The sequence below is a fragment of the Heteronotia binoei genome, unplaced genomic scaffold, assembly GCF_032191835.1.
Source record: "Heteronotia binoei isolate CCM8104 ecotype False Entrance Well unplaced genomic scaffold, APGP_CSIRO_Hbin_v1 ptg000055l___fragment_3, whole genome shotgun sequence".
In the NCBI taxonomy this organism is placed as follows: Eukaryota; Metazoa; Chordata; class Lepidosauria; order Squamata; family Gekkonidae; genus Heteronotia; species Heteronotia binoei.
In genome coordinates, this window is record NW_026799985.1 from 473896 (window position 1) to 762253 (window position 288358).

A 288358-nucleotide genomic window follows, 5' to 3' on the forward strand; every position below is an offset into this window, starting at 1 on the left:
ACAGGCAGGACAGTTCTTTTGGCAAATCTTCAAAATGACAAGTGAGAATGAACACAAAGATCAATGAAACGAGCGAAAGTTTCATACCAGTATGTCTAGAATGCTTTGAGAACGTCTGTCAATAGCATGAATTAAAATTATGCAGGAACTACATGTTTCTTTATAGGCAGTACATTTTCAATTAGCAGGGGCCAGGAACTAACAATCACCCACTTCCATTTTGGCTTGCTTATGATTTTTAGCAAGGGTCATCTGGACAGCCACTGTCAGGCGAGATTACTGGGCAGGGAGCATCAAGGATCCTATCAGAATGTTGCTCAGGTTCTACTGTTTGTATCAGTGACTTTACTTAGGATCATCCCCTAGCCTTTTAACAGGTATATGAGACTTCAGTTTCAGCTTCTCCTAGTCATAAAACATAGAAGTTTAAGTTAAAGGCTATATCAATATGGAGAAATGCAGGCATTCTTTTTAGCATGGGGAAACTCAATAGGACTAGGCATGCTATGTGGGAAAAGGACATTCCCTTAAAAGCACTTTTAACACTCTGCTTTTGAAAACATCAAATTTCCATTCTATACATCTCAGTATTTCTTGAACATTTAAAAGGGATACCAGTATTAAGAGTGTTCAGTACAAGAAGTAAGCCAACATAATCAACAAAGGTAGGCTGGTTTAGGCAACTTCTTTAATTCACTCCCTTTTATTGCAGTGATCCTTCCTCAATACAGAGTAGTTACTGCAATATTCAATGTTGTTAAAACATTAGAAAAGCCATTGTGTGTGACAGTTACAGTACAGTATTATCAAAATATGACATTTTCAAACTGTGGATAGTACCAATCAAAACTCAATCTTTAAATTAAGACCATAGATCATGTTTAAATAACAGAAAAGCATATAAAAAGATTTATGTAAAAAGTAAAGCCTAATACAAACATAAAACAAATAAATAATTGATTTATTTAGCTACTTTCCAAACAGTTTCTAATTCCATAACATAAAATTTCACCTATAGAAATGGTATTGCTGAGTGTCAATGGAAAACAATTATTTCAAGTCATTACTGATTGAAACTTAAGAAAACATGGTACCAAAAAAAGAAAACTTCAGTTTATACTAAATAGAAATTGAAATGGCTATGTCCCAAACTTGCCTCTTGCTAACAAGTTGCAGGAGGGTTAGAGTAAATTTTACAATTGCTGAGTTGTTAGTGAGATGCTGTGTGTGTACAAATTCTCATATGAGGAGCAACCTTTATATGTATTTGATATCACTTTAGACACAGGGCACACACATAAACACTTTTCATTTGGTTCCTTTTACAGATCACAAGCAATGGTTTTTCTGTATGGGTAAAACTTTGAATAAGTGCACATCATTCAATAGCAGCATGAAGTTCATGCTCTGTTGTCCACTTGTACATAAAAAAACTGAAACAGAAATTCAGATTTGCTGAATATTGTATCCCTTACTATCACACCAATAAGTACTGCAAACCAGCATCAATGTTGTTAATTACACAAAGGGAATGTTTTTCAGGTAGCAAACTGCTCTTATTACAACTTCCAATTCCTTTAAGACCTAGATACTAGCATTGATTTACTCTACCCTAGCAGCCAATTTGTATTGCACTTCTGAAACAAATGAGAACACAATCAACATTAGGAAAGACAATGAGAACTGTAACTTTCTAGAATGCACATCACTTACTGAAATAATCACCTTAGTAACTGTTAGCTTTGCCCTTCCAAAAAAATGACCATTTAATTTGATCTTGTCCTGCATAAAATATATATTGTATCTCTGCTTTCAGTGACAAACAATGAGTGGAATGATAGATGTTGTACAGTACCCCATATTAATGCAAGAAGGCTGCAAGGTTTTTAAGTTGTTTTTGCAAAGTATATTCATAAGCACTCAGTGCTAACCATCGAATAAAAGCCTCAATTCATTTTTCAGTAAGTCATTTCAAGATTTAAAAATCAGAAAGCAGTCCACACATGCATACACATGCGCACTAGGAGGGCACACAAATTGGCAGTTCTTGGAATTCACAAGATATCATGTACAACTTAAATTGTAAGGTTAAGAGGATCAAACCTGAGTATTTAACAAGATTGAACATATATTATGACAATGGAATGAATTGACCTTGGAACAACTTGAATAAAATGTGGTTCATTTAACTAGATGAATTAACTGATAGCTTTATTTAGATGGCCTTAGAAAGATTCTACATACTATCTACGGAAGTATCCCATATCACACCTCATGTTGACATCATTCTGTAAAGAACTACAATTTCACAGCTGAACCGCAGAATGAAGACTGGCCTGCTAATCTGCACCAAATCAATCAATAAGAAATAGTATGAAATTTGAGAACTGGGTCCTCTCTCATTTAGTGTGTTTTAGCTTTATTCAGTGGTACAAACTGAGCAGTACAAAGTTCTGGACATTAACAGTATGAATCCGGTTTTTATTACAGTCAACCTGCCACACTCTTCACTTTGTTTCAGATACCTGTGGGGGGGTGGGACAACAGTCACCATTCTAAACAACAGGGAACTTACAGAAGTAAAAACTAACATGGAAGACTAAAACAGCATTTCTTATTGTAACATGGAAGAACCTAGAAACTAAAGATAGATCTAATGGCAGACTTTGACATTATTTATAAATTTACAAAATAGGGTATATGGATGAAATTTGGTTAATTTCAGAAGGCACCTCAAGGCTAAAAGGCTTTTATAAATCTATAATCCTTTCACTGATCAAAAATAAACACTTTTATTGCTGCCATTCAAGTAGCAAAGAAAAACCTGTTTATTCATTCTTCAGTCTGACAAAGAATCTTCCCCCTTAAGCAAGGTTAAATTACAGAAGAATTAGACAACTGAAGCTTTCACAACTTTAGGAGTACAGTGACTTTCCTTGTGTGCTTTGTTCAAGTCAGTGGAACAGTGAAAGAGTAGTCACTTTTTGCCTGCTTGTGATGTTAATATTTTAATCAAACATCCCAGTCTCTCTCTCCTTTAGGCACTGAAGTACCACTTCTTTGCAGCTGTACTTTGTGCAGAGGTGCTTAGGAATAGAAAGTAAGTACACTCTGATGATTTCCACGAACAAGGAGAATTGGTGGCAGATCCTTTGAAAGAGCTTCTATCCAAGCCATGTACAGTGCACTTGATACTGCACTTTTTCGTGCCACTGGCAAACTCCTACAAGTGCAAGAAGGAAGGGAAAAGAAGAAATGCCAAATTAACAGAACTGGTTAATGTAAATGTTTTATTAATAAGATATAGCAGTTACTTACATTTCCTTAAATAATTTACAATGGTTTGAAACCCAAAATGTTAAATAATGCTTTGTAGTAATAACAGACCATAACCATCATTTAGGGCAATGCCTTAAGAACTGTACCTGATATACAACATTGGCAGTTAGCAGTAATCAGGGTGCATAGCATTACATACCTTCCAAAATTACAGCAGTCCATTAGAAAAGTACCTTGCCTTCTGTAAGAAAATACATATCCATTCCGCCCACCAAATCAGAGACTGAAGGGAAAGTCAGACCCCTAAATTTCATTGCCTGCTGAAGTTTTGGATGCTATTATGAAGCAAACTTCTGTGGAGGACCTGAGCATCTGGAGACATTCAAAATGCTTTCTGGCTTAATTAATGCACTCTCAACCTGGCTGTCCCTGACCCAAGTAAAGGCCCAGATCCTTCTACCAACTGGATCTTATGTGCATTACTTATAAGTTTCCTATATGAGAAAAAAATCCAATATAGAGAAAACAATGTGAACAAAATGTGGTAAGTAGGTAGACTGTGGAAACAATCCCAAAGATATAACATCACAATAAAAATCAAAACCAGACTTTAAGAAACTGGAACATTATCAAGACACTTTTAAAAGTGTTAAAAACTAAAAGAAAAAAACTACATTCCTATTCTGACCAGAGTCAGACCTTAAAGAATACAGGACCCTGAACTTACGTATAGTTTTGTGTTTTATTTTTTCCAAAATTTCTAAGTCACTTTGTGGAACCCAGGAAAAAGTTCAGCCACTCGGTGAAGTTACCTATGCTAACTAATAAACACTGAACAACAGAAACACTGGACTGAGACACTTTTTAAACTTGGGAACAGGGAAAACATATTATGAGGGAATGAGACAAATAGCCAATCATAAAGTGTAATGCAAAAACATTGACACTTAAAATGAATGTCTGGTATGGATGACATCATTTGTAAAGGCCTCTTTAGAACCCTTTAGGTCTAGCTAGAAGATGCTAGACGTAGAAATTTTATGATTAGACATCAGGAAACAGATTTCAGGCAGGTCAGTGAAGCTTTGTTGTCCATATAGAAGCTTTGTTGTCCTTGCATTTTATCCATGATGGTATTGCAATCCTCAGCACTGATTTTTCAGGAGTATGCTAGGGGAAAGACCTACTAGCACAAAAAGTAGTGTGGCTGGTTCACAGGATCCAACTTTAAAAAAAAATTGTAGTGCCAGTGGTATTACTATTTTCTCAGTAGTTATGAGATTATTAGTATCTACTGCAAATGTGAAAAAACACAGAAAGCAGTACTTACATAACAATTAGATTAGCTGTGCTTGAATGCTCCTTCAGTAATTCATTTAGTCGAATCTGGCGGTGACTCTGCAATTTAAATGAGAAATTGGTGATGTAAGACAAAGCAGAAGAGACATATTAAAAAGAGTCTGATTTATAGTTGCAGGAGATGAAAGCCAACTGAAGCATTACACACAGAAGAGTTAAAATAGTCAGCACTGTGTATGAAAGGGAATTACAAATATACCTTGGTCTTGTACAGCTCAATTTCATTATCTGTGATTCTCCAAGGTTCTTCATCTTTCATTTTATCCGCAACATCTTGCTCTTTATCTTCTTCATGAAGTCTGAATGGCTCAATCATTTCATCAAAAGCTGCAATGCTAGAAAGCATTTCATTACACAGTTGGTGCTCAAACTGCAAGTCTAAATTGTTATACTAAACACATGCTATATTATCCATTCACAAAAATGGGAGATAAGTGCTACTTTGCCCATGCTGTACTATGGTATTAAAAGACTGCATAACAATTGGGTAGGATTTACCATTTCTGGGCATGCAGGACTTTATCATTGCTAGTGCATTTTACGAAACAACTTCCTACCTTTTTGAAACTGGTTTTGAAGCTCCCTGCAATTTTAAAAAGACATTTCCCATCTAGCACAGGGGGATGAGAAACAACAGTGCAAAGCTATCTTTGATATACAATAGCATAAATAATAAAGAACAAATTTAAGTTTTAAGGCTATTTATATTTGGAGTTCATGTACTGGTTTAAGATTTCAGATTTATTATGCCAGCACAATGCATAAGGCTCTATTAAGATATTGTCTTATTAACTCTTTAAAGTAATAATTTTATACCAATGAATGGAAAAGCTACACATTTTTAACCAGAAACTAACATTTTACTTCTGCTCAAGCTGTGGGGATAGTGTCCCATGGCAACAATTTGGTTTCTTAAGGAAATCAGAAATCAGAGCAAAAATTAAGCAAGAGTTCCATCTAAATTTTTCTACTATTTGAGATTAGCACAACTGTTTGATATTTTTATTTCATCCTTCTAAATGGTGTACAATTCATTAATATTTCTTCAAATATTGTTCAGTAACTAACATGTCGTTACCTATAATTCTTGATTTTCATAGTAACAGAAACAGCTTATGATAACAGCAGTTTTTAGTTGTCAACTATATTGTTATAAAAATATGTGAACTTAAGCAGATCATGAGAGGGAGGGCAGGAAGGGTTGCATAAGTGCTTAGTTCTCATAGCCCTTTCTTACACATCCAGGGAAATACCAATTGCCAGTTTGATGTCAGGAAGCAATTTTCTCCAGTTTGGCCAGGGATCCTAAAGGCTTTGGAGTTGGTAGGGGTTTTTTTGCCATCCTCTGGGCATGGAGCAGGGGTAGCTGGGGGTGTATGTGGGGGCGATATTTGTGAATTTCCAACATTGTGCAGGGGGCTGGACTAAATGACACTGGAGATACCTTGCAATCTATTATTCTAATACAGAAAACTGAAATATTCCACACACATTCAAACTTACTTTTCCTTCTTTGGCTTTGTATTAATATCCCCAAGGACCATGATATCTGAGAAGTCTATTCGAAATTTACTAAGCAATGTCGCCATCCTAAAAGAGTTCAAGAAGAACGTAACAGTTAAATGAATATGTAGCATAAATTGGGCCCTGCGTTATCCTGTAGTATCAGAGTAGCTATAGAGTATTATGGTAACATAGTATACAGTAGCATAGTATAAAATATTAAAGGTAAAGGTAGTCCCCTGTGCAAGCACCAGTTGTTTCTGACTCTGGAGTGACATTGCTTTCACAACGTTTTCACAGCAGACTTTTTACAGGGTGGTTTGCCATTGCCTTCCCCAGTCGTCTACACTTCCCCCCCCCAGCAAGCTGGGTACTCATTTTACCAACCTCGAAAGGATGGAAGGCTGAGTCAACCTTGAGCCAGCTACCTGAACCCAGCTTCTGCCGGGATTGAACTCAGGTTGTGAGTTGCAGTACTCAGGACTGCAGTACTGCAGGTTTACCGCTCTGTACCACAGGGCTCTTCTCATAAAGTATTAGAGTAGCAATATAAACAAATTTTAATGCTAAAAGTAATGTGCCTATTTAAGCATACCAAAATAAGTTTTAAATAAACAATGTGCTGAAACAAATGTCACATCTCTTATACAACATTTATTTCAAGAGACTGAACAACTTACTAACTTTACTTTAGTTTACTTTAGTAATTTACTAAATTTACTTACTTAACAACAACAAAATAGAAGATAAATATTATCTCTTTGTTAAATGTTAAATACAACCCAGTGTCTTAAAGATTAACACAAATTTATATTATTTCTGATAATTTGGAAAACTGCAAAATTCTGATTTCAGATGAGATATCACGCTTGACAAACATTTGCATTTTTTACTCCATTCACTTACGCTCTTCTGTCATGATCTATTCTGTTTATTTTCCCACCGATGAACACCCTGATCTTACAGTCTTTCCACTTTTTCTTGGTTGTCAGAAGATATGGAATCAACAATGTCAATCCTATGTTTTTTTTAAAAAAATACAGAGTATACATGACAATCTGAAGCAACTCCAAGGCAATAAATATTTTTAGATAAATGGTTCCCATTCATAGACTATGTGACACTGCAAGAAATTCAGCCTCAAAACCCAGACTATCTTAAATTGCTCTCTCTCTCTAATAGTTTTCTCCTTCATTTTCAATCTTTTTCTTTTTCACATGTGCTAGTCATGGTCTGAACTCTAACTTATTCTCTAAACTCTAACTTGCCTGTGTAAGCACCAATTGTTTCCAACTCTGGGGTGGTATCGCATCATGACATTTTCATGGCAGACTTTTTAATGGGTTTGCCACTGCCTTCCCCAGTCATCTAAGCTTTATCCCCATCAAGCTGGGTACTCATTTTACCGACCTTAGAAGGACGGAGGCAGAGTCAACCTTGAGCCGGCTACCTGAACCCAGCTTTCACCGGGATTGAACTCAGGTTGTGAGCAGAGCTCAGACTGCAGTACTGCAGCTTACCACTCTGTGCAATGAGGCTCTATAACTAACTGTTCGAACTACTAGATATTGGGCCTACAGCTATGGCATTTATGATATCTATATCTTAAACTATAAAATGCGCTGTGCCATCCATGCTGCATATTTTGATTGTTCATTCATACCTTTATGGTTTTAATGTTGGATTTTTACTGTTTTACTGTTTTATCGAGCTTGTGATCCGCCCTGAGCCCATTATGGGGAAGGGCGGACTAGAAATCCATGAAATAAATAAATAATATTTTGAGTTGCTCAGTGAAGCTGCATGCATTTTTACTGCTCTTGATTTAAAATTCAATGTTAATCATTTAAAAAACCACACATCACCATTGACTACACAATAACATTTTGTAATGTTAATATTTTTAATAGTGCTCCAATTTTTAAAACATCTAATTTACCTCCATCATCAAAAAGCCACCAGACATCAATATTATTTTTGCCTTGTTTCTTCTGAAACTGAGAACTTGCATCAAGCAGTCTTTGATCAGCCAAGTTCAGAGGAGCAGATGGGCCTTTAGGATCTGTGAAATTGAGAAGACATGCTTGAAAGAAATGAAGGAAGCAGAAGCACTTAAGGTTATTCACCAATACATGATCTAATTGCACATAGCTTACTTGTAGCATCACAATCCCCACCCACACATGCCAGTTTCACTTTTGGAAAAGGATTGGGATATCTTTGTATCAATGGACATCAAGGTATAAAATCTCCAGGAATGTGAAAAGTATTCTCCTTCCCTATTACTAAGGTGCATGACAGCTATACAATCGCATTAGGGAGCAAAAACTTTTTTCTCCAACAAACAGTACAGCAGTACAGTATGGCACAGTTTCAAACCCCAAGGCACAGCTACAGAAGCTCTATAATGACCAAGACTTACTCTACTAAGCAGCGCAGAAATTTAATGACAGCACTATGTTTGCAAAACTTACTAATACTTCATCTACTTTTATACTTCATACTACTAAAAACTAAATAAGAAAATTGCTTTGAGATCTTAAATCAAAATTATTTTCACTTTAAGAACATAAGAGAAGCCACGATGGATCAAGCCAATGGCCCATCCAGTCCAACACTCTGTGTCACACAGTGGCCCAAAAAATAATACACACACACACACACATACACTGTGGCTAATAGCCACTGTCGGACCTCTGCTCCATATTTTTATCTAACCCCGTCTTGAAGCTGTCTATGCTTGTAGCTGCCACCACCTCCTGTGGCAGTGAATTCCACATGTTAATCACCCTTTGGGTGAAGAAGTACTTCCTTCTATCCGTTTTAACCTGACTGCTCAGCAATTTCATCGAATGCCCACGAGTTCTTGTACTGTGAGAAAGGGAGAAAAGTACTTCTTTCTCTACTTTCTCCATCCCATGCATTATCTTGTAAACCTCTATCATGTCACCCCGCAGTCGATGTTTCTCCAAGCTAAAGAGCCCCAAGCGTTTTAACCTTTCTTCGTAGGGAAAGTGTTCCAACCCTTTAATCATTCTAGTTGCCCTTTTCTGGACTTTTTCCAATGCTATAATATCCTTTTTGAGGTGCGGTGACCAGAATTGCACACAGTATTCCAAATGAGACCGCACCATCGATTTATACAGGTGCATTATGATACTGGCTGATTTGTTTTCAATTCCCTTCCTAATAATTCCCAGCATGGCGTTGGCCTTTTTTATTGCAATTGCACACTGTCTTGACATTTTCAGTGAGTTATCTACCACGACCCCAAGATCTCTGTCTTGGTCAGTCTCTACCAGTTCACACCCCATCAACTTGTATTTTTAGCTGGCATTCTTGGCCCCAATATACATTACTTTGCACTTGGCCACACTGAACCTCATCTGCCACGTTGATGCCCACTCACCCAGCCTCAACAGATCCCTTTGGAGTTCCTCACAATCCTCTCTGGTTCTCACCACCCTGAACAATTTAGTGTCATCTGCAAACTTGGCCACTTCACTGCTCACTCCCAAATCCAAATCATTTATGAAAAAGTTAAAGAGCATGGGACCCAGCACTGAGCCCTGTGGCACCCCACTGCTTACCGTCCTCCACTGTAAAGACTGCCCATTTATACTCACTCTCTGCTTCCTATTAATTAGCCAGTTTTTGATCCACAAGAGGAAAAACAGGTTGCTTACCTGTAACTGATGATCTTCGAGTGGTCATCTGTGCAGTCACACACATGGGTCTTGCCACAGGCAACGGATCCATACCTCGGAGCTCCAATAGCTCGCCTATAGCGCTTTTTGGCGCGCTTCCCTCCTGCTCTGGGGAGCAGGCACCGACCGCGCATGCCTGGAGCGGGGGGGGGGGAGCGGCCATCCCACTCAGTTTCTTCCAGCCACCACTGACACTGACAGTATATAAGGTAAACAACGATCACAGGAGGCCAGCAGCGCGGAAGGCTGGGTGGGCGTGTGTGACTGCACAGATGACCACTCGAAGATCATCAGTTACAGGTAAGCAACCTGTTTATCTTCTTCGTGGTCTCTGTGCAGTCCCACACATGGGTGACTAGCCAGCTGAATGTCCTGGAGGAGGGTGCTGGTGAGAGGAAAGAGAGTTAGTCACACAATAAATCACACAATAAATTACATCACCCCAAACAGGTTATAGATGTAAGCGGATGCACTCACCCATGGCTTCAATGGAAGATGGATCTGAGGACCGCTTGGCCGAAGGAGGCGTCTCGTCTCGCACGAACGTCCAAGGCGTAATGGGAGACGAACATGGAAGGAGAGGACCACGATGCAGCAGCACAGATGTCCTCTAGGGAGATGACCTGTAGAAAGGCCGAAGACGTCGAGACCGCTCTGGTAGAGTGGGCCTTAAGGCCTTCGTGTATAGGCTGCTTAGCCAGTTCGTAGCACAACCTGATAGCACTAACTACCCATTTAGATAGTCTCTGGGTAGAAATTTTGTGTCCCTTGTGAGGTTTATCGTAGGCCACAAACAGATTAGGGTCCTTACGGAAAGGTTGTGTACGAGCAAAATAGAAAGATAAAGCCCTTCTGACATCCAAGGAATGCAGGGCTCTTTGTCCTGCGTCAGTAGGGTTGGAGAAGAACGTCGGTAGGGAAGTCGATGTCGATAAATGGAACTGGGAGACAACCTTAGGAAGGAAGGCAGGGTCCGGTCGTAGGACAACTTTATCTTTATGGAATATCGTGTACGGAGCATCACAACGAAAGGCACACAAATCACTTGCACGTTTCCCTGAAGTAAGGGCAACTAACAATGCAGTCTTCCATGACAAAATGTTGAGCTCTATGGTAGCCATGGGTTCAAATGGGGTTTTCATTAGGCAAGAGAGAACTAAGGATAAACTCCAAGTTGGGGCAAAAGATTTAATTGGCGGATGCAGGTGCAAGATGCCCTTGAGGAAGGATTTAGACAACTTAAGTGAGAAAACCGTTTTGCCCTCAGCAGGGTCATGGAACGCAGAATATGCCGAAAGATGAACTTTTAAGGAGGAATAGCAGAGTCCTGATCTCTGCAGGGAAAGCAGATCCAGAATCAGATTGAGAGGCACAGATTCGGCTTGGAGATGATTGGAAGCTGCGAACGAACAGAAACGCTTCCATTTTCGTTGATAAGAGAGTCTGGTGGAAGACTTTCTCGCATTAAGAATGACGTTCGCTACTTCTGTAGACAGGAAGAAGGACGGATTCTCCACGCTGTCAGGGCCAGAGTCCGTGGGTTGTGATGTAGCACCCTGCCGTCGGCTTGAGTCAAAAGATCGCCTACTAGGGGGAGGCGGCGGTAGGTGTGACAGGACATCTGAAGTAGACTCGTGAACCATGGCTGCCGTGGCCACCATGGAGCAATGAGAATACAGTCCGTGCCGTCTCGAGCAATCTTGATTAACACCCGCGTAATGAGGGGGGTCGGGGGAAAGAGGTAATGTAGGGGACCTCTCCAGGTGTGCAGGAACGCATCGTTGCCCCTCCTGGTGTAAAAACGGGGACATTTCGCATTGTCCCTCGAGGCGAAAACGTCTATCCTGGGCACCCTGAAGCAGCGAAAGATGCGTTGGAGATAAACTTGATTGAGGGACCACTCATGGTCGTCTATCCGAATCCTGCTGAGGGAGTCGGCCAGAACGTTCTCCACACCCGGGAGGTGAATGGCAGTCAAGTAGATGTTGTGTTTGACACACCATTCCCAGAGCAGTATGGCAATGCGGCACAGCCGAAGGGATCTGGTGTCCCCCTGTTTGTTTACGTAAAACACAGTCGCCATGTTGTCGGTGGAAACCTGAACGTGACGACCTGTGACCAATGGCAGGAACGAATGGAGCGCCCTGTGAACTGCGATCAGTTCCAGGCAGTTGATGTGAATGGCCCTCTCGGCCTGTGTCCAAAGGCCTCTGACAGTCTTGTCCTCTAAGTGGGCTCCCCATCCCCACATGGAGGCGTCTGTGGTTAGAACGACTGATGGCGGAGGAAGGAGGAAGGGCATCCCGGAAAGCAGATTCTCTGGTATAGTCCACCAGCGAAGGGAGTGCAGAGCTCTTTGAGGAACGGTGAGGAGAGTGCTCTGTGGCTGTACCTGTGGGTGGTAAGCACGGACGAACCAGAGCTGAAGATGTCGCATTCTCAGCCGAGCGAATCGAAGCACAGAAGTGGTTGCAGCCATAAGGCCCAAGAGCCTCTGAATGTTGTAGGCAGACTGGCGTGGGTTGAGACGGACTAGATTGGCCAGGGAGATGGACTGTGCACGGTCCTGCGGAAGGAATGCAAGATGAGGGGATGTACATAGATGAGCACCTATAAACTGCAGGTCCTGGGTCGGCATGAGGTGTGATTTGGTGACATTCACACAGAGGCCCAGGGAGGCCAGCAGAGAAAGGGTTGTGTCGAGGTTCCTCTGCAGTTGGTGCAATCAGAAGCCAGTCGCCTATGTACGGGAAAACTGAAATGTTCCGAAGCCGCAGGGCAGCTGCCACTACTGCCATGCACTTGGTAAACACTCTGGGTGCAGTGGAAAGTCCGAAGGGTAGGGATCGGTATTGGAAGTGTTGATGACCTATTGCAAAACGAAGATACTTCCGGTGGTGGGGGCGGATCGTTATATGGAAGTAAGCGTCCTGAAGATCTAGGGAAGCCATCCAGGAACCTTGAGGAATCAGAGGAAGTATGGATTGTAGAGAAATCATTCTGAATTTCCTGTAAATTATGTGTTCGTTCAGCTTCCGAAGATCCAGGATAGGGCGCTTGCCCCCATCCCTCTTGGGGACCAGGAAGTACCTTGAATAGAACCCCATCCCGCGGAGTTGAGGAGGAACAGGTTCCATGGCTTTTTTCTGGAGCAAGTCCAGAATTTCTTGTTGGAGGTGAGGGGAGGATGGGGTAACGGTAAAGTAACGGAGGTGAGGAGGTGAAACGAACTCGATTGCGTAACCTAGACGCACAATGGTGAGAACCCAAGAATCGGTGGTGATGGAAAGCCACGTTGGGTAAAATGGAAGTAGCCTGGTGTGATAAAGAGGTCTCAATGGTATGGCTGCACTTGTATGAGAGTCAAAGAGACTGCTTGGTTGGTTGAGACGGCTTCTTGGAAGGCTGCGCACGTGGCCGTTGCTGGAAGGGCTGTTTCTGGTGCTGAGGTTTCTTCCTCCAGAGATCCTGCTGTCTGGGAGAGCGCTGACGACGCTGGAAGGAAGGTTTCCATGGTCTCTGCTTGCCGAAGGACTGGGTAGCCGGCTGTGAGATGCCCAAGCGTTTGGCCCTTTTACGCCCATCGTCCACAGAAGTGAGGACCTCGTCTGTCGACGCATGGAACAGGCCGAGACCATCAAACGGGAGATCCTCTATCTTCTGCTTAATGTCTGGCTGCAGGTTAGTCGAACATAGCCAGGCGTGGCGACGTAGGGCCACTGAGGTTGCGAACACTCTAGAGGAGCAAGAGACCGCGTGTCTGAGAGAGTTTATCTGCTGTTTAGAGACGCGCGACAACTCCGAAACGAGCCCGGAAACGGCCTTCTGTGAGGAGTCAGGCATCGATGCAAGGTGAGGTGTTATTTGGTTTGCGAGATTGAATGAGTATGCCGCAAAATATGCTAGGTAGTTGTTCAGCTTAGAGTTAGTAGAGGCAAAGCTGTAGATCTTTCTAGCCAAAGTATCCAATTTTCTGCCCTCGCGGTCGGGAGGAGCAGGGTGACGAGATTGCTTAGCCTTAGTGGCCGAATGGACTATAATAGAGTTGGGTGCCGGATGGGAGGCTAGAAATTTGCAATCCGTAGCATGCACCCGGTAGAGAGAGTCGAGACGTTTGGAAATAGCCGGGATGGAGGGCCTGCAGAAGGACAGGAAGCATAGGTAGCTTTGAGCTGTCGGGGAAGTCGGTTTGAACAAGGTCATGCACTACATCAGAGACCCTAGGAGAGTCAGATGGCATAGGTATGTTGAGGGCTGAGGCCATCGTAGTAATGAGGTTGAGATATGCCTTAGAACTGTCCGATGGGGAGAGCCGAGTGGGCACGTCAGATGCAGGCGAGGCGGGAGGTCCCTCGGAGTCGGAATGGTCTGATGTATCCAGCTCTGAATGTGAGTCCGGTCGTTGAGGTGACATGGACTTGGGCGGTGATCGGTCCCGAGACAGCTTCACGTGAGGGGACCCTGTTGGAGGTGGTTTAGACACCGTCGCGGAAGGTGGCCTGGGAAGATCTTGGGTCCGAGGATGGGTAGGAGACTCGATGACCTCACGTGACCGATGGGCACGGTAATGCTGCTCTCTGGTGGAGTCGACAGCCTCTCGGGTCCGATGAGCATCTCGGGTCCGATGAGCCAAGTACGGTTGGTCTCTAGTGTAGTAGGGAGACGGGTGTCGATAGTGGTGAGATTCCCGATCCCCAGAACGGTACCGAGGAGAATAGGCATCCCGAATTCGAGGAGTTGAAACGTCACGGACATATGGTTCAGGTTCGAAGTCCGAGTATTGCCTGTAATAGCTTTGTTCAGATGGAGATCGAAAGTCTCTTCGTTACGCTGTACGGGGTCTAGGAGATGGAGACCTAGACGGGGAGCGGTCGTAGCGGTGACCCCGATAGTAATCCCAATACGGAGATGGCGAGCGAACTCGCTGGTCACAAACCGGAGACCGTGAGCGGAAGCGCTGAGTAGAGACCTGAGTAGAAGTGTCCTTGAGTTGCGAGGAAACTGGAATGTCCCGGAAGTATTCGGGACGGACACTAGGCGGGTCCGGTTCAAGAATGTCCGATGGTACCTTGCTGTGGATCGAAGGTGACCTGGAGCCAATCGGTATAACCTCAATCCTAGGGGAGTGAGGAGTTAGCTGTGGCATGTCTGAAATAACATCAGACGGTGCCGAGAGCTCCGGTGGTAAAATCGGATTCGAGTGCCCCGTCCCTGCCGAAGCGGACTGCGCAGCTGCCATAGCGGGAGCGGAAGTCGAAGCGGGCGGGTCGCGAGGTCTTTTCGGAGCCAAGGTCCTCGGGCTGGAGGCCGTCGGGCTGGAGTGGTGAGACTTCGACACCGAGGACGATCCCGAATGACGCAGTTTCTCCGGGGTCTTGCCTTCGGACACGGAGGTCGATTCCGAATGACGCAGTTTTTTCGAGGCCTTGCCCTCGGAGTGCTTAACTGTTTTCTTGTCGGACTTATGCTTCTTAGGGATATTCAGAAGGGCCGACATAGCCGAATCTCCCGCTCCTTGTGGGGGAGGCGGCGAATCCGAAGTGGGCATCGCCCGAAGGGACTTCTCAATAAGGAAACTGTGAAGGCGGGCTGCTCTGTTCTTTCGCGCCTGTTTGCCAAAACTGGCACAGTGAGGGCAGGAGTCGACTCTGTGGGATTCCCCCAAGCAGAATAGGCAGTGGGAATGGCCGTCAGAAGTAGGGAACTTGGCCCCGCACTTCCGACACCTTTTAAACGTAATTTTCCCTTCCATACGCTCCGGACGGGGAGGGGAAGATGGAAGGGAAGGGATGGGGGGGGGGGAGAAGAAACAGCGCAGAAGAGGTTCCTTTTTTTTTAAAATATATAGATATTTTGTAGGACGAAGAAAGTAGAAAAGGAATGGAAATAAGAAAGAGTAGTACGATACCAAAGTAGAGGCGAAGCAGAAGGAGGAACGCAGCAAGGTAGGTATTGTCCGGGTGGCGGAAGGGAAGAAACTGAGTGGGATGGCCGCTCCCCCCCCCCCCCGCTCCAGGCATGCGCGGTCGGTGCCTGCTCCCCAGAGCGGGAGGGAAGCGCGCCAAAAAGCGCTATAGGCGAGCTATTGGAGCTCCGAGGTATGGATCCGTTGCCTGCGGCAAGACCCATGTGTGGGACTGCACAGAGACCACGAAGAAGATCTGTCCTTTTACTCCATGACTCTCGAGCTTTCTAAGGAGCCTTTGATGAGGAACTTTATCAAAAGCTTTCTGGAAGTTAAGGTAAACAACATCTATTGGGTCTCCTTTGTCCACATGTTTGTTCACCCCCTCAAAGAAATGTAACAGGTTAGTGAGGCAAGATCTTCCCTTAAAGAACCCATGCTGAGTCTTCCTCAATAATCCGTGTTCATCAATGTGACTACTCATTCTGCCCTTGATAATGGTTTCTACCAACTTTCCTGGTATTGAAGTCAGACTGACTGGCCTGTAATTTCCCGGATCTCCTCTGGAACCTTTTTAAAGATGTGGGTGACATTTGCTACCTTTTAGTCCTCAGGAACGGAGGCAGATAGGAATAAAAGATTACATATTTTTGTCAGAAGATCCACACGTTCCCCCTTTGAGTTCTTTCAGAACTATTGGATGTATGCCATGCGGACCTGGTGACTTATTAGTTTTTAATTCGTCAATCAGTTGTAGGACCTCCTCTCTTGTCACCTCAATCTGACTCAGGTCTTTCAATATCCCTTCCAAAAGTAGTGGTACTGGAGCAGGCAAACACTTCTCGTCTTCCACAGTGAAGACAGAGGCAAAAAATGCATTCAGCTTCTCAGCCATTTCCCTATCCTCCTTCAGTAATCCTTTTACCCCTTGGTCATCCAAGGGCCTCACTGCCTCCCTGGCTGGTTTCCTGCTTCTAATATATTTGAAGAAATTTATTGTTGGTCTTTATGTTTTTTGCAATATGCTCCTCATAGTCCCTTTTTGCTTGCCTGATCACAGTCTTGCATTTGATTTGCCACAGCCTGTGTTCCCTTTTATTAATCTCACTTGGACTAGCTTTCCACCGCTTAAAGGAGTCCTTCTTACCTTTTACAGCTTCCATTACTTTGTTTGTTAACCATGCAGGCCTTTTCTTATACCCGTTGGTGCCTTTCCTAACTTGTGGTATGTATTTTATCTGAGCTTCTAGTTTTGTAGTTTTAAATAGCCTCAAAGCTTCCCCAAGGGTTTTGACTGTATTTACCTTTCTTTTCAGTTTCCTCTTCACATGCCTCCTCATCTCAGAGAATTTTCCCCTTTTAAAGTTAAATGTGGTTGTGCTGGTCTTTTGGGGCAACTCTCTATTTATACAAATGGTGAAATCAATAACGTTATGGTCACTGCTCCCACTTTTGCAATCACTTTTACATCTCTCACCAAGTCTTGGGCATTACTTAGGACCAAATCCAGGATCGCCCCACCCCTGGCAGGTTCTGAGACCATCTGCTCCATAGCACAGTCATTGAGAGCATCAAGAAACTCAATCTCTTTCTCTTGACCAGAACACATATTGACCCAATCAATCTGCAGGTAGTTAAAATCACCTATTATGACACAGTTATTAGTTTAGCCACTCTCTTCAATCCTTCCATCATATTATAATTGTCCTCTATCTTTTGATTTGGTGGGCGATAACAAGCTCCCATTGTTAAATTTCCTTTTGGGCCCTCTATTTCAACCCAAAGCATTTCTAGAAGCGAATAAAATTCTCTGACCTCAGTCTTAATGGACTGTATACCCTCTCTGACATACAGACTATCCTTCCAATATAACATATCCAGGAATTACCGTGTCCCACTGATTCTCCTCATTCCATTAAGTTTCTGAAATTCCCACAATGTCTATGTTTTCTCCCAACACTAAACATTCCAACTCACCAATTTTAATTCGAACACTTCTAGCATTTGCATACAAACATCTATAATTTCCCAGGCAAGCTAGGCCCGCAACCTTCCTCCTGCCACCTTGAGACTTTGGCAGACAGTCCATTCTGTTTGTCACCATCTCAGTGGACAACTCTGATTCATTACCCAGTAGAAAAGTAACAGCTAACCCTTCATCTGTTTGAGAAGAGTCCTCCCGAACCAGAGACATTTAATCTCCTGTCGGCTTTCCCCCAAGATTTAGTTTAAAAACTTCTCTGCCACCTTTTTGATTTTAAGTGCCAGCAGCCTGGTTCCATCTGGGGACAAGTGGAGACCGTCTCTTTTGTACAGCTCCCGCTTGTTCCAGAAAGCATCCCAGTGCCTAACAAACTTAAACCCTTCCTCCCTACACCATCATCTCATTCACACATTGAGACTTCTAATTTGTGCCTGTCTCTCCTGCCCTGCACGTGGAACAGGTAGCACTTCTGAGAAGGCTACCTTGGAGATCCTGGCCTTAAGCCTAGCAGCCTATATTTTTCCTCCAGGACCTCACGACTGCATTTCCCCACATCGCTGGTGCCAACATGCATCAGGACCACTGGCTTCTCCCCAGCACTGTCTATCAGCCTATCTACTACATGCATAATGTCTTCTACCTTCACACCAGGCAGGCAAGTCACCATACGGTCAGTACGTGGTTTTGCCACCCAGCTGTCTACTTGCCTAAGCATGGAATCACCAACTACTAGCCGCCCTGAGCCCACCTTGGTGGGGAGGGTGGGATATAATCCTTGGCGCAAAAGGATTCCCAATGGGGCTGCCACGTTCAGAGTGGGGCTCATCTAACACGCCCCCGAGAGTCTTCAGTGAGTTCCTAACTGACTGTCTCTGCTTCTCCAGGTCAGTCACCTCAGCCACAAGGGTATGAACTTGTTCCCTGAGGACCAGGAGCTCCTTGCATCGAGCACACACCCAAGACTTCTGTCCTATGGGCAGATAGTCATACATGCGACACTCAGTGCAAAACACTGGAAAGCCCCCACCCCCCTGCTGGCATTCTACCAGCTTTTTTGTTAAAATGTTGGCTTAGGACACCTCTTACAATCTTTTGTTGCTTGAGTACTCAAAAGAATTTCTCAAGTTCATGACTACCAAGAATCTTAAATACTTTTATATTTAAAGATGCTATTTTGATCAATCACAGGATTTAACTATTTGTTTTGGGGGGGGTTTTAAATCCAAGTCCTGTTCAGAATCTATAAAGACAAGTTTGATGAGATAGGCACAAGCAAGTATGATCTATTAAGAAGAGATGGAAAGTCATGGAAAAGAGTGAGAGTGAAGGTTCATGTGAACTTTAGAGTTTACAAAGATGACAGCTAAAAAAAGACTGCAGGCATAATGACAGGCTATTAGGATGGCAAAGATAACATACTGACTGGCAAGTGCTTAAAACCTAACAGCTACCATACACCAGTGATGAAACTCTCCAAAGAGGAAATGCCATAGGGTCCATAGAGAATGAATGGCAAAGACAAAATGCCTTTGTCTAGGTACTCAGAAACCCTGTGGTATCTTTTCTGGGAGAAGTCTGAGGGTGGAGCACTGCTGCTCTATAGAACCTATCACACAGATGAAGGGTGCTGTCCAAAGCCCACACTAAGGCAAGAGATATTTCATTCAAGGTAACTGATCTGGCACAAATGGAAATGCTAATAAGGGCTGCCTTTCTTTATGATGGACAATGCCTATATTGTCTGAGGAGAACAAGTGGTTGCTCCCTGAGAACTAGGCAAAAGAAGCAGTGGCCAGTACCAGACAGACAGGAGAGAAGAATGCACTCAGTAATGGCCATAACCCAGAGAACTACTTCAAGATGTACCCCCAAACGAGTGAATATGTGTGGTATCACATTTTAGTTTTCTTTTTGGAATAGCAGTCCTACATACCATATTGTCAAATGCCAGAAACACACTTGCTATAGCAGAGGGTAGACTAGCATTTATAAAAGAAGGCAAATTTAAATGTCTCTCTGAGCAGAGATTATTGTGAAGTCCTCTGGATATTGTATGTGTGTGGTGTGACACTGTACAGTTTTGTTCATTAAAAGCTTGGCACAGTGGGCATACATTTCACTATAATCCTGTTTCCATTTTGAACAGATATTAAGACACATTTAAAATAAATTAAATTTTTCCTATAAAACACCAAGCTATTACACCCCAAAACCCCATCCTAGCAGTGATGTTTCTCATAGGCTTCCATGAGCTTGGCAAGTATAAATTTAATCATCTGAGAGATGTTGCCTCACACAAAAAGTATGATAAAATACAGACTGATATTTACAGTATGGAAAAATGGATTAAAACCAAAAGATGGAAAAATGGCCTGCCTTTTTTCAAAAGTGGTTGTGTTGGATTCTTGACATCATCTTCATCTTCTAGACAAGACAAGGTTTAAAAGTTAAAAAAGAGATGTTATTAGTTGTAGTAATGAAAATGTGAATACTGTTTACAACACAACATGAAATGGCACAACATAAAATGGCACTATGAAAAAAAACCCCATGAATTAATTCAATCAAATCCTGCTAATTAGTAAGTTATTAACATGTTGATACTTTATAAGTTATTATTACAAGTTATTAACATGTTGATACCTTCACACACTTTTTTTGTAAAGTCCCAAGGATGAATTAGTTCTGGGGGAGGGAAGAAGGTGAATCAGTTGTCCACTACTAGTATAAACAAGCAATGCTCAGGAAAATTATTTTTCCCTGAAGAGTGTTTGATGAAGAAAGAAAGGAAACAGTTCATATCCTAAAGTATTTTACAAGTCTAGGCACTGTCCTAATGAAAGGAAAGGGGAGAGATTTCCAGAGACTTTCCTGCATCAGTAGATACGTGCTAAATATGGGGTAAACATAAATGCATTGGAACAAAAGAAGATCCCTGCTGGATCAACCAGTAGTTCATTTCTAGATCTTCAATGCATTTCATAACTTAGCTAACTAAGTTGCCCCAGAGAGCTGTCAGGCCAAAGGCAAAGGCCTTCCCTGGTAATTTGTAGGGATGGACACAGTAAGCGAAAAGGGTGGTTCAGTTTGTGGTTTGTTGGTAGCCCAAATTGGTGGTTCATTTCATGTTTTTTCAATTGCCTGATCTGTGGTTTGTTGGTTCAGGAAGGCGTAGAACAGATCCTGAGTGGGTTAGAGATGCCAAACTTGCAGCAAACTCTTCAGCAGACTCTACCATCTCTCCAAATTTGCTTTGAATTGGAAATGAAATACAGCCCCCCAAAGTAGGTGCCTCCAGTAAATTGCTCTTCAAGGAGCTGGGGAAAGAAAGGGAAACTGCCCTACAGCTTCTGGTTGGTTTCATCCCCAGAAAGCTTGGAAATTGACTAGATGCTGCAGATCCACTCTCCTAGCCCGTGCACTTCTGTTCAGTTTCTAGTAAAACTAACTAGAAGCCACAGGTAGCCAGGAAGAGCAGCACTATGGTGTCTAGTCAGTTTCAGTGAATACTGACCAGAAGTGCGGGCTGCTGAGGAGAGCAGAGCTGTTGCTTCTAGTCAGTTTCAGTGGAAGCTGACCAGAAGTGCAAGGGCTGGAATCATGCCAGCACCAGGTTGTCTGGAAAAACAAAGCAAACATAAACCAAACAGCATGCCAAGAAAAAAGATCAGTTTTTGTTCATGTTCAGTGTGGTGGGATGAGACAAAACAGCTTGGAACAAACTATGAATCAGCCACTTTTAGAATGAATCATGATCCATGGTTTGGTTCCTTCCCATCCCTAATTCAAAGGTTTGCTGCCTCTGAATGTGAAGGTTCCGTTTAATCACTCTGGACAGGAGCCATTGATAGACCTATCCTCCACAATGTACCTAATTCACTTTTTAAAACCATCTATATGCATAACTACTGCATTGCATCCACTGGCAGTGAATTCCAGCAAATTACTTGTTGAATGAAAAAGCATTTCCTTTTGTCTGTCCTAAATCTACTGCTCATCAGCTTCATTAGGTGCCCCCAAGAGCTAGCATTATGAAAGAGGGAGAACTCCCTATCAGCTTTTCCCATCAAATAAATTTTCCTCTAAATCTCTGTTGTCAGTTGTCTTTTTTCTTAACTGAATAGTCAAATGTTTCTCACAATATGTTATCTACTTGAATGCAAGTCTGCAAGTGGAAACCTCTAAACATGTTTAGTCGCTCCTAAAAACTGACAAATGAATAAACTGAGAAATACAAAAAGCAAAAAGAAAATATCTTCCACTGGCCCAACATCTTGTCATCTGGTAACAAGTTTCCACAAGTTTAAACACCTGAAATGTAGCACTGAAGGAAAGAAAGTCACATAAGAAGTTTTTTAAAAAGACTGAATAATTATTCTTGCACGACCACAAACAAAATTCTATTCAGTAGATGGTTACCTTTCTGAATAGGAGCTTTTTCACTCACAGGCTTAGAAGTGACTGTCTCTGTCTTCTTGCTGTAGTCCACATTTACTATAATATCTTTGGTTACAGGAGATTTCTCTTGTGATGACTGTAATTCTTCTGTGAATTACACAAATTTATGTAAACTAATTATTTAAAGGCTACTTGACCATAATCAAGTCATTTTATGACAAGAATACATACATGGCCAATGCTAAGATCAAGCAACCGGGGGTGGGGTGGGGTTGGATTAACAGAACAAACCATGTTCAGTCTCAGCCTCTGTCTCTCTCTCTCACTCACACACACACACACATTTGTGCTGACTACCTAAAGATAGAAATAAGAGCCTCATAAGTAGCTACAGCTTCTCAATAGTATGGTTTGGATCCAGTTCAGTATTTCTGCAAGTGCAAGGACTGCTGTCCACAGAATGTATCTGTGGAAAGTTGCAAAACTTGCATTCTGCTAGTGGAAAACCTTGCTCCTGAAGAAATACTGCACTGCACTAAATCTCAGCCCAGAGGCAATCTGTTGTTCAATTATTGTGTGAAGAGGCAGGAGGTTGGTGAGAGAAAGTGTTCTGTACAAACTTAGAAATATTTGTTCTTTCACACTGGAGTTGAAAACAAGCTCCTGTGTAAGTCATAATGAGATCTTGGTACTCATTATATAATTCTAGAAAAAAATTCCCAAGGGATAGTTATATTAGTCTATTGTAGTAAATCCAAACAGAAGTGTTGTATCAAAGACCAACAGATTTCCTCTAGCATAAACTACAGCAAATTTCAGCAGAGAATCCTAAATCAGCAGATGTAACCACACAAACGGATATAGAGAGCAGAAACTGCAGAGTTAAAAGGGCAGGGTTTGTGACACTGAAAAAACCCTCAAAATACAAGATAAGCAGTGATCTGTCAAAGCAGCTACATCCAAGTGGGCAGCCGTGTTGGTCTGAAGCAATAGAACAAAGCAGTAGAAAAGTTGCACCTTTAGGACCAACTAAGTTTTATTCAGAATGTAAGCTTTCATATGCTTATGATGAAGTCTGCTTAGAGCATACGAAAGCTTACAACTTGTCTACTGCTTTGTTCTATTTCAAAGCAGCTGTAATTGTGTCAGTTTAAAACCACAGTCAATACAATTACATCTGTTAGATTCTAATTTCACAATTATTTATGCTACGATGATAAATCTGTTAAATCGAGGTGCCATAAAACTTTTCATAAGGAAGCAGAGCAACTCATTAAAATGCATTTTGCCATGGAGTTATGATCATTTCTGATGACTTTGTAAGTATTACATATTTAAGAATAAAGAAAATTATATTCCAGGAAAATTTCCAGGAACTAATCTTGGCTGTTTAAAAGGAAGCAAAACTGTACCTTGCTTGTTGTGACAAAATATCTTGAAATGATTCTAGATATTATGATAAGGGTTACCTTGCCCCTGAAGATGAGAAATATCCAGACCTTCTCTCAGCCGGATAACAACCACTCCATACTGAACGTCAAAGGCATCACTGTCATAGATCAGGTAGAAAAATATTTTAAAAAGTAATTCTAGCTAAAAAAAAAAGTGACTGGATATACTGTAAATGAAATCTATAGAGAATATATGATGTCACATACTTCCTGCCTCAAGAAGAGGAGGAGATTGGATTTATATCTCGCCCTTCACATGGAGTCTCAGAGAGGCTTACAATCTCCTTTCCCTTCCTCTCCCCACAACAGATACCCTGTGAGGGCTGAGAGAGCTCTTTAAAGAACTGCTCTTGAGAGAACAGGTTTGAAAGAACTGTGACTGACCTAATGTCACCCAGCAACTGCATACGGAGGAGTGGGGAATCAAACCCGGTTCTCCCAGATTAGAGTCCAAGCTCTTAACCACTACACTAAATTGGCTCTCAAGCAAAAGCTTTAGCCCCCTATTTACAGCATTTTAGATGAGCTGATGCTGAGTTTTTGATATTATTTGGTTGTTTTTTAAAAAGCAAGCTGCAAATTAATTATATTACTTTTTCTATATAAAACTGCACTGTTAATAAATTAAACCCAGGGCTTGCCACTGTTCAATAGCAGTTACCCCACAAAAGCAAGTGTGATGTAGTGGTTAGAGTTTCAGACTAGAATCTGGGAAGCCAAGGTGGGAATGACCATTCTGCCATGGAAACACACTGAGTAACCTTGGGTCAGTTACATGTTCTCAGTAGAGGTGTGCAAAAAAAAAAAATCTGGTAAAATCTGGATTTGGAGTTATTCGGGGGCAAGCTATTCAGGAGGGCGAAATATCCCCAAATACCAGATTTGGCTATTTCCAAATATACAGGAGATATTTGGCTATTCCTGAATATATGGGCCTTTGAAGCCAATGACAAAATAGGTATAATGAATTGCAGCTGTCGGGTGGGGGGAAAAGGGTTTTGAGGTAAAGGTTCCAAATTTGCAGGGCAGCTGCAGGGGCCTCTCCTGCACAGAACCCCCAAGTTTCAAAAAAGGGGCCTAAAATTGGCCCTTTTCCCTTATGGTGGGAAAAAAGCAATCAGTCAGTGTTCCCACTCTAATTAGAATGTGACTCAGTGACATGGGGGCTGAGGGAGAGGCACCAAATTTCCAGGGCTGCTGGACCAGGGGTTCCTATTCTAAGGGCACCCAAAGAGGGTCCCTATCTCCCTAAAGTAGGAAAAACTACCCCAGGCAGCAGTTATATTCTCCTAGAGAATCTCTGTAGTGGAAAGTCAACTGTGGTGAGGGTGCTTTGTTTGCAAGGAACGTAACAATGCTATTTGCCCAGTAGAACAAGTACAAGACGCAACACACAGGACCTTATTTCAAATTAGAGAATCTGATTCTCAAATTGGAGTGGGGGCTTTCTGCAGGGACTGACCTTTAATATATCTTATTTTTTATAAAATTTTAATGATATTATTTATGTATATATACTTGAGATTCCCCTGACAAAGCCTGTTGGCGAAACACATAAAGGAATGTTTTGGGAATTACAACTGAGTAATAAAATATAGTTTTACCTGATTTTCCCCATCAGACTTTGCCTTTTTAAATTTTCTATCAAGAAAACGCACGGGGAGGAGCCAGGGCCCTTCAAAGGCTCTTTTTGGCCTTTGAGAAAGGAATAATCAAGTCAGGATGCAGCCACTTACTACCATATAACTTGCATGATTCAGTCAGGCTCAGTTTCTTGCTACCATTCAGCAGCAGCCACCCCATGAAATCCAGTGTCATGTAGGGGTTAGAGTTTCATACTAGAATCTAGGGCCCCCAGATTTTACTCTCCATGCTATTATGGAATCTCACTGGATGACACTGGGCCAGTCACACTCTCTAAGGGCCAAGCTAGATGTTATGGCTTCCATTGTGGGGTGGACCAAGATCACCTAGTACCACGGTGCTGTGGGCCTGATCAGGATCAGGCTCTTGCAGCAGTTTTAAATGGCTGAGTTCAGCTCTACAAGGTTTTCAGAACCATGGATGCCATAATGTGTGGTCTGATCCTAAGCCTAACTTATCTCACAGAGTTATTGTGAAAAAAGTGGAGAGGAGAATGATGTAAGCTGCTGGGACTCAAAGCAGCTTACATCATTCTCTTCTCCACTTTATTCACAATAACTCTGTGAGATAAGTTAGGCTTAGGATCAAAGAAAAACAAGATACAAAGTAAATAAATAATGAATATAGTTGAAGATGAGGGCAGATAAAAGGTTAGCTGGTGAGTGAGAAGGAGAACAAAGCAGGGAAAGGTGAGAGGTTATGGGGACTTTCAGGAAAGGGAAAATAGCTGGGGAGGAGAAATGAGATGTCCTACACAAGTCCTTATGAGTCCTCCCCTTTGTGATATACTAATATATGTATTCCAAAATTACATATTTACATTAATGTATGTTCAACCTTGTACTCACTGTAGTAAGTTGATGTAGGTATCAACATCCCTCATGTCAGCTGACTGCCAATCTTTCTTAAATCCAATAACAAGAGTGTTTGGTCTCATTCGCCCCAAACCTGCAGCCTAATAACAAAATTACATTAAAACCTTTGACAAGCTTAAAGTAGTTTCCTTCAAGGAATATTGTATTGGCAGAAGATCTGAATTACCTAGAAAAAAACCAAGTTGTTTATCTGTAACATTATTTTTGAGTGGTCATCTGAGCAGCCACACTGGGTACTACACCTGTGCTGTGCCTCCATTCGGGAAAATTCTAGAGCTTAGATTTTCGGTGGGCTTTTCCTCAGGTCTGGGGAGCAGACACCTCTGGGCACACCTCAGTTTCTCACACCACTAGACAGTCCCCAGAATGAAAGGGAAGAAATAAGGAAAGCCAGCAGTGGGGAAGGATGGGTGGGTGTGGCTGCACAGATGACCACTTGAAGATCATAAATTATAGGTAAGCAACCTAGGTATTTATTTTCTTCATGGTCTCTCTGCAGTCCACACACTGGGTGACTAGTGCGCTGATGTAAATCGGATGGTGGGTGCTGGCCAAAGAACAGTCCAGGAAAAAACAACAGATACAAAGTAGGTGAACCAAAGAGATTATATTAAAGATGAAGCATATGACAAATATTTCTCTTTAGTTTCAGACTCAGTACATCAGAAATGTTACAGATGTGGTCATATGGAGAATAAGACAATCCAAACATTCAACAATGAAAAATAGATCTTGAAAATGCCTGGCCAAAGGCCACATCCTTACAAGCCCAAATGTTAAGGACACAGTGGGTAACAAAGGTGGATGGTGTGGACCATTTGGCAGCTGCACAAACATCTTCAAGGTCATCTGAAAGAGACATTGTGATAGGAGAGACACTTCAACAGGACACAAAGGCCATTAAATGCCTCCACTGGAGGGCATTAGGACCTACGAATTTCCATGCATTCAAGAGCATGCTCTTAACTTCAGGCATGAAAACGAGACGATGATTCTTCATGCCGTGATTTTGAAAAGACTTTGGTCATGATGAAGGATCCATCCATGCTGCTGGGACAGCAGATTGGGGACTCTGGGCAGTGCCATGTAAGTCCTTCAGCTGAGATGCAGCAAGGTCAGAAACCATGGCTGGCACCACCACCATGGGTCGACAAGGATGCAAGAAGTATTTTCTGATTGAAGTTTCTGAAGCACTTGGGTGATCAGAGGAAGGGGAGGGAACATGTAAAAAAGCTGACCAGTCCACTGGTGGAGAAAGGCATTGCCGAGAGAACCCAGAAGAGTGTTCAGTCTGCTGAAGTATCAGTCGCACTTCATGTTCTGGTGGGTTGCAAACACATAGATCGATGGTGTGCTGAAAGCCCAAAACACTGGAATCAAGTACATTATGTTTGCTGCCCATTCATGCTGTACTGAAGTCTCCCAACTGAGGAGATCTGCCTGATTGTTCTATACTCCTGGGACATGGATTGCACATAGTTGGATGTTGCGTGGGATGCACCAGTTCCAGATCTTGAGTGCTAGGTGGCAAAGAGAGGAAAAAGCAGTACCTCCCTGTCTGTTAAGATAAAAGACAGTTGCCAAGGCAACTTGGACCAGATTTCCTTGTATGTTTGGAACAAAGGAGAGAAGTGTATTGTAGACTGCCAAAATTTCAAATTTGTTTTTTTTTAAAAAAAAAACATATTTTTATTTTATTTTACAAACAATTCTAACACATATTCAAAGGATATTTCTGCAATATTTTCATATACATTGTTGTGATCAATATATATTGTCAAATAAAGGATAAGGAAAAAAGAATGTTACTAAAATTATTACTATACACTGCTTATATTTTACATTACAAAAAATAATACTTGTGCGATCTTCAATAATTTTTTTAGACTCAACATAGTTAACCAAATTAATTCTACCATAACTGTAATAAAGTTACAATTTCAGGGATTTCTTTTTGGAGAATAAGATAATCCAAAATCGGGTACCAGATAAGTCTGAGTTCTCTAATTCTATGTCTGTTTAAGTCATATCAGTTAGTTTGTCCATAATGTAAAGCTGCCAATGTTTTGCATGCCAATGATTAAGATTCAGAACAAATGTTTGTTTCCAGTTTGCTGTTATGGTTATTTTAGCTGCAAATGTTAACAGAGCTATTCTTTTTGCCATTACTGGTGTTAGTTTTAAATGATCTCTATAATTCAGCAGGATAACTTCTGGTTTCAGGGGTAGATTTATGCTAGTGATGATTTTAATCTTATCCAATCTTAACCAATATGAATGGACTTTAGGGCATTGTAACCAACAGTGTATGTATGTTCCAGTTTGTTGTATTTTCAAATGCTTTCCAGATTCTGTCCCAATTTTCTGAGGTAAGTTTAATGGAGCATTCTTTTTGCCATCGTTTTTGACATAGTATACTGGCTTTTTGAGCCCAATAGTTTGTATATTTTGGAAATATACCTCTAGATTGTGTTTCACTAAGTTTTAGTATCATTGCAAGTTCAGTTAAGGGTTGTTTCATAATGTCTGTCATTGGGGAGCAAAGATGTATTACTTGAAGGTATTGAAACCATGGTATTTTGCAATTAATTTTAATTTCTAAATCTTTTTTCTCTATTATTGTATATTTGTTTACCATTAGGTCCACTAGTCTAGTTATGCCTGCCTTGTGCCAAGTTTTATATTCTGATGCTGTCTGTCCAGGAGGGTACCAGCTTTGCCCTGTAAAATAGGAGAGTCTAGAGATATTGGGTAAGTGATATTTATGTATACTGTTCCATTCTTTTAATATAGGTTGAAGGTATGGAAAAACAGGTTTCCTACCTGTAACTGATGATCTTCGAGTGGTCATCTGTGCAGTCACACCAATGGGAGAGGCGCCGGCGCCGACCCTGATCGGTAAACTTCAAAAGCTGCGGATTTCCGCCTCTCCGCCCCCGCGCGCATGCGCAAACTCCTCCCCCCTTTGCGCATGCTCGCCGGGACGGGAGCGGACATCCCGCCAGTTCCTTCTGACCGCTGCATTAGCCCATATAGGATGGACCGGCAGCGGAGGGGAAGGAGGGCGGGTAGTGTGACTGCACAGATGACCACTCGAAGATCATCAGTTACAGGTAGGAAACCTGTTTATCTTCTTCGTGGTCTCTGTGCATCACACCAATGGGAGACTAGCAAGCAAGGACATACCTGGAGGAGGGCGCAACGGTCCATCAGCAAGAGACAGACTGTAGCACAGCACGGCCCACCGCCGAGTCCTGACGCTGCCTCATATCCAGCGCATAGTGCGACACAAAGGTATGCACCGACGCCCATGTGGCAGCCTTGCAAATGTCCTGCAGCGGCACTCCCTTCAGGAACGCTGCCGAAGAAGCCACCGCTCGCGTCGAATGGGCCCTCACCGGCCCCGGAAGCGGCGTCTTCTGGAGAAGATAGCACAGCCTAATGGTGCCGGTAATCCATTTAGACAATCTCTGAGACGAGATCCTCCGACCCCGGGATGGAGCCACGTACGAAACGAAGAGCCGGGAGTCCCGCCTGAACGACTTCGTACGGTGTAAGTAGAAAGCAAGCGCTCGTTTTACATCGAGGGCATGAAACCGCCGTTCGGCCTCCGTTGAAGGGTTCGGGAAGAACACAGGGAGGTCAATCACGGCATTCAAATGAAACGCAGAGACCACCTTGGGCAGGAACGTGACGTCAGGGCGGAGCACCACCCCCTCAGGGGAGAAGCAAAGGTAGGGCTTGTCGCACCTCAGTGCCATCAGTTCACCCACTCGCCTCGCCGACGTGATTGCAACCAGAAACGCTGTCTTCCATGCTAACAGCTGGTGCGAACAAGTAGCTAGAGGTTCAAACGGCTTCCCCATAAGGGCCCTAAGAACCAAAATCAAGTCCCAGGACGGGGCGGGCACCCGCACCGCGGGATACAGCCGAGCGACCCCCTTGAGGAACTGCTTCGTCTCCGGGTGGGTAAAGACTGAATATCCGTCAATCGGCCTGTGCTCACTCGAGATGGCCGCCAGGTACACCCTCACTGAGGAGGTCGCCAGATCACGGTCCAGCAAGGACAGTAGGAAGTCAAAGACTGCAGAGAGGCCGGCCGTCCGCGACTCCAGCCCCTTATCCACAGAGAACTGAACGAACTTCGACCACTTATAGGCGTACGAGCGCCGAGTTGAGGGCTTCCTGCTGTTCATAAGCACGAACCTAGCTCTTTCCGATAGCTGCGAGCGTCCAGACGCCAAGCCGTCAACTTCAGATGGGGCACATCGTGGTGCAGCACTTGCCCCTGGTGCGACAGCAGCAGATCCGGGACCTGTGGGAAGTGGTGAAACTCCCCGCGGGCAAGCCGCAAGACTATTGGGAACCACTGCTGCCTCGGCCACCATGGCGTTATCAGGATGCCCACTGGCCGCTCCCGCAGGATCTTCTGGACAACTCTGGTAATCAGCGGCAACGGGGGAAAGAGGTACACCTCGTGGTGCGTCCACGGGATCAGGAGCCCGTCCCCGAGGGACAAAGGATCCACTCCTCCCCTGGTGCAGAAAGACTCGCACTTGCTGTTCTCCCGAGTCAGTCAGTTTATTGCGGCTCCTTTATGTTTAGATAATTACGAATTGTTTGAGAATTTATCTGGCCTTGAGAATTTATCCGGTAATGTCCTTGCTGGGTTCCAGAAACAAACATCTCCTCGCAAGCATGAGTAAACGGACTAAACGCCAGCGAACGAGCCCAACAGCTGCTGGGGAGTCGGTGCCAAAGAAAACACGCAGCCACAAAGCTTCAAAACAGCTACTGTTCTCCCGAGTCGCAAAAACGTCCAGCGTAGGCGCTCCCCAGAGGCGAAAAACTGGTGCCAGAAACCTCCAGTTTAGCTCCCATTCGTGGAGCGACGCACCTCCCCTGCTGAGGAAGTCTGCCCTGGTGTTCAGAACACCTGGGAGGTGGGTCGCAAGCAGTGAGATCCCTCGGGCTATACACGCTTCCCAAATCGCCATCGCCAGCCGGCAGAGGCTGCGAGACACTGTGCCCCCTTGGCGATTTATGTAGGCCATGGGCGTCGTATTGTCCGTGAGGATTGCCACTGCTCGGCCAGTGATGAGTGTCTGGAACGACCGGACAGCATGGAAGACAGCCAGCAGTTCCAGGTAGTTGATATGCCGGAGAGCCTGATGAGCCGGCCACCTGTCCCCGACACATAAACCCATCGCATGTGCGCCCCAACCCCAAAGGGACGCATCTGTCGTGATCGTCACAGAGGGCTGAGGTCTGTGAAAGGGCGCCCCTCCTATCAGGTTGCAGTCCTGCCCCCACCATGCTATGTCCGCCAACACCTCTGGAGGAACCGTTAGGCAACGACTTGGGGGGTCGAGGTTGGAGCGGAACTCCCATAGGAACCACAACTGGAGCGGTCGCATGCGAAGCCTCGCATTCGGAATGACCGAGGTGGTGGCCGCCATAAGTCCCAGTAGACGCTGAACCCGGCGCGCAGGGACTGTTGGGTTGCGTTCCAGGGAGCAAACTGCCTGAACAATGGCCCCTGCCCGATCTGCTGGTAGAAACGCCCTGCATGCTATCATGTCCAGTACTGCGCCGATGAACTGCACTCTCTGCGACGGTTGGAGGTGCGACTTCTTCCAGTTGACCTGGAGCCCCAGGTCCGACAACAGGGCGAGAGTGGTGTCGATGTGCTGAAGCAGAGTCTCCCTCGACCCCGCCACTATCAGCCAATCGTCTATGTACGGGAACAGGGAGATCCCTTGAAGCCTCAGGTGGGCGGCAATAACGACCATCGTTTTGGTAAACACTCTCGGGGCCGTCGACAGACCAAAGGGCAGTGCCCTGTACTGAAAGTGATCGTTGCCGACCGTAAATCGCAGGAACTTGCGGTGCCGGGGGTGGATGGAAACATGAAAGTACGCATCTTTCAGGTCTAAAGTTGCCAACCATTCCCCGTGGTCCAGCAGCGGGAGAATGCATGGCAGAGAAGTCATTCGAAACTTGTTGTAACTTATGAACTCGTTGAGAGCCCGAAGGTCCATGATCGGACGTAGGCCTCCGTCCTTCTTGGGGACCGCAAAGTAGCGGGAGTAGAACCCACGGCCGCGTTGATCCTTCGGGACCTCCTCGATAGCCTGCTTGAGGAGGAGGGATTGAACCTCTTCCTGGAGAGGAAGGGAAGGGGCAGTGTAAGCAAACCTCGGAGTAGGGGGTAGTCGGAAAAATTCTATCTCGTACCCCCACCGGATCACAGATAAGACCCACTGGTCCGAGGTGATACGGGACCAGGCAGGTAGGAAGCGGGATAGGCGAATAGAGTCCGTGTCCCCATGGGGACGGGTGGGCGGGGGGGAGTCAAAGGCCCTGCTTCTTATGTTTCGCACCCTTCTGCCTAGAAGCCTGGGCAGAGGACGGGGAGTATTTCTGCTTGGGCTGGTACTGAGTCCTCGGGAGGGTGGACGTTGACTTCAGGCGCCACTGTTGCTCAGGGGACTTAGCATAAGGCTTCTTCTGCCATTGCCGCGTCCACTGCCGTTTAGTCTGCGGGCGAGAGGTGGAGACCCCCAGATTCCGGGATGCTTTTATACTTTTGTCCATCTCTTGAAGGTCCGAGTCAGTGGTCACACTGAATAGACCTGTGCCATCGAATGGCAGGTCTTCAATGTACGCCTGTGTATCAGGCTGTAAAGCAGTGGAGCGCAGCCAGGAGTGTCTACGGAGAGATATGGCCGTAGTAATAGTCTTACCACAAGCATCTCCTGAATGCTTTGCGGAATTCAGCTGCTGCTTAGCGAGGGCCATCCCCTCCTTCTGTAGCTTCTTAAGAGCCAACCTGCTTTGTTCTGGCATCGTGTGCAAAACGGAAGAGACCTGGTCCCACAGGGTATATTGATACCTGCTCATACAAGCAGAGTAGTTCGCGATCTTCATCCCCAGCGACCCAGAGGAGTATAATCGTCGTCCTACGGTGTCCAGCTTGCGGCCCTCCTTGTCGGGAGGGGTTGAGTGCGTTTTCTTTGCCCTGGATGAGGACGAAACCACAATCGAATTAGGCTTGGGGTGTGTATACAGGAACTCCGCTGTATCCTCCTGCAGCCGGTACATATGGTCCAGCCGGCGAGATGACACCGGCGTGGACGCGGGTTTGTCCCAGGACGCTTTTGCAGTATGCAGCATCACATTGGTGATGGGCAGGGCGACCGCTGTCGAGGTATCCCTTTGAACAATGTCAAACACATTGTCCGTGACCACAGGCTGTTGCTGGACTGTTGGCAACGACAGTGCCAGCGCCATCCGCTTGATTAAGTCTCCATATGATTTTAGGTCTTCGGAAGGAGAGATGGGATGATCCTCCGTGGTCTTTTCCGGTGGGGATGGTTCGCCAGTAGAAGATGCACCTTGTTCTTCAGGTGATGATTCCCTCATGGACCTAGGGGATGCCTCAGGTGAATCTGATTGCTCGGACGTCTGGCGTCGAGGTGGAGAAGTCGGGACCACTGGAGTTGTCTTCCGTTCCTCGGAGGGGGAATGCTGCTCTGGTTCTCGGCGTCGAATCGGCTGTGTGACCTCGGGCGGTTTCGATATTGTAGCAGAAGCCGTACTTCTAGGGGTTCTGCAGGACATCCGTGATCTATACGAGGTCTCCGATGCCTGATCCCAGTCCATCTGTCGCGGTGGCAACCAGGGAAAAGGGTGTTGCATGGGGCAGGCGCCGTAGAGGTACTGCCATTGTCGCTGATCCCAGGGAATGTGAGACACTGGTCGATGAGGAGAAGGATCCCTCTTCAGGTATCGAGGAGAGTGGCTGCTCGATGACCGATCCCGGTGCGAGTCACTGCGTCGATCCCGAACAGGGCTCCGAGAGCGAGGAGTCCGCTGTCCCGGTGTGAGCCTCCCCGCTGGGCTTTTATCGATACCGACGCGTTGTGCCGAATCGATCTCGGAATCGGAGTCGGAAATGACGAGTTGAGTCGACATCGAAGTAAGCGGCGGCGTGCTCTGCCGACGAACAGGTGAGGCGAAGAGCTTGAGAGGCGGGATGACCAGCGTCGAAGGCTCCGATGTCGAGACAGGCGCCGATCCCGAAGCGGACTTATGCTCCGACTTGTCGGCCTTCCGCTTCTTCGCCTTCTCTGCGTGCTTGTCCTCCTTACGCCTTTTTTCCGGCAGCGAGGACTCGGATGCGGCTGCCGAGCCCGAGCGTTTGCGGGGGCGATCGGCATCGGAGGGCCCTTTTTCGGCGTCGACCGATTTCGGCGTCGACAGCTCAGCCGAAGGCTGCCCTTGATCGGAGGCGAGCGCACGTGGTGATAGTGCCTTCTCCATAAGCGCTGCCGCCAGTCGCGCCGCCCTGTTCTTCTTTGTCTGTTTCGAGAACTTGGCGCAGTGGGCACACGAGTCCGGCTTGTGCTGTTCCCCCAGGCACAACAGACACAGGGAATGGCCGTCCGGTGGCGCGATTTTGCTTCCGCACTTCGAACAGCGACGGAAGAAACCCCACCGCTTTTCCATGCGAGGGCCAGGAAAAGAAAGGGCGGGGAAGGCCCGATTGAGCGGGGGAAGGCGCCCCGAAGGGCGGGAAAACTCACCCCACGCTCCGAACGGGCTGTAACAACACTATCTAACTAACTAAACTAACAACTAACTACAGCTAACACTAAGAAAAAACGATTTAGACAAAGTCCAACGAAGTTCACCGACCGTAGCGAAAAGATCAACCGATCAGCGCGGCGGTCAGAAGAGAACTGGCGGGATGTCCGCTCCCGTCCCGGCGAGCATGCGCAAAGGGGGGGGGAGTTTGCGCATGCGCGCGGGGGCGGAGAGGCGGAAATCCGCAGCTTTTGAAGTTTACCGATCAGGGTCGGCGCCGGCGCCTCTCCCATTGGTGTGATGCACAGAGACCACGAAGAAGATTTTGCTTTACTATACCTAGTCTTTCCTTTTGTGTTTGCTGGATTATTTCTTTTATTGAATAAGGAGAGAAGTATTCACTAAGCATATTGAACCAATCTGGTTCTTCCTGTTCCTTTAGCATTATTATAATCTTTGACAGGTGGATTGCTTTATAATATTGTATAATATTTGGGAAGCTTATACAGTACGTCACAGAAGTGAGTACACGCTCTCACATTTTGTAAATATTTAAGTATATCTTTTCATGTGACAATAGTGAAAAAAATGACACTTGGCTGCAATATAAAGTAGTCTACAGCTTGTATAACAGTGTAAATGTGCTGTCCCCTCAAAATTACGCAACACACAGCCATTAATGTCTAAACTGCTGGCAACAAAAGTGAGTACACCCCTAAGTGATAAAGTCAAAATGCGGTCCATGTAGCCACTTTCCCTCCCTGGTGTCATGTGACTCGTTAGTGGTACAAGGTATCAGGTGTGAAGGGGGAGCAGGTTATCGCTCTCACTCCCTCATACTGGTCACTGGAAGTTCCACATGGCACCTCATGGCAATGAACTCTCTGAAGATCTGAAAAAACAAATTTTTGCTCTACATAAAGATGGCCTAGGCTATAAGAAGATTGACAAGACCCTGAAACTGAACTGCAGCACGGTGGCCAAGACCATACAGTGGTTTAACAGGACAGGTTCCATTCAGAACAGGCCTCGCCATGGTCGACCAAAAAAGTTGAGTGCCTGTGCTCAGCGTCATATCCAGAGGTAGGCTTTAGGAAATCATAAGAGCATAAGAGAAGCCATGTTGGATCAGGCCAATGGCCCATCCAGTCCAACACTGTGTCACACAGTGGCCAAAAAAATTATACATATATATATATATATATATATATATATACATATATATATACACACACACACACAGTGACTAATAGCCACTGATGGACCTCTGCTCCATATTTTTATCTAACCCCTTCTTGAAGCTGTCTATGCTTGTAGCTGCCACCACCTCCTGTGGCAGTGAATTCCACATGTTACCCTTTGGGTGAAGAAGTACTTCCTTTTATCCGTTTTAACCGGACTGCTCAGCGATTTCATTGAATGCCAATGAATTCTTGTATTGTGAGAAAGAAAATAGGCCTATATGACTGTGGCAAAGTAGAGTTTCTTTGTTCTTTGAGGATTACTATTATAGAAGCCTGATTTCATGAGGGTGGGAGATGACCAGTGGATAAAATATGGTTACATGCTGCCAAAAGGGAGTCTGCTAAATTTGGTGTAAACACTTTGTAAAATTCAGCTGTGTATCCATCTGGTCCCAGTGCTTTGTTACGTTTTAAGGATTTTGTAGTATTAAGAAATTCAGTTTTATTAAATGGTTTATCCATCAGATTTTTATGTAGATTTATTTTGGTGGAAGGATATTGTCTGAAGAATTGATTGATCTTAGAGGTGGGGATTTTATTTGAAGAGTATAATTTGGAATAATATTCTAAAAATCAATCTAGAATCTTTCTGGAACATGAATGTAATTTTCCTGATTTGCCTCTTATGAATGTGACTGTTCATGCCAATTTCTTAGTCTTTGCTCTGTGTGCCAAAAGTTTTAAGGATTTCACAAAGTCATTCCAATAAGCATGTCTCAAACAGAGAGCCTCTTTTCGTAATTCCGTGATGTCTAATAGTTCCGACTTTCTGCGTTAAGTAATTTCTTGTATATTTTTTACTGCATGTTGCTTTGTGTTGGTTTTCTAAATTTGTATAGTTTGAATGAGCTCATTTCTTTTTATCATTTTTGTTTCTTTAAATAGGAGGCTTTATCTATTAAAAAACCTCTCTGAGATGGTTTTAATGCATTCCAAAGGATCCCAGGATCTTCGGGCATTGAATTGTCTTGGAAATAATTTTTAATGTGCTGATCTATTTCCTGTTTGATTAATTCATCTGCTAATAAATTTCTATTTAGTGATTTAGTAATAAATTTCTATTTAGTTTTGTTCTTCCTTCTGCATGATACAGCTCACCCAAGCATGATCTGTCCATTGTTTTACTCCTATTTCTGAAGATGTTATATGGTCTAATATTTCTCTGCTAGCAAGAATGTAGTCTATTCTGGTATGTACTAAATGCTTAGGTGAGAAGTAGGTGTAGTCTGTCATGCAGGTGAAATTGTCTCCAGACATCAAATAGGTTAAAATTAGTTATAAATTGGGCCAATTTGGTGGGATTGTTTTTAGATTTTTGTTTTTACCCATAATATTTTTTATCTAGATTTAAGTCTGTTAAAAAATTGAAATCACGGCCCACTAATAGTGGGCCTTCTTTGAATTCATTCAGTTTATCAAATGTGCTTTTAGTCTTGACATCAGATTATAAAGATGAAGGTCACAGCTAGGCATGACGCCTACAAGCCACCAAGGAGGCCAGAATACAAGAGAAATAGGTTTCACCATGGAAGTCTATACTCATGCCCTTTAAACAAGGTTGAATCTGTAGAAAAACAGGCTGCTTACCTGTAACTGATGATCTTCAAGTGGCCATCTGTGCATTCACACTGATGGGATATAGTGCGCCTGTGCCGATCCCGATCAGTACTTCAAAGTCTAAGAAAAAAGGATTTTTGCGCCCGTCCCACCGGGCATCCGCAGCTCTCCACCGCACATGCCCATTGGGACAGACAAGAGGATCCTGCCAGTTCCTTCTGTCCACTGTAAGCTCAAGAGAACTGACACCAGAGGGGAAGGAGGGCGGGTAGTGTGAATGCACAGATGACCACTTGAAGATCATCAGTTGCAGGTAAGCAACCTGTTTATCTTCTTCATGGTCTCTGTGCTTCACACTGATGGGAGACAAGCAAGCCATAAGACTACTTGGAGGTGGGTGCTGGATGGTGCTAATGAAATCGCTGCTTGTGGCACGCTGGCGCCTCCTAACGTCCAGAGCATAGTGTTGCACAAAGGTGTGAGACATAGCCCACATGGCTGCTTGGCAGACTTCCTGTAGGGGTAACTCCCTTGAAGAACGCTGTAGATGACGCCACCGCCCTGGTGGAGTGCACTTGCACAGGTCCTGGTACAGGTCTTTTAGCTAGCAAGTAGCAAGTCTGCATGGCCTCAACAATCCACTTCGATAAGTGCTGGGAGGGAATGCCCTGCCTGAGCGAGCTGAGAGCATAGGAGACAAAAAGCGAGGTGGATCTCCTTGACCCCTTGGTACAATGGAGGTAAAAGGAGAGTGCCCGCCAGATGTCTAGTGTATGTAGGCATCGCTGCTCCGCAGTCCTTAGGAAAAAATGTGGGCAGATTGATGTCTGCAGACAGGTGGAATTCTGACACTGCCTTAGGAAGAAAGTTCAGGTCGGGAATCAGGCGGACCCCGCAGTCGAAGAACAAGATATGAGGTGAGTCACAGCGAAGAGCCTTAAGCTCCCCCACCCTCCTGGAGGAGGTGATCACAACAAGGAAGGCAGTCTTCCATGCCAGGAGATGAGGAGAGGAATTCGCCATAGGTTCGAAGGGAGGCAGAGTAAGGCGATAGAGCACCAGCGTGGGGTCCCAGGGGGTAGCCGGGCATCTATGCACTGGTACAATGTGGGCAAGGCCCCTCAGAAACTTCTTGACCAAAGGATGAGCAAAAACTGACACGCCATCGACGAAGTCATGAGTCATGAGGTCGCTGCCAGGTAAACACGAAGTGAAGAGAGGGCGAGACCTCTGTCCAATAGAGCAAGGAAGAAGCTAAATACCGTATGGAGGCCAGTAGCATGGCCTTATGGTTCAGGAATGCTCTCCACTAGCCCTCATATGAGCATCTAGTTGTAGGATGTCTACTATTTAGGAGATTGTGGTCAATACATTCTCAGATGGACATCAATGCAGCCGCAGTGCCGTGAGTTTCAGGTGTGGAACGTTGTGATGCGGGAGGCGCCCTGGGTGAGCCACCAAGAGATCCGGTTCTGGTGGGAACTGATGGAAGTTCTTGGCAGACAACTGGAGGACCAGGAACCAGGGTTGCTGTGGCCACCAGGGGGTGATTAGGATCCCTGTGGGTCTCTGTGCTCGGGTCTTGGCAACCACCCTGGTCAGCAAAAGGAGAGAGGGGGAAAGGAAGAGGTGCTTCCCTTCCCACGGATAAAGAAAGTCATCCCCTAGGGATAGGGGATTGTGACCTCCCCTGGAGCAGAAGCTTGGACATTTCACGTTGCACCTAATTGCAAAGGTGTCTATGTCCAGATGGCCCCACTCGTCGAAAAAGGGACTGAGGTACTTCCAGTTGAGCTCCCACTTGTGGAAGGCGGAGCTCCCCCTGCTCAAGGCATCTGCAGTGGTGTTCTGAATGCCTGGAAGATGTGTCATCACCAGATGTATATCCCAGCAAAGGCAGTCCTCCCAAATGTCGCTGGCCAGCTGGCAGAGAGTTCGGGAGACCGTTCCCCCCCCCCATTTGTTCATGTAGTAGAGGGCGGTGGTGTTGTCTGTCAGAAAGGAGACCACATGGTCGCGTAGGAGACAGTGGAAGGAGTGCAGGGCGTTACCGTATCACTAGGAGTTCCAGGTAGTTGGTATGACGACTCCGGAGGTGACACAGAGGCCCTTCATATGTGCTCCCCAGCCCCATAATGAAGTCTGTCATCACCACTGCAGATGGAGCTGCCACTAGGCACGGAGCACCCCTGAGTAAGTTGAGGTTCTGCTCCCACTACGTCAGGGAGAGTAGGATGTGAGCCGGTAACATCAGACGACGAATCGTAGTATAGAATTACTACGATTCTAGCTAATAGATTAAAGAAAATTCTAAGAACCTTAATTCATCCGGATCAAGCAGGTTTTTTCCCGAAGAGATACATGAGGACTAATATCAGGATTTTATCCAATATACTGGAATACTATGAATTACACAGGGAGAAACAAATGACTTTATTTTTTATCAATGCTGAAAAAGCATTCGATAATCTAAACTGGGGATTTATGTTTCGTTTATTTAAAGTTATGGATTTCGGTGATACTTTTGTTAAAAATATACAGGCCCTTTACAGAGAACAGGCAGCTAAAATTATTGTTAATGGTGTATTAACAGAGAAGATAAAAATTTCCAAAGGTACGAGACAAGGATGCCCACTCTCGCCGTTACTTTTTATTTTATCATTAGAAATTCTAAATAATGTTATAAGAAGCAATAGTAAAATTAAGGGGTTGAAAATTAAAAAAGAATCTTATAAGGTCCTATCTTATGCTGATGACATGGTTCTGATATCTCAAAACGACGTAGAATCCGTTGAGGAGATCTTAAAAGAATTAGCTGATTATGGACAAGTTGCTGGATTAAGAATAAATAAGCAGAAGTCCAAAATGCTCACTAAAAACATCCCTTTATGAGAGGTTAAAGATCTTGAAAGAAGAACAGGGTTTAGTAATGAAACGAAAGTAAAGTATTTGGGGATTACTATGTCAAATAAATGTAGCAATTTATATGACTATAACTATGTTCCTCTCTTTAGTGAGATTGATTCTTCTTTAAAAAAATGGGCTAATATGAAACTCTCTTTTATGGGTAGAATAGCATTGATCAAGATGACTATCCTACCCAAAGTTATGTTCTCATTTCAAATGATTAATTTTGTGGCTAAGAAATCTTTTTTTACTAAATTAGACCAATTAGTTAAAGTTTTTGTTTGGCAAGGCAAGAGACCTAGGGTAAAATGGAAAATTTTAAAAGATAAAAAGGATATGGGTGGACTGGGCCTTCCGGATTGGGAAACTTATTACTCTGCCTGTGTCATACTTTGGTTGAAAGAATGGATCTCTTTGAAGGACACTCGCATATTAGCTTTGGAAGGTTCTGACTTGCAGGCCGGGTGGCACGCGAACCTATGGTATATTCACAAGGGACAGAATTATTTTAGGAATCATTTAATTCGCAAAACTTTATATGAGGTCTGGTTGAAAATCAGAAGAATAATTTATAATAAGACACCGAGATGGCTATCCCCGGAAGAAGCCTCAACCCTGCCACAGTTATGGAACTCTTCAAGAACGGCTAGGTATCAGGATCTCCTAGACGAGAAGGACAATCTAAGAAAGAAAGATGATCTTGAATCTAGGGGGATAAAATTTGATTGGTGGACGATGAACCAGATAATAGCCAAATACAACATGGATAAGTTGAAAGGATTTACCAAATATAATTTCGATTTTGATAAGCTTTTACTTATAGATGAGGATAAGGTAATTAAGAAAGTATATAATTATATTTTACAAATTAAATTAGAGGATGAAATGGTCAAAGAGTCAACGATAAAATGGTCCCAAAATCTGCAAAAAAATATCGATTTGGAACAATGGTCCAATTTCTGGAAAGTGAATTATAAAATCATTAAACCGATTAACTACAGAGAAAATTTTTTTAAGCTTTATCACAGATGGTATATTACTCCCCTGCAATTGTCTAAAACTAATCAATCTATCTCACCTTTGTGTTGGAAATGTGGCTTAGTAATAGGTTCCTTTTATCATATTTGGTGGAACTGTAAAGTTTCTAAAAAATTTTGGAAAAGAGTACACGATACACTAAAGGTAATATTACAATTAGATCTGCAGTTTAAACCGGAGGTGATGTTGTTGTCATTTGTTAAGAAAGTCGTACCTTCTGAGGATGAACATATGACGATATATATTCTTACGGCATCAAGGATAGTCTTTGCTAAATATTGGCGACAAAAGAATATGTCCCGAAATAAACGAAGTGGTTGACAAAATTTTTAATGCTGCCGAAATGGATATACTTTCGAATATGTTAAAAGGAGAGTCCAAAACTGAAGCTAGTAGAAAATGGGTTAAATTTTATAAATGGTATGAAGCAAAGTAAGGTGTTAATATTGCATCATAAGAAGGAAAATTTGAATGCAGTTTATACTTCGTGTAAAGAAATTGGAGGGAAAAAAAATGCTAGACTAATGGCAGACTAATGATTAATTGTTTTTTTCAGATGCTTATACTTGTTATTTTCTGGTTACGATAAAAACCACAGACAACCCTCCTTAAGGATGAATGAAATGCCAATTATATGACTACTCTATTATGTTGTTTGTCACTATTATTGATAATCTGTTGGCTGGTACATATTGTTGTTTTCCTTTTTAAACTAATAAAAGAATTTAAACGGGAAAAAAAAACATCAGACGACGAGACTGCAGATGACGAGTCGGCTGAAACACTCGCACAAACCACAGCTGCAGTGGTCGCATACGGAGACAGGCGTGGAGAATCACGGTCATAGTGGCTGCCATCAGTCCCAGAAGCCGTTGTATCTGGAGTGCTGAAGCCTCGCCCTTTCCCCTGATCTCGGGGATGAGGTTGATCAGTGCATCTGCCCGCTCTTGAGGAAGGAAGGCTCGGCCGAAGTGAGTGTCCAGAATGGCTCCTATGAACTGCACCCTCGTGGATGGGAGGGGAGATTTCAGCGTATTGACCTGGAGCCCCAGGTCTCTGAGAAGGTGTAGAATGGTGCTGAGATGTGACTGGAGGGTGTCTGCTGCTGGGGCCACTATCAGCCAATCGTCTACATAGGGGAATATTATTATTCTCCTGAAGGCGGAGGTAGGTGGCAACGACTAACATTGTCTTTGTAAAGATCCCGAAAGGTTGAGATCCCGAAAGGGAGTGAGGTGCATTGGAAGCATTGGTTCCCAATAGCAAATCACAGATACTGCCGGAAATGGGGGTGTATAGTAATATGGAAGTATGCGTCCTTCAATTCCAGGGCAGCCATTCAGGCATCTCTGTCCAGCAGTGGAAGGATGTACTGAAGGGATGTCATATGGAACTTTTTGGAGATAATGTATTTGAGCTCGCTTTGGTGGGGTAGGGCAGGATATAAATCGAATAAAATGGAAATGGCTCAGGGCCCAGGGGTCCAGGATGGATCGGAGGCCCCCATCCTCCTTGGGAACAGTAAAATACCGGGAGTAGAACCCTGCAGGGGAAGTAGGGGGGACCGGTTCTATAGCCTGTTTTGATATGAGGTTTGCGACTTCCTGCAGGAGGACCTCTGAGGGAGGTGTCGTTATCAGACCCGATGGTGGGGGTCACTGGGTAATTCGATTCGATAGCCGTGCTCTATGAAGGACAGAACCCAGCTGTCGGTGGTGATGTTTCTCCATGCAGGTAAGTACTGGAACAGGGTGGGAGAGGGTGGTGGCACTGGGAGAGTCAAAGGCCCTGTTTGGGCGTTTTGTCCCCCTTAGGTCTATGCTGTTGTTGTTGTGGGGAAAACTTCTGTTTGTTCCCATAAGACGGCCTGGAATGGCTTGACTGGGAGTGCTGGGTCCACGTTTGTTTGGGAGGTGACTTAGTGGTTTCTTGGACCATGATTTCAACCAAGCGCTAGACTTTGGGCCAGAGGAGGGGGAGACCCCAAAGTCTTGATGCTCTTGTACAAATCCTGGAGGACCGTGTTTGTAGTCGAGCTGAACAGCCCATCCCCCTCAAAGGGAAGGTCCTCGATCCACGCCCTGGTGTCCTAGGGTACGGCCGTGATACGGAGCCATGCATGGCGACAGATGGTAACTGCCATGGTCGGCATCTTGGCAAAGACATCTATGGAGTGTTTGGCTGCATTAACCTGGTGCTTCACAATGAGAATGCCCTCCTTCTGGAGTCGTTTGAGCTCTAAAGCCTTGTCCTCAGGGAGGGAAGGTAAGATGTCTGCTAATTTTTCCCAGAGGGCTTATTGATACCTGGCCATGCAGGCCTCGTAGTTGGCTGTCTTAATCCCCCAGGGCTCCTGCTGAGTATACCTTTTGGCTTAAAGAGTCGAGTTTCTTCCCCACCTTAGGAGGAGTGGAATGTGTGCATTTACTCTTGGATGAGGATGAGACCATGACAGAGTTAGGTCTGGGGTGGCTGAAGAGGAACATAGCCTCCGCTTCCTGAATCTTGTACATATAATCTGCGCGTCTGGTGGAAACCGGGGTGGACACCGGTTTTGGCCATGAGAAGTACCGAGGTCATGGGCAAGGCTACCAGTGTGGATGCATTGCACTGGAAGATGTTGAAGACTGTGTCGGTAATGAGGAGCTTCGGCAGCGAGATCGGTAGAGATAAGGAATGGGCCATACACTTAATGAAATCACCATAGGCCTGGAGGTCTTCAGATGGGGAGACCAGCTACTCCTCTATGGATTGCTGTGACGCGGACGGTTTGGTGTTGGAGCCCTGGCGGCTAGGGTGATCCAAGTCTGAATTGGGGTCAGAGTGAGAAGAAGCTGAGTCGTGTTCCGAGGGCTGCCTGGGTAGTTCTGGAGTCCTCGGTGTTGAGGGTCGGAGTGGAGTCATCGGCGTCAGGCTGTGGAGTGGGTAGCTGCTCCGCTGGACGCTTTGCGCGGGGGGTTTCGAGACCAATGCGGGTCTCTATGGCAAGAATGGTAAAATGCGACCCAGCGCGAGTCCCAGTCCGATGGCAGGCGAGGCATCCACGGAAACCCCGATGACATAGGGTACGCTCCGTAGAGGTACTGCCTCTGGTCCCAGTGAATCGGTGGCAGTTGCAGTAGAGGGGCTCGATCTTCCGGAGCCTTCAGAAGGAGGGCGTCTACCAATGTGTGCGGTTGCCAAGGAAGCAACGGAGAAGTAGGCGCCTGCTCCTGCTGATCAGGCTTGGTGAGGGGCTCGGTTCGGTACCGGAGGATGTGGAGTGAGACGTCTGCTGAGTGAGATTGATCTCAAAGTCCGACAGTTCCTCCTGAGGAAGATGCTGGGGGTGGGCCTGCCGAATAGGGGAAGCAAGAAGTTGCAGCGGGAGGACCTTGCCCGGTGCCATCAGCCTGGCCGGGGTGGTGGATTGGCTCGGTCCTTCTTGAGGGCTCTTGGGAGTCTTGTACTTCTTGTCCTTGTCCCGCTTATACTCCTTTCCCTCCCTGCATTTTTTGCAGGAGTGGAGGGTTCTGAAGTTGGTGCCGGGGTTGAGTGTTTCCGCACTGACCTGTTGGCGTCGGAGAGTGCTGGGAGGGGTCAGCGTGGAAGAGGTCGACGTTGACACACATCCTGAGTCGACTTGGGACTGCATACCGGGGGTGAGTGCTGCTTCCATAAGCACTGTTCGAAGTCACACAGCGCGATTTTTCCACGTTTGTTGAGAGAACTTAGCACAATGTGTGCAAGTCTCCGGGCAGTGTCCCTCTCCAAAGCAAAGGAGGCAAAGATTGTGGCCATCAGGGGAAGGGAGTTTGCTGCCGCACTTTTTGCAGCATTTGAAGCACCCCCACAGCTTTACATGCGCTCAGACTTAGAGGGAAAGGTGTCCCTCCCCATCCTGGGAGGAGACGAGCCAGAAAAACTCATGAACTCAAGTGCCCTTGTTTTTCCTGCAGGTTTGATGGAAGGAAGAGCGAAGTAACCGAAGAAAAGGCAATGACGGTGAGTACTGACGAGAGATGGAAGAAAGATCCTATCCGCGCAGCGGTCAGAAAGGAACTGGTGGGATCCTTTTGCCTGTCCCAATGGGCATGCGCGGTGGAGAGCTGCAGATGCTCGGTGGGACAAGTGCGAAAATCCTTTTTTCTTAGGCGTTGAAGTACCGATCAGGATCTGCGCAGGCACACTATATCCCATCAGTGTGAAGCACAGAGACCATGAAGAAGATCGTATGTTTTTCAGTTGGCCATACTATAGGGGGCTCGTTTTAGAATTATTACTCCATTCGTTGATAGGTTACCTGGCTATATTAATACAAACAAAGCTAGACTTCATTGGCTCTAATCAGATAAGAATTCAGAGATTACACATTTAGTTGCTGAGTTTTGTGCATTAGTTCTTAGACTACGGGATTTGTATTTTAAAAGTTCATAAATTTAGATAATTATTTTTGTATACTATGTCTGTTTTTACTTTTTTATATTATGCTTACACTGTATTCTGGTCTTGAGACAAATAAACTATGATGATGATGATGGATATGCAAATAAGTTCATGAGTAAGTGTTAGAGCTTCAATTTGAGACTCATTTGGGAGCTGATGTAGCAACGGTAAAAGCTTCTTCAACGTCGAGTGGTTGTATGCCGCAAAATATGTAAGGTAGGTTTGCATCTTAGCAGTTGAGGGAATAGATCTTTTTTCCCAATGAATCCACCCTCCGGCTCTTGTGATCAGGTGAGGTGAGAAGTCTAGCCTACTTGGTTTTTGAGGATGAATGAACTATAATCAAGTTGGGTTCAGGCTGAGAATGCAAGAAGTTTGTATCTGCTAGTTGGACTTTGTACATGGCTTCATACCTTTTAGGAAAAGGGGCATTGACCCTACTTTAGCCCAAGCCTCCTTAAGAGTGGTGAAATGGACAGCTATAATAAAAGTTGCAGGAAGATCGGTTTGCAAAATGTCATGGACAAGGTCAAACACCATTGGTGTAGAAGGGGCTAGTTGGATCCCTAAGGCAGAAGCCATTCATTGCAGTAAGTCCAGGAATCCTTTGGCTCCTTCAGATGGGGAGACACTCTGCTCTATGTCAGAGTCCCCAGGAGTATCAGGGTTGGGAGCCTCGAAGTCATTACTGTCATCACCACTGGGGTCGTCCTGGTCAGAATCAGGAATCCCTATGTCCTCCTCAGAAGGATCTGGAGTGTTAAATTCCTCAGCAGGAGCATTGGGAGCCTCTGTAAGATCAAGGGGCAGCATCGGGTCCGAAGATGCTTCAGCGAATCCATCAGCCTTTTGGAACTGGTTGGGTAATGGTGGCTAACAGAGGGATGTGAAGGTGCAAAGGTGTGCATTGAACTGGAGATGACCAGTCTCTAAGAGGAGAACAGGAGCAACAGCAATTGGGGAAAGGACGCCAGTGTGGAGACTGATGACATATCAATCAAGGTGGTGTAGACTGGGTTCTTACCCATAATATGGATCATAATCTGGTATGGATCATAATCAAGGCTGGTGGAATGCCATCCCATAGTGAGGGTCATTGCAGCAATGTGTGTATATAAAATTTTGTGTGTATATAAAATTTTGTGTGTATATAAAATTTTTTGCCACTGTGTGACACAGAGTGTTGGACTTGATAGGCCGTTGGCCTGATCCAACATGGCTTCTCTTATGTTCTTAATGTGGCAAGCAGTAGGAAGATCAATACTGGTATGTGAAATGTCACTAAATAGGACAAGGTGGGCAGCAGTTGGTGGGAGAGCAGGGCAATTGTACAGGCTCTTCCTCCCTCAATGACAATTTACCCTGTGAGGATCAGGGTGCAATTAGAAAGTCATCCCTTGGAGCCGAGGGATGCGATTGAACCAGAGAGGTAACAGTGCAGTCTGGTTGTGTCTGTTCATCCGACTCAAGGTGGAGCAGAGGTGGTGCATCTGGGACCTCTGAAGCTGTAAAGGTTGTTCGTACTAATGCTTCATGAGGTTCTGCACCCAGGTTAGGTGTACCTTCTTTGGTATCTGGGTAGTGACAACGGAAGCTGAATTATCAGATCTTCAGTTCTTCTTAGGTTTAGACAGAGTTGACTTGAACGAGGAATGCTGCTTTTTCCCCAGATGGTCTCTATGTTGGGCATTGGACCCATGTTTTGAGGTTGACGGAGCTGATGTATCTTTTAGCTTCGACGTCGACATGGTCGAGTCTCCCCGAGGTCTAGGCAGGGGAAGGAGCATAGAGGCGGCACTGGAAGCCTGTGCCATAGTTGGGTTCAGTGCTGACTCAAGTAAATGAGTTTTCAAATGGGCTGCTCGGTTCTGGTGGGCTTGATGTCCAAACTGAGCACAATGAATGCAGGAATCGACACGATGTTGTTCCCCTAAGCAAAACAGGCACTTATCGTGCCCATCTGATGGCGGAATTTTTGCGTTGCAAAAAGTGCAGCACTTTAAAAAAGGAGCTTCTTCCATATGACAACCTCAAAAAAAAAAATGAAATGAGAGGAAAGGGAAGGAGAAGGGGACAAGGGGAGAGGGACTGTGGAGAAAGTAAGAAAAGTGATTGAGGTTTTTTTTTTTAAAGAGAAGAAAATAAAAGCGGAAGTAAGTGGATTAAAAAACCCCACAGTTCTTATCTGCCTGAGACACTGAATGAAGACTGGAGGAGAGAAAAATCCGTCCAGCTGGCAGGTGCTAAGGAAGGAACTGAGGTGGTGGTGGGGTTTCCTTCAGCTCCAGGCATGCCCAGTGAGTGCCTTCTCTCTAGAGCTAAGGAAAAGCCCACTGAAAAACTAAGCTCTAGAATTTTCCTGCACAGCACTGGCACAGTACCCAGTGTGTGACCTGCACAGAGACCACAAAGAGATTAAATCTGTGTCTAATTCTCCATCAGTGGCAAAAGGCTTGCAGTGCACTTCCCTAGTATCCCTCAAAACTCTAGATCCATTTGAAAAAATCCAGGGAGGAGGATATCAGCACAAAATGATGAAAAGATGTTAAGGGAATTTACCATTCTATTGTCCCCTGGTCTCCAGACTTTTAACTCCTGCTGTGAGAAAAGATATAGATCTGGTCACCTTGTCCGATTAGCTGGCTGAGTGGCGTGTGTCCTCCTGAGCTTTGGTCCTGTCAGCCAGGCCAGCTCAATAGACATTTCAATACAGAAGCTTTCCAATATGGGTCACGTTCTAGAGGAGCCCTGCATATGGAGGGGATGTCTTGAGAGGATGTGTTAAGGAGAAAAAAACCCTCCCGAGTCCCTTTTTGCTATACGATAATGCAGTGGTGGTGAGTGGGAGAAAAAGGTGGATGTTTCCCTCAAACTATGAGGATATGAAAGTTTTAGAATGGTCTCTGGCAAGAGAAAGAAGAATTTAAATTGTGGGCCTAAGACACATAAAGCCTGACATCCTGCAGCAGAGTAATTTTAAACCCTACCCTCTAATATAGGAGAACAATGACAGCCTTGCTTTACAAAGCAAGGAGATTACTGCAAATGTTAGCAATAATCTTAAAATAATTAAATATTTTGGAAGTGGAGTGTGTGAAATTCAATTCAGAATTAATTACTCAGAGCATAATACTACATATCTTGAGAAAAAAAGTTCTCTTTTTAATAGGTATTGCATACCTGCATTAAGTATTGTGCACCATCCCTCAAATCTTCTGCATGTACTGGGGCATAGAAGGCTTTCATTTTGTTTTTAATAAGCCACCGCTGGAATCTGGATAAGTCATTAGACAATTCTTTCATAGCTTGCCTGCGAGGACCCTTTAAAAAAAGTTATATAGTTACACACACTTCTAAAAAAATTCAGAGAAAATAGTTTAAAACCCTTCATTGAAGATCACTAACTGGTGCCTTTATGTCTCCTCCCACTATGTCAGAGCAATTTAAATGTAAATAAGATCACCTAGATTAGAATATACTTAGGACTCTTCTACATGAGAAGGTGATAGTTGTGAATGGAGCTCCCAGAGTTTTCTGAAATTAATTTAATTTTCAAGTGTGAAAGGACCCAATTCTGATTAAGTTCACTCAATGAAGGAGGATGCAAGCCTCCTCCTCACACTGATTTCGTGATCCTAAATTGTGCTGCAGAACAGCCATTTGCTTTGTTGAGGAGCCAAATAGTAACTCTTCATAAGAAGAGCACTGCTGGATCAGACCAATGGTTCATCTAGTCCAGCATCCTGTCTCACACAGTGGCCAACCAATTTCTCTGGATGGCCAACAACAGGGCATAGAGGCTGAGATCTTCCCCTGATGTTGGCTCTTGGCTCTGGGATTCAGAGGCTTAGTGCCTCTGAATGTAGACGCTCCCCGCAGTCACCATGGCTAGAAGCCATTGATAGACTTATCCTCCATAAATCTATCTAATCCCCTTTAAAGCTGTTTATTCCTGTGGCCATCACTACATCTTCTGGAAGTGAATTCCACATTTTAATCACTCTCTACGTAAAGTAGTATTTCCTTTTGTCTGTCCTGAACCTACTGCCCCTCGGTTTCACTGGATCCCTATGAGTTCCAGTATTTGAGAAGGAGAATAATCTCTCTTTGCCAACTTTCTCTACCCCATGCATAATTTCATAAACCTCCATCATGTCCCCCCCCCCTTAGTCATCTCTTTTCAGAGTGGGAAACTGGTGTAGTGAAAGGATGCTTAAACCCTCTCTCCAGTCATGCTGGGATCATGCTCAGAAACTGGCCCCAAAAGATAGTTGGGTCCTTCTAAGTACACTGTACAGCATGTCACCCAAACTGTAACTTTTTTTCTGAAACCAGAAAATCAGAAACCAACACTTATGACTATAACTACTGTTGAATATTTTAAAAACTGTCCCATTTTTTTAAAAAATATATATTTAAAGTTTTGGCTGATATGACCTCCAGTTACCACACCTTACTGTGGGCAATATTCCTCTGATCTATGAGTTCTTGCCTTTAGTGTTCGTATGGTGTTTATGGATGAGTACAAACCAAACCATGAAGCAAAAAAAAATCATGAATTTTACGCTGTTCATAGTTTGCAAACAGACGTCAATGAGGTGTATACCATCATGAACTTTTAAAGCATTCTGTAGCATTTCATGGACTGAGCATTGTTGTTTTCTGCAGAGGCCACAAATGTTTCAGGTTGTCTTGTGTAGTCTCTCTGGAGTTTAAAGGGACTGCACAAGACACCTGAAACAGCTGAGTGGCTCCCAGCTATTTTTTGGGCTTTCTGCAAGCCCTAAAGGGACTGTGGTCTCTCTCTTTCAATGGGTTTGCAGGGCCACAAATTAGTTTTGGTTCATGAACAAATCTCCTGTTTGGTTCAGGGTTCAACCATGAATCACATTGTTCCAGTTTGTGCCCATCCCTAATGGTGTCATCAATTTAACTACTCTTTGAGAATCCCCCTTTCTTAATCTATACAAAAAGCCAATAATATCCAAACATTAAGGTTAAGGTTCTTCTTTTAACATTACAGCATTTTAATGAAATTTAGACAACTCAAGAATCAGGCAAGTTATAAGCGAAGTTCATTTAAATTGCTGCAGTTTTCACATTTAAATGAACAAGCCCAATCATTCTGTATAATAAATAATTTTCCTTAATCATACATAAACAGTCTACAGAAGTCAATTTTATAACACATTCCCTCCACATCAGTATAATCAGAGATGTTCTGATATACAACCAGAGTGCAATGAAGGTTAATTTGATTCATGATTGCTATGAAGCTACACTATATTCTACACAACATCCCCTATTATAATCTTCTCCAGAAGCACATAATACAGTGTTAAGCAAAATCCTTCTTCCTGCTGCAGGAACTGAACATTTAGTTAACTTTGGAAGAAGCAAATCTCATCTTATATTCTAATAGCAAATTTACCAAACCTTTGGCTATTTAAATCTGGTGATTGGAACTATGAACAGCCAAGGCAGTTCTACAAACCTGAAAGGGGCTCCAGGTTTGTAGAAAAACACAAAATCTTAAAAAACCCACCCAACACTGGGTGGTTTAACAGTGAGAAAAAGATAGTGCCTTTTAAAAGCATGTAGCTTTAAAAAACAGATTCCCTCAAAGGCTGTTGTTGGGCAACCACAGTATTCTAAGCTTGGTACTGTCAGTAAAAGGCAGGGTGAGAGGGCAGGGCTCTTTCCAGGTTTATTTTGGCCTTCGCAGGAGGAATCCTTGCAGTCAGGCCTGACAAGGGTTGGTCAGCTCCAGGTAGGAAAATTCCAAGAGATTTTGTGGAGGAGGTTGTGGAGGGCAGGGTTTGGTGAGAGAGACTTTGTGGGGAAGACTAAGGGCAGGTTTTGGGGAAACAAGAGGCCTCAGCTGGATATGATGCCATAGAGTCCAAAGTAGCCATTTTCTCCAGAGTAGGCAGATCTCTACTGTCTGGAATTCAGTTGCAATTTTCTGGGAGGATTTCCAGGTTCCACCTGAAGGCTGCCAACCCTAAGCCTGCCAGCACCATGTGGGCAACTTGATACCACCTGACTTGCATGACTCAACTAGGCCTGGCTGCTTGCTACTGTTCAACAGCAGCCACTCTATGAAAAGCTAGTGTGGTGAGGTCTGAAGAATCAAGGTTCAGAATATCCATCTTGCTGTGGAAGCTGACTGGGTGATTTTGGACCAGTCACATACTTTCTCCTTAACCTACCACACAGGGTTGTTGTGCAAATTTTAAAAGGAGGAGAAAATAATGTAAGTTGCTTTGATCCCCTTTGTGGAGAATGTTATAGTCTCTACCTCCAAAGCAGCCATTTCCTCCATGGTAACTAAAGTTGCTAATCTCTGGGTGAGAGCTAGAGATCCCCTGGAATTACAACTGCTCTCCAGATGTCAGAGATCAGTTCACCAAAAGAACATGACTGCTTTGGAGCATGGAGTCTATAGCATTATATCCTACTGAGGTTGTTTCCTTCCCCAATCCTCACCATCCCAAGGCTCCACCCCCAAATCTCCAGGTATTTCCCAACCTGGACCTGAAAACCCTAAGTGGAATTGATCTTTGTAGTTTCGAGACTGGTTGCGATTCCTGGAGAAGTGCTGCCACCACTGCTGCTGGAGGGGGGGCGTGCAGGTGGGTGGCTGGGAGAACCGCTGCCACTGCTACTGCTGTGCACAGGGTGCAGGATGCAAATGGAATACCAGGAGACTGATGGGAGGCAGAAAGAGTCATGAGGTGAAGAGGCAGAAAGAGAGAGGAAGAAACAGACATGAAGAAAAGAGATAGAAAAGGGGTGGAGGGAGAAAAGGTGTGAGACAGGTAGAGGGAGAGGGGAGGAAGCAAAGATGAAGGGAATGGGATTACTTCCTAGCACATTTCCTGTGGGTCCCCACTTGTATATTCTATTAGCAGTCAGTTGAACTGAAGATGCTAAAATCTGGTGACTGGAGCTGTGAATGGACAAACCAGATATTTCAACAAATCTGAAAAATGCCCCGTATTTGCAGAAAAATCTGAAACCTTAAAAAGGAGGGGTTAAAATCTGCATAATGATAAAAAGGACTACTGTAGCTTTAAAAAACAGAAGCTCTCATGGCAGCTGCTGGACAACCACAGCATTCTAAGGTTGATTTCTGTAAGTAAAAGGCAGGGGAAGGGCAGGATCCTCTCCTGGACTGTTTTGGCCCGTGAGGAATGGCCAAACTTTGCAGCAACCACTGAGTGACTTGACACCACCCAATTGCATGACTCACCTAAGCTTGGCTGCTTGTTGCTGTTCAAAAGAAGCTACCCTATGAAACCCAGTGTGGTGTAGTAGTGGTTAGAGTTTCAGAGTAGAGTTTGGGAGATTCAGGTTTAAACCATTAGTCTGCCATAGCAACCCACTAGGTGATGAAGGCCAGTTACATACTTTCAGCCTAACCAACCTCAGTGTTGTCTGTGAGGATAAAAACGATGAGAGGAGAATGATGTAAGCTGCTCTGATCCCCATTGCGAGAAGGGTGGAGTATCAATGAATTAAATAAATAATAAATATAGCTGAAGAGCGGAGGCAGATAAAAGACAGCTTGGTAAGTGGCTGAGAGAATGAGGCAGGAAAAGGGAAGAGGATACGGAGACTGCCAAACATCCTGAAAATACACTTCTCACTTTTTTAAAGACAGATTTTGAAATAAAATACTGATGTACTCCCCTAGGTAATGTCCAGTCATAAATATGTTGAAATGCATCAAGTTTATTTATTTGGCTTATATGTTAAGCTGGATACTCCTCAGGTCCTACTAGCTTTTCCCAGAGTCAGTTTAAAGCTGAAGTACAAGCTTTTTGATGTTATAACAGCAGCTGTTTGATTATATTGCAATTCTAGTGCAGCCTAATTTTTGTACATGCAGCCGCATTTTTGTCTCAGCTTGTTCCAAAATGTTCCCCAATATTTAACAAATCTAAACCCTTCTCATCAACACACTAGCACATTCAGTCTATATGTATTCTTCTCTCGTACTGCGCTATCTTATGTAGTTTCCCAGAAAAGAGGGGCACTCGGAACAGGTTTCTAAGTTGTTTTATAAAAAGGTATAAGAAATTATTCTGACTTACCATATGTATGTGACCACAGATCATTAACCCTACATTTTTGGTGAAGGCGTGTACCAGGTGAAGCAATGCAGGACGCGAGTTTGGAGGACCACTCATGATGAGACACTGTGGCCTAGTTTTAGATTTAAAAGATAAATAGTATGCACATGTCATAAATTATCTACCTGAGCTGCTCTTAATAAGCTGTAGATTCCATCCATACTGCAACTCAAATTGCATAACATCTCCATACATTTCAGTGGCAAGTGTCTCCACGCTTCAATGATTAGCCAAACTCCAGCAAAGGTAACAAGATACCACCAATATTTGCCTAAAATAGCATTACCAGAGGGAGGAGGAATACTACTGAATGGACCTGCTGGACTCTTGAACAGACACTACTCTGAAATCCATTTCCAAAAGAAAAATATTCCCTAATGGATCTAGAAGAAGTGTTCTTTCTATGGAATCTTCAAGTTGAATGAACTTTTTCTTCAGTCAGCCTACCAAAGCCCAAATACAGTTAAACCTTTAAAAAACTTATCAAAAGCTTTTCAATGCATGAGCACTTTTAAACATTTCTGATTTTTAGAGAGTAGACTAAATGTTGGCTTTTAATTGCTAGGATTTTAGTTTGCATTTGCAGTAAAGGGTAATATACATCTTGATTGTAACATATTGGTTAAAGCGGATTTAAAATTCAAGCTGCTACTCTGAGAAAGCTAGCAAAATAGTCTACTCATCATAAAATGTCATTATTGGCAAGGGCTGGGACACCTGATAGAGCAGGGCAAAGATATGTGAAGTGTGGTTAATGAGTTTTTCACCATGGAGCAGCAACTCATTTCCTCCCAGTCAATGCCACACAGTGGCTACATGTCAGAAAGTTTGGCTGATGGGGACAAATAACATAACAATCAAATTTGTTTGTAGGCTGTGTTCTACATCTCTTCCTTTTATGTAACATTATTCAGATCCTTTTGGTTTGGTTCTAACTCGCCTGGGCCCAGATTGTGTACGAGTACTTAAAAAACAAGCCCACCTGCATTTACTTTGCTACAAGGTCACTCAACCAAATTCAGCAAGCAAACTGGCCCAGAATGCAAGCTGAATAGATCCACACATAAGCCTAATGACATTTACTATGTGTCACTGCTCAGTCCACCTTTGCTTGGTGATAACAGCCAATTAATGTTGAGAGTTTGAAATGTAATCAAGCAACCACTTTCAGGACATGCTGAACTCTGTGTGAAACCATTCTAGTCACATTTTCAATACACCACGTCAGAGCTGGGAACAGAACCTCTATTTCAGATTGTGTGATCATGTCAATTTCTACCGTTATGCTAGATGTTCCCTATGATATTTCAAGTTCACTCATATTGTCTAACATGTATTTATCTATCTCAAGTTACCTGAAGTTTTTCACATGGTCTTCTACACCTGAAAGGCGAACAGCATGCTGTAGTGCATTTAGATAAGTCAAGGCTTGAGTAGAAGATCCCCAATTTACATCTGTAAAAGGATTGGTTTTTGTTATAGAAGAAGGAGCCCACTGAGGTAAAGCCTTAGATCTGGCTGGTTTAAGGATGAGCAGAAAAAGAGAGTATTATAGTGAACCCATTCTCATTCTAAAACTCAAACAGAACACAAATAGTGGCCAAGACAGTATCAGAGGTATCTGAAGATGTGGTTTCAGTATAAGTACTGATAAGAAGAAAATCTCCTTTCTAAAATGCTCAAAGCAAGGGTAGTTAATGCCCCTAAGAAATTTCACCAGTAATTTACTGAAGCAAGCTTTCAGGGAACAGTTTAAGAACACACATGAAGATGCCAGGGTCATTCATAATGCAGGTGCCACATGCTATCATGGGTTTGGGAGAGGGATTGGGATTGGAAAGCAGTCATTCTTCCCTTTCTCCATCTACACAATTATATAAATGGTAGTAAATAGATAGAAAGCTGGGGCCTAAAACTTTTTGCTGTCTCAGTCTGTAATTTATTTACTTAACATTTACACTTATACTCCACCTTTCTCCCCAGCAGAGACCAAAAATGACTTACATCACTCTCCTGTCCTCCATCTTAATTTTGCAACTACTACTCTGAGAGGTAAGTTAGGCTGAATGTGTGACTGGCCCAAGGCCACTGGGCAAGCTTCCACAGCAGACTGGGAATTCAAATCTTAGTCCAACACTCTAACCACTACACTACACTGGCTCTGATGCCCTGGATCAGGGGTGGCCAAACTTTGTCAGATGTTTGAGAGCCTCAAGGAAGGAAGGAAGGAAGGAAGGAAGGAAAATAGAAGGGGGAGGTGGAAAGAAAGCAACTTTAACTTTAAATGCATTTTTCAAGCTGCTGGTTGGCTTGGCAAAGTGATTTAAAGAGAGAAATGCCTTCTCCATGCTGGCTGATGGGGTGGAGGGGACTCTAAGAGCCACACAATGTGTGAAAGAGCCACATGTGGCTCCCAAGCCATAGTTTGGCCACCCTGCCCTCGATCAAAGAAACAGCTTTCAAAATAGTTTCATTATTCCCTTATAGTCTGTCACAATGTTTCTTTCAACAGTACCTTCCCATTTCTCTTGAGAAAATTCCTACCAAGCTCAACCCCAACTGTGCCCTGAACAACATATATAATTTCCTGTAATATCTCTAGTTAACTTTTGAAACACATGCACCTACCTGGCTTTTTGTAAGTTACATAAATGTAGAGTCCTAGAACGATGACATATGTGAGAAGTGCTGCCCACCAGTTAATGACAAACATCACTATACAGCAAAGTACTGCGCCAACCAGGGACACCCACATGTTGTAGTACTTAAAAGCAGGACGCCAACCTATTCAAAAAGCAAACAGAATTAAGTGAATGAACAGAAAGTTTCTCCTTTTGTGTGTTCCAGCAACCTCCAGAGCATTTTAATACCATACATATCTGTGTGGTAAAAAAGGTAAAGGTAGTCCCCTGTGCAAGCACCAGTCGTTTCTGATTCTGGGGTGATGTTGCTTTCACAACGTTTTCATGGCAGACTTTTGATGGGGTGGTTTGTCATTGCCTTCCCCAGTCATCTACACTTTCCCCCCAGCAAGCTGGATCCTCATTTTACCAACCTCAGAAGGATGGAAGGCTGAGTCAACCTGGAGCCAGCTACCTGAACCCAGCTTCCGCTGGGATCGAACTCGGGTCGTGAGCAGAGCTTAGGACTGCAGTACTGCAGCTTTACCACTCTGCGTCACAGGGCTCCATCTGTGTGGTATTTACATATTAATGAATATATATGGGGCATCCTGGGGCCAAAGAACAAACAACGTCAGTACTTTAAAAACACACACTAAGTTCCAACAAAAGAAAAATGGATAGCCATTAAGTTTCAAGTTAGTTTGGTGCAGACTGCTGCTCACAGCCTGGTTAGCTGGATAGTGAAATATACAATGTTTGTTCTCCCTCAGAGGCAGAGGACATGTGATTGGGTTATTCCACTGTTCCTCTAGGGAGGCAGGAAACACTTTTTTCTCCTTCCTTTTGGCGCCTTGGGATAACCCTCCCCTTTCAGTTTTCTTTCCTGCCTCTTATGGAGTTGCAGCAAGAAAAGTTTAGGCTTTGCCTCCTTTTCCCAAATTTAGTCTAATTTCTTCCTTTTTTATCTAATCTTCAGCCCTTTTCTCCCATCTGACTTTCATATCTGCCCTCTGAGTTTTCTTCCTCTTACTTCTGGCGAAGCAGAGAAGAAAAATCATTCACCGAACACCCAGCTTCCATGGCATCCGAAGAGCACTCCTACGGTTTCCTTTCAGAGGAAGAGCCTGCGGTGCAAATCAGTGCAACCACCAGTGTGAATCATGGGGCCGATGAGCCTTCGCGGCTCGATCGTGCTGACCACTGTGACGCTGCGAAAGACGCTGCTCAGCAGGCAGCGGCAGCCATTTTGGGGCTTTGGGATGCATTTCCCACAAGTTCCCAGTACAGGCCTACGGAACAGTGTGCAATGCGGGGCCGACGTCAGACACTTCCAACAGCTTCCTGATGACTCCAATCCCACAAATGGGTAACATAACTGCGAGCTTTGGTGCGCTTAACCCAGAGTCAATGCATATCAGACAAACGATGCAGGAGCAAATGGCCAGGTTCTACTCATGAGTAGGCATCAGCGCGGACTTTCTCTCCGCGACCTCATCCCCTCCTCACCAAGGCAGCTTGTAAGGCTACCCCAAGACCCTCAATTCCACAAGAGTCTTCTGCTGATTCAGAGACCTCAGGATCAGAGGGAGATGATAGAGAGGAAGGGGAATTCTTATCAGGGGAAGAGGAGGGAGAGAAAACCCAGGTCCTTGAACAAGCTAGTCGCTTTTTCAAATCAGAGGACTACAAATATCTTTTAGCCAAGACTCTAAAAGCCTTGGAGATTTGTGATACCGCCCCCCCAAAGAAAAATTAAAGCTATCCAAAAAGCTTAAATCCACAGCCAGTGGGAATATTGAGTTCCTTCCTAAGGGATGTTGGATTTCTTATACATATATATGATGTTTCTATATGACTGTTCTTATTGAAGGGTCCCAAAATATTTCTCCAATAAAAAGAGACGGTTGGCCGATGGATGAACTTATCTGGGAAAATACATTTGATACTAATTAGCGGCTGGCCGGATATGTGTGGAGTCAGTATCTTGGTATGTGACTGCATTGTTGCACAAGAATGTTGTAAATAACTTGGTACCAGAACATCTGGTGTCCTCAACGCTTGGAGTCCTAATGAGGATCTGGGAAAACAAGTCTATTACTCTCATTTCAGAAGAGGACTTTGACAATGCCCCTGTATGGGGCTCCAATGCGTCCAGCGTGAAGAAATATTGCTAAACAGCCTGAATCCTATAGAATAATATTATGGATTTTGTCTATACCCTGTTGGGAAGAGATGAGATGGATAGGAGGCTGAAATGGTCTCCATACAATCATCCCAATAATGTAGTGAAATGGAGAAAGGAGGGGGAGAGAGATTGCCAAATGGGGAATCGGCCTGTCAGGAATTCAGGCATGGGACACAGAGGAGAGATTTTTATTAAATGGATTTGTTAGACTTTCCTAATAGGTTAGGGAACTATAGCGATTATATGGAATGCATACACACACACACATAGCCTTTCCCTTATATATATATATATATATATATATATATATATATATATATATATATATATATCCACACATGGCAATATTCCTGGTCTCACGTGTGATTTTATTATATGTTATGATATTATGCTTTATTATGATATATGTGTATTAAGGTATTGATTAGAATGGGTGAGGTAGGATTCTCAGGCTTTCATGGGAAAGTTTTTGTCCCAGGATGGGGGCTTCCCAGGCTTTCGTGGGAAGTTGTTGGTCCCAGATGGGGATTTTTGCCCTTTAGGGTTCAGTGGCCTATTTAGTACTAATTAGCAGAAGTATTTGACAACAATAGGTGGTTTCTTATGTAACGGGGTTTTTTGGGGGCTTTCCAGCCAAAAGATGATGGAATCTGGCTTTTGGATTCTGTTTGGATAGAAATAAAGAGGTGCTTTCTGGATTCTGATTGGATAGACAGAAGGGGGGGGAGCTTCCTGAATTCTGATTGGACAGAAAGGAAAAAGGTGGATACTATGGAAAAGGTATAACTGGGCTTACCAAGGAGGGCGCGTTTGGTTAGTCAGTTAGCTAGTTAACAGTGAGTTTAAGAGAAGCCTCTTGGGAAGCAAGACCCCTCCATACTTCTGCATAGACAACCACCTGAAGCCATAGGAGAGGTGAGGATGAAATACTTTTTGCTATCTGTACAATGGCTTTGCTTTTACTAAATGTAATAGGCTAAGGAACCTGAGCATAGGAAGGACTATAACCATGTAACTAAGAAGCTATGTAACCATGGGTCACTTAACCACACACACCCATGAGTCCATGTAGTCATTTAATCATGTAATCTTGTCAGAATGCTGCACTAAGATTTAAATAAATTTCCAATATGTATATTTCAGAACCTGAAGTCTGGTGTCTTTGTCCCTGAGGGGTGTTCTTCCCAGAGTATCTGAATAAAGATCCCCTTTTACAATATAGGGGCATAACCCTGTATACTTTATCTGTTAACAGGGAGACCCCTCAGAGAAGGTTTTTCCATTTCCCCAGTATTTTGAAAAACAGTTAAGATCAGACTGGGAGAAGCCTGCCTCTACCAGGCAATTCTCCAACACAGTATAAAAATTGTATACCTTACCTAACTATACCTCTGACTTATTGCAGGTGCCAGCCGTGGATGGCCCTGTGGCAGCATTGCAAACTTCAGGACTACTCTCTGAGGATGGCCAAGGTTGTAAGGGCGGCTTCTACGGCCATGATTGTAAGGCGGCTTCTACGGCCTCTTTAGTATCTAGAGCATCCATAGTCTGGCTCAGGAAATTGCTTCTACTTGTTCCAGAGGACAACAGAAGGCTTCTAGAGGGTGCCACCAGAACTCTAAAGGCGGCATCCTTCTCGGCCGATGCTACTTTGGATATTATATCCTTCGCATCCAAGACGATGGAAGCCAATACAGTGGCCAGGCGTCTCCTCTGGCTGAGGTCTTGGCAAGCAGACTTCGCATCCAAGACCATGGTGTCAGCTTATCCTTTTTATGGCGAGAAACTCTTCGGCGAATCACTAGAAAATATTCTGATAGAAACCAAGGAGAAGAAAAAAGCAATGCCCAGATTGTTTTGGCGAATCGACAGACGAGGCACCCAATCCTTTCGATCTCATCATACCCTGGCCAGATTTCGACCCAACAACAAAAAACCCTCTTGGGAAGCTTCCAAAACATAGTTCAAGAGAGGTTCCTTCACTTCAAGATACAACAAAGGAGCCTTCAACAAATCAGACAGAAACGAATGTGATCCGAAACCCAAGCAGGCATGACTATTCACACCTTCCGGTGGGGGCTCGACTCCTACACTTTCTTCCAGCTTGGCAAAACTCTCAAGCAGACTCTTGGGCTTTAGAAACCATATCCCAGGGATATTCAATTGAGTTCAATTCTATTCCCCCCAACAGATTCATTCGATCACCTCCAGCAAGGAGATCTGCCAAGAGAGCAATTGTATCCCAGGCACTGCTTCATCTCTTAGAGATTCAGGCCAAAGAACACGTTCCAGTCCAGGAAAGGGGACAGGGGGTCTATTCTATCCTGTTCCTAGTACCGAAGAGGACGGAGACTGGAAGGTCATTCTCAATCTCAAATTTCTGAACAAGTCTGTCAAACTCAGGCGTTTCTGGATGGAAACTTTGAGATTCATAATGGACTCGATTCAACTCAGGGAATTCCTCACATCCATAGACCTGAAGGAGGCCTACCTGCATGTACTGATACACCCAGCACACAGGCGGTTCCTACATTTCACGATAGAAGGACAGCATTTACAGTACAGAGCCATGCCATTCGGCCTCTCCACAGCTCCCAGGGTATTTTCGAAACTTCTCATCAACCCAGTGGTGCATCTGAGACGCCAGGGGATACATGTTCACCCCTATGTGGACGATCTTTTGATCCGCTCCAACAGCAGAGCCAAGTGTCTAGACGACACGGAGATCACCATACAGTGTCTCCAGAAACACGGTTTCATTGTCAACTTCTCCAAGAGCGCCCTAATACCGACTCAGTGCATCGAACATCTGGGAGCAATAATCAACAATAAACAACTGTCACTTCCTGTCGCCAAGGCTCAGAAGATCAGAGAGACGGTGTCATCGGTAATCCAAAATCATTCATCAACACTTTTAGAATTGGCCAAATTGATGGGCCTCTTGATCTCTTGCATCGACTTGATCCAGTGGGCCCGCTTCCATTCCAGAGACTTGCAAAGGTTCTTACGACCCTATCAGTTAGTGAAAATGGAACAGAGACAGATGTATCTCACCGTTCCACTCAGAGTCAAAACCAGCCTCCGGTGGTAGATGCAGATGAACAACTTACGCCAAGGCAAGCAATTCAATGTGTCGATGTCCAAGGAAATATTCACCGATGCAAGTCTCCAGGGTTGGGGTGCAGTCCTTCAAGAGTCTCCAACCCACGATACGTGGTCCCTTCCGGAGCATTCCTTACCAATCAATGTACTGGAACTCAGAACAATTCGACTAGCACTAATTCATTTCATGTCTACCATATACAAACAACATGTCCTAGTCCGCACGGACAATATGTCAGCCAAGATTTACCTGAACAAACTGGGGGAGGATCCAGATCATCTCAACTGCACAAGGAAGCCATGAGACTTCTGCAGTGGGCTGAGAGGAACCTATCCTCAATCCGGGCAGAACATATCAGGGGCCAGGAAAATATACAAACCGACTGGTTGAGCAGACAGTCCATTTGCGACAGGGAATGGGGCCTTCACCCGAGAATATTTCAGCTCATCTTTCGACACTTTGGTCATCCTCAAGTGGACCTATTTGCTTCTCCAGCAAATTGTCAACTACCTCGCTTCTTTTCCAGATATCTGTATCAGGAGGCGGAACAGACAGACGCCTTAATGTCACCGTGGCCTCCGGGGCTTCTTTACACCTTCCCTCCCATTCCTCTTCTGTCCAGGACGCTTGGGAGAGCGAAGGAAGCCCAGGTGGAAATCATTCTAGTGGCTCCGTGTTTGCTTCTTCGCCCGTGGTTCTCAATAATCCAAGAGCTAACAATTCGGGAACCACTTCTTCTACCAACAGACCCAGACATGCTTCTCCAGAGTCCAGTATGGCACCCGAATCCAGGATGGCTATGTTTGACCGTGTGGCGGTTGAGCGGAATACCCTCCAGAAGCTTGGATACTCCACAGAGGTGTCTGATACCATCCTAGCCGCCAGGAGACAATCGACGGTACACATCTACAATACCACATGGAAGGCATTCGTGAGATGGTGTAGATGAAAGAAAATCAATCCAATGACTCCAAACTATTGCAGCTGTACTGGCTTTTCTCCAGGAGGGGCTTCAATCAGGTCTCAAGGCATCCACTCTGTGATGACAAGTAACAGCATTAACCACGGTACTACCTCCTACTGAAGGATACAAGCTGGCAAGACATCCACATATCCAACTCTTCCTAAAGGGTGCAACAGTGAAGGCACCCCCTCAGATACACCGCTTCCCCACCTGGAGACTCAATCCATTATTAACAGCACTCATGAAACCTCCATTTGAGCCTATAAGAGAGGTGGTTCAGAATGAAAGTTCTCTTTCTGGTTGCCATTACCTTGGCTCGTAGGGTATCAGAGCTCAGTGCTCTGTCTATGAAAACTGACCTTTGCATTTTCCATAGGGATAAAGTACCCAGGACAGATCCTATCTTCATCCCTAAGGCAGCCTTAAGATTCCATCGCTCTCAAGAAATCGTGCTACCTACATTCTGTCCAAATCTAAAACACCCTAAGGAGTTTATATGGCATACACTGGATGTACGAAGAGCATTAAAAATTTACATCACAAGAACACAGGATATAAGTCACACAGAGGGTATGTTCATCAACACTTCCCCTCCAAGAACAGGAAACAGAATGTCTCGAAGTTCCATCAGCTCCGTTTTAAAAGCATGTATCAGGGAAGCATATAAGTCATCAAGTTTGCTGATCCCCACAGGAATAATAGCACACTCTCTGCGCAGTGCATAAATCAATGCAGCTTTTCTTAATCACACTTCAGTAAATGAGGTTTGCAGGGCCGCAACATGGTCATCTATTTCTACATTCATCAGACATTACAAAATCCATACCATCGTAGCTGCAGAAGCAACTTTTGGGAGGAAAGTCCTTCAACATATCGTTACCTCAGAAGACGATGACAATCCACCCAACTAGGGACACTGCGTTAGAAGGTCCCAATCACATGTCCTCCGCCTCTGAGGGAGAACAGCCCATTGGTACTTACTGTGAAGGGTCCTTCTCTTCAGAGGATAGGAGGAAATATTGCCGCTCCCTGCATCATCTTCTGTATCTATTTCTATATATGGCTGTTCTTATTTCCTCCTTCATTGTCTACACTAATATCTTCTGGAAGGTAATCAGTGTATATAGTTGCTATGTTTTTGGTTGCTCCTGATAAGCTTTATGTTTCAGCTAGTTCAGAGTTTTACTAAGTTACTGCTATTCGGCGTTCCAAAACTGAAAGGGGAGGGTTATCCCAACGTGCCAAAAGGAAGGAGAAAAAAGTGTTTCCTGCCTCCCTAGAGGAACAGTGGAATAACCCACTCACATGTCCTCCTGTCCTCTGAGGAGATGGACCCTCCACGGTAAGTACCAATGGGCCGTTCTTTGTAGTCCAAAAACAGATTGTTTGCAAAAAAATTGTCTATGGCAGGGGTGGCCGACGGTAGCTCTCCAGATGTGTTTTGCCTACAACTCCCATCAGCCCCAGCCATTGGCCATGCTGGCTGGGACTGAGGGGAGTTGTAGGCAAAAAACATCTGGAGAGCTACCATTGGCCACCCCTGGTCTATGGCATTTAATGTACTACCTTTTAATGCAGATCTTTTACTTATAATTCCATATTTTTGTGTCTGTTTGACAGCTTGTGGAAGAACTTAAGTTTAATTTAAAGGAATCTTAAAAGACACTTTTGCCTACATTGATTTGTTTCATGTGCATAAGAGTAACAACATAAAATTCATACCTGGGGATTTTGCAAGTGAAGCATGAAACACTGAGAAGTTAATTAAGGCATAAGAAGCCAAGAAGAAGTTGGAGATAATTGGAGCAATGAGATTCAATTCAGCTGTAAAGACAGAAAAATACCATTATACCGCTATGTTTACTACCAAGGTAAAACAGAAAGGGTTACATGTAGTTTTATTGTTAATTTTATGCTGCTGATAATTTTTTATTTTGATTAAAAATAAGCTACCGTGACAGATTTTTAGCTGAGAGTACTGGCTAAACAACAAGTAGTAACACTGAAATACATCTTGGACCTTCTGCTGATTGTAAATTATGTATTTATGGTTTTATTGTAAAAAAAAATTTCAATTTGTCGTTTTTTCTTGTTGTTAGCTGCCCAGAGCCTGTCAGGGGAGGGCAGGATATAAATGTGATAAAATAAATTTTAAAAATATTTTTAATAAATATGATTTTGGGGGTATTCTTTGCAACCATACAAAAGGAAACAAGTTCTTGAGGGGTAGAATACCTATGTAAGCTGCAAACAGGACCTTTTAATCTTATAATTTTAATGTTCCATGTACATGATGAGAGAATGAACTCCATATCTTCTCAACCAGTTCCATAGTTATAGAAGACAAGATAGCTATAGACTATCAAATCTGATGCCATGAGCTCTGGACAGTCTTACTGTCTGAACAGCAGAAAATACATTTGCAGAGAATACCCACCAATAGTTATGTTAGTGTCGCAGAATTTGGGGTTGGGTCTCTTAAGAAATGGGCACTAAGCTCTGCAAATATGTTAAGCCTCTATATTTTTCTTGGAGCTGGCGCTCTCTCTATAATTTTTGGCTGCTGTTATGAACTTGGCCACCAGAGTACTAAGCTAATCAGCACTATCATGCATTCATATTGCTAACAGCGCAGCAGAATAGAAAAAAAAACTAGAGTAAAGTTGAGAGTCTTTTAAGGACAGGAATCTCCTTATTTGGTATGGCAGGAAACAAGATGGAGGAAGCAGCCATGTGTAAGACCCAGAAAGTAGGTGAAAGGGAGAGGACAATCTGGGTTCTGATTGTTTATTTGGCTGCAAAATTGTTTACATCAAAAATGCAGCTGGAGAGAGGCTATCAGATAAGGTAGAGATAAGTGATGTCAGTGCTCCAGGGAAAAAGGTTTTAAAACCCTGGACTTTTGAGCAAAAGGAGCTAACTCTATGGGAGGCAGGGGCCTCTAGCCAAGAAATTAACAATCCTTGTTAATTTCTGTTTGGGGCCCCAAACATAGAAAAAATGCTCAGACTTAGAATCTAGAGCATAGCATCTACTAGGGACTTGGGACTCAGATTTTAAATGAGAAAATGTAACTAATAAGTTGAAGTTTTTATTGCGACTTATATTTTTCAGTATGCTCTTTGCTTTATTGTATTTTATGCTTTATGCTTGATTGAATTCTAACTGTGCAGCTGTTTTCTGTTTTGTTTTCTATCCATATATTTTAAGCCTTCTATCGAATGTAGAAACTGAAATGTACTAAATTTATCTAACTGCTTTGTTTTCTATTCATTTGAAGCCTTCTGTCTAAAGGAACTGTATGAGCAACTGTGCTAATGTAATCTCTTGTTTTGCCTTTCTAACTATATTTTAAGACTTCTGTCTAAAAGAGAAACTTGGAGTCTAATAAAGTTTATCTACGAGGTCTTAAAAAACTTATTGCTGAGTATGTATTAGCCTTCTGATAACTGAAGGTTGTTTTGGTTCCTGGAGGTTGGTTTTGGGTTTGTGCTGTTGGGGGTACAAAAGAAGTCCCCCAACATTTTTGGTGACCTGTGCATAAACAGAATTAGCTAACAATTAGCAACTTTGTTATTGGTTTTGCATAGCCCATATACATGAGTTGAACAAGCTGACCTACCAGGAGACAGGTGTATAAGATGCAAATACCAAAAAATTACTATGTATGTTTCACTCTTACTGATTTCTCACTGCCATCGCTTTGCCCCCAGGCTTCTGTTTTCCCTCAGCCCAAGTGATCTATTTCCCACTAGTTGCTCTGCGGGTGCATTTTGACTCCCTCCAGGTCCCCTCGTGGTATCTTAATCCTTAAAAGACAGCATTGCAAAGCCACAAGGGGAACCGGAGGGAGCCACACATTTATCCAGGTGCTGTTCCTTGGTTTCACCTGTCAAGTTAATGCACATTCACTCTTTCTTACAAACAAGCATATGCAGGCTTATATTCATTCACTGTAATGTACAAAAGGGGCTAAGAGACGGTATGACCGATTTCGTACTCACCTTACGCCGCTATCATGTTTGTTTTCTCAGTGCAGCTTCCTTTCGATTTCCCACTATCTGCCCCAGGGCTACAGCAAGGATCGTTGTTTTTGCGCAGTAAACAGAAACTGGTTTTTAGTGGTTTCTGTTTGCTGTGTGAAAACACCAATTCCTGCTGCAGCCCCGGGGCATATAGTGGGGAATCAGAAGGAAGCCACGCTGAGAAGATGAACGTTTCAGCAGCGTAAGGTTTCAGCAGCGTAAGGCAAAATCGGTCTGATTTTGTCACAAATATATATAGTAAAAAGTAGGTTTATTACCTGTACTACAAAATCAAGTACAGCACAACATGTGCCTTGCTCATTAACATAAGAATGCTTACATTGTCAAACTAGTGATCTAATTGGCTAGTGATTTTTAATGTGGATCATATTCAAAGTTTCTTAAGAACTAGACAAGAAAATTATACAAAAATCTTTTCTAGCAAACAAAGCTCATAAATCACACTCACCAATTAATATGAATCCAAGTGCAATCAAGAAGGTCAAAAGATACCCTCGTAAAGGTTCGTTATTCTTCCCGTAGCCCTTAGCAAACATCAAGAAACCTGGGTAAATATTGTCTTTGCACAGAGCCTAGAAAAAAAAATGGAAGCAATTCAACTACAGTCATATACTAATACAACACCAAATCAGCAAATCTTTTTAGATAATTTTTCAGATGACCTGTGCACCCTGAATGTAATTACAGACAATCAGTTTTGTGGGAAAATTATAAGTGAACAATTAAGAGGCTCTACCTAGCAAATGTAAATTTAAATAGAATGTAGGATTATATTAAAGATACATGAATTCCCACACATCCATAGTACATATAAATAGGAGCCCGCAAACTCGGGGGGGGGGGGAGTTAAGATGACATCCTCTTTCACAGGCAGCACCTGCAGCTCTCCCTTGATTTATCTTCTTCCCCCCTCCCAGTCTTCAGCTCTCTGTCCCACTGGCAGCCCCTCCCATTTCCCTCTCTCCTACTCATCTATCTTGTTCTGTTTCTCCCCCTGTATAGTCTCTTTCTCCCCTGCATTAGTCTGATCCCATACCATTTTTAGCTCTCCCTTTTTATCAGTACCTTCTCTCCCTCTTTTTATTTTTCATTTGTTTCTCTCTCTCTTTGCCCCTGTGCTTACAATCAGGTCTTGCAATGTTTGTTACTGGATGCCTAGCAACCCCTAAAATTGCTGCCAAGATCTCACAAGATAGTCTTTTGACATCTCATTGTTATATTTTTGTTGAAGAAGCAGACAGTACTTCTCTGATTTTGGGGATTCTGTCCCCCTATCCCAGCTTAATATTTTTCTGCAAACCTGAGACTTCCCACAGGCTTTTAGAGAAATCTTTCTCCTATTTATCCCTGGCCCTATTGTGTCAATTTCTGATGCATACTCCAAGGTCCATTCAGAATTAGAAGAATGGGATTTATACCCAGTCCTTCACTCAAAGTCTCAGAGTGGCTTACAGTCTCCTTTCCCTTCCCACAACAGAAACCCTGTGAGGCAGGGGGTGCAGAGAGAGCTATCCAATAACTGCTTCTGGACAGCTCTGAGAGAGTTATGACTGCCCCAAGGTCACTCCAGCAGCTGCATGTAGAGGAGTAAAGAATCAAACTTAGTTCTCCTGGATAAGAGTCCCTGCACTTAATCAAACTGGCTCTCTAAGTATATACTTTCAGACCCAGCAGATTCCTGGATAAGGCAGCAAGCCAGGAAGATGTATAAATAAGTGCTCACACAAGTCCTCCTGAGACATAAATACAGAAGAATTTAAGGAAATAACTAAGAAATCAAATTATAATAATATGTATTATTTCCAAATCATAGTTATGTCGAGGCACTCTTGCCATGAACTAAATAGTAGCTGTAACCACTGAAGTGTAGCCAATGCTTCTTGAATTGCTAACTTGTCCCGTGGTAACCTTTTCCCCTCACAGCAATACCTGCTATCTATTGTGCTCTGTCTTGTAACCATCATGTACCCACTATTGCCCTGTGCTGAACACTTCAAGATTGGGGAGTCTAGTTCACAGTGATTTGCTTGCACCTGCATCAAAGGGGACGTCTAGGAAAGAATTTTGGAAAGGGAGAATGCTTTTTGGCGCCTAATGCTTAAATGTTCTAAGGGTTACTCTGAAGGTATATGTAAGAGGGCATTTGCCTGCCTAAGCCAGTTTTAGCAACACTCTAGCCTGTCATGTCATTCTCTCAATAAATTGATCTCTTGGAAACACTTGAGTTGTTTGATGGGGAAGAACTTACAGGAGTTGACAGGTTACCAGTACAAGAGAGTAGAGATTTATAAACAGTACCATCATTACCTTATCTTACACAGTTTGGTTTTGGCCCCGAGACCTCAATATCTTAAGAAACAGTATTTGAACCTCAAGTATACTGCTTTCTAAAAAGCCACTTTTAAAGTGCTGATTTCAAAAGTCTCCAAATAACTTCTTACCTGAAAAATTTTAGGTGCGCTGACAAGAGATGCTAATGCAGAAGAAAGGGTGGCAGAAAATATACCAGCTGAAATCAAAGGTGCAAATGCTGATACCATACTCATTACCTAGAAGTAGAAGGTAAGTATAAGTACAGATCTAACATAAGGAGCTTTAGTGTAAAATTAAGTTAAATTCAGTCCTGTAGACAAACCTCACCTAGGTTCTACAAGGATAATTCAATCATTCAGATTAAAAAACAGTATGGACAGTATTAGTTCTAGATTCTGTCCTTGGCAGTTCTAGAGAACTATGATATTATTACTTACAAACTTTTATACATTTGATAATAAAATATTAATGGAACGTTGACTAGCACTTCTCATAACTACTAAATACAGAGTAAGTAAAGGGCTAAATCCAGGTTCTGAAGAAGCCTGAAAGCCACTGTGAAATCTTCTGAGAAGTGAAAAGGAAACATTACAGTGTGGGTTATCCATTGGTTAATGCAGCTGTTATACAACTTCTTCTTTTCAGTGTAGGTTCTGCAAAAACCCATACATGATCTAAAAGGGTTATGGGGGGGACTTGCATAGCAGTAATGCCGACAATTTCTACAAAGTACTCAAAACTGGACCCTTTTAAAACCATTATTTTGTGCTGCTGTCCTATGAGTTTTACAGTAAACATGAGAAACTATTTATTTTAAACATGTACCCATTCCATGATCTAACTTAAAGACAGGTTGCTTACCTGTAACTGTAGATCTTCGAGTGGTCATCTGTGCATTCACACTCATGGGATATAGCGCCTGCACTGATCTCCCGAATCAGTACCTAAAAAGCCTGGGATTTTTTCACGCTCAGCACCAGTGAGCATGTGCAGGCATCCCAGTACGCATGCTCACTGGAGCCAGCGCGAGGATCCCGCCAGTTCCTTCTTGACCGCTGGAAGCCCCTAACATGGGAGACCGTCAGCAGTGGGGAAGAAGGGCAGGTAGTGTGAATGCACAGCTGACCACTCGAAGATTTACAGTTACAGGTAAGCAACCTGTCTATCTTCTTCGTGGTCTCTGTGCTTCACACTCATGGGAGATTAGCAAAACAGACATACCTGGAGGTGGGAAGATGGTCAACCAGAAGAGACAGCTTGCAGCACCGCAGCTCCCAGACGAGTCCTCTGCTGAGCATGTACATCCAGAGTGTAGTGCTTCATGAAAGCATGTGGAGAGGACCAGGTGGCAGCCTTGCACACGTCCGTCAGGGAAATGCCTTTAAGGAACGCCACCAATGTCGCCATGGCTCTAGTAAGAGTGTCCACGAATGGGCCCAGGCAACAGCTTCTTTGCCAACAAGTAGCACAGTTTAATAATCTCAGTGAACCACTTCGAAAGCCGCTGAGATGAAATTCTGGAGCCCAATTTAGGAGCAGTATAAGAAACAAAAAGATGCTGGTCCTGACGAAAACTCTTAGAATGACTCAAATAAAACAATAACGCACGCTTAACATCCAAAGCGTGCCACCGACATTCCTCATCCGAGGAAGGCGTGGGATAAAACGTGGGTAACCAAACATCCAACTTAAGGTGAACTGGGAAACCACCTTGGGAAGAAATGAAACATCAACTGTGGAGGTAGGGGTCCCAATCCTCCCGCTCTGGCGGGGGACCCCCGGGTTTGCACCCTCCTCTCCCGCTGTCTCAGAAAACGGAAGCGGGGGGGGGGGGCAGGAAGGGGAGAATGACGCAAAGGCTGCGAGTCCGGGTCCTTTGGAGCAGCAAGTTGAAGAAGAGGCAGCAGCGGCGTCGGCCTGCTCCGCTCCCCTCCCCTCCGAGGTCAATCAGAGAAGGGGAGGGGGCAGGCCAGGACTCAGCAAGAGCAGGCAGCAGCACGCAGCGGCCGCGGCCTGTTCCAGTCCTCTGAGGTGAGGAGGTCTGTCAGAAGGGGAGGGGGCAGGCCAGGCCAGGACTCAGGCAGCAAGAGCGAGCGGGCAGCAGTGCACAGCGTCGTCGGCCTGCTCCGCTCTCCTCCAGTCCTGAGGTGAGGAGGTCTGTCAGAAGGGGAGGGGGCAGGCCAGTGTGTGCGCGCGTGAGTGAGAGAGTCTGCTAAGCGGCCAGCCGCAGCGTGTGGGAGCCATGGATGGAAGGGGGGGGGAGCCATGCACGCTCACTCTCCTTTCTCCTCCTTCATCCCATTGAAGCACCAACAAAGTTTTTTCCCCCTTCAGTGAATGTTTGGAGGTGTCCTTTTTCTCCCCCTCAACATCCCGTTCCAGCAGCTCCTTTAGAATCAACGATCTTCCCTGATTTGTTTGTGTGTGTCCTCGGTATCCCATTCCAGCTTCTTTAAGATCAACAAAAATCTTCCGGTATTTGTTTGTTTGTGTGTGTGTTGGAAGGGAGACTGTCGTCTCTGTTTCTCCCCCTCCCGTTCCAGCGCCTTTCAGTTCTCCCCCTATTCCACTTTCTTTCAAATCAACAAAGATCTTCCCTGAGTGTGTGTCGGGGATGTTCTAAAACCTATGACAAGATTGTCCATAGGGAACAATAGCAGAGCTTGGATTGTCCATTGACTTGCATGGGCTTAATTGAAATACACTGAAACACAGAAACAGCTGCAACAAAAACTTGGAATGGATTCTTTCAGGAAATTCAAAAGATACTACAAGTGTCCTGGAATGGAATTGTCAGGGGGAGGGTGGGTTGCCACACTCTGGGACTGCAGGGTAGAAGGGCAGCCTTGGGGACTGGAGGTTGGCAAAGTACATTTTCCCCTGTCAATCCAGTCCTGGAGGATGGAAAACTACCTTTTCCCCTGTCAATCCAGTCCTAAAGGCTGGCAGATTAGTTTTCCCCCTGACAATCCAGTCCCCTAGCCTTGCAGTCCCAGAGTATGGCGACCAACCCTCCCCCAGGGCACTTGTAGTATCTTTTGACTTTCCTGAAAGAATCCATTCCAGGTTTTTGTTAAAGCCGTTTCTGTGCTTCAATGTATTTCAATGAAGCCCATGCAAGTCGATGGACAATCTTCTCTCCCATTATATCCTATGGACAATCCAGGCTCTGCTATTGTTTTCTATGGACAATCTTGTCTTTACATATTTAGTACTAACTACATATTTAGCTTTTCTTAAAAGTTTGTTAAAGATTAGATAGAAATAAAGAGTCTGTAACTGAAGAGCAACAGATTTCAAGCCATTCTTCCATTTACTTCAACAGTATATTGGCTACTGTGTTAAGACATTACTACTGATTGAACTTAACAAAGTTTTATAAAGCAGTGGATTTCATTACAGCTCTACTATTGTCATTTTTTCCTCAAGATTTCACTGTCTCAGAGAACTCAGCAGTTCCTCTTCTTGCTGTCTTAGTAGTGCAAACAAAGTTGTGACTTCTCTGTTCGTATAATGAGAACTTCAGAATTAATAGGAGGGCTTATTTCTATGAGTTGATGTCTAACTAGCATTCTTTGATTTCTTTGCTATTAAGTGTTCATCTCCATATTTCTGAATACTGTTTATTAAACATACAGGTCTGGTTCAAAACTCTGGTTTGGTGGTTTTAGAATACCAAATGAGCAGGGGAGTCCTGGGGAGAGAAGGTGTCAAGCATAGGTTGTATCTTTTGTCATCTTGCAGCCCACCCTTCTCCAATGATCAGCAAAGATATTCCACAGCCATTTGGAGCTGGGGTTGGGGGTGGGGAAAAGACAGTAAATCAGTTTTGCTAATTATTTAGAAATCAAAGAAGAGAACTGCCTATGTAGCTGGAATTTTATTTCAGAGTTCTCAGCATCAATTAGTTCCAAATGCCCTCAAACACAAACCTCTGTGCAGTTTTCAGTACACCTTGCCTGGTTAGCAAAAGAAATTCCTGCAGTGAAGAGTACAAGCAAAGCTCCTGCTGTGCATGGAGTAGTTCTTTCCCTTCATATTATGTACCCATCCTTTGGATTCCAGCTTTAGAGTGCTGGACTAGGGTCTAGGAGACCTGGGTTTGAATCTCTACCTTGCCAAGGAAGCTTGCTGGGTAACATTGGAATACTCTCAACCTCTGATGGAAGCAGCTTGGGTTCCCACTAAAAGTAGGGTATAAATCAGGATTGCCAGCCTCCAGATGGTGGCTGGAGATCCCCTGCTATTACAACAAAGGTTTGAGGGTCAGAAATCAATGTAAAGTGAGAAATTTAAATTTGGAAGGGGAAAATGAAGGTGTTTGGATGCAATATTCTGGAAGTGACATCATTTGAAGGGGCGGTGCTTGAGAAATGACATCACTTGACCTTTGACCTGGAAGTGACATCACAGGATATGACATCACAAAGTGATGTCACATCCTTTTTCCTGGCTCCACCCCCAAAGTCTCCTGGCTCCACCCCCAAAGTCCCCAGATATTTCCTGAATCGGACTTGGCAACCCTATGTGGAGGTGATCTTGATGGGGGATGCAATCTGAGCAGACCTTTTAGAAACCTCTTCGAATGAGGGTGCACAAAAACTGAATGCCCCTCAACAGACTCATGGCATGCTGATATTGCTGATAAATAAAATTTAACAGAAGAAAAGGAAAGTCCAGCATCCACCAAAGATAACAAAAAATAAAAAATCACCGATAGATCTACCCGTTGGGGTGAGATTGTAGGGTCAGCCAAAAACTGAAGAAACTTCCCCCACTTCCTATCATAGGAAGCACGGGTAGACAACTTTCTACTATTTAGAAAGACATGTTGGACTCTGCTGGAGAACTCACAGGGTCGATGAACCACGCCGTCAGCTTCAGATGAGGAACGTTGTGATGGAACACGTGACCGTCCTGGGCCGACAGAAGGTCCGGTTCCACCGGAAACTGATAAAAAACACCCCTCACTAGTTGAAGCAAGATTGGGAACCAGTTCTTCCAAGGCCACCACGGTGTCACTAGGATGCAGCGCGGCCTTTCTCTTGCAATTTTGTTGACAACTCTTGTCAGCAGAGGCAGAAACAGATATAGGAACCAATCGTTCCACGGAAACATCATGCTGTCTCCCAATGACTCTGGATCCATGCCCCCCCTCCCGGAACAGAACAGAGGATACTTCCGATTCCTGGCTGTGGCAAACACATCCACCTGAGGATACCCCCAGAGCTGAAAAACAGGTTGAAGGAAGTGCCACTGCATCTCACACGTGTCCGCCTGCAGATTGAGCACCCCTGGAAGGTGTGCAGCCTTCACGTAGATGCCATGCTTCAGACACTCCATCCACAGTTCTATTGCTAGCGCAGAGAGCCGTTGAGAGACTGTCCCGCCCTGCCTGTTGACGTAACAAAGGGCTGTAGTATTGTCCGTCAACAGGGCCACCGCCTTCCCCGCTACTATGGGACAGAAAGACCGAAGGGCAAAATGAATTGCCAACAGTTCCAGATAGTTTATGTGGCAACGAGTCAATTATGGAGGCCAAGGGCCCCCCCACACACAGAGAAACCATGTAAGCACCCCAGCCCCACAAAGACGCATCTGTGGTGATCGTAACTGTTGTTACAGGTAGATGGAAGGGAGTTCCCTGACAGATGTTGTCTCTAGATTTCCACCATTGCAGGGTCCAGAGGATCGAGGGTGGAATCATGAATCTCTTCCAAGGTGAGTCCCATAAAGGCCAAAACTGTCTGAGAAACCATAGTTGAAGACCTCTCATTCTCAATTTTGCAAACAGCAGCATGCTTGGAGTCGCCGCCATCAGCCCCAGCATCCGCTGCAGCTGCTGTGCTGTGCCCCATTTCCGACTTTGGAAAAGATGGATGAGATTGATAATGTCCCTCGCTCTCTGCGGAGGCAGAAAAGTGCGGTTAAGGGTTGTGTCCAGCAAGGTCCCTATAAACTGAACAGTCCGTGATGGTGTAAGATGGGACTTTGTCATGTTGACCTGCAGACCTAAGGTGTGAAGAAGACGAAGAGTAGTTGCAATATGGCTGGATAGACGTTCTTCCGACTGCCACAAGGAGCCAGTTGTCGATATATGGAAAGACGACTATGCCTTGAAGCTGGAGATGTGCGGCTATAACACTCTTCTTCTTGGTGAATACCTGTGGTGCAGTGCACAGGCTGAATGGAAGGGCTTTGTACTGGAATTGGTTGGAACCTATTGCAAAACAAAGGAAAAGCCTGTATGAAGGATGGATGCTGACGTGGAAGTAGGCATTCTTGAGATCCAATGTTGCCATCCAGTCCCCTTGGTTGATGAGGGGAAGGATTGTTTGCAGAGTGGACATCCTGAATTTCTGGTACACGATAAACTTGTTCAGATTCTGAAGGTCCATAATTGGTCTCAATCCCCCATCCCGTTTGGAAACCAGGAAATAACGAGAATAGAATCCCCCCCCCCCCCGTTCTGGCCTCTACTGGGACTGGTTCTATGGATTGTTTCTGCAAGAGGTTGCTCACTTCCGCCAACAGAGGTGGGGAAGGGGGTGTAGTGACAATCATTGACTGAGTCGGAACCTGAACGAAGTCTATCTTGTATCCTTCTGCTATGATAGAAAGAGCCCACTTGTCTGTGGAGATGGACTCCAAAGCCGGAAGATATTGACCAAGGAGGATATGTGATGAAGGAGGGACGGCAATGCGTGCTACAGAAAAGTCAAAGGCCTTGCTTCTGAGGGCGGGCACCCTTAGATTTGCCGGTGGTTTGAGATGCTGAAGCAAACCTGTTTTTGTTATTTCCCCTAAAGGGAGACCTACTCTCTGGTTGCGAAGAGCGAGGTCTCCACGGCTGGTCAGGGGAGAATTTCTGGTAGGACCTCTTGGGCCAAGATTTATGCCATTGCTTAGGCTTGCCAGCCCTAGAGGAAGCTGGGACACCCAGATTTCTTGAGGTCTTTATGCTTTTGTCCATCTCTTGGAGGACACTGTCAGTGGTTGAACTGAAAAGACCTTCACCTTCAAAATGTAGGTCTTCTACGTAGGCCCTGGTGTAGTAGTAGACCTTTATTGGCATTGATATAAGAGTACAGTATACTTTAAAACCGACAGTAACACTATAAAATATAGTAAAACCTTAGAAAAACCAGCAGAAGTTAAAAGACATAAAATAGCTGTGGGCTATGCATGAGTAAAAGCCTCTCTGATTTGGATCGCAACCTGTAAAAAGCAAGCCACGTGAGTGGTGACAAAGTTGTGTTTCCCGTGGAGTAAAAAGCGAACTTTAGCATTGACAGAGAGGCCTTGATGGTCAAAGAGCAGAGCATCTAAGTATCTTGCTCATGGACTGCTATAGACAGGACAGTCCAAAAGAACATGAGAGACCGTTTCGATGACTCCTTGGCTACAAGGGCATCGTCTAAGACTGCGGGGGATTCTGTGGTATCTTCCGGAGAGGATGGCCGATGGTAGTGCATTAAATCTGGCCAGCATGAAAGCTCTTCTTTGGTGAGGATCAGTTAAAAAGAGGAAATAGGGAGCTAAAAACCCAGGAGTCAGGGATAAACCCAAATAGCTTGGGGAGCAGGTTTTCCGAGCTGCCTCAATTAGACATTGCAACTGGATATCTAGTAATCTGCGTTTGATGGATTGGAATACCGCAGGAGAAGGATAGATAAAATGCATCCAAGGAAATTCCTATGGATGTAATTTTCTTTTGGATCAGGGTCAACCATTTGGATGCATGATGGTCCATCAGCATCAAAAAGGTGAAAGAGTTCTGATCAGAGTTAAATAAAAGGCGCAGCCAAAACTTAAAGGTCAAAAGTCAGGCGTGAGTTTCCAGCAACAACAGTCCAGTTTCCATGCAAATTGCAGCATAAGGAACACAGTTGGGTAATCCCAGTATTTCCCTCAAAAAAAGGGATTGTAGGCCTTCGGTGGTGCGATGGGAGGCGCTGATCCATATGGGAGCACCATAGGCCCTGGTGTCAGGCTGAAGAGCTGTAGACCTTAGCCAAGAGTGACGACGCAGGGAGACGGCAGAAGTGATGGTTTTGGCCGATACGTCCACCATGTGCTTTGCTACAGCCAGTTGTTGCTTGGCCACAGCAAAGCCCTCCTTTTGCAGCTTCTTAAAACTTCCTTCGCTCAAGGAAGACAATAGCGGTGTGAGCTGCTCCCAAATAGAGTGTTGGTAGCGAGCCATGCACGCAGCATAATTGGAGACCTTTACTCCCAATACTCCACCTGAATAAAATTTTTTGCTCTCATTGTCTAATTTCTTGCCCTCTTTGTCAGGTGGGGAAGAATGGGTCTTGCGCGCCTGAGATGACGAGGAGACCACCACTGAGTTGGGCTTGGGGTAGGCGAACAAAAACTCAGCACCAGCCTCCTGGACCCTATACATATGGTCCAGTCTCCAGGAAGAAATAGGTATAGATGCTGGTTTTGCCCAGAGCTCCGATGGAGATATGGGAAGGTCATCAGCAATACGAGACTCTGGCGAAGGTTCCACTGCCCTGTCATGATCATCGGTACCGACCTCAGAGTCCGATGACGAGGAGTCTCTTTTCACAGAGTGCTTGGAAAGAGTCGAAGCTCGCTCGGGTGACCGCATCGATACTGATGAGCGCACTTGCACTTCCTCCACCCTCTCTTTGCGTCTCTCAGGAGGGATCAACACCGATGCCCGATGCTTGGAGCGATGTAAAACCCTCAAAAGATGAGAGGCTTCCAACCACTGATCCCATTTGGGGAAGTCATGTGGAGGGTACCACTGGTATGGCAGGTACGGATAACCATAGGAGCAAGGCCACTGATGTTGATCCCATGGCAGAAGTGGCGGGAAATGTCAAACCATAGCAGCTGGTTCAAGCTCTCTCTGTCCCATAGTTGGTGCAAGAGGTGCCAGGGGTTAGTTCGGCGCCGAAGCCTCGATGTCCGATATCGAACCACTGTCGCTCCAATGATGCGATCCCGATCTCGATGAGTGGGTACACTGGGTCAGGTCTATCTCCTGCTCAGATCCCGACAGGCGGATCGGCTGCGAACCTCTGCTTCTCAACACCGAAGGACTCCTTGGCCAGAGTCACCACTAACCCTTCAGAGGGTCGTTTCGTGGGTCGGCCTCGCTCGGTCGGCATATCGGTCTGCACCAGTGACAATGGATCGACCGATGTAACCGTTGGGGCCGGGGTGGCTTCCCCCATCGATACCGACAGGCCCGTTGCCATTTTCGGCGGATGAAGAGCTGATTCCACAAGTGCTGCCAATAGCCTTGCTGCCCGGTTTTTGCGGGTTTGCTTAGAGAAACTCAAGCAATGCAGGCACGAATCGACTCAGTGTCCCTCACCAGACACAGTAAGCAGAGGGAGTGACCGTCAGGAGATGCAATTTTGCCACCACACTTGGGGCAACGTTTAAAACCCCCCCAACACCTTTCTATAGACACCGGAACCACACAGAATGATTTCTGAGGGAATAGGGGAAAAATAAAGCCCCGAGGGGCAAGTCCGACAACAGTATTTTTTTTTTCTAGCAATAACTATAGCTATTTAACTATTTGACTACTACTAAGAAAACAACAAACGGGCTATATAACAAGAAAAATCCAAAGGATTACAGTACCGACCGAAGCAATCGAAAGGAGATCCTTTCAGCGCGGCGGTCAAAAAGGAACTGGTGGGATCCTCACGCTGGCTCCGGTGAGCATGCGTACTGGGACGCCTGTGCATGCTCACTGGTGCTGAGCGCGGAAAAATCCTGGGCTTTTTAGGTACCGATTCGGGGGATCGGCGCAGGCGCTATATCCCATGAGTGTGAAGCACAGAGACCACGAAGAAGATCTACATAATTCCTACATGGATTGTTCCATGGACTATTCACTTATAAACATTTATTTTATTATAGATGAAGTTAAAATAAATTCTGCCATGTTTTTCACTCTTAAAAATTAGCAGTTATTCTAAAATTAATTTACTACCAGATAAAATAGTGACATGAAAATGAAGGTGTATATTCATGTATCAAGATAGGAGTGATACAGACATAATAATAACAGGAAAAAACAGTGTGTGGTGATGTTAATGAGGCAAGTAGTATCCATCTGTATACATTTTAAATGGGAAAATATCTATTTCAGATACTTTTGCTAGAGATAACTGTAGAGTAAAAGCAGCATGCATATCATGAGAAGCAAAGCATTGTCTCTTGCACATTTTTAACTATACTAAAAACTTGTCTCTAAAAACTTGCACGGTATTAAAGACAGTTAAATCTGAAAAAACTAAGGTCAGAGTGCAGAATCTGAATATTATTAACAGCAGCCCACAAGCAAAAGCCACATGCAGACAGACCTATTAACTTCAAAGGTTTCAGAAAAAGACTTGTTTAAAAGTTTGATTAGACATTTAACATATGCACATAATACTTTATTGTAGTCTTCTCCCACATTTATATAAAGCACAAAAAACACCAAGAAAAAACTGACAAATTTAGCAAAGTCATTGCTCACCTGGAAGTTGTTCATTAGTCCATAAGGGCATACTGTCTTTTCACAGGAGGAAAAGTCAAACTTCAACTTGCAAGCTGCAGTGGTGCAATTTGTTAGCTCATGGATAATTGTATCATTGATGTTCCCAGTTCCGTCTCGCACAACACAAGCACCTAGAACAAAGTATGTAAGCAATTATTTTATCTTATTTTTAATTTTTCCAATTTATATTCTGCCCTCCCCACAAGTGGAGTCAGGGCAGATCACAAGAAGTAATGTGCCATTTGGCAACACAATAAATACATTAATAAACAGTTAAAACAATTTAAAACATAATTAAACAATTATACCAATGTTCAGTTGGTGGCATTTGATCACATGGCAGCCTGTGATCAAAAGTTGTTCTATCTGGACCATGCACATAATGATTACAGATGGTGGATTCAGTAGGGGAGGGCATCTTTTTCATTGGACAATTTGAATAATAAAGCCAACTGCGTATTGTCTCTAATATACTCAAGAATAGGATTATTTCTAAATACTTACTAAACATGCACACACTTGCATACAAACTCTCACCCTCAAATTTATACAAAACTCGTTACCACCCAAGTAGTCACAGAGTGAGTTTTAGAGCTATAACACTGTAACACAGCTGTAAGATAAAAGGATCTTTTTTTGCACTGAGAACACCTAAAATAGAATTGAAAAATATAAGTACCTTCAAACTTTTGCTGGCGCCATGTGAATCTCAACTATCATAAATGCTAGCCCTCACAGATATGGAGAGATATGTAATATTAGTGCACCAACAAGTTAATTAAAAAGCCCTGTGTATAATATATTTGGATTATAACTATTTCAAAGCCAGATACAAATCTGAGCTGGTAATTTTATTTGGAATACTAACTAAAAACTTCCCAGACTTTCTAAAAGCTAAAAACTGTTCTGAAAACAAGAGATATATAAGGTTTTGCAAAATCAATGTGATAAATTCTGAGAAACTCAAGTCTATGTTCTACAAAATGTTACAAATGTTCTACAAAAATGTTTGTAAGCAGGAAATATCTCTATTTATGGTGAGCTACAAATGTTAACTGGTTTTTAATGGTTTATTTGGGCTATTTACACCTTACATCTTCCAAAAGTTCAACGCAGTTTGCTTGAACAAGTAGAAGATAATTATCTCAGGGCTGGAATTCACCCAGTTAAGGAAAATGTATATGTCATCTCTGGGCAACATGACCTCAAATCAAGGGTTGTGAGGGCTGCTGTATTTTGGCAACATACAGAAAGTCTGTCTGAAATGTTTAATGAATTTGTATTGAATCGTCTGAGCATTTTAAACTACAAAAAGAACAGCTAAACTTCCCTATCAAAAAGCAAACGTAACTAAGACACTGCATTTCTTCCTTGGTCTGTCAATCAACTGTGAAATGCCATTGTTCATTTGCATGCTGTCATGCATAATGAAATATGCATATACAGTAGAACCTGCTGGAGCCATTAGGTCTGCTAACAGGCCCCCTCAGTGCTGGGGGGGGGGGATCACCTGTTTTAGCATAATCTGCTACTGAGTCTTTCTCTCTCTTATACAGGAAGCTTTGGAGAAGTCATGATTTTATCTTAACTTGTTTTGTGCAGTTTTGCCAGGGATTTCAATTTGTTCCACTATCATTAAAGACCCAAATATTCTCCAACACCCTGCATAGTCATTGCTTGAGCAAAGAGGACGATCAGGCACTTGCACGGCAGCCTGTGATCATGCAGGAAATCATTTGTGTTGTGAAGGAGAAATGGCTGTATCACCATTCCTATATCCTATTTTATTCTGTTTCCGATGACAAAAATAAAATATTCTGAAATTCCCACTCTATCCCTATCTTGTAGGTTAATTATCAGTACATAGAATATATCTCACCACATTAGGACAATTGTGGACATAAACTAATAATAATAATAATGTTTTTATTTATACCCCGCCCTCCCTGCCAAGGCAGGCTCAGGGTGGCTTACAAGCATGATATAATATCATGGTATAACAATAAACAGATAATAAATCAACAACAGTATAAATACATTATATAAATTAATATTAAAAATAAGCTAAAACAATACAATGGTGCTACAATCTGTTTGTCCAAGACAGCATAATATTAGTTCTGGTTCCATCTTAAAAGGCTAATTGGAAGAGGGCAGTTTTGCAGGCCCTACGGAACTGATTAAGATCCCGTAGGGCCCACATCTCTTCCGGTAGCTGATTCCACTATTGGCGCGCTTTTATGGAGAAGGCTTGCTCCCTGGTTGTTTTAAGTTTGGCCTCCTTAGGCCCAGGGATTTCCAAGAGATTTTGGGAGCCGGAGCACAGTGCTCTCTGGGGAACATATGGAGAGAGGCGGTCCCTAAGGTAGGCAGGTCCTCGGCCATATAGGGCTTTAAAGGTGATAACCAGCACCTTGTAACGAACCCGGTATACGATTGGCAGCTAGTGCAGTTCCTGCAGCCCAGGCCGCACATGTTCCCACCGAGGTAGTCCCACTAGTAGCCTGGCTGCTGCGTTCTGTACTAGCTGCAATTTCCGAGTTCAGTACAGGGGCAGCCCCATGTAGAGGACATTACAGTAGTCCAATCTCGAGGTGACCGTCGTATGGATTACTGTTGCCAGGTCGCCTCGTTCCAAGAAGGGGGCCAACTGCCTCGCCCGTCTAAGATGAAAAAAGGCGGACTTGGCAGTGGCAGCTATCTGGGCCTCCATTGTCAAGGAAGACTTCAGTAGCACTCCCAAGCTCCTGACTTCACACACTGGTACCAGTGGCGCCTCGTCAAAAGCTGGAAGGGGGATCCCTCCTTCCGGACCGCTGCGACCTAGGCAAAGGACCTCTGTCTTCGCTGGATTCAATTTCAACCCACTCAGCTTGATCCAATCAGCCACAGCTTGCAATGCCTGGTCCAGATCTACAGGGACGTCGGCAGCCCAGCCACCCATCAACAGATAGAGCTGGGTGTCATCAGCATACTGGTGACAACCCAGCCCATGTCCCCAGGCGATCTGGGCAAGGGGGCGCATGCAGATGTTAAATGACATTGGAGAGAGAACCGCCCCCTGGGGCACCCCACAATTAAGTGGGTGCCTCTGAGACAGCTCTCCCCCAATTGCCACCCTTTGTCCCCGACCTTCAAGGAAAGAGGAAAGCCACTGTAAGGCTAACCCCTGAATCCCTACGTCGGCGAGGCGGCGCGTCAGCAGCCGGTGATCGACCATATCGAATGCCGCCGATAGGTCTAGCAACAGCAATACCACCACACCGCCTCGATCCAGATGTCACCGGAGATCATCCATGAGGGCGACCAACACTGTCTCCGTCCCGTGGCCTGGGCGGAAGCCGGACTGAAAAGGATCTAAGGTGGAAGCATCATCCAGAAAACTCTGCAACTGCAACGCCGCAGCCCTCTCTATTACTTTGCCGGTAATGCGCCAATTCGGCCGGATCTGATGTAACCTTTTTCAGGAGAGGGCGGACCACTGCCTCCTTCAGAGGGGTTGGAAAAAGACCCTCCGAAAGAGATCTATTTATGATGTCCCGTATAGGACATCTTAGCTCCTCCTGGCATGCTTTAATTAACTAGGAGGGGCATGGGTCCAAATCGCAAGTTGTTAGGTGTGCAGCAGAGAGGATTCTGTCAACTTCCTCCAAATTGAGAGGGTCGAAATGATCCAGGGTCAAACCAGAAGGCAGGCACGGAGCCTCGAGTCCACTTATTGTATCCAACATGGCAGGGCAATCGTGGCGGAACGATTGGACTTTGTCTGCAAAAAATTTCGCAAAAGCCTCACAGCCTATCTCCAATTCCTTAACATTTGGTTTGCCTTGTGGCAATGTAGTAAGATTCTGAATTGTTCTAAATAATTGCGCCGGGCGCGAATTTGCAGATGCCATATTAGCCGCAAAGTATATTTTCTTTGCCGCTTTGACTGCCATCTCATAGGACCTCATAAATTCTCTATAAGATGCTCAAGTCGCTTCGTCCCGAGTATGCCGCCATTGCCTCTCTAGCCGTCTGAGACCCTGTTTCAGCTGGCGTAATTCCGGGTTATACCACGGAGCCAGCCTAATCCGAGATCACCGAGGTACGATCTCATCAATGGCCGTAGAGAGCCGGCTATTCCAGGACTCAATAAGGCCATCAAGGGAACCGCCAGAGGGCCAGGGATCCCGTAGAGCCATCTGGAACCGTTCTGGGTCCATTTGGCTCCGCGGGCGAGCCATAATACGCTCATCGCCTAAGCAGGTTTGGAATGGAATGTCCATACGAGCCCTGAGAGCAAGGTGGTCCGACCATGGCACTACTTCTGTAGTTACATCGTCCACCATAACCCCAGCCGCAAAGATCAGGACTAACATGTGGCCAGCCTGGTGAGTGGGGGTTGTAACAAATTGAGAGAGTCCCAGTGTTGCCATGGATGACACTAGGTCTGCCGCCGACTTAGAGGTCGGGTCATCAGCATGGACGTTGAAGTCACCCAGGATCACCAGCCTTGGGGTGCTCCAACGCCCAGCCTGCCACAGCCTCAAGCAGGGACAGTAAGGCGTTGGCCGGTGTGCTAGGCGAACGGTACACCAGCCAAATCACCAACCCCTCTCCAACCTCCCACGGCAGGCCCGCACATTCAATACCCTTGATCTTTGGAGCCGGGAGTGCCCTGAAGGAGTAAGCCTCATGTATGAACGACGCCACTCCTCCCCCCCGCCCACTAGTCCGCGATTGGTGAAAGACAGAGTAACCCAGGGGAGCTGTTTGAGAGAGGGCTACCACCCCTCCCCCCGTTATTTGACCCCCACCAGTGTTATTTACTTAAAAAAATTAAAGGTACCCTTAACTATTAAGAAAACCAAAAGTTATATTCTTCTTCTAAAACTTAATCATTATCAAAAATTGTCCAATGTCCTTTTATTTTCCACTCTTTTTCTACGTATCTTCTGAACTTCTTCCACTCCATCTTAAAAACTTCCAAATCATAGTCTCTTAATATTCTTGTTAATTTGTCCATTTCACTCCATGTCATAACTTTTATAATCCAATCCCATTTTTCTGGTATTTTTTCTTGCTTCCACAACTGCGCATACAATGTCCTAGCGGCTGAGAGCAAGTACCAGATTAAAGTTCTATCTTCTTTTGGAAATGTTTCCATTTGTAGTCCCAACAGAAAAGTCTCTGCAACTTTGTTAAACTCATATCCCAAGATCTTAGAAATCTCTTGCTGAATCATCTGCCAAAACATTTTAGCTCTTTCACAAGTCCACCACATATGGTAGAAAGAACCTTCATGCTTTTTACATTTCCAACATCTGTCTGGCATCTTGTTATTCATCTTCGCCAATTTTTTAGGAGTTATATACCATCTATACATCTTAAAACAATTTTCTTTAATACTTTGACATGTTGCGAGTTTCATAGAGTTCTTCCACAAATATTCCCAAGATTCCATCTTTATTTCTTTATTTACATTAATTGCCCATTTAATCAGTTGAGATTTCACTACATCATCTTCTGTAGACCATTGTAGAAGTAATTTGTATACTTTTGAAATTAGCTTATTGTCTCCAAGCAGAACTTTTTCCATTTCTGTTTGCTCTTTCCTTATTCCTTCAATTTTAATATCATTCTCTATCAAGCTCTTTATTTGTTGCATTTGAAACCAATCATATTTGTGGCTCAATTCTTCAGCAGTTTTCAGTTCTATTTTTCTACTTTGTATTTTTAACAACTGATTATATAACAGCCACTTTTCTTCACCTATCTCAGCCGTTATCTTTATTACTTCAGCTGGCACTATCCATAAAGGTCTTCTCTCATCTCCATATTTCTTGTATTTTGTCCATGTATTTAATAAATTGCTTCTTATATAATGGTGGGAGAAAAGACCATCCATCCTCTTTTTTCCATAATACAAATATGCGTGCCAGCCAAATTTCCGTGACCTTCCAACACTAGAAGTTTTTTGTTTAACAATGTCATCCACACTAAGCAAACTGCTTCATGATATAATTTTAAATCTGGTACTTGAAATCCGCCTCTCTCTTTTGCATCTGACAGAATTTTCATTTTAATCCTTGGCTTCTTCCCAGCCCACACAAATTCTGAAATTTTCCTACGCTATTTATCAAATTGTTTGGCATCCTTCACAGTAGGAATAGTTTGGAACAAATATATTATCCTTGGTAGAATATTCATTTTAATTGCAGCTATTCTGCCCAGCAATGACAGATTAAGCTTATTCCATTTTAGCATATCTTCATCCATTTTATGCCATAACTTCTCGTAATTATTTTTAAACAGATCAATATTTTTCATTGTTATCTCCACCCCTAGATACTTTACCTTAGAGGTAACTTCACAACCCGTTAGTCTCTGTAATTCTTGTTGTCTATTCATCTGCATATTTTTACACAGAATTTTAGATTTTTCTCTATTTATAGCGAGTCCCGCCAACTCCCCATATTCTTTTATTTTAATTAACAGCAAAGGCGTAACTTGTATGGGGTTTTCATTTATAAACGTTATATCATCAGCAAACGCTCTGTATTTGTAAGTACATCCTTTTATTCTTAAACCTTGCATATCTTTATCTTCTTGAATCTGCATCAATAAAATTTCAAGAGTCATTATAAACAACAGTGGTGAAAGCGGACAACCTTGTCTAGTACCTTTGCTAATTTTCATTTCTTCTGTAAGATCTGCATTAACACACAACCTTGCCCTTTGTTCGGAGTATATTGCTTTTATCATTCTTATAAAACTTTCTCCCAACTCCATTTTTTCCATTACCGCGAACATAAAGTCCCAGCTTAAATTGTCAAATGCTTTCTCTGCATCTGCAAAGAATAATGCTACTTCTTTTTCTGGATGTCTTTCATAATATTCTACAATATTTACAACAGTCCTAATATTGTCTCTTATTTGTCTTTTGGGAAGAAACCCTGCTTGATCTTTCTTTATAAAATTTATCAAATGTTGTTTAAGCCATTCTGCCAAGATTCTTGTAAATATTTTATACTCATTAGTTAATAACGAAATTGGTCTGTAATTTTTTACATTTGGGGCATCTCTATCTTCTTTAGGTATCAACGAAATAACAGCTTCTTTCCATGTATTTTGTACTTTCCCTTTTATTCTTATATTTATCAACTTCTGCAATTTTGGTATTAATTCATCCTTAAAAGTTTTAAAATATTTAGCTGTATATCCATCTGGCCCAGGAGCTTTTCCGTTTTTCATTGTGTTGATTGCTGCTTCAATTTCTATCTTTTCAATTGGATCATTCAAAACTTCTCATATTTTCAGTTAGGGGTTCTATTTTTAACTTTTGTAAATATTCATCCATCTTCTCTTTCTTTATTTTAACACCTTTAAACAGTTTGGCATAGTACTTGAAAAATTCTCTTTTTTATTCCCTTTTGAGTAACCACTTCTCTCCCATCTACCACAATTCTGTTAATAATTCTATTTTCTTTCTTTTTCTTCAATTGCCAAGCCAAATACTTGACCGGTTTATTTGCTCCCTCAAAGGATTTCTGCTGAAGTCTTTTCAAACTCCATTCCACTTCTTCATTCAACAAATGTCTCAATTGAGTTTGTAGTATTGTAATTTTCCTTAAAAATTTCTTTTTCCCTGGTCTTTTTCTCAACTCCCCTTCCTTTTTCTTTATTTCATTTTGAATGTTTAACAACTGTTTTTCTTTTCTTTTCTTCTCTTGTCTTTATTATTCAAAGTAATCAACACTCCTCTCATTACTGCTTTATAAGCATCCCAGACCGTCTGAAAATCACTATCTTATCATTCACTTGGAAAAAGGCTTTAGTTTTTCTAGATATGTCACTGTTTCTTTATTCTGTAGCAAATCTTCATTCAGTCTCCATCTTCTCGATTTATTGGACAATTTTGTAATCCACATTATTGGGTTATGGTCAGCCCCTATTTTAGGTTAAATCTCTATCTTCTTTGTTATAAGGCTTAAGTCTTTAGATCCCCATAGCATGTCAATTCTAGAAAAAGTTTTGTGTCAGCTCCTCAATTTTTCTGTCAGCTTTTTATATGTTCTCCTATCGTTTATCACTTGCCTTGGCAACTCCTTCATGATTCTCACTTTACTGCCTCCCACTATCAGTGCCTTTTTAAAATTTTTATTCATGATCCTTCCCACCATTTCCTTTGTCATATATCTTATAACAACATCTCTTGGTAGATTATTTTTCTTGGCAAAAAGTGAATTCACTCTGTACATATAGTCATACATATTTTTAGTTTCTTCAGGATCTTCATCTAAAAATCCTGCAATTATTTTTATTATATATCATTTCAAGTCACCATCCTCCAAAAATTTTAACCTCACAGATTTCGGATTTAACTGTCAGGTTCAAAAGATTAGGGCTTGCTTTTTATAATAAACTTAGTTTCACCTTCCTCAGAGCTTCCTAGACCAAGATATAATTTTTTAAAACTTTTAAACCCTTCAAAAAACAAGACAAGAAATTTTAGATCTCACCGATTTTCATTTTGACTATCAGATTCAAAAGAGTAGGACTTACCGTTTATGGCAAGCCCAATTTCGCCGTCCTCTGAGCTCCCAAAGTCCAGATATTTATAAGTTTTTAAATTTTCCAAAATGGCGGCCAAAACTTTTTATTACTTTTTGCAATTTCTTTTCCCTTTTAAAAATTTCCGAGGACCACACAAATAATATGACCAATAGTTCTTATCTTCTTACCCTGTTTTCAGTTGATTCCAACAATTTATACTGTCCCGAATTCTTTTTATAAAGTTTATAATTTAGCTTCCCAGCAATGGCCGCCAATGTTTCTCAATGGTATATATTCCTAGAGTAGGTTTTCTTTCCACTACTTCCTGTTTTTGTTACCACAAAGTCACAAGGAGATCTCGCGATACTTGATGTATTTCCTGTCTTGCTCAAATGTGCTGCAGGTCTGTTCCAGTATGACGATGTTGCTTTTACTTCCAAAACCGCAAGTAGACAAAACAATAAATTCCTTCTCACTTTTTAGCAGTTTTTAACACTGTCCTTTATATTTATAAAATCCAAATTTCACCTCTTCCTTCCCTCTTCTTCCAAGCTCTCTATATTTTCTTTTCCCACCTTTTAACTTTGTCCCTTTAAGCTATAAATAGCTCCGGAATGAAAAAATAATCTTCTGTACCTTTTCTTCCAATTATCCAAGTTTCCACTGGTCTTTCAAAGCTTTAGATGTTTAGCAATGTCTAAGAAGGTTAGGATCCTGATGAGCTTATGTCAAATAAATGACTCTGGGTGCTTCTGCAGACGATGACTATGCAACTTCTCCTGAGACCCCTCAAAGCCTCAAAGAAGTCCCCTCCGGGACTCCCTTTTAGCCAAGGTAAATCTTTTTAAAGTTTTCTGTGCATGTCTTGGACTATTTTCTAACTGAGAAAAGTAGGCAGTAGGCATTAATTTGCCTTCCACTACCCCGAACAGAAGTTCCAGCCTGCTCCCGTTATGAGAGACTGCTCAGCTCAGCATTTTCCTCCCCCAGAAGTCTGCAATCTAGTGCATTTTTATCCTGTCCTTTCTCCAAGGAACTCAGAGGACTGTACAGGACTCTTCCCTATTTTATCTTTATAACAACTCTGTGAGGTAGGCAAGATCACCCAGCAAGCTTCACAGCAGTTACATGAATTTGAATCCAAGTTTCCAGATCATATGCCAACATGCAAATTACTGCACCACACTGGTAGTCAACTCACAGATTCTGATAAGCATACTTAATGCTGTGTTAGATTGGTGATAGTCCACTGTCTATCAGATTGGTTCTGGACAGACCAAAGGCCATCATATCCACCAACATTCAGCTTACTGATAAATACAAAAATGTTGATTACTTGTTATAGTGCTTATGACAAATCAACACATTATTTGAAGACTCTACAACTGACAGCCCATATCCTATCACTCCATTTAGCAAAGCCTGAAGTCCTTGTATAAGGTACAGATGTGAAGGCCCAGGGGAAAAACAGGGGGAAAGATTTTTCCTGAGGCTTTTTTTTTCTTTCAGTTTTCTTAATGGAAAAACTGGAAATATGGGGGAGCACTGGAAAAAAAAAACATTTTCTCTTTTAGAATGAATGAAAAACTTTTAAAGACATGATGGCCATACTGCAGACATATACAGCTCTTGATTCCAAGATGTGGGAGGGAAGTCAGCTGGGCACGTTGGGCCAAGTTCTGTGGAGGACTGAGGCCCTTTGGGTCATGGCTACTTCCCGAAGTATCCTCCCTGAGGCCTTGTGTTGCTTGCTCGGTTTTTTGCTCTGGTAAGGTATTGTTTTATTTGAGTGAAGTCAACTACTGGAGAAACTTGGCAGAAGTCTGACTTGGCTTACATGGAAAACCTAACCCTATTCTTCATGTAATGCTTATATGATCCTCTATTTCCCCTCAGTACTAGTAAGCTTTACAGTAATAAAGTAAGCTCTTCAAGATGTATGCCTCCTGGAAACATAGGTATCCAGCATCCTGTCTATCACAAGATATTTATGAATGCCGACTAACATGAGGTGTATAGAGACTATATTCTTCCCCTTCTTAATGCTTTACATAAGGGTATCAAACTCATTTGTTATGAGGGCCAGATCTGACAAATGAGACCTTGCTGGGTCTTGCTATGGTAATGCCAGGTAGCAGAGATATAAATTTTATAGGGCACAAAGACAACTGAAGAATATTTTTACTTAAAATAAAACATGCTTAAAACATTAGCATGTTTCCAATATTTTGTTTAACAGTTTTCGATAACTGACACCTCTTGCTCTAAATCAGGGGTGTCAAACATGCAGTCTGGGAGCCCCGGAGAGCTCCTATCAAGAAGAAGAAGAAGATGATATTGGATTTATATCCCGCTCTCCACTCCAAAGAGTCTCAGAGCGGCTCACAATCTCCTTTACCTTCCTCCCCCACAACAGACACCCTGTGAGGTGGGTGGGGCTGGAGAGGTCTCTCACAGCAGCTGCCCTTTCAAGGACAACCTCTGCCAGGGCTATGGCTGACCCAAGGCCATGCTAGCAGGTGCAAGTGGAAGAGTGGGGAATCAAACCCGGTTCTCCCAGATAAGAGTCCGCACACTTAACCACTACACCGAACTGGCTCTCTGCCCCCAAGCAACTGGTTGTCATCTGCTTCCTTCTCCCTCTCTCGTTTCCTTCTGCATAATAGCTTGCTTTGCAAGGCTTTCTCAATTGCACAGGAGCTACAGAGCAAAACCTCTATTTTCTCCATTGGCTGAGGCTCCTCCCTTGGGGAGGGATAGCTTGCTTTGCCAGGCTCTCTCAATTGCACAGCAGAGCTACTGAGCCAAGCCTCTCTTCCTTCTATTGGCTGAGGCTCCCCCAGTCCCTTGTGGAAGGAAAGAGCCAGAGTGCTAACATTTTAAGCATGTTTTAAGATTTTTAAAAAATATGTTTGTCTGTGTTCTTTATAAAATTTATATCTCTGCTACTTAATCTTAAATAGGTACACACATGGCCTGGACCGACATGGTTCAGCCCAACTCAACATGGCCTGGCCCAACAAGGTCTCATTTATGTCAGATCCAGTCTTCATAACAAATGAGTTTGACACCCCTGCTCTAAATTACTGCATCAAAATCTGGAGACAATGTCTGTGCTGTAGCAATCCTGACTATGCTGTTAAGGTGTGTATCTGTAAATTGCAAGCCTACTTTTGATTTATTGACATTCGCTACAGAAATCTCATGGTCAATGCTCTGTGCCATAAGACTATGGGGGAAACATGAAATGGCTGGGCATTGTGAGCATTTCTACATAAATTGCTTCGTGCGCTGGTCAAGAACACATGAAGGCACCATAACATAGACTGAGAACAATGTGTTTTACTATAAAACTATAATCTTCCCCAGAAAAATAACTGCAACTCCTATGAGGAAGTGTATGAACAGAGAGACAGTCAGTATAGTGGTCACTGTCAGCCTACTATCTGGGAAGTCTACGTTCAGAATCCCCACAGGAAATGTACCAGATGCATATTCTCAGCCTAATCCACCTCACTGTGCATTGTGGTCATTCCTCATCTAAAAAGAGTAGATCAGGGCATGAAAAGAGAGAGGGGGGAAGGGGGGGGGAGAGAGAGAGTGAGCAAAGATCAGAAATCATTAATCTCGACAATGTTGGTGATAGCCTGCATGATGATTGCTAAAATTGGAAACCCACACACACACCCATGATTGAAATGTGGAATGATAAGTTATGAGGCCAGTATGTAAGGGGAAAGACAATGGATAACCCTTTTTTCGATAATGATACTGATTTTGGAATTCTTTGGAAAAAATTCTTTTTTGCCTAATAGAATGGATTATAGGCTATTTTTGAATTCTAGCATATTATGTACTGTTTTTGTAAATTGTTATATGCATCCAATGGTTTAAATTAGATCTTTGTATGTTAGATTGATATTCTTATTATTTATTTTCCCTGTGCTCCCTTTGTATTGGATTAGGACTTGTATTGTATTAGGACTTGTATTGATCTCATTTTTACATTGTGCTTCTGAACCCGTCTTATTTGGTTTTTTTCCCTGTAAAATCCTTTATGAATTCAATAAACCATTTTCCAATTTTAAAAAGGGAGAGCCAGGCTTGTGACACTTTCACCATCATTCTCCAATTCTGCTCTTGTTGTTTTCCCACGCTAATGTTCTTTCAATTTCTTAATTTCAATATTTTGTCATTGGATTCTAACTTTATACCACTTTGCATTCTTAACCACTGCCCACCAGCTATATGTAGCATTGCTCACTGTAACCCATTCAATTGTGTCTGATGAAGTATGCATGCATGTGAAAGCTTACATTCTGAATAAAACTTTGTTGGTCTTAAAGGTGCTACTATACTCCTATATTAAAATTAGTTTAGGTTTGATAGGACAGTAAGTATTGCATATATTTCAACTTTTCCCAAAATGTACATTTTTTTCTGGTTTCAAATGTCATGAAATTTACATCTCTACTGAACCTGAAGGAAGCTTCTTAGGCTGCACTAACCTTGCAGCTTATGTTAGGGCACTGGCTCAATGATTTTAAGATTACTAGCTGCGAGCGCATACCATATATACAATTATTTTAGAGTTTCCATTTAAATCCAGTAAGACTTTTTAATGAACAAACATGCACAGAATTGACTCATTAGCCTTGTCAATTAGTGAAAACCATGTTAACTGAATGGCTGGTCCTACTGAAGAAGTCAAGTGAATGTATTTTATTAAATTACTTTCAGAGATTGCATTGAAGGAATTCTCTTTTGCTTTTACTGATCTGCAGATTAACTTTTTAAAAGCAATAACAAGAAGGTCCTGGGAATGATACTTATCATGTGACAGAGGACAGCAGGGAGGGAGGGGAGAAGAGGGAAAGCCAGTTATATTAGTACAATACCAAGGTTAGTTTCATTTCTAAAATACCAGCTCAAAATATGCTGTTAACTAATCTTTTATCCTGTTTAGAACCTGACTATATTACAATTCTGGATACTTGAAAAGCATGCATTTCACTACAGCAGTCTGAAACACTTAAAAACAAAAACAAATGTGTTAAAAATGGAGCATTCAAATTATAAGAAACTTTAGAAATTACAAGTAAGGTTCTCCCTGAAGCTCACAGCATCTCTGCAGTTTGAACAGCAATGCAAACTGGATTTTTACAAAAGCATACTGGATCCAGACCCTGTAGAGATTTCTATAAAAAGACTCATATCCCAAACTGTGCAATTACAAGCTGTACAGTTGATATAAGATTAAAAAAAAATCTCATCCAGTTAGCAGTCAACGCTGACAAGCAGAAAATAGTTTCTAGGGAGACAACTCCCTTTCCTTCCAGTAATAATATAGCAGAAACCCATCAAGATTTGTTAGCTACATCTGAAAAGGACATAACGAAAAAGATCATGCCAAACATACACACTAAATAATGTCTGCCTACAGAGTTCTGCTTACTCAGAAGGAAATCACAAACACCATTTGTATAATAGTTTGGTAGTAAGCACTGTGCCAGGGTAGTGCAGTGGTTAAGAGTGTCAGACTAGGATCTGAGAGAAACATGTTTGAATTCCTACTCTGCCATGAAAGCTTGTTGGGTGACTTTGGGCCAGTCATACACACTCACCTAACCCCCACAGGGTTTTCATGAGGATAAAAATGGAAAAGCAAGGGGAAGAACTGCTAAAAGTAGAATCGCCAGGTCCCATTGTCTCCCTGGTGGGGGGATTTGGGGGGTGGTTCCAGGAGTGGGAAGGGCTGTCTCCAAAGCGATGACATCACGCAGGGTGATATCATCACACCTGGAACACAGCGCTGTGCATGCATCCCCCCACTTTCCCCCAACAATTTAAAAGGAATCTTCCCTTTAACTGGTTGGGGGGTGGGGAAGAGCAAGCTGTGAATTTGCAGCTTGAGGGGCAGGTGCCCGCTGTTTTCAAGCACAACCACAGTTGACTGTTAGAAGCAGGGCTTCCCCACTAGTCAGGTGGGGGTAGCCCAAAAAATTGGGGGATCCCCTGCCCCCACCTGGGGACTGCCATCCCTAGCTGTAAGGCATTTTGAGCCCCATTGGAGGAGAAAAATGGAGAATAAATAAATATCACTCTTTAGCAGTCTCTTGACCAACATTTAAAGTTATGTGCAAGCATGAGACAAAAATGACTTTTGGGCCAGGTAGCAGAGTAGTTTTCTCACCACTGCATAAAATTCAGAAGCAGAAGCTGCACAAAGGAGTACTTGTAAATACATTCCTAATTGCCTACATTCTCTCATTAAGTTTAACTTTTCTACCGGATCAAATTGCTAGAGATGTGGGGGGAAACAAGGTTCCTCTCACTTACAGACAATGGTCTTATAGCAGTGGTGGTGAACCTATGGCACAGATGCCAGAGGCGGCACTCAGAGCTCTCTTTGTAGGCATGTGCGCTCCTTCCCCCCCACCCCATGCACGAGGCTCTGGAGTCATATCTCATTGAAGCTCCTCCTCTCCCCAAACTCGGGCTCCTTCCCCCAAATCTCCAGGTATTTCCCAACCCAAACCTGGCAACCCTAACTGGGCCTCCTTCAGAGAGACAACAGGGCACTCCAACCTTTTTGAGCTCGTGGGCATCTTTGGAATGCACAATGCAGCCCCCAAGCACAACACACAGAGGAAAATTCCTTGCAAGTATTCCTGCAGTTTTAGGGAGGGGGTTAGATGGGACCCACTAGGGCAGGCGTGGCCAAACTTGCTTAACATAAGAGCCACATAGAATATATGTCAGATGTGTGAGAGCCATCAGACACAAATGTCAGATGGTTTGAAGAAGTGGCTGGTTTGAAGAAGTGGTTTAAAGTGACAAATGCCTTCTCTGATGGGGGCTTCAAGAGTCACACAATGTGTGTGAAAGAGCCACATGTGGCTCCTGTGGCTTCATGTTTTCATTTGGCCAAGACCTGGTTGCGTTTCATATTTCAAAACTGTTGTGGCATGGTCCAAGCCGAAGGGAAGAAGAGAGCATGGGTCTGTGGGGATGGGGGGAGGAGGAGAGATCAGGACCTTGAATCAAGCACGTTTTTTTTTTGAAGGGATGTGGGTTTATTACAGGAAATGTGGATCCCACTAATCTGGCAGAAACAGCGGCTGGGATCGCCTCTGGTTTAGGAGTGGAAAGGGAGGAACTGCAGGCTTCCTTGCTTTCAAATACAATGCTTCTGATAGCGGTATCTGAGCAGAGCACTTTCAAGCTACAGGGACCATAAGGCAAATGGTTGATAAGCTGATTTTGAACTGTTGCACTGTTGTTCTGCTTTTCCAGAACATCCCTAACAAGTGTTTGTCTAGCTGCTGCTTAAAGACTGCCAGTGAGAGGGTCGACTGCACTGTTGAACAACTCTTACTGTTAAAAAGTTTTTCCTGCGCCAGTCCTCTCCTCTGCTGTGAGCAGGAGCAGCTCCCTGCCCTCCTCTAAGTGGCAGCCCTTCTAATACTTCAAAAGAGCAATCATGTCTCCCCCCTCAACCTCCTCTTCTCCAGACTGAATATCCCCAAGTCCCTTAGCCATTGGGCTTGTTCTCCATGGTTACTCGGAAGTAATCTACAGTGAGCATTGTGGTATCTGCTCTCTACACATGCACAGGATTGCATTTTTAGCTTAAAGAAAGAAGAAGATATTGGATTTATATCCTGCCCTTCACTCTGAATCTCAGGGTCTCAGAGCAGTTCACAATCTACTTTATCTTTCTCCCCCACAACAGATACCCTGTGAGGTTAGGTGGGGCTGAGAGAAGCTCTCTCAGAAACTGCCCTTTCAAGGACAGCTCTGTGATAGCTATGGCTGACCCAAGGCCATTCCAGCAGCTGAAAGTGTAGTGAGAAATCAAACCTGGTTCTCCCAGATAAGAGTCCACACACTTAACCTCTATACCAAACTGGCCCTCCTTTCTCACATCAGACTTTCTAGTTAATACAATTCATACTATCCCTGAAGTTTCCAAGGGTAGCTGTGCTGGTCCATAGTACAACAACTAGATTCGAGCCCAGGAGCATCTTAGAGACCAACAAGATTTGGGGGAGGGGGCACAAGCTTTCCAGTATTAGAGCTCCCTCAATTAGATAAAAGGAGCTTTGTCTCTCAAAAATCTAGTTCTCTAAGGTGCTGCTGGACTCAGATTTAGCCATATAAATCAGTGGACTCCTTTCATCAACTTAATTTATTAACTAACATCATGTATCCTCTGCCTTCCTCCCCCAAAAGGACACTGAAGTGGTATGACATTCTCCCCTTCTCTTTTATCCTCGCAACAAACCTATGAGGTGGGTTAACTCAGAGTATATTACAGGTCCAAGGTTTCCCAAAAAGCTGCCAGGGCAGAGTGGGCATATGAATCAGGACCTCCCAGATCTGATTTGGACATCCTAACCACCAGCTCCTACTAAACACACTATATTTTAATATATTCTTTTTTCCTAATGGCAAACTAGAATGATGTTTATAATGTATGATACATGTTCAAAAGTAAATTAGATGGACAGGAACACCTCTGGGAAAGGCAGGTTCTCAGTTTAATTTAGACAAAGCAATAAACAGCCTCCATTTATTGCCTTCATTCTCCCATCACCATTATTCTCGCATTCTGACATGTTACTATTTTGTTGGTTTCCTAAACAAATGCTATCCAGACCAAATGTTCTTTCAGTTTGTTAATTTCACTATGAGTTGTTTTTTCTAAACTAAAACCTCAGTATTCAGGTTAAATTGCTGTGTTGGCACTTTGCGATAAATAACTTGGTTTTGGGTTGCAGTTTGGGCACTCGGTCTCTAAAAGGTTTGCCATCACTGTCCTATAGGGTCCCAAGCATGTAGTAGTCAGAAGAGGCTAAGGAAGTTTTTCCTTTTCCAAAGAATCCATTAAAAAGTAATCAGCTGTCTTCCAATACAATACAAAAGTGGTCTCAATAAGGTTAAGGGCCTTGGTAATACTTGCAAGGGCAGAAAGGTGGGATACAAACTGCATAGTAAATAGTCATTCCAGTTTTGCCAAAATCCAGTACAAAAAGCTTGGAAAATCAAGAAACCTCCTTGATTGCCAAACATGAGTGATAAAAGCGTTGTTTTTGGCTTTTAAGGCATAGGTTACTTACAAAAGTAGTCAAAACTTTAAAAGAACCTCTGAAAATTCTGAAATCAGTTTCCAGATAATAACTTGGATGTCAATTTACCTACTCAGCTACTGAGCATCTCTCCCCTGATAGTTCTACTTTTTATTTTATTTATTTAGTATACTTCTATTCTGCCCATTCCCCATAGGGCTCAGGGCGAAGTACAACATATGATAAAACAATAAAATACAATAAAAACCATTTTATAAACAAACAACTCAACAGCACTCAAAATTTTCCATATCATCGCATATTGCCCAGCCTGGCCATCTCACATCATGATAAGATGTTATACCATGGAGATGGCAGATATTATTCCATTTTATAGCACAGGTGACAGTGCTGGCAGGAGAGGCCAACCAGATCAAGAATAGATGCCCGCAGCCTCAACTAAAAACATGCATGTATGTTCAACTTTGTATGCATGCATGTATGTTCTCTCCTTTTAAAATGTGTCAATAAAGCCAAATGCATCTTGCTGAGAAAAATAAAGTGAAAAGTTGCATATGACTAAATATAGTTACTGTAAAGCAGCCTGAATAGCCCTTAGCAGCTTAATGTCACTAGAACTCGGAAGGATCAGCCACGGTTAGTACTTGGATGAAAGACCACCAAGGAAGAATGGGTTTGATGTGCAGAGGAAGGCTATGGCAAACAACCTCTGTTTGTCTCTTGCCTTCAAAACCACATGGTCCTGAGGTTACCATCAATCAGTTGCAACTTGATGGCACACAGTTATTAAAGCAGCTTTATAGTTGCTGGAAATAGAATGGTTATTGCTATTACAGTACAGGAAGACAAACTTATCAAAACTCATCATGCTGGCTTATCAGTATGCAATAAAACAGTAAAACAAATTGCTATTCAGACACCAGTTGACAGAATGAAGTGTCTGAATACAGCCAGATGTATAACTATAAAAGATATTAGCTAGATTGGAGTTCAGTAGCACTGTAGACACCACAAGGATTCAACAATATAGAAATGATATGTAATAACCAATAAATCAAAGTTAGTTATTTACCTACAGATACAGCAATTCCTATGTAAACCACAGTGGTTATTAAGATGGCCAACAGTGTCCCTTTAGGTATGGCTGATTGGGGATCCTGAAAGAAAAATTCAGTCAATTTTTAAATCCACCGAATGGACTGAATAACTAAGCAACAAAACAAAAATACACATGAACACTCACCGCAAGATCACCTGAGATATTGGCACCAGCTAGAATGCCTGTTGCAGCTGGAAAAAATATAGCAAATACTGAAAAAAAAGTCTCCCCATCTCGGAAATCAGGTCCAAAATTCTCTGAAAATATTTCAGCTGTTAAAAAAAACAGGAAAAAAAACCATACGTTCAAATATATAAACACCCACAGTGGTCATTCTTCATTTCCGCAGGGCCTGTAAGACCGAATTGTTTAAGCAGGCTTTTGCTGTTTAATTGAAAAAAGGCTGCCACCAGACATCTTATAGAATGCTGGTGATCACAGTCGAGAATTCAATACCGCTTATATTGTACCGAAGCAGCGCCATAGAATGGTTTTAAAACTGAAATAAGTAAATTATGGTTTTATATGTTTTATTGGACTGATTGTATTGTATAATGTTGTGAGCCGCCCTGAGTCTGCTTGCGGAGAGGGCGGGATATAAATTGAATGTAATAAATAAATAAATAATTTAAACAATTCAGAAAAAAAATCTAAAAGAAGTTACCCTAAGATGACTTAGTCTTTTAACCATAATAGATAAATAAAATCTACATGGTTTCAAGGAGACTCCAGAGATTTCTGGCATATAATTGCATTGCAGTGTTTTCAGTGAGGGTATTTATGTCTTTTCTTCAGGGCTAATTTTGTAGCAGGAGCTCCTTTGCATATTAGCCCACAGACCCCTGATGTAGCCAATTCTCCAAGAGCTTATAGGGCCTACTGTTTAATTCTTGGAGGATTGGCTACATCAGGAGTGTGTGGCCTAATATGCAAAGGAGCTCCTGCTACAAAATGAATCCTGCTTTTCTTAAACCTAGTTATTTTTTTTATTTAAGAATTAAGTTGTAGTGCCAAGCTGTTTTAAAAGGACAAATGACAGATTTCTCAGTTACAGTTTTTTAAAAATTGTCCTTTTCTTCCATCTCCTTTTAGCTAAATTAATTCCTTCTTGCATAACTGGCTGCTTCTCTGGTGGCATTCCTGAATTTTCTAAAAAATGAGTAGTGATTGTAGCTGGCTACAAAGGGAAAAGTAGTAAGCCCTCTGCCTTCCTGTGGGTAGCAGCAGTAGCTGCAAGCTGTGGCAAAAGAAAACAAATTGAGCTAAAAGCGAAAGAACACTGAATAGACATCCGGAATTTCTGCTGAAGGGGACTTATTTCTGAGAAGATACATAGCAATAGGTCCTTGCTCATATGAATGAATTTTTATGGGGAATGTGGTGCTGTATTATATGCTGTGTGAAACTACTGTTTGAATTCCACATGCTCATAAAAGGAATCTTTCAGCAGTACAAAAAGGCTGCAGCATGGAACTACCATTACAGAAGATATGTGGGTATATTAAGTGAAAGGACCCCACTTGCTTTTTTCTATCAACATCGATAGTTCCTAATCCAATATAGCTAATAGTATAGAACCATTTAGGTGGAAAGTAATATTCACTGTTAATATCACACACACACAAAAAGCTTGAATCCTGCTTAAATTTCTGAGGGCACAAGGAAGAATATGTTCACTAATACCTCTCTTGAAAGAGACCTCCAATCTCTCCCCCTGTTATTCCTTGGTATCCCTTGCCCCACAAAAGAAGCATTTCAGAAGATGGTATTATTTGTGCATTGTACATTTCCCCAAACATCTGCTATCAGATGTAGCAAAGAAATGCATCCTAAGCTCCCCCTCATTCCCTACAAATGTTGCAGTCCCAAATTTTAATTGTAATAGTAGGAAATTAAGAGTTTCCTCCTTCCGTATCTAGACTGTACCAACTGACTTCTCCAAATTTCAGCTTGTACAATACACCAAGTTCTAAACTTTGAAGACAATCAGTCCAGCAATAAAGTCAAGACTTCAGAATGTTGGCAGTTGGCAATGTGGTGACAGCAGTCTTCTCCTCAGCTACCTTTTTTGTTTTCTCAAAGCTGTCAGGCATGTGCATGGCCAGGACAGGAGCCTGGCTCACTGGCTAAGATGGGCACTAGCATGTGAAGGTACCATTTAAGCAAAGAATGAGGAAACAGAAGTTTTGACCAAGTTCCTCTCCCCCTCCATATTCTTCTTTTGAAATCTAGGACTAAAAAAAGAAAATGGGGGCGGGGAGGGAGATCCAGAAGGGCCACTGCATAGGAAAGCATGAGAGGAAGGCCAGAAGAGGCACAGTAGCTTAGGGAGACAGGGGGTGGAGAGAGAAGAGACTTCCAAGTGTCAGTGCAACTGCCAAGGATTTTTTTTAAAAAATAAAAAAAAATTCCACTATTCAGACAGCAACTTTAAGATACAAATGCATAGACTTAATACTCTGGCCAGCATGGGAAAGACCATATAGTTTTTTGTTTGGGGGGGGGGGTGTCTCTGCTGCTGTTTTGTTTTTCCAGGGAGCTTAAAGGGCTTGCTTTCAGATGTCAAAGGGAACCCAAATATAGTAGTTAAGTAGTGTAGGTAAGAGGGAAAGTATCTCAAAGACTGACAGTGCTCAGAAGATGTAATTTAGTACACTTTCTTTTCAGAATCTATTAAGACAAAAAAAAGTCTGGTTCTACTAGGACAGTTGCATATATTGTTATCACAACTTTGGATACAGCTGTCATTTGTCAAAGCAAAACAGATTTTTCATTTCTGGTCCTACAAGTTGGAGCCAACATTAAAGCAGAGGGATAGCAGCCGTTTCCTGCTATTCATTCTCAGGTATGCTTTATGGGCTGTAATTTAGACTGGGAAAAAAGGCATACAAGGTTGATAAATACAGGCAGTAGAGAAGGGGAGAGGTGCACTTAGCCATTTCAGCCAACTTTTTGTCATGGGGCTCAGTCAGATGCTTGAAGGTTCTTCATGAAGAAAATTCTAGAAATGTGTGATCTGTATACATGGAGAATGCTACAGAGAAGGCAAGGAACGAAGCTTACACAGCAGCAACAGGGGAAAGGTGTACTTGGAAGAATATGTTTTGTGAGACAAAGCTGAGAGATGTACTACAATGTTTGCAAGAAAACCAGCAACGGATAATGGTTATGGAAGTGCTAGAAAGGTTTAAGTTCAAAGAGTGATGGCATGCTCACATTCAAGGTTTGGGTGAGGGAGGTTAAGTTGAAGATATGGGAGCATTCAGGAATTGTGGGGGGCAGAAAGATTAGTATAGAGGGGGGGGGGGGAAGGAGACAACAAAATGGAAAAAAGAGGTTATCAATGGAAACTGGATAAAATTATAGAAGTGCTCTCCACAGTCTCCAATCATTCCTATGAATCACCGCCTCACCCCAAAACTTGTCTATCTACCAATCCGGCATGCCATTTTATTGCTGCAATACACTAACCCAGTAACAGCTCCTGTACTTGAGCTGGATTTGGGAGTCCTGTCTGCCACTATATTCACGCCAGAGAACCCCGAAGTCCTGGCTAATACAAATGTTGCATCTTGAATGGTGAGGGTGTAAGTAATTACATTACAAAAAAGATGAAAGCTGAAACAATAGAGGAAGGAACAGAGAAACATGAAAGCAAATATGAGTAACAGGCAGGATACACTAGTGCTTGCTTCTCCCTCCCACTCCTTCCCATTCATTTTACCCAGACCTGTTTGTTATAGAATTAGTCCTATCATTCCTCTCAATGGCTTACAGTTGTACATGACAGCAATAACCCCCTTTATATCATTTCACCCCTTCTTCCTCATGTCCTCATTATTTTACAGGCAGTTTAACTTGTCTTTTATGCTTAGTGGAGCAAGAAGGAATGTATAAAACCATCTGTTCACCAAATATAGGAAAAAGTATACATATGGGCAAAAAGGCAAGACATAAGGCAGATGTGCTACATGGGATCAGAAAATGGCATATTGTCCATTGCTATGTATGTCTACATAAACTTAGTGAATCCCACTGACATGACATGAATGTAGACTAACAGCTGTCTACGTAGGATTGGAGCCATAGGAAGCAATCCCAAGAATAATTTTATTCAATGGGGCTTACTCCCAGGGCAATATTCTTAGGATTGCCATAGACTTCCAGGAAGACATAACACTAGTTGATGCAGGGTCCCCAATGTGGCACCTGCTGTCACCACACCTGTCAAGTGTTTTCACGGTGTGGTTGAGGAAACTTCTGATCAGCTGTGCAGATTAAAATAACACTGCTTCAGCAGCAGCTACCACCAGTTTAATTTTGCCTCATCCCTCTTTCTCAGTGTATTTTTAAAAATTACTCCTCTTTTCCTCCATCCTTTGACTTCAGTGTGTATGTGGTTCCACCTCCTGTGGCAGCCTTTTTGTGGTTGTGCTCTACACCCTGTGCCAGAACTCCAAAGGTGTCCACAGACTCAAAAAGGTTGTGGGTTCTTGGGTTAGTGCATGTGAACAGGAACTCATGCACTGTAACTAAGTAATCTTCATCTGTTCTAGGCCAAGCCCAGATGGAAGAAAGGAAGATGTGCACAAACTGTATTGGACTGAATGCTTCTATATAATATATTCATCATTCAAAATCTTTACACTCTGAAGTCTGCACACAATAAAAAAAAAGAAGACGTTCTTCAGAGTTGTAACAGTCTTTTAACTCAAGTTAAATACAACACTGAAAAAGCATGTCCTATTATCAATCTTCCAAAGTAGGACAGTGCAAACTTATTGAAAAAGTATTTCATACTACTCTTACCTTTGTAGCCAAAGAAGCCTCTGGGCTTCTTGCTCTCAAATGGAATAAATGTTCCTATGATAAAGTCAGCAATAGCTAGTAACAGGATCACCAGCAGAACAATCTGTGCCTGTAATATTATAAGTCATCGTCAAAATCACTAATTTAATACATTTCTTTCCAAGTCATCAAATTTTGCTAGGAAAATCAAGACCAGACACCATTTTATATATTAATTCCTTTTCTCTAAGAGTATAGTCAAAGCAATATATACAAACAAAAAGGCTATATTACACTGTATTTCACCTCCGACGTTTGTCACCCTGCCGCATCTCGTGGCACCCCAGCCCTGGGGTAAAAGGACTAAAACAGAGGCACGGCCTTAGAAATGCCAACAACACACTAATGTTGCAGGACAAGGCCCATTTGGGTCTGCAAGGGCATGGGGGAAGCACATAGATGGAAAGACAATCAGGGCTAGTTCCCAATGGAGAAAAGACCTACAAGGGCAAAGGTCTCCTTTGAAAAGATTTACTCAAGAGTAGACACACAGCAGGTTTCAGGGTGACTTAACCTTGGGAACTGGTGTTTGGAACTGAGCTAAATAATAAAAAGGGCAATCTGCATCTCTTGAAAGCTGACTACTCCTAGACAACATAGCTCATCTGAGGGGGATGTGGAACTTGGTCACGGTATCTCACCCCTCCATGAAAGAAAAATTAAAAGAAGATATTTAAAATCATGTGACACATATCTATGCCATCTCTCCCTGATTTCAGTCAGAAAAATTAACTGAATAATTAAATTTGAGTCCGTGGCACATTTAAGACCAACAAAGTTTAATGCTGGATATAAGCTTTTATGTGCATCAGATAAAGTGTGCATCAGGTAAAGTGTGAATGCATACAACATTATGTGCATGCACATTTGACATTATGTCTGCATGGCGACTTCTTTACTGGACACAGAACAATTTGACAATATGATTTTCCTTCATGTCACTAAAAGCTTATGTTAGATGACCATATGAAGAAAACCAATGTAACAGGGACTAATGCTTGTCACATGTGTAAAGTAACTCTGGATGTACCCATTTTTAGTAGCCTGAACACCAGCACTACACATTCAGATTATCTGCAAAAGCGGATATGTTGACCTCCTATACAAAGTATACAATTGCTCAATAATTCAAGAGGAATAGCTAAATTACTCTGTTGCAAAAAATATTTTTGTCTTATAGATCCTTAAAGTTTACTAAAATTTTATTCCAACACAACTTTTGGGGACCACTGTTTATTTTATTCCAACATGAATGTTCATAGACTAGAAATGGTAGTTTTTAAGGAGCCGAACACTTACTGTAAAATGTTGTGATTCACACGCACAGTCGGTATGAGAATGTATGCAAAAACCCAAGCTTGCTTTCATGGAGCTACAGTCCCTATTCAATATACCTGCTTTTATTGCAGACTTTTTTCACCTTTATTACAGACAAATGTTTGCTTCACAAGCAAGAGTCAGCTATCTGCAGCATGAAGAGAGCCAGTTTGGTGTAGTGTTTAAGTGCGCGGACTCTTATCTGGGAGAGTCGGGTTTGATTCCCCACTTGCACCTGCTGGAATGGCCTTGGGTCAGCCACAGCTCTCGTAAGAGTTGTCCTTGAAAGAAGAGCTGCTGTAAGAGCTCTCTCAGCCCCACCTAACTCACAGGGTGTCTGTTGTGGGGGAAGGAGATAAAGGAGATTGTAAGCTGCTCTGAGACTCTGATTCAGAGAGAAGGGTGGGGTATAAATCTGCAGTTGTCATCTTCTTTTGCCAAGGCAATTTCAAGACTCTTTAACCTGACTAGTTTTTTTACCTATTTGAATTAATTGGACCCCCCCAAAATATTAGTATTCCTGAATGCCAATATTGGTTTTGTATTGGTATTTAAGTTAATATCTGGGAAACCTGAATTTATTTGGCTCCATTACACCCTATAGGGACCATCCCCATACAGCATAATGGAGAAGGGATTTAAACTTTAAATCCTTGCTGAGTTGACTCAAGCCACCACGACTCAACTCAGCAGGGATTTAAAGTTTAAATTCACTTGCTGGCACAACTGGCTAAGTGAATCCGCACTTAAATAAAAGACAAATTTTATCGGCTTTTATTCAGCCGGGGCTATTTCAGTAGCTGAATACATATCTGTAGTCAGATAAATATCCAAAAAATATCGATAAAATATTTTTGGGTATTTATTCAACTTGATATATACCGAGCACACACCTACACCTGATGTCTGTACCATGGTCTCAAATCCAGTTACTGTAAGAATGTCTCCCAGTCAGAAATCTGAATGTTAAGGCCTGAATTTCAATGTATAATCTTTTACCATTCCTTTAAAACAAATGGGCAGATTTTCTACATTTCTTTTCTACAAATACTAAAAACTTAGAACATAATACTTACCTTAGCTTCCCATTCCATTCCTGCTAGAGAGATGCCCAACAAAATGACAATTGTTATGGCTCCTATAATTCTGATATCATTTGTTCCATCCAACATAACTGCACCATGTTCCTATTAGAAGATTTGAAATTATATGGAACACACTATTTACTAAAGATACAGAACAAGAAACTTAGTATTTTTAACTGAAAATGGGGACATGCACAAAATGTCATTTTGGTTGCCTTTCCAGGACCAAATATCAAACACCTTGAGAATGTGGCTTTCAGAATCATGAAAAGAATTTGGGCTTTTGCATTCTCTTTTCTTCTCTTTTACAATTTTCTTTACAGTGAACTAGCTTTTTGTAAGCGGGGGGGGGGGGGGGAGAATGAGAATAGGGTTCTTTGCTGCATTATGCTCCTAGAAATGTAGCCTCCCTTTTTATGTGCATCCATGTCAAAAAATCTTGGACAAGCTAGAAGGCAAGCACCAACCAATTAATATGCTATTTCCAATTCTGGTGTGGAGGGCAAGTGCAATCTAAATCAACCATTAGTATAGGTATAGACAATGATCCAAAGACCTGCTTAGATCCATTGCACTAAACCCAACAGATTTTCAACTTTCTTTTTCTTAGCAAATCTCACATGGCTTTCTTAATTTCAGATACTCTTTGGACATGCAGCATGGGGAGTAGTTATTGGAGAAAATCCAAGATCATGACAGTCTTCTTTTGGTTTTTACAGAATTAATTTCACAAGTCATCATATAAATTTTACAGAGAACAGACAATAAGATTCCATCCTCCATTTTGCCTATCACTTTTGATAGTGCCAAAGTACTATGAATATAACCTATTCATCTAAACACGATACATTCAACAATGTATTTTGTACCATAATTTATAATGAATTTAACAAGCACATGTACTGTAACAAGCACATGTATCTGTAAATGCAGCAGGAGACAGATTTTATTCTACTATGATTACAACAACTGAACAAGAACAATTAGCTTACCTTAAGTAGTTCTACAACAGTTTCTGCAAAGCCAACTACATACATGGCTACAGCAACTGCATTAGCAAATGCAAATATCAAGCCAATTGCACCACCAAACTCTGGACCCAAGCTTCTGGAAATCAGATAATATGCTCCTCCTGGGGGGTAATTTTTCAAGACCGTGAATAAGAAACTGTAAATACAGTAGTCTAATTAACATATTACACATGAACATATGGCAAATTCATGCACTTGGCTGCTACTGCAAGTCCAGACTTTAATAACAGTTTGTCTTGGACTACTAAATTTCAGAGCTCTAGTTCAGCAGAATCTAGCAATTTTATATACACCCCTGAGTCAATCAGTGAGGACTGACACCCTTGGAATCCCTATCAAAATACAAGCTTTCAAAGGGGTCAAGGATTTGCTATATGTTTAACATCTGAAAAGGGGATGGAATGTATTTTAACACCTTCCATTTAATCCCCTGATCAAGATCTCAGAAACAACCAAAATACACCAGAAACATTTTGTGTACAGCATATTTTTTCAGCTACAAGTTTTGCCATTTTCATGTCCTGTTCTGTTTCACTGACAGATAAATTTCCCTAAGTTTACTTCTTAACATTATTTTTACAATGTAAATAACAAAATGCATACTTAAATCATTAGCAGCAAACACTAGGAATGGGCATGAACCAGCTGACAAACTAAAGTTCATAACGAATTTTGGCTGGTTTGTGGTCTGTGAAGCAATGTTCGTGAACTGAAAAACCACCACAAAGAGCAGTCTGCTCTTCAAGGAAAACTGCTAAGCTGCTTGGTTTAAATAACTGGAAACTATTAAACCGCTGCTTTCTGTTCCCCACAAAAAGCTGCAGGGAGCAGAAAGCAAGGGTTTAAATGGCTCCCAGCCATTTTGCCCCCTGCTTTCTTGGCTTGTGGCCACTTTTGGTGGCAAGCAGAAAGCAAGGGGCGAAATGGCTGAGAGCCATTTAAACTCCTACTTTCTGCTCCCTGCAAAAAGCTGCAGGAAGCAAGAGTTTAAATGGCTCCCAGTTCACCCCTTGCTTTCTGCTTGCTGGCCACAAGAAGAAACCAGTGGTTTAAATGGCCCCCTATTTTCTGCTCCCCATTAGAAGCTGCAGGGAAAAGAAAGCAGGGGTTTAAACTTTAAATGGCTCATGAACCAATATGAACCAGTTTGGTTTGGGAACCAACCTCGTGTGTCATATTTTGTGGTTTAGCCACTAACCGAACCAGAAGAATGCAATTCATGCCTATCCCTAGCCAATCCACTCCCCAGATTTACACAAATGCAAAATAAATCTCTCAAAAGAAAATTGTGCTGTTTTGTTATGTAAATATTTTGTATGTGTAAATGCAGGTCTCTAGAATGAGATAAGAGAGGAGCTGGATGGGTGATTGAAGTGTATTATGGTAGCTGTACCCTAGGAGGTGAGATGACTGGTTTGTTCTGAGGGTTTGGGAGAGAGGAAAAGAGATCTGTTGAAAAGACAGTGATGTGTTGTGGAGAGAGAAATCTGTGCTTTTTGTGGAAGTTATCAAATTAAGTGGAAAGCGATGGACATAAATCTATCACCTCCTCCAAGAAATTCACCATGAATCTGGATGGCACTGGTACAGGAGGAGGTAACAAGTGCAGTCTAAGCCCATCTCCAGCTCCTTAGACAGTACTGCTGTTTTTAACCATCTCTGATGGTTAAAAGGTGGGTGCCAGAGGTGCTGCCAGCACCCTGAAAGTTCGCCTAAACCCAGCTGGTGGTGGCAAAATGTCTTAAGGCAGTTAAATACCCTCAGCTAGTATAGGATGATTTTAAATCAACGGTCAAAACAACACAGGGTATATTTTTCAATATATGACAAAAATGCTCCCAACAATTAGCTGTAGTTGGTACAAAATGTGGCAGCCATATCACTGTACTTTTGAACCACGCTAAAGGGCAGTTCTACATGATGGCATTATAGAAGATTAACATGAAGCCATTATCTGTAAATAATGCTAAAACTTGTACACTACACCCCAAGTCAAAACCATCACCTCGAAACCCAAGAGCTAAGCCAAATCCAGAAGTATTCCCAAACGATGAATTTGTGACCTTTCTCGCTCTTCTTCCACTGCTTATACTCTACCTTTTTAAAAGCAGAATTACTTCAGGGGCATTCCCAGACATCATGTGAACAGGAGAGCACAGTTTGCTTACAACTGGCTGTATATATACCATACAAAATAAAGATGGAAGTATAAGTTCCAAGTTAGATAGATAGATAGATAGATAATTTTATTTATATCCCGCCCTCCCCGCCGGAGCAGGCTCAGGGCGGCTAACAACATCATTCAATTTCCCTTATACAAAAGACAAGGTTACATTAACATTAAACATTAAAAATTCTGATAAGTTTAAAATCACTTAATTAAGTTGATAAAAGTGCTAATGCTAATTGTGCTTTTATAATGGCGGTAATCATTAGCAATTTCTTTCTTCGTCAGCGAAAGCCAGTCGGAAGAGGAAGGTCTTGCAGGCCCTGCGGAATTGTTCAAGGTCCCGCAGGGCCCGCATTTCCTCTGGAAGTTGGTTCCATAGGTTCGGGGCTGCAGAGGAGAAGGCCCGGTTACGGGTGCATTGCAGCTTCACCTCTTTCGGTCCGGGGGTGGTCAACAAGTTTTTTCCAGCTGACCTCAGTGCTCTCTGGGGTTCGTATGGGGAGAGACGGTCCCTAAGGTAGACAGGTCCTCGACCATATAGGGCTTTAAAGGTAATGACCAGCACTTTGTAACGAATCCGGTATGTAACTGGCAGCCAGTGCAGCTCGCGCAGCCCAGGCTGTATGTGCTCCCATTTAGGGAGCCCCAACAACAGTCTGGCTGCTGCGTTCTGCACCAGCTGCAGCTTCCGGGTTCGGTACAGAGGCAGCCCCATGTAGAGGGCATTACAGTAATCCAGTCTCGAGGTGACCGTTGCGTGAAGTACCGTTGCCAGGTCTTGGCGCTCTAGGAAGGGAGCCAACTGCCTTGCCCGCCTCAGGTGAAAAAAGGCTGACTTGGAAGTGGCTGCAATCTGGGCCTCCACTGATAAAGAAGGCTCCAGTAAAACTCCCAGACTCCTAACCCGGTGCGTCGCTTTCAGCGGCGCCCCGTCGAAGACCGGGAGAGGTATTTCCCCTTCCCGGGCGCCCCGACCCAGACAAAGGACTTCTGTCTTCGCTGGATTCAATTTCAGCCCGCTCCCCCTCAACCACATTGCCATATCCTGCAAGGCCCGGTCTAAATTTTCAGGGACGCAGCCAGGCCGTCCGTCCATCAGCAGATAGAGTTGGGTGTCATCTGCATATTGGTGGCACCCAAGTCCATATCTCCTGGCAATCTGGGCAAGAGGGCGCATATAGATAATGCCTTTTAAAATGTAGCACAGATTGTTTTAGAAAATGTAGTACAGATTGCAAACTGAATGCAAAGACTGGAATGGGGATAGAGGCATCTTAACTTATCCTACACTGTCATTTTTTGGCATGACAAAACAATTATGGGTTGACAGCTTATATGGCTACACCAAAATTAGTTTTTTAAAACACCATTTGTTAAGCACTTTCACAATACTACTGTTAGACCTCACCATCTCTATATATGAAAAATTTAGACACTGATATGTGTAGCAAATTTGTTGTTACCTCCTCTTACAAAACCATTGGTAGCAATTGCTGATGTAGACAAGCCTGTGATAGTGGTTACAACAGTGGCCATTGCAATGACTAACACTGACAATCCTGTATGGAAGAAAAGAAGGATGCATTTAGAAATATTAATTCTTATTTTCTTAAAATAAACATATTAATGAACAAACACTGATATTTCAAACTGTTAAAATAAGCATTTCAATAGAAATTTCAGTCAAAATAACTAAAATTAAACATACATATAAGCTTAAACATGATCAATATGTTTGTGCATGAGACTAACTAAAGCACAATAGTGAAACGCACATTTGCAGGAAAAGGGCACACTTCCTCTTTTGTTGACATTGTAGTGACTGCTAGTTTCCAAATATGGGAGGAGAAAAAATGCCTGCTGTCAAAATACTGCTCTAGAAATCTAACATACATTTCTCATGTCAGGGGGTCTGAACTAGCAGACACCAACCAGGAGGGGGATCACAGTAGACAGCTCGATGACAGAAGACAGTGGCTTAGTATGCAGCAGATGAAAAGAGCAGATTGAAGATGATCTTATACCAGGGGTTATTATGAAAGGGGTAGAAAACAAAATGGGCAATGTTATAATCATGTATATGTATGTATGTATATATGTATATGTATGTATGTATATATATACACACACACACACACACTAGTAATAAGGCCTGTTGTGGGAAGAAATACAACAGGTGCTAGAAATTTGCTATGGGTGAGTTTTGTGGCTTGGGGAGGGCTGGAGAGGGAAGGGAAAGATAGAGGAAGGCAACGTATGTCAAGAAAGCAGCTGTCGGAGAAAGTGGGGAAATGTGGGGTAGGTTATCGAAGATAGGGGTATCTTGAGAAAGAAGGGATGGGGCAGATTGCTTTCCATCTCCTCCCCCTCCCTGTAGCCTCTACCGAGGGAAAGGACCGTCTTTCTCCACAGTGGGGACCAAACAGCTTACATCATTCTCATAAGAACATAAGAGAAGCCATGTTGGATCAGGCCAACGGCCCATCAAGTCCAACACTCTGTGTCACACAGTGGCAAAAAAATTTATATACACACATACACTGTGGCTAATAGCCACTGATGGACCTGTGCTCCATATTTTTATCTAAACCCCTCTTGAAGGTGGCTATACTTGTGGCCGCCACCACCTCCTGTGGCAGTGAATTCCACATGTTAATCACCCTTTGGGTGAAGAAGTACTTCCTTTTATCCGTTTTAACCTTTCTGCTCAGCAATTTCATCGAATGCCTACGAGTTCTTGTATTGTGAGAAAGGGAGAAAAGTACTTCTTTCTCTACTTTCTCCATCCCATGCATTATCTTGTAAACCTCTATCATGTCACCCCGCAGTCGACGTTTCTCCAAGCTAAAGAGTCCCAAGCGTTTCAACCTTTCTTCATAGGGAAAGTGCTCCAGCCCTTTAATCATTCTAGTTGCCCTTCTCTGGACTTTCTCCAATGCTATAATATCCTTTTTGAGGTGCGGCGACCAGAACTGCACACAGTACTCCAAATGAGACTGCACCATCGATTTATACAGTGGCATTATGATACTGGCTGATTTGTTTTCAATCCCCTTCCTAATAATTCCCAGCATGGCGTTGGCCTTTTTTATTGCAGACGCACACTGTCTTGACATTTTCAGTGAGTTATCTACCACGACCCCAAGATCTCTCTCTTGGTCAGTCTCTGCCAGTTCACACCCCATCAACTTGTATTTGTAGCTGGGATTCTTGGCCCCAATGTGCATTACTTTGCACTTGGCCACATTGAACCGCATCTGCCACGTTGACGCCCACTCACCCAGCCTCAACAGATCCCTTTGGAGTTCCTCACAATCCTCTCTGGTTCTCACCACCCTGAACAATTTAGTGTCATCCGCAAACTTGGCCACTTCACTGCTCACTCCCAACTCTAAATCATTTATGAACAAGTTAAAGAGCATGGGACCCAGTACCGAGCCCTGCGGCACCCCACTGCTTACCGTCCTCCACTGCGAAGACTGCCCATTTATACTGACTCTCTGCTTCCTATTACTAAGCCAGTTTTTGATCCACAAGAGGACCTGTCCTTTTACTCCATGACTCTCAAGTTTTCTAAGGAGCCTTTGATGAGGAACTTTATCAAAAGCTTTCTGGAAGCCAAGGTAAACAACATCTATCGGGTCGCCTTTGTCCACATGTTTGTTCACCCCCTCAAAGAAATGTAACAGGTTAGTGAGGCAAGATCTTCCCTTGCAGAACCCATGCTGAGTCTTCCTCAATAACCCGTGTTCATCAATGTGCCTACTCATTCTGTCCTTGATAATGGTTTCTACCAACTTTCCCGGTATTGAAGTCAGACTGACTGGCCTGTAATTTCCCGGATCTCCTCTGGAACCCTTCTCCTCTTCCCCCTTTAGATTTGTGCAACAACCTTGTTAGGCAGGTTAGGCTGAAAGTATGTGACTGGTCTGAATCACCCAGTCAGCTTCCACAGCAAGAAGCTGGGTCTGGCAGACCCTGCTCTGAAGTGCCAATTGCCACATCACACTGGCTGTCACCGGGTGTGTGTGACCTCAGCAGGGTATAAGAGTGTACCATTTTCTCCAGGGGAAATGATATCTGCCCATCTGAAAAGCAGTTGTAGTTCTGAGTGATCTCCAAGCCTCACCTGGATATTGGCAACAGTGGTTCCCCAAGAGGAAATGGCTGGTTTGCGGGGGGGGGGGGTGGACTCTATGGCATTATACCTGAGTTCCCACTCTTCCTCAAATCCCACCCTCTCCAGGCTCCACCCCTCAAATCTCCAAGAATTTCCCAACCTGGAGTTGGCACCTTCTCAGCCAACCATCAACCTACCTTTATCTGCCCCCTGACTTCAGCTTTTTATCTCCTCCCTCCTCTCAGTCTGTCCACAGTGGGGACCAAAGCAGCTTACATAATATTCCTCTCCCCCTTTTGATCTGCACAACCTTGAGAGGTAGGCTAGGCTGAAAGTCTTTCACTAGTCCGAAATCCCCCAGTCAGATTCCGCAATAGGATCCTGGATCTGGCAGACCCATCTGGCCGTGAAGTGCTGACTGTCATGTCACGGTGGCTGTCAAAGTTATTGTGGGCTGAAACCATATTTAATACTTCCACTTAAATGTACTTTAAATATGATAATTTTAAGAGATGAACTGGGCTCTGTTTCTTACATTTACTAAATAACTGATGAACTTTACTTACTGTATTTTCATATTTGGAATACTTTTATTGTTTCCCCTTAATATATTTTATATTGTGCTTTCACATATGTGTTTGTGTGTGTATGTTATTCTAATACTTAATGTTTGTCTTCATATAACTATTGGAGTGTGTGTTTAAATTCTGTCTGGGTGTCTGCCGCAATAAAGTTAGCATTTGGGTTTATTGCAAGCTCTGGTACCAATGTCTGTGTTCAAAATAGATGTTGCATTATTTTGGGTGAGGATCTGTGTGGAACTGGGGGGCTGCCTGTATGCAAGAAACAGTTCACCCCCTAGTATTTGTGCAAGAGTTGTCATTGTCCAATAGAAGTTGTAAGTCACTGATGATGTGCTGAATTACCACTAGCTGGAGTTAGCTTTAAAAAGGTATGTGACAAATTCATGGAAAATAGGTTCATCAATGGTTATTAGCTAAAATGGCTAAACAGAACCTCCATATTCATCTGAAAAAACTTCTAAATACCAGTGGTACCAAGGCAGGGCCTTGGCCTCTATGTCTTATTTGTAGGCTTTCAAAAGGCAATGTATGAATGGAGGAGGAGAAGGAGGAGGAAAAGCAGAAAAAGGAGGAGGAGGCGGCGACAACTAGATTTATACTTCACCCTTCACTTGGGAGTCTCAGGGTGGCTTACAAACTCCTTTCCCTTCTCCGCCCCTCAACAGACAACCTATGACAGGGGTGTCGAACTCATGTGTTTTGAGAGCTGGATCTGACATTAATGAGACTTTGTTGGGCCGGGCCATGTTGAGTTGGGCTGAGCCACATCAGTCTGGGCCATGTATGTACCTATTTAAGATTAGGTAGCAGAGGTATAAATTTTATAAAGAACATAGACAAACATATATTTCTTATAAAACTTAAAACATGCTTAAAATGTTAGCACTCATTGGTCTTAAAGATGCTTTCTTTGTATTTCTCTCATGGGATCCAGGGAACTGGGCAAAGGAAGCTCTGGCTCTTTTCTTCCTTCCACAAGGGACTGGGGGAGCCTCAGCCAATAGAAGAGAGACTTGGCTCAGTAGCTCTGCTGTGCAGGTAAGAGCCGGCAAAGCAAGCTATTCCTCTCCGAGGGAGGAGCCTCAGCCAATAGAGAAAATAGAGGTTTTGCTCTGTAGCTCCTGTGCAATTGAGAAAGCCTTGCAAAGCAAGCTATTATGCAGAAGGAAACAAGAGAGAGGGAGAAGAAGCAGATGACAGCCAGTTGCTTGGGGGGCTGATAGGTGCCCTCCGGGGGCCTGATTTGGCCCCCAGACTGCATGTTTGACACCCCTGCCCTATGAGGTAGGTGGGGCTAAGAAAGCTCTAAGAGAACTGCTCTTGAGAGAACAGCTCTATGATCACTGTGACTGACCCAAGATCATCCAGCAGCTTCATGTGGAAGAGTGGGGATTCAAATCAGTTCTCCAGATTAGAGTTCACCGCTCTTAAACACTACACCAAACTGTCTCTGATCATTGGTCTGGTCCAGTTTTAGAGGGTAACTGTGTTGGTCTTCAGTAGAAAATCTAGATTTGAATCCAGTAGCAATTTAAGAGTCCAACAAGAAAAATCTAGATCAGGGGTGCCAAGCATGCAGCCTAGGGGCCGATTCTGGCCCACAGAGAAATCCTGAGCAACTGACTGTTGTCTGCTTCCTTCTCCCTCTCTCTCACTTCCTTCTGCATCACAGCTTGTTTGTCAAGCTTTCTTAATCTCACAGAGCTACAGAGCAAAGTCTCTGTTTTCTCTATTGGCTGAATCTCCTCCCTTGGGGAGGAAGGAAGAGTTTGATTTGCTAGGCTCTCTCAATTGCACAGCAGAGCTACTGAGTCAAGCCTCTCTTGCTTCTATTGGCTGAGGCTCCTCCCCCTCCTGGTCCCCTGGGGAAGGAAGGAAAGAGCAGAGCTTCTTTTGCCAAGTTCCCTGGATCCCATGGGAGAGATACAAGGAAAGCACCTTAAAGACCAATGAGTGCTAATGTGTTAACATGTTTTAAGTTTTTAAAAATCTTTAATTGTGTTTATCTGTGTCCTTTATAAAGTTTATATCTCTGCTACCTGGCATTAGATTTTATGACACACATGGCCCGGCCCGACAAAGTCACATTTATGTCAGATTCGGCCCTCATAACAAATGACCTTGACACCCCTGAGGGTCTGATCCAGTAGGCTTGCTCTTACCTGCAAATGTTCTTTTCTGTTATTTTCTTCTACTGAAGGAACAACAAAACAAGTGCTAGATGTTGCTTTGGAATGTTATATAAGAGGCACATTGCATGCACTATGCCTCAACAGAATATGGATGGGGTGGGGCAGAATGTCATGGCCATATTCAGTCTACCATCTTTTCATTCAAATTGTTATAGGCTGTTTATCTTATAGGTAATGCTATCAATATGGAAGCAGCAAACAAAATGTGTTTTACTTTTTGGTTACGCTTACCTATTCCAGCCTGTCCTACAATCCAAGACAGTCTAATAAAGAGCATCACACCCCATATATTCAGCATACATCGTACCTGTACATAAGAACAAGGTCATTAAAATTAATATACTTTTATGATAATGCTAATTGCCGCAGTTATTGAAAAATTTCTAAAAAAATTAGTCACATGGTCAAATTTGGAAGTTTGAAACTATAGTTCTTTCAAAAACTCACCACCAGCCCTGTGGCCCACCAAACAGAAAAGAGGCCACCAGACATTTATTGTGGTCTGTCAGATACTTTGTACCTCCCCTCACTCCAGTTTCTCAGTCCTAGACTAGTAGCTATTTTTCCAGTCCTAGACTGGAAAGACGACAACTATGTTTATCAATTAAAACTGTTAATCAAGGAATTTCTTGATTAAATTTTTATTAAAACACATTTATCAAAGTGTCCAATTGAACTCAGTGGAACTTACTTTAGAATATACAGGTAGAAGACGGAACTCTCAGTGAAGGCTAGAGACTTGCGGGGGGGGGAGAACAGGGGGGGCAGAACATGTTTTGCCAAACAAATTATTTTTTCTTCCAAGAAGAATCAAGCGGCATGAATAAGGTACACTGGAAAACTCTTATGAAATATTTTGTTTAAAACCAATGAATTAAATACTTTAGAGATTTAAGATTATTGTTCTAGGGTTTTAATTTCCTCTAAATGCTTCCTAATAATTACATCATAACCAGGATCCCCCCTTAATCTATGCTAGAGTGCACTAGCACACAACTTTTTATCTGTAAGTACAGAGATATTTGTCTCAGCATAGGACAATTGGTATTACTGTAGGCAGAATCTCCGGAGCTTCCCCCTCAGCTACCACCATGGAGATTTATTTTGACCCATTTGTTTTGCTGTCCAGCAACATGGATACAAGCTCCTGTGCCTGACTGGCCAGCCCTCTTGCAGAAGTCAATGAAAAAGGAGAAAGGAATGGTGATATGAGGAGGCAGCTTGGACAAATATTCAAGACAAAGGGAGGTAGTAGATCTCAATATCTCGCTCAACCATCCAGGCCAAGTATGAAATGTCTGGAGCTGGAAGGGGCTGGGCCTGGACAGCTAGGGGGTAGTTCTACAACCAACTCCCTCACAGTTGGCAGTGTGTGAGAGTGAAGAAAGGGCAGCTGCAGCTCAGGGGGAGTAAGGGGTCCCAGGGCGTCCAGGAGTCAGAAATGCCCTCCTCGTCCAACACCAGCCTGCTTCTCTAACCCAAATACTCACAACCATACAGCCTTTGAATTGCACCTGGGGGTTGCAAGCCCAAGCCTCCCACCTCACTGCAGGCATTTATTTAAAGAGGGCCTTGATGTCCTGCATAGGGAAGAACAGACCAGTCAAAAGGACAACAGTATGGTTGACTGCCTTAACGAGACTCCTCAAAGTGCTACAGCCCAACCCCAAAGGCATTAAGCAAGATGTATTGCTTGATTGGGGCAAAAATTAAAGATAGACAAAATCCTAAAACTCATCAAATCTACAGAGCAATACCCATTCATGATGGTCCATGTGGGAACCAATGACATAGCCAGAAACACCACTGAAAGCATTAAGGCTGGCTGCGAAGCTCTTAAGAGGAAGCTGAACGAAATGGGGACACAGGTGGTGTTCTCTTTGATTCTTCCTGTAATAGGAAGGGGAATACAACAGGAACAGATTACAGTGGAGGTGAACCACTGGCTGTGTTGGTGGTGCTGGCAGAACTATTTGGATTCTGGGATCATGAGGTAGGTTTTCTGGAGGATGACCTACTACAACACAACGGATTTCACCTGTAAAGTTCAGGGAAGAGTGTGTTTGGCAGAAGCCTGGGGAGATTCATCAAGAGGGCTTTAAACCGACACAAAGAGGAGACAACCAACACAGAGTTTTAAAGAATTACACCAAACAGAGGCCTGCCTCGAAGGGCTGAGTCTAATGGAGCCAAAAGTGTGGGGCTTCAGGTTTCTATGTACCAATGACCAAAGCCTGGGCAATAAGAAGGAAGAGTTTGAGCTTCTAATGCAGACAGAGATATGATTTAGCATTACAAAGACCTGGTGAAATGATTCCCATTAATGGAATGTAGTAGTGGAATGGATATGAGGTTTTGTAGAGAACTCAAAAGGATTCTAGAGGAAGCAGAGTGGCACTGTATGAGAAGAGAGGGTTTGTCAGAAAATAATGAAGGAGGAGGGTGACAGCTCAGTGGAAAGTATCTGGGTGAGGATAAGGGAAGAAAGGACAAAAAGTATTGTGGTTGAAATCTGTTACAGGCCTCGTGATCAGGATGAGGAGGTGGATGCAGCCCTCTTTGAACAGCTTGACAGGGTATCAAAATAACATGACCTGATGATTATGGGTGACTTCAACTTCCCTGATGTGTGCTGGGAGACAAACTCTGCAAAGTGTCCACAGTCACGCATGTTCTTCACCTGTCTGGCCAACAACTTCCTTCATCAAATGGTGGAGGAACCTACAAGGGTTCAGCCATACTCAACTTAATATTGGCCATCAGGCAAGAGATGGTAGATAGTGTGAAGGTGATGGGTACCCTTAGGGGAAAGTGACCATGTTCTGCTAGAATTACTTTGCTGTGAGCAACCAAGGAACTTCATAGCCACGCATGTATGTTAGATTTCAGTAGGGCAGACTTTAATAAACTCAGAGGCATGATGAGAATCATTTCACAGGCAAGACTGCTAAAAGAGAAAGGAACAAATGCAGGGTGGGCTCTCCTAAAACAAGAGTTCTTGCAAATTCAAGCCATCACTGTTCCAATAAGAAGGAAACATGGTAGGGAATCCAAGAAGCCAATGTGGATGAACAGAGAACTTTGTGATGTGCCAAGGGAAAAAAAGGAGATGTTCAAGAAATGGAGGCAAGGACATACCTCTAAAGAAGAGTATCATCAGGTTGCTAGGTGTCATGGGTGCTGGGGGCCCTGCAGAAGAAGCCGAGCCTGCAGAAGAAACTGTGCCCCTGCCACCTGCACCAGTGCCCCTGCCTCCTGCTGGAGAAGATCCAAGCCCCCCTGCCTCACCCTCTCGGGTGGCTCGTGTGCGTGACCGCCTTCGTCAGGACCTCAGGGATCGGAGGAGGGCGGCACGCTCACGAGCAAGACGCTCCCTGAGTCCTGAGTTTTGAAAGGATTCTGGCCCTTCTAGGAGTCAGGGTGCTTGAGTCTCAGCAGGATCCTGGCTGCCCTCTGAGTCAGCAATTAGCCCAAATGGGCAACAGACAGCAGAGGGCTATATAGCTGTGGGCTTTGAAAGAAGGCTTTGTGGAAGCAACTAGTCACTTACCTGACGTTCTAGCATCCACTTCGGCTTCTGACTTCGGCTTCTGGACCCCCTGACTCTGGCATTGACTTCTGGACCCCCTGACTTCGGCTTCTGAACCTCTGACCTACGATACCTGGACTGTGATTCGGTTTTGGCGCTTTGGACTCTCCTTGCTACCCAGCTACAGACCTTGGACTGCCCCTGGACTTCGCCTGGCCTGGCCCCAGCCCGTGACACCCTGTATACATCATTACTTCCAAGTATTGCGTCCTTGGTAAAGCTTCTGAGTTCCTACAATAAAGCAACTTCTGATTCAACAACAAAAGACTGTTTTTTGAGAAATATCGATGCTTGACAGCAGTTAGCCATTAATAATCTGACCACTGTATTTTGTACCAGCTGTAGCTCCCAAATACTTTTTGAAGGCAACTATATGCATAAGCCATTACATGAACTAGCCTGGATGTTACTAAAGCAAGGGTAACTGCAATAATTTTTCCTAAGATTCCTTTCTGTTCAGTTGTTTGCTACACCATCTTGAGGACTTGGATATATTTGTATTTGTTATGAATGAAATTATGTTGATGTTGTTTAGTTAGCTTTCAGTAAAGCTTTTGACAGGGTTCCCCATGATATCCTGACAAGTAGACCAGAGGACTGTGGATTGGACTCTAGGAAAGTTAGGTGGATAGGGAACTAGGTGGAGAACTGCACTCAAAGAGCAGCTGTCAACAGCATTTCATCGGAATGGAGGGACATGTCCAGTGGGGTGCCACAGGGCTCGATCCTGGGTCCGGTACTTTTCAATATTTTTATCAATGATCTAGATGAAAATGTGGAGGGGAAACTCATTAAATTTGCAGTTGACACCGAATTGGAAAGAGCAGCAAACACAACAGAAGATAGAGACAGAATTCAATAAGATCTGAGCACGTTGGAAAAGTGGGTGGAAGTGAACAAGATGCAATTTAACAAGGATAAGTGCTGAGTTCTACATCTGGATAACAAAGAGAGAAACACACATACAGGATAGGGGATACACTTCTGGGAACAAGATCTTGGGGTGTGGGTGGACCATAAGTTAAATATAAGTAACAAGTGTGATGCAGCAACAAAAAAGGCTAATGCAATCTTGGAGTCTATGAACTGAGACATAACATCCAAATGTATACTGCACTGGCAGGTTGCACCTGGAGGATTGTGTGCAGTTCTGGCGTGCCATGTGCAGTTTTGAAGGCCTCACTTCAAGAAGGATGTGGACAGAATGAAGCAGGTGCAGAGGAGAGCATCGAGAATTAGGGACCAAGCCCTATGAGGAAAGGCTGAGGGACTTGGGAATGTTCAGTCTGGAGATGAGGAGGTTGCTCTCTTTAAGTATTGGAAGGGCTGTCATTTAGAGGAGGACAGGGAGCTGTTGGCGGCAGAGGAGAGGACTCACAATAATGGGTTTAAATTAAGTGTGGGAAGGTACAATATGGATATTAGCGGGGAAAAATTACAGTAAAGAGTTGTTCAACAGTGGAATCAGCTACCAAAGGAGGTGGTGAGCTCCCCCTCACCGGCAGTCTTTAAGCTGTGTCTGGACAAACATTTGTCTGGAATGCTCCATGCTTTCTAACTCTAGGAGTCTATGATTCCATATTTATGCTTCTTAATCTTACCTTAAAAAGTAAAATGTAATGCATTTTAAACGATAAAGCAAGTTTAAACCCTATATTTCAGTTCCTCCCCAAATTACCTCCCACATACACTTTTCCTGGCTTCAAGATTTCTGAAAGTTTTATTTCTCTGTGTGGTAGTAAAAATATTCTACTCACATGCCAGTTATTTTAATCTAATGCTTAAAAATGTGTTTTGTGCTAATCATATTTAATAGGTAGTCATATTTAACTGTTGTATCAATCTTTTTTTTACAAAAAAGAGGAAGACCAATTCAGAACCATTTGGATGGGTAAAATAGCAAGGTTATACTCACCAATACACCTTTGATCCAGCCAAATTTGACAACACCTTTACTATCAGCAACATAAGCCGCAGTAGCTTCGCCAGTAGGAGTTCCTTCTTCTCCATTTGCATATCCATCTTCAAAAGGTTCCTGTAGCAGAGAAGAATTGGGATGAAGGAAAAGAGACATTGAGCATGGATATGCTTAAACTATACAACAGATATTGAAATGTTTTTAGGTTTTTCTATGTGACTTGGTTTGATTTTTGGTTTAGATTGTAGTGTTAATTTTATTGTTGTGATATGTCTCGGCATTTGTGGTACAGAAGCAATATTGTAAATATTTTAAATATATTACTACAAATGAACTCTAATTTGAATATGGCCTATGTTTGAATATGGCATACAAGTTTAAGCAGCAATAGTACATAAAAACTATTTTTGTTTACAATATTAGAAACATAAATAAGATTGGTAAAAATTATTCAGTGTTCTTAGTCAAAAGTTATCAAGGATGACAGATTTGAGTTACACAGTATTCAAAGCACCTGCTTGCAAACCTTGAATTGTGCTAGTAGACTTTATGAATTTATCATACACGGAAAGACTAGCTCTAACCTAAGGACTAGAATCAATTTTGCTGGAGTTGCCTCGATAAAATAGTGGGTCTTTTCCATACTTTAATACATTTAAAACTTTGTTAGCAAAAACAAATCTGCTATAAATCTCTAATTTAAACTGATTACCGTGTTCTTCTAATGACAAATTTAATATTTTGAATACAAAGTCAAATGTAAACATTTCAAATACAAACAGCTTAGTATACTTTCTGTCTAGTGTGAAAAGTTATTGTGTTAACGCTGATCCCACTGTAGAATTAAAATGGTTCATTTTCTATCATTGGGCTCAATTACCTAAAACCGACTACAAGCATCTTTTTGAGATTCAGATGCTTTAACACAGAAGGAAAGAAAGAAATCTTAATAGATTTTGCCATTCAAAGGTGATAGCAATAAGCCTTTACTGTCTCCTTACAATAGTCAATACAAGTTAGAAAAACCAATAGAGACCAGAATATGACTTTTTTTGTTTGACATAATGGCTCATTATAACTTGAGAGAATCCCAACCTACATAAAATTTGTAAAATTAGCTCTGAGAGTTATCTCTACTTACATACAGTTAAATGACATTATATGACCCTAGATTCAAATTACAAAATTATGGCTGGATAGGGAATTGGTAACTAGAATTACCAATGATATTAAATTCACATGGTAAAATAGATGGGTGTGTGTAAATTGTAAGATCTGTTGGAATACAAAGCAATTTAAAACTACTGTAAACGCAGCAATACATTGGTGTTAGAAATATATGCTTTTTTATCCAAATGATGACTGCCAATATGTAGAAATATGTTATGTGATAAACCATGTGGAAACAGAATGTTAAATAAAACTTCTCAGACATTCCAACTAGTCTTCAGAATACTCACATTGTTCATGTTTTTATTTTAAAAACTGATATTCTGCCTCACTCCAGACAGAACCCAGAGGGAGCTTAATATCAGCAACTTTATAAATACATTGATAGCTTTATCAATTGTTAATTAAAATAGAAAAACTTTCATTGTTATGACTAATATACAATTAAATGTCCTGCTTGGCTCTCTGTTTTCATAGAACATTTGACTACTCAGCAATTAGGATTATCAATCATCAAATTAGCAAAGAGTTTTTGATATGAGACTGTATCCTTTCTGTATTATCTTTCTATGACAAACAGTTCCTCTATATTTATACTTTAAAGTTATTGTTGATTATTACAGGAAGTGGGAGCTTTTCTAAGAGTATGCAAAATGAAAACACTGAGGCATTATGCACATTTGTGGGTGTGACAAATTCCACAAAGATTACACAATATATTACTTTTTGTGAAGTACTATGGACAATGAATCCCTCATTATATGGGTAAAACTTTATTTTGCATGAAATTAGTGGGTATAAAAATGCTTTTATATTCACTTAATATAACATCGACATTATAAGGTATCACTTTCAAAACCACAGAAGAAGGGGTTTCAGTGTGAATGCAAGCAAATACTGCTACAAACAGCACTGCTGAAAAACAACAACAGTCATACATACGCTTAAATCCTTATATATTTTGAAACCAGTATATACAATGTCATCATATCTTCCCTCCAAAGAAAATACAATTCATTACAAATCATTTTTTTCCTCAGTTTCCAATAAAGGGATTAACAGTCTTCAACAATTCCTTCCTTCAATAAATAAAGTTTGTAATACAGAGTCCATGAAAAGTTCTGAAATTCTTTCAAGTAGGAAGAACCAGGAAATCCTTACAGCCTTTATAAGACGTCCCATGTAGATTTCAAGATGTTTCAATACTGGTCTTCTTCAGTGAGAACCTATTGATTCTACTGTAAACTATGAACCTTGAGTCTGTGCTAGAAGTCACTGAAATCTGGGTTCCAGTTTGACAGCCTGATAACTGAAGAAGACCAATACTGAAACGTCTTGAAATCTAAAGGGGATGTCTTATGAAGGCTGTAAGGACTTCCTGGTCCTTCCTACTTGAAAGAATTTCAAAACTTTTCATGGACTGTATTATGAACTTTATTGAAGGAAGGAATTGTTGAAGACTATTAATCCCTCTATTTGAAACTGTGGAAGTAATTGATTTGTGATGATTTGTAATGAATTGTAATTGTAATTTCTTTGGAGGGAAGATATGATGACATTGTATACACTGGTTTCAAATTATATAAGGATTTAAGCATATGTATTATATTATTATTTTCAGCAGTGCTGTTTATAGCAGTATTTGTTTGATCACTTTCAAAACAGCATAACAGTGATGTAAACTCTAACCTGTAGATTAGTGATATTTTCTGTATTAATATTTTCTTGGCTATTACATTTTTCAGAATTTTCAACGAAAGCATTTATTGGCAGGTTTTTTCCTCCTCCACAACAAATGGTGTGCAAAAGTGTTAAAACTATTAAAAAGTAACCATTTGAAATTCAATTTGCTGTTTTTTCATGTTTTGCACAGAAGCTGTGTAACATAACAAAAATCTAAGTACTTTCTTATATTCCAGGTGAGCAGCTTCTTAGCAGAACAAGCATTTCACAGAACCCCCTGCCCCCCAGACCCTTTGATCGAGCAGCAAGAGCTTTACTTGTTAATAACAATGTATCTAAACTAGGGCTGTGCAAAGAAACCCAGGGTTTTTTGTTTGGGCATATGGAAGTGAAAAAAATATCAGAATTTCATGATATTCCCAAATCTGAACACCAGTATGTTATTTGGATTCAGTAAATATTAGGGATTCCTGAGTTTTTCTGGCTCCATTGTGTCCTATGGAAACCATTATAGTCAATGGTTCTCCTTACAGTCAATAGTCCCCATAGGGTACAATGGAGAATTGATCCAGGGATATATGGGGCTCTGGGGAAAGCTGTTTTTTGAGGTAGATGCACCAAATCTGCAGCATAGCTGCTGGTGACTCTCCTAAAAAAAAACATCCCTAGTTTCAAAAAAGACTGGACTATGGGGCCCAATTCTATGGGCCCCCAAAGAAGGTGCCCTCATCCCCCATTGAAATCAATGAAGGGGGGGAAGATATTTAAAGTGATCATAGTTCCTTTAAATGCCTTCTCCAAGGCACATGACTCCAAAGGCCTTTAAAGGCCATAGTCTCTTTAAACACTTTGCAACTCAGCTTAAACCAAGCTGCAAAAGCAGCCAGCCCAGGATAAGCCAAGGTGGCAGCAGCTGAGAGCTCTGCACCTCAGCTGGGACTGGCTCTTCTCGCAGCTTGGTTTAAACCAAGCTGCATAAGGACCCAGTCCAGGATCGGCTGGGGTGGTGGGGAGGTAAGTTCAAACCAAGCTGCCAGTGGAGTCCACCAGCCATTGGGGATAACTGGATGTACTCAAATAAAAGCTGAACAAAATTGGCTTTATTCTGGCTCAGCTATACCAGTAGACGATCAGATTCTTTGAGCTGAATTTGGCTTAAATAATACCCCCAAAATACTGGTAAGGTATTTGGGGGGGAGAGGGGGTTGGTTTGGTTTGTGCCGAATGCACACTTCTAATCTAAACACAAATAAAAATATCTTAACAGCTGCAGGCTTTCACAACAAAAGAATACTTTCCAAGCCTCAGACTAACTACTGTTCTAACTAGTTTCCCTTTGTTTAAAAAGATTCCTAAAATGAAAGCTCTATTAGTGAATACTTGCTTAACCCATCTAATTTGTCTTTTCCACTTAACCATATACAGCTACAGTTGTGTTTACAGATGTGAAAGCCCAGAATAATGTTGTAAGGGGAGGGGACAAGTGTTTTTCTCTGAGAAGGTTTTCAATTTTTCCAATGGGGTAGAAAAATGGAATATTGTGGGAGTGCTAAAAAAAACTTATGAAATATTTTCTTTTAAGACTTTGTGAAATGCTACACAGGCTTTTCACTATCAAAATCTATAGTATGAAAGAGTACTCAAACTTCCAATTTTTCCACTAGGAAAAAGTGGACTACTTTGTAGAGTACTAAAAGAACATGCCCTTACAATATTTTTCTTTTTGAGCAAGAAAAGCCTTGCCTTTCTGGGAAAGATGACTAAGAGACCAGTAATAAGTCTATTACAATGTTCTGCCATGACAGATTTGCTCATCTAGGCCTTCAGAAGATTAAAAATATCCTGCACTTATGCTTTCTTTGTGGCTCCCACTTTGGGGAATGATATACCTGAGACAGTCAGAAGGGTTTCCATACATGTGTTTTCATGCAATTGCCTAGGGTGAGGGAAGGGGCTGTTGTCAAAATGGGCTCCCTCCCTCCCAAGACAACCGCCTAGGTTGCCTCCTCCCACCGCTGCTACTGCTGCCACCACCACCCCACTCCTTTCCCTTCTGCCGCGCTTCCTTTCCACTGTGCTTCCCTCGTCCCCCGCCTCTGGCTGCCACTCACCCCTTTCATCCCGGTAGCCTGTACGTCATCCTCTTCCTCTGTCCATCACTTCCCCCCCAGTAGCTCATCCATCGTCCTCTTCCTCCCCCACCTGGCCCTTCTCCTCCTCCTCAGTAGCCCGCCCCTTCCCCCCTCACCTGCCATCTTCTTCCTCCACCCGGCCATTCCCCTCTTCCTTGGCTTGCCCACCCCACCCCCTCCCTGTGAGCTTCCCAGGGGCCACCTCCCCCCCTGACGGGCTCACAGGAGCGACGCCATCCTCCCTCTTCCCTGCTTTGGCAGGTATTGTAGTACAGCATTTTCTTAATAGCGTGCAGCAGGAAGAGGTTTTAAAGCCTCTTCCTGCTTACTATTATGAGAATGCTGTACTACGATGCCCACCAAAGCGGGGAAGCAGGAGGATGGCACCGCTCCTGTGAGCGTGGCGGGGGGGGGGGGCTGAGCGTGAAACCATGTTGCAGTGCCATGGGGAGGGCAGGGGGTGACCATGCAGAGGGGGCAGTGGGCAGTCGGCTTGTCTGGGGCGCTATGCGCCCCGGGGCTAGGCCTGATTGTACTGACCTACACTGTGCTTATTTATACGGAGTGTGAGCAACTTACACTGGGTAATCCACTTGTGTCTCAGTGAAAAAGGTAGACTATATGCACAGTAAATACATTTAATTTATTTCAGATACATAGCATGAAAGTTTGCAGACTCAATTCTTCCCATTTTCCATTGGAAAACATAGGAAATTTAGGGAAACACTGGAGGGGAAAAAACTTTTTTTAGCTTTTGAAATACCTGAAATGAACAAAGCTTTATTCAAAATGCATAGCATGAAAATGTTTTAAGAATCCCTTTATGAAGGGGGAAAGATTAAAAGGCGTTAGATCATCAGGCTTTGAAAAAGGGATTTTGAGGTGACAAGTGAAAAGTCCTCAAAAGGTGCCGAACTCCCAGGTTACTAGTCTGAATGGGCAGAGAGTGATGATCGTGTCACTATGGGAAGGTCTAGTGCAGAGACCTTGGTCTTATACCCATAGGAACAAAAAAGCATAGGGCACTCAAGTTTGTGTGAAATTGTGAAGTGGAAGCACTAACCAGAAATATACTCCATTTATCAAAAGCTAAACTAGGAATACCTGTAAAACCTTAAGCAACTTTCAGGGAAATACTGTATTGTATGTAGCAGCAAGTCACCTTAAAATAAGTTCTGTGTACAGTTTTAACTGTCTGTTTACATCTGCTAAAGCCCAAACACTTATGTACAGGGCTTTTTTTTGAGCAGGAACACAGTTCTGGCTGGCTTGGCATCAGGGAGTGTGGTCTAATATGCAAGTGAGTTCCTGCTGGGCTTTTTCTACAAAAAAGTCCTGTGTGAAACAATAGTGACGCCAACACGTATGGCCTAATATACAAATGAGTCCCTGCTGGGCTTTTTCTTTAAAAAAAAAGCCCTGCTTCCTGCCAATCCCTTTCCCTGCCAGTTTGTTTTAATATACCAACTTTTGTTAAATCCTTCCCTATGCCTACAGAGCCATTTTCTGAAAGGTAAATTTTAAAAACTGAAATAATGACAGGGTGATCGATTTTAGTGGAGTACTGGGTAAATCAGTCATTCCTGTCTCAAAATTGGGTTCAAAATCCCCCGTTGTCATATACCCCATCATTATGCCATCCTCTCTCTTTCTGAACTCATCCCATCTCATAATTGGGATTCAAAATCCCCCCTTGACATACACCCCATAAGTATTCCCCCTAAGCTGTGAGAGTGAGCTAACTCACAGATTTTCAGCCTCCAGCTCACACATTTTTGTCTTAGCTCAGGAAGGATGACCCCAGAGCACACTAATTTATGCAGTATTTCACAACTTTAATGCCAGTAGTTCACAAAGGAGAATTTTTGCTCACAAGACTCTGCAGCTTAGAGGGAACATTGTACCCCATCACTATTCCTTCCTCTTTTGCTGAACCCATCACTATAAAAATCCCATCGCTATTTCTTTTGGGTCCTACCCCATAACTTTCTCCCTCCACCTCACCACTATTTATTTCTTTCTTTCTGTGTTCTCCATCCCATCGTACTATTTCTGTTTCTGTCCCCCTCACTCCATTACTCTCTTAATCTCTTAGCCTCTTTCTACCCACCCCCTCATCACTGACAGGCATGCCACACCTTCTCCCTCCCCAATCACTATTGTTATCACCAGGGCTGCCATGGCTCCTCACCACCACCACCCATCCATGCCATTGGGCCTGGTGTGGCTCCCAGCCTCCAGTGCTGGGTCCACCTTGGTTTCACACTCCCCAAATGGTGCTGCCATCACTGGGGTCACTGTGGTTTCTAGACATCCACATTGGCATCAGGCTTGGTGCTGCTCCCACTGCATCCCCAGGCCCACCACAGCTTCTCCCTCCCAGTCACTGCTGCTCCCAACCTCCTGCAACCCATCCTCGCTACTTGAGATAAACATGTTGTTCATAACATGCAATTCATACCCACAATATGAATTCCTAGAGTTGCGAAATGTCTACATCTGCAAACAGGTTATCACCAGGATTTGCATGCGAAACAAGGTGGAAGAAAAGATCATTTGAGTTAACAGAAAATATCTGCAAATGCTTTTATGAAATCAATATTGCAATGCAGAAGCACAGTATTAAACACACAGGCAAATATTCTCTCTCTTTCTGGCTACCCAACTTCTTCTACCAAGTTTTTTTTTTTTTTAAGAAAATGAATTTTAAAGATAGTTCAGAGAGCAAATAATACCACCCTTCTCCATAACATACTATTGCTCTTAGGTTTAATGTTTGACTGGAGACATTACAACCACAAAACTCACTGCCACTAAGGAGGCATATCTTACCTACTTTACATTTTGCACTGGAGATAATGTTAATTTTTGTTTGAAATACAAATTTGCTATTCACACTTGGGATAATGAATCTGAATCTTAGACTGGTTTTGTACCAGCTGTTTAATCTGGAATGACCATAATTAATTATCTCAGTATTTACAGAAAATCCAAACAATATTAAAGTCAACTTACTACATTACAGCCCTGATCTGGATGTCAAGATCTTGTCAGATCTTGGAAGCTAAGCAGGGTCAACCCTAGTTAGTACTTGGATGGGAGACCAGTAAGAAAGTCCAGGATTGCCATGCAGATGCAGACAATGGAAAATCACCTTTGTATCTTGCCCTGAAAACCATGCAGGTCACTGTAAGTCAGTTGCAACTTGATGGCACTTTATATACACAGTGCATTTCAGTATGTTATTTTTTCAATCTTTTTTCAGACCTAAACACAAATTGCTCACCTAGCTATCCAAACACTATGGAGACAACCAGAGCTCTAAGTGGTCAGCCAAAGCCACCCGTTTAAAAACAACCTGATTGTTATTTTGAAACGATGCTATTGCTATAAAATGATCAGCAATTTTGCTAAGAAAATGAATTGCAGTACTTAAGCCTTCACTCACACAGGGAAAAGGACCTAAAAATTAAGACTAGGTTCATAAATTCAGGAATTTTTAGTTTAAGAAACAAAAAAAATTTTCAGAAAGAGCTGAGATGTTTAACGAAGGGAACTTATTTCTGAAAAACATAGTCGAATCTTGCCCAGGAGGACTTTTTTTTTTTTTAGGGGGGGAAGGAATATAGCCCTATGTGTAATCTCCCAGTCAAGTTATTTATAGTTGAATATTATCCCAAAGTAAGCAATAATAGCTGATGCAGCAGTGAGCTATCAAATAAATATTAAGCACGGCTTTTTCTTCTGGAAAAAGAGGTGCTGGAACTCTCAAGAGGAAAATGAAGAAACAACACATAGGACACTACTCATGAACTTCTAAACATTTTTTTTATAATTTTGTTTCCATGAAGAGGTTCCTAAACTCTGTTCTACTGCATTCTCCTGGGAGGGGGGAACTCTGATGTTAAATAATTACAGGGAGAAGATAATACGGAAGTGCTGTGTTATTATTTCTTTTGCTCAGTGAGGAAGTATCTATCATACATTATTGTCATAGTTTCTAATACAGCTAAACTTCATCGTATGTTATGGCTAAACCGTTACATGTGCACAGGGACTGGGCATAAATTGTCAGAGGATGCAAGTCATCTGTTGATGCCTACTTATAAACACAAGCAATCTAATATACTTTTACAACAAACATTCACTATCTTGATAATTTTATTACACCAACTTTCACAAGATTTCTGTTCACTTTCCAAATAATACTTTTAAAGTATTTTAGAACATATGACCAACTCTTACTTTGCATGTCTTCTCCCCAAATGGGAACTGTGCACAACCTTGCAGAACTAATATGAATGGAAGGAAAGAATTACAGCTCAAGATTGATATGGAGGTGGTCAGTAATACTAAGCTACCCTTAAAGAATTCAAGGCTTCAGGGTTGGATGAATAACATTCCAAAGTACTGGAGGAACTTGCTGATCTACTCCAAGAACCTCTGAAAACTATTTCTGAGAAATCCTGGAGGACTGGTGTGGTGCCATGATAGGCAAATGTCCCAAACTTCAAAATGGAGATGTGGGAAACTACAGACCAGTCAGTCTGGCTTCACACACCCGGGAACATACTAGAACAGATTATCAAGTGGTTAGTCTGTATACATCTTAAACAATGCAGTAATTAACAAAGCCAGCGTGGATTTATCAAGAATAAATCCTCTCAGACTAATCTTATCTTGTTTTTTAATTGGGTTACAAATTTAGTAGATTGTAGGAATGCTGCAGACAGAATGTATCTTGATCTTACCAAAGCATCCAACAAAGTTCACTGTGATATTTTGGTTAGCAAACTAGTTAAATGGACTACAGCACCATTAGACAGATTCACAGCTAGCTGTATACTCAAAGAATGCCTATCAATGAAAAATGATCCATCTGGAGGGAGACTTCTAGTGCAGTGACACCAGTCTCTGGCTCAGGCCTGCTATTATTATGGTTTTTATCAGTGACTTGAAGAGATAAGACACAAAGGTGGAACAAACAGCTAACATCTCAGAAAAGAAGTAAAATCTAAAAATTCCTTGATAATTTCAGCTATTCCACCTAACAACATGAAACTCAACAGAACCAAATACAAAGTTCAGCATTTGGGAAAAAAGAATTAAATGCTCACATAGGATGAGGGATACTCGACTTGTTAAGTAGTATATGTGGCAAGTATTTTGGGACTAACTGCATATGAATTGGCAATGTGATGCAGCTGCAAGGGGGGAAAAGGCTACTGTGCAAAGACATCATGACTCCTGCCACTTCTTACGGCCCCGCCCTCCACACACACGGTAAAGATAGTTTTTCCTTCTGGTTTCCCCAGTCTGAGATTTTCCCCTCTAGTTAAGCCTAAATGGTGACACCTCTTCTTCATGTCATGTGGCTTTGATATCACAGGACTTTCTGTTACATGCTTGTAGCTCAGTGGGCCTCAGGATAATGCCCAGGCATTAAAGGTGAATCTCAAGTTTGTATAAGTTGAAGATAAGTGCTATAAGTTGCAGTGCACTTGATCTCATTAGTGCCCAGTACAAGCATATTTGGTATTTACCTTCTTATGGTACTATAAATATTCACAGTTTAAGTTTTTCTGTTGGATTTTTGTCTGGTAAGTATTAGAACTGCAAAATACCTTGCACTGGCTTTGGAAAATGGGCACATGTGGTACCTGTGGAACAAGTCAGAGGGCAAAAGATAACTTGGTGTGTTAGTCATTCTTAACTTTGTCCATATTATTTGCTATCTTTCCTGCCCTTTTAGGGTGTGGAAGGTAAGTAATAGGGGATGTTGTTAGTTCATCAGGAGGTATCTATTGCACTGTGTAAGAAATTAGTGAAATGTTTGAACTTTGAGGATTACTTAAGGGCTTTTGTGGATGTTAAGAATATTAGTACTCTGTTCTATGCATAGTAGCTCATGCCTGATCTCATCTGACATAAACTAGCAGTATTGGAATAGAGGCATTAGTTCTGCTGCCATTAGAATGGTGGTATTTCCAAAGAACTGCTTTGCTTTTTTGTCATAAGAACAAATGGCAGCTGTTCAAGTTTATGTATGAGAAAGTCAGGCTAGAAAATGCTTATGACTTCAATGCCTAGGGCAAGGGCAGATTCTGGTGCCCTGTTCTTCTGCCATGTTTCAAATTGCAGATTTGAATGTCATGAAACTTCATTTCTAATCTGCTTAATCTTTCTAGAATTCACTTTTTTGGTCCCAGTTTGTCTAATTGTCACTGACTAAAGTGTGAAGTGACTATGCAGAGTAGTTGTATATTTGGTGGTGGTGTGTGATTCTTAGCCCCACTTACACGTTTAACTTGTGAAAAGCATCCTGGAGAGCTCTACTGTTTGTGAGAACAGTAGCATTGTGCTACAATGGGAAGAGAGACCATAGTGGCAGGAGTCATGATGTCCACAGAGACACCAGGACAGGCTTAGTGTCAGACTAGGATCTAGAAGACCAAAACTCCCACTCCATCATGAAAACTTGCTGAGTTTTCTTAGGCCAGCCATACTCTCAGCCTAACCTAGCTTACCAAGTTGTTACAAGGATAAAATGGAGTAGGGTATAATGTTGTAAACCACTGTGGGTTCCCACTGGGGAGAAAGGTGGAGTATAAATGAAGTAAATAAAGCTCCCCAAAAAACAGCTCTACATAAACTCACAATTTAGCAGTTGGGCTATCATGACCAATAGGTTAAAAGGACCACTGTTCTACAGGACTGCAAGCCAACCACTACATCACATGATAGATCAGACCTCAGGTTACTCCCCCCTAGTCATGATACTGGTTGGATGATCCCTCTTTCTGCCCTTGCCATCATAACAACTGCCTCACAGAGCTTCTATTTGCTGTATACAGCATTTATCTGCTTTCACCTACCATAGCCAACAGTTTCAGGGAGAAGATTAAAGCCCCTTCATTGCAGTCCAGTCCTTCTCCATTCCAGTGATTTTTATCATTTGGCCCTGTGTCTCATTATTAACTTGATATCATAATTAAAACTTACCCTTCCGAGACAGGAAAGAAGATAACTTTCAAATAATGTACAAGATTTACAGATAATATTGGAATTTAACAAAGCTAGAATATTAATCTATCTCTGAACTTCAGGAAAGATGTAAACATAATTTGACTATACAGTAAGAAGCTTTGGTGAAGATCTCCTACACAAGAAAATCAGGATGGTATAGATAGTTTCCCCTTCCCAATTGACTCAGTTTTAGCAGCAGGTTAGGCTGAGAGGTGACAACTGGACTTAAGACAATGAGCTTCATAGCAAAGTCCTGGCTACTCATTTTATGTACCATTTTAAATAACACAAAAAGCCCTGCTAGATCAGACCACAGAGCCTGACCAGATATGGAAAAAGCCTACAGCTTCAGTGTGAAAGTCAAATAGATGTAGAACTTACTTTGAGGAAAGCTAGGACAGTGCACACTTTCCTGACCTTTCCACAAGGTGGGGGCCACAACAGAGAAGGCACATGTATCGACATGCTTTTTTAAGAAATAAGGCCACATTTTAACAATATTTTATTACATAACCACAGGTATATATAGTAGGTGTGCCATAAAAATTAATAGCAGGGATTTAGTTAGCTATGTATACTACTATTTTAAATATTACAAATGTCAGTGACAGAAAGCATCACATTTTTGTACCATGTAAGAGAGTGCAGACTTTTTTTTTTTAAATCCCCATTTCTATTTGAGTATCAAAGTGCAAAAACTGGACTATTTTACTATAATTTCAGATTCAAATGTAGTGGAGAAACTGTGCACACTCGCTGCTGTCCAATTTGTATTACCTTCCTCTTGTACAATAGACTTGTTGACAGTGCAGTACTAAACAGAGTAACATCCAGCCAAGTCCACGGAAGTCAATGGACTTAGAAAGGTGTAACTTTGTGTAGAATTCCACTGTAACAATCTTGAGTGTGATCCAAGCAGCTTTTCCAACCGTGAAAAAGTAGGAAGGAGTCTCTTTGACCACTAGAAAACTTATGCTGAAGGATAATAGGTACTACATGGACAAAAACCATGATGGACAAGGACTTTAGTAAGGATAAGAACTGCGCAAACTGAATGAACATATTGGCTGGGTCCAGCCCTTGTATATCAGCGAAGCACTAAAAGTCAAGTCACTACTGTCCATCACAGCTTCTTTTGACACAGGCAGTTATTAGGGCCCAAAGTGAAAGTAACAAAGCAGTAAGATTTATGTCCATCAATAAAGTCATTGTCAGGGATATAATGAGACAAGTTTTTGAAACAGCATGAAATGCCATGCCTTATATTTCAGTTAACAGCATTTTGACTTACAGTATTTTTTGCACCATAAGACTCACTTTCCCCCCCCAAAAAAGTGGAGGGAAAAGTGTGTGCGTCTTAAGGAGCGAATACTGCAAAAAATTCACACAAATGCCTCTAAATTCACACAAACTGCTCTAAAAACTAGGTGCGTCTTATGCTCAGGTGCGTCTTATGGAGCGAAAAATACGGTAGTTATGGAATCATTTCTATAATTTTACATTAAAGAGCAACATCAGAAAAAATGAGCTCACAAAATAAGTTTCTTAGGTCTCTTCTATTAAAAGGTTACACAACTTATTTACAAATCTCAGCAAGCCCAGGAAAGTCTGTAGATCTATATGTGAAAAAATGCAGAATACAGCAGTACATCAAAAGAAGCAAGCTCTAAAGAGACATTAATTACACTATAAAGAGTCTTAGGCACTTGAAAAATGCTGGATAAATTATTCTCAAAGATATATTAAACAATACTGTGTCATTAAGTAATCTCAGTAACAAGAAAAGGGTAGCAGGGGCACACATATGAAGTGGAAATGCTTGTTATAAAGCAGAGACAACAAATGAATTTCCTCAGGCCTATCTCAAGGTGACCTCTTCTTGTTGCCTACACAAAAGTATTTGGTTCTCTTCTGTAAACAACATCCAATACATCATCTCCAATCCATACTCTGATCAAAACTACATAAACTTCAGGTTATAGAGCAGATTCTCATGTACTTGTAAAAATAGTCCATCCAGCAAATGTTAATGATTTGATGACTAAGAAATTCAGTACTGGCAAAAGTCTTCTTGTTCACAATTATGATTGCTTCAGACAATCTAGAGACTCATCTAGGTATATAGTAAAGCTTAGTTGTGATCAACTGGAGTATTTGTTTTTAAAATTAGCTCTGTGTGTCACATTTATTAGCAAAGGGAAATGGCTAGGCAAACCAAACTAATGCATTCCCCAACACACTACAGCCTGTGCTTCCCCCAGCTGCCCACATTCAAGAAGTTCCTGGGAGATAGCTGAAATTGTACTAGAGGGGAAAAATTCACTACAAGATGTAAACAGTCAACTGTCTTGCAGTTGCTACTACTGCAAAACCTAGCAAACAGTTTTCAATTTTTATCCACAATACAGGTGATCTAGTGATTTTTGCAGCGTAATAAACATATGTTCCATGCATATGAAGCCAGTTCAAAACAGAAATAATACAAGATGTAGTAAAAAGAAAGTGTGGTTTCAGTTTGTAACTGAGAAAGCCAGAAAAGAATGCATAAAGTATACATACAGGAGCTTACAAGTCCCTTGTTAAAGCTAATCTCCTTCTGCCAGCCTGACACAGAATGACAATGTTTATCTTGTTCTTCTAAAGTACCAGAATAGCATTGCATAAGTCTATTATGACTTTGCCTACTAGCAATGTCAGATGTTAGTACAGATTCTTTACAATGCAACATTTTTATACCCAAAGGCAGAAGGTTACAACTTCAACACACAATACTATAAGCAAAAAAAGACTACTCAGCAAAGCAGGTGGAAGTGCCTGCCAACAATCCTGTCTTGGAAAAAGGTTTGGCTTCAACGGCCCCATAGACATTACCTTCAGTTCTGCAATGGTAGTGCATTTCAGTTCAGCACCAGAAAACACCATCAGTCTTAAGTGCTTGGCATTTCTGTCAAGTTGCTCTGGCTAGTCCACTGAGCAGACGTACCTGGAGAAAGTACAGAGCAGGCTCACCCTCACTCACCTTGTCCAGCTCATCGTGTAACTCAGCCAGGCTGGGCCGGATAAGCTTCTCCCCCAGACCAGCAGCAGTGTGCCGGTAATAGTCTATCCTTGGCACTGCGTCAATGGTGTTGTGGCCGAAGGTGCGCAGGTAGTAGGTGTTGGTGTGGGTGTCGTAGTAGTAGTGCTGGTGCCCTCCAGAGCCGCCTCCCCCGGAATGGAGGCTCCCCTCGCTCAGCACCGTGTCACCGCCGTTTTGGAAGCTGACATTGAACACCTCGCCACCGCCAAGCTCACCCGAGCTCTCATCCCCGGCGGAGGGGTCCACGAAGTTGACCCGGAATCGGCCTTTGGCTTCTTCGCTGCCTTTCCCGGACCCATCCCCGGTGGGTTTAGAGGGCGATTCGATCGTGCTCGCCTCTTCATCTGCGGCCGCTCGGCCAGAGTTTTCTGCCACTAAGTCCACCTGAAAACGGCTCTGGCTTGGCGTGGGACCCAGCGGTCTGCCCAGTCCATCGCCAGCTGCTGAGGCAGGGACAAGCCCGGGGCCAGGCTCCGATGATAAGGAGCCGCCGCTGGCGGGAGCATCCCCGTCACTCGCCGGCAAACGAGGCGCTTCTTCAGCGCCCCCAGATGCTGCCACAACGGTGGCTCCTCCTCCTCCTGCCTTCAGTCTGGGAGAGCCGGAGCGAGGTGCCGGAGGCGGCGTGTGAGGAGGCTGCTGCTGCTGCTGCAACGGTTTCCCCTCCATGGCTCCTCCTCACACGGCAGCAACACAGGCCGGACGATGAGCAGATTCTTGCGCGGCTTCGGCCGACTCCGTGACTTCCTCTCCTTCCTGAGGCTGGCGGGCGGACAACTACTGTTCAGGGACGCTTTAAACTGCCAAACCGGCACCCCGCAGCCGGACTAGACTATAACGCTACGCAACATGCCGCGCCTTCTGGGCGGGCAGGCAACCGCCCTATCCCTCCCCGCCCTTCTCTGTCCCTCCGCCCCTGCCTCTGCAGCCGCCGCCGCGCCAGGTGATGATGATGCTCTCGCCGGCAAGGCGGCTGCTCGGCTCCCTACGCGCTCCTTTATCCGCAACAAGACAGAAAACCGTTTTCCTCTCACGGAATAAAACGGCCGTCGCCAGGCAAAGACGCAGCCTCGAGGGAGAAGGCGGAGAGAGTAGCCTGGCGTCCTGTTTCTGCCCCACGCTTCTCTTCCTGCATCGAAGGAATTCCCAGCACCCCAAACGGATTTCTCCTCTCTCTCTCTCACACACACACACAAAGACACGCTAAAAAGTCTCGCCTCACTCTAAGCATCAATACCGCCTCTTTGCCTCCGACTCCTGGCTGCACACTCCCGCCAGCCTCGCCGCCTCAAAAGCAGCAGCCGGGCTCAGCAACTGAAGGAAGGGAAAAGAGCAGAAAGCCAACGATCCTGCCCACAATGCCGTGTTCACACGCGCCCCACTTTCTTACACGCCCCTTTATTCTTTCTCGGTTGCTGGGAGGGAAGCACTGAATAAAAAGAGCGCGGGAGATAGCCTACTTGGTTTTGGCGCCCTCCGTTCCCATCCGAACACTCGTCCCCAAGCAACACTAGCCAGCCTCAAATCTCCCCTTGTACCAGCTACACACTGACAGCGTGACAAGCGAAGCCGCCGCACGGAAGAAGCCAGAGCCAAACCCCGAAAGTGAGCGGGCCGGCTGCAGCCAATCGCCTTCCTGCTACTCGGCTGTAGGATAGGTCTTTAAAGCATCCGCTGCGAAAGAGGCGGAGGCAGATCTATCGGAGAGGGAAGTGACCCTGCGAGGGGCGGGAGTGGATTCACGCGGCACTGCCCTTGGAGATAGTCACTGCAAAGGCAGCTAGCCCGCCAGGCCACCTGCTTGTTTGGAGCTTCCCTGGGAGCCGGTCTTAAATGCTGCTTGGTTGTGAGCAGGCCCCGCCCGATCTTCACTGCCTCTCGGCGCTGGCCCGCAACCGCTGGATCCTTGATGCTCCCCGGAGAAGAAGCCGCCACGCCGCCTCTTGGCCGAGACCGAGGCTGAAGGCGGATGCACCGGCCTTCTTACACTGCTTGGCACTTGTCCCGTGAAAAGAATGGGCGGAGCTGATGAATCCTGACCCACGGGCGTATGACAACGGCTCGTATGAAAGTTTGCAGCCTGGTTGCTCTTCTTAGGAGGAAAGGGTGTCCAAAATCTCGCGAGGCAATACAACAGACGTTACGGAGATTGCTGCAATGCTGGGTATACTCGTTTGGGAGGCAAAACCTACTGAGCAGAGCGGGGCGTATTTCCGAGTAAGGTTGTTAAGGAGTTTCTGAGTAAGAAGAGTATTGCTATTGTTTTTATTTATTTAAAGTGTTTTAAGTTCTGCATTTCTAGTCAAAACAAACCTTACGAAACTTCACAATATTCTACACTATAAAACAACAAATAATTAAAATGAAAAATCACCAAAACAGCTATTCCTGTTTCACCATCATCAAAATAACACCTGAAAAACAGCTTGCCAACTGCTGTTGATATTAGCCTGCAATGGTGGATATGTTTTAGGGTGTACAGCATAAGCCAAACAAGCCTGGACACTTCTAAATTTTAACTTAAGTCTGACCTAGAACATGATCCAGAATCCCTGCAGAGCACAGGGATTTGTAGGTGGTGGACAAGTTGGTGTAGAAATGGTTCCCTGAAAACAAAGTTTAAAAGCAGCTTATTGGGAGCAGTATACTTTTGCACTGTAGCAAGGTGGTATTTTTTTCTTGATTACACTAGTTTCTTACTAAGCTTTCACTGCTAAGCAGGTCTGCTCAGAATCCTACTTATCTATTCACTAGGGCTTACTCCCAAGAAAATGAACAAAGTTTGAGTCAAGTGGCACCTTTAAGACCAACGATGTTTTATTCATGGTATAAGCTTTTGTGTGCAAGCACACTTCATCAGATACATTGAAACAGTTTCCTCAAGGCAGAGGTGGGTGGGATGGTAGTTGCTGTCAGGAAGGGCTACTTAGAATCAAGGTGTACAAGTGCTGGGTGATTATAACTGATATGGGAATGAGGTTTGAGTCCAATGGCACCTGCAAGTCAAATAAAGTTCAGTTCTGGGTACAAGCAAGAACAGAGAGACTTAGCATGTACACTCCTTCAGATTCATTGAAACAGATGCGCTCAGATATTACGTACTAGGAATAAGGCCTGCTGTGGAGAAAAATGTAACAGGCTCTAGAAAGGGGCTCTGGGCAAGTTGCTATCTTCCCACCTACTCAAGGTGGACATTTTCAGCTTTTATCTCCTCCCCCCTCTCTGCAGCAGGGAAAAGTACAGTCTTCACAGTGGGGACCAAAGCAGCTTACAGCATTCTCTTCTTCTCCTTTTGATCTGCACAACAACCATGTGAGGTGGGTTAGACTGAAAGTCTGACTGGACTAAATCACATTGTAGACCAAAGCAGGAGGGAAGTTAAATTAGCAGGGTATAATAACACAAAGTCCACCCTGCAGAGCAGCCACTTTTCTCCAGGGGAGCTGATATCTGCCATCTGGAGAGTAGTTGTAATTCTGAGTGATCTCTAGCCCTCACTTGAAGATTGGCAAATATGATTCTCAGGAGGAAATGGCTGGTTGGCTGCTGCAGTACAGTAGCAAGCAGCCAGGCCTAGGGTAGCCAACCTCCAGGTAGAGCCTGAAGATCTCCTGATATCACAACTGAACTCCAGAAAACAGATATTTCTCCCCCTGGAAAAAAAACTGCTTTGGAGGTTGGACTCTATGACAATATATTCAGCTGAGGCCTCTCTGCTCCCCAAACCCTGGCTTCTGTAGACTCCACCACAAAATCTCCAGGAATTTCTCACCAACCTGGAACTGGCAGCCCTAGTCAAGACTGGGCCCCATGAGCTTTCCCTCAAAGCCAAAATAAACCTGGAAACGGCCTCTTTCCCCCAACTTTTACTGAGAAAACCAAGCTTAGTTGTTTTTTACTGAAACAGCCAAGGTTGGTTGCCTAGCAAGAGTCAATGTCTAATAGTTTCCCAGTGGTCCAATCCTTGTCTGTCCTGGGCTGGCAGTGGGCAAGGGAGAGGAGCCAGTGCCATGCAAGTGCACTTGAGTGATGTTTGATGGGCCAATGGTTGATACAGCACACACTACAGCCAATGGGAGAGCCGGATTGGGCCAGTTCCATAGGGCTTTTATGATACAATAATAAGATAGGTAGTAGGGGTAACTGCCAGGAAGAGCTAATAAGAGTCAAGATACCCAAGTAGCTTTGCAATAAATACAGCTAAGATTAGAATAGCACATTAGGAAAGACATGTAAATAGCAGTCAATTGGTATACAGATAATAAAGGAGTTAACAACAGATGTGAGATCTAAGTTTGTATCCAGTGGCACCTTTAAGACCAACAAAGTTTGATTTCTGGGTACAAGTGAGAACTTGGTGATTTAGCATGTGCAGTGAGACTAGAAGTCAGTATCTCTGTTAAATCCTGGGAATTAGGATGGCAGTTCTAACCATAATCTTTCTTGTCAGTAAGTCCAAATGAACTGTGTTTACTTTAAAAAAAACATGGATAGGATTGCATTGTTGGCCTACTGGAACACATGTGCTTGCCGCCAAGGATCAAATATGTTAATTCCAAGCATCTGAATAAACTCTGCTTATTCCCATTTCCTTAATCTCTTTGGTGAATTAGGTTATTAATTTATGATTAATTTATGTTATATCCTGCCCAATGAAGATCCAAAGCAGCTTACTTCATTCTTCCATTATTATCCTCAAGACACCCTGTGAAGTAGGCTAAGCCATGAACATATGACCAGCCCAAGGTCACTCATTAAACTGCCATGGATATGCTAGCATAATAGTTTGTCAGCTCCCTGAGTACTTTGAGGATTGAGCTGTTAAAAGCATTGCTTTGCCTATATCTTGCTATTACATTTACCTCTAAAATTGGGTATACTCCAAGCAACAAGACAAAGTAGAAAACAGGTCTATTTTTAGGTTACGTTTGAATTCAGGGGTTTTTGTTGTTATTGTTTGCTTGTTTTTTGCATGGAAATATAATTGATTTCAAGAAGTATGAGTATTGAACACAATTACAACTGTTTCTTAAACAGTAATTCTTAGGATTATTTTTATCCTATTCAAAATGTTTCGGCTCACAATAACTGTGCATAGACACTTCACTACGATTGTGTTGGGTTTCCTATTGGATGCATTCCTAAGCACACATTGTGTACCCATGTGGTAACTTATGCATGATTGTATATTAGAGCAAACTTTTAAAAAAATAATTACAGTGGTATACCTGTGAAAGTTTGCCAGATCTCATGATTAAATCCTTTTGGCTGATACACTTAGAGATTTGCTTTGCTGGCCGGATACAGAGGCGGAACAGCCTCTGTGTGTTGATAGGATTTTTATACTTGCTATTATGTGCTGTGCCTTCCAGCTCCTGTTACTGTTGATTTTGATTTGTATGTCAAGACTTTCCTTAGTAACCAATAGTGCCACATAAAGCCAAAGAGCTGAATGTTTGCTCTTTATACACTCACTGTGTATCATTTGAAGATTTAGTTGGATCCATGAAATTTATTGTTTATTTATTTAGATTATTTATACTCCACTGAGATTCAAGGTGGATTACAGAGAAAACAAAGGGAAAATGTAATCACAAATATATAACATCCAGTGAACAATGCAATAAGTCTAGGGATACAAAATTGAAAGACAATATGAGTAACAATGAGAAAGGGCCAAACTAGATTGAACTAGTTTTTAAAGAGCAGGGTCTGACTTCCCTGAATCCAACTCTCTTTCCCCACAGTCGCACAGCAGATGTGGAGAATGGCTGTTTAAAAAATGAGAGAGAGCCTACTTGCACCTGAAATGCTGTTGTGAGGGGACTAAGGGGAGGAAGGTCTTCTGCCATTTTCCTGCATTGAGACAACATTGCGGGAGGGGGAGTTATTTCCTTGATTTTGCAAAAACAAAAATAACTCTTCCTTAGAGCCATTTCATAGTGGGAAGACATTGGAGGAGGGATGTAAGATCCCTTTCTCCCCCCGCAGCATCATTCTGAGCCCAAATGTGGTCTTCTTTAACGTCCATACTCCAGAACTGCTATGTAGCTGCAGGGAAACAGAATTGGGTCCTGGTTCCCTTCAGGGAAACCCAGCACATTAAGTCTGGCTCTAAAGAAACGGTATTGTGTGACCAATGAAGAATGTGGGATTACAAGATGTAAGACTATGTAGCGAAAGCAAGATGATACCTACAATAGTAGATTATAATTATTGCAGTGGACTACACACCTATTTCCATATGAAGTTGTCTGTCAGGACTGCTCCATCTTAATACATCTCTGACTATATTATAAGAATGCCCCTCCCTGAACATTTCCATTCAGTACATTTTGTGGAATGATATAACTGTGGGAGCCTTCCTAACCTCCTAAGACTGGCTATTCTAGAAGGTGGGAGCCACCACAAAGGGTGCACATGTGTTGGCAGTTGCTGATTTTACCCATTTGCAGAAAGAGATCTTAAGGAGGCTTTGCTCAGATGAGCAGTGTTTTTGTGGCAAAGCACAGCAGGGAAGGTACAGGTATGTGGGTTCCAGACCATTAAGGGCTTTGTAAGTGATAATCAGTACCTTGAATTGAATGCAGTAACTAATGAACAACTGCAGATGGGTATATTAACCAGGCTGCCACTTTCTAAACCAACTGAAGTTTCCACATTAAGGGCAAACCCATATTGAGTGTGTTACAATAACCTAGCTTCATGGAGGAGAAGGAGAATGGATTTATACCCTTGCCCTTTACTTGGAGTCTCAGCGGCTTACAGTCTCCTTTCTCTTCTCTCTACAACAGACACCCTGTGAGGCAGGTGGTGCTGAGAGAGCTCTCCAAGAATAGCTCTTGAGCAGAACAGTTCTGAAAGTCATGACTGACCCAAAGTCACTCCAACAGGTACATGTGGATGCACATGGCCAAATTGGCTGAGTCAAGATAGAGGACTGTCTTCTAAACCAACTGAAGCTGATAGAAAGGTTCGGTTTTGTTTGCAGCTGTGTCAGCCTGCTTCTCCAGCAGTAATGCTGGTTCTAGAATGATCCTTAGGGTCTTAACCAAGTCAGAAAGTGTCAGCTGACTCATTTCATTTGTTAAGTGCCACAAGCATCTATTCATAAACCCTGTTAACCAGGCACTAGGTCTTTGTTGTACCTGTCTACTGTCTAAAGAAAGGAACAGCAAGTATATAAAACCATGACAGTCATGCAACAGTCTAGCCTTCTCCCATTTTGAGATATCAGGTGATATCAGAGGACCAGTCTTGATCTGCCTTACTCCCACAGTTCAGTCAGCTTGTTGCTGAGGGAGACCAGCAGGTTCTTCATCTGTGCTGCTGCCTCCTTCAAAGTTTTCAACTGCAACTGGGGAGGAGAAAACTAGAGCTATAAACCCATTGCTAAAATTAAATTATGAGACCACAAATCTCAAAGTAGCAAAGCATTTCAAAACACTGTCTCCGCAATAATAAGAGTTGCCCTTTACTCAGAGTGGCTTATAATCTCCTTCCCTTCTTCTCCCCACAACAGACACACTGTGAAGTAAGGTAGGACTGAGAGAGTTCTCAGATAACTGCTCTTGAGAGAATAGCTCTGAGAGAACTATGACTGACCAAAGGTCACCCAGCTGGGTGCATGGGAAATCAAACCCAATTTTCCAGATTGGAGTCTGCTGCTCTTAACCACTACATGAAACTGCCTCTCATAGCACTGCTTGTCCACTATATGTTTTTTATTTTATTTACATTAAATTTCTATCCTGCCCTCTCCGCAAGCGGACTAAGCGTGGCTAACAGTCAAAACCAATAAAATACCATTACAGTTAAAACATTCTAAAAAACATTCTATGGTGCTATCTTCAGTAGAGGCGGATTCTTTTCCTGATGGTGATGGTGATCATAGCTCTTTAGAGATGTGGGGTGGCAGTCTCCCGGGTCAGATATTAAATGCGTGTCGGAACAGTTCTGTCTTGCAGGCCCTGTGGAAGGTAGAAAGATCCCTCAGGGTCCAGACTTCTGGTTTTGAGTCATGGAGGATTGAGGTGCTTCTCGGTAGAGGAGCAGATCAGAGCCTCTGTTCTGGGCAGAGAAGGTGATCCTAAAGCCTGCTGCCTTCTTCTCCCAGGCAGGGAGAAGCCCAGGACATGCGTATTAAATTCTGAGGGGATTTACTTTGACGAGGAATTCCAGTGGGGTTCCTTTTTGGCTTTGAAGGGTCCCCGGAGAAGGATTGCATTCCAACGTCTACAGAGGACCTCTGATGTCATTAAATTGACTTAAATTCACCAGGATTCAAAGCTTCTTTGGAATTGAATAACGTCTATTTTTGAAGAGAACGGTGTTTAAAAGGATTGCAATTTTAAAGGTAAAAGATCTTTATCTATCACTCTGGGGCTAAAATAAGACCTATTTGAAATAAAGATAAAGGTCTGGATCCAACTATGTTACGTTAAAGTAAGGAAGATAAAGGAGGGGGTAAATTTGGGACTAATGAACTTGGAGAAATAAAGTTAAAAGAAGGAAAACAACTGTTGTTTTGAATACCTGTGGTCAGGCTAGACAACCCCCTCCGAAACAGATCTGCTGACGTGGGATGTCACAGGAAATGACATTATAGAACTAACGTGAGATTTCTCAACTATCGAAAATGAGACTTCGTGGCAAGAAAGGAAGGAAGTGGCCATTAAGAGAAGGGAAAACTGCAAGCCTCCTAGCCCTCTCTGTGACTATAAATCATAGAGAAGTATTGGTGGTCATTAAAAGGAGGTCAAAAGTTTAAAATTTTTGAAAAGTAAATGGGACTTTAAAAAATAGTGGAGCCGGCAGATATCAAAAGGTGAGATCTATTGGACTAGATGTTTTGATTCAATTTTGGAGCACTCCAGGAGAAAAAGTAAAATTTTTAAAAAAGGGAACAGAAAAGCTGCAGACGCCATCTTGAAGAAAATAAAACCTTAAAAAATTAATATCTTGATTTAGGAGCCTCTGAGAACAGGGATTTTAGGCTCATCTTAAAGGGCATGCCTTAATCTATAAGACTGTAATATTGAAAATTAATTTGATGAGGTCAACTTCAGAGCCTATTTTAGCAATGGGCAGACAGTGATTTCTGTGAATAAATCAGGAGCAAAGCAGATTCGTACGAGGGCTAGGACACTTGAAGAAGCAAAAATGTCTAAATGGCAGGAGGCAATAGAGGCCATGGAGGCAAGATTGGTAAAAGTAATAAAGGACTCAATAACAGAGAGTAAGAAAGAATTAAAAAAAAGACATTGACTCCAGTGCAGAGGTGATTAAAAAAGAATTTTAAAAAGAAATTGAGGATCTCAGAAAAGACTCCAAAGCAGCGTTAAAGAAAGTTCAGGAGGTTGAAGAAAAGGTGAAAGACCAAGACTCAAGAATTGACAGTGGATTCCACTTTAAAAAAAATGCAGGAGAAAGTAGTGTTACAAGATTGTAAACTAATGGAAAACCAGATACGTTTGAGAGGGGTGCCTGAATCTATTGAGACTGATTTAAGGATAAAAAAAACACAGGAGAAAGCAATACTACAAGATTGTAAACTGGAAAAATGTCTGAAACAAGATAGAATGATAATTTGGTACATTCTTTTAGCTGCACAGACATTATATGTGCAGATGTGGAAGCAAGATAAAATAGCAGAAAAGTGGGACTGGACTTTAAAAGTTATGCATTGGAGTGAAATGGACAAGCTTACAAGAATCTTAAAAGAATATGATCTAGAGAAGTTTAAAAATGAGTGGGGAAAATTTCAAAAATATGTTGAAAAACAATGGAAGGTTAAAGGATATCTGGCAATTTTTGACAATGGTTGAACTTTAGAGGAATAATAAATGGACTATAGTCAAAAAGCGAGACTATGTGAACATATTTTTTTCAACTTTTTTTTATAAGGACTAAAGGATTATACTGAAGATGAATTATAATTATAACATGATTTTTTCTTTCCTTTTTTTCTTGTTTTAAGAATTTTTGAAGATTCCTTATAACTGATAAAATTACTTTTTATTTTTAGCAATTTAATCAAAATACACTGTCGGGGGTCATGAAAAGTGGGGGAGGGAGGAGAAAAATGTAATGTATTTGTATTAAGTATTGTTACAATATATTGCAGTATAATAAAATTGGTATAAACAAAAGAAAGCTGCCACAGGGTCCTTATAGCTTCCGGGAGGGCATTCCACATTCCTGGTGCTGCCCTAGCCCTTGTGGAGCTTAACCTGGCCTCCTTTGGTCCAGGGATGGACAGTAGATTTTGTGTCCCTGAATGCAGTGCTCTCTGGGGAACACGCGGAGAAAGGCGGTCGCATAGATAGGCAGGTGTGCTATGATGTGCTATGATGCTAAAGATTTGACTGAATGTCAAATGAAAGATAACAGTTTTCATATAAACATTACATACCAATCTTAGGTTGTGTCTGTATAATTCCACACAATATAAAATGTAGTTTTTAGACAGTAACTGAACAGATATATGCTGCAGCTTTTCTTAAGATTCCCAGTCATGCCACCTATGTACTACTCAAATTTCCTGCTTTTCTTAATTTTTCCCTAAAGAAAGGTATATTTTACATCTTTTTTTGGTTTAATGTTTCTCTCCAGTGTTCTCTGAGCTATTGTTGTTACTTCAGTTACAGAATCTGTACTGTCAGATCCATTTATGCCCTGTCTCAAGTTCTTAGCTGCTGATTCAGTGTGTGTGTGGAATCTCTCTTCAGCTATCACTGGTATGACAACCATGACCTCTCTGGTATACAGTGTGGCTTTTTGTTACACACTTAAGATCCTATGGATTCTTTCAGCTTGATGCTAATTTATTACTTTGTGGACTTTCCCAATCTTCAATTGTCACAGGAACAAAATATAGGCACCTCTAAGCTGAGCTAGTGTAAGCTAGCTCATAGTTATTTAGCCTCCAGCTCACACATTTTAGTCTTCACTCAGAAAAAATGTACCAAGAGCAAACTAATTTATCCCAATCTTCAGTTGTCACAGGAGCAAAATATAGGCACAGTTCCCGTCTGGTTACCATGAAGAAATAGTGATGCATATAGACTAAAAAAATGCTGACCAATGTTGCTGTGATTCTTATTGCCAGATTTATGCTCTAATTTCCTAGCCATTTTACTAAAAGTTATGATGCCATCAGGGCTTTTTTTTCTGAAAAAAGAGGTTCCAGAACTCTTAAGAGGGAAATAAAGGAGAAACACTTGGGTGCCCCTCGTGCACTTTTAAAAGTTTTGAGAATTGCGTTAGCAAAAAGAGGTTCTGGAACTCTGTTCTGCCATGTAACCAAAGAAAAAAAGCCCTGGATGCCATATTGACTGAGAAAAAAAACCCTGTTTATTACAAATCAAGAGTTCTTATTACAGATCTTCATTTGTTTTGTTTTTGATGGAGACTGTTAGACATCTCATTTTGCGTGTTATCTGAAGTGTTTTACTAGTTTATGTTATTTAAAATAAAATGTCTTTGAAACTGTGTGAATGACAAGAATCAATAACTGAAACTGTTCTTCAGAGAATGGCCTCAGAATAGAGAGCAGTGCAGATGGTGCTGATGGCATAGAACTTTTATTCTCTGTTTTAACTGAAGTAGCCTGGATCTGATTTCCTTTTTTGAGATCCTTCCATGAATAATGAATGCAACAGGCAATTTAGAAATTTTTTTGTGGATTGCTGCTAGTTTCTGTTTCGTCTGTCATGCTCTTTTATCTATATATGAAGCTCATTTGATGATTTGGTGTCAGTTTTAGAAAGTAGTTAATACCTTTCTTAGGAGATTCTTTGGATTCTTATAGTAAGTTTGGAAAGTTGAGGGTAAAATATGTTAAAATTTTTAACACATGAGATTTCAGAATTTATTGCAATGATGTTGCATTTTATAGATGTTTCATTGTCAGTTGCCATGACAGGCAGAATTGATTGGTATAACAGGATATTTTGAAGAAGAAAAATTGCAGATTTATACCCTGCGCTTCTCTCTGAATCAGAGTCTCAGAGCGGCTTACAATCACCCATATCTTCTCCCCCCACAACAGACACCCTGTGAGGTGGGTGGGGCTGAGAGGGCTCTCACAGCAGCTGCCCTTTCAAGGACAACTCTTGCAAGAGCCATGGCTAACCCAAGGTCATTCCAGCAGGTGCAAGTGGAGGAGTGGGGAATCAAACTAGGGTTGCCAAGTCCAGTTCAAGAAATATCTGGGGACTTTAGGGGTGGAGCCAGGAGACTTTGGGGGTGGAGCTAGGAGACATTGGTGTGGAGCCAGGAGCAAGGGTGTGACAAGCATAATTGAACTCCAAGGGAGTTCTGGCCATCACATTTAAAGGGACAGCACACCTTTTTAAATGCCTTCCTTCCATAGGAAATAATGGATAGGGGCACCTTTTGGGGGGGCTCATAGAATTGGACCCGCTGGTACAATCGTTTTGAAACTTAGCGGGTGTTTTGGGGAGAGGCACTAGATGCTATACTGAAAATTTGGTGCCTCTACCTCCTGATCAATTTCCCATTATACCCTATGAGAATCGATCTCCACATAAGGAATAATGAAGTGCCCAGCAGACATTTCCCTCCCCCCCATTTCTGGCGACTCTGAAGAGAGGGATTGGCATCTCTACTCACGAGTTGCTGCCAACTTCTTCAAAGTAACACAGACACACCATCCCAAGAGGAAGCCTTTCCAATCGGAGACTGAGGCCTCCGGAGCTGGAAAGTCACATGGTGGCTGTGGGGGCAGGACTTCCCCCCGCCGGCCAGCTGACTGGGGGTGGGAAGGAGTCTGGGAAAGCAGAAGAACTCCCGCTGGGACCTGGAAATTGGCAAGCCTAAATCAAACCCGGTTCTCCCAGATAAGAGTCCACGCACTAAACCACTACACCAAACTACCTCTCTATTATTTTGTTTAAAATAATAATAATAACAATAAGCCATTGATGTTATACATGTTTTATGTATTCCTTCAACAAAAAAGTAAAATAATAAGACATTCAGAACATATTTATTAGACTCATATCCATTCTGCAGAGAAATTCAGATAATTTTGAACCCTTACAACAAAACTATGAGGTTGGAAAAGCTGGAAAAGAGCGATATCCTTTTTGGCATAACAGGTAAAAATGAGCAAACAGATTATGAATATATTTGTTTTGTTTGTACTCCATTCTTTTTCCAAGGAACTTTAAAAATGAGGTGGTGGTTGCCTAAGAACTCTTCGTTAATCTGAAAAAGAAATTCAGGTCCATCCAGTAAGTGCCTGAATGGAGGCTTCCCATGTTCACATCTTACCTGACAGCATATTAAGGATAATCTTTTAGAGAGGAAACAAAGGTGACAAAAATTAAGCTTTAAGATGTACACTGGAAAAGTGTAAGATAACCCTTTACATTTGTTTTTCATCCTTTGTCTTAAAGAATTCAAAATAATAATTACATTGTCAACTAACTAAAAACTATGATTTCAGTGGTACTAAGCAGTCCTTGATGCCAATACCCAGCTGAACCAGTCACTCAGATTTGCTATAAAAAGGAGATGTGCTATGAAATTAAAAGCAATAGAAGACAGTTTGTATTGGCTTTGATACTAAAGATGCCTCTTTGAATGATTTTTCTTGCTGCTTTACACATTGATGCTTCTTCCTTTGGTAATAGGTATGAATCAATTACATGACTATAATTCTTCCTTTTTAAAAAAAAATGCATCATGGCTAAGAAAAAGGGTATCCTGACCAGCTATTCTTTGGATCTCATTGTCTCTGGCTCTCTTTCACATGCACATACACGCATTACTTTTCCATCTTTGAAACAGATTTCTTGTTTTTATCAATGATAGACATATTCTGTCTAAGTTTCCATCCTTTTCATATCCACTGGTTAACCACAGGATGTCTTTTGAACTGGGTATCAAATATGTTTTAAAAGCTTAAGACAGTGAGATGGCCAACTTCCCTGTTTTCTCCACAAAAATGTCTGTATGTTCATGTATTTCTTTCCAAGATTCTGCCTAGCCTTTGATCATTTTCTTTCAGCTTTTGTGCACTTATAAGCCTTTATGACCATCACCCTGTAAAATTTGGTATGATCCTATGTTTCATCTTTCTCTTAGATTGTTTCTTTAAAAAAAACTAGCAAGATATTTTATGTAGAAAGCAGCATCTTTCACTGTTTATGCTTTGCCAGATGCCTGTTTTCATAAATATTTCATCAGCATTGAACAACATCACATGCAGAATGTGTATCTTACTTTACCTTGATAAGGGTGGGAGACTGATTTAAAACATTGCCATTACATGACATCATTTCCAGGAAAATCCCAGAAGTGACACCACACTCCTTTAAGAATAACCAGAATTGATACGCTATTGCACCAATGGTACGCCATGTCCCCCCTCCCCCCGTTTCATGCACGTGCCAGCCACTGCCAGTCAATCCTATATACAACCACCAGTAATGCATAGGACAAAAGCAGAGACTGCGTGTGGTGCATTGGTTGTACCTATGAGGATAGTAGAAACTTTTATTTGCAATGGAGGTGGCATAAGTCACAATATTTCCATTAAAGTCAACAAGGAGGCAAAGACAGCTGCTTCCACACCTCTCCTCCTTCTCAGCCACATCAAATAATAGGACATAATCACAGCACACCACCACTTAGTATAGAAGTCCTGGTAAGACAATTAATATATCAAGATATACAGCATACACAGTATCCATCCACCCCAATTTCTAGAAAACTAGAAGTACATAATTAGGAATCTGGCAATCATTAATGGAGAACTTTAGCAAAATAGCAAATGTAGAAAGGACACTGCACTGACACTTGTTTTCTCAGAAGCCTTACAACCAGTGACCCCTCTAAGCTGAGCTAGTGTAAGCTAGCTCATAGTTTTTTAGCCTCCAGCTCACACATTTTAGTCTTTGCTCAGAAAAAATGAAAGAGCAAACTAATTTATGCAGTAGCTCGCAACTTTAATGTTAGTAGCTTAAAGTAGAATTTTTGCTCACAAGACTCCACAACTTAGAGGGACAACTTACAACTACTCTGATTTATTTATTTATTATTTATTTCTTGTTTGCCTTTCTCATAGAGACTCAAAGTGGAGTAGATTTATAAAAGAATGAAAAATAGGCTTGCCAGTCCCCAGGTACAGGCAGGGGATCCCCCGGTTTTGCAGACTCTTCCCTGCTACCAGCCAGCTTTACAGGCAGTGCTTTAAGTTTCTTATTTTGATGGGGAAATTAGCTAAGAGACTTGGTAGAGTGAATTAGGAGCAAAGATCTTTGCTTTCAATAATACAGAGTTCAGGTTTTCAGCCAAGAATAGACCAAGCAATTGTATCTTTTATAGTGTTTACTTAGAGTATGTATCAAGAGAATTTATACAGACACACATGTTGTACAAGAGAACAAGAGTCTAAGAAAAATAGCGGTAATCGATAGAGGAATTCAAGAGTTGTTGAAGCGGGTAATATTTACCTGATCCAGAAGAGGAGACGTCCGTCCAAATACACAGAGAGGATCGCAAACGACCCAATTACAGGAGTAATGGGTGGTACAGACTGCAAATGGCGCCCTACAGAATGCACACCGAGGTGGGGTTCTAACCCACACTTTATAGGAGTGCAACAGATGGGAGTCGGTAGTTACCAAAGGGGCTTTGATGTTTCATAGATGGCTATCTTGAATCGCTAAGTTGGGAAACTTCGCACATTTCGCTAGGATGATAAGCTTGGAGGGACTGCATAATTTGTTACCAAGTTTTGTTTGACACTCGGAAAAGGGATCAAAGACTTTAGAGGCAGGATCAATCAAGTTATGCATTTGATTGGATTTAGCAAGGTAGAGGTGATAGACTGGAGGAAGAGACATTTGGCAAGTTCCAGATGATCAGAGTGAGAGTACTACTTACCCATAGTTCCCATGTCATTTTGCATCGCATTTGGGTGGTGATGCTGGAGAGAGAGATGGGTGAGATTGTGCTGAGATACAGACTGCAGGCGCCAACCAAACCAAGCTCTCTACTGGGTTCACTCCACCCATTTAGATGGAGTGTTATCTTGGCCTGTGTTTGGTCAGACTCCATTTTGTTTACCAGAAATAGGAGACCCTCTCTATTTGCACTGGGGTACTCTGTTCATATCAGACAGCGCCTCTCAGTAACAATCCCCCCCTTTGTGTCGTGCTTATCTGTGGATAAGATGACCGCATATTTATGATGCCAGGTGGCGCTGCCATTGGGGAACTGCACTTTCCAGAGAAGAGGCACAGACAATAGAGAACGAGACAGCAAAAGTATCAGAAATAGGAGTGTCATCTAGAAAAATGGGGCGCCAGTTCTCAGAGCTCGTTTTTTCCTTGCAACCAAATCCAAAAATACCAAATTAAAATGAAGAGCTACGGGACACTTTTCCCTTCTGGAACTGCGTTAATAAGAGGGTATATTTGAATAGTAATGGGTAATCAAAATGTTTTGTGCATGAGTACAGTGCGACAGAACGAGGCTATATACAAGAGATATAAGGGTACTTACTAAATCAGTCTACCAGAAGCATCAAAATCATTCATGTAAAGTGTGCATACAATAAATACGGTATAGGAAGGCTAAATACATGGCGAGTCGGGCAGGCAGTTTGCCTTTGGCCCAAGTTGCAAAACAACTCTCGTGTAACATAGTTTTCTGTCTATACCCACGGTTCTTCATTCTTTACAGGCTTCTTCGTGCCGGTCGGCACAGCAACATCTTCCCTTTTTTTTTTCATAATACATTGCCTTTGCACTGGGGTGAGAGGCTCAATCCCCAGGATTTGGAGTGGTTGCCCCGGTGACTGATTGCTTTCCTTTTAAAGAATATTAAGGCCTCATGGGGAGCTAGCACCCACAAATCCCTGGGTTCCAGAGAGGACGATCATGGCCTGCACAAAGGCACTTGGAGACATGAAATAAACTCACAGGTTAGCTCATTTTCAGATAAAACATATCTTTAGGAGAATTCCAGTTTTTACGGCTGCAGAGCTTGCCAGTAAAGCTGGGCTGCATTCTTTTCCAAACAGCACGGAGTCTTGCTCAGCACCATTACACAGACATGGGAGAAAACTCAAATAGGGTGACAGGCCCCTAATATGCTAAAGTGGACTAGAGCATGATGGGTACATTGTTGGAAGGGCACAAGAAATTTACTTCTAGCTTAGCCAGTGGGGAGAAGCCCCACCCCAACAGCCACCATGTGCCTTTAAATCGCGACAGGCTTAGAAAAAGTTTGGAAACTGTTTGTGTTTGGGAAGGTGTGTGTGCCTTTAAATCTCAGTAGGAGGAAAGCTGCATGGCAACCAGCCAGAATCACGTGGCAATTCCTAGTGAGTGTGTGAAGCTGTGAGAAAGTAAGTGAGCACAGTCCCTCCATTTGTTTTGCATTAATTTCAGAAGTTTGCATAGTAAAATAGACAGTAGAGAATAAACTATAACCTATAAACTATAAGATGGAGGAAAACTCCACCTCCTAGACTGCTTTGTTCCTTAGTGTCAGTCAGAAGAAGTTGGTTGAAATACAGCTGATTGTTTTTATTTTGGCTGCTTTGTGAGTGTTTATTGTGTTTATTTTGACTGCTTAATAAAGCCATGGCAAGGGATTTGTGGCAGTATGACAGATTTCACTTTTGTTTAGTGGAAGTGCAGCTGATATGGAAGCCTTTGAAGGTAAAAAAAAAAAAAGAGGATGAAATGAAGACTATTCAGGGGAGCTGCACTGCTGTATTGTATTTTTTTAGGGGATGGGAAAGGCCACCCCAAAGTCCCCAGGTTTTTCCTGAGTTGGACCTGGCAACTTTAATGCAAAAGCAGTATAATGTGTACAGTGAACAATGCAATAAAAGTGTATTACACAAGCAATATTACATCACATGAACTGGATTTCACAATTAGGGAACAATGATCCAATAAACTGGATGTTAACTTCAGAGAATGCTGAAGTACATATAGTATAATGTATCCAGTGAAAAAGTTAGCAGTGATTCATGAAAACTCAGTGTCTCCTCTAAGCTGAGTTAGTATGGCAATCTGGCTGGTGTACCTTCTACCTAATGCACCGGCCAGTGGCTTACCGTCCCTAATGGAAGCTGTAGCAGGCTGGGCATTAGAGTATCCTCGGCTTATAGTCCTGGGTGACTTCAATGTTCATGCCGAGGACGTGGCTTCCACTCGGGCAACAGACCTAGTGTCTTCCATGGCAGCACTGGGACTGTCCCAATATACAACAGCGCCCACACATCGGGCCGGACACACGTTAGACCTGATCTTTGCAGCGGGAGTTGCAGTGGATCAGATTTCTGCCAAGGCAGTGCCATGGTCTGACCACTATGCCCTGAGGGCCCGTGTGGGTACACCACCTCTACCCTGTTTAGGTGGCGAGCAAGTTTTAGCTCGCCCGCAAAGGCAGATGGACCCTTTGCGGCTTCAAATGGCTTTACGGGATCCCTGGCCCTCTAGTGACTCGCTAGATGAGCTGGTGGAGATCTGGAATAGCCAGCTTTCCACAGCCATTGACGAGATCGTTCCCCGACATCCTCTCCATCCTCGTTCATGATCCGCTCCGTGGTATACCCCGGAGCTGCAATCAATGAATTGGCGACTGAGACGACTAGAGAGACAATGGCGACGTACTCGCGACGAAGCTTCGAGAACATCTTATAGGTCATTTATGCGGACCTATGAGATGGCAATCCGGGCCACAAAGAAGGTTTATTTTGTGTCCCAGATAGCGTCTGCGACCTCGCGCCCAGCACAATTGTTTAGTATAATTCGATCATTAACAATTTTACCTCAAGGTAAACCAAATGTTAGAGAATTGGAAATTGGCTGTGAGGCTTTTGCGAGATTTTTCGCAGATAAGGTCTTGTCGCTCCAACGCGATCTCCCCACCATAATTGATACAGTGAAAGAACGTGAGGCACTGAGCACGTCTTCTGGTCCAATTCTAGATTCCGTCAATCCACTCAGCCTGGAGGAAGTCGATAGGATCCTTTTCGCCCTATGACCTGTGGGTTGAACCCATGCCCGTCTTGGCTTATAAAAGCTAGCCAGGCGCTGTTACGTGAGCCACGACAGGGTATTGTCAACAGATCCCTGGTAGAAGGGATCTTTCCCACACCTCTTAAAGAGGCTGTGGTCTGTCCCCTCTTGAAAACCATCTGCAGTTCCGGCTGTATTGGCAAACTATTGGCCAGTATCAAACCTTCCCTTTTTGGGTAAGATTATATAGCGGGCAGTGGCAACTTAACTACAGGGATTCCTGGATGACACTTCCGCACTGGATCCATTCCAGTCCAGCTTTCGACCAGGTCACGGGACAGAGACGTTTCTGGTCGCCCTCATAGATGACCTCATGCGACATCTGGATTGGGGTGGCTCAGCGGTGCTGTTGTTATTAGATCTGTCGGTTGCATTTGATACGGTTGACCATCAGCTATTGACTAGCCGCCTTGCTGACGTGGGGATTCAGGGGTCTGCTTTACAGTGGTTGGCCTCTTTTCTCCCAGATCGGGGACAAAGAGTGGTGATAGGGGAGGTATCATCCCGAAGGCTCCCACTTATATGTGGTGTGCCACAGGGTGCGGTTCTGTTCCTGATGTTATTTAACATCTATATGCGCCCCCTTGCCCAGATTGTCAGGAGGTATGGGCTGGGATGTTACCAATATGCAGACGACACCCAGCTCTATCTATTGATGGATGGTCAGTCTGACTGCACCCCAGAAAATCTAGACCTGGCTCTTCAAGCCATAGCATCTTGGCTCAGGCTGAGTCGGTTGAAGCTGAATCCGACAAAGACGGAGGTTCTCTACCTGAGCCGGGGTGGTCCTCTGCCGGCTCTTGACGGGGTGTCACTAATACCGGCCCCTAAAGTCAAGAGCTTAGGTGTGCTCCTGGAGTCCTCTCTTACAATGGAGGCCCAAGTAGCAGCCACTACTAGATCCGCCTTTTTCATCTTCGGCGGGTGCAGCAGTTGGCCCCTTTCCTGGAGCACAACGACTTAGCAATGGTGATCCATGCTATGGTCACCTCAAGAATAGATCACTGTAATGCTCTCTACATGGGACTACCCTTGGCGCTGACCCGGAAATTACAGCTAGTGCAGAATGCTGCAGCACGGCTGCTAATGGGGCTCCCCCAGTGGGAGCACATTTGACCACTGCTGAGAGAGCTGCACTGGCTACCTATTGTGTTCTGAGTCCGTTTCAAGGTGTTGGTATTGACCTTTAAAGCCCTTTATGGTCAGGGGCCTGTCTATCTGCAGGACCGCCTTTCTCCACATGTTCCCCGGAGAGCACTGCGTTCAGGGACAAAAAATCTATTGTCCATCGCTGGACCAAAGGAGGCTAGGTTGCGGCTGATGTGAGCTAGGGCCTTCTCAGTGGCAGCACCAGAATTGTGGAGTGCTCTCCCGGAGGCCATAAGGATCTCTCTACTTTCCGCAGGGCCTGTAAGACCAAACTGTTTCGACAGGCCTTTGAAATCTAACCGGGAGAGAGCTGCCACCCTACATCATTATAAGGTACCATGATCACCCCTTATATTATATTGTAGTGATACAGGACCATGAAATGAAATGTTTTTAAATACTTTTAAACTGTAGCTATTTTTTATTGGTTTAATTTGTAAAATGAATGTTGTTAGCCGCCCTGAGTCAGCTTGAGGAGAGGGCGGGATAGAAATTTAAAGTAATAAATAAATAATAAATAAATAAATAAATAAATAATGAACTAGCTCACAGTTTTTTTCCATCTCCAGCTCACACATTTTTGTCTTAGTTCAGGAAAAATGTCCCCAGTGCAAATTAATTTATGCAGTAGCTCACAACTGTAATGCCATTAGCTCACAAACCAGAATTTTTGCTCACAAGACTCCACAGCTTAGAAGGAGCATTGCCTACCACAAATTTTGTTAGTTTCTAAGGTGCTGCTGGACTCTTACGTTTTTCTACTGCTACATATTCAGTGAACAATGCAATATAAAAGGAAGAGGTGAAAAATTACCTTAAAAATTCACAGGCAAGTACTTGAAAACCCTATTAAACAGATAATGCCCTTCCTACATCTCATTTTACTGCATCTCACTTCTCATTATGAAAAATGCCCTCCTGAACAGTTCTGTTCTGCAAAACGATAGGGAGCAGAAGCCTCTCTTAGCTCATCAGCTAAGACATTTGCCAAGTAGGGACCTCAACAGAGAAATCTCAGGTATAAGCCACTTTATTTTTTTTTTCAGGGTGGCTCCTTCAGGAACGTTGATGAGCTTTGGAACATATTGAAAGTGGGTCCTAGGCTTTGTAGATAATAACCAGAACCTTCAACTGAACTCAGGAATTAATCAGTAACCTATGGAACAATTATGGAGTAGGTATAATGTACAGAATTCATGAACCTTCCAATAGTAAATGAGCTGCAGCATTCTGTACCAGATGGAGTTTCTGAGTTATCTTCAAGGGCCTACCATTGTGGACCACATTACAATAGTCTGTGCTTGAAATTACTGTGGCATGGCTCTATGTAGGCAGATCAGCGTGATCAAGTTAAAGAGTATCATTTAGTCTAATTGAAGATGGAAGAAAACTAAGTCTTATGGGAGCTCCACAGGATAGGCCTCACACCACTGACAGCTGATCTCTAATAACAGCCCTCTTGGTCCTGTCCATAAGGAAACATTTAAACCACTCCAGAACACTCTGCTTCAAGAAGATTCCAAACACGAATGCCCACTGCATTCCACAACTGGGGATGCAAGTCCAAGGCAACTGCACACAGGTAATCAAGGTGAAGGCTTATAGAGAAGAGGTGCAGACTCATGGCAAGACTCCTAGCTTAAATTGCATGCTGGCCTTACATTGCTTACTAGATAAGAGTCCTTCACAGAGAAGCTGAGCACACACTGTGCACTAATAAGTTTGTATTAGCCCAAAAGCTTTATCAGGCAGTGGAAGGATAACAGGAATGTGACCATCCTGTTAGTGAACACAAAGTGCTTTGCTTCATCTATTTCAGCAAACCCAAGAAAGAATACATGATTGATTCTCACAACAAGCTTATTATGTAGTTTGGCTGAGAGAAGAACTGATTCAAGATGACTGAGAGTTTCATTGTCAAGCTGTGATTCTGCCCACCAAACTACACTGGCTGTCAGCTGGCTAGCTACCTCCATCTCTTGCAAATACTCCATTCTGTCAATCATACCATAGAAACTACTTATATGCTAACAGAATGCAGTCTAAATTGATTGCCATCTAGATGCAACTTGTCCAACTAAACTGCCCGTTAGAATTGCCAATATTATTAAAAACTGGATCACAGTGACTGCTGTGCTCTGCATGCCATGGTCAATCGTTGTACAACCTTTACACACTAGCTTCCACTCATCTTGTTTCTGTTCATCTACTGGAAGAAGTCAGTGCCCTTTCCTCAGGTCAAATCATAATGATCCCCAAATATATATTCTAGGAGTGCATAGAGGATTCTTCTGCAAGTCTTGACTTTCTCTGAAAAAAAGTAACATACCAGTGACATTTCATTACTGCCTTTGAACCATGGACATTTTAATTATCACTGTACAAAGTCTTTTTGGTGTTTATATTTCTTAAAAGCAGGTATTTATTGAATAAGCTTGGAAGCTGACTATGCTGGAATGCTCACACCAGCATTCCCTAGTCTTGCTTGACTAGAGAGTGAGAACAGAGTGTTCTCAGGTTTAGGTCACCAACACTGGACCTCTTTTCATTTTGCTCTTTGGTACAGCAGTCAAAGAAGTTTTCACATTCAGGTACAACAGAATCTATTTTGGCAGAGTATAATTTGCAAGTGAAATAGGTTTTGTTTGTTTGGTAATGTTAATTTTTAATGTTTTAAAATACTTTTTGTTCACAGAGGTCTGCTACTAATAATAGGGCGCCTTATATTAGTGCCATGCTTAAAATGCTAGGCCATTTTAGGACTCCTTTATAAAAAATAATCACTTTGAGGCATACCAAGTATATTATGTCCCTATCCAAATTGCTACATGAGCCATGCATTATTAAATCACATTAGGCCTGCAGTCATGCACATATTATGCACCTATTATATAGGTTGCTTTAAAAATATCTGTACTCCACTGTGGTAAACTTTTAGAAAGCTTTGCCATATAATGAGATTTTATACACACCATCTGTTTCGTAAAACAAAGAACACCAGAACTGTTGTAATGGTCAAATATCTAGCCCCTGATTCCTCTGATCTGTGGTGACAAATGTCACAAGCTTTACAGAAAATAGTCAAAGACACCACATCACTGACAGCACCACTCGTTCCCCTTTTTGCCCTGGGGAAGGCAATGCCATCTATCTCTGTATAGAGATGTAGTTTCATTCGCTCCCTATCACAGAGCTGTCCAGATGGCAGCCCATGACAGAAAACAGATTGCCCAGCCAGTTTTGCTCTGAACTATGCAAGGTTGTCAATATGTGCCAGTGCAGGTGAAACTTAAGGAAAGTATATGGGATATGTTTGTAAAATTCTAATTTTCCATCTAGAACAAAATTCAATTGCTCTATCTTGGCCTAGGATGTTCTTTAACTTAGGAAGGCAGTGGTGATTTCATCTGAAAAAACTCCATGGATTTACTTTTAACCTCTTAGTCCATATTTATATCAGACTACTTACCTTTTTTACCAAAAGAAAGAAAAAATCGTTTCACATCTGTTTTACTCACCCTAAGTAACTAAGAAACGGCCCAAGGCAGGACTGTGGAGGTAGTAGTTAACTCAGTTTTCAAAAGGCAATCATTATGTTTCCTAGGAGAAGAAAATAACAAAGGCCAGGGCTTTTTTTGAGCAGGAATGCACAGGAATGCAGTTCCAGCTGAGTTGGCATCAAGGGGGTGTGGGGTAATATGCAAATGATTTCCTGCTGGGCTTTTTCTACTAAAAAAGCCCTGATCAAGACTGTTGGGAAAGGGCAGCAAACCTGTCCTCCTTAGGAAAATGGGGTGGGGCAACATACACTTAACCTTGAATGGTGGCCCTGAATACAAATGTTTACTTTCTTTCACATTAGTGTAAGGCAACATACACTGTGGGGAAAAGACAATCACTGGACTCAGAGTTACTGTTGCAACAGAAGCAAAACATCCTTTCATTATTGATGCTGCATGGCCTGACTTGAATTGATAGACTGGTGAATAAACACAGATACACATATGAATTCCAAGGTAATGAATTTAACGTTTTAATGTGATGTTTACTGTGCTGGAACAAGGGGGGCTCTCATGCAAACAAGTTTGTTCTAGTATTTGAAGGAACTGTAACATCTGTTTAATCATAATTTCTTGCAAATTCTTTACAAAATATATTTCCTCTTTTAACTTTCATGCAGAAGCAAAAATGAAATGACTGAAAATGAAAATATTAGTAACAAAAAGAATAGTTCAAAAATGATGAAATATTAAGTGACGGCAACTACATTTTAGTAACATTCAGATGAAGTAAAATGTGCATTTTTTAATTTGTGGTCAAGCTCTGCATTAAACATCAGATAATTGTGAACTATTGTGATAGTTGTCTTGAATTCATCTATTTTTCAGCTTCCAAATGAGACACATTTCTATGCAGTGTTAATTAATCCAGCTATGCTTTAAATAGTAGAAATAGCACAGAAATATTAGAAACAACACATCTCAGCTTCCTGGTTTTTCTGCTTTTAATATTTTCAGTAACAACTGAAGATGTTTTGTTCTTCTGTGTGTTGACATTAAACTGACTTGTTTTTCCTGAAGATGCAAATTGACTGGTACTAAGTTGTTTAGAAATACCTCAGAACCAAACGTTCAGTTTGTTGATTATCATTTTTATCATCTCTGTGCAATACTGAAATATCTTCAAAAGGCTTTCATATTTACACACTGGCTTAGTATGAGAGACTGATGGGTACAAAGATTAATGGAGGTCTAAGCTTTTAAATAAGTACCATACCACCTTCCATTGAAAGATTTACAGCTGGATTTTAAGATAGGAAAATTTCTGTTTAAAAGCTCAACAAAACAGTGAGGTTTGGTAGTTATCCAAATGTAACGTACTCGAAGCGGAGACGAGAGTAGGGCAACATAGTTTATTAGGAGCACGTTGCAAGAGGGAGGGCACGCGGGCCGGGCCCCGCTTATATACAATTCCCGGTACAGCCTACTGGGCCGGTCAGGCCAATCCTGCCCTGTTGAACTACCCGCCGCAGCTGTTGATTGGCGGGTGATTCCGCGCCCTGCGCTGAGGCTTCTAGGCCAGCCCAGTTGCCTCCGCGCGGGGCGCATGTTGTTACTGATACACTACACTCCTCCCCCCTTAGTTAGTGACATAGTCCTGGAGGTAGGCGGGAGGTCGACGCTCCCGTGTTGAACGCCTTGGGGTTGCTTGTGGTGCCGGGGCTCCTTCCGCATCCGGGGCTTCCCTGGGGGTTTGAGCATTGGGTGGCTGTGGGTCTGGATCCAAGGGTTGGTCCGCCTCTGCCGGGGGGTGTGGCCTTGGTGCCGGCGCGGGTGTTATTGGGTGCTCCTCGGCCCCCTCCGCCTCCCTCGTTTCCGTGGGTACCTCTGGGAGAGTCCGGCGGCGCAACTGGTCGATGTGCCGGCGTAGGATCTGGCCCCCCTCGGTGGATACCTCGTAGTGGCGGGAACCCACAACCCGTAGTACCCGCCCGGCTACCCACTCTGGGCCTGAAGCGTAGTTGCGGGCGAACACTGGATCCCCCGCGAAGAACCCCCTAGCCGCGTCCCTGACCTCCGGGGACCCTCGCCCCTCGGAGGCTCTGTCGGGGTGTAGGCGGTCTAGCCGTGTGGTGAGCTTGCGTCCCATGAGGAGCTCAGCTGGGCTGACCCCGGTGACTGGGTTTGGAATGACCCGGTTGTCGAAGAGGAACGCGGCTAGCCGGTGGTCCCAATCGCCTTGCACTATTCTGCCCAGGGCCTCTTTTGTTGTCCGGACCATCCGCTCGGCCTGGCCGTTGGTGGCCGGGTGGAATGGGGCTGACCGGATGTGTCTAATGAGGTACCTCTGGAGGAACGCCTGGAATTCCCCCGAGGTGAATGCTGCCCCGTTGTCCGAGACTATGGTGTCCGGGATGCCGTGGGTGCACAGGACCCTGCGTAATGCTCTAATGGCTGCTGCTGACGAGGTGGACCCTACGGGGATGACCTCTAACCATTTTGTGTATGCATCTACAATGATTAGGAAGATCTGTCCCTGGAACGGCCCGGCAAAGTCAATGTGGAGCCGGGACCACGGTTTCCTCGTGGTCTCCCACCGTGTAGCTGGGGCGCTGGGTGGGTCCGGCCGCGACTCCTGGCATGTGCTGCATCTCCGGACCCAGTTCTCTATCTCCCCGTCCATCCCCGGCCACCATACGTAGCTCCTTGCTAAAGCCTTCATTCTCACAATGCCTGGGTGTGTTTCGTGAAGTGATTCCAAAACCCGTTTCTGTAGAGGGGGGGGACCACTACCCTGCTCCCCCATAGTAGGCACCCCTTGTGGGCTGCTAGTTCCTCCCTTCGCATTTTGTAGGGTTTGAACTCTTCCCCCATGTCCCCCTCTGGCCACCCCCTCACCACCCAGTCGAGCACCCGTGCTAGGGTTTTGTTTTTTCCGGTGGCTTTGGCCACCTCTGCCGCGTGGAGGGGCTGATCCGGGAGTGCTTCGATCGACATGACCTGTTGTGCTGGGGCTGGATCGGGGCCTGTGTCTGGGAGTGGCAACCGGCTGAGTGCGTCCGCGTGACCCATTGCCTTGCCCGCCCTGTGTACCAGAGCGTAGGTGTACGAGTTGAGGAATTGGTTCCACCTCAACACCCTCTGGGACAGGATTTGGGGGGTTTGGCGGTCTGGGGCCAGCAGACCCAAAAGCGGCTTATGGTCCGTCGCTATTGTGAACCGGCGCCCGTACAAATCATCGTTGAATTTATGGACCCCCGCTACTATGGCCAAGGCCTCCTTGTCGATTTGTGCATAGTTCCGTTCCGCCGACGTCAGGGTGCGTGAGTAGTATGCGACCGGGACCTCCCGGCCATCCGGTAACTGGTGCCCCAGGACAGCGCCCACCCCGTACGGCGACGCATCGCATGCCAGGATGACCGGAAGGCGCTCGTCGAAGTGGTGCAGCACCGCGTTGGAGACCAGAACATCCTTAACTGCCTGGAAGGCGGCGGCTTGCTTCTTCCCCCACACCCATGGAACTTTTTTGTCCAGTAGTCGGTGTAGGGGTTCGGCAAGGGCCGCCTTGTGGGGTATGAACGTGTGGTAGAAATTGAGGACCCCCAAGAAGCTCTGTAGCTCCGCTTTACACGTGGGGGCTGGGGCTTGAACAATGGCTCTGGTCTTTTCCTCGGTCGGGTGGATTCCCTCCGTGTCCACTGCGAAGCCCAGGAACTCCACCCGTGGTACCCCCAGCATGCACTTCTCCCTTTTAACCTTTAGTCCAGCGGCTTGAAAACGGTGGAGCACCTCCCGGAGGCGGTTGCGGAATTCCTCAGGGTCCGGGGCGGCGATTAAAACATCGTCGAAAAACGGCTGGACTCCGGGGATCCTTTTAAGGAGAGCATCCATAATGCTCTGGAAGATTCCCGGAGCCACGCTGACCCCGAACTGTAACCTGTTCACCCTGAACGCCCCCCTGTGGGTAACTATCATCTGTGCCTCAGCCGTTTTGGCGTCCACCGGGAGCTGCTGGTAGGCTTGTGCCAGGTCCAGCTTCCCGAAAATCCTTGACCCCGCCAGGGCGGCCAGGACGTGGCTGACTACTGGCACCGGGTATGGGTTGTCTTGGAGCGCTTTGTTAATTGTGCACTTGTAATCTGCACATATCCGCACGTCCCCATTGTGTTTGACCGGAGTCACTATGGGGGTCTCCCACATGGCGTAATCGACCGGCTCCAGGACCCCTTGTGCTACTAGGCGGTCCAACTCTGCCTCGATCTTGGGCTTCAAGGCGAAGGGGACCCTCCTTGCCTTGAGCCGGATCGGTCTGACCGTCGGGTCGAGCGGTAGGGAGATGGCCGGGCCCTTGTAACTACCCAGCGACCCATCGAATACGTCGGGGAACTCTCTGCACACCTCCCCGAACCCTCCCGCGGTGGTCGTGCGCGCCACCTCTATTCGGATTCCCAAGGGACCAAACCATGCAAGACCCAAGAGGGTGGTAAGCGGCCGCCTGACCACCAGGATGTCTAGGGGGCCTCTGAAGGACCCCCGTTCCACCTGCACCCGTGCCCACCCCGCTATTTGGACCGGGTTTTGCTGGAAGTCCCGCAATATGAAATTTGCCGGTCGCAGCTGCAGCCCCTGGCCGGGGCGTAGCCTTCTCAGGGTCTCCTCCGCGATTATGGAGATGGAGGAGCCCGAGTCCACTTCCATGACGCAGGGGGCCCCGTCTATGAGGACCGCCATCTTTATCTTGTTGGGGGTGGTCAGGGGCAAACTCAGTACCTGAAGTGAGGTGGAGGCTGTTGAGTGGGACTCTGTGGCCTCGTGGTGCGCGGGCGGTCGCGGGCGGTTGTGCTTGGCTTGGCAAGCTCGCGCGATGTGGCCGGTCTTCCCGCAGCTCCTGCAGTCCCAGGTCCGGTACTGGCAGTCCCTCCGATCGTGGGGGTCGCCGCAGCTGGCGCATTTGGCCCTTTCGTTAGTGCGCTGGTTCGGCCGTTCGCTGGCTCGGGGGCGCTGTGGAGCTCGGGCAGCTGGTCCTGCGGCGCGGCGCGTCTGGAAGGCTTCCCCCTCGTCCTGGTGCTCGGGGTCCAGCTCCTCGTGGTGGGTGGTCTCGGTCTTGACCCGGGGAAAGGTCCGGGCAGCCCTCTCGAACGCGACCGCCTCGCTGAAGGCGCCCTGGAGGGTGAGCTCTTCTTTGGCGAAGAGCTTCTGCTGGAGCCTTTCGTCGCGGAGGCCCCATGTGAATCGGTCAGCCAGGGTTTCCTCCAACTGGGGGAAGTTGCAGTTCCCGGCGAGTTTGCGGAGGGCCGCCAAGTAGTCCGCAGCTGATTCTCCGGCGGTCTGGTCCCTTTTGTGGAACAGGAATCTGCGGGCCACCCGTGAGGGCTGCGGCAAGAAATGGCCCGTGAGGAGCCTGATGATCTCCTCGTAGGATTTCTCCGCGAGGCGGGCGGGAGCTGAGAGACCCTTGGCGATCTCGAACGTGGCTGGCCCGCAGACGTTCAGGAGAACATCCCTCTTTGATCCGGCGTCGGTGATCTTGTTGGCCCGGAGGTAGAACTCGACCCTTTCCGAGTAGGACTCCCAGCCCTCTGGATTCGCTGGGTCGAAGGTCTCGATGGACCCGGTGGTTCCGCTCTGGCTTGCCATGGCGGCGTCAGCGGTCGTGGCCGGTGGTTGCCCTGGATCTCCGTTGTAGCCGATGAGGCTAGAATCCCATCCTCGTCGCCAGTGTAATGTACTCGAAGCGGAGACGAGAGTAGGGCAACATAGTTTATTAGGAACACGTTGCAAGAGGGAGGGCACGCGGGCCGGGCCCCGCTTATATACAATTCCCGGTACAGCCTACTGGGCCGGTCAGGCCAATCCTGCCCTGTTGAACTACCCGCCGCAGCTGTTGATTGGCGGGTGATTCCGCGCCCTGCGCTGGAGGCTTCTGGGCCAGCCCAGTTGCCTCCGCGCGGGGCGCATGTTGTTACTGATACACTACACCAAAGTCAAAATGATCCAAGCTTCACCCACGTGACTCACAAAGATCCACCACAGTTCCATCTGCCTTAAGGTGAATTTTCCAAGTAAAATGATTCCTGACTCAACATGTGACAGATTTCTTAAAGGGAAATGGGGATAACTTAAAGAAGTTACAGGTGAATTTTCCAAGTGAAGTGATCTTGAAACAAATTCTTGACTATGCATGTGTGTGACAGATTTCTTAAAGCGATATGGGGGTAACTTAAAGAAGTTAAAGCTTCTGAACTTAAAATCAACAGCTCATCCAACATATTTCTGATACTAATGTTGTGTTTGTGAAACACTCATAAACACGTGGGCTTGGTGATGATATAAAAGTGGCTGTTGATTCTGATGAAATCACTGATTTCCCATGTGTAAGAAAAGAAACTCCTTCTGGAAATATAGCCATCTTTCCAAGGAAGGCTGACTATGGCTCTGGGTGGTTTTTAAAAACCCTCCATATTTGCAAATTCTTGTTATTAGACCTTGTTTGACCAACAGAAAAGGTTCCCAGAGACCAGTATTCCCTATAAGATTAGTTAGTGTGAGCTAGCTCACAGTTTTTTAGCCTCTGGCTCACACATTTTTGTCTTAGCTCACAAAAAATGGCCATAGATAAAACTAATTTACGCAGTAGCTCACAACATTAATGCCAGTAGCTCACAAAGTAGAATTTTTGCTCACAAGACGCCACAGCTTGGAAAAACAGAAGTACTGCCAGGCACTGCATATGTTGTTTTTTCACTGTATTCTTGCCCATCATGTCTGCATGCCTTGGTGGTTGTTAGTAGGAAGGGCAGATAAACTGTTCAGATTAGGAAAAATTTGCAGGGTGTTCATGCACTTTCTCATAGGTCGTTTTCGCACTCACCTTAATCAGCAGCGACGACCCTCTTCACCGCGCAGGATCTGCGCGGATTTCGCACTAATTGCCGCGGAGCACCCAGAAGAGCCGGAAAGTCCCGGCGCTTTTGTGGCGCAAACGGAAACTGGTTTTTGGCGGTTTCCATTTGCGCCGCAAAAGCGCCGGGACTTTCCGGCTCTTCTGGGTGCTCCGTGGCAATTAGTGCGAAATCCGCGCAGATCCTGCGTGGTGAAGAGGGTCGTCGCTGCTGATTAAGGTGAGTGCGAAAACGACCATATAGTTATTTTTCAGGGCAAATCTATCATTCCTCAGGCAACATGACTGTCATCGTGTATTGATGAAGAGTTTGTTATGACTGATTTCCTCTTTGTGTTCATAACCCAATCATAGATCATAAAGCAATTAAAACAGGAATGTTTTTTGTGCAGTGTAGTATTAGATTTGAACATTGACTAAAAACACCAAGAGAATCCAATAAGAAATTTAACTCTTGTGTAAACAAACCATATGATCATTGTAAGTTTGAATATTGATCATGTCTGTATAAAAGTGCCCAACATATCTGCTTGTCAGTTCCTAGGAACACCTGGCTGGGCACTGTTGGCAGCCTCCAACATCTTCATTCACACAGTGGTCAACGAGTTTTCCCCAGAGGGCCAACAAAGAGGGCATAGAAGCCAAGGCTTTCCTCTAATGTTGTCTCCTAGCACTGGGATCCAGAAATTTACTGCATCTGATTATGGGAGTTCCCTTTACTGTGGCTATTGGACCTATTCTCCGTGAATCTGTTTGATCCCTTTTTAAAGCCATCTGTGCTTGTAGCTATCACTACCTCCACTGACAGCAAATTCCACAATGTAATAACTCAATTAGTATTTCTTTTAGTGTGTCTTTTGGTGATTGTGCTTCAGCTTCCATTGGTTGCCCCTGAATTCTATTATCACCTCATGCATAATTTTATAAATCCCTATCATGTTGCACATGAAGATTCCTTATACTGAATCAGACCATCATCCATCAAGGTCAGTATGGTCTACCCAGACTGGCAGCAGACTTCCAAAGTCTCTGGTGGAGGTCTTTAACATCACCCAGTACCTAATGGGAGATGCCCAGAATTGAACTTGGGACCTACTGAATGCCAAGCTAGTACTCTACCATTAAGCTATGACACCCCTGCCATTGTTTGTCTAGACTAAAAAGTCCCAGACTCTTCAGCCATGACACCCCCTACCATTGTTTGTCTAGACTAAAAAGTCCCAGACTCTCCAGCCATTCCTCATAGGAAAGATGTTCAAACATCTTGTTTGCCGTCTTCTGTACTTTTTTCAGCTCTTTTTTAAGATAAAGTGACCATCACTATATACAATATTCCAGGGATCATTTTATAGAAAAATAGATGGCGGAGCTCATCCAGGGATTGTTATGCAGTTGCAATACTATTCAATGGCCAAGGAGGTGGAACTCTCAGAAAGGTTCAGGAGCTGCGCTCCTGTGAGCTCCCAGTGAATCTGAGGCCTGCAGTATTCCAGAAGTGGGCACACCATTGCTCTATACAAGGGCAATACTTTCCCCAAACTAAACATTTAATTCTCAGACTTTTTCCTGGAGAGGGATCTTTGGATCTAAGGGAGAAGAATCCTTGGCCTGATCTGCAAAGCGTATTATTATGTTCTTAGTCCTACATTCAGAAATGCTGCATCATGTACACCATGTGTTGATGAATATTTTTCCTTCTATCTGAGCATCATACAACTATATATGCAGATAGTTGTAACGGTTACAGAAACCATAAATTGGATAGCGAGATCTCATAGGCAAAGAAAGCATTAAGAAGTTTGCATTAAAATCATATTATCAGACATTTCTAATATTTACTTGCAGGGCTTTTTGTTTTGTAGCAGGAATTCCTTTACATATTAGGCCACATACCCCTGATGTAGCCAATCCTTCAAGAGTTTACAGGGCTTTTAGTACAGGGCCTACTGTAAGCTCCAGGAGGATTGGGTGCATCAGGGATGTGTGGCCTAATATGAAAAGGAGTTCCTGCTACAAAAAAGGCCCTGTTTACCTACCTGTATCCATAAGCTTTATTTCTGAATAAAGCAATTGTCCTGTAACTAATTTCTGTCATAAACACAGCAGATAATTTTTGGACTCCCTGGAGCATGATGTTCATAGCCTCTTATTTCATTCTGTATTGTACCATTTGTACACACGTCCCTTTTTGTAGACCCGTAGCTATTGGGGGTGGGGTGGGAAGACAGCATCGTGAAAGACGGGGACAGAGCAAGAAAGTAGCAGAGAGAAAGGCAGAGCGAAAGACAGGGACAGTGAGAGAGTGGCCGAGAGAGAGAGAACGGTAGCCCGAAAGATGGGGGGGGGGGACAGAGTGAGAGAGCAGCCAAGTGAGAGAGAACGGCAGCCTGAAAGACGGGGGGACAGAGTGAGAGAGCAGCAGAACAGCAGTGTAAGAGAGGGGGATGGTGAGACAATGGCAGAGAGACAGCAAATGGGAGAGCGGGAGAGCAACACCCATAGCCCCCCCACACACACACACAAAATTTTTCAGCTCTTGGGCCCCTCCACCCCAAATTTTCTGGCTATGGGCCTTCTTCTGCTTCTTCATGGAGCTTTCTTGAGAAGCATATGATGGACAACATATTCCTTTGTTTACCCTGCTTCTGGATGTTCTTGCAAAAAGTAAATTCCAGACATAAATAAGAATGAATGGAAGGTGGCATGGGAGTGATTTTTATTTCAACATGTTGTATTCCACTGTAAGATCCAAAGTGGGAATTAGACCATTTCTCACTGTGGTACAGCACTTAGATAGGTACATATATACCTAGAAAAGGAGATTTGTTCAGGTAGGTATTTCAGTAGGAAATGACCCAACAGGAATGAACCCACCAAGTTGTTCTGGGGTTTGACAGTTTTGCATCTAGCTTCTGGGGCATATTCAGCTATTATTTTTTGCCAAATGGTACATCATTGCAAATTTGACAGCATAGACATGGTATACTGTTGGGAAAAATGAGATACATGTACATATAAAAATAAATGTTTCAAAAAGATGATAACTGACATTCTAAAACTATGATCTAGAGAAAAAGAAAAGTTTCCCTTACATGTATTGTGCAAAAATATGACAGAACATTTCCATTTCAATTTTATTACAGTCAATTGACCAGCAATAGCAATATACAAAATCTCATAGTCACAAACCACAATTTCTGATGACATAAAAGCATTCTCATATTTAAATTCTACCAATGCTAAACCTTAAAAATGGCACTATTAACCATCTCTACTTTGTTAAAAACTTCCACTTATTTATGACTAAAAACCCAATATTTTGCTACTGCCTGAGTTACAGAACATTTGTGTGTAGCGATTATGAGTTTCGTGTTCTGGATTGGCGTCCTATCAGACTGGTTCTTTCCATGGACACATACATTCACATATGTACCCGCATGTAGGTTATTAGATAGATCCAAGTAGGCAGCCGTGTTGGTCTGAAGCAGTTGAACAAAGGAGTGGTCAAGTGCACCTTTAAGACGAATCAATTTTTTTTAGAACGTATGCTTTCGTGTGTTGCTGCAGAGGCGTTGGCAATTTTTATGAAAGTTTTCTATAATATTTGCTGGGCTTCTTTAGGTTCTTCATGTCTAGCTAGGATTTATCCTGGTCCTGAATCCCTTTATCCCCTCAAAATGGCAGTACATTTTTTGATTGGGCCCATCATTTTTCTCAAGCTTGTAGCTGTGCGTAATATGTTTCAATGGAACATTTTTTTATCTGTACTAATAAACATGAATTATGTAAATGTTTATGTCTGCACTTAGTGCATATTTTTCAAGGGTGTTCTTGAGAAACAGGATAAGCCATCTCAAGAGGGCATTTCCTAGTTAAATAATCAAAAGGAATAGTGTTTTCTAGTGCTGCTTGTTTACTTCAGTGTTGCATTTTTGAGGATAATCTAGTTGAAATTTGCATAGCCCAATAGTAGGATGTAATGCCAATAAGCTCTTCGGACAGGGAATCTAGACTACTGTGTCAGTGTCACAGAACATATGATTATTAAAGTATTAAAGTCATATTACACTGGGTTTTGTCAAGAGGAGGAAAGGTATACAGCTCTTGCTGGGTTACTCTCTATAAAATAACCCTACATGGAGTGCTTGGGGAAATGATAATGTTAATAATAGGCAGCTGTCCAGGGGCTTGATGAGGGTAATGAATTTTCTTGCTTGTAGTTTAAGTTTGTTAAACAAAGCAGGAGTCAAGTTGTACCTTTAAGACCAACCAATTTTTATTAGAACGTAAGCTTTCGTGTGCTCTTAAGCACGCTTCATCGGACGAGGAATCCAGCACAGTGAGCAAAGCCATACATAGCTGAGCAGAGCCATACATAGCTGGTAGGCAGTGGCCCAGAATGCAACATGGTACAGATTTAAGAACCAATGACAGTGAAGTAAAATTATCTGGTAGGCAGTGGCTTAAAATGTAAAATGATACAATGACAGAATAGTAAAATTAACAAATTGAGCAAACCTTTGATCTGAGTAACATGAGCTTTCGAAAGCAACAAAACGGCAGTATGCAGTAAAATTACCAGCTATGCGTGGCTCTGCTCAGCTATGTATGGCTTTGCTCACTGTGCTGGATTCCTCGTCTGATGAAGTGTGTTTAAGAGCACATGAAAGCCTACATTCTAAATAAAAATTGGTTGGTCTTAAAGGTACAACTTGACTCCTGCTTTGTTCAACTGCTTCAAACCAACACGGCTGCCTGCTTGGATCTATCTTTAAGGTTGTTAGTCATGTTGCTTATGCTTATTGATATTTTCATGCTTAATTACGTGTTACAACTTTTGGTGGTATCAGCATGGGGCCAGATCCATTTTAGGAAACTGGCCTTTGTTTCACTTTCCCATATATATTGGGATCCCCTTAAAGCAGGGGTTTCAAACTCATTTGTTATGAGGGCCAGATCTGACATAAATGAAACGTTGTCCAGACTTCATTCGAGTCTGCTGTTTCTGGTTTTTTTAATCTTTCATCTGGGTTTTGAAGGTCATGACCAGCATTTTTAATTGTACCCAGAAATGGGAAATCAGCATAGATGGGCCAAGACTGGAGTGATATGGTCCCTATGACCCACTGCAGTCAACATCCTGACTCCACCATTCTGTATCAACTGCAGTTTCTTTTTTTTAATGGTTTTATTTATATTCCAATCCTATAACATATATATATTTACAGAGAAAAGATTTCGATACACAAAGTAAAACAAAGGATTAAGATCATCCTATACCATTCAATTGCTTACATGAAGAGGTGAATTGTGGTTTAATACCCGCTACCGAAATATTAAGGCCCATCATTTGCCTAAATCAATATAATCAAGACTGTAAATCACAATAAAGTTCATTTTTTATCCAACCAATTATATACTTTCTCCCATTTTTGTTTCGCTTCACTTTTCAGTGTTCCTTTAACCATATTAGCTAAGATATCCATTTCCGCTACCTGAAGGATTTTCTGAATTACCTCTTCCTTTTGTGGGACTACTTTTAATCTCCAAACTTTAGCATATAAAATTCTTGCCGCGGTCAGAATCTATACAGTGATATTTTCATCTTCACGGGGAACAATCCCTCTAACTAACGAAAGTAACATAGTTTCTGGCTTAAAAACAAAATTTACCATAAGTATTTCTTTTAACATTGAGTGAATTATTATCCAGTATCTCTTTGCTATATGGCACATCCACCATAAATGATAGAAGGATCCTATCATCCTTTCGCATTTCCAACATTTGGGGGATATAGACTGCCTGATCTTATTTAACTGCACCGGAGTAATGTACCATCTGTGGAATAACTTAAAAAAATTCTCTCTAAAATTAACAGGCTTTATAATCTTATAATTATTTTTCCACAGTAATTCCCAGTGTTCCAGCGTTATATTTCTTTTCAGATTTTTGGACCATTTTAACATAGTTTCTTTCACCACTTCCTCCTCGAGCTCAATTTGCATTATATAATTATAAACCTTCTTAATAACTTTTTCCTGTCTTGTGGCTATAATTAAGTCAAAATCAAAATTTTCTTTAGTGAAGCCAGATACTCTATCTTTATTGTATTTTGATAACACTTGTGTCATTACCCACCAGTCCATTGTAATTCCCCTCGCTTCCAAATCCTCCTTCTTTCTAATTTTGTTATTTTCATCCAATAAATCTGCATACCTGATCATTCTTCTGAAAGACCATAATTGAGGTAAAGTTGATGCTTCTACAGGGGAAAGCCATCTAGGTGTTTTATCATAAATTTTTCTCTTAATTTTGATCCAGACTTGTTGGAGAGATTTACGTATTAGATGGTTTTTAAAATAATTTTGTGGTTTTTCAGTATACCATAAGTCTGAATGCCACCCGGCCTGTAAATCATATCCTTCTAAGGCCAATAAACGGTTGGCTTCCAGTATAATCCATTCTTTTAACCATGCAGATGAGCATGCTAGATAATAATTCTCATAATTAGGAAGGCCCAGACCTCCATTTTCTTTTTTGTCTGTTAGGATCTTCCATCTTACCCTGGGTTTCTTTCCCTGCCATATAAAAGTTCTTGTCAGCTGGTTTATCAACTGCAGTTTCTGAACACTTCTCAAGGACAACCCCATGTAAAGTACATTGCAGTAATCTAATTTGCAATAATCTAATCTAGATTTAACTAGGGCATTTACCCATTGGACAGATTTTTTTCCAGCCCAGGAAAGGCTAACCAGTCAAAACTGATAAAAAGCACTCCTGGCCACAGCTGCCACCTAATTATCCAGCAGTAGGACTGAATCCAAGAGCACCTCTGAACTACTTGTTCATGTATTGCTTTTATTTTGTTAATGGACTCTTCTGTTTTTGTGTCCTTGTGTTATTAACAGGGTTGCCAACCTCCAGGCAGAGCCTCAAGATCTCCCAGTTAACTGATCTTCAGTTAATGTACTAACTAGTAAAGGCCATAGTCTTCAGACTATGGAGATCAGTTTCCCTGGAGAAAATGCCTCTTTCGGAGGGTGAACTCTATGACATTATACTCCATTGAGGCCCCTCCCCTCCCCAGGATCTAACCCCTAAATTTCCAGGAATTTCCTAAACCAGAGTTGGCAAACCCAGTTGTTAAACCACCTTGAGTCTAAGGAAATAAGGTGGGATATTAATAGAAATAGATTATATAAACAAATCAGCTTTCAGAACATATCTCTACAATATTTTAAAGCCTTTAAGGCCTTTCATGGTCTGGGGCCAACATACCTGCAGGACCATCTCACCCAGTATGTCTCCTGATGAAGAGCCTTATGCTCAGCTCTGGCTTTGGCCTAGTAGAACATACTTCCTACCGAGATCAGGGCCCTGCGGGACTTATTACAGTTCCACAGGGGCTTTGAAATGGAGTTGTTAACTTGGTTGAGGTGGTGGATGTCCAATTATATCTGCCCCCCCCACCTAAACCCACCTGAGCCATTAACACTATGCACTTTATTGAGAGCAAGTTTGGTGTAGTGGTTAAGTGCACGGCTCTTATCTGGGAGAACCGAGTTCGATTCCCCACTCCTCCACTTGCACCTGCTGGAATGGCCATGGGTCAGCCATAGTTTTCACAGGAGTTGTCCTTGAAAGGGCAGCTGCTGTAAAAAGCTCTCTCAGCCCCACCTACCTCACAGGGTGTCTTTTTTTAAAAAAAAAAAATTCTAATCCAATGGTATTGCATTTAAAAATCAAACAGAAAACCAATGGAAACATAAATAGATACCTTGCTATATCTAATTAATACAATCCTTCAAAGTCTGACCTTCATTGCGTTGTTACATAAAACTAACCGAAGTTTAACAATTGGTTGTATAATATACATAACCAACAGAACTGTCAAAAATAAATTCACTTTCTATAATATTGATTCTGTGGAATTATGTCATTTTCAGAAAGAAAAGTAAGTAAGGGGTACCAAACAGACACTACATGTCTTTCATATTGGTTGTAAGATATATCATGAATTATAAGTGATTTTGCATAATATGAACATTTCCCACAGCCTTTGATACCAAGCTTCTAATGTGGGTGGGTGTGAGGCTATAACTAACCATGCAGTGGCTATTAAAATATGAATTAATTCTGATGTACTGGAACTTAACCTTTGGTCTTGCCAATTATGAAGTAAAAAAAATCCGGTTTCAGTGCTAAGGCTGTATGGGTAATTTTTCTTATTTGTCTATTTACCTGTTGCCAAAATGCATAAATATATCTGCATCGCCACCAACAATGGATAAAATCTGCTTTTTCACCACAAGACTTTTTGCAGAGACCTTCAATGGTGGGATCAATTTTGTTTAGTTTGGACGGAGACCAATACCAGCGTAGTAATGTTTTATGAAATTGAAATTTGATATTTATAATATTTGATTTCTTCCCATAAGAATTCCAAATAAGTTCCGAGTGATGTTCTTCTAGATTTTTTTTGCAGTCTTTATTCTATTGTTCCTGATTTTGGTAAGTATGAACTTCCATTTGATAAATTAAGAATTTATATATTTTTGACAGCAGGCCTTTTGTATTGTTTTTGAGAGCTTTTACAAAATTTTCATAACTAGTCTGAGGACTGGAGAATACTTCCTTTATCATAGGGGAATAAAACATATTTTTGATTTGTAAGTATTGAAATCAATTAATCTTATGCCCCAATTTCTTTTCTAATAAGTTTTTGTCTATGAATGTTATTGTGTCTTAAATCTAGTAACTGATAGCAACCTTTCTGCCTCCAACTTAGATATTCTGTGTTCTGATGACTTGGGAGATACCATTGTTGGTTTATAATTGAGGAATATCTGGAGACATCTGGAACAAATTTAGAGCGTTTTTGTCGCCAGAAGGTAAGTAACGAATGCAAAAAGAGATTTTGGAAAACTTGGTATTTAGTAAGAGACAAAAGTTCCACATCATGTCTGACAGGTGGTATGGCTTCAGATATGAAGCTTCTATGAAATTCCAGTCGGTATGATTTTGACCTACTATTACTTTAGTAATTTGAGACAAAAATGTAGCATTGTAGTATGTTCACAACTCCAGTTAGTCCATGCCACCTCTAGAGGAGGGTTGAATAAGTGTCTTATGCCTAATCCTTGGTTTGCCATACATCCACAAAAATTTATTTAAGTCAGATTGCCATTCACCAATTGTAGATTTAGTTAAATGTATGGGAAGAGAACGAAATAAAATAAATGAATAAAGGTATTTTGGGAATATAATTTTTTTTATCAAATAAAATCTATCAGGCCAAGAAAATTTTAAAGTGTCCCATTTTTTTAGGTGGGATAAAACCGATTTATGTACTGAGTCATAATTAAATTGTTTTAATTTAAAGATATCTCAGGGAATATGAATACCTAATAGTCTCCAAGTTATTTTAGTCCAATTTTTGTGCCCTAATTGATTGATCTCTTTGGTTATATTATCACTTAAATTTATTGGAAATAATTCCGATTTATTTTTGTTAAAGGTGATACCTGAAATGGAGCTGAATGTAGTTAATAATTCTTGTAGAGCTGATAAAGATTGTATTGGAGAAAAAATAAAAATAATCAGATCATCAGCATAAACTGCAAGTTTGTGATGAGTATCTCCTATGTCTATACCTTTGATTTCTTTAATTTTTCTGATGGCTTCCAAAAGGGCTTCAAATGCCAACAAGAACAAAAGGAGGGACATAGGGCAGCCTTGCCTTGTACCTTTATGAACTGGGATGACTGCGGAAGAATGTCCATTAACCAAAAGACATGCTGTCGTATTAATAGCATTTATTGTGTTTTTGAAACGAGGTCCAGGGTGTCTGATGTGGGGGGGGGGGTAGAGGAGATTATGAGTAGGGGATGTGCAAAAAAAAATTCGGAATTAATCAGATTAGGAAATATATGGGGCCAAAATATTTGAAATACCTTATATTTCCGAATACCAGTATTCGGAATAGCCATATATACTGGAGATATACGACTGTTTCCGAATATACTCTACGGGCCATTGAAATCAATAGCAAAATAGGGTATATTGGAGGGGAGGGGGTTTGAGAAAGGGCCCCCAAATTTGCAGGGAACTTCAGGAGACTCTCCCCTATAAACCCCCCAAGTCCCAAAAAGATTGGGCCAGGGCTTCCCATTCCAGGGGAACCCAAAGAGGTGCCCCTATCCCACCATTATACCCTATGGGACATTGAACTCAATGGCAACATAGGGCATAATCAGAGGCTACTGGGGGGGGCAGGGGGTTTGAGGGAGAGCCCCCAAAACTTCATGGAACCCTCAGACTCCAAAAATAGCTCTATAAAAAAATAAAAGAAGTGACACAGCCCTCACACCAACCAGAGGTAATTAAAAAAAACAACAAAACGTGACAGAAAGAAACTTAACTTTTAACACACACCCCCCCAAAAAAACCAGAACCAGGAAAAGGGACAACAGGACAGGATGCAAAACCAACAGCAACAGATCCAAACAAATCCAAGAAAAGGCCAACAAACTCAACTGTTAAAAAACTGAACTTTTTAACAATAAAAAACCTCAGGCCAAATCAGTCAGCACCGCCCCCCCACAAAAAAAAAAAAAAAAAAACAGAACCAGGAAAGGGGACAACAGGTCAGGATGCAAAATCAACAACAGATCCAAATAAATCCAACTGAGAAAAAGCCAACAAACTCAACTGTTAAAAACTGAACTTTTTAACAATAAAAATCAGGCCAACCAGCCCCCCCCCCCAAGAACCAGAACAAGAACCAGAAGAGAAAAGGAACAACAGCAGCACAACACAGCAGCAACAAATCAAACACAGAATCCTTTTAAAACAATAAAAAACTTGACTTTTAACAATACAGGAACTTAACCAATCCCTCCCCCCCCCAAAAAAAAAATACCTTCACCCTAACCCCAAGAAATCCAAGCCATCCAAATCAGGAAAAGTAAAACGACATTGTATTTTTAAAAGTCCTCTCACTAAAGTTAGATATAGGCAAATTGGCAACCCCCCCACCCCCAGAACCCCCTAACCCTAACCCAATAAGCTACCCACCCAAATCTGGATAAGTAAAGGGACTCTGAGTCTTAAAAAGTCCTTTTACTTTTATCCTAACTAAAATTCTAACAAGAACCCCAAGACTGTCTTACCTTAGATGTCTTCTCCAGGCAGGTCAGGCAATGCTGAGAGAGAGCAGCAGCAGCTAAGGCCGGGGGCCAGCGCAGCACAATCTCTCTTTCACATCAATACCAACACAGCAGCAGTGGAATGGAATCCAGCCAGGCAGACTCCTTAAAAAGGTTCTCTGGCCCTACACAGAGCCGAACCGAATGCACACACCTAATTGTGACCGCTCTGAGATTCAGTGTATAGAGCGGGATATAAATCCAATATCTTCTTCTTCTTCCTTATGGAAGACTTGCTGGTGGGTGTTTGTCCACTCATCCAATAATCTGGCCTTCTGAACATACATTCAGCATACACCTAGGAGCATGTTTGTTCTATCTCACCATCATGGTTTAAGCTGTTTGATTTTATCATTTTTATACTGTGTTATTATGTATAAATTTTATTTGTATATTTTTGTTGGGACCTGCCCCGAGCCTGTTTGCGGGGGAGGGCAGGATATAAATCAAATCAAATAAATAAAAAATAAAATACTTGACGTGATCTCGGGTATCAAGGCTTGGAAAAACCTCTGTTGGTGACTTACTGTCAATCAGAGTTACCATGAATGAACTTTCATGACTACTGGTCTTATTTAATATAAACCCATTATTTTATATCCCTTTAACAAACCATCTAGTGGTTTCAGAGGCCACTTAGAGGAAATATCCAGCAGTACAATGTCCTGCCTGCTTCTCCACCGTATACACATGTAAGTCATTGTCCTTTATTCAGTTCTTTTTTATCCTTTTTTTTGTAGCAGTTCAGTAGCTAGACAAATCATAACTTAAGCCAATCAGTACACAGAAATCTTCAAATAATGAAACCGTTCATGGTTTGATTTTAGCCAATGTATGGTTGTGCCATCAAATTTTAGCCAAGGTATGGTTGTGCCATCAAATTGCAACTGACTTATGGAGACCCTATAGGGTTTTCAAGGCAAGAGATGAGCAGAGATGGTTTGCCATTACCTGCCTTTGTGTAGCAACCCTGAACTTCCTTGGTAGTCTCCATCCAGATACTAACCAGGGCCAACTGTGCTTAGCTTCTGAGATCTAATGAGATTAGGCTAACGTGGGCCATCTAGGTCATTGCAGCTAAGGCAAACCAGGACACAGTCCTGTTTCTTAATGTCAAAGCTGCCATTGTAACAATCACACATATCCATTTCAGCCCTGAAGAAGGGAATAAGTCTGTGCCTCAAGGATGCTTTTATCTCTTCTCAGAGACAGCTCAGCTGCCAAATGTTTAGTGAGAGAAAGGTGTTGGTGGGAATCAATTTGTATTGCTTTATGTGAGATTTTTGCACTGTACTTTTGGTGAGCTGCATAATGGGCAAGGCCAGGGCTTTTAATAATAATAATAATAATTGGTAGAGAAAGCCCAGGTGGAACTCATTTGCATATTAGGCCACGCCCCTGATGTCACCATTGTTTAACATAGGGCCTTTTGTAGAAAAAGCCCAGCAGAAATTCATTTGCATATTAGGCCACACCCCCTGACACCAAGCCAGCCGGAACTGCATTCCTGTGCGTTCCTGCTTTTAAAAAAAGGCCCTGGACCCTTTGTTGTTGTTCAGTAGCACAGTCGAGTCCTACTTTTTGTGTCCCCATGGATAAAGTCACGCCAGGCCCTCCTGTCTTCCACCATCCTCCGAAGTCTGCTCAAATTCGTGCTTGTTACATTATTAACGCTGTCCAGCCATCTCATCTTTTGCTGTCTCCTTCTTCTTTTGCCTTCCGTCTTTCCCAGCATCAGGATCTTCTCCAGTAAGTGCTCCCTTCTCATTTGGTGGCCAAAGTATTGGAGCTTCAGCTTCAGCATCTGACCTTCCAGGGAACAGTCTGGCCCTAGATAAGATATAAAGGAATGGGCACCCCAAAGGCGAACTAGTTCTGACACAGACTTGTGTTGCTACTGTTTCTATCAATAAAGCCAGCTTTCTGACTACACTGGAAGCCTTCTTTAATTGAGGATAGTCCCAGAGCTGATGATCATATGCTACTGAAGATGTCTTGTTGTGCCCTTTCTCAGTGATAGATGGGGCTGCTGTATTTTAAATGGTTAGATGTATCTCAAGTTACCTTTCATTGATTAAGGCCTCTGAATAAATATTGGTCAATGCATATACATGTAATCTGGGAATGATCAGAGGCATATTCGTTGAAGTGAGCCCATTATGGGAAAGAGCAGAATATAAATCCACAGAAATAAATAAAATAAATAAGTGCTGAAGTGCACGGCTTTCTTCAAACAACTGTTTCTGGGAGCAACAACAACAACAACAACAAAATTTTATTTGTATCCCGCCCTCCCCGCCGAAGCAGGCTCAGGGCGGCTAACAACACAATTTAGGTTTAGTTATACAGAAATAGATAAAAATACATTTAAACATTGTAAACATTTTAATTAAAATTCTACGTAGGCTTTAAAAGTTGATTAAATTAAAATTAATAAGTACTAATGCTATGTTTGCTGTTTATGTTTATGATGGCAGTTTCCTTAGCAATTTCCGTTTTCATCAGCGAAAGCCAGTCGGAAGAGGAAGGTCTTGCAGGCCCTGCGGAACTGTTCAAGGAGCAGTCACTCCATCTGCAAACTTACCTGGAGGCAAGTAGGGAGAGCATGCTGGCATGGATGCACTGCCACCTCATTACCCTAGTCCTGGAAGTGGCACACATCTAATCCCATTGGCGAGTATGGATCCAATGGGAGAAGCTGGAGGCCCAATGGTGGCAGGTAGCAATCAGCAATGGTGGGTGGCAACAGGCAGTGGGGCCCCTTAGTGGGTAGATGTGGCACTGTGGTGGCCTCAGTGGCCTCAGCCAGCTGGTAGACCTAGAGCAGAGCAAAATAGTAGGGCCAGCCTACCAAAATCATTCAAATTAGACGTGCATTTCTTTCTTTGTGAATTACAATAATTATGAAAACTGGGTATTTTGTAATTATCATAATTAATATGAAAATGAAACAAATTCCTCAGCTAAACAGCCTAGAAGAAAAAAACACCCAAGATTTTCTTTTGTCTTTATTCTCTTTAGTTACTGTAGTCTTGCCCCTCTCTGATTTAATTTCTTACAAGGCAGCCAGCATTTTCCTAATAAGGACATAAGCTGTGTTCCTTAGAGGAGGGGAGAGAGAGGGGTTCTGGGTTTTCTTGATTGACCACACGTTCTACCCACTAAAATTATATACTTGTGCAGGGTGTTTCAATCCTGAAGTATATGGAATAAGAAAAGTAAAGGTAGTTAAATTGTTATTTTGAAAGTAGAAACAGCACTATTGTTGTAATTTATATAGTAAGTAAGTAAGTAAAATTTTATTTGTATCCCGCCCTCCCCTGCCGAAGCAGGCTCAGGGCGGCTAACAACACAATGACCAATGGTACATTAATAAATAGAACAGTAATAAACAACACAATGACCAATGGTACATTAATAAAACAATTACATTAAGAACATTAAAATTGAGCATTAATTTAACCTTAAAAACCAGTTCGTGCATTAATTAAAACAAACCATAACATTATCATTGACGCTATATAAGGATACCCCTATAAAAATTCAAAGTTGGAAACTATTAAAGGTAACTTGAATTTCATTGCAGATCTGACAAATGATAAGACCCATAAATATACATAAATGAAAAGTTCCATACCCACCCATCTTGGGAAAATACTAACTTTCTACAATTGTATTGATACATAGTATATATTGATGTAAAGCCCCGCGGCACAGAGTGGTAAAGCTGCAGTACTGCAGTCTAAATTCTCTGCTCACAACTTGAGTTCGATCCCGGTGGAAGCTGGTTTCAGGTAGCTGGCTCAGGATGACTCAGCCTTCCATCCTTCCGAGGTCTGTAAAATGAGTACACAGCTTGCTGGGGGGAAAGTGTAGATGACTGGGAAAGGCAGTGGCAAACCACCCTGTAAAAAGTCTGCCATGAAAACGTGAAAGCAACGTCACCCCAGAGTCGGAAATATCTGGTGCTTGCACAGGGAACTACCTTTACCTTTTATATATTGATGTATGGGAGTAGATTTTATACTGATTATTCTACTTTTTATGACATAAACACTTAAATAGAATATATCCTGGTTACTATATTTTAGCTGGATCATATTTCTGTATCTGATATCGGCCAGTGTATACTTTTACCATTCCTGGGTCACCAGCACTGTTGAATCACAAAATGATGACAAAAAAGATCCCAACTGAAATTTGAATAAACCTTTATTATAAAATGCTACCATACATACGGATATACAAATTAGTATAGAGAAAAATTTTAAATTTAAAACAAATGGAGAGGTAACATAGGATGTTATATAGCTGGCCTTTAAGGCAGTTGAGGGAGAAACTAATTTCTGTGGTATCCTATAAAGCAGAAAGACAAGCAGTTATATCTGAACTTCCTACAAATATTAAAATTCTAAAAACACATCAGATGAAACATGGAGGAAAGATTACTAGACGTGACAGAAATCTCAAAAATACTAAAGAACGAAATGGTGTTAAAACAAAATCTTTATTAAAACCAAAATCTGTAAACATATTGTAACAACATGAGTTAAAAAGTGGCTTCAAGACCCATTTACACAATTTGAAACCCTCAAGGTAAACTCTGTTCTATCTCCAGAGATATTTCTTTTCTATTTTATACTTTTCCCCAGAATGTATAAGTTAGCCCATCCATTAAAAAACTCTATTTTGAAATTTTTGAAATCCATAAACTCTAACATCAAGTTAAGACAAGAGCACTGCAAATTCTTGGAATGACCTATCATTTATATTGAGTTAAATGAAGTAACAGATAGCATAATTTTTTGTTTTATTAAATTATAGGGAAGGAAGCACTCAAAAGCGAACAAGGTGTTAATGGTCATGCTTTCTGTTTTTGGAATAATGGTAATGTACTATTGTATTATTGTTTTGGTTATTTGTATGTTTTATTTCTATATTGAAAAATTTAATAAAAACTTTTTAAAGGTTTTTTAAAAATAAAAAGAATTAATCATTCTTAATGTGTATTTTATTTAGTTACTATTTAAGTCAATTACTGTAGTATTTAAATGTAGTATTATAATGATATATAGATTTGTTTTATACTTTGCTACTAAATTACATTCTGCAAGCTCAGATACATTCCTTGTGCTTTTGAAGATACAGTAGGTGCTCAATTCTTCGTTGCCAAACAAAGATAACAAAGTATGGATGCTGATGGGAAACCTTGAAATATGCAATCCATTCTTACTTTTATTGCCTTCCAGAACAACCTATCTACATTCACTTGCAGCTATGTTTAGAACACTTCTGTTCATCATTTATCCAAAACAGCTGCAATAGTGATTAGTTTAGACATGAAATACAAGAATGGAAGTTAACATGCATGGAGAACAATGTTGAATAGAACACAGCCTGATTGGAAACACAGCCTGCCGCTAGAAACAGTAGCTATAATTTGTCAGCTGTGGTTGATCATGGATGAGTAATCCTTATTTTCTTTTACAGAAGGATTTTCAAAAAGGTCAATTTGCTACTTGTGGATCCATCTGAACATTGTTTGGTATATCATAATGTTGCAGTATTTGGGTTAAACAGCTGTTCACCCAGACCAGGCTAATTAAAAGAGTGCCAAGCATTGGGGTTTCGCTGCAACATTTGACACAGGTATTTCCCAAAATTTATTTCTTTATTATGTCAATTTATAACCCCCCCTCCCCCAAAATTAAGGTTGGAGCGATTCACAGCAGTATAACATAGTAATAATAAATACTTTTTAAAGTATACAAGTACAAAGTATAAAAAACAAACAACTCACAACTAATAATGGTGGATCCAGCATTAAGCCCCCCAAATAAAGTTAACCAGGAAAGACCTGACAGAAAAGCTCAGCTTTACAGGCCCAGTGGAACTTAGAGGGCTCCCACAGGGCTCAGGGCTTATCTGAGAGAACATTCTACCAGGACAGGGCTGTAACTGAAAAAGTCCTCATCCTGGTGGACAACAAACATGTGACCTAAGGGCCTGGCACCACTAGTAGGCCACAAGACAACCTCAGCTGCCAAAGAGAGAGGTGGTCCTTAAGTTATGATCCCAGAACATTGAGGGCTTTAAAGGTCAAAAACAGCACTTTCAATTTGACCCCAAAAACAATAGGAAGCCAACACAGCTGCTTTAAGACAGGCTGTACTGGCAACCAAGATGTACCAGTCAGAAGCCTGGCAGCTGCATTTTGGACAATGTGAAGTCTCTGAAGCATCTTCAAGGGTGTAGAGTGAATTGCAACAATCTGTTCTGGAGGTAACTGTGGCATGAATCACTGTAGTCAGGTCCACCTGAGACAGATGAAGGGTTAGCTGATGGGCCTGGCATAGGTAGAAAAGACCTGCCTAGCAACTGTGGACACCTACTTGTCCAAGATAAGAGAGGCATCCAGCTAGACCCCCAGACTCTTCACAGAGTCCATTCATGAGAGCTGGATCCCATCTAGAGCTGGAAGCTACAATTCCGCACAGGCCCAGACTTACTCAGCCCCATGACACCAGTCTTGGATGGATTAGGTAAAGTAAAGAATAGGGATGGGCATGAGCCAGGAAAACATGGTTCAATGCAGGATTTGTGGCATGCCCAGTTCATGAACCACGGACCATCACAAACTTTTAAGTGGTAAATCAGTGGTAAAACTTTTAAGTGGTAAATCAGCAGGGGATTTCTCTGACTGACTCTCCTTTACCTGCCCTCCAAGTTTGGTGAGGTTTTGACTTAGGAGATCTGAGTTATGCCCCTCCCAAAGAAAGCACCCCCAGGAAAATGCTTTTTGGGGAAATGACAGGTTCATGTTCAGGAGTGTAAAGAACAGACCTTGGGCGAGCTAGAGGCATGACACTCACAGGGGATCTCCCCCTGATGCTCCTCTACATGCCCTTCATTGTGCAGATTGGACTCAGGGGGTCTGAGTTATAGCCTCACCAAGATGCCCCCAGGAAAAATATCAGGTGCAAGTTCAAAAGTGTATAGAATGCAAGCTACACACACCAAACAGAGAAGAAACCTCACTCTGTTGCCCACTCTTCTGCATTCTGTCTAAGTTGGGTGCAGATTACATCTCGGGGATCACAGACCTCCCAAAAAGGTCTCCCTAGTGCTTCCTCTGGATAAGAGAGCCACAGTTACAGCAATGGGTCAGAAACAAGCCAGAGGTACCAAACTCACAGGGAAAAGTCACCTAGTTGCAGATACCCCCTCCCCCACCAGACACTGGAAACAAGGCAAGCATCTCTCCCCCTATGCTTGCAACCCTCCAAGTTTCCAAAGGCAGGTTCTGAATGATGGAAGGGCAGACATTCCATGGTGTACTGACAGTGGCTCCCCAAAGTAACCCCATGGCAACTTGGCAGGCATCTTAGCCATACTACAAAAGTTAGGGAAGCAGAGGAGTGGCTTATGAAATAAGCTCTCAGGATTGCTCCCAGTACTACAAAATATAGCTTATGCATTACAAAGTATTAAAAGCCATTCCTCTGCTTGCTTCAAATTCCTGAACACTCTATGTGCCGTGAGGGTGAAAGTGGGTGTAAAGGGTGCTCATTGTGGAAGAAATTCTCCACTTCCTATGTACCACAGGCCCCCATTCCTGGGCACTAAACCCATCCTGCCAGGATACTGGAGACCAGTCCTAGCAGGACAATACTAGGGCTCCTTCCCCTGGATCCTCCTTCCCCTGATCTTTTCCTGGGGTTCCCTACAGCAACAAAAGAGTTGTTAGCACTGTCCAGAGAAGCCACCAGTTGACAACACTCTCTTTGGAAAGGAGGACTCTGACAGCAGTGATTCAAAGGATGGGGGGAAGCCCACAGTTTGGAAACATTTCTGCACCCTCTCCAGTGAACCCTGTGTGGTGGAGTGCCAGGTATGCCACACCCATGTCCAGGGGAGCGCAGATCCTGAACACTTGTCCTCTGTACATTACAGGCACCTGCAAAGGGTGCACCCAAATATGTTGCGACCAGAGGAACTAGTAACAGCCAGTGGGAAGAAGAAGATGCCCACTTCCCTCCCAGCAGGGAGAAGCAGAGGGGGTGTAGGAGATCCTTTCAAGAAAGGCTCTCTGCATGTGGGCTGCCATGGGTGGGACATCAATGCAAACCACCCTCCAAGAGATCAAAAGGGTAAAGGGCCCTGGAAGCAGTCACTAACCTTGGTCGGACCACCATGTCCTTCAGGCTCGTGTAAACGCTCCACCCCAAACCCGCTTAGGCGTCGAGCCTATTTTGGCTCGCCCACAGAGCCAAATAGACCCGGAACGGTTCCAAATGGCTCTTCGGGATCCCTGGCCCTCTGGCGACTCCTTGGAGGCTCTGCTTGAGGTCTGGCATAGCCGGCTCTCCAGGGCTATCGAAGAAATCGCACCTTGATGCCCTCTGCGACCCCGGATTAGGCTGGCGCCGTGGTATACCCCGGAATTACGCCAGCTGAAACAAGGCCTCAGACGGCTAGAGAGGCAATGGCGGCGCACTCGAGACGAAGCGATCAGAGCATCTTATAGGGAATATATGAGATCCTATGAGATGGCAGTCAAGGCCACAAAGAAAACGTACTTTGCGGCTAAGATTGCATCTGCAAATTCGCGCCCGGCACAATTATTTAGGATAATTCGAACACTCACTACATTGCCACAGGGCAAACCAAATGTTAAGGAATTAGAGATAGGCTGTCAGGCTTTTGCAAAATATTTTGCAGATAAAGTCCAATTGCTCCGCCGCGACTGCCCTGCCATATTGGATTCAGTATGTATACTCGAGGCTCCATGCCTGCCTTCCAGTTTGATCCTGGATCACTTCAACCCGCTCAGCTTGGAGGAAGTTGACAGAGTCCTCTCTGCTGCACATGCAACAACTTGTGATCTTGACCCATGTCCCTCCTGACTTATTAAAGCCTGCCTGGAGGAGTTAAGATGTCCTATACGGGACATTATAAATAGATCTCTTTCAGAGGGCCACTTTCCTGCCCCTCTGAAAGAGGCAGTGGTCCTCCCTCTCCTAAAAAAGGCTACATCAGACCTGACCGAATTGGCACACTATCGGCCGGTCTCAAACTTGCCCTTTTTGGGCAAAGTTATTGAGAGGGCTGTTGCGCTGCAGCTGCAGAGATTTCTGGAGGACGCTTCCGCCTTAGATCCATTCCAGTCTGGCTTCCGCCCAGGACATGGGATGGAGACAGTCTTGGTCGCTCTCATGGACGATCTCCGGAGGCACCTGGACCGAGGCGGCGCGGCGGTTTTGCTGCTGTTAGACCTATCGGCTGCGTTCGATAAGGTCAATCACCGGCTGCTGGCCCGCCGCCTTGCCAACGCAGGGATTCAGGGGTCAGCCTTACAGTGGCTTTCCTCTTTCCTTGAGGGTCGGGGACAAAGGGTGGCAATTGGAGGAGAGCTGTCCCAGAGACACTCACTTAAGTGTGGGGTGCTGCAGGGAGCAGTTCTCTCTCCGATGCTATTCAACATCTTTATGCGCCCCCTTGCCCAGATTGCCCGGAGACATGGACTGGGTTGCCATCAGTACGCTGATGACACCCAGCTCTATCTATTGATGGGTGACCGGACTGGCAATGCCCCAGAAAATCTGGACCGAGCGCTGCAAGCCGTGGCAGACTAGATTAAGCTGAGTGGGCTGAAATTGAATCCAGCGAAGACAGAGGTCCTTTGCCTGGGTCGCGGCAGTTTAGGGAATGGGGTCTCTCTCCCAGTTTTTGACGGGGCGCAACTGGTAGCAGTGCGCAAAGTTAAGAGCTTGGGAGTTCTACTGGAGCCTCCCTTGACAATGGAGGCCCAGATAGCAGCTACTGCCAAGTCTGCCTTTTTTCATCTTAGACGGGCGAGGCAGCTGACCCCCTTCCTGGAGCGCGGCGACCTGGCAACAGTGATCCACGCAACGGTCACCTCGAGGTTGGACTACTGTAATGCCCTCTACATGGGGCTGCCCCTGTACCGAACCCGGAAACTGCAGCTAGTGCAAAATGCAGCAGCCAGGCTGCTACTGGGACTGCCTCGGTGGGAACATGTGCAGTCTGGGCTGCAGGAATTGCACTGGCTGCCAATTGTTTACCGGGTTCGTTACAAGGTACTGGTCATTACCTTTAAAGCCCTATATGGTCGAGGACCTGTCTACCTTAGGGACCGCCTCTCTCCATATGTTCCCCAGAGAGCACTGCGATCAAGTTCAAAAAATCTTCTTGAAATCCCTGGGCCAAAAGAAACTAAATTAAAAGCTACCAGAGAACAGGCATTCTCTACAAAGGCCCCCCAGTGGTGGAATCAATTGCCGGAGGAGGTGCGGGCCCTACGGGATCTTAACCAGTTCCGTAGGGCCTGCAAAACTGCCCTCTTCCAGCTAGCTTTTTAAGACAGAACTCTTGATAATATCAGTAATACCGAGCCATCTTATACGCCATTCGACTGTATTTTAATGTCATACTGTTTTATTGTTTTTATTGTTTAAATTATTAATTATATTATCTATTGTTTATCTGTATCATGGTTTTACCATGTCTTGTTAGCCACCCTGAGCCTGCCTAGGCAGGGAGGGCGGGGTATAAATAATAGTTTATTTATTTATTTATTAGTAGTAAGATGATTGTTGTGGATGGCCAATCTTTCTCCTTCATGGAGGACGTAGCCTTTCACCAACTGCAGTGGCAATGGTCAAGTCTTAGTTCTCCATGACACAAGGCAGAACTGTGCACTTCACAACAGACTTCTGGAGCAGCCAACAGCACTGTCGGGGGACATCCCAGGCCCCAAGAGGGGACAGTCCTACCACCACTGTGGTTCTGCTTCTTATGTAGGGGACGGATACAGACCACACAGCACAAAACATCACTGTTGTGATACAGGGTAGCCTGATGGAGTGGGTGGGCAGTGGCAGTATCATTAATGGGTACATGGTCATGAATGCCAGCACCAACATGCTAACAGAGGTGAAGTGTGTGCACTTCAAGGGCATTGGCTGCCAATCACGCATGCTTCAGCTGGCGGTGAAGGATGCTCTGGGGCTGGAGAGCACTGTGAAGGCTACTTGGGTGTCCCAGCCACAGCCCGCTGGGACTGCCACTGGTGCCAGCCATGGCCCCCCCCCGAGCCACCATGAGACCCCCGAACTGCTGACCAACCCCCCGGACCCACCTGGCCACCCTGACACGGGATGGAGGCCGTCCCACCCCCCCCCCCCCTTACTCACCCAGCGGGCTGACGAAGCTGCGGTGGCTGGTGAGGCGGTTGCCCCAAGGAGCAGGGAAGATGGGGGGACCGTGGGCCACCCAGTGGGGGGGTCGGGCCCGGCCCCACAGTGGAGGAAACAGCCTTGATGGGCAGGAAAGGAGGGGCCAGGCCATCGAGAACATGCTGCTCCAAACCACGGCAGGCTCACAGGAAAGGAAGAATGAGACAACCACCTGCCTGGATGAGGGTCTATGTTATGGACTGAGAAAAGGGGGAGGTGTGGTGTATGTTTCTTTAAGAGGGTTGTATATAAGTTCAGAGTGGGAAATGTGAGCGATTGCAGCTGTGAGGTGTGTTTTAGACTTGTGTGACAGCATAAAAAAGACTGCTTTGAAGATTAACATGGAGGTATTATAAAATATAGCAGTGTGCTGTGGGAATAGTGACTAGTGTTGTCAGCCTTGTTTGTAGAGCTTTACCCCCCATACACACCCTTTGCTTTTTTCCTGTGTGTGCATAGGATTACAACTATGGCACAGAGGTGTTACTTTTGTTGTAATCATTTCTAATATAGCAGGATCAAGGAGGAGCCCAAGTATTTATGTAAACAAATGAGTGAAATTGATGCATAATATGTCCAAAAGTTCACATTTAGGTCATGGCCATGTGAGTACTTGTTCAGAAACCAGCAGAGCAAGTTTAAAGTAAAGGAAGGGCTTTAGTAGCAGAAGTTTTCAAGTGTTTGAACCAGGTATTATATGAGAAAATGAAACCAAAATTAGAATTTAAAAACTCATGTACTTTGAACTACTGCAGTATCAATGGACTTAATTCTGCATAAGAACACCAGAAGAGCCTTGCTGGATCAGACTGGTGGTCCATCTAATCCAGTATCCTGTCTCATACAGTGGCTTTGAAGATCCAACAACAGGGAATAGAAACGGAGGCATTCTCTTGATGTTGCCTCCTGGCACTGGTATTCAGAGGTTGACTGACTCTGAAAATGGAGGCTCCCCTCAATCACCATGGCAAGTAGCCACTGATAAACCTATCCTCAATTACTCTAATCCCCTTTTAAAGTTGTCTATGCCAGTCACCATCACTACATCCTCTGGCAGCAAATTCCACATTTTAATCACTTGCTGTTACTGTGTAAAGAAGTATTTCCTTTTATTCACCTGAATGTACTGCTCATCAGTATTTTGGGAGATGGGGGGGGGGAGTTCTCTTTGTCAACTCTTCCCAGCCCCTGCATAATTTTAAAATTTTTTGTCATGTCCCCTCTTAGTCATAGCAACTGGAAAGGCCCAGACTTTTCAGCTTTCCTCATAGGGAAGGTGTTCCAACCATCCAGGCCTTGAACTCAGCAGGAGCTCACAGGAGCACAGCTCCTGAACCTTTCTGAGGGTTCCCCCTCCTCCTCCCTACCTACTTACCTTTTCATTTGAATAGTAGGTGCACTGCATAACAATCCTTGGATTAGGAGAGTGGGCAGCCAGCCAGCCACCAGCAACTTTGTCACACCCCCACCAGCTCTCATTAACCCTTGGAGAAGCGTGCACCACCCTTTCTCCATTTCTTATGTCATTTCAGGTGGCTTGCTGGCTTTTTGACTGTTGGAGGGGGGAATGGCCAAGGATAGCCCCAGGTGAGCAAGGCCTGCTTGGGCTGGCTGGATCTCTCGCCAGCCCAAGCAGACCTCGGTCACCCAGGGCTCTCCTTTCTTGCATGGGGTTGCTTTTGGCTGGGAGGGGCAACATATGCTAATGAGCTCCACCACCTATTTTTCTACAAAACAATGTTTATGATGATCGTCTTTTCAGCTTTAGGAGAAAAGGAGAGACATTCAGTTTTGCTCAAATTGCTGTTTAGCCTAGATCTCCATGGAACACTTCAACAGTGAATTCCTGTCATAAGACATTCACTGTTGTGCTCAAAATGCAAATATCAAAATACTTCATTGCTTGAGAAGTATTTTTAATTTGTATTAACACTTAAAGTAAATGGCATTCACTGCCTGCTTAAGTTAATTACTGTTGCAAATTGCCTGTGGTTGGTCTATATTCTAGGTGCTAGATTTCTATTTATGGAAGGTAAACTTGGAGAGCTTATAGCTGCAGTACTGCAGTCCTAAGCTCTGCTCACGACCTGAGTTCGATCCCGGTGGAAGCTGGGTTCAGGTAGCTGGCTCGAGGTTGACAGCCTTCCATCCTTCTGAGGTCAGTAAAATGAGTACCCAGCTTGCTGGGGGGAAAGTGTAGATGACTGGGGAAGGCAGTGGCAAACCACCCTGTAAAAAGTCTGCCGTGGAAACATTGTGAAAGCAACGTCACCCCAGAATCAGAAACGACTGGTGCTTGTACAGGGGACTACCTTTACCTTTACCTTTTTCTTTTTTTTTTAAGCTTAGAGAATTAAAAAAAAACCCTATGTACTATAGTATAATTTCAAAAGTCAAATCTGGTTCATTTAGAACTAGAAACTTAGCAACAAAACATCTTGCTTCACTCTGTTCATGCATATATGGAACATCAAAATTAGTGTAGTCATTCATCTTCAAAACGTCAAACCAGATTGCAAAACAAGTAAGCAGATTTTTACAAGTCAGCCTGACTTTTTAAATGGTTACTCATTCCTTGTTATCAGTTTGCCTGCTTTTAATCCCTGGAAAGTCTGCCAAATGTATAATGAAATATCCTTGATCAAAACTGCATAATTAAATTTAAATTCAAGTTCAGTAGTACCTTAGAAGCCAACAAGAGTTTCATAGTATAACCTTTTGAGAGTCAAAGTTCCCTTTGTCAGATATGAGTAGCTTTGACAAGTTTATGTCCTGAAACTGTTGCTGGTCTCTAAGGTGCTTCTGAACTTGAATCTAACAGTTTTACTGAAGATAAACATAGCTACCATCTGAAACTACTGCATAACTGCATAAACTCTCCACTACTCAGTATTCCACATTCTTAAAATATAACAAATTAATTAGGAAAATAATGTCAATAATTGTTGTAATACTTATGGTTTAAACTCCAGAATCTCTATTGAAAGCCCAATCCTGTGAGTTAATCCCACAATTTACTCTCTTGGAAAATAAAGTGCTTGCCTGAATGAGATGTACTTCTCAGTGTACCAATACAATATGAGCAGATATTGCCAAGACAGTACACTAGCACTGCAAGTAGGTACTGCAGCAATTACCATAAAGATTGTATTAAGACATACACACAAGATACATATTAGAGAAAAAGGGAGAAAGCATGTCTTGGGGCTCAAATTCAGCAGAATGCATTGCTATAATTCATGTGACAATAGACCTTCTTCCTTTGTGTACATCAGGGAGACCGCACAGGGCTGATTAGAGGCTCTGGTTATGCTTTTCTGTTTCCAGCTGCAGCCTCAGTGCAACATCAGTCTTGGGTGGCTGGCAGAGAGGATGAGCTTACCAATGTGTGCAAGTATTCAGTTTCCTTTAATGGGAATGCAGTGCACCATATCTTCAGTTTGAAAAATCTTGCTAACTACTGTGTTTACAGTGTGGTAGAACACAACTGCAATCACAGAACTGGCTGCCAACTACATGAATTACAGCTATCTACAGCCCAGTTCTCACAGACCTTTTCTACATTTCAGTGTTGCCACTGTTTCCCGGCGAGTTGAATCCCTAGCTGATGTTCTGACTTTGCAGCATTCCTTCTGCAAAAGGGCATTTATTTGGGGGGATTTTTCTTAAATTTGAATCCAAACCTCCTCATGTGTTCTGCACTTCCTCTCAAAAGGGGTCGTGTGGCTGTGTTGACTTGTACTTCGTTAGTGATGAAACCTCCCTTCCTTGCATATGCATTGATGTTATAACATTATAGCATAGTAAAAAAGAATGGATGTATTGTGGGGAACAGTATGGTTATCACCATTTTAAAGGTCCCCCCCCCACCCAGTTGCCAGCCATGGCCGATTTCGCACTAGAGCTTTAATCCTGATTTAACTTTGTCCCCAAACTGACTTTCTACACTAAAACCATAGAATCATAGAGTCATAAAGTTGGTTTCTCTGACTCTATGATTCTAGTGTAGAAAGTCAGTTTGGGGATAGAGTTAAACCAGGATTAAAGCTCTAGTGCGAAATCGGCCCATGTGTGTCATAAAATGTAATGCCAGGAAGTGGAGATATAAACTTTATAAAGGACATGGACAAACACAATTAAAGATTTTCCCCCCTTCAATTGCAACATGTTTAAAACATTAGCACTCTTGCAATATTTTGTTTATTTAACAGTCTCTGATAACTAACACCTCTTGCTCTGAATTATTGCATCAAAAACTGGAGACAATGCTTGTGCTGTAGCAATCTTGAGTATACTGTTCAGGTGTGTATCTGTAAATTGCAAATCTACTTTTGATTTATTGACATTCATTACAGAAATCTCATGGTCAATGTCTGAACTTGGTCTGGACACAAACACTTAGCCTAATCCACCTCACAGGTTTCTTTTTATTCCTCATCTAAATTGTTCACATTGCTTTCCTGCTGAGAAAGACTGGATCATGAGGGTATAAATACAGTAAAAAAATTGGAGGGGAACCCAATGCACCCAGGAGAGGCCAGGCATAACAGCCCAACAAAACACACACAAATTCTGTGTAGCAAGGCAAAAAACTTATACCTTGAACAAAACTTTATTGGTCTTAAAGGGCTTTCTTTGTATCTCTCCCATGCGACTAAGAAAACTGGGCAAAGTAAGCTCTCTTTCCCTCCCTCCCCAGGGGACTAGGAGTGGGGGAGCCTCAGCTAATGGAGGGCAGAGGCTTGCTCAGTAGCTTTGCTGTGCAATTGAGAGAGCTTGGCAAAGCAAGCTCTCTTGCTCTGTAGCTTCTGTGTGATTGAGAGAACTTGGCAAAGCAAGCTCTCTTGTTCTGTAGCTCCTGTTCAATTGAGAAAGCCTGCGATTCAGAAAAAGCAATAGAGAGGAAACTACGATGCAGAAAAAGCAATAGAGAGGAAGAAGGAAACCGATAACAGGCAGTTGTTTGCAGACCACATACAAGCCCTGTGGGGCATGATACAGCTCACAGGCTGCACCCCGGAACTAAGGAAATGGCTGGCAAAGATTCCCGTAAAATCCAAATGAAAATAGTATTCTAGTCAAAACTGGATCCGCTAATTCATAACAGTGTTATTCAGTAATTATGAAGTACACTAAACGTGTTGTCATGTACATCAGTCATGGAACCTCCCTTTATGGTGTGCATATGAAATCATGTTATAATGTTAAAAAGAAAATTAAAAGACTGGATGTATTGTGGAGAATGGCATGGTTGTTGCCATTTCAAAAGTCCTCTGTTCCTCCTTAGTAGCCAACTAAGAAAATGGCTGGTGATAATCAAACTGGACACACTAATTCATAACAGTGTTATTCACTAATTATGAACCAAGCTAAATGTGTCCTCATGTACGTCATCATCAGCAATTCTGCACATGCAATAATGTTATAACATCTTAACATTGTAAAAAGAAAACACATTGGGAGCTATAGGGGATCAGAAGGGGGGTGGGTGGAGAAATGAGTGTGTGGTGTCCAAACATACCCACTGAGGGCAGAGAAAGAAAGGAAAGGGACTTAATGGACAAATAATTGCACAAAGAAGGCTACCTGTTTTGTCCAAACATCATAACATTGCTTTATTATAATAAGAAAAAATTGTCATAACACTATCAGCATTTTTTAAAGATAAGGAGCAGATTGCTCAGGGGACAACCTGTGTGTGGGCAGGAGGGGGGGGTGAATACACCACACTAACAATACAAAAGGGCAATGAGAAACAAAATTCAAAATCAAGAATTCCTCACAGGGAAACACTGAGTTCAGAGCCGGGGTGAGGGGATCACGGAAAAAGTGGATTCAGAAAACCCAGGGTGACAGGACTAAATTCAGATCTACTTCTGGGGAGGCAAAAAGTTGTGTGGAAAGTGTTATGAACTTTGATTATTTAAGAATGCCAATGTGGAGGTTTGCACTTGTTCAGAAATGTGATTCTCTATGCAAGGATAGATTACATGGAAACCCAAGTGGCCACTTGTACATCTGAACTTTAGCTAAACTGCACTGAATTTGTCGTATTATGCATGGGTATTTTCCCTCACTTTCACTATGCATATCTGTTGGGTATTTGTCATTCTGCATTGATTTTCCTACCTTCAATGCTCAGTTTGCTTTCTGGTCGCTCTTTCCCTGGGTTTTCTGAGTGTGTTTTTGTGCCATTTTTCCCCTTGTTTCACTTCCAATTCAAAAGCATAAAGATCCCTTCGGATTTCCTCCCTGCCCTTTTGTCACCCCTTGAAGGGCACTCCCCCACATCAAGGTTATTTCACCCATTCTGCACCTTCCACCATCCTCCCGTCTTCATTGCTGTACACGCTTCATTTGCCCCCCATTTAATATTTTTTTAACAAGCAGCATGAGTACAGATATTATGAGACTATCACTAGTCTCAGATTGATGAATAAAAAAAAATAAAATGGAAGTTTAAAAGGAGCTGCATGAGGTTTACTTCCCTGCTGGTATTGACTTGAAAGGGGAATCAGAGAGGAGGAAAATGGCAACATCCTCAGTGCAAAAAAAAAAAAAAAAAGGATTTCAGTGCTGCATGTAAATGAAGTAACGGGGCAGGGGGGATTGTCAATGCAGAATGAAATTGACATGAGATGTAAAAAGAGTAACACTGGAATGGGAAGCCTAAAGCTTTGAAAACATTTTTCCCTTTCATGCTTTAGCGATCAAAGTTTTTTGGGGAACACTTTTTGCAGTCTTCAGAAACCTTACACTAAAATGGTGGCTTAGCCACCTGGGTCTTCTGCAAACTGCTGAACTGCTTGGGATTTATTAATTTGGAAGGAGAGTGCACAAGACAGGCTCTAAAACACTGTCAAGATCACAACCAGTGTGCAGGATCAAATTAGAGAATCACAGAGAAAACTACACAAATTTCAAGGAAAAGCAGGAAATTAGAGTTACTATGCAGCTGTGCTAGGGTAATGACAAAAATCCCCCCCCCCCAATTTTTTTTTTCAATTTAGTGGCACAAGACTAAAAAAGCTCTCCGGAACTTCTGCCAGAGGACTCCTCTCCCATGCAAATTGCAGCCCTGTGCAAAGCATGGTGAAGTTACAGCTGACTGCACAGGCATGGATGTGCGCGCACACATACACACTGCCAATGATCATAGCTTGTCAGTCGGTTCTACCATGCATTCTGTACATTCAGCATGTTTCACTATATTACAAGATCATGTGACTATTTCCCATTTTTCACAGTGGCCAGTAACACAGCAGAGAATCCCTAGTTTTTGGTAATATGGAAAGCACTTCACAGCTTTCTTGTCAGGGCTTCACAGCTGCTTGTCAGTGTTTGTTTTTTTAAAAGTCTAGTCAGTTTCAACATGTGCAAAACCTGAACCACAAAGATTTAAATTGAAGGTGCTGGGTGGACGTTACTGTGCAGCTGCAATAGGGCAATTGATATTGATATATATATAAAACCTGGATGCCATCACGTCACAAGTGACATTCCACCCTGATTTTAAAAACTGCATTTTAAAAGTTGTACCGCAGAATAAATACACTGGAGGAAAAAGAATGGTGCATAAGGCTGGCACAGAATTTGAAGTCAAGATTAAAGACTTACTGCTATGGAAATCTGCAATAAGATATGCATGCGTAATGGGCCTTCATTTAAATTTTCTTAAATGTAAGGCTGCAATCTTATAATACCAGCATCAGAGTAGTCCTACTGAAATTAAAGAAGCTTATGTGTGTGCATTGATAGGTTCAGGTTATATTGTTACACTCAATATCAAATGTTTTGTAGATTACTCTATTTACCATATAGACAAAAACATAGTAAGACTTTTCATGGCAGTATATCTTTTACCAGTCTATTTGTTCAGCTGTACAAATACAGATTTGGAATGCTAGCTTTTAACTTCAAATTAGGTTCATATGTTTATATGGGTTTATATATCAAACCAAATGAAACATAGCTCTTAAAACCAAGCTTGGCTCACAAGAAATTTAATATACTGAATTTAAAATATCAAGAATTCAACATTTTGTGGATAATAATATTGGGGCTATTTAGTCATTATATTTGTCTTTAAAATACTATGAACTTGCTGCATTCTTAAGCATCTAAGTAAATTTTTGGAAGCTGTAAAAAGTCCATATACTCCCTATGCTATCAGGGTAAAGAGTTGGGTTCCATTGGTGGAATAATTTTTTCTCTCCTTTCTGCTGCCTTTTGATGTGATTTCTGGAGGTTGGGGGGTCCTCAGGCACAGCATGGGATGTGATTTGAAGATCTGCAGTGGGAGGGGAGTAAATCCAAATTGCCTTCTCCCTAGCACAACCAGAAAACACAGATATCTCCCTTGTACGATGACACAAGCAGAAAAGCACCATGGATCCAATAAACATATTGTATCCTTCCCATCCTATAGCTTGGTCTAGCAAAAAATTTGCAAAATACTGTACAATATATATATTTGCAAATATGTATATGAAATTTTGCTATATATATATATATATATATATATATATATATATATATATAATGGTGAAGCAGCCAGAGATTAGACATTTTCTATTTCCATCCACAGATGAATGAAACTGGATATGAGTATCGGACTATGAGGTGTTGCAAGACAGAACCAAAAAGCCCTGTTTTCATTTGTTTACATACTGCATTTTGATGCTTTCTATATTTGAAAAGATGTTTTATTTAATGCTAAGTAAACGTTAAGGCATAGTTTTTCCTCTTTTGGTTTGCATTGCTTAACTCTAGACTCTGGTATTCGCAGGCTTCTCAGATGAGGTCACTGTTTCAGTAAGATGGCAGCTGGTTTAGAAATATTTCCAGCAAAAAAAACTTGGCATAAGATATAATTGAAACGTTACAAATGATATAGAGCAGGTGTCCTCAAACTCCCCCTCCCTCCTTTAATTTTTCCCACTTTAGAGAGTTAGGCTTTCTTTGATACTCAGTCCATACCACACACACACCAATTTAATGAGTCAAAAAAGCCATTGTTTTGCATTCTAATGTATCTGTATATCCTGCCAAGATCAATGGGGGAGGGGGGGAGTACAGAACTTAAAGGAATTTTAGGTCTGTGGCGCAATAGTATAATCAGCTATCAGAGAGGAATGAAAATACCTGCCAGTTCCCTGCTTAATGAATGTATGGCTTACAGAGCAAATGTGAATCAGCACTGTGAAGATGGTCAGCTTCAGATGGATATGTGCTCCCAACCTAGTTCCCCATGCATCTTGGCATGGCTGCTCTTTTGTCCTTCCCTGTAGACAGGGAATGTTTGGACTATCCTGTCTCCTCAATTCCACTGGGAACTGGAGGAGTCAGGCTTCAGAGCTCATGTATGCTTCATTTAAGCATCACATTCCTCCCTAAGGTCAGATGCTACTGGCAGAAAGCAGTACTGAGTTGTTGCCCCCTCTTCAGCAGCATGATCTTGCTATGGTGCCCTTGTTGCCATGTTTCCCATCCCTCCCCATGAGTGATCACTCCAGCCTTCCAGCCCAGTAGCCACAGAATGATATTGTTGTGATTGAAAGTAGAACTATATGTGGAGTTTTACAATTCTTTTATGCTAAGAGTTTTTAAAACAAAATGCAGGAAATGGAAATGCAATTTAAAAAGGGAGTCTGACACATGGGTAGAAGAGCTTTTACTGCTGCTAGAGATAATGGGCATGTGCCATAAAGTTTCTCCTAGTAAAAGACAAAAGTATTCTGAGGACAAAAACAGCAGAAACTCAACCAGTCTCCTCCACTGAATTATATCCTCACTGGTTGCATTCTATTTTTTAAAAGTCAGAAAAAGAATCCTGTACATAAAAACATAAGAGAAGCCATGTTGGATCAGGCCAGTGGCCCATCCAGTCCACTGTGTCACACAGTGGCAAAAAAAAACACCCAGGTGCCATCAGGAGGTCCACTAGTGGGGTCAGGACACTAGAAGCCCTCCCACTGTTGCCCCCCCCCCCCAAAAAAACCCCACCAAGAATACAGAGCATCACTGCCCCAGACAGAGTTCCAACAATATGATGTGGCTAATAGCCACTGATAGACTTCTGCTCCATATGCTTATCCAATCCCCTCTTGAAGCTGTCTATGCTTGTTATCAGTTCTAACCCAACTGCTCAGCAATTTCATTGAATGTCCACGAGTTCTCATATTGTGAGAAAGGGAGAAAAGGACTTCTTTCTCTACCTTCCCTATCCCATGTATAATCTTGTAAACCTCTATCATGTCACTCCTCAGTCGACATTTCTCCAAGCTAAAGAGCCGCAAGCATTTTAACCTTTCTTCATATGAAGGAATCACGACACAGGGTTGAGGTTCTATGAACTGGTCTCTGTCTCTCTGACAGTGGTTGTTTATTTTATACGCTTCTCTTTACACAATCATTTACTACAAGCATGCAGAACAAGGAGACAGATGTTTACCTCTAGCTCTAACACAATGTGTATTCCAGGAAGGAGGTGAAAGGTAACATTCTGAAAGCATGGGCAAAGTACACAAAGTCTTAAGACTGCCTTCTAAGTCTATAGATGAATTCAGGACAAGGTTGGTGTGCCAAACCGTTGACCTTTCCTTTATCCCACTCTTTTCTGTTTTTTAAAAGGCATCAGCAAATTCATTAAAGCATCCTGACCCCTCACCATCACCCTCTGGAATCGATTGTATTATAGGGGTATACTGTTCCAATTGCTTTGCTAATGCTTATGCATGATTGGCTTGCAAGGTATATTCTTTTCTTGATGGTTTACATATTCTTGTAAACAAGACACATAAGGAAGGCAAGCATTGTACAAAGCAACACACCTCTACAGCTAATCCTACCATTCCCAAGCCCCACTGACACAAACTGCCCAACCACCCTGTAGGCAGCCAGGACCATAGTGCTTCCCACCAGGATGGTAGAATGTCCTTATGAATGGAAGCAGTCAACTTGTTATTGAGCTGATGGTTTATACTTTGAGAATGTCGGTGATATTGAAGCAGCACATATTTTGCAATGATTCACATCCTTGGTGATGGAGGAGGAGCAGATAGTCTATGGCTGCAAGGTTGTCTAAAACAGCATGCTGCAACTCCATCTGTTCTGAATTCAAAGTGGCCAAGGCAATGGAGGTAGAATTAATAGTTTTTGCTAAGCTGCAAGCAATTTTACTTAATGTTCTGTGATTAATAACGGCTAAGGCTGGCACCCCGACAAGTGAAGCAGCAAGGAACACATATTCAGCTTGAGATAATAATGCCATATCAGAAGAATCACAGGTAGAGTCTAAGGCGATAGTTTCTCTGCTAATGCATGAGGCAGAGGGTTCCATAAGCCAGGATTTTTGAGGCAACACCACAGCAAGGTAACTTAAACAACATACAGAAAGAGCTATATTAGCAGAAATATAACAAAGTCTGACAGTCACAAGAGAAAAACCAACCAGGTGGTAAGGGAATATGGCCATAATTACTGGTTGCATTAATTGTTATATTACATTTCCACAAAGGCTTATGCTGGGAGCAATTTACAATCTGTGCACAAGTAAGATTTTCATGATTAGCCACATATGGGGTATATAGAGTTAAGGCATCTGCTGGACACTTATAGGTGGGAATGCCAGTTGGGTAAAGTTGCATAAGAGATTTGGGACTTATTTAAAAAATTACCAAGAACTGTATTTTTCCCTACAGTTCCTGGAGCCTTGCAAACGGGAATTAGACAGGTCCCTAATAACATATGTAAATCAGTACATTGTGCCAAACAAAAATGTGAAACATTGTTAATGTTAGCTAAGCGTTCCCAAATATTAAACTGAAGATGATCTCCAAAACTAATCGCCTTGACAGGAGACAAAATACATAGACACAAACAACAGAGTTCATTGTGAGTTGTGCAAATAAAACAGCCACCAAGTTCTCCGGGGGTGGCTCTCGCCCAGCCTCTTCCAACGTTTTTTGAGCTTGATTAGACACTTCACATCCCCCCATGTGATATCACAAGCCATCTGGGTGTGTGGTTTTCACCATCTCTCTTTGGAGGCTGAGATTGAAATTGGGAATCGGATTTGGGAGACCCTGATGCCATGCCATCTTTAGCTGGGCGAACACAACATGCCAGAACCCACAAAGGACCTGCACGAGAGAACACAGCAGTATGCCTGCGCCCCCAGGTAATAAGGGGAACCAGACCATGCCAAGTTAATAAGTCCAAATTCAGTTGTTCCTGAACCCATATTTGGGTAGGGACCCTCATTTTCACTCTTTTTAATTGTTTTTGAAGAGTGGTTTTCAATGTCTGATTAGCATGTTCCACAATAGCTCAACCTGTGAAATTATAAGGAATACCATGACTGAGACTGATGCCCCATTGTATACAAAATTCTTGGAAACCAGCAGAACAGTAGGCAGGGCCATTGTCTGTCTTGAGTTTTTGAGGTTTGCCCAGGACAGTGATGGCAGCAATTAGATGAGCAATAACAGGAGTAGCAGATTCCCCTCTTTGAGGAGTGGCCCATAAGACACCTGAATAGGTGTCTATAGACACATGAACAAACTTCCAAAAGGCCAATGAGGGAACATGTGTGACATCCATTTGCCACAGTTCATTCGGCCCCAAACCCCCAGGGTTCACCCCACCTTCAGAGATGTGGGAAAATCCTGCACAATGTGGACAAGCAGAAACAATGGCTTGGGCTTGTGAAATGGGAATGTCAAAGGCTTTAGCATTCTGATGGAATAACTGATAACTAGATACTGGGTCAGAAAAAAGGGAATGCACGGCCTGATCAGCACGCTGATTACCCTGCAGGGAGCTATGGCTGCGAATGTGAGCAATATAAAACTCCAAAAGTATTTGCAATGTGAGAAATAATGTCATCAAATTAGAATCAATGCGAGGGGCAAGATAGGCACTTGGTAGATTATTGACCAGGCAACAAACATAATGTGAGTCAGAGATGAGATTAAGAAATTGATTAGAAAAGAAATGAGAGGCTAAGATCACAGCAGCGAGCTCAGCACGCTGCGGAGAAGCTTGAGCAGCAGAGTATATAGTAATCCATTGTGAATCCTTTTGATAAACAATGGCTCCTCGGGTGTGGCCGCCATCAGAAAAAATAGTAATAGCAGACCGTAAAGGTCTAGAGGACTGGAGAGGTTTACAAGATTATGCATGGGATGGAGAAAGAAGTACTTTTCTTCCTTTCTCACAATACAAAAACTCATGGGCATTCAATGAAATTGCTGAGCAGTCAGCTTAAAACAGACGAAAGGAAGTACTTCTTCACCCAAAGTGTGATTAACATGTGGTTAATCTGCTACAAGAGGTGGTGGCGGCTACAAGCATAGCCAGTATATATATATATATATATATATATATATGTGTGTGTGTGTGTGTGTGTGTGTGTGTGTGTGTGTGTGTGTGTACATAGAAGATGACATTGGATTTATATTCCGCTTTCCACTCAAGAGTCTCAGAACGGCTTACAATCTCCTTTATCTCCCTCCCCCACAACAGACACCCTGTGAGGTGGGTGAGGCTGAGAGGACTCTCACAGCCGTTGCCCTTTCAAGGACAACCTCTATCAGAGTTATGGCTGACCCAAGGCCATTCCAGCAGGTGTAAGTGGAAGAGTGAGGAATCAAACCCAGTTCTCCCAGATAAGAGTCCATGCACTAAACCACTACACCAAACTGACGTATATATTGGTCACTGTATGACACACAGTGCTGGACTAGATGGGCCACTGCCCTGATCAAAAGGTAATGAGAATTGTCCGGCAAGTGCTTTGGCATTCCGTTGAAAATAGCTGTGACTGAGAAAGAGATCAGTAAATACAGAGGTAGCACCTTTTAAACCTTATCAGCATGCGTTGCCCTGAGCAATCACACCAGAAAGATTAGAATGGCTTCCAATATGAGCAACAGAAAAAAGTAGCGTACGGCAAGAAATGAAAAACTGCAAGATTAAAAAAATACAGCCAACAAATCAAGGTCAATTTGAGGAGTGATACATGCACCAGGAAGTTAATGAATCAAATTAAATGCATATAAGGTGTCAACTATTAAGTTTGAAGGCCGTTGTGAATAGAACTGAAAGACCATTGTTATAGCAGCAATTTCAGCCTACTGCACTGAGCACCGCTGCAAAGTAAAGTGAGTCTTTTACACTTTCCCCCCAGCAAACTGGGTACTCATTTGGCCAACCTAGGAAGGATGGAAGGCTGAATAACCTTAAGGCAGCTACCTGAAATCAGCTTCTGCCGGAAGCAGAAGCCTAGGACTGCAATACTGCAGCTTTAACACTCTGTGCCACGGGACTCTTTCTGAATCCAAATTAGCATTTTCCTTGGCCAATTTCATCATCAATTCTCCTGCTGTGTCAGGATTATCAACCTGATTGCTGCCTGAAGAAGGTTGATAAAGTATAAATAGGGCTCTTGTGGCTTTTGACAGAGAGTTGCAAAACTATGGGCTGGTTGCCCTTCTGTAAGTACCTTGGCAAAGGCCTGTAAAGCACGTTTAGATATTATAGCAAGGGTTGCAACAGGGAGCACAGCTTGTGCTACAATAGTGCTGAACTGTCCAGATCCATATAGTTGTTCAGCAGTATAAGCCCCATTGGAGCCACGCCCTTGAACATCAGCCAAATTACAATATTCACTGTCCCATACCACATATTGCACGGGTGTTAAAAGCATGCGAACAGTGGTTTTCCAATCCTCTGGGACTAAGGTATGATTTCTCATGGTAGCTTCTGGCATGCCTTGCACATAAGTGCTGCTAATCCCCATGTTCCTAATGGTTTTCCGAAGTTCAGTAAGCATTGGTTAAGATTGGGATTTATACTCCACAATGTGTCTACCTTGGTTGTCAACCTGATCTGTCAAATGTACAGGGCAAATAGACATCATTTCTGCCAATTCTGGGACATCTTCCAATTTAGCCTGACCAAGTTCCTTCTCCAAAACTTTGCGGACCATTCATCCCGGAGTGTTAGATGGTGGGCCCACGGGTGGAGCCGTTGGCGGAGGAGGAAAAGGGGCAGGGGGCACAAGTTGGACACCAGTGTATTTTGGAGGACAATCTTTAGAGAGCTGGCTTGTGTTAAAAATGACATTGATGCAAGGCTTGAAGAAGTTTGACAGAAGCTCGGGGCTCTGTATGAAAGGTTTTCCCTATCTTCTCCCAGTCCCGAAGTTTAAGAGAACCTCCCTCCAGGAACCAGGGGCACTGCTTACTGATCTCTTGTAACAGAGTTGTAAGTTGACCAGAAGTCACGGACCTGCCGGACTTATGGATGAGGAACGGCAGCTCCTCCAAATGCTTGCGCTTGGTTTGCGAGAACTGTCCTCCCATACTCACCAATGAAGGGGTCATTGAGAATGACGGAGTGCACTCAAGGGGCCTATGCCAGGCATTGATGAGAGGGGTCCCTGTTCGAGGCACCAGTTACAGGAATCACGACACAGGGTTGAGGTTCTATGCACCTGTCTCTGTCTCTCTGACAGTGGTTATTTATTTTATACGCTTCTCTTTACACAATCATTTACTACAAGCATGCAGAACAAGGAGACAGATGTTTACCTCTAGCTCTAACACAATGTGTATTCCAGGAAGGAGGTGAAAGATAACATTCTGAAAGCATGGGTAAAGTACACAAAGTCTTAAGACTGCCTTCTAAGTCCATAGATGAATTCAGGACAAGGTTGGTCCTGAAGGCCAAACCATTGACCTTTCCTTCATTCATAGGGAAAGTGTCCCAACCCTTTAATCATTCTAGCTACCCTTTTCTGCACCTTTTCCAATGCTATAATTAGGGGTGTGCATTCGCTAAAGATAAAATGCGGGGGTGTGTGTGTCCTTTTTGGTATTTTTAGGCTATGATTTGGCCTGGTAGCTGAATTAAGCATACCAGATAAAAAAACAAACAAAATCAGCTTTTTTCACCTTTGGGAATCAGGGAAAGGCAGGGGGAAGGGGAGAAGAATACTCCTTCCTTGCATACTTCAAGAGGATCTTTCGTCTTCTTTTGTCTCTACAATTAGAATCCATTAAGAAGTGAAGATTTTCAATGTGTTCCTCAATCACTCAGCCATCAAGTTAACAACTGTTTTATCAGTGTGAGTTCAATCAGGTCAATGGGAGGAGGGGAGGGATTTGTTGCAGCAAGTTTATTATTTTATTGCAAATAAGAATAAATGCTCTAGAATGGTTAATCTTTATAATTTAACACATTCTCAGGAATAAATTAGCAAAGTAATGCACTTCTGAAATAAACCAATAGCTAAAAACAAGGCTAGTATGTAATTTATCTATCATGCCTTTGTGTTTCCTTTAATTACACAATATAGTTAAATTGCTTTCCTTTGTAAGGCCTAGCAGCCAGCAGGAAGGGGGGTGGGGTGGGAGAGATGAACAATCTGGCCAATTAGGGCCAAAGAAGCTCATGCCAGTCACAGGAGATTTTTCACATTTTGAAAATCTTCTGTGCATGGCCAGAGAGCATTACCCTGCTGCTAAATTCCTTGAACATTTCTGGAGGAATACCCCTGACTCCTGTCCTGTCCCTGGCTGCAGGAAGAAGCCATCTCCTGGTTTGCCTGGCAATGCTTAAAAATATTTTCCTGTTAGGTCTTTTTAAATTTGCCTAATGGTTTAAAGGGAGGGCTGTTAAGGGGGAGGCTACTTTGGGTTGGGGGGAAGGCTGCCCTTGCCTAGGCATTTTTTAAAAAGTTTAATCGCTTTGTTAGGGGGCATAGTTTTGACTTTCAGAAGGTTATTTTTCAGGGGCAAGCTGGTTGGTCTGAGAGTTGTTCAGTGGGTGCTTCTGAGTTTTTACAACTTAGGGCTATTAGTAGGCTTTAAAAATAATTAGGGTCTGAGACAGGAAATTCTTTGAGTAACGTTGTTGGCATAGAGCTTTAGCACTTCCCCTGTAAGTAGGCCAGATAAGATCTTAAAAGCAGATCTCCGGGCCCCACCTGGCGGCTGGCAACCCTAATTTAAGCAGCTATTTTCTCCAGGGGAGCTGATCTCTGCCACCTGGAGAGCACACCAGCCCTCACCTGGAGATTGGCAACAATGGTTCTCCAGGAAATCCCTCCTACTCAATTTGATCTTTGTCCTCTTGGGTTGGGTTTTTTTTTTTTTTTGGCAATGCCATAATAGCATTGCCTCTGCTGGGCACATGCACTGGTTCTGTGGCTGACTGAAAAAAAACGGGTTTTTTGTAAGAGATTTTCCTATTTGACCTTAGTCATTTTTATCCCCTGCAATTGAAACCAATGGAGTTTTTGCAGCCATTGATTTCAATTGGGATAGGGGCACCCTCTTTGGGTGTCCATAGGATTGAACCCCCTGGTCCAATCTTTTTGAAACTTGGAAGTTCTTTTGGAGAGAGGCTCCAGCAGGTACCCAGCACATTTGGTGCTTCTCACTCAAACCCCCTCCCCCCCCAGCCCATGGAATGTACTCTGAGGGATTTTGCCATTGACTAAAATGGCCCATAGAGTATAATGGAGACAAAAAAAATGGGAATACTGATTTTTTTTCAGGTTTTTTCCCCTTTACCTAATATGAGATTTGGCTTTCCAAGGGAATAATGATTTTTTTTTTTTTGTTTAATCAACCCAAAACCGATTTTTAATTTTTTTTTCCATGCACACCCCTAGCTATAACTACATGTGATATGATGTGTGGTTCTGCCCTGAGAACAAGGGACATTTTGTTTTTACTACTGACTTCCACTTGACTGGATCTTTTGTAGAACTTGTAGAAAACATGACTCCTGTAGGAGAGAACTAGTATTTTCCCTAGTTTATTTTGTATCTACACTGCCTAGCACAATCCTGCATGCCCTCCATTCTTTTTGCCATTTGGGAGGGGGATGAAATGAGGATTAAATTCAGATTCTCATATTATGCTGAAATGTGCCATTCTGGTTTATTTTTAAGAACTTCAGAGACTGCTCATAAGTCTCTAATAAAAAGGTATCCAGGTTTGAGTTTGAACTTATCAAGAAACCTTTGGGACAGAATAAGTGTGTTAATAGAGATTTAGGGGAAAACTCTGGCAATGTTAGTTGGAAAGTTTGAAAGTTTGATAGGTCTGAGTGGAGGCTCTGGTATGAATTCAATCTGACTTTAAAAAGTTGCTATCATGCTATTCCCCCCAGTTTCAAAACCAATTCTCTTAGCTTTCAGGACATCACATTAATATCTGATTTACAGACTTCAGCTGAGAATAAATTATTTTCCCCACTATAGGTATCAGATCTAGTTATCCGTTATCACTGTCAAGTCGACGGATTCAAGAATGAGTCAAAGTTGATACTAAGACTACATTTATTGATAACCGGTACTCTGGTGCGAGCCTCTAGCTTGCTAAGAATGAAACCAATACATTGATACATGGGTTTTAAGATACACTTCAAAGACATTCCTACGGTGGGGGTTCGAAAGGGGGAAACATTCACACATAACTACAAGATACTTTCTCAGGCAATTATCTAGCCATTTGTCCTTGCATTATTATGCAAGGCTTCCTCCCACCTCAGGCCTTAAAAGGCCCCGACTATTTCCTTCACACCGGTTGCAAATCACAGAATGGAAAAAATAAGGGTGGGGGGAGGGAACACCTAAGAGCAATGTATTAGCAGCAGTGGATCCATCATGATTTTAACCAAACCTGATACAACAGGCTAAGACCCCCTCAGTCATTATACCGAATTAGTCGATCTTGACAATCACTAATTACTGTTGTGGGGAAGGCCACTATACTTACTAGCTTTGCATAGAATGTCACAAAGTCTCACATTTCACAGCCTTTTAGACCCATAATTTACATTTCTTCATACTATATACATAGTATATAGTATACTATAGTATGTCATCTCAGGACATACTTCATGCATGTGGACTTCAGTCCATAAGAACTTTTACCCAATAAATCTTATAGTCTTTAAGGTGCCACAGTGTTCTGTGTTTTTTCCTTTAACAGACTTACACAGCTAGCTATCTCTAACAGCTCTCCAGAAATATTGGTGTTTCCATTAAGAAAGAGGGAGAGAGAATATTCACAAACTAACAACAAGCCTAGTCTAAATTACCACAAAAGTGAGGTGATGAACTGCAGTGTTTGGAAAGGTTCATCCAGGTAAAGTCATCATGGTCCTTCCTTGGTCCTATATTGTAAAATCCTCCCCTCTTATTTCCTCTGTTCCTGAACTTGGCAAGATATTTCTTCTTTGATGCCAGAGAGGAAGGTCTGTACAACGTAAAACAATACCCAGTTCACATTCAAGGTTGTGTTGACCCCTATTGAATATGCACCAGATAAAATGACTTTATAATAGCTTTTAAGTGCCACTCCTAAGCCTATAGGAAGTACAAATGACGGATCTGTATGCGGTTTATTCTGGTCTGGACATACACCATCTTGTCTTCATCTGCATACAACTGTTAAAGAAAGAGTTGCCAGTATTCTCTCTTTGTATTAACATATGAAAGAGCTGATGTACCTTTGTTCTCATAAGCCTTCCCTCTTCCACAAAGAGGTTACAGTGTATCTGGGTGAGAATTATTCTGAGTGAAAACATACAAGCACTTTAAAAAATTGTCCTGCAAATTTAAAAAAAAATATGTAACAGAGCTGGTAAGTGTCCTGAACTGGTTCCTTGGAGAAAGTGATTCCTTTGATTTAGAAATAACTATGACAACTAGCCTCCAGCCATTGGAATAGAGATAATAGCCTATAGCTCTAAATAAATTAATTGCCCTTAACCTTTTGCTATATAATGGATCCTTCAAAGGAACAGAAACGTTTTCTCAGAAGATGTTTTAAGCAAAGCAAAGCAAAGCAAAGCAAATTTTATTTTTATATCCCGCCCTCCCCCGCCCGAAGGCGGGCTCAAGGCGGCTCACAGACATGACAAGCATGATTTGGTTAAAATAGACAGCAATAGTTTAAATAATACAATTACATGAATTAATAAAGTTTAAAAATATAAAAATAAGAGAATAGGAGATTAAAAGATATAAAAATATAAAGTAGGTAGAAATAGGTGCTATATTTCTGTCGGTCATAGTTTACATATTATCATACATCAGTTCCAATTTCAACATAAAGTGGCTAAAATTACAATAGTTAGTCAGTTTGGTCAGGTCCTGTTCCAAATGAGAGCTGAAAAAGATGGGTTTTGCAAGCCCTGCGGAACTGATTCAGATCCCGCAGGGCTCGCACCATCTCTGGGAGTTGGTTCCACCAACGAGGGGCCATTAGTGAAAAGGCTTGCTCCCGGGTTATCTTGAGTCTGGCCTCTTTTGGCCCAGGGATTTGTAGAAGGTTTTGGGAGCTGGATCTTAGTGCTCTCTGGGGAATATATGGGGAGAGGCGGTCCCGTAGGTAGGCAGGTCCTCAGCCATATAGGGCTTTAAAGGTGATAACCAGCACCTTATAGCGAACACGGTAGACAACCGGCAGCCAATGCAGATCCCGCAGCACAGGCTGCACGTGTTCCCATCTAGGTAGTCCCGCTAGCAGCCTGGCCGCCGCATTCTGCACTACCTGGAGTCTCCACGTTCGACACAAGGGCAGCCCCATGTAGAGGGCATTGCAGTAGTCTAATCTTGAGGTGACCGTTGCGTGGATCACAGTTGCTAGGTCGTCGCGTTCCAAGAAGGGAGCCAACTGCCTCGCCCTTTTAAGATGAAAGAAGGCGGATCTTGCGGTGGCGGCTATCTGGGCCTCCATTGATAGCGAGGATTCCAGTAGCACCCCCAAGCTCTTGACCCTGCGCACTGGTATCAGTGGCGCACCGTCAAAAGCCGGCAGAATGATCTCCCCTCCCGGTCCGTCCCGGCCCACGCAAAGGACCTCAGTCTTCGTTGGATTCAGCTTCAGCCCACTCAGCCTGAGCCAGTCAGCCACGGCCTGTAACGCCCGGTCCAAATTTATAGGGACATCGCCAGTCCGGCCTTCCATCAATAGATAGATTGATGGAAGGACATATTTAAAAGGACATATTACATTTAATGTATATAATATTAAATCCATAATCGACATTTTATTTAGATACTTGGAATGTGGAGCCATGCTCACTCATTTATCACTGAATGGGGCAAAAATTTCTACATGGGAGTGGATATTTCATTTTCTGGCCCTCACCACTTCATAACTGGTATTTTTCCTACAATGAGCGCACTGACCTGACAGTTTAGGAATTTTTTTGGCATAGGATGGTCTACTTATTCTCCCTGGAAACTGCACATAGAACATAAATCCTTGTAAATGTTTTTAACCCTTACTGTCAAACTTAAAGTTTTCTTTGCCTCAGAGGTTGTCATGCTAGCAAACAGCAGAAGAGAACAGTTCACCTTTTAAGAACTTGCACTTTATTTCTAAACAGATTTACTTGGGAATGATTTCCAGGGCTGACTTTTAAGAAAATGTATATAGGAACAAGGTGGGAGGAACATCCAGCTGCCAATGTTACATTTTTCTGTCTATAAATATATGTCTGGCATATTTATTGATGGTCTACAACTTGTCACAGCTCAGTAAGTTGATGATAATAACCAGCAATACATCTAATTCTAAACATAGCTAAATCTGTGTATTTTTAAATCTGGAGACTGGAAGCATGAACAGATAAAATACATATTTGTACAAACCTAAGAAATCTGAAATCTTTAAAAAAAAAAAAAACAGAATTGGGGATAATTACCCAAAATGATAGGAGCAATGTTTGTAGCTTGCCAGGCCTGGCTGTTTTCTACTGTTCAACAACAGCACCCCCCACCACACACACACAAAATCAGTGTGATATAGTGATTAGAGTGTCATACTAGGATCTGGGAGACCCAAGTTCAAATATTTACTTTGCTATGGAATCTCACTGGGTGATTCTGAGCCAGGTGCACATTCTCACAGGGTTATTCTGAGGATGAGATGGAGGAGTAGAGAATGATGCAAGCTGCTTTGAGCCCCAGTTGTGAAGATATACTGGCTATAAATGAAATAAATAATATAGCTGAAGATGGTGGCAGATAAAAGGTAGACTGCTGGGTTGTGGGCAGGAAGAAGAAAAGGAGGCAGCAAAACATGAAAGGCTATGGGGATTGCCAGGTGAGGGGAAAGAGGAAATAGTGTGAGGAGGGAGATACGGGGAAAAATGAGGTCTTCCTTGGTGGAGCCGTGGCAGAAAACTGTGGAGCCATGGCAGAAAAAGTGGCTGCCATGAGTATGGAAACATGAATATCTGAATTTTCCATCCATACATCAGCAAAGTTTTGCCTTGATCTTTCCCAAAACTTTGTAACAAATCAGGTTTGGGGGAAATTGGGGGCAAAAATCCAGGGAAAATTCAGAAGGTACACAAATGCACCATGATGCTGTGAAGAAGCAGGGTGGGGGACTGCTTCTCGACAGTATCAGTCCTGGAGCAAATAAACCATATGTTGAGGGTCATGTACTGGGACAAAGAAGGTTGTACAAAAGGGCATAGTGCTGTAAAGTAGTGCTGATTTAGGCTCATAGGTCAAGATCTGCAAGTGGTAGCCCTGAAAGAAGTCCTAGGCATAAAAGAAATTTTACACTGAGACCCAATCAGTGGAGTTGAGCTACTTGTGCTGATTGCTTAGACCTGAATAATTTTGCTTAGGGCCTTTCCATTAAACCATCACTTCTTTGGATTGAAGAGGTCAGTTAGTGGCGGTTGCTGCATTAGTGTTTCTCCTTTAATCACCTTCATTTGCAGTGAAATGCTTTTTTCTTTCAAATATGCCATGGGGACCCAGTCCTGAAAACCAGCCTGCTCTTTGCCAACCAACCTCTTTGCCTAGCTAGGCAAAGAGTGAGACAATCTTCTTAAAAACAGCTTAAAAACAGTGCATGGGGTGGGGGACAAGAGCCCTGGTGACAGCAGAGGTGAGTGCCAATGCTTGCTGGGTGATGAGGGAGCATCCAGGGGTGGAGCATCACCCACTGAGTCCCTCCCTTCTGCTTTTGCCAGGGTTCCTGTTTCCTCCCCCCTCACATTGTTTTCAAGCCTTCTCCAGTAAGAAAGATGGCCTTGGTCTCCACCCAGCTGGAGTGCCCTCAGGTTGGCTTTCAGGATTGGGCCCCTGCAGCATTTTTGAAAGAAAAAATCCTAGATTTAAAAGGGTTGTATGTACCTAAGGCAGACACGGGATGCTATCACTTCTAGTTGAACCCATAGCAATCCAACTAGAAGTTTGTCCTGAAGGAAAGGTGACAAGTCCAAACTGGGTGCTATGAGAAATACTGCATAGTGCTCAACTGTAAAAGATAGTCAAGTCCTTCAACTACATGTTTTTTTAATTATCTTTTAAAAATCTGCTGATTGCTTAAGGCAGGTGCCGTATGCACAGGTTTTGAGGTTTCCAGATTACTCAGTGTTTGTTTTGTAACTCTGTGAGGAAATCCAGTAAATATATAGCAATTAAAAAAGAGATTATAAGATTCTGAAAACTTGCCTGCCAACCTGTTCATGAAAGGGCACACTTCCCACACTTTAACACCTGCCTAATCTTATCCTAATGCAATGCTTTCCTGTTAGACAGATGTAGAACTATTCAGTGGACTTGAACTTCAGAACAGAAAAATAGAAGACTACCCAAATGGGGTTGAGATAAACAAATAGATTTTGTTCTCAAGAAGACAAAATCTTAGGGCCAAACCAAACATGAGATTTTTTTAAATCAAGCTTTTTTTAAAAAAAAGTGGAAAGCATTTCTAGGGAAGGAGGGACAGGATGCTGTTTTATGGTAGCAGTGGTGCAAACAGGGTGATATTCAACTCTTTCCCCATCTTATTTTCTTGACCAAAATTATTCCCCAACCCAGTGATGAGGAAGAGGTATAGTTCCCCCCCCACACACACACAGTTTGTTTAATAGCAACTAGAGAAGGTAGGACTGGATTTCTGCTAGGATCGGCAGTTGCTTTTAAACTTTAAAAAGAGCACTGGGAGATTAAAAGAGCTCTGCCATTTTTACAAAGCATAGGCATCTGAGTCCCAAAATGCTTCTCAGCTCACAGGGTGTCTGTTGTGGGGGAGGAAGGTAAAGGAGATTGTGAGCCGCTCTGAGACTCTTCGGAGTGGAGGGCGGGATATAAATCCAATATCTTCTTCTTCTTCTTCTCCATCATTTTCAAAAAGAAATGATAATTTTAAGCATAGGACATATTTCAAAACCAACATTGTTTGGCATTTCTTCCTTCCATAAGACAGGCTGTTTTGTTAGGGATTGAAAGTGTTCTCTATTTTTCACACAAAAAACTGAGACATAACAAATTGTGCAGCTGGAATCAGTTCCTGCTCAGGTGAATTGAAAGGTTTAATTACTTTTTCAAGGTCATACCAGTAGAAAGTAGTAGAGCCTGTTTCAGATCCCATGTTGCTGGCTGTCTCCCAGCTTCATGCTAAGTCAAAGAGATGACATTGCCCTTCTTGCAAACACAGCAGTGCCTTGTTCAATGTATAGGTGTATATTTCCATTGACTTGTCAAGAGAACAAAATACACTATTCATAAAAAAGGGACATAAAGTATGTACGACGGGTGATATTTCATCAACAAAAGCCGGTCCGGTTACATACCATATCTATTGTACGTCTTTCCAATCTGCGTTGCAACAATTCTGTGGTTATTTTAAAAAGAAAAAGCTGGGCACTCTCAAGGTTTCTGGGTTCACTTATATCAGTAGACAAAACTGCTGTGGTTTTTTTAATTAGAACCAACAAAAATATCACAAAGTAGGGTGCAAGCTTTCAAGTTCACCAACACTTGATAGAAGCTGATAGCCAAAAGAACAGAGGAAGGAGAAAAAAGATATTTCTGTTTATGACTTTAATACCTCTTTATCTGCTATGGGTATAAAATGTACCAAATATTTTGTTTGATTAGAAGTAAAAAGGACAGAATGGCAGCCTCCATTTGAAAATATATTTATTTAGTTTACATAATTTATATCCTACCTTTGTCCCTGCTAGGGACACTCCAAATGATTATATCATTCTCCTGCACTCCATTTTATCCTTCCAGCAACCTATGGCTGACCTACAGTCATCCAGCAAGCTTACATATCAAACTGGGGGGTTGAACCTGGTTCTCCCAGATCCTACTCTGATACTCTAGCCACTACCCCATGCTAGGGTTGCCACCTTTCAGGTAGGGCGTGGAGAGCTCCTAGAATTACAGTTTCCAGAGATCGGTTACCCTGGAAAACCTGGCTGCTATGAAGGGTGTACTCTGTGGCATTGTACCCTGCTGAGGTCCCTCCCCTCCCAAAATCCTGCTCTCCCAAGGCTTCACCCCCAAATCTCCAAGAATTCCCAATCCCAGATTTAGCAACCATCCCCTGTGCTGGCTCTCCAAGGGCGTTTTCGCACTCACGTTCAGCCGGCGCGACCCCCCTCTTCACCGCGCCGGAAGAGCCGGAAACTCCCGTCGCAAAAGCCGCGCAAACGGAAACTGCTTTTTGGCGGTTTACGTTTGAGCGGCTTTTGCGCCGGGAGTTTCCGGCACAAAAGGCTGCTCCGCGGCATTTAGTGCGAAATCCGCGCAGATCCTGCGCGGTGAAGAGGGGGGTCGCGCCGGCTGAAGGTGAGTGCGAAAACGCCCCAAGTATAAAAACCGGTAGTGGTTCAGATGTCTTTTGGTATTTTACTTATATTTTAATGTTTTGAATGGGGGATGCCATTGTTTCCTTCTTTTCCCCAGAAGGCTAAGATTCAATAATACTATCTCCAACCAGCACTACCATTAAATCTGCGGCATACACAGGTTGCCAACAGGACTCCACTGGGTCTTTAAAAAAAACAAACTTCAAAGGGCTGGCAAGTCAATCAAAGCAGTTTGAGTACAGACACCAATCAGGTGGGGGTTTTTTTAATTGGACATTTGTGTTTGAATACCTCTTTGCCCTGACTACCAATCTTGACAACATTATATTGCCCCCAAGTCGGAATGAAGAGTCGGACACAATGCATTGGTATAAATAATGGGCCACTTTATTGATCATCATAATAAAATGGCAAGGGCACCCAAACTGCGGCCTGGTCGGGGCTAGGGGTCTCAACAGACCACTCCCCTGCCATTTGCGGGCGAGAGACCCAGCCCCCAGCTGGAGCTGTGTGACGCAGCTCCCGCCAAGCTGGCCCAGCTGGGAAGCACGCCCCTGAGGGCCCAACCACCAGACACATGTCTCAGTGGAAGGCACCGTCTAGTCGAGACTCCGGGACAGTCTGCATTCTCCCCACCCCGGGTCATCAGACCCCAAGGTTGATCATGCCAGACCCCAAATTCCCCAAAAGGGGGATGCTTCATGGTCCTCCCCTAGCTGCATAGTACCCTAATCCAGAAAAACCAGCCAAACTAAAGTGACCAACCTATTTAACAGCACCTTCCGATAGCCAAATCCACAATCCACTGTTTTGCTATGTAGGGTAGGCAAAAAACACACCCCAGCAACTGCCAATCAGCCGGGGAGCAAAAAATTCCTACCCAGCCCCCCAAACATGAGACGACCAGCAATCGCTTACATAACAAACAGGGAGGGCGGGAAGGCCGATCGTCGTTGAGACTGAAGCAGGGAGTGGAGGTCTGGCCGTTACAACGACCTGGCCCCACCTCCTCAAATATGTGCCCAAATAGGCTGTAGATCCTCCCTTCCCTTCCAGGGAGGCAAACCTTGCTGCTGCAGCCTAGCAGCGTTGCTGCAGGCTGCAAGCATCGAAATCGCTTAAAACTGTCCAAAACCCATCATAACCAAGGATGAACTAGTGCTCCATTATTTTTCATTCTGTTATTGTTCAGTAGGTTCACTGTGCCCTGTGTTGCATTCTATATTTTTTTTGTACTCCATTTCCTCTATATGCACATGCAATCGAGTGCATCAGTAACCTAGCAGAAGGAACTAGGGTGTGCATAACGAAATACCCAAGCTGAAGATACATACACATGTGAGAAAGGAGGACAGTAAGTGACATACATAATTAAGTAAATAAATGTTCTGGAAAGGTATCAGGAATCTGGGATTCTTAGTGGGAGGAAAACCCTCCCCTCCCCATTTTGGGTGCTGCAGTGCTAGCAGGCTAGGGTTGCCAAGTCTGACTCAGGAAATATCTGGGGACTTTGGGGGTGGACAACCATGACTGAAGAGGGTTCTGGCCATACATTTAAGGGGACCATGCTCCTTTTAAATGCCTTCCCTCCATTGGAAATAATGGACATTGGGGGTACCTTTGAGGGCTCATAAAATTGCACCCCTGGTCCAATCTCTTTGATTTTTTAAGATAACAAGTTTTATTATTTTTTTCCTACATACTACAAACAATAAGGGAAAGGGTTGTGGAATACAGGATAGGACAAGAGCATTATAAGTTCTACATATAATTATCTTTTCTCTTACAATCATCACTAGTAAGTCTTAATCATATCATTATAAATTTTGCACACATTTTCAATATTAAGTAAAACATCTCTATCTCAAGTTCTAATATTTCTTTTGGACCTCCAACCTTCTAATATTTCTTTTGGACCTCCAACAACATATGTTTTATTTCTGTTACAGACTTTATATTATAAAATCTAGGCATACTGGTCCTTAAAATAATTCAATAATAAAAGTATTACTTCTTTTTTCTGAGTCTAATAAACTATATTCTTATCTTGATCTTATTAACTCAATATATTTCTCATTTTAAACTATTTACTAAATGTCTTCAACAAGCTATGCACATTCTAAAAATCACTGCAGAAGTATCTCAAAGGTATAATGTTTTTTTCCCAATAAATCTATTACATACCTATCTCCCAATAAGTTTAAACTTCCTCCACATTTAATTTTAGTATCTCTTATCACCAAAATTTCAATCCAACATTTATTTCTTAACCCTACAATTTTAAGCCGAGCCTCTTCCCAATAATACCTCTAAGAATTTCAAATTCTTCCTTTCTACCATTCCAACAATTCTACTCCAACAATATCTTTGTTATTCATTCCTTTCTTATTTTTAACGACCCTTTTATATATTTTCCCCTCACCACCAGCTAAATATAAATAAATCCCTCCCAATATCACAATCTTTTCTTTCTTTCCCCAAACTGTCCAATTTTTAACCAATGCTTACAAATTTTTAACGACATCTCTAATAATCCATTTCTCACAAAGTCAAAGGATATATTTTCTTCTCCATTTCTGACAATTCAAAATTTATTCATCTCTTTCTTTTTAAAGATCTTTCAATTTTTAGCCAGTCCTAATAATATACGTCTGTCAAAATTTTCTGGGCTGTTATGTTTCTTTTCCTCTTCTGCAGCTAATGTGCACCCCTGTGTTTGTTTCACTCCTACTGCTGCTACAGGCAGTTGGACTTCCATTTCCTCTCTTTCATCATCGTTTGATATGCTGGCATCATCTTCTCCTTTCTGTTCTGTTTTTGGAATCTTTGAGGGACGTTCCTCCTCTTCCTTTCTGATAAGGTGTTATTTCTCCTTCATAAACAAAGCTACCAACTCCATTTTAAAATGATTCTCATATTGCTGGGCTTCTTCTTCTTTTCCCACCATCTCTGTCTTCTGGTCTCCAGTTATTATCTGGTTTGTTACATCCTATGGCTCATTTATACTTTCAGTATTATCGCTAGCTGTCGGGTCATGCATAAGATTGAGGCATTCTTGCAAAGACTTTTGCAGAGCTTGCATCCCATTCATGAAATTGTCCCGAAAAATTTCTAAAGCCACATTTATATCCCAAACCGATTCTACCTTCAACCCCATCATGTCCAGTCAATAAAGAAAAAGAACTGTGAAAGTTTATACCAATCAAAGTCCACTTTACATTCTCTAATCAGTCCACTTTACATTCTCCAATCAAAATCCAATGTTCCACTTTATTTTTCCTCCAGTCACCAAAAAAGATTTTTATTTTTCTTCAATCTCAAGCCCCATTTTTAGTCTTTTAAGTCTTTTAACACTGAAAAGGAGGGGGGGTTGAGGGGGACTAATGACATCACTCCTCCCCTCTTTTTATTAACTTTTCTCCCAATTCAAAACAGCTAATGGAGTTTCCTTTCTTGCAAAAAGACAAATACTTCAGTGACTTACTTGTAGATGTTTCATTCAGTGTAGGATATCACTATTTAATCTTCATTGCTCTTGGACTAATGAGCGGTTCCCTTCTAGTGCCATTACAAAAATGGTGACCGCGCGGTGGAACTGGAGGCCAAGAAGGTGCTACGAATCCTGCACCTGTCGGAATTCGATGCCACCATCACACCTCTTGGTGCCAGAGATCCTTACTGGGTCTCTGGTACAGCCCCCTTGAAGGGGCCACTCCATTCATGCAGTTCAGAAGAGCTGCCAGGAGGCACTCGGCAAGCTGCTTCTGACCCTGAAGCTCACATGACCTGGAAGCCTGGTCCAATCTCTTTGAAACTTGCAGAGTTTTTTTTGAGGAGAAGCACTAAATGCTATACATCAGAAAACAGCCCCCCCCCTCGAGCCTCAGATACCCACAGATCAATTATTCATTATACTCTATGGAGATTGGTCTCCATGGGGTATAATGGAGTGTCCATTCCTCCATGCCCCCACTCTCTGCTAACCTTGAAATGCAGGGAGGGCCTCTGAACCAAGGGATCCCCTACCCCCAATTGAGGATTGGCAACCCTATCAGGCAACATGTGATCATATCCTTCCTTGATTCTACTGACTCCTCAAGCAATGGCATTTCTCACCACAGAGAGACACAGTTCTCTTTCCTGCCCTCTGGGGCAGGGGAGGGAGCTTTTGTTCCTCTATGGCTGGATTGAGAACTGGGGCAGGATGTGCTAAAAATGAGAAAAATGTTCATTGGAAACAATGGAAGATGTTTGAAGAACCACTGAATGTAATGGGAGTCAGAAATGCCAATTGACTTGCATGGACTTGAAATAAAAAAGTAAAGGTAGTCCCCTGTTCAAGCACCGAGTCGTTACCAACCCATGGAGTGACATCACATCACGAAGTTTTCTTGGCAGACTTTTTACGGGGTGGTTTGCCATTGCCTTCCCCAGTCATCTACACTTTACCCCCATTATGCCAAATATACACTGCATAAAAGTACAGAACAGGTTTAGAGAGACCTGTCCTGGGCCTGGAATAACAGCCCCCAGTGTACAATGATGGTATTCAGACCCAGATAGACTGCTCTGGGATGGAGTGATGGTCCCTGAGGGTCCCTGAAGTATTCTCTGACTGGAATAACAGCCCCCAGAGTGGAATGATAGCTCCTGGGACTTGAATTAGTAGTTGAGAGCTGGAATGACAACTCCAGGAGCTGCTATTCTACTCTGAGAGCTGTCATTCTAATCCCAGAGCATTTTATATGAGCCCATCAATTGTCATTCTGCTTCCAGGGATTCTCATTCCACTGCGGAGACAGTCATTTTTAGCCCATGGAAGGTTTCTTGTAATCCATTCCACATTTTCACTGAAGCTTTTGTGTTCAATAACATATTTCAGATCATATTATGAGAAGACAAGAGTCACTGGGAAAGGCAATAATGCTAGGAAAAGATGAAAGCTGCAGGAAAAGAGGAAGACCCAACATTACATTGATTGACTCAGTAAAGGAAACTATGGCCCTCAGTTTGCAAGACCTGTGAATAGCTGTTAACAATAGGATGTTTGAGAGGATGTTTTCATAAGGTTGTCATAAGTCAGAAGCAACTTGACAGCACTTCACACACACACATGCACAATGGAGTCTGTACAAGTCAATAGGCATTATATTATTCAATGGACCTTCAGCATCTTCCATTGTTTCTAATGGCTATTCCTGTCCTATATTTTAGTACATCCCCATAATGGAGGGGATGGCCACAACAACAAAGAGTAGAAAATGTACAGTTTTAAGTGGAAAGGTGAATTTTTTTACTGTCATTTAGTCTCTGAAAGGGTAGGAAAAACAGGCAGTTCTTAAAAATACCATAGCCAGCTAGAGTGCTTCTACTTGGCTGCTATTTGGCCACCATTTTACAACTCAATGGACAGGTTTGTGCTGAGAGGCATCTACTTTGGGGATCTATAAAATTGAGCCTCTTGGTCTGATTCACTTGAAACTTGGGGTGGTAGAGTTAGATTAGAGAAAGGAGTACATTCTGTGCAAATCTAATGACATCTTTAATAATAGCTGCTTCAGACATTGTATACAATCCCCATTGACAATAACGATCTCTAATTCTGAAACAAAATGGTATTAATAATAATAATAATTTATTCAATTTGATTAATCACCCCATCCTGGCCAAAGCTGGGCTCTAGGCGATGTACAACAATAAAAACATACAATAATCTTTAAAACAAATTGCTAAAAACAGGTTGCAAACCCGATGACTTCTGTTATGAAGTGCTGTCAATTCCTGTTTTCTAGACACTGCATCAAGGCAAGGAGCCCCCGGGGGGGGGGGGATGCCAGTCCAGCAACCATTGCTATCCTCATACAAAAGCCTGGCAGAATATCTCTGCCTTGCAAGCCCTATGGAACTGTAAAAGATCCCACCCAGCCCTAGTATCTTTGAGCAGAGCATTCCACTAGGTTGGGGCAGGAATGAAAAAGTCCTGGCCCTTGTTGAGGACAGCCAGACCTCTTTAGGGCCAGGGATTAACAGCAGATTTCTGCTTGCAGAGCGTAATGCTCCTAAGGGACATGCTGAAGAAGGCAGTCCTTTAGATACATCAGTTCCAGACCACTCAAGGCCTTAAAGGTCATAACCAAAACCTTCAATCTGACTCAGTACTCAACCAGAAGACAACTGAATCCCAAACAACAATGCCCTATCTGTAAATAAGTAAAAATCCCTTCCCCCAAGTCTGGATCCACTATAATGAAATTGTTCTTAATGCACACCCCTAAAGGGAACTATGAGTTTGAAAAGTAAAATCACAGTAAAAATCCCTTCCCCCAAGTCTGGATCCACTATAATGAAATTGTTCTTAATGCACACCCCTAAAGGGAACTATGAGTTTGAAAAGAAGGGACCAAAAGCTATGGCAATTTGCACTTAAATGTGAATGGGCACAAATTTTGGCTGGTTCATAGTTTGTGAACTGAAGTTCACAGCAGATCAACTGGCATGAACTTCCCACATACTTTCAAGCTGTTTGTGGAAGTTCATGAATGGATACATTTCCATACAAACTGTCTCCACTCTATCTAAACGTTTACTGAACTTCAAAGCAATATAACTTGGAGGTCATGTAGAAAAGCATGCAAAGGAGGCCCCCAGCAACTTTGATGCCTCTAGCTTGCACAAGATGTGTTCTATACACTCATGAAGCTCCTGAATCTGTGCCTGTCAAAATGACCACCTTTTGGGTGTAACTTGAACCCCTTAAATCCAATCCTCACCAATCTTGGAGGGGAGGTAGAGGAGAGTCAGCCAGAGATCCCCTGTGTGTTTGGTGTCTCTAGCATGCTGAGGGGGAGGGGGCCTTCTAGTACTCATGAGTACTTCATGAACTGAACCAGTTCATTTGGCTGCTAATGTTCATAATGATTCATGGCTTGCAATCCAGCCTTACCATGAACTGAATCACATTTTCCCAGTTCATGCCCATCCCTACACATAAACATCCCAAAAATTTAACTTTATAAATACCCATGCTATGAAATTGCAACAAGATTCTTCTTTGCAGTATGTTTAATCAAAACACATATTCCTTTGCAGCACATTAATATCCTTAATGGGGAACTGAAAGCAGTGGCAAACTTTGCATGATAGTCATCTATACATGAAAACAAACAAAAAAGAATGGCAGACTGCTAAATGACTGGTTTCATTCTACAAACATATAATTTGGAAACAAAATCAAAAATTCAGATGGAAATAGTTTCATAAGCATCCCTTGTATACATGGGAAATACATAGGAAAACAGTGGCAGAAATGTCTCACTAAAATTAAGGGATTATCACCTCAGTATGGAGACTGAAGGACATCCTTAATTTTTTTTCATATAGTTCCTGGTGAATGTTGCTGATTTTTTTAAAACCATGCTGTTTATGTCTGTAAAGAAAGGAGCTGAAAATAAAATAGGAAGAAACTCTCCTGTGAAAATTTCCTCACTTGCTTGCAAGGTGTTCATCATGTTCCTCTTTTGCAAACGTTCCCTACGGCAACAGTTTCTCAGAAGAAAATAATAGGAATGTCATTGCAAGTCATTCCAGCATTCACACATAAGATTCTATCACAAGACTGCTCTGAGACAAAGGCAATTTTTCACCAAGATTAAGTTCAATTAAGCTGACCCAGCTGGAGCAAATGTAGAAGAGCTCACTCTGTGCCTTTCATCCAAAGCTTAAAGATCATTTACATAGAAAAAAGCCAGGTGAATCCCGCTGCACCAAGTGGTCACTTACTGATTGACTATTTCTTCACTAAAAATTTATCTCACTGGGATCATTAAAGCACTTTTCTACTTTGATTGAGACTACTCCAGAGTTGGGTGACTTTTGCATGGGTCCCTCTCATTTAAGGGATTGGATTTGCTCTTATGGTACATCTGATTTCTGCAATTTGCACAAAGGCTGCGCCAACTTCTCCCACCAAATCAGCACCCAGTCCACATGAATAATAGCAGTATTGTGGCACCAGTGCAGATTATCCTTTCAGGCTTCACATGGCTGTGTAATATCCAGCTGTGCATATTCCATATTATTCTACAATTGTGCTTGATATTGGAACTTGTCACAGCAGGATTCAGGATCCTCAGAGTGTCAGCTTTCACTTTTGAAAAGATAAGTTTCTGGCCTGCAAAGATGTACAGATTTGAAAATGTGTGGTAAATGGCTGTGACTTCTCAGCAGCCAGATATGGGACTGAACAGGATGGTCAGAGGATTGCTCTGTCTCTCTGTCCATCTGTCTGTCCATCCATCCATCCTTGAATTTATACCTTGCCTTTCTCCCAATGGGAACCCAAAGCAGCTTACATCATTCTCTTCTCCTCCAGTTTATCTTCACAATAAACTAACTCTGTGAAGCAAGTTAGGCTGACTGCCCCCCAGTCATCCAGGCAGAATGGGGTTTCGAACCAGGATCTCCAAGATCCTACTCAGACACTCAAACCATTACACCCCACACTGGTTCACATTAATTCTGCTTCTGCTAATCATGGGAGACAAATCTGTAAAATAAGAAAAAAATAGATCTATTCATGTTGTAGAATTTTGCTTAATGTGGAATTTGAACTACTATTGCACATTTTAAAAATTGTCCCATTGAAACTACCCTTCTTCTGAATATGGGCATATGGCAGCATTTATGGTGCTCAGATTTATGAAATCAGTTAAGTGATGCCCAAGTATACACAGTGAGTTTCATGTCTGAGCAGGAATTTGACTCCAGGACTTCTGAGCTCAACATCAGTACTTCATCCATTATACCACAATAGCTCTTCTGGAAAAATAAATGACCTTACAATTTTAGCAAAAAATATATATTGCTTACATTGTATGAAATTATAGTATTGGCCGTATTCTTATTTTTAACTCTATACTGAAAACACTGTAAGACATGGAGTCAAATATCTGCTGCAAACTTCATTATTAGGATTGCTGCTCTACATTATTAGAATTACAGTCTACAAATGTAGCAAAGGAGACACCAGGATTATGTGGCTAATGTAAACCTGGAGTCAAAGAGTTATACGTTAATTTGGGGGGCACTGTAGTAAAGGTGGAAGGAGGTCAACACAAACATGCACTCAACAAAAAGAGATCATTTTTCAGCTTGTACATGGATAATAACCAGAATGATTCAGCACTCCTCTGCTTCTGAAAACTGGTGGCAAGTATGCCCCTGTTATTGATTCCCTTTGTTCTATTATTATTAGTAGTATAAACAATTTTTTTTATTAAGACTGTAGCTTAGAGACCTCTAAACCAGATTCAGTACTCATTCACTTTTCTCCCTCATTGGAAGAAGTTGTTTTGATTAAATAGTTGAAACCCTGGAAGGGTTAAAAGCTGGCACAAGAGGTGGTAGAATACATAGCACCATGTTCACTGGCCTCTGCTTGTATTCTGTTAGCATAGCTTTTTCACTATTACTAATTTTTAAATAGGTTTTCACTTCATCTGCCTTCAAGTTTAGCATTAAAGATTTTAAGGTGAGAATTTCGTTAAAAATCAGGGCCTCTGTTTGAGTGAGTGAATGTGTGTATATGTGCATACATGCACACACACATTTTCTCCTTTTGTTTAGCTGACCTGAAATGAAAGGCCCCATCCCTCCTGAGTAGAGTGTGTATTTAATCTCAGTGAATAGCTGCTTGGGTGTATTTCACTCAGCAACATACGCTCCATTGTGTGCCCTGTAATGAAATCATGGTGCTGATATTTAGAAAGTTGATACAGCAAGACAGCAGAGCCATTGATTCTCATCCAAGATGAAAGTCAACAGGACACATTTTCCTCAAATGCTCATGAATTAATTAATGCAACTCAAGAATCTTTAGAGCTGGAAAGATGTCTTGTTATTCTCAAACTGGAGACAAACTCCTTGAATTTAAAAAGATTATTTGCTTTGCTAACCTAAGGTAAGTTAAACTGGCAGCACAAGCACTGAAACAAACTCCTTGTTAATCAACTTTGTAGGGGGTCAAGAGGAACAGGCACTTTCTCATTTGAGCTGAGAACATCTTAAGTCAAAAAGTACATTGCCCCCTGCCTGTGTAGATTCCATGTTACCAAGATGAGATAACTGCCCAACAAAGCATAGATAGTTTGTAGTAAACTATAGGGTCTCTCTCAATCTGTGGGAAATTCATATAACAGGCTTAGAGGTTTTCACAATTTCTACAGAACTTGCATAGTATATGAGGGTAGGTGTACCTAGCTGTACTCTTATTAACAACTAAATTAAACTAAACTTTACACTCTGGCACTGGAATCTTTAAAGATTGTTAGATCTTTCAGAGTGGTCAAAATAAATTTTCATAGATCTATTTAATAATGCCATGTTTTACATTACATCACTCATCCTGGGGAAAAAGAGACTGAAACATCTAATTATTCTTTGAAATATTTAAAGCTATGAAATTTTCATCTATATAGCCGCTGTTCACAAATTCAGAAGCAAGGTCTACTGATCATTTCAAGAAAGCATTCTCATTAGGTCTACAAATGCTAATGGGTTAAAATCAAAGACCGATTTCGCATGAGGCTTGTTCCGGGTGGAGAGCCCTTTTGCTCTCGGGGCTTCTCTCCGTTTTTGCACAAGTTGTCCCGGAGCTGCGAGTTGGTGCGGCGCTCTTCTGTAGCAAGCAAGCTCCTCTTCCAAGCAGATTCTGCTTGCCACAGGAGAACGGCGTGCCAACTCGCAGCTCCAGGGCAACTTGTGCGAAAACAGAGAGAAGTGCTGGGATCAAAAGGGCTCTCCACTCGAAACAAGTCCTAGTGCGAAATTGGTCAAAGACTTTGCAACCTGGGTTTCTTGGAAGATTTTCTGCCATGCAGGATGAAGTGTGTGCCCCTCTACTCCTAGCACCAGGGTTCATAAAAACAGCTTACAGATGATTTCCCTTTTGGTGGTGAAACAGCGATTAGTCCCAACTGTAAGAAGCAATGTATGCCAAGAGTATTAATTGCTAGTAATAAAGATTGTTCCATATTTCTATGAAGAAAATGTTAAGGATAATCAGTTTTAATGATTTCTTCACACACAAGACACATCTTTTTTTCTGTAGACATAAAAACAGGTTTTTATTGTGAATATAAATATATTTGAATGTCTCACAAATGAGAAGCTAGTGGCATACTAAATTGCTTTATTTATTTATATGGCAAAAAATTCCACATCCACTTTTAAGGGGCTGCTATATAAGGGCCCTGTGGCGCAGAGTGGTAAAGCAGCAGTACTGCAGTACTGTGGTCTAAACTCTCTGCTCACAGCCTGAGTTCGATTCTGGTGGAAGCTGGATTTAGGTAGCCGGCCCAAGGTTGACTCAGCTTTCCATCCTTCTGAGGTCGATAAAATGAGTACAGGGGGGAGAGTGTAAAAGACTGGGGAAGGCAATGGCAAACCACCCCGTAAAAAGTCTGCCATGAAAAGGTTGTGAAAGCAACGTCACCCCAGAGTTGGAAACGACTGGTGCTTGCACAGGGGACCTTTACATTCCATATAAGGGTGTGTGCTCCCTAATTCATTATACTTTCATATCTGAGGTTCGGGGGGGGGTGTCCATAATTGCTTGTGTTCATATAGGTTATTGCCAATTTGGGGTTCAAAATCATGTAATTTTTTGTAGTTAACATGGTTTGGGACCAATGTTCCCTCTAAGCTGTGGGGTCTTTTGAGCAAAAATTCTGCTTTTTGAGGTGTTAAAGTTTTGAGCTACTGGCATTAAAGTTGTGAGCAACTGCATAAAGTTTGCTCTAGGGCCATTTTTCCTGAGCAGAGACAAAAATGTGTGAGCTGGGGGCTAAAAAATTGTGAGCTAGCTCACACTAACTCAGCTTAGAGGCAACATTGTTTGGGACCATTACTTTCAAGAGGGAATCTATTACAGGGTCTGCTTATAAAGATAATGGCTTGGCATTCACCCTCATTTGCATAGCCATGCTGCTCTTGGATGTCCGCTCAACATACTCTCCCTCGTGCCTTTGGGATGATCTGGTTCTCCAGGATGTGGGGTCTGTTTGCTCATAAGGCACAGAGGTCAAACAACTTGAACAGCTAGTAAACACAAAGGCTCTACACTTGCAAGCCAATTTGAAAACTGGACTATTTGCCACACAAAGAAAATAATCTGAGGATCAGCTCACTGGAACCACTACCATTGAATATGGTAAGTTTGTATGAAGAACTAATTCAAGGAGATTTCAGCATCCCTTGTTACACCCTTTGAAATCCACTGAAATCAGTGGGTTTAATAGGGTGTAGGAGAGGTCCCCTGTGCAAGCATCAGTCATTTCCGACTCTGGGGTGATGTTGCTCTCACAACGCTTTCACGGCAGACTTTTTTTTAATGGGGTGGTTTGCCATTGCCTTCCCCAGTCATCTACACTTTCCCCCCAGCAAGCTGGGTACCCATTTTACCGACCTCAGAGGGATGGAAAGCCAGCTACCTGAAAACGCAGCTTCCACCAGGGATCGAACTCAGGTCATGAACACAGCTGGACAGACATGATTTTTCAGACCTGGCCACAATCCATTACAGAAAGGATTGTTGCCTGTGTCTTTATGCTATATTGTAGGGAATTGCCCTCAGTTCTCTCAGAGAAATGGAATTTATTTCTACAATGACAGCATTAAAAATAAAAGCAAAATGCAATAGAAACCACAGGAAAGACCATTAGTGTCAGAGCAAATTGTTGTTTGACTTTTCTACAAAGCCCATGACTTCATTCAAAAGCAAAAAAAAAAAAATTGGGATTATAAACAGCAAGGCATGTCAGGTCCCATGATGGGGGGATGGGGCTTTCCTTCCCCTTTGAATGCCTCTTATGGGGCTGTCCCTTTCACCGCCTTACATTTTGGGGACTTAGACAGCCTTTAGGGGACCATTTGCTGCCAGCAATGAAAGATAAGATTCTAAAAGGAGAATATGTGGATGTCTTCTCCCTCCTGTTCTGGGAGCTGGAGAAGAAAGAGAAAGAGGATTTGGATGATGTAATGTACTCAGTGACGAGACGTGCAGAAGGCAACATACTTTATTAGAAGGTACATCACAGAACAGGGCAACGCGGGCCGGGACCCGCTTTATATACATTCGGCCCGGAACAGCCCTCCAGCTGGCCAGTCCAATCCTGGCCAGTCAAACTTCCTGCCACTGATCTTGATTGGCGTAGTCTTTTCCCGCGCTGCACAGGGCAACCAAGGGACTTCCCCTGGTCGCCTCTGCTGCATGGCCACACGGTGCTTTAGTTAAGCCCAAGACACTACACTCCTCCCCCCTAGTCTATGATACATAATCCTGCAAGTAGGCCAGCGCCCTGTGTTCCCGGGTAGATCACTGCGGGGTTGCTAGCGGTGCGGAAGCGGGCACCGAGGCGGGGGTCTCCTCCTGTGGATTTGCCCCCAGTGGCTGGCGGGCCGGCTCTGGTTGCAATTCAGGATCGGCCGGCCTCGGGGGATCGTATGTAGGCAGCCTCGGTGCTGGCGGGGCTGCTTCTGGGGCTTCCGTCGCTGGCTCTTCTCTGCTCATCGCTTCCCCCGCCTCTGGTGGTTCCTCTGACAAGGTGCGGCGGCACAGCTGGTCGATGTGCCTCCTCAGAACCTGGCCCTCCTCGGTCGCTACCTCGTATGATCGGGACCCCGTCACCCTAAGGACCCTGCCTGCTACCCATTCAGGACTGCTTGCGAAGTTCTTCGCATACACGGGATCGCCTGGGAAGAACCCCCGCACCGCTTCCCTGACTTCTGGGGAACTGCAGACATCTGTGGCTCGGTCCGGGTGTAGCCTGTCTAGCCTGGTTGTTAATTTCCTCCCCATGAGTAGTTCCGCGGGGCTGGACCCTGTTGTTGGGTTGGGGGTAATCCTGTTATGGAACAGGAAGGCTGCGAGGCGGTGGTCCCAGTCCCCTTGGACAATGCGACCTAGCGCCTCTTTGGTGGTTTACACCATGCGTTCTGCCTGGCTGTTGGTGGCCAGATGGAAGGGGGCGGACCTAATGTGCTTTATGAGGTATCTCCCGATGAACTCCCAGAATTCCCAGGAGGTAAATGTGGTACCGTTGTCAGTGACCAGGGTATCGGGGATCCCGTGCATGCAGAAAACCCTCCGTAAGGCTCTGACGGCTGCCGCCGTGGAGGTAGACGCTACCGGGATTACCTCCAGCCATTTTGTATAGGCATCGACCAGGATAAAGAATATTTGACCCTGGTATGGCCCGGCAAAATCTAAGTGAAGAAGGGACCACGGCCGCCTGTTTGACTCCCATCGGTGGACTGGTGCGGAGGGTGGATCGGGCCTGGACTCCTGGCATGGTTTGCACCTTCTCACCCCCCCCCGTATTTCCTCATCCATGCCTGGCCACCACACACAATCCCCGGGTGGGTTTCGTGCAGAGCTTCGAGTACCTGTTTGCGCATGGGGGGGGACCACCACCCTGCTGCCCCAGAGTATGCACCCCTTGTGGGTGGATAGTTCATCTCTACGGGATGCGAACGGCCTGAACTCACTGTCCACCTTGCCCGTGGGCCACCCCCTTCCCACCCAGTCCAAAACCCGAGCAAGGATACGGTCCCTGCCTGTTGCTCGAGCCAACTCCGCGGCGTGGAGGGGGCACTCGGGCAGGGACTCGATGAGCATCACCCCGTGGGCCGGGCAGGATTTGGGTCTGTCGAGGGCAGCGGCAGGTGGCTGAGGGTGTCAGCGTGCCCCATAGCTTTGCCCAGGCGGTGCACCAATGTGTACGTGTAAGAGTTCAGGAATTGGTTCCACCTCAAGACCCGCTGTGATAATATTTGTGGGGTCTGGCGGTCAGGGGCGAGAAGACCCAGGAGCGGCTTGTGGTCCGTGGCTATGGTGAAACGCCTACCATACAGGTAGTCGTTGAATTTGTGCACCCCCGCCACGATTGCCAAGGCCTCCTTATCGATTTGAGCGTAGTTGCACTCCGCGGGGGTCAGGGTCCTTGAATAGTACGCCACCAGGACTTCCCTCCCGTCCGGGAGTTGGTGCCCCAGGATGGCGCCCACTCCGTACGGCGAAGTGTCGCAGGCCAGGATCAGCGGCAGGCCCTCGTCGAAGTGGTGAAGCATGGCGTTCGAGACTAGGAGGTCTTTCACCACTTGGAACGCAGCGGCTTGGCGCTTCCCCCAAACCCACGGGGCTTGTTTGTCCAGCAGCCGGTGGAGCGGTTCCGCTATGGCCGCTTTGTGGGGCAAGAACGAATGATAAAAGTTCAACAACCCCAAAAAACTCTGTAGCTCCGCTTTGCACTTGGGGGCTGGGGCCTGGACAATAGCCCTGGTCTTGTCTGCCGTCGGGTGGATTCCCGCCGCGTCCACGGCGAACCCCAGGAACTTCACCCGTGGCACTCCTAGCAAGCATTTTTCTTTTTTGACTTTCAGCCCCGCCGCTTGGAAGCAGCTGAGCACCTCTCTCAGGCGGCTGCTGAACTCTCGTGCGTCCGGGGCGGCGATTAGAACGTCATCGAAGAATGGCTGCACTCCGGGGATCCCTTTAAGGAGAGAGTCCATTATGCTCTGAAAGATCCCCGGAGCTACGCTAACCCCAAATTGTAGCCTCCGAACTCTGAAAGCTCCCCTGTGAGTCACTATGGTCTGTGCCTCAGCTGTCTTGGCGTCGACCAGTAGTTGCTGGTACGCTTGAGCTAAATCCAGCTTTCCAAAAATTTTGGACCCTGCTAGTGCTGCCAGTACATGGCTAACCACCAGGACGGGGTAAGGGTTGTCCTGGAGCACTTTGTTTATTGTGCACTGGTAGTCAGCACAAATTCTCACGTCCCCATTGGGTTTCACCGGCGTGACTATGGGGGTTTCCCAGGCCGCATAAGGCACTGGTTCTAGGACACCTTGGGCTGTGAGACGGTCCAGTTCCGCCTCTATCTTTGGTTTTATGGTGAACGGGACTCGCCTCGCCTTAAGCCGGATTGGTCTGACCAGGGGATCGAGCGGCAGGGTGATGGGCGGCCCTTTGTAACTCCCCAGGGACCCATCGAAAACTGCCTGGAACTCCCGGCAGACATCCTCAAAACTGCCCGTCTGCACTTGCTCCACCCCCACTAACTGGATCCCTAACGGTTGGAACCAGGCCAGCCCCAGTAAGGTTGTGAGCTGGCGCTTGACCACCAGGATGTCCAGTGGCCCCCGGAAGTTCCCTCTCTCTACCCGTACCCAGGCCCACCCCACGATGTGCACTGGGTTTTTCTGGAAGTCCCTCAGAACAAAGTCAGCCGACCTCAGGTGGAGGCGGCGGCGAGGACAAAGTTTCCTTAGGGTTTCCTCCGAAATTATGGAGATGGAGGAACCCGAGTCCACCTCCATGAGGCATAAGGCGCCCTCGATGAGGACCGTCATTTTGACCTTGTCGGGGGCAGAGGGGGGGCAAGTTCAATACCTGCAGGCTGGTTGATGCTGTCGTGTAGGCCTCGGTGGAGTTGTGATGCGCTGTCGGTCGCCGGCGGCTGTTCTTGGCCCGGCAAGCCCGAGCAATGTGGCCCATCTTCCCACAGCTTCGGCAGTCCATGTTGCGGTATGGACAGTCCCTCCTCTCGTGGGGGTCGCCGCAGCTGGCGCATTTGATGGTGGGAGGTCTCTCCATCGCTCGCTGTCTCGTGGGGGCTCTTGGGTCCGCTCCTTGTGGCCGCCGGAGCTGGAAAGCCTCTTCGTCCTCCCAATTGCCCGGTGCCATCTCTTCATGGTGGACTGCCTCTCCATGTGGGTGGCTGTACGCTTTGGTGGCCCTCTCGAAGGCCGTCGCCTTGTTGAAAGCTTGTTGGAGGGTGAGCTCTTCCTTGGCGAAGAGCTTCTGCTGCAGCCTTTCGTCACGGAGGCCCCAGACGAATCGGTCCCTCAGAGCCTCCTCCCGCTTGTCGAAACTGCAGTTTCCTGCGATCTGGCGGAGAGCGGCCAGGTAGACTGCAGTCATTTCCCCGGGCTTCTGATCCCTCTTGTGAAAGAGGAATCTGAAGGCGACAAGGGACGGTTGGGGTGAGAAGTGCCCTGTGAGGAGTCTGACGACCTCCCCGTATATCCTCTCGGTGAGCTTCGCTGGGGCAGAGAGGCCTCGTGCAATTTCGAAGGTTGCCTCTCCGCAGATGCTCAACAGGACGTCCCTCATTCGGTTGTCGTCCGTGATCATGTTGGCCCTCAGGTAGCACTCGACCCATTCAGTTTAGGTCTCCCACCGTTCGGGGTGGTTGGGGTTGAATTCAGCAAAATGGCCCGTCGTTACGCTAGAGTTCGCCATTGTGGCGGCGGGCGTCTCAGTTTCTTGCAGTCCTTCGCCTTCCTCGTCTCCAGCCAGGTCAGCTGCTTTCCACTGGGGAAGCCTTCCTAGCTAGATCCCACCTTCGTCGCCAGTGTAATGTACTCAGTGACGAGACGTGCAGAAGGCAACATACTTTATTAGAAGGTACATCACAGAACAGGGCAACGCGGGCCGGGACCCGCTTTATATACATTCGGCCCAGAACAGCCCTCCAGCTGGCCAGTCCAATCCTGGCCAGTCAAACTTCCCGCCACTGATCTTGATTGGCGTAGTCTTTTCCCGCGCTGCGCAGGGTGACCAAGGGACTTCCCCTGGTCGCCTCTGCTGCATGGCCGCGTGGTGCTTTAGTTAAGCCCAAGACACTACAGATGATAAGGAGAAAGAAAAATTGAAGAAACGGAAAGTTGACAGGACTTGGGCCAATTGGCTGCCTGGGTTTTTCATATATGCTGGGGTGATAGCACGGGCTCAGCCTTGGAGGGGTGCTTCACTTATATAGTGTATGGATATTATTTATAAGGGGTATACAATGTTTAATGGGCCTGCCTGGCTTCAATATGACCAGGAGTTCAGGATGAGGGCTGCTCTATACCCTTCCCTTCAGTGGGATCGTATCCACCAGCAGCTTTGACTCCAAGTCATGTCCCTTGCTCGACCAAATTTGGGTGACTGCTCTGATAGCGGTCATTTGGTGGCCAGGCCATCTATGACTTCTTCCTCTTTTTCCTGCAGGTCTGCGGGGCAGGTGGTTCAACCCTGCTTGCTTTGCTGGGAGTTTGGCTCCCAAGGAGTGTGTAGTAGGAAGGCTTGCCAGTACAAGCATGAATGCCCCTTGTGTGGTGGCTCTCACTCCTTTAACAATTGCTCCAGAGCCTGACCATGTAAGGACCAAAAGAAGCAGGGTGGGGGTGGAGGCAATTACCAAGCTCGAAAAGGGGCCCAGTCTGATAAAAGTGGGACCTCTTGAGTGGTGGCTTGCCCAATATCCGTACCGTGTTTATAGGGTTAATCTGTTAAAGGGTTTTATGTTTGGTTTTAGGATTCTTTTTCAGGGTCCCCGGGTTGCATTTCAGTCGGGAAACCTTAGTTCTGCTAAGGGTATGGAGCAAGTAGTTAGGGGTAAGATTGCCAAGGAGTTGGCGGAGGGCAGGATTTTGGGCCCGTTTTCTACCCCTCCAATGCCTAACCTTCGGGTTTCCCCCTTGGGAGTGGTGCCAAAGAAGGTGGCTGGTGAATTTCATTTGCTTCACCATCTCTCCTATCCCAGGGTGCATCAGTAAATGATGGAATTCCTTAGCATTTATGCTCTGTTAGGTGACCAGCTTTGATCAGGCCATTAGCGTTGTATGACGCTGCGGTAAGGGGGCGGAGATGGCTAAATGTAACATTAAGTCTGCCTTTCACCTTCTCCCTGTCCATCTGGCTGTCTTTGAGCTCCTGGGTTTTTCCTTCGAGGGACAATTCTACATGGATAGAGCTCTGTCTATGGGTTGCTCTGTCTCATGTATGGCTTTTGAGCACTTCAGCAAGTTCCTTGAATGGGCTGTTCATGCAAAAGTGGTTTACGTGAAGTGATTCATTCTTTGGACGACTACTCTTTGTGGGTGCTGAAGGGACTGGGCATTGTGCATAGTTAATGTCTGACTTTCTTGAGCTGGTGGTGGAGCTGGGTGTTCCACTGGCAGAGGAAAAAACGGAAGGTCCAGCCACAAGATTTACTTTTTTGGGGATCGAGCTGGACACTGGCACAATTGTCCAGAATACCTATTGAGAATGTCGCAGATTTGAGGGAGAGGGTTGATTCTTTCCTTCTTAAGCAGAAGGTTATTTTAGTTGAGCTTCAACAGCTCATAGGGCATCTCAACTTTGCTTGCAAATTTGTGGCTCCTGGACGTGCCTTCTTGCACAGGCTTTGTGATGCAATGGCTGTTCTACGACTTCCACAGCATAGAACGCGGGTTACAAGAAGCGTGAGGGCAGACCTATTGGTATGGCAGGAGTTTTGGAGTCCTTCAATGGGATTTCATTTTGGAGGGAAGACATGAAGCTTGAAGCAGAGCTTCAGGTCATGTCTGACGCTGCCGGTTCCTTAGGTTTTGGGGTCTATTTCCGCGGACATTGGTGAGCAGATGTGTGGCCAGATTCATGGGGCCAGGCGGGATTGAACAGAGATCTTACGTTTCTTCATTTCTTTCCCAGCATGGTAGCTGTTTGGCTATGGGGGAATTATATGGCCAATCACACTTTTCATTTTTGGTGTGATAGCATAGCTGTGATCCATGTCATTAATTCCCTTACATGCAAGTTGCAAAGGGTTATGAAATTAGTGCGAGCCTTCACTCTGCGTTGCCTGCGACTTAACATACTGTTTTTAGCCAAGCATGTTCCCAGGGTGAATAACGGGGTGGCTGACGCTCTCTCTCGTAAACAGATGGAGAGATTTCATCAGCTGGCCCCACATGCCGATCGAGAGCTGGCGCAAATGTTCCAGGAGCTACGGGTGATTAGAGAGCTGAGGCCTGCAGAGCGATAGGCCTAGCCATTGCGCCCAGCACCAGGAAGTCTTATGAACATGCCGTACGGCAGTTTGAGGTCAGAGGTGGGGTATCACATCGTTTGGCCCCTCCTGGTGGAGCAGTTGCTCCACTACTGTGTTGCTTTAAAAGGTAAGGGATTAGCCGTGTGATCCATTAGGGGACGCCTGTCTGCTCTGGCTTTTGCTAGTAAGACTTTTGGTATAAGGAGGAAACCGCAGACTTTCGTCTGCAAAAGATGCTGAAGGGCTAGGCTAGAGAGGCCGAGCCTCATCATAAGAACATAAGAACATAAGAGAAGCCATGCTGGATCAGGCCAACGGCCCATCAAGTCCAACACTCTGTGTCACACAGTGGCAAAAATGTTATATACACACATACACTGTGGCTAATAGCCACTGATGGACCTGTGCTCCATATTTTTATCTAAACCCCTCTTGAAGGTGGCTATACTTGTGGCCGCCACCACCTTCTGTGGCAGTGAATTCCACATGTTAATCACCCTTTGGGTGAAGAAGTACTTCCTTTTATCCGTTTTAACCTGTCTGCTCAGCAATTTCATCGAATGCCCACGAGTTCTTGTATTGTGAGAAAGGGAGAAAAGTACTTCTTTCTCTACTTTCTCCATCCCATGCATTATCTTGTAAACCTCTATCATGTCACCCCGCAGTCGACGTTTCTCCAAGCTAAAGAGTCCCAAGCGTTTCAACCTTTCTTCATAGGGAAAGTGTTCCAGCCCTTTAATCATTCTAGTTGCCCTTCTCTGCACCTTCTCTAATGCTATAATATCCTTTTTGAGGTGCGGCGACCAGAACTGCACACAGTACTCCAAATGAGACCGCACCATCGATTTATACAGGGGCATTATGATACTGGCTGATTTGTTTTCAATTCCCTTCCTAATAATTCCCAGCATGGCGTTGGCCTTTTTTATTGCAAACGCACACTGTCTTGACACTTTCAGTGAGTTATCTATCATGACCCCAAGATCTCTCTCTTGGTCAGTCTCTGCCAGTTCACACCCCCATCAACTTGTATTTGTAGCTGGGATTCTTAGCCTCAATGTGCATTACTTTGCACTTGGCCACATTGAACCACATCTGCCACGTTGACGCCCACTCACCCAGCCTCAACAGATCCCTTTGGAGTTCCTCACAATCCTCTCTGGTTCTCACCACCCTGAACAATTTAGTGTCATCCGCAAACTTGGCCACTTCACTGCTCACTCCCAACTCTAAGTCATTTATGAACAAGTTAAAGAGCATGGGACCCAGTACCGAGCCCTGCGGCACCCCACTGCTTACCGTCCTCCACTGCGAAGACTGCCCATTTATACTCACTCTCTGCTTCCTATTACTCAGCCAGTTTTTGATCCACAAGAGGACCTGTCCTTTTACTCCATGACTCTCAAGCTTTCTAAGGAGCCTTTGATGAGGAACTTTATCAAAAGCTTTCTGGAAGTCAAGGTAAACAACATCTATCGGGTCTCCTTTGTCCACATGTTTGTTCACCCCCTCAAAGAAATGCAACAGGTTAGTGAGGCAAGATCTTCCCTTGCAGAACCCATGCTGAGTCTTCCTCAATAACCCGTGTTCATCAATGTGCCTACTCATTCTGTCCTTGATAATGGTTTCTACCAACTTTCCCGGTATTGAAGTCAGACTGACTGGCCTGTAATTTCCCGGATCTCCTCTGGAACCTTTTTTAAAGATGGGGGTGACATTTGCTACCTTCCAGTCCTCAGCAACGGAGGCAGATTTCAATGAAAGATTACAGATTTTTGTTAGAAGATCCACAAGTTCAACTTTGAGTTCTTTCAGAACTCTCGGATGTATGCCATCCGGACCCGGTGACTTATTAGTTTTTAATTTGTCTATCAGTTGTAGGACCTCCTCATTTGTCACCTCAATCTGACTTAGGTCTTTCAACACCCCTTCCAAAATTAGTGGTTCTGGGGTGGGCAAAAAGTTCTCGTCTTCTACAGTGAAGACGGAGGCAAAAAATTCATTTAGCTTCTCAGCCATTTCCCTATCCTCCTTCAGTAATCCTTTTACCCCATGGTCATCCAAGGGCCCCACTGCCTCCCTGGCTGGTTTCCTACTTCTAATATATTTGAAGAAAGTTTTATTGTTGGTCTTTATGTTTTTTGCAATATGCTCCTCATAGTCCCTTTTTGCTTGCCTGATCACAGTCTTGCATTTGATTTGCCACAGCCTGTGTTCCGTTTTACTAATCTCACTTGGACTGGTTTTCCACCGCTGAAAGGAGTCCTTCTTACCTTTTACAGCTTCCATTACTTTGTTTGTTAACCATGAAGGCCTTTTCTTATACCTGTTTGTGCCTTTCCTAACTTGTGGTATATATTTTATCTGAGCTTCTAGGATTGTGGTTTTAAATAGCCTCCAAGCTTCCCCAAGGGTTTTGACTGTATTTACCTTTCCTTTCAGTTTCCTCCTCACATGCCTCCTCATCTCAGTGTATTTACCCCTTTTAAAGTTAAACGTGGTTGTGGCGGTCCTTTTGGACAACTCCCTATTTATACAAACGGTGAAATTAATAACATTATGGTCACTGCTCCCAAGCGGCGCAATCACTTTTACATCTCTCACCAAGTCTTGGGCATTACTTAGGACCAAATCCAGGATCGCCCCACCCCTGGTAGGTTCTGAGACCATCTGCTCCATAGCACAGTCATTGAGAGCATCAAGAAACTCAATCTCTTTCTCTCGACCAGAACACATATTGACCCAATCAATCTGCGGGTAGTTAAAATCACCTATTACGACACAGTTTTTACGTTTAGCCGCTATCTTTAAGCCTTCCATCATATTATAATCGTCCTCTCTCTTTTGATTTGGTGGGCGATAACAAACTCCCATAGTTAAATTTCCTTTGGGGCCCTCTATTTCAACCCAAAGCATTTCTAAAAGTGAATCTAATTCTCTGATCTCAGTCTTACTGGACCGTATATCCTCTCTGACATACAGAGCCACCCCACCTCCAACCCTTCCCTCCCTATCCTTCCGATATAGCTTATATCCAGGAATCACCTGACACTAGGAAGCCTATTTCCCCTTTGATTCTTAAGGCCTTGAAGGGGGTTTGGGGCACAGTGTGTGCATCCTATTTTGAGTCCATACTGTTTCATGCCGCTTCCTTAGTTGCCTTCTTTGGGGCCTCAGAGTCAGTGAGATAGTGGCACACTCCAGAAATGATGTTTCTGGTAGTGCTTTCTTATTACAGGACCCGAGGTTAGTTGAGAGTAAGGCGGTCATCACCGTTCGACACTCCAAGACTGACCAGCGTCACAAGGGAGCCATTTTGGAGCTGGTCACATGTTCTGCGTTAGAGTTGTGTCCAGTTTCTGCTCTGGCTGCCTATTTGGCAGTACGTGGTTCTAGGGAGGGATTTTTTTTTGGGTCATGTTAATGGCAGTCCATTGACAAAACATCAATTTTGGGCTGTGACTACTCGGGCTTTTCTTGTTGCTAGTTTAACTGTTTTTCTTTTTAGATGCTGTTGTTCCTGGCCAGAGGAGCCGTGTTCTCATCTGTGGACACAGTTATGTGTTTTGGGCTGCTCATCAGGCTCGGAGAACATCAGTCGGCTCTCAGCTGGGACTCAGCCAGTGGGTTACCATTGAATGGCGGGGGCGCAGGGGCCTTCATTGGCCTGGCCTGTTGCCGTTGTTATTTCAAGGGAGTGCTTGCCCTCCTCCCCAGGTCTTAGTTATACACCTGGGAGATAATGGGCTGATGAAGGGCACAGCTTTGGCCCTGCAGGCAGAGGAGGATTTTAGGGCTATCAAGGAGAGATGGCTTGGGACTGTTATAATTTGGTCGGCCATGATCCCCTGCCTTTTTTGGCGAGATGTTTGGGACCCTTTGGGCATCGACAGGGCCCAAAGACTTGGAAGACGGAGAGCCTTGGAAGACGGTTTGGGCTACTACTTGCCTCATCTGGACATTCATATTAGTTGTCCCCACCTCTATAGGGGTGATGGCGTTCATCTTTCTTGGGCGACCTTAGGCAAGGGCTGCGGGTGGCCTTGAGCCTCCCAGTGGGTGCTAAGGCCTAAGCAGAGGCTTAGGGGTGGCAGGTTTCTGTGGTTAATGAGCTTATGTGGCTAGGGGAGGACCAGAAAGCATCCCCCTTTTGTGGGATTAGGGGTCTGTCAGGATCGATCTTTGGGTTTGCCGGCCTGGGATGGGAGAATGCAGACTGTCCTTTGGGGCTTAACTGGAAGGTTCCTTTAATTGAGTTGCCTGGCTCATGGTTGGACCTTTCCGGTTTGCTGCCTTTTGCTGAACTGGTCTGGTGTGAGCTGTGGTGTACAGCTCTAGCCAGGGGCTGGGTTGCTCGCCCATTAAATGGCAGGGGAGGTGTCTGTTGAGACCCCTGGCCCTGACCAGGCCACAGGTTCTGTTTAGCCCTTATTAATAAATTAAATAAAGTGGCCCTAAGTTTAATCCAATTATTGCGTCTGACTCTTTATTTCAACCGGGAGGGGGGGGGGGCAAAAAAAAAAGAGATCCACTTCTTCCCACATAGATCTTGCCCTTTCAAGTACTGTTCTTGGCTTTATCATCAGTAATACCTGGCACAGCTTAAACAAAATGCCAAAAAGGCTTACTATATGAAAAAGGAATTTTGGTGCCTTCTACCTCCCACTGACATGTTTCCTGTTTCTTTGTCTGCCTAGATATATGCAACAAAAAACTGGGGTGATGCATTAAATGTCAAAACAGAGGGTTGCCTGAGATTTTCTGACTCATTTCCTACTTCCACATCCCAGCATACTTTCAAAGGATGTATTGTCTCATTAAAAATACACAACCCCAATACACAGCTAATCAATATTTAAACATACACAGCCCCAATATACAGCTAATCAATATTTTTAATGCAAAATGGCAGTACACAGAAGCTCTTACCCTAAGCCATAATTGGGTCCTGCCCAAGTTGTCATTTGATATTCAACCACTCATTCTTTTCAGAAACCTCCATGCTAAAAATAGTTATGAAACAGATGATGGCACTTATCATTATAACCAGGGCTTTTTTGAACAAGAACGCACAAGAATGCCGTTTCAGCTGGTTTGGTGTCAGGGTGTGTCGCCTAGTATGCAAATGAGTTTCTGATGGGCTTTTTCTACAAAAAGTCCTATGTGTAACAATTGAGATGTCAGGGGGTGTGGCCTAATATGCAAATAGGTTCCTGCTGGGCTTTTTCTACCAAAAAAAGCCCTAATTATAACTTTACATCAGGGTAGGAATTCTCCTTATTTATTTTCCTGCCAACAAAGTCCAAAAAGAAATTGGGGGGAGTAGTATGCTTGCTTTCAAAGGTTTAAAAAAGGTCACTGTCTTATCTGAGAACACATATCAAATGATTTTTCCTGTAATGCAATAGCTAGTGACATTTTTCCTTTTACATGGGTTCCCTGCTTATGGATATTAAAAGCACATGCATGAGGCCCAAAATAACTATATAAAGGATCACGGTATAAAAAATAGTTTGCAAAAATAGCCTACACCAGCATAGTGCAGCAAGCATTGAATTTATTGTGCTCTGCAGTAGTATTCTTAAGTAAGGGGAGGTCCTACATTTATCTCTTAATCCAATGGAAATCCTAAGAATACTAATTTGGGAATAAGTTCCAAAAAAGAGAATCAGGATTCTGAGTAGCCCTGCTTAGTATTGCTCTCACGGACCATTATTTTATTTCCATTATGGCAGCATAAAGCTGACAATAAACAAATACATAAAATCCTTTTTGAAATAGCCCGTGGCAGACAGGTCGTGGATAGGATTGCAGGGTTGTAGGGCTTAGATGAGTTAAGGGAATGGGGCTCAATGGCACAGCAACTGTTTTGAATACAGAACATCTCAGGTAAAATCCATGGCTTTTACAGTAATAATTCCCATAAAGCTGTTTCATTTAACATCTTTATCCTGGATGTATTTTTTTTTTAAAAAAATAATAACATGGGGGGGGGGGAGTTGGTGGCAGCTCTGCAGCATGCTAGGCCCAGCAGGAAATGACACAGCACTGCCATTGGCAGGACAGCCTCCCCCAAACTATAAAAAGACCCTCATGACTGAGGAAAGGAGCCTCAGAAGGATCTGTCACATTGAAAGAATGCAGTCACAGCCCTCCCAGGTGAAAGCTTTGACAGGAATGCAACTCAGAGAAGCATGGTGAATGGGGGCACCCTTTTGGGTACCCCTAGAATTGGACCCCCTGGTCCAATCTTTTTGAAACTTGGAGGTTCTGTGGCAGAGAGGCTCCTGCAGCTTCCCTGCAAATTTGGAGCCTCTACTTCAGACCCCCTCCCCCCCCCCCAGCTGCAATTCATTATACCCTATTTTGCCATTGATTTCAATGACCCATAGGGTATAATGGAGCCAAATAGTCTCCACATTTTTGGCAGCTATTCCTGGCTGCTGTATTCAGCAGCTGAATCAGATCAAAGAATCTGATTTGGTTTTATATGGCCAGAATACAGCCTAATAAGCTGTTTTTTGGGGTTGTATTTGATTCAGCTCAACCAAATGCATACCCCTAATGGCGATCAGTTTGCTACCAGTACTTCTTATACATCTATTTCATTTAACATTCTCTTTTGTTCCAGGGATCTTATCATAGCATTCAAGGAGGTATTACTGTATTTAATGAAATTCTTATTCTATGTTTAAACATGTGCTTTCATGCCATTATTTCATTCATTCACATTGGTTACGCATTGGGTTCGATGGGAAATACATTTCTCAATATTTGTTATTCTGATGTCTGGCATAAAGACTTCATGCTAATGAGTGGGAGAGTAATGAAACTGATGGGACCTTTCCAGTTAGCAGGGTAAAACAAACTGTTAGGCATAAGACTTTTTTCAGATAGGTCACAGAAAAGTCCATCAATTATTACAGGCTTGAGGGAAACTTTCTTGGTTCTACAGAAGCAGCAAATTCTCTCTGTCCATCCTGTTATTTTACCTGTTTTAATTGTTTTCATAGAAGTTGTATATTATAGGTTCTGGTGTTTTGCACTGGTACTATGTGATTAACCTGTGTATGAAAGGGTACAGTTGGTTTGCTATTTTTGCTAGTCTGGTAGATTGTGCTACTTAGCTTATTTAGGTTTCTTCTCTGTTCCTTTTTCTTTTGAACATTAAATATAAATTCAGTTTTCCTATTCATTTTAGCTAACAATAATAAAGGGAACTGTTTTCTATATTAATAGACAGATGCACATATCTGCTGTGTAGTTTGTTCAATAGACTTATGTTTTATGTCTGAAGCAACTTATGTCTGAGTACAATAAAAATAGCTGGAACAGTGAGGATGGCTCTGTTTATGCAATCTAAAGAATAATATTGACCCAAGCTTGTTCTGGATCCCATTGTACTTTCTTTTCTTTTCTCCAAATGTTTCTTAGGTTCCTAACATTAAGCATGGTGTTAACACATTGGTTATTGAGTGTGAAATAGTCCTGTGAGAATTCTTCTTAAATTAATAAATTTTGGGATACATTTTGGTAATCTTTAAAGTGCTACTAGAGTTCTATTACATTTTGCTGTAACACGACTAGCCCTCTGGAATTACATGCCTTTATAGGTAAGCAAGTGCAAACTCTCACCTTTTAATGTCCCAAATTCCACACATTCTGGAACCTCAAAAAATCTGAGAAGGAAGAAAAAGATAAACCAGCTCCTTTCTGCTCTGCATTTATTGTCCACATAGTGTATCATTGCCAAAAGTAAAGAAAGCTTGTGAGTCCATCTTTCTTCTGTTTTGAAGCAAGCATCTTATCAGAAATGAGGCACAATTCCTAATTTAGAAAGCTATACTTACAGTATGCAAGATTTTAATGTATTCCAGACAGCCTTGGCTTTGGAACAGTCTTTTGGCTGAGTTTTAATAGTATACAGATAACATAAAGCTTAGCCAATTCATTTTTTCTGCAGTTCTAGAAAGTTGTTCATGTATGCTATATACTTTGCAAACTGGGTATCCAATACCAAAACAGCAAATGGGCTTAATTCTTAAATAAATGCTGATTATCTAAATTACAAATCCATGTATTTTTGCAATCTTGCCCTTTAAGAAAAAAAAAAATAAGCAAGCCTCATTTCTCTAATGAATTCAGTTGCACAGACACATTAATCCTGTATCTGTCAGCCCATTTTAAACTAGCAACAAACATCCATAATAGGCTGTCAGAAATGTTCACAGACTAATGACAGGACAATGCTCTTAATCTCCCTCTCTCACTTTCTGTGTAATACCGATGCAGAGGAATTAGAGCTATGATTCTGCTTTGACTCTAATACAACACAAACTGGATTTTGTCCTACAGATAATATATAATTTCATGTCAAAAAAGGGCAGCAAATCATGTTTGGGCATGCTTATATCTGAATTAGCTTAAGCCTACACTATTCTGTCACAAATATGATTCAACTTTTCTGATATGCAACAGCTGTCAATATAAAAAAATCAGGCTTAGTACAGCAATATTACAATAAAAAATTCCCTTGGTTTCTATCCAGTAGCTATGGCAGCAGTAAGAAGGACATTTTGTACAGTGAACAAAGGGTGGGGCTTAGCCTTGCTTTCATATGGTTGGGTAGCACAGCAGGTTTAGACTTGAATTTTAAAAAGAATGATTTATTTGTGGCTGTTTTCTATGACTGCCATAGAACTATAGTTCTTCTGATGTTAGAGAAGGGGTGGGGAACCTTTTTTCTCTCAAAGGTCATTTGGATATTTATAACATCATTTCAGGCCATACAAAATTATCAACTTAAAAAACAGTGTTTCGCCGAAGAATGATTCAGGTCAGCAAAATTAATACAAATAATTGTTTTTCTATTTGAAGTCATGTGGGGAGAGCCTAATTTGGCACACACACCCAGTCCGCCACCCTAGGCAAATGCCTAGGTCCAGGTCTTTTTTTGTAGAGGTCGCCACATGGCTTGGCTTGGCCCAGCAACCCCTGAGGGCCAGACCAAATGATTGTGAGGGCCAAAATGGCCCTCAGGCTGGACATTCTCCACCCCTGTGTTAGAGCATAGGAAACACAGTAAGGTATTTCCAGATCACTGCTCAAGTTAGGGGGAGGGAGGCTGAGGAGATCTTAATGAAAGCTACAAGCCCCATCTCAGAAGTTTAGCTCTTCCTGCTTCTCTCTACGGCCTGACCTTGATAGCCCAGGTAGCCTGCTCTCACTAGATCTTGAATCAGCCCTCGTCAGTATTTGGAAAGGAGACCACCAAAGAATACCAGGGTTGTATGATGCTGAAGCAGGTCTTTTAGGTAGAGAAAAAATGTGCCAGAGGAAAGCTTAACCTATCTCCTGTATCATGGCCCTGAATCAAATTGGACTTATGCATGCTGGTTACTTGAGATGGAGCCTGCTATGGGCTCCATTAATGGATCTCCCAGAATCACATCTAGCTTGTCATTCAGTCTGTGTTCCTTTTCATGAACATAATTTTTAGTTCCTATTATCAGTCCCAATGAATCTGCAGCACTAACCCTCTTCAGTCAGCAGATATTCCTCCAGGGAGGTGACATCGACCAAGAGATAGGATTGGATTATACAGGACAATAGTGATGCACTGTGGATTATTCCTTTCACAAATCAAAATCTCCTTAGCCAATGAAAATTAGGAATGCCACAATTGTTACTGTGAATATATCTGTAATATGAACCGATCATATTCAATGGAAGTTATTCCAGTGAGCAAATCCCCAGACTGGCTCACTTGACCATCAAACATCTGTAAATACTGAACTGGTTTTCAGCTATGGATCAATATGCAGCCTGAAAAGAAAAGAAACACAAAAAGGTATAAAGAATTAGTTATGGTAACCCTGCTGTGCATAGAGATGTGGAAGATTATGTAGTGTTTTTTTTTCTTGTTTAACAGCACCGGATTATGACAACATGAAACAAATTTATGTATTTATTAGATGATTTTCAATCATAAGGCCTTCAAAATTACTCGCAACATTTTCTGCTCTACCTCAGAAGCAGGTACTTTGGAAATTCTCGGAATTAAGAAACATGCAGCCAAACATCAAACCAGTCACTCTGTTGCCTCTTAGGAAAGCCCACAGTAGTAAAGCACTCATTGTTGTCATTCCTTAGGGGTGGGTGGAATGTGAGGCATATGGGAAATCCTATCTTTAAGACAAAGGAGAGAAAGGAAAGGGAGAGGTTTAGTGACTCCTTAAGTACTTGACCAGTAGGGTGTGTATTCTAAATATAGCTTATGAATCATGGAACTCTGGAAGATGCCTTCTTTTGCATTACTGACTATTCAGTCTACAGGGTACACACTTTTCTTTTTTTTGCACAATAGTTACTTCTGTTTCAAAATAATTGCTTTGAGTGGCATTCTTAGAGCTTAAATGTATGCTTCTGGCAGCATGTTAGTAGCTTTAATTTAGTGTGATCAAGGCTTCAGTCCTTGTACACATGAATATAATTCGTTCAGATACATGAAGCTGCCTTAAGCAGAGCCAAACTATCAAGGTCAGCTGTATCTACTGAGACTGGCAACAGTTCTCCTACCTGATCCCTTTAATAGGAGATGCCAGTGATTGATAGGGTTGCCAACCTCCAGGTGGTGTCTGGAGATAGCCTGCTATTACAACTGATCTCCAGGCAACAGAGATCACTTCACTTGCAGAAAACGGCCACTTTGGAAGGTGGACTCAATGGATATAACACTCAATTGAAGTTCCTCCCTTTCTCAAACCCTGCCCTCCTCAGGCTTCACCCACCCCCCAAATATTCAAGTGTTTCCCAGCCCACAGCTGGCAACCCTAGTGACTGAACCTTAAACCTCCTGCATTCAAGCTTTACTACAGAGCCATGAGCCCTCCCCAAATAGCACAGTCCTGATCATCAGCATTCCACTTCCACAGACATAGGCATAAACTATGCGGGGGCTCGGGGGCTTGAGCCTCCCCCCCCCCGAATTTTCCCGGTGGCGGTTGAGCCCCCTCTGGGCAACCAACACAGGACTTCAGGGCTTCCAATTTAAATTTTCAAGGAGGAGAGATGATTCTCTTCAAAGGCATGAATGGGGTGGTAGAGCCTATGTGTGATTTTCCCTTTGGGCTGCAAAGAAGTTAGTGGTGTGATGACTTTACAACCTCAGCTTCTTAGAAATGCTAATTGAGCTAAAACAGAATAAAACTTTGTTTGTCTTAAAGGTGTTACTGGACTCAAACTTTTTTCAACTAGTTAATGATTGGACAAGAAATTGGGGGGAGGAATAACACTGTATTGCTGTGTTGCATACATATTGCTATAGTATTTGGGGGTTCTTTTGGCAGATAGATATTTTGTTCCTTCTTCAAGCCTGTGATTGTTTACATTCATTTAAGTGGATGCTGAACCAGATCCTTTTGAAAATTAATGGCCCCAGCAAGCCTTTTTTTTCTTCTCAAAATGACTACACTCTTAAAGACTTGGTCAAGTAGGTGGGTATTGACAATTGTTCACCACCTAGAAGAAGAAGAGACCTCTGAGATACCACTATAACCACTGCCCAACTCCCACCTTTTCCTGGGTTTGGCCCGATCCATGGGCATTGTTGGGGGGGTGCTCCCTAAATTTATGGAGAGGGAGCTTCTCCATAAATTCATAGGTAGTGATAATGGAGGCCCCTCCCTGTGATGTCACCAGATCAAATGCCTCTGGCTGGGCCCCAGCCCCCCCCCCCCAGGGAAACTGAAAAGTCTATGCCTCTGTCCACAGATGTTATAGCCAGAACCCATCTAGCAATTGTAGAAGCTAACTCCTGGTCCTGACTCAACCCTAACCTGGGTGCCTGAGCTGAGGACAGGCAGGGCCCAGACTCACCCATGTGAGAAAGGCTGGAAGAGAAAGGTGGCTGGGACCCAGGCAAATCACTCTCACACAGCCAAGGCTAAGGCAGGGATCCAGGCAGAGGCAGGGAGTGGTATGGTCAAAAGGCAAGACTGAACTTGGACTTGAGGAAGGCCAGAATGGAAGAAGCTGAGAAGCAGGCCTGAGCAGCAAGGGGAAGGAGTCAAGGGAGGGGGGGGGGCAGGGAGACATGCAGCAGGAGGAAAGGGCAGGAAAGGCTTTCCTTCTTTTCATAGTCTCCATGATGGAGCATGTGGAAGGACGTTAGAGACAGGCCAGGTGAGGATGGGGCCATAGGGAGGAAGCAGCAGGCTGAGCTCACACTGTCCAGGCAGGGAGTGTGGAGAGCCAGTCTGGGGAAGGAATAGGACCTAGGTGCTAGAACTCCCTCTCCTTCTCATTCTGAGGCCAGTGGACCAGTGCCCTCTTTGTTGGTAGCAGTGGTGGACAGCAGGGAGGCCATCTTGGAATGGAGGGAGCCTCACAGTACTCTAGGGCAGGGGTATCAAACTCATTTGTTATGATGGCCGGATCTGACATAAATGAGATGTTGTCAGGTTGGATAGAAAGATAGAAATTTTATAAAGGACACAAAAACAATTAAATCTTTTTTAAAACCAAAACCTTAAAATAAAACATGCTTAAAATATTAGCACTCAGTCTTAAAGGTGCTTTCTTTGTTACCATACCCCCATACCAAACCTTTAATGGCATAATAGATTCAGATAAAAATACACAGAATATAAAAATTTAAACATTGGAGATAAAATCAAAATAAAACCGAGTTTACAGATGCATTCAAACATGGTCAGAATTAAATTTAAGGATGTCAGCCAGAAATTTTGCCACAGCCTCACTAACCACCCCCTCAGTATCACTCAATAAATAATAACAGGGCGGCAGAATAGACAAATCTGGAGAAAAAGAAAGCTTGCCAAATAAATCTTTACAGAGGTTATGGTATAAAGAACAATCAAGCAATATATGCTGGATTGAGTCAGGGGTATTTGCTCCACAGGAGCAAAGTCTGTCGACTAAAGGGACTCGCTGATATCTCCCTTGTAAAACTTTGGAGGGAAATGCATTTAGTCTAGCCAACATAAATGCCCTGCGATGACTTGGAGTGGTTAGGTCTGATAGATAATTGGGCATTTTGCCACAAAAAGCATAAAGACCTAAGGAAGCTGGAGAGCAAATATAAGGGTCAGTTGGCCGTAATTTCGTTTCCTCCGATTCCCATAGTCTCAGTTTAATACATCTGAAGATATATGACTCATCAGCGGTAAAAAAATCATCTACCTCTAACCCCAATTGATTGAGTTTAGACAGAAGCAGTGCTGTCCAGGATGAAATATATGGGTCTCTTTTCATACAATCAAGAAGGCTGTTGGGATCTGTTCTAAAATGAATTTTGAGCCAGAATTTAAACACTGCAATCCAGGCTTTTGTCTCCACCAAAGACTGACCCACTTCAGAGCAGAGAGCAAAGTAGGACACACATTTTGGCAAACCAAGAATTTGTCTAAAGAATGAGGCTTGAATGCCCTCCACTTTCCTGGTAAAAGCTGAGATCCAAATAGGGATACCATAGAGGATTTGGGCAAGCGTTTTGGCTTTGAACACTTTAATAGCTGCTTTCTTTGTTTTTCTCCCATGGGATCCAGGGAACTGGGCAAAGGAAGCTCTGGCTCTTTCTTTCCTTTCCCAGGGGACAAGAAGGGGAACGAGGAGGGGGAAGAGCCTCAGCCAATAAGAACATAAGAGAAGCCACATTGGATCAGGCCAATGGCCCAACACTCTGTGTCACACAGTGGCTCTGCTGTGCAATTGAGAGAGCCTAGCAAAGCAAGCTCCCACTTCCTCCCCAAGGGAGGAGCCAATGGAGAAAATAGAGGTTTTGCTCTGTAGCTCCTGTGTGATTGAGCAAGCCTGGCAAAGCAAGCTGTAATGTAAGTGGGGCAGGGGGAGGGGGTTGAAACCCCAGTCATGGTGCTGCTGTTGCACACATACTCTCAACCACCCCAAAATGCGCTTTGCTTTGGCTCTGGTTGGAACTGGGCTTTTATTCCAGGAGTGGGGAGGAGAAGTGGACAGAGCCGCCAACAACCTGGAGCAGGGGAGAGATGCCACCCCTGGCAAGGACTCCAGCTGCCTCTTTCTCCTTGCAAGGGAAGTCAAGCTCAGAGAAGACGGCACCCCTCTCAGCTGTCCTTGCCTGAAGGCGAGAGCATCTGGGTGAGGCCTGGCTCACTCTTCTCCTCTGAGCTTGGAGGAGAAGAACATGCCCTATTCCACTGCTCTTGCTTTCAAGGCGAGAGCAGCTGGGCGGAGTGCTTTCTCCTCTGAGCCTGGCTTCCCTTGGTGGAGAAGGCTGCCGATGTGTCATCCAGCTGCTGTCTGTCATGGGTGCTGGGGACCCTGCAGAGGAAGATGAGTCTGCTGAGGAAACTGTACCCCTGCCACCTGCACCAGTACCCCTGCCTCCTGCTGAAGAAGATCCCAGCCCCCCTGCCTCGCCCTCTCGGGTGGCTCGTGTGCGTGACCGCCTCCGTCAGGACCTCAGGGATCGGAGGAGGGCGGCACGCTCACAAGCAAGACGCTCCCTGAGTCCTGAGTTTTGAGAGGATTCTGGCCCTCCTAAGAGCAAGGATGCTTGAGTTGTAACAGGATCCTGGCTGCCTCCCAGAGCCAGCAATTAGCCCAAATGGGCAACAGCCAGCAGAGGGCTATATAGCTGTGGGCTTTGGGAGGAGGCTTTGTGGAAGCAACTAGTCATCTACCTGACGTCCTAGCATCCACTTCGGCTTCTGACTTTGGACCTCCTGACCTTGGCTTGACTTCTGGACCCCCTGACTACGGCTTCTGAACCTCTGACCTATGATACCTGGACAACGATTTGGCTTTGGCACCTTGGACACTCTTGCTCACCGGTTACAGACCTTGGACTGCCCCTGGACTTCACCTGGCCTGGCCCCAGCTCGTGACAGATTGCTTCCACCCACACAAACACCCATTCCACAGGATAGATGCTGAAGCAAGTGGAACCGCAGGACTACTGGCTGCCCTCCAAGCCCAGGTACAGCAGCTGACACAGGCAGTAGTGCACTTGCAGCAACAGCCTGCAGCCAGTGCTCCAGCCAAGTGCCCAGTTCCCCCACCTGACAGATTTGGGGGTGCCGTGGAAGAATTTCCTGCTTTCCTGGCACAGTGTCGGCTGTACTTTGAACTAAGAGCATGGGACTTCCCCAATGACAAGACGAAGGTGTGTTTTATCATTAGTCTGTTAAAGGGGCAGGCTGCCAAATGGGCCACACCCCTACTGGTTGGGTCCTCTCCCCTACTGACTGATTACCAGGGGTTTGAGGCCCACCTGTCTGCTGCCTTCTCCAACCCAGTCCAAGCAGCCACAGCCAACAGGAAAATCAGGGCCCTGAAACAAGGCCAATCCTCGGTGGCTCAGTATGCCACTGAATTCAAGCTCCTGGCCCAAGACTTGGCGTGGAATGAGGCTGCTCAGATGGACCAGTTTACCGAGGGGTTGGCAGAGGAAGTCCTGGACGAACTGGCCAGGGTGGAACGGTCCCCCACGCTCCAGGAACTTATCACCCTCTGCCTCCGCATCGATGGCCGCCTAGAAAGTCGCCGCCAAGCCAAGACCCGAGGGCGCCAGCTCCCTGCGCCGTGCCACTTGGCTCCTCTCCCATCCCTAGCTAGTACCAGAGACGAGGGCGAGCCTATGCAGCTTGGAGCTGCTCGACCCCGCCTGACTCCGGAAGAAAAGGCCAGACGCCGCACGCAGAACCTGTGCCTCTACTGCGGCACGGCAGGCCACTATGCCTCTGGCTGCCCTGCTAAACATCGGATACCCGGACTTACATTGTCACCGCCGCCAAAAGGCCAGCCCCAGGCGTAAGTGGACCCTCCAGCCTGGGGCGACTAGCTGGGTCCTCTGAACAACAGGCTGATACCCCGGGCCCGTTCCTGCTACCAGTCAAACTCCATCTGCCCGATGGACGCTGGCTGTTCGTGTATGCCATGCTGGACTCGGGAGCGGCCCACTGTTTCGTAGATGCCGCCTTTGTAAAGCAGCACCAGATCCCAGTGCAGCCAAAAGAGGTTCCGATGCTGGTGGAGGCTATTGACGGGCGCCTCCTCCGTTCTGGCCCCGTCACCCAGGAGACCTGTCCCATCACCTTCCATGTCCAGCAGCACCAAGAACAGCTGCAGTTTGATGTCGCCCGCATGCCTCGCTTCCCGCTGATTCTAGGCCTTTCCTGGCTGAAGCTGCACAACCCCATCGTGGACTGGGCCCAGCAGGAACTACGCTTCCGAGACCCATGCCCCCATCTGACTCCTCCCACCACTCTAGCAGCCGGCATCCTGAGTGGTGGTCCTCAGCTCCCTCAGAAGTATGCGGATTTTGCCGATGTCTTTGAAGAGACAGGAGCGGATCAGCTTCCCCCTCACCGACCCTATGACTGTGCCATTGATTTGGTACCTGGGGCACCACTCCCGGTGGGGCGTCTGTACCCAATGTCGGAGCCTGAGTTGGCAGCTTTGCGAGACTACCTGGACAAGAACCTGAAACACGGATTCATCCGACCCTCAACTTCTCCCCTGTCTGCTCCTGTCCTCTTCGTGAAGAAGAAAAGTGGGGAGCTCCGGCTGTGCAATGACTACCGGGCCCTGAACAAGATCACCATCCGCGACCGGTACCCTCTACCACTGATCCCTGAACTCTTGGATCGCTTAAAGGGGGCCCAAATCTACACCAAGCTGGACCTCCGCGGAGCGTACAATTTGGTGCGCATACGGCCCGGAGACGAATGGAAGACCGCGTTTGGGACCCGATACGGGCAGTACGAGCACCTGGTGATGCCCTTCGGATTGACCAACGCCCCCGCTGTCTTCCAGAGGTTCATGAACGATGTATTCCGGGACCTGCTCGACCGCTTCGCGATCATATACCTGGATGACATCCTAATTTACTCCCGCAATCCTGCCCAGCATGCCGAGCACGTCCGCCAGGTCCTGCAGCGCCTACGAGCCCATGGCCTCTACGCCAAGCTGGAGAAGTGTGACTTTGACCTGCGCTCCGTCGAGTTCCTTGGTCACATTGTGTCACCACAGGGAATCCTCATGGACCCGAAGAAAGTGGAAGCGGTCCTGACCTGGCAGGCCCCTCAAAATCGCAAAGACCTGCAGCGGTTCCTTGGTTTCGCCAACTATTATCGGCAATTCATCCCGGCCTATGCATCTCTGACCACGCCCCTGACTCAACTACTCCGCCCCAAAGAACCTTTCCACTGGTCCTCAGAGGCCGATAACGCCTTCTCCACCCTGAAGACCCGCTTCGCCACCGGGCCACTCCTGAGATACCCCGACCCCCAGCTCCCCTTTACGGTGGAAGCTGATGCCTCCAACGTGGCCCTGGGAGCAGTGCTGTCCCAGCGCGAGGAGCCGTCCCAGCCACTCCAGCCCTGCGCCTATTACTCGCGCCAGCTCACTGCTGCGGAGAGGAACTACACCATCTGGGAGAGGGAGTTGCTCGCGATCAAGGTGGCTTTTGAAGTTTGGAGACATTACCTTGAAGGGGCTCGCCACCCTGTCCAAGTGCTCACCGACCACCGGAACTTGGAGCATCTCCAGACCACCCGTCGTCTCAACCAGCGCCAGATCCGGTGGTCCCTATTCTTCTCCCGCTTCGACTTCAAGATCACCTACATCCCCCATACCCAGAACCGGAAAGCCGATGCGCTCTCGCGGAAACCGGAATATGCCCCTGCTTCGACTGAGACCGCGCCTGCTGCTCCCATCCTGCCACCCGCAGTGTTTGCAGCCACCTCCACTTCACCAGCACTCGTGGAGGACATTCGTGCTAGCCAGGCCAATGATCCCTGGGTCCAGCAACACCTCCAGGCACTCCAAGATGGCTCAACAGGCGAGTTCACGACTCGAGGCGGCCTCTTGCTACATCGCGAACGCCTCTATGTGCCGCCCGGGCCCTTGCGGGCAGAAGTACTACGCATGACCCATGACGCGTTACCCGCTGGGCACTTTGGACAGCATAAGACCACCCACTTGCTGACACGGGAATTCTGGTGGCCACAAGTTCGCTCTGATGTTGCCCGTTATGTCAATTCCTGTGACGTCTGCCGACGGGCCAAAGACATCCCAGCCAAACCCCCAGGATTGTTACAGCCCTTGCCCACACCCTCAGGACCCTGGGATACCATCTCGATGGACTTCATCACAGAACTTCCGCGATCCAAGGGTCAGACTTGCATCTTAGTGGTCGTCGACCTGTTTACAAAGATGGCCCACTTCATTCCGTGCCCAAAACTTCCCAAAGCTCAGGAGACGGCTCAGCTCTACCTGCAACACATCTTTCGTCTGCACGGACTCCCAGCCCACCTGATCTCAGACCGGGGCTCCCAGTTCTCCTCTCGGTTCTGGCAAGCCCTCCATTCCAGCCTGGGTACTCGAGTGCACCTGTCCTCAGCCTACCACCCACAGACAGATGGTCAGACAGAGCGCACCAATGCCACGCTAGAGCAATATCTCCGCTGTTACACCTGTTACCAGCAGGATGACTGGACCACCCTGTTGCCCCTAGCGGAATTTGCATACAACAACGTGGTCCATTCATCCACCCAAATGACCCCGTTTGCTGCAACCTACGGGTACCACCCACGGTTCTTCCCAGCGATCCTGCCACCCACAAATGTCCCCGCCGTCGATGCCTACCTGCAAGAACTCCACGCCAGCCAAGACTTGCTCCGAGAGCAGCTACAGCGGGCCAAGGAGGCGTATAAACTGGCTGCGGACCGGAAGAGGCAAGAAGGCCCTCCAGTGCAGCCGGGGGATCAGGTGTGGCTCTCGACTCGCTACCTGCGCCGGCCTGGTCGGTCGCACAAGCTGGATGCACGGTTCATTGGACCCTACCCCATCCTAGAACAAATAAACCCCGTCGCCTTCAGGCTCCAGTTGCCACCCCACCTCCGCATTCACCCTGTGTTTCATCGCTCCCTCCTTGTTCCGGCTGCACCCCCCGACCCAGCTCGGCCTCCTTCCCCACTGCCGCCACCACCAGTGCTGGTGGATGACGAAGAAGAATATGAGGTGCGCCAGATCCTGGACTCCCGGTACCATCGTGGAGGCCTCCAGTACCTTGTGGACTGGGAGGGATATGGCCCGGAGGACCGGTCTTGGGAGCCCGTGGACAATCTTCATGCCCCGGACTTGGTGCAACAGTTCCACAACGACCACCCCGACCTCCCAGGTCCCTCGACGGAGGGGGGCCCTGGGGGAGGGGATAGTGTCATGGGTGCTGGGGACCCTGCAGAGGAAGATGAGTCTGCTGAGGAAACTGTACCCCTGCCACCTGCACCAGTACCCCTGCCTCCTGCTGAAGAAGATCCCAGCCCCCCTGCCTCGCCCTCTCGGGTGGCTCGTGTGCGTGACCGCCTCCGTCAGGACCTCAGGGATCGGAGGAGGGCGGCACGCTCACAAGCAAGACGCTCCCTGAGTCCTGAGTTTTGAGAGGATTCTGGCCCTCCTAAGAGCAAGGATGCTTGAGTTGTAACAGGATCCTGGCTGCCTCCCAGAGCCAGCAATTAGCCCAAATGGGCAACAGCCAGCAGAGGGCTATATAGCTGTGGGCTTTGGGAGGAGGCTTTGTGGAAGCAACTAGTCATCTACCTGACGTCCTAGCATCCACTTCGGCTTCTGACTTTGGACCTCCTGACCTTGGCTTGACTTCTGGACCCCCTGACTACGGCTTCTGAACCTCTGACCTATGATACCTGGACAACGATTTGGCTTTGGCACCTTGGACACTCTTGCTCACCGGTTACAGACCTTGGACTGCCCCTGGACTTCACCTGGCCTGGCCCCAGCTCGTGACACTGTCAGCCAAGAGTCACAGGGAGGGAGCACTCCAGATCACTGCCTACCTTGCCTACTCCCATGCACCAGCCATGGTTCTTGCCACCCCAGGCAAGGACCCCTGCCCCTCACAGCACTGTGCACATTGCTGCTGCATGCCACCTCTTTTGCCTGCCCATAACCCAGGCAGGTGAAGGGGGAGGTGGGGTACCTCTCTGCCACTTGGAGGCTGCCTCCCTTTGCAAAGGAAGTCTCTGAGCAGTGCGCATGTTGCCGCCACTTCTTTTGCCTGCCCAGGATCCAGGCAGGCCCAGTGGTAGGGCTTCGGGCACCCCAGGCTAGCACCTGCCACGTGTCTCCCCACCCGCACCTGGCCTGCTGCCACACTCCCACCCATGGAGAGAGCAGGCTATGTGACATGGAAGGAGGGCTGGGTGGGCTCTGGCTGAGCCAGGCCTATGCAGTGCACTCTTGGAGGTGTAGAGCACTGTGGAGGTGTTCTCCACTGAGTCGCCCTGCCTGGCTGCTGGTGGGGCACGTTCTCGCTCAGCTTGGAGGAGAGCACACACTAACATGCCTCTGAGCAACACACCTAGCGACTTCCTGAATCAGTGCTCTTGTAAGGACAGGGCTTTGGGGGGGAGTTTGAAAACTCAGAGGAAATCTTCTAGACTTACAACTTTAGATCTGAACCTGCAAAAAAACCCATTCAAAATTGGTCTTGAAAAGTGAGGAGCAACTCCATGGCGAAAACGTTTTCAGTGCCAATTCAGGAATGTTAATGTAAATGACAACCAAAAACCCAGAGCAAGACAGAAATGAAGGTGGACTGTAATGTAAACGGTCACTTTTCAAAGTGCATTAAGACAGTATCTTTTGCCCAGTGTAAAATCAGCCATAATTGGGCAGCTTGATTATCAAAGATTTTAGCAATCGCCAAACTAGATGTTTATTTATATTACAGCTTAACAATATTTTGAGTCCTAACTTTCTTTTAAATTTCTTTCTGTCTAGTTGTAGTTAACATTTTAGAATGGTAAATATCACCTCCTTGAAACTCCCTTGCTTTTCTCCACTTCTCCTTGTTTTCCTCTTAGCTGGCTTGTGTGTGTTTTAGTATGTTTTATGAATGTTTTGTTCTTTTATTATTTTTCAATAAAACAACTCAGATTTGAACACCTGATGGGTTTATTTTGAGAGTTCTCTAAGGGAAAGATCATGGTAAAAATAGGTGAAGATTACCAGTTGCCCTCACTGTGTCTCTAATTAAGCTAATCTCTCCAATTTAATAAGAGACAACCAAATTGGGTAACACTTGTTCCTTCCTCCCTGTACCTTTTCAAGAGCCAAAACAGCTGCAGGGAAGGGGTGTGCACAGTTGTTTCAGTACTTGAAAAGGCCTGGGGCAGACAAGAGTACCTCATTCCATCTCACCATGGACCTGATCAGGATCTGTCCCTTGCAGCACGTTTAAATCACCTCATTAAGCTTTTAAATGATGGCAGTGTTCATGGGTTGTACCCATGGATGCTGTCTATCTAGTTTGGCCCATAGAGCTGAGCAAAATGCACCATAATTGTATACTGGAGTGATGCCTAACCTGGCCAGGGGACTAAGTGCTGATCTTTTTTCTCAGCCTTAATTCAGCATAGTGTTGCCATGCAGAGCTACTTGGCATCTGGCAAGACCTCATAAGGTTCTCTCTGCCTTGCTAAAGTTAGTTAAGCTGGTACAATTGTATTTCTCCCCCTCAGGTCTTATGAAAATAATGAAGCAACTAAGGCGCAATCATTTGCACATTCCAGATAGAAGATCTCACTGTTTTTGCCACTCTACAACTATAACCACAGCTATGCTTGAACAGTATTACTGTTTTGCATAATAAGCAGTTAAATGTAAGTAATCTTAGCATCAATAGTAAATCTTTGAATTCTATGTGTCTGTTGATGTCTTTAACATAAGTTATGAAAATATTTGACATTGAATTCTGGTTGCCTAGATGAACATTAATACATCCATGCCCTTTTTTCTGGGAAGCTACATTGAATACCCTTCATGAGTATATTTGTCTGACCTAAATATTGTTATGATGGAAACATAGGTTTATTTTATTGCAACAGAACATTGAGCTATATAATTACTTTCAATTTGTCTTGTATTCAAATAAAATGTAATGTATGCAATTCACAGAACATTTATTTAGATAACAGTACTTGTACTTGTCCCAATACAAGCCAATGCACACACTTGGGAATGTGCCCCATTTAATATAGTGGGATTTAGTAAACTTGCAGAGGATTGTCATATCAATGTCTTGTGAAGGCCACAGTCAGTTCCCACATCATCATAAAGGACAATATTTGCAATGGAAATGTATTTATGTATTTTATTTATAGTCCACCTTTCTCCCCAACAGGAACTCAAAGTGGCTTACATCATTCTTCTGTCCTCCATTTTATCCTCACAACAACCCTGAGAGGTAGGTTAAGATGAGAGTGTGTGACTCGCTGAAGATCACCCAGCAAGCTTCCATGGTACCAGTGGGGACTTGAACCTGAATTTCCCAGATCCTATTTTGACTTAAACACTACACTACGCTGGATGTTCTTGCTTTCTATTAAATGCTCTGCACCTTCAAGAATGTCATGTCACATGCGTGACAAGAATGTGAGGACTTAATCCTCAAAATAAATACGAGGCTATTCTGAGTGCCTGTTGAAGCTACTAAGAGGCATGCAAGAGCACAAATTTCCTGGTGGAAAAGTTGTCTTTGATTGAAAGCAGGGCTAATGCACAGATGTGATAAAACCTTTGCAATGATCTAAGATTCAGAAATGCAAGTTCCTGAAACCAAATGCTCTCTCAAAGGAATGGAGATGGTTAATCCTATACAGTGTAAGCCAGCTCTATGTATTCCATTATCTTTAATTATTCATTAAGCATCATTGGCAGAGATCCCAATTAAAATTATGACCGTTACACAAAATACTGTTTAATGGTCTCCATTTCCCTGAATAGTAGGCAATCCCAGAGCAGCTTTACCAAGTCATTTTCCTTCAAATAAGAGAACATTTGAGACTTAAAATGGTTTCTATAAGATCTATTTGTTCACAAATATACAGGTCAAAGCACTGGCAAGAACTTGACACATGAGTAGGCAGTTCTAGCCCCAAAGCAATATCAGTCGGCACAACTAAAGCAGTATTCCTGGAATTCCAAGTTCCTCAAGCCACTTTCTCCTTTCTTGGCTAAATGAAAAATGCACAATCTATTCTGCCATTCCCTGACCAAACAAATAGATGAGACTTCAGATGAGCTCTAATCAAAGACAAATCTAACAGGCCATTAGTGGCCTTTAAGGAAATATTTATTGTAGTCTGTCAGGTTCTAGGTTGCACAAATTGATGGTGGGGAGAATTTTGTATTAAAAAAGAGCATGCAGGCCCACCATTTTCAGATATTGTTCTCATATACCAGGAGAGTGTGCTGTGCATATTGAAATATACAATCAACAGTTCATGTGAATAGGGCAACACACATATTTTCTAGTTTTGGTATGCACAGTTGGAAACCCAGGTTTGTTGCAGGTACATAAACACACATGGAGCTGCTTATACTGAATCATATCATTGGTCCATTAATGTCAGTGTTGTCTACTCAGACTGGAAGTGGCTCCCCAGTTTCTCAGGGCTCTTTCACATCACCTGTTGCTTAGTTCTTTTAATTGGAGATAATGGGGATTGAACCTGGAACCTTGTGCATGCAAAGCAGAGACTCTTCTATTAAGCCTTCCCCAATGTATGATAATGTATATGTTGTTCTGCTCCCACAAAATATCTTTATTCATCCCTGGGATCATGGCAAATAGTGTCAAACCTCTTAATGAATTCTGACTCAGAAGTTTCACGCTGGAGACTCCCTTTGAAGCAATTTTTTTTAAAAGAATGGTGGTTTGTAAATAAGCAATAGAAGGTTTCCAGTTTCTGAATTTTGTGATTTTTATTTCAGATTTGTGTCCATTTAAACATATGAGTAGCCACTGACTTATTTGTCCTATGTAGAGAACAGAGGTCATTGTTGACACATGCTGACATACATCACATTGGAGAATCAGCAAGTGGATGAGCAGCAGATATGGAGCAGGAAGTGGATGGGCAGGAGCTGTGGCACAGCAGATGTTTCTAGGTTCTGTAATAGTATTGCATGAGTGCATATGCCATCTCATCCAAAATCTACAGATCTCAGGACATTTACTTTCATCTAACAGTGGTCTTTTAGTGGTCCACACAGAGCAAATTAAGCTTATTTATTTTCAAACACACCACTTTACATTTTTCACATGATGTAGGGGCATAGTTTCAGCTTTTTCTCTATCTACAAAATGTGTTCGATAGATTTTACAGATGAGAAAATGCACTGTCGCCACAGTCCGAAGTACGTTATTTGAAAGTAAACATTTTTACAAAACTTGTTTCCAGTTAACATATCATAGGTTTCAATCACAAAAGATGTTTGTGGATAAACAAGATATGGAGAGTAATACTTCCACTCACCCAATCCTAGCCAATTCTATAACCCCTCAGCTGTCCATTCTGCACACCCAAATATTAGTATCTTCCTCAGTTGTTCCTAGAAGTTGTTTCATTCAACATTTTAGAGTTTCTGTAATGTTTGCTGCTTTCCAAAGAACATAAATGTAAAATTGTTACCACAAAACAGCTCCTTCAGATATCACTTTTTTTTTTGCAGAACAGTAATTTATTTATTCAAGGTTGAATAAAAGTTTAATCATTTACTCTCTTTAAAAGACTTCATGTATTCTGCCAAATTGTTGTTCCTTTTTCACATGTGATTGTACATAAGCGCCAGTATTTTTCCATAATGTCTTCTTATACTGGAGTTATCAACCATGCCATGAGGTGTTTCCAATAAGCCTTTGCTTAATTTTATAATTTCCTTCCACCCCGGTGTATTCTTCATCTGTCTTTTTTTTTTTTTTAAAGCAATGGCTTGTATTATTTTCCACATATCTGACATATTCTACCAGTGTATGCTAATCTGTTTCCCAGGACTCTGTTAAAGCAGTGTCCCAATTGATAGTCTTGTCTGGAAAATGATAGAAATAAACAACTAATGCTAATCTGTTTCCCAGGACTCTGTTAAAGCAGTGTCCCAATTGATAGTCTTGTCTGGAATATATATATATATTTGTATGAGAGCCAGTTTGGTGTAGTGGTTAAGTGTGCAGACTCTTATCTGGGAGAACCGGGTTTGATTCCCCACTTCTCCACTTGCACCTGCTGGAATGGCCTTGGGTTAGCCATAGCTCTGCAGAGGTTGTCCTTGAAAGGGCAGCTGCTGTGAGAGCCCTCTCAGCCCCACCCACCTCACAAGGTGTCTGTTGTGGGGGAGGAAGGTAAAGGAGATTGTGAACTGCTCTGAGACTCTTCGGAGTGAAGGGCAGGATATAAATCCAATATCTTCTTCTTTTTCTTCTTCTTAAAATGTTTACTTCCAAATGTACTTTGGACTGTGGTGACAGTGCTTCATTTTATCATCTGTAAAATTTATCTCACATACACATGCATACATATGTATGTATACACACACACACACAGGAGGCACTCGTGTCAGAACTTGCACGGTCTACAACCACACACTCCTTGGGAGGTATACTCCCAGCAAAGCAGGCTTTGTTCAACAGCCTGCCCTCACTGGGCATGAGTGCCTAAGCTACTTTGGAGCTAGCTGACCTGTCCCCAATGCCCATCTTCTGTGCTGCACACATGTTGTGTATGTGGACTTGAATGAAGACTATTGTGTGTGTTCCTGCCCGGCTCATTGGAGCTGTAAGGACTGAGCTTGGGGACTCAGGAACAATGGGCAGCAGAATCCAAATACCTGTTGCCCTGCTCCAATCACAAGCCCCTGGCTGGTTTGAATGACCCAATGGCGTGCTAGTGTGGGAACCCTGAAGTGTATATAAGTTGGCCATGTTGGACCAGTTCCTCAGTCTTATAGTGCAGCCCTATACTATGCGGTACTGAAATAAAGAGCTGTGATCACTACTACTTCGTCTCTTCATTGCATTGAACCTGCTATATCAGGGGTGGCCAAACTGTGGCTCAGGAGCCACATGTGGCTCTTTCACAGATATTGTGTGGCTCTTGAAGCCCCCACCGCCTCGTCGGCCAGCTTGGAGTCTCTTTAAATCGCTTCTCCAAACCAGGTCACCTGGCAACTTGGAGAATGCATTTATACTTAAAGTTGCTTTCTTTCCACTTCTTCCTTCCCCCATTTATTTGCTTCCTTTCCTTCCTTGCGGCTCTCAAACATCCAACATTCATGTCTTGCAGCTCTCAAACATCTGATGTTCATGTTTTGCGGCTCTCAAACATCTGACGTTTACTCTATGTGGCTCTTATGTTAAGCAAGTTTGGCCACCCCTGCACTATATTAGAGTGGTGATGAAGGTGGGATCCAGATGAGCGAAGCCCAGGACCAACTGGCATCATCCAGCACAATGAGCTCCAGCGCCACTGCACAACCGACACCAACACCCAGCCTATGATTGCCACTCCCAAACCATACGTCTCAGAATTCGACCCAGCGCACCCAGAGATATGGGATACCTGGGAGAAGCGACTGAGCTACTTCATCTGGTACCATAAGATCACCAATGAGGACCAGCAGAAGTCGCTCCTGCTCAGCATCTGTGGCATGGCCACCTCGTGGTTGGCAGAGGGCCTCATCTCGCCCACCACACTCGAGGAGGCCATGTACAAAACGCTGGTGGAGATATTATCCAACCACTTCTTGCCCCAGCCAACTTGCACGACGCTAAGAATCGACTTCCACAAGTGGAACTAGAGGTCAGGCGAGACTGCCACCATCTTTGTTGCTGAGCTCTGCCAGTTGGCTCTAAACTGTGTGTTCTTGGGTCTCGAGAAAGCTCTACTCGATCGCTTTGTGACACTTCCAGGACAAAAGATGCAATGGAAGCTGATGATCCACAAGAACCTCATGCTATCAAAGACACTCAGCAAGGCCACTGCTCATGAGAGATCCCGAATGGAGCAAACCATGACCAAGGTGCATTAGGCCGCCACTGCATCTGCATCTGAGGAGTCTGGTGGTGATGACACCCTCAAGCTTGACCATGTGGCCCTTAAGTGCCCGCTGCCATGTACTACCAAAACAGCGCCTGCCCAAGATTAAGTCAGCTGTGGAGAGCCTCATGAGCGCCTCTCCTGCAAATTCCACGATGCCACCAGTGCAGATAGATGGGCCATCTGGTGCAAGTTTGCTGTTCCAAGTTGACCCGCCAGTCATTGGGGGGAGCAATGAAGCAACAAAATGGCCAACACCACAAGGTCAGCATCATCAAGGAGCTGCATTCCCTTATGGCATCAGCTGGACAGGTATGCCAACTTTCTATGCCCTCCCCAGAAAAACTTAAAACCACAGTTCTAATAGAGGGTGCTCCATTCAAAATGGAAATTGACTCGGGGCCACCTATACCATCATCTTGGCCTGGACCTTCTGACAACTATGCCGGGGGGGGGACCCCAGCGACAACCTTCTTCAGTCATAGTTTGGGACTTCCAGAAGCAAGAGGTCGCTGTACTAGGGGTCAGGTTTTTCAGGGTGAAATATGGACAATTCTCAGGAACTCTACCCTTGCTAGTGGTGGATGGGGATCTTTTTGGCTTATTAGGCCAGGCTTGGTTTGATCCCTTGGGAAACAGGGTGACATGAATTCACCAGACCCCTGCAAGCATGGACTTTCAACAAATTTGTGGGGAATTCCCGGCCTTATTCGATGGGACCCTAGGGACGTATATGGGTTCCCAGTAGCGTTGCAGCTGAGCCCCAATGTGCAGACCATACTGTTGAAGGCCCAGCATGTATCCTTTTCCCTAAAACCTAAAATAGAGGAGGAACTAGACCACCTCATGGTGCAAAGGATCCTAGAGCCAGTCGCCAACACACATTGGGTGACCCCTATTGTCATACTAGAGAAGCCTGATGGCAGCATCTGCATCTGCATGGACTACAAATGCACAATAAACAGGGCACTCCAGGACCACGCCTATCCGGTGGTCAGCCATGTTCTAGCATCATTGGTGGGGGCTAAAATCTTTGGCAAGTTGGACCTGGCCCAGGCATATCAGCAGCTCCCAGTAGACACCACCATGGCTGAGGCACAACCGATTGTGATGCACAGGGGTGTCTTCAGAGTCAAGCACCTCTAGTTAGGGGTCAGTGTGGCCCTGGGGATTTTCCAGAACTTAATCAACTCTCTTTTAAAAGGTATCCCTGGGGTCCAGCTGTTTTCCGACGATGTGCTGATCACTGCCGCAACAGAGGAGGAGTTCGCCTCTAGCATTTTGCACAGCCAGCCTGAAGGTCAAAAGAGAAAAGTGCCTCCTGGGAGTCGCAAAAATTGACTTTCTGGGCTACACTGAGGACATTAGCGGGCTGCATCCATTGCAGGAGAAGATCAGGGCCATCTGTGATGCACTGGCCCCCACCAACAAGGCAGAGCTACAAGACTTCCTCAGTCTTTTCAACTTTTACAACACCTTCCTTCTCCATAAGGCGGCTGTGGCTGAGCCTCACCATAGTCTACTGGACAAGAGAGCTCTGTGGGTCTGGGGCCTCTGGCAAGCTGCTGCTTTCTAGGTGGTAAAGCACCTCCTAACCTCCAGCAACTTGCTGCTGCACTTTGATGAGTTAGACAATAGAAGTCAAACAACTACTGTGATGGTAAACAAAGGATATAATAACCAATTAAAAAGACTCTCATATATTTTAATGCTCAACATTTTAAAATTTACAAACTTCATAATAAATAATATTCATTCATATATTTCATATTATAAATTAGGCATACTTCATATTCCAATAGAGGTCCAATATTAACATTTCCATATTGCAAAAAAAGTCAATGAGCACCCGGATATAGGCTCATTTCATCAATAGACTTCCTCAGGAATAATGTCTTTCTATGTTTTTTCAGGAGTAACAGCCATTAGTACTGACCCATGTTCATGATTCTTCTTATTACATCTTTACTCTCAATCTGGAATAAACCAAAATAATGACAGAACAAGATAGCACACAGCTGAATGGAACCAAAAATTCAAAAGTAAATATTTCAGTGAAAAACTTACCACTACAAAGTACTTAAGTGTGTACATTTTTCATATAGGAGCCATAGCCAGTTCAAACTGATACATTCAACCAGATGCTACGAGCCTTCTGGAGTTTGCTGGCCTAAAGCTTCCTTGAATATAATAGGCACGCTGTTCTTTAGATGGTCATATGCTCTTATTTTCTTAATGATTAATATATTTTTAAAAAAAAATTAAGTTGAGCAGACCCTTCTTTTTGCAGCTATTTGCTCAACACACTCAAGTAGAAATTCAAAGAAGTTAGTGGCAGTTGCCCTATGCACAGGCTTGCAATGCCTCTTCATACAGGGTTGGAATGGTCCTAGCGCACATGCTGCTGGAAGACCATGAGGTCCTGGTGGCTTACTATTCTAGGACCCTACAGAAACCAGAGCACAACTATGCACAGATAGATAAGGAGGGTCTGGCCATAGTAGTGGGGGTTAAGAAGTTTCACGATTACCTCTATGGTCGGCCCTTCACCATCCTAACAGACCACAAGCCCCTGCTAAGGCGTCTTTGCCTCCAACCGCCAAACACCCCAAATGCTTTCACCATAGGTCTTGAGGTGGTCCATGTTCATTGTGGGGTACCAATATGCCCTCCAGTACTGCCCCGGGAAGGTGATGGGCCACATGGACGCCTTGAGCCTCCTGCCTCATCAGGGCCCCCGGATCCTGCTCAAGCACCCAGATTCTGCTAATTAAGTCCCTCTTGGATCGCCCGGTACATGCAAAGGAAATTGCCCATTTCTCCACCAAGGACAAGATCCTCTCCAGAGTTTTGGACTGGGTGTGAAAGGGATGGCCCACCAGCTCGGTGGACCCGGATTGTAAAGCATACGCATCCTGCCGGGACAAACTCTCGGTGCACAAGGAGTGTTTGCTGTGGGGAAATAGGGTGGTGGTGCCCCCAGCTCTGCAGCAACGAGTCCTCACCGTGGTGCATGAAATCTATCCGGGGATCATGCACATGAAGGCACTTGCCTGCAACTATGTCTGGTGGCCCGGGATTGATGACACAATCGCCCAATGCCAACCCTGTCAGGAGACCCAACCGGCACCACCCCACTTTCCCGTTCAACAGTGGTAGTCCACACACGACCCCTGGTCCTGCCTGCATTTGGACTTTGTGGGGTCCTTCCAGGAGCAGACTTTCTTTCTCATTGTGGACTCCTACTCTAAATGACTCGAGATAGTCCACGTGGCATCTACCTTCTCCCAGGCTGCCATAGGTGTTCTCCGCTGGGTCTTTGCAACACACAGCCTGCCAAACACCCTCGTCTCCAACAATGGAAAGGGATTCACATTGTGTGAGTTTCAATATTTTTGTGCCCAAAACTTGATTAGACACATTAGGTCAGCCCCTTTCCACTCGGCCACTAATGGTCAAGCCAAAAGGATGGTGCAGTCGACCAAGGAATCGCTCCACTGCATCATCCAAGGGGACTGGGAGGTCCACCTTGCAGAGTGCCTACTGGCCCAGCATACTATTTCCTGCACCACCACCAGGCGCAACCGAGCAGAGCTCTTAATGGGCTGGCGGCTGTCCACTCTCCTGGACTGGTTGCTCCCAGACCAAGCCCTAGACTTGCAGAAGATGTCAGAGGCGCTCCGGGTGCCCTGCAGGTTTGATACAGGGGTCTTGATTCTTGCTAAGAACTTTGGGGGTGGCCCAAACTGGATATCAGTACAGATTGCCTGGGTATTAGGGTCAGTCATGTATGAAGTTACCATGGAAGGCAGGTCCACCATTAGGTGGCACATCGACCAGTTATGGTCATGTAAGGCCCCGGGGGACAAGGTTGAGGATTACAACCCCCATGACCAGCCAACCATTCCGATTTCCCCACCAACCGAACCAGCTGAAGCAGAGGCCCTGGCTCCCACCTTCCAGACCAAGCCGGAGGCCTCCAGGGACTCTGAACCTCCAGCCGAAACTCCAGCATCACTGGCCCCTCCACTCGCTGTGCCGGAAGCGGCGACTGCTCCTCAGTCCACTCTGGAGCTCAGACGTCTACACAGGAGCACCGCAAGCCTGCCTACCTAAAGGATTATGTTTGCTGAAGCTTGTGAACTAGTGGGGGAGGGGTGTTCCGTATGCAGACCTGAATGAAGACTATTCTGTGTGTTCCTGCCTGGCTCATCGGAGCTGTAAGGACTGAGCTTGGGGACTCAGGAACAATGGACAACAGGATCCAAATACCTGTTGCCCTGCTCCAATCACAAGTCCATGGCCGGTTTGAATGACCCAATGGCATGCTAGCGTGGGAACCTTGAAGTGTATACAAGTTGGTCCCGTTGGCCCAGTTCCTCAGTCTTATAGTGCAGCCCTATACTATGCTGTACTGAAATAAAGAGCTATGATCACTACCACCTCACCTCTTCATTGCATTGAACCCACTATATTATAACAGGCATGGGCATCCTGTGTTTGTGAGGTGGCTGGGAGTCTGCAGGCAGCAGGCTGGCCCTAGGTTCTACAAGGCAATGAAAGCCCATCAAAGGGCATTTGGTCTTGCTTACCCTCCTCAACCACATGAACCTCTTCTGAAGCCACCTAAATCACATCTGGCTGCTGCCTCTGCATTGCCTCCTCCACACCTTGCCCTTTATTTTAGTGCATTGTGGCCACAGCCATTCTCTCAGTCCCCAACAACTCACTGCACCTGACCTCCAAAGCAGACAAATGCACTAAGACCTTGGCTTGAAACAACCTATTGGTAGTTTGCCTAGTTTGCTTCCTGCCGCACACCACTTTGGCAGGGGCTAGAGGTCTACACATACATTGCTCAAGTGCCTCCAACCTGTCTAGGATAGCCTGTCTGCCTGGGATGTCCTTCTCATCATATGAGGAAAGGGCAGGTACCACTAATTTTGGGGCCACCCTTGGCATAAGCTATTTGCCCTTTGAATGCCCTTGCCCCTTTTTCATAATGAATAGGCCCTAGGGTAAGCTAAAACAATCCACAAAAAAAGCAATGCCCCATGGCAGACCCTCCTCCCACTGGCTCACCCACTGTGCATCAGGCCTATCCACTCAACTGCAGCCTAGTTGGGCTCCACACCACTTCTACTGCTCCTCTAGGCCTCCCTGGGGAACCCCACCCCCAGGGACATGTCGACAGCAACACTGCCCAATACTGCTATCCCCAAAGGCCCTGATCGCCCCTGGCCTAAACGGGGGGCCTCCAGTGCCCTGAGCAGACTGCTGCCACCACTGTCCAGGTCCTGTCTTCAGCTGTCTTGGGGAGGATGCTGCTACTACATGGCTATGGCTTGGTCCAATGCCATCTCAAGGAGGCTACCACTGCACAGGCCATGGTACAGTCTCCGCTGCAGTCTGAAGAAGGCCACCACAGCTGCTGCTGCTGTACAGACCATGTCGTATTCTAAGCCACAATCCCATAGTGCTCTGCTCCTTCCTCCAGTTTGCTGAACACACCAGCAAAAGAGAAAGGGTGGGGCAGAGCCAGTCTTAAATCCCTGCTGGCTCCACCCCTCTGCTGTGACACTAGGTGTTACATTTCACCTGCCACCTCCTCCTCCTTTTAGGGAAGCAAAATGGTCTCCACCTACAAACTACAAACCATTTCTCTGTTCACAATCACCCTCTTCCAAAAGCATTTTTCCCTCATCAAGCACAGTCCTCAGTCAGCAGTTATATGCTTTTAGGTGCATTCACACTACACTAAATAATGTGTTTTGCATCTGGATTTTTACTGTGTAAACATAGCAAAAATCCAGTTGCAAAAGATGTTATTTAGTGTAGTGTGAACGCGCCCCCTATGTTATCTAGTTCTTAAATTAGTGAATATTTTACTGAGCTGGAGAAAAAGTTATTTGAAACTCCACATGACACATCAGTCCAGTTTTGACACTATGAGTGGACAAAGGAACTATATAATTCAGGTCCTGAAGGGCCTTCAAAGGTTGTCAGTTGATTTCCAAGAACAATTCAAACTGGTGTTCTGAAGGAACATGTCCTCCTGTACATTCCCCCTTGTGTTTCCATAACTTCTCAGGAGACTTTGTTACAAGTGCCCCTGCCAAAAGAGGACCAGCGGATAGTCACAGGTCTAGGGCTTTCTCAGTTCTACCACCCTGCCTGTGAAGGACTCCTGGCCAATTTTCTGGTAGCTTTTAAGATAACAGTAACTGTACACTTTAGGGTTTTTTTAAAAAAACAGGTACTGCCTTTAAGCTGTGGAGTCTCATGAGCAAAAATTCTACTTTCTGAGCTACTGGCATTTAAATTGTGAGCTACTGCATAAATTAGTTTGCTCTGGGGCCATTTTTCCTGAGCTAAGACAAAAATGTGTGAGCCAAAGGCTAAAAGACTGTGAGCTAGCTCACACTAACTCAGCTTAGAGGAAACATTTTATTTGATGCTACTTTGCTTTAAGTTTTATGAACTGATTCAGGGTTTTTTAATGTTAGCATTTGATAAACTGTTTTATAATGCAGTATAATTACTTTTTAAAACTTTGTAAGCTGCTTTGACTGCTTCAACTGGGAAGTGGGGCAGAAACTGAAAACAATGATTAATACATAACTACTGAGGGCTAAACTAGACATGATGCCGCATATCTGTGACTGGATCTCCCATCTGGTGATGTAACTTTAAAACATTGAAGCAGGGGACCTGAGCTGAACTGGAGCTGTGACACAGGAGAAATTTCTTCATTGTACAGTTTTAGTGAGCAAAACTGCACCTTTCGTTTCTCATGTCTACTAGAGCTTCTCAAACTACTGTGAGATTTCTTCATCTTCTGTGATTTCCATCAGCATTTTGAATTATCCTGGTGACATTGACAGTGTAAAAGAAGGAAGAATTTCACAAGGGTTTAGGATGTTCTGTAGGACAGGTATGCTGTAATGGGGGAGATGACCATTAGCTACTCTGGCTCCCAGGCAAGTCTAAAAGGGACAGTGAGATGGGGGCAAGGGGGACAATGGAGTAAGAAGTTGCCACCAGCTCAAATCTACTGATGTTGATCCAGTTCTAGAACTGTCTGTAGTTGCAACAGATTCCAGAAGCAAGAAAAAAGAACTTGTCCAGAGGAAATTTTGTATATATATCTACCCTTTCAGTTAAGCTTCTCCTGCTCCAACCAATAGGTCTTAAAAGTGCTTAACTTTGGTTGGATTTCTTCCAGATCGGGACAAGGTCCAGACGAAAACCTACTGAAATCAACAAGGCCATGTGTTGTCCTTAAGTTTGCACTTACATCTTAAGTGCTTTAATGGATCCAAGCCAAGGTCATAAATTATGACATTGCAATTAAAAAACAACTGTTCATAACTCATGTTGTCATACTGTTGTTTTGCACACATACATTTACAGCATAAACAAATACAAGGAACAACGGTCTCACTTGATCCTCACTCTTGCTATTATTGGTCTGCTAATAGCAGATTAGTTCCTGACCCTTGTCTGTGATGTTGATTGTACACACAGCAACGTACTTCTCACTTTACTTCATGTTTTCCCCTTCCAGTACATTTAACTTCATTTGTCCTATTTCATCTTGGGATAATATTTGCAAGTTTCCACTATTCCCTTCCAATTTTTTTTAATGCTAAATTTCCACAATTACACTTGATGCACTTAATATAAGAGTGCAGATTCACCAAAAAAAGTTAGAAACATTTATGGATTTAATAAAGACATTCTGATTATGCAGGAGAATGTGTGCAATAAGCAGAATTTGTGCCAGGAAGAGACTCCAACTGTACCAATTGGTAGGGTTGCCAGGTCTGTGTTGGAAAATACCTGGAAACTTTGGGGTTGGATCTGGGAGACAGCAGGATTTGGGGAGGGGACTCAGCATGGTACAATGCCATAGAGCCCACGCTTCAAAGCAGCTATTTCCTCCAGGAGAGCTAATGTCTGCCAGCTAAAGATCAGTTGGAAAAGCAGGAGATCTCCAGGCCCTATTTGGATGCTGGCAACCCCACCAATTGGTGAAAAAACACACAAACCCTTTGTACTTTTTCAGAATCCAGAAACCAGAAACAAATGCATGGAGGGATTGCTACCAGCATGGACCTATACGTGTTTTTCAAGTGAGAGTTAATAATGGCTTATGTCCTTTGTGGCTCCCCAAGGAACTGAGTTCCAGAACCTCTCTGTGGAAACAGAATTCTCAAAAAAATATTTAAAAATTCATAGGAGGCACCCATATGTTTCTCCATTTCCCTCATGAGAGTTCAGGCACCTCTTTTTCCAGAAAAAAAAGCCCTGTGTTTCCCCTTGACTGTAGTTCTGTAAAGTATTTTCTATGCGTCTAAGTAAACCTCTTGGCATTCTCCTCTGCTCTGCATGATCCTTTGGAAGTTTTCTGAGGGAGGGATGGGAAAAGCAAGGACAGAATGCAACTGGGTAAAATTAGATTTGCAACTAGAGAATTGTTTCTACTGCTTAATTGTAATAAGCAGAACTGCTTATGAACATTGTGGTTCATGCAACTGTAGTTGTAGCCACAAGCCGGAAAACCCATTATGGAAAATACTGAAAAATACTATGGTGTCTCTAGATCACCAAAAAAATCAAACCAAAAAACAACCCTGGACAGATAAATAGAGGGAATGGTGATAATAGGGTTTTGGGGTTTTTCCCATTTGAAGGAAGCTGATTTTACATTGTTGGTTACATAGGCCCAAGACTGCAACTATAGGCAAAGGAAAACATAAATCGTGTTTTTGAGCACAAGCTAAGCGGGCTTATTAGACCTGTTGCCTCATGGACTTCAGGAAGATGGCTGTATCTGTTTATTTCATACAGCATTAAGCAGAAGCTAAGTTGGTGTCCCTCAAATATAAAAAAGAATATGAAAATGCTCAACATTGGCTGGATTATGGCCATAGTAAATATATAAATCTGATGTCTCTGAAAGACAGTAAAACAAGTTGACCTGCTGCATTACCTACGTCAATGTACTTTTCAGTCTTTGCCAAACTGCAAAATATTTTTTTAAAAACAACCTGCGAGGTGACCTTGAAGGCACATCCTTACCTTGGTAGAATATTAACCTTGCTTGATCTGCCCTTTTTTCCCTTCCTTTTCTTTCATGTAAGATTTGCTGTAATTACTTCGTCATATTTTGGCAAGAAAACGTGGTCTATAATTGTTGAGTCACAAAACCAAATAACTGCCTGGTTTACTACACTTGAAAAATCCTTTCTTAGGGTAATGAAGGATTTGTGGATCTGATTGTGCCGATGGGTGTGATCTTGAAAAATGATTAGCACAATCTTCCATAAAATTGGTCCAAGGACAAACACAATTCTGTCAACATAACAGCACTGACTAGTAGCAATGGACACTAAAGGGAGCCTCCACTAGGGTTGCCAGGCACTATAGGAGGCCTGTGAGTTGTAGTATGGGGGGATAAGGCGCTAATTGTGGTGTCACATCACTTCCAGTAAAAAAAAAAAAAAAAGGAATATAAGGTAACTTGAGGAATTGCCAGAACCAGTGAGTTTCCAGATATTTCTAATGCTACCCTTCATCACTTCTGGGGTTTTTTAAACCAGAAATAACTTTATGCCATAGTGATGGTAGACAATAGCAGTGGCAAGTGGGAGATTCCCCAACCCAGGACCTGGCACCCCTGACCTCCACATTCAGAGGCAGTAAACCTCTGAATATCAATGCCAGGAGACAACCTCTATGCCCTGGTGTTGTCCCTCCATAGTAATTGGCTAACCACTGTGTGAGAGAGGATGGTGGACTATGTTCTTAATCTTGGTACATGCCTGCCACCCATACTTTCTACAATAGAACATTAGCATAACTTTCTAAAGTATGATGTTTTCACTTCCATCTGATTCAGCGTTAGTTTCACTCAGCTAATCAGTTGCCTCAGAAGAATATATGCATCTCATATGAAAGGCACATCTAGCCAAAAAATGGACCTGGATCATTTGTGTCCTGTACAATAGTCAGACATGAGTTGTGTGTTCTTCACAGTTCCCATGAATGCAGTCCTCAATTTGGATTGCTATCGTAGCATACATGGAAAAGGAGCTTCAACCTTCTGCATCACACCTGACGAAAAATAATCCTGAGGGCACCATTCCATCTACTAGGGAATCCAGTGAGTATACATGTAGGTTTCCTCATGGGCCAAACAGTATATCCCCAGACCAATGCAAGTTGGGGAAAAGGCATGGGGAAGGAGACTGAAGCTTCTTCTACAAACATTCCAGAGTCCTGACCCAAATCAGGCATTGCATGCAAGGGAATTGAGGAATACCAGCAACTCATGCATGCCTCTTCAAAACAGGATAGGGAGTACACAAAGCCGGGTGTGGAGTATAGACTCTACCTGTGGATTTGTCTCTAGGATACAAATCATTGAGTATGTCAGTGAAACACACCCCACTGGAAAAATTGGATGCCTGCAGCCTGCAGCAACACTGCTAGGCTGCATGGACAGGCTTTTGCCTCCCTGGAGGGAAGAGATGGCGGCAGCCTGTTTGGGCGCGCATTTCAGGGGGCGGGGCCAGGCCGTCATAACGGCCAGACCTTCACTCCCTTTTCAGTCCTGGACAAGATCGGGTCTGGGAGAGGAGCTTCATCGCGGTGTGCTTACCGCGATCGTGTAGAGGCCTCCATTTTTAGTGTTGGCGTCCTCTTGTGCGGCGGTGGAGCCTGTGGGTTCCTTAAGGTGGCAGGGACCTTTTTTCTAGAGTTTGGGGGCTTCTTGGGTGGCTTGTCTGTGGTTGGCTGGTGGCTTGGTCTGTGGGCTGCGGGAGCTCTGTGGGTTGTGAGAGGCTGTTTGAAGGGCATTGCAGGCTGTGGAGATTTGTCCTTTTGGGCTGGGGGTGGTCTTCCTTCTTCCTCCCTTTTGCAAGGAGAATTTTGTGGGGGGTTGAGACTCTCAGGAGGAGCTAAGGTGATTTGTGCCTTAGCTGGGTCAGTCATTTTTTTCCTCCTAGTGAGGGGTGTCGGCCATATTGGGTCCCTTTCTTTGTTAAGGAAGGGCAGCCATTTTAGGAGGCTCTTGTGGGAAGCCATTTTGAGGTGCTAAAGTACCTTACCAAGATGTCTGGTGGAAAGGTGTCTGGGAGGTCTAAGGGGAAGAAGCTGGCGCCTAAGGCCCCTAAGGCTCCTGCCAAAAGGCCTCCACTCCCACTGTCCTCATCTGATGAAGAGGGCGATGTGGCTGTTAATGACAATATTATGCAAAGGCTGTGGGCTCTGGAACAGGCAACGGGTATTCCTTCTTCAGAAAGGGTGGAGGGGAATAGGGCCTCAAAGAGGAGGCTCCAAGCAAATGTATTAACCAGATTGTCTATCTTTGAGGGCAGATCTGGTGCATTCTTCACTGGCAGTGCCTTGGGTTCCGGCGGTCCAGATGTGGGACCTGGGTCATCTTCAGAAAACCTTGGAGTTGGATTGTTGCTGGTTCCTGCTGGATTTGTGGAGAAGGCCGGGGAAAGCTGGCAGTCTTATACTGGGCAGGCTTGGCTGTGGGGAACTTGGGGTCCTGCCTCGTCTGCTGGGCAGGGCATTCCTGCTGCGAATTCTGGGTTGGCTGCCCCTTCTAAGCCGGGCTCATTCTCAGATTGTGGGGCTTGGCTGGGTGCGGGCAGCAAGGTATGGCAGGCTCTTTTATGGGTAATTGGGGCTCGTCTGTGGCTGGCTGGTGGCTTGGTCTGTGGGTTGAGGGAGCTCTTCTCCTTATGGGATGGTCCCTTTTACTGCATTGCCCTTCGGGAATGTAGTCTTGTCTTTGGGAGACCATCTGCTTCCTGAAACTAGGGAAAAAAATTTAAAGGGAGAATATGTAGACATTTTTCCCCTCCTTTTCCAGGAGATGGAAAAAAGGATAAAGAGGAGTTAGATGAAAAGGTAAAAGAAAAGTTAAAAAAGCATAAAGTGGATCGGACCTGGGCTAATTGGCTTCCGGGGGGGGGGGGGTTATTTACGCTGGGGTGATCGCTCGGGCACAGCCTTGGAGGGCAGCTGCCCTTATCCAATACTTGGAAATAATCTACAAGGGGTTTTAATTAATTTATTTAATGTATTTTATTGCATTTTATTGTATAATGTATTTATTGTAATCATGGCACTTTCCATGTCTGTGAGCTGCCCTGAGCCTGCCTCGGCGGGGAGGACGGGATATAAATAAAAGTTATTATTATTATTATTATTATTACACGACCTTTAGCGGCCCCGCCTGGCTGCAGTATGAAGAGGAGTTTCAGATGAGGGCGGCCTTGCATCCTTCCCTTCAGTGGGACCGTATTCATCAGCAGCTGTGGCTGCAGGTCATGTCTCCAGCGTGGCCAAATTTAGGTGACCGCTCTGATAGTGGTCATTTGGTGAATAGGTCATCTGCAACCTCCTCAGTGTTGTCAGGTTCTCCCCGCAATTCAGCTGGGCAGGTGGTTCAACCCCGCCTGCTCTGTTGGGAATTCGGTTCTCAGGGAGTGTGTAGCAGGAATACTTGCCCGTTCAAGCATGAATGCCCCATGTGTGGTGGGTCCCACTCCTTTAATAATTGCCCGAAAGCCCGGGGGCACAAGAATTCAAAGAAGCTTGGTGTGTGTGTGGGGGGGGGAAGGAACCTATCAGGCTAGAAAGGGGCCCAGTCCAATAAAGGCAGGTCCTTTTGAGCTTTGGCTGTCTAGTTATCCAAGAAGGGCAGACAGTGTTTACTTGCTAGAGGGTTTTAAGGTTGATTTTAGGATCCCTTTTCAGGGGCCTCGAGTCCCATTTATGTCTGGGAATCTTAGTTCTGTTAAGGGTTTAGAGCAGGTTGTTAGAGATAAGATTGCCAAGGAGTTGGCTGAGGGTAGGATTTTGGGCCCTTTTCCCCATCCTCCAGTGCATAACCTTAGGGTTTCCCCATTGGGTGTTGTGCCTAAAAAGGCACTGGGTGAATTTCGTTTGATCACCATCTTTCCTTCCCCAGAGGGAAGTCTGTTAATGATGGGATTCCCGAGCATTTATGCTCAGTTAGGTATACCAGCTTCGACCAGGCTGTTGCCGTGGTGAGACGCTGTGGGGGTAGGTGCAGAGTTGGCAAAATGTGATATTAAATTTGCATTTTGCCTTCTACCAGAGCATCCCAAGGATTTTGAGCTCTTGGGATTTTCCCTTGAGGGTCATTTTTACATGGATAGAGCATTGCCAATGGGCTGCTCTGTATCATGCTCAGCTTTCAAGTATTTTAGCACATTCTTAAAATGGGCTGTTTGGGAGAAAGTGGGTTTACAGGATGTCATTCATTATTTGGATGACTATCTTTTCGTGGGTCCCAAGGGGACTGGGCATTGTGAGCAGCTGCTGTCTGGCTTTATAGAGCTGGCCACAGAGCTTGGGGTTCCTTTGGCTCTGGAAAAAATGGAGGGTCCGGCCCAAAAGCTGACCTTTTTGGGGATCAAGATTGACACCGTTGCTTAGAAGGCTCTGTGATGCTATGGCAGGGCTACGTTTGCCTCAGCATAGAACACAGGTTACCAGCAGCATGAGGGGAGATTTGAGGGTTTGGCAGGAATTTTTGGAGTCCTTTAATGGAGTCTCTTTCTGGAGAGAGGACACGAGGCTTGAAGCTGAGCTCCAGGTCATGTCTGATGCTGCTGGGTCTTTGGCTTTTGGAGTCTATTTTTGTGGACATTGCTGCGTGGATAGTTGGCCAAACTCCTGGAAGCAGGTAGGAGTGAACCGAGATCTTACGTTTCTTGAGTTCTTTCCCATTCTAGTCACAGTTTGGCCAATTAAACTGTTCATTTTTGGTACGATAATATGGCGGTAGTTCATGTCATTAATTCCCTTTTATCCAAATCCTGGCGGGTTATGAGGTTGGTGAGGGCCTTCACTCTGCATTGTCTGTGGCTTAACATTTTGTTTTTAGCCAAGCATGTTCTTGGGGTGAATAAAAGGGGGGCTGACGCGCTCTCTTGTAAACAGATAGAGAGGTTTTGTCAGCTGGCCCCAGATGCCGACAGAGAGGTGGTGCCAATGCCCCAGGAGCTATGGCTGATTGGAGAGCCGAGGCCTGCAGAGCAATAGGCCTAGTCATTGCGCCCAGCACCAGGAAGTCTTATGAACAGGCTGTGCGGCAGTTTGAAGACTTTAGGGCTGAGGTAGGGTATTGCATCGTTTGGCCCCTCCCGGTGGAGCAGTTGCTCCATTACCGTGTTTCGCTTCGAGGTAAGGGATTGGCTGTGCGATCCATTAGGGGGCGTCTGTCTACATTGGCTTTTGCCAGTAAGGCGCTGGGTTATAAGGAAGAAGCAGCTGATTTTCATCTTCGAAAGATGCTGGAGGGGTGGGCCAGAGAGGCCGGACCTAGGGTGGATACGTGGAAACCTGTCTCCTTCGATTCTGTGGGGCCTGAAGAGGGCTTGGAGCACGGTGTGTGCTTCTTCTTTTGAAGCATCTTTGTTTCATACCGCATCTTTAGTAGCCTTTTTCGGAGCCCTTAGAGTCAGTGAGCTGGTGGAACAGTCCAGAAACGATATTTCTGGTAAGGCTCTGTTACTGCATGATGTGAGGTTATCTGAAGGTCTTGCGGTGATTACTGTCCATCGCTCTAAGACGGATCAGTTTCAAAAAGTACCATGCTTGAGCTTGGCAACTGCTCAGAGCTTGAGCTGTGCCCAGTTGCTGCGTTGGCTGCTTATCTGGCAGTCCAGGGGCACAGGGAGAGGTTTTTGTTTTGCCACAATGATGGTAGCCAATTGACGAAGCATCAGTTTTGGGTGGTGATGTCACGGGCTTTAGGCGAGCGGTTTGGGACCCACTCCTTTAGAATTGGAGCAGCCTTGACAGCTGCCACCCTGGGATATCCTTCCTCCTCCATTCAGTGCTTGGGTTGTTGGCGCTCATCGGCTTACAACTCTTATGTTCGACCTTTGCTCAGGCCCTAAGTTCGCTTGTTTGTTGGAATGTTATTGGTTATGTTCTTGTTTGACTGTTTTTTTCTTTTTAGATGGTGTTGTTCCTGGCCAGAGGAGCCGAGTTCTCTTCTGTGGCTATAGCCACGTGTTTTGGGCTGCTCATATGGCACGGAGAACTTTGGTCGGCTCTTAGCTGGGACCAGCCAACATGTTTGTATTGAGTGGCAGGGGCGCCAGGGCCTTCAGTGGCCGGGCCTGCTGCCTTTGCTATTCCAAGGTAGTGTGGGTCCTCCTCCTCAGGTTTTAATTGTTCACCTGGGAGGTAATGATCTCGGGCTAATAAAAGGCAAGGCTTTAGTCTGGCAGGCCCGGGAGGATTTCCAGTGCATTAGGGAGCGATGGCCTGGGACCACTATAATTTGGTCAAGCCAGGCTTCCCCGCCTTGTTTGGCGCAGTGCCTGGGACCCTGCAGCTATTGAGAGAGCACACTACAAAGCTAATAAGGAAATTAGGAAGGCATTGGAAAGGGAGTTGGGCCACTACTTACCCCATCTGGACATTTCTATGGAATTTCCTGACCTTTACAGAGGGGATGGGGTACATCTCTCAGAAAAGGGTAACATGCTTTTCTTGAGAGATATTTGGCAAGGGTTGCGGGTGGCCTTGGGTCTCCCGGTGGATGCTAAGCCCTAAGTAGAGACTTGGCCTTAGTAGTGGCAGGTTTTTAGGGGTTTAGGATACTATGCGGCTAGGGGAGAACCATGAAGCATCTCCCTTTTGGAGAATTTGGGGTCTGGCATGATCAACCTTGGGGTTTGGTGACCTGGGGTGGGGAGAATGCAGACCGTCCTGGAGGGGGCCTTCCATTGAGACGTGCATCTGGTGGTTGGACCCTCTGGGGCGTGCCTCCCTGCTGGGCCAGCCTGTGGGGCTGGGTCTCTTGCCTGCGAATGGCAGGGGAGCGGTCTGTGAGACCCCTAGCCCTGACCAGGCTGCAGTTTGGGTGCCCTTGCCATTTGATATAATGATTAATAAAGTGGCCCAGTATTTATACCAATGCTTGGTGTCCGTCTCTTTATTCTGACTTGGGGGGCAAATACTATGTGCTTTCTATTAATGTGCAATAGGAACTAGCCCTTCTTAGCTCTAAATACCCTATTGTCTCCTGTCATAATGGTTTGCTTGAAAAGAAAATTTTAGAAATGTTTAGTAACATAAACAAAATGCATGATGGGGGGGAAACCCCTTGAATAGCATAGAATTTCAAAGAAGAGGTCACATGTTTATTTATTGATTAGCAATAGTCCAGCGGACTTGGATCCTAACTACAAGAACTTCCTGTTAGGATTCCCACAGGGCTTGACATTTCTACTTTCAAAAGACAGCTGCCTAGCAACACAGGCTTTAACATCCCCCCTCTTTAGTATTTGCAATATTTTCTCTAGTGTGCGTCAGCTCTGTCCATATGTCTCTGAATGAAGGTCATGGATTTCCTGTCTAGTTATATGATCAAGACTAGGATTAAGAGGTCCATTATTTGACAGAGGTTGATGTTCCTTAGCCTATCTTAAATACTGAAAATATTATGTGGAAAATATATCAACAATGCTGAAAAGATACACCACAGCAGTTTTGCTATGCTTTGTCTTAGTGGCCTTTAGTACAGAATTTTGTTGAAATCAAGAACAACAGTTAAATATGGGATTCAAAGCCACAATTTGGGGCAGTTGGATGGAGAGATACAGAGACTACTCAGCTGCTTTAAGTGAAGGAAGAGCTATGTTTTGATTCTACATAGTCCCCTAATTGCACGGTTTCAATCCTTCACAGAGCTGCTGTTTCTTGCTAATTTTTGGAAGATCCTTCAGCTAGTGTTTATCCATTGAAAGCAAGGGTACAAAGCCTCCTGCATCTCCTAGCTTGCACATTGGGAGGAGCAGGAAAGAGCAAGGCAGGTCACTCAGTGGTAGAGAGGATTCTTTTTTAGCATAGACAGGTTCATAGTCCTCCCTTCTGCTCAAAACTCTCCGTTGCTTCCTTTCTCATCAACTAAGCCTGGCCAGCTACTATTCCCAGCAGTGTAGAGCCCCATTTCCCTATGAACTTTCTCGCCTTCCCTTAGGCCAGTCTAGCCACAACCACCAGTCAGTTTTATAATCCTCTGCACCTGTGTTTGTGATGCAGAGCTCAATCTACTCTTCTTTGCCTTGCTGCTCACCTGGCACAGCCACCACAGCCACTTCCTATCCCTCTCTCACTTTCTCCCTTCTAGTCTGTCCCATTTCTTCAGATTTTAATGTTTACCGTGGGCCTTTCACTTAGATACTTTCAGTATGCATGGCTCTGACCATTGTTCCTTACTGCAATAATACCTACTCATGCTTACCTTGTGTTTATCTCTTAGTTTGCTGCCTACAGACCACTTCTCAATAAAACATAAGAACATAAGAGAAGCCATGTTGGATCAAGCCAATGGCCCATCCAGTCCAACACTCTGTGTCACACAGTGCCCAAAATTTATAATCCTCTGCACCTGTGTTTGTGATGCAGAGCTCAATCTACTCTTCTTTGCCTTGCTGCTCACCTGGCACAGCCACACACACACACACACACTGTTGCTAATAGCCACTGATGGACCTCTGCTCCATATTTTTATCTAACCCCCTCTTGAAGCTGGCTATGCTTGTAGCCGCCACCACCTCCTGTGGCAGTGAATTCCACATGTTAATCACCCTTTGGGTGAAGAAGTACTTTCTTTTATCTGTTTTTACCTGACTGCTCAGCAATTTTATTGAATGCCCACGAGTTCTTGTATTGTGAGAAAGGGAGAAAAGAACCTCTTTGTCTACTTTCTCCATCCCATGCATAATCTTGTAAACCTCTATCATGTCACCCTGCAGTCGACGTTTCTCCAAGCTAAAGAGCCCCAAGCGTTTTAACCTTTCTTCATAGGGAAAGTGTTCCAACCCTTTAATCATTCTAGTTGCCCTTTTCTGGTCTTTTTCCAATGCTATAATATCCTTTTTGAGGTGCGGTGACCAGAATTGCACACAGTATTCCAAATGAGACCGCACCATCGATTTATACAGGGGCATTATGATACTGGCTGATTTGTTCTCAGTTCCCTTCCTAATACTTCCCAGCATGGCATTGGCTGTGAGATAACTCTGGCTCCTCCTCTTCCTGTCATATGATTATGGTCTCATTACTTTCTATTCTCTGTGACTTGTCTTTCCTACTAATCTGTCCATAATCAGTTTGGACAGATTTATTTTTAAAATTCACTCAGATTTCTTTTTTTTTTTGCCACATGCACAGATTATAAATTTAACACATCCATCTAACAAATACAAACAACGTCACTCAACCCTGCCTTATTTCCAGAATATTTGGAAATTAGTCAACCTAATGCCAATTATGAAAATGGGATCCACTTGCAAGCCATGAACAGAGGCCAGTTAGCTCAATGTCTATTTGATTGAAACAGAGGCCAAGAGTAAATTAATAGTTCTTGCAAAGGATAGCAGAAAACAGTCAGGTCTGCCAAGAATCAGTGCTATTCCACATGCTCATAAATGATTTTGAGTCAGAAATAACACAAGTGCTGATAGAATTTGTAAACAGCACCCAGTTATTCAAAATGATGAAACTCAGTCTACAAAAAAGCACCAATAGGAGTACTCCAAACTGAGTGAATGGGTAATAAAATGGGAAATGAGCTTCAGTTTACATAAGTAAAACATGGCATGCTGGCAGAAAAAATTCTAACCATGTACATAACTTGAGAGATATGTACTGGTGGTAGCTAACTAGGACTCAGAACTTGGGGTCATGGTGGATTGCTCACCAGAAACATTAACTTAGTGTGCAGCAGAGGTAAAAAAGAAAGTAGATGCTGGAGATTACTAGGAAGTGATTGAAAATAAAACTTCTAGTATCTATAAATCTAGGGTGTAACCACATTTGGAGCACTATATAATGTACTATATGCAATTCTAGTTGTTCCATCTCCAATAAAAGGCTGCCAAAAAAAAAAAAAAAGCAACCAAAATGATTAAGGGGTTGGAGCACATAAAAATATTTCTGACTCTTTACAACAAAGACTGCTAAGGGGGTATGATAGTTGCTTCTAAAATGATGCATAATATGCAGAAGTAGATAGAACCTTTTCTCTCTTTCATATAATGGATCATCCCGTGAAACTGCTAGATAATAGATTCAAGATGGACAAAGAACACAAAACTTCATACAATGCATAATTAATTTATGGAATTCACAGTCCCAATATGTAGTGATTAGATGGCTTAACAAGGGATTGGACAAAGGTATGGATCTATCAACGGCTATTACCATCCATGGCTGAACAGTACCACAGGCACCTAGGCTGGAGGGAAAGGGAAACAGTGGCAGTGTTTATAAGGCCTGCTTGTTGCATTCCTGGGGGTATCTGGTTGGCCACTGTTGGAATCAAGATACGGATGGAATTTTGATTTGAATCAGCAAGGCTCTTCTTTAGTTTTTATGACATACTATAGCCTACATATATGCGTTGTCTCAATCTATTTCTGTCTTGATGAGATCCTGACAAGCAACTGTTACAACAAAGTTTTTCTAACACATCAAAATGCACCAGCCACTTGGTCCTTTTCATAAACACTATTGAAGATTTTTAGTATCCAAAATAGTTCACATTGAATTTCTCCTGCCAGCCAGCTGCAACATCCTCATTTGATGTAGCGCTGAAGCTTTTTTCAGCAGCTTTATCTTCTCCTGGTGCAGTGGAAATTGAATAGAAATATTTGAATCAAACAAATCCTCTGTCACTGTCTCCCACTGGTGTGAGAACTTGGCACATCTTCACTGCTGAGTGTTCTTCTAAAATAAGCAAACACAGAGAAAAGGAGTCTGATCAATTTTAATTTGATTTGGCATTGCTAAAAAGTTTCCTTTATAACAATACACTTCCATATTTTTTTTTACTTTTTGGAGATAGTTCAAAGTGGCTCCAATGAATATTGAGCCATGTTGCCTAACTATGTGCCTTCATTAAACTCAGGGGTGGCCAAATAACTGCCTACAGATAAAGTGCAGCTCCTCAAAGATCTTTATCTGACCCCTATTGTTCTTCACAATTTTTAAGGTGTATTTAAAAATTACTTGTAACTGCACACAAATTTTGAGACTTGGCTACCATAACACATTTTGTTGGGATTACCCTTGAAAACAGTTCAGAAACTTCAACTGGTGCACAATACCACAATACTATGTGAGAGCTGCAGAGATCATATTACAGCTATTATGAAATCTTTGTATTGATCAAGTGCATAGGGAATAAAATGGATCCTTGGGGTAGCCCATACATCCATTTCCAACTGTTTTGACTTCTGCTATGACAATTCTTTGCTTCCTGTTAGGAGAGAGGTCCCTTTCCCCTCAAATATTGACTTAACAATCCACCAAAATATAATGCTTGACCATATAAAATGCTGCTGATAGATCTAATGGTATCAACAGCAATGGAATTTCCTTATCCAGCATGTATAAAGGGAAAGGAGCTATGGACCATATCACTGTGTATAGGACATATTATCCAGCGCTAGCTTGGATAGCCCAGGCTAGCCAGATCTCATCAGATCTTGAAAGCCAAGCAAGGTCAGCCGTGGTTAGTATTTAGATGGCAGGCCTCCAAGGAGGTCCAGGATAACTTCACAATGCAGGCAATGGCATACCACCCCTGAACATCTCTTGCTCAGAAACCCTCATTGGGTCACACCAAAAGTTAGCTGCAACTTTGCACTGCTATGTATTACTCTGCTGAAAGTGCATTATTTTCTACTGGTGTAACATCATTTTCTGCACTGTATCTGCAGTCTGAATCATGTCTGATGTTCTATGCTTGGTTCATATTTCTGTTAACCTAGTACATTGCTTATTAGAAGTCTCATCCTATTGATTATATTGACTTGTGCTGTGTAATCTTCCTTGAGTCTCAGTGAGAAAGGCAGATCATGAACACAATAATAAAATAAATAGTTGGAGATAATCTGCAAAAGTCAGTAATCCTGATTAAGTCCCATTCTTGGTTTAAAGCAAGATTGAAATGAGTCAATGGCAGATATTTCACTGAGAAATTCCGAAGTTAATCTGCCATAATTTGCTCAATTATCTCACCACAAAAGGGGAGATTGTCCCTGGATGATAATTACCTGCATCCCTCATATTCAAAGATGACTTACTTAGGTCAAATAACAACTTCTTTCAACCCCTTATAAGAGGAACATATTAATAAATCTTCCCCAGAGAAGATGCTTTCTCTTGACATGATTTTAATAGCCAGGATGGGCAAGGATCCAGTTTACAAGAGGTTGCCTTCATAACCCAAGCACTTTGTTGAGAACAGTCAGGGACATCAATCTGAAGCTATCTGTAGAACCATAACAAGAGAATGCTGCATATCCCATCAGCCCAGGGTTTACTTTCAAACTGCCATCTAAAATGGACTAGATGAAACAGTTTATAATCAACGAAACAAGCAAAATCTTCACAGCTAACCTCTAAACTTGAGTCAGGAGTGTGGGTGCCAGATGACATTAAGCCATGAACCACCCTAAAAAAAATCTAGTTGATGCAATGGTAACAGAAAATAAAGCTTTCTTTGCTGCCATCACCACCACTTCATAGGCCCTCAAATGGACTCTATGGCATACTCTGAACCAGCAGGAGTGTTCCACCAGTGGGGTTTTAGCTGTTTCCTCAGTCTCCCAGTTCCTGGATAAACTAAGGGGACAGAGCCCTTCTTAAGGAGAGAAATAGTAACAAGGAGCAACCCCAGCAGCATCCTACAAGTATGTCAAGGAGGAATGGCATTACAGCCTTCAGTCTGACACTCCAGTGTTCAATGTGCAGGGAATTTGGGGGGAATATTAATGTATCTGATTTTCTCCATTTTCTGAAATGATGTAGTACTAAAAAGGATTTCTCATCTCATCTGTTTTCAAACGTTCAGATAATTTTTGCATATTCTAGGGATTAGCAGATTAGTTTTTATCCAGAAAAAGCTAAAATTGTACAAAGTAGTCAGTGTTTAAATGGTAAATTCTCACAGGATTCCAGCTGAAGTATCTGATGATAATGTGATCCTAAATATTCAGATCCTGGCACAACAGATGATCTCTCTTAAAAATGTACCTCACTGATCAGCTGTTTGACAGGACTATGGAAGAGGATTGAATTCAGTCTCCTACTTCACCTCCAAGTTAAGTGACTTCAGATTCTGGGTAGTTATAACTAGATTTGTGTCCAGTAACTCCTTAGAGACCAACAAGATTTTTGGATTATAAACTCTGTAAAGAAACTATGTATTCTAAATATAAACTTGGTAGGGTTGTCAAATCCAAGAAATATCTGAGGACTTTGGGGGTGGAGCCAGGAGACTTTGGGGTGGAACCAGGAGACATTGAGGCGGAGCTAGGAGCAAGGGTGTGACCAGCATAACTGAACTCCAAGGGAGGTATGGCCATCACATTTAAAGGGACAGCACACCTTTTTAAATGCCTTCCTTCCATAGGAAATAATGAAGGATAGGGGCACCTTCTTTTGGGGCTCATAGAACTGGGCCCCCTGGTTCAATTGTTTTAAATCTTGGGAGGTATTTTGGGGAGAGGCACTAGATGCTATACTGAAAATTTGGTGCCTCTACCTCAAAAAACCGCCCTAGAGCCCCCGATACCCGCAGATCAATTCCCCATTATTCCCTATGGGAATCATTCTCCATAGGGAATAATTGCCCAGTAGACATTTTCCTCTCCCCCACCGCTTTCTGATGACCCTAAAGCGGTGGGGAGGGCCTCCAAATCTGGTGATTGGCAACCCTCTCTCTCTCACACACACACACACTGGGTTTAGTTTCTTCACAACGACATCTGAAAAGAACAGGGGCTACACTGCTCTCTCTCTCTCTCTCTCGCTCTCTCTCTCACACACACACACACTTAGTTGCTCTGAAATGAAAGCAAAACAAATTGAGGGACTGTGTTGCTGACCCTTCCCATGAAGTACTTCCTGCTCAACTTTAAAGGCACTCAGACACACATTTTGAAACGGACCTGTTTTCAGGTTTCTAAACCTGCTGGAGATCTAGAGCTGCATGGTGGCTGTGGGGGCGGGGCTTCCCCTGCCAGCCAGCTGGCTGGGGGTGGGGGGAAGCCTGTAAAACTGGGGGATCCCCTGCTGGGACCTGGAGATTGAGAAGCCTAAAACTCAGAAGAGTCAAAGCTCCCTTCTTCAGATGTGTTTTTATAAACTGCCATGTGTATATAACTTCAAAGTGCCGGATGTGTACTGAGTGTGAAGCACTTGTTTGCATATGATTGCCCAACCAGCTAGGAATATATGTGGGGAATCCCACTTCCATGCATGTATATATCTGCCTGTTAAAAGCCATTGCACTGATAAATCTACTGCACTGCCAGACCAAAAGACTTTGCTGATTATTTTGCATTTTTCTGAAAGTGAAAAGATCTTATCTAGCCACAGTCTAAAGCCATGAGGAAGAAGAAGGTGTACAATTCCATAGTGTGCCCAGGAGTGGAATTCTAGCAGGAGCTCCTTTGCATATTAGGCCACACACCCCTGATGTAGCCAATCCTCCAAGAGCTTACAAGGTTTGTAAACTCATGGAGGATTGGCTACATCAGGGGTGTATGGCCTTATATGCAAAGGAGCTCCTGCAAGAATTCCACCCGAGCGTGCCCTTTGTATTTAGTGGACATGCCAGTCTGATTGAAAATTCTTAATAACTATTTAGCACTAATTTACCTATTGACCCTAGACTTATACAGGATGGGTCTTCCTACTGGACCTTGTTACATTTTCTTTATTTCATTTCCTCTGTGCCAAAATAACAGTCGTACAATTTGACATGCAGAAACATTGGATGGTTTTTAGTGATAGTGGAATACTAAGACTTTATTCAGTCTAAGCAACACAGAGGGCTTTGCTTCATAAGACTTTGAAGAAAATCAGTCTTACCAAGATTTGCATACCAACAAATACAGGAGAGAGAAAAGAAAGACAGTTATTATGCAAGTTCACATTAAAGTGCAACAGGAAGATAAGAATATTACAAAGAGTGCTGGAACCAGCTTTTTACTTCCTGTTTGTGAACTGTATCAAGCACAGTCAGTCATAATGCAACAGATAAAAATCTGTTATTAAAACAAGTGGAAAGATACTTTTAGTGAAATGAAATAAGAAAAATAATTGAGAAGTTGTAATTGTTTCCTATGAAACAATTCTTATGACTTTTTAAGCATTCCCCAGGCCTCTTTAAAGATAGCACAGTAAGCCATACATACCCAGAGTGGCTTCCCACATCCTCACACTGTGGAAGTTCAAGAAGCACCAAAAATCACACACAACTTCCCATGCTTTCTTTTTTAGTATTTTTGTATTTTTATGTGCATTTGTGTGCATGCACCTAGAAGTTATGGTGACCTCTGGTGACTGACCTCTACTGGGGGCCTGGAGGATATTCAGGGAGGTGGCTGAATAAAGCTTGCCTTTGCCTCCCTGATATTCCAAGGAGGTCTCCCATCCATGTACTTACCAAGGTTGGCCCTGCTTAGCTTCTGAGATCTGATGAGATTTGGCTTGCCTGGACTATCCAGATCAGGGCTGACTTCCCATGCTTTCTTGAAAGTGTCCAGGGGGACAAGGAGGGAGCAACTGTTTGCTGCTTCAGTTACTGGGGTGGGGGTGAGAGATGGTGGAATGCCACAGGTGAGTGGAAAGAGGTAGGGATGGACAGTGCTGTGAGATTCAGCAGGTGGTAAAAAAGGGGGCTGTATCAAAGGGTGGTGTTCAGGAGCAGTAGCCTCAGGTGGCACCCCTTGTCAAGCCACACCTCAGTTTAAGACACTTGAACTTCTCCAATTCCTCCTGACACACACACACACATTTAGTGGGGAATGAGGCTGAGACTATCTTGTGAAAAGTGGTCAGCAGCTGTACAAACACTACAGTTTTGCAAGGTGCTGAAAAACTAAGTTGCACTCACAAAGTCATGGAGGGCGTGACAGGTCTAGCATTAGATCTGTATAGAATTAAGCACATGAATACTGTCAGAAAGACTCATTGCTGAGTCTGCAGCTACAGCCATCAACATTTAACTGCGCCCAAACTCAGAAACACCACTTCTCAGACACAGTTTCCCCAACATTGCACAATGCCTTTGTGTGTAAGAGTAGTGTGCAAGATTCATGTGGGGATATTTTGCAAAGGCTTGTTTAATCTTTCATCACAGCCTTCATGATAAGAGAATATCAGGACACACAGCGGTCACTGTTATTGTTTGTACCTCAAGTCCTCCCTAATCTCCCTTCCAGTGTTTCAGCACTAAATTCACTTCTAATAAGCACTTGACGGAATTTTGTGATATTAGGCATTTCTAAAGTGTTACTCAAACACACATTTTACCTTCTTAAAATCAGATTAGCCTTAAGAGGCTCAATCTTCCTGCTGTGCTCTTTGCAAAATGACTCATTTCCATAGTGCAAAATTACAAGCTTCTCAGGGCATTAAGCATTTGCTGCTATTCACACCATGAGTACTGTAGTCCTATTTAGGAACCTAGGAAACCATACCAAAGACCATGCAAACGGGCATGGCATTTAAGCACTAGTACAATTTCCAATAGATTTGAAAAGCAAACATTTTGTCTCACTGTTAGAAAGTATTCCCTTGGGTCTTTGTTTCTTAATGGAAGAATGTCTTTAAAAACATTTGGTAAGCAAATAATCCAGACGTAGAACACACTTTTGTTCATGATGACAGGTCTGAATGCTTAATACCTACTATGTGTGTTCAGAGGTATAACTTCTTTCAAACCTGGAAATCACTGCTTGGAAACATTCCTTATGCATTTAAAAATCAATATTTCTATGTAACCTTGAATATACCTTGAGTACTTTGACCTTTCTCTGCACTAGACAGAGAAATACCTTTATATAATGATCAGATTCACTGTGGCTACCAAGTGCGTTCCAAAGTGACCTCCATGAGCATTTGTACTCAACATTATACCATTTTTAAAAATGCCTATAAAGAAACTATTTAGTCTATGAATTTGAGTACAATGTGGTTACTATCATACCACACGTGTATTATATTTAATTTCACTTTACTCCCCTTTCCTTGCTGCCTCTATTTCAATCTTTGTGCATTTCTTTTGTACACATATTTCTAAATTCAAGAATTAAAGAAGCAGGTTTTTAATTTTTGCCCCCTAACAAATGGACTGCCAATCTAACTGAACTATTGTATTTGGACACCCTTTGCTAAATTTTATGCAGTGTGCCAGAAAACAGGAGGGAGGGGGGTGAGTTGAGACAGGATTGTGAAGTAGCCAATTTGAAACTTCAACTGGATAAATTAACAAAGGAAATTAATGAGTTAAATGATTGCATGGATGCAGTGATGCACATTA

The 288358-nt window shown here is 43.6% G+C and overlaps 1 protein-coding gene across 2 annotated transcripts; it reads right to left on the reverse strand.

Annotated features, from left to right (window-relative positions):
- Nucleotides 1-674: 674 nt before the first annotated feature.
- Nucleotides 675-137238, reverse strand: LOC132590497 (solute carrier family 12 member 2-like). Of its 2 annotated transcripts, XM_060263400.1 has the most exons (27): nt 136386-137237; nt 121353-121472; nt 116080-116155; nt 110416-110511; nt 106744-106883; nt 105743-105853; nt 103311-103419; nt 98646-98773; nt 98475-98559; nt 79752-79903; nt 69367-69474; nt 67374-67497; nt 64602-64703; nt 56632-56787; nt 55359-55458; nt 53965-54076; nt 49046-49186; nt 26079-26185; nt 23605-23684; nt 22157-22282; nt 20114-20161; nt 8081-8203; nt 7048-7159; nt 6142-6228; nt 4838-4973; nt 4610-4677; nt 675-3223 (listed from the first exon to the last, which is right to left on the reverse strand). In XM_060263400.1, the coding sequence occupies exons 1-27, from the start codon at nt 137112-137114 to the stop codon at nt 3088-3090; spliced, it is 3612 nt and encodes a 1203-aa protein (XP_060119383.1). In that variant the 5' UTR covers nt 137115-137237; the 3' UTR covers nt 675-3087. The 2 variants fall into 2 exon arrangements, with proteins under 2 accessions (XP_060119383.1, XP_060119384.1); XM_060263401.1 differs by lacking the exon at nt 20114-20161 and having other exon boundaries at nt 136386-137238.
- Nucleotides 137239-288358: the final 151120 nt, after the last annotated feature.

Excerpts from the sequence above, each read along its gene's own strand:
- LOC132590497 (XM_060263400.1), bottom strand. The coding sequence starts at position 137,114 with ATGGAGGGGAAACCGTTGCAGCAGCAGCAGCAGCCTCCTCACACGCCG. Across the intron at positions 121,473-136,385 it reads TACACGATGAGCTGGACAAG|GAACCTTTTGAAGATGGATA; the intron begins GTGAGTGAGGGT and ends TCTCTGCTACAG. Across the intron at positions 20,162-22,156 it reads AAAAGCTCCTATTCAGAAAG|AAGATGAAGATGATGTCAAG; the intron begins GTAACCATCTAC and ends TGTCTTGTCTAG.